This window comes from Parasteatoda tepidariorum, chromosome 1 (genome assembly GCF_982258835.1).
Source record: "Parasteatoda tepidariorum strain Cologne lab strain chromosome 1, Ptep-v5.0, whole genome shotgun sequence".
In the NCBI taxonomy this organism is placed as follows: domain Eukaryota; kingdom Metazoa; phylum Arthropoda; class Arachnida; order Araneae; family Theridiidae; genus Parasteatoda; species Parasteatoda tepidariorum.
The window spans coordinates 44,612,635-44,900,992 of record NC_141755.1 but is presented as its reverse complement, the minus strand read 5'-3'; the positions used below and the strand labels follow the sequence as shown (position 1 = coordinate 44,900,992).

General features: G+C 30.2%; 8 protein-coding genes and 1 long non-coding RNA gene across 14 annotated transcripts; 6 read left to right on the top strand and 3 right to left on the bottom strand.

Annotated features, from left to right (window-relative positions):
- Window positions 1-58,971: 58,971 nt before the first annotated feature.
- MCU (mitochondrial calcium uniporter) lies at window positions 58,972-182,772 on the bottom strand. Of its 2 annotated transcripts, XM_043050005.3 has the most exons (8): window positions 182,560-182,772; window positions 84,238-84,297; window positions 79,029-79,128; window positions 76,885-77,055; window positions 69,633-69,737; window positions 65,892-66,052; window positions 63,666-63,869; window positions 58,972-61,495 (listed from the first exon to the last, which is right to left on the bottom strand). In XM_043050005.3, the coding sequence occupies exons 1-8, from the start codon at window positions 182,659-182,661 to the stop codon at window positions 61,307-61,309; spliced, it is 1,092 nt and encodes a 363-aa protein (XP_042905939.1). In that variant the 5' UTR covers window positions 182,662-182,772; the 3' UTR covers window positions 58,972-61,306. The 2 variants fall into 2 exon arrangements, with proteins under 2 accessions (XP_042905939.1, XP_042905940.1); XM_043050006.3 differs by lacking the exon at window positions 84,238-84,297 and having other exon boundaries at window positions 59,170-61,495; window positions 182,560-182,756.
- Window positions 182,773-182,993: 221 nt separating this feature from the next.
- LOC107439562 (GDP-fucose protein O-fucosyltransferase 4) lies at window positions 182,994-187,312 on the top strand. The gene is made up of 2 exons (XM_016052206.4): window positions 182,994-184,533; window positions 187,166-187,312. The coding sequence occupies exons 1-2, from the start codon at window positions 183,383-183,385 to the stop codon at window positions 187,299-187,301; spliced, it is 1,287 nt and encodes a 428-aa protein (XP_015907692.3). The 5' UTR covers window positions 182,994-183,382; the 3' UTR covers window positions 187,302-187,312.
- Window positions 187,313-190,685: 3,373 nt separating this feature from the next.
- On the bottom strand, window positions 190,686-212,907 carry LOC107439564 (mitogen-activated protein kinase dJNK). 3 transcript variants are annotated; one of them, XM_043050002.3, is made up of 12 exons: window positions 212,524-212,907; window positions 208,756-208,991; window positions 206,589-206,718; window positions 204,896-204,954; window positions 202,131-202,269; window positions 200,008-200,173; window positions 198,542-198,613; window positions 197,404-197,589; window positions 196,461-196,585; window positions 194,518-194,581; window positions 192,600-192,692; window positions 190,686-191,891 (listed from the first exon to the last, which is right to left on the bottom strand). In XM_043050002.3, the coding sequence occupies exons 2-12, from the start codon at window positions 208,869-208,871 to the stop codon at window positions 191,806-191,808; spliced, it is 1,236 nt and encodes a 411-aa protein (XP_042905936.1). In that variant the 5' UTR covers window positions 208,872-208,991; window positions 212,524-212,907; the 3' UTR covers window positions 190,686-191,805. The 3 variants fall into 3 exon arrangements, with proteins under 3 accessions (XP_042905936.1, XP_042905937.1, XP_071036021.1); XM_043050003.3 differs by having other exon boundaries at window positions 212,451-212,639; XM_071179920.2 differs by lacking the exon at window positions 212,524-212,907 and adding an exon at window positions 212,367-212,390.
- Window positions 212,908-230,471: 17,564 nt separating this feature from the next.
- On the bottom strand, window positions 230,472-236,311 carry LOC147816426 (uncharacterized). Of its 2 annotated transcripts, none has more exons than XR_015433527.1 (3): window positions 236,095-236,311; window positions 235,057-235,201; window positions 230,472-232,226 (listed from the first exon to the last, which is right to left on the bottom strand). It is a non-coding gene; the product is annotated as an uncharacterized LOC147816426 (long non-coding RNA). The 2 variants fall into 2 exon arrangements; XR_015433528.1 differs by lacking the exon at window positions 236,095-236,311 and adding an exon at window positions 235,791-235,831 and having other exon boundaries at window positions 231,770-232,226.
- A 3,974-nt stretch (window positions 236,312-240,285) lies between these two features.
- Window positions 240,286-242,295, top strand: LOC147816425 (uncharacterized). Its single transcript, XM_087154606.1, has one exon. It carries the CDS (start codon window positions 240,286-240,288, stop codon window positions 242,293-242,295), a length of 2,010 nt encoding a protein of 669 aa, XP_087010732.1.
- A 27-nt stretch (window positions 242,296-242,322) lies between these two features.
- LOC147816424 (uncharacterized) lies at window positions 242,323-243,304 on the top strand. The gene is made up of 2 exons (XM_087154545.1): window positions 242,323-242,359; window positions 242,454-243,304. Exons 1-2 carry the CDS (start codon window positions 242,323-242,325, stop codon window positions 243,302-243,304), a joined length of 888 nt encoding a protein of 295 aa, XP_087010671.1.
- A 113-nt stretch (window positions 243,305-243,417) lies between these two features.
- LOC147816423 (uncharacterized) lies at window positions 243,418-244,083 on the top strand. The gene has a single exon (XM_087154503.1). The coding sequence runs from the start codon at window positions 243,418-243,420 to the stop codon at window positions 244,081-244,083; it is 666 nt and encodes a 221-aa protein (XP_087010629.1).
- A 7,485-nt stretch (window positions 244,084-251,568) lies between these two features.
- LOC107441291 (uncharacterized) lies at window positions 251,569-266,959 on the top strand. 2 transcript variants are annotated; one of them, XM_043050001.3, is made up of 5 exons: window positions 251,569-251,854; window positions 258,649-259,054; window positions 259,715-260,050; window positions 264,651-264,802; window positions 266,651-266,959. In XM_043050001.3, exons 2-5 carry the CDS (start codon window positions 258,657-258,659, stop codon window positions 266,857-266,859), a joined length of 1,095 nt encoding a protein of 364 aa, XP_042905935.2. In that variant the 5' UTR covers window positions 251,569-251,854; window positions 258,649-258,656; the 3' UTR covers window positions 266,860-266,959. The 2 variants fall into 2 exon arrangements, with proteins under 2 accessions (XP_042905935.2, XP_087018689.1); XM_087162563.1 differs by lacking the exon at window positions 251,569-251,854 and adding an exon at window positions 256,265-256,381.
- A 2,926-nt stretch (window positions 266,960-269,885) lies between these two features.
- On the top strand, window positions 269,886-286,761 carry LOC107441292 (uncharacterized). Its single transcript, XM_043050000.3, has 5 exons — window positions 269,886-270,116; window positions 279,045-279,447; window positions 282,393-282,725; window positions 285,248-285,396; window positions 286,417-286,761. The coding sequence occupies exons 2-5, from the start codon at window positions 279,047-279,049 to the stop codon at window positions 286,599-286,601; spliced, it is 1,068 nt and encodes a 355-aa protein (XP_042905934.2). The 5' UTR covers window positions 269,886-270,116; window positions 279,045-279,046; the 3' UTR covers window positions 286,602-286,761.
- The last annotated feature ends 1,597 nt before the right edge of the window (window positions 286,762-288,358 follow it).

Here is a 288,358-nt window from a genome sequence, read left to right as displayed (position 1 = left end):
AAGAATTTTTGTAACTGTGCTTGACATTTATGAAATTTGTCACACCAAACAAAATATCCTTTAGAGATCAAAACAAAATATCTTTCAGGTGTCACACATCATGCTAAGTGAGGGGGCAATAGTCCTCTATTCTCTAAAACTTCTTTTTTTCTTCAGATATTAGTTTCCTAAGATAGGGTATCATTTGGTATCTGTTTGTTTGTTTGGTTTTTAATAACCATTTATATAAAAGCTCAAGTTAATAATGTAAAAGCTAATAACACACGAATAAATTAAAACTAGCCATTCTTTTATTGTTATCACAATTCTTGGAGAAACAAGACATCCGTATCCTTTAAAATATATTTAAATATATATTGGCTTTTGAAATCATTTCATTGTTATATTCTTAAGCCAAAACCAGAGTAAAGATAAATAAAGATAATTCCCTTTTAACATCATATAATGATTGATAACCAATTAAAAACGTAGGGGTTAATTTTAGTTCGGATGAAAAATTTAAGAAAAAAAACTTTTTTAGCAGATTTTACAGTTATTATACGATCTAATAAACAATCCTTATTTGGCCTTTCTTTGGCGTATGACCTTGGTCTGATTAAAAATGCTTTTTCAGTGAGCTTGAATGAAAAAAAGGAGGGGGAGAAAAGATTAACGATCGGATTTGTGACAGTTACAGCTGGATTTATGAAAAATATGATTCCCTTTTTCTCCTTTCATCATTGTTTTCTTTTCAATATGTAAGTGAAAAGAAATTGATAATTGCAGATACATTGCCGAGGGCTTATTTACAAGAACCTAAGAATCTTAAATTAAAGAAGCTGTACAAATATATGTGGAATCAATAGTAACAATGCTAACATCACTGAAGCAATCAATGTTGAGGAAATTCAGAATTGAAACTTCGAAAAAAAATGTTAAGACAGAGATAGATGGACAAACAATTTGGAAATACCTATCTATCAAACATACAAAGAAGATTTGACTAATTGATGGTCTAGTCATAAAAGGAAATAGGATTGTACCAAAATGGATGAAAGAAGATAAGCTTAAAAGAATTCATGAAGGGCAGGAATTGAAAAAAGGAAAAGAAATTCTAGAAGAATATTTTTTTAGCCAAACACGAATAAGAACAATGAAAGAAAATCACGTTATTTAGTCGTTCATGATTCATATTTAAGTTATCCAGAAATTTCGGAAAAGATTTATCAACTAATGTTGCAATCAAAACTTCAAATAATAGCTTTACAAGACATGGAATTCTCAAGGAAGTTCTAAATGACAATGATACACAGTTTGAATCAACAAGTATACTAAATCTTATGATTTAAAACTGACCACATGTAATCCCCTTTTTCCAAGGTCGAATGGACGGTCAGTGAAAAGATTTCAAAAATCCGAAGACTCTTGAATAGATTTTCAACTTGCTTTATTAAATTACAGAGCAAAGCTATTAGAATGCAAAAAGTAGCAGAAATTTTAGATCAAAATTGCCTTAATTTTGCCTAATCCCTCTCGCTCCAGTGAAAATGACGGGTTGAGTTTTCGCCCTCTATTTCTAGCTCCCGTGATATTGACGGGCTGGAGTGTTCAGTAGTACCAAGCCAATAAGAATAAAACTAATTCATTTCTTTTGCCCGAAAAACATTTTATTTCTCATTTTACACACCTGGTGGCAGTACCAGGATATTTTTAAGGTAATTGTAGATAGTCAGTTTATTTTAAACTAGTTGCAGCACTAATCAAATACGTAATACAAATACAAAAGCCAAAAAAAAAATAGGCACTCTTATGACCGTTTTCTTGAAAATTAACCGATCGTTAGGGGGTTAAGTCAAAAGGAAGATCGTTAAAAGAAGAAATATCCGAAACACTTCAAAAGCGAGACCTTTAAACAAAAATGTCAATGAGAAGGAAAAGGATGACCAAATAAAGCTAATGTTATGAAGGAAGTAAATCATATGAAGTATTTTTTCTGAAAACAACTGAATTTTAAGGAATCGTCAACACTCATCATATTATAAGGACAACTTCATGTACCAGTCAATAAAAATGAGCCAGATCACCCATCAACCAAGAGAATCTAATCCAGATCCAAAAGAAAAACCATCGATTATTCATTACCGATTTAGCAATAACGTAACTCCATCAATACCTACCAATATATCTCCAGAAAAGGTGGGTACTTTTTTTTTACTCCGTTAACAAGATCAACTCGATTCAAGAATTTACTTGATGAACTGAACATTTCGAAAATAGTGCAGTTCATAATTCTGTAAACATTTTTAAAAAGGAAATTTTAATTATTTGGAACATTGAATTCATGAAAATTAATTATTTTGAAAACTTTAAATTTATTTTTAATTTATTTCTAATATTGTGATCGTCATTTTCGTGTGAAAAAAGGAGTTGTATTGATAGCATAATACCGAACAAATGTCACTGCAGAAACGATCATTTGACTCAGTGCAATCTTGAAAGCAAGTCATTAAAATATACTTTCCTGATAACTAGTTATTTTTATAATAACAGGTTACTGCTAAATTATAATGGAACAGTTAAAACAATAATATTAGAACCATACATATATCAATGATTGATTTAATTGAAATAAAGTCTTTCTTTTCATAAATATTTTTTTTCAATTAGATACTTTATGTCTGTCTTGTTATAAAAAATTATTATTTATGCTTTCTCACTTAAATCATTTTACGATAATAACGAATTGCACGCAATTTTCCTTTTTACTTATATCCTCAGGTTTTTTTAGAGTGGGATAAGGAAAAACACATTTTACCCTTTGATCTGTCCAATTGATGTTTCAATTAAAAATTACAGATGAAAACATTAACAACAAAAGAGGCCCAGATTTGTCTTTCTGCTTTATCTTTATAGTCAACGTGGTCAAAACAACCAAGAATTGGGATAAGGTATTGCATTGCTGTTGTCAAATGTCGCTATGAACCCAACAACAGAACGCCAGATGTGAGAAGTCTTTCTTATTTCTTCATGGTAGCTTCATCCATTTCTTCATATTTCCCAGGCGTAGCTTTTATTGATTTTTCGCGTTTCTCATGTGGGGATGTCGAGTGATCTGAAGGCGGGGAAACAAATTTAAAATTAATGAATAATTTTATGCATCACATAGGAGAAAAAACAGTAAAATCGTCCTGTAGATTTTTTTCTAGACATCCAGCATCCAAAAAAGTTCGTGTTAGATTTTTCAGTGATAAATAAACAATCCAATTATGTCTTAAAAATAAATTTTACTTAAAAAAAACTTTTTCAAGCTTCAATTGTATATTCTCAACGAACCAAAGTTCGTCTCGAGAGACAAAAAAAGTCTTATTGCCTACGTGGCATCCTCTTGATTTATGGATTGTGATTCAAACAAATGATATTCAATGCCTTAAATGGGTTAAAATCCATAAATTGGAAATTTATGGCATAATTTACCAACCAAATGTGTTGAAACATCTCCTGATTCACTATTACACAATGAGATCTGGCATTATCTTGATGGTAGATCTTTCCCATCCTGTTAATCCCTCTGTTAACCCAGTATTTGTCAACATCTCGGCAATGAAAATCATATTTTGAAATTAAAGATTGAGAAAATTTAAAACAATTTGTCGAAATTATTTATGTTTTCGACACTTTTCAAAATACAGTGAACAATTATTTTTTAAATAAATTAACGATCATAAAAAAAATTACTTGTTACAGTTTTTTTGAACTGATTGATGAAATTAGAAATTAAAATAAATTTATAAGGATATTTTTACAATAAAAAATATTTTTAATAAAAATATAAATATTTATTTACACTCTCAAGAATTTTATCACTCATTTAATCCCTCCTAATTTATGAAATATTAAAAACTTTTGCCAAAATAAATTATCAATTTAAAATATTTTGATGCATTCGAATCATATTTACCATAAGATATTTTGAAAAGCTATTTAATTCAATTGTTATTGTCGACGAAGGAAATTTAAAGCTATGCTCTCAGATTCTAATCGCATATCTTACTACAAATTAAGCATTAAAATAAATCATTTAACTTTTAACTCCAGAACTTTTAGGAAAATAACAATTTAGAAATACATTTAAAACATCTCAAAAATCCTTGAAACTGACAAGTAGCATATTACTTTTTAAAAAGCCATGTCAAAAGTAAATTTAATTAATTTCTTCTACACGTCATTTAAGCACTCCGCAACTTTGAGATCTTAAAAGTTCTTGTTATAGGAAAGTTTAAATATCATCCGAAATGTATTTGCGAAACAATATTTGTTATTTTGAAAGATTGTTTGGTGAAATAATATCTCAACTATTTAAATTATTTTACTTGGTTACTTGCTAAAGTTGTTATCTGTTGAATGTAATTATTTTTCCTTAGATAAATGAGAAATATTGGTTTTAAAATGTAGAAAACAAGTTGTGAATACAATGAAACGTTAATTAACGAAACTTAAGCAGAAAAAAAATAAGATTTGTCAAAAAAAAAGACTTGCCAGACGTGAATAAAAAAAACAAAAGATATTTGAAGCATGAGTGTAAAGTTGAAAACAAAAATACAGGTAGTAAATTGGAAAAAACATAGTAGCCCAGAAGAAAACAGAAAAAATAAATAAAGATGAAAAATAAATTTAGAAAAACCAATATGGCCGAGAGAGGCAAATCAGGGCAAAATGCATTTTCACGGGCTACGGAGAGGTGGTACAAAACTAATATCGTTAACAACAAAACCTGCTTTCAGATAAATGAAAAAAGATTCCAGGGAAGCGACATGAGCTGATGTGATTGGGGTGGAAAGAATTTTGGTCTTTTGTATGTATTATGTATTATGTTGAATATAATTGAATTGCTGTTTCAAATCACTTCTGTTTTTTTCATTCACACCCAGCAAGTCTTGAACCTATTGTCTGAAAAATCTATATTATTTTCTGACCGTTGTAAAGAATTTTAAATGATTGATTTTGCTACAAATATAATTTCAAAAATACATTTCGGATGTTATTTAAATCATTCAGTTTCAAGACAATCGTTTTAACGAGAACTTCTAAGATCTCAAAGTTGTGAAGTGCCTAAAATGACACATGGAAGAAAACTTTTGACGTGACTTTTAAAGTAATAGTTATTTGTTAGTTCGATCGATTTTCATGACGTCTTAAATGTATTCTGTTTTTCCTAAGGGTTTTGTAAGAATAGTTTGAATGAATGGAAATTTCCAGTAGTCAATATTTTATTAAAAATATTTTTAAAAAAATCATCATTGTGCTTATTCAGAAGCAAAAAATATTGCTGCAGAAAACAAACATACCCTAAACTACTAAATTTATCTGTATTTTTTTATGTGGAAAAACTGATTTGTGAATTCTGCAAGATATATTTATATTATCATGTATATTTTATAGTGTGAGAATAAGTTTCATATATTTAAATGAAAAATACAGTGCATGGTAACTAAAAATATTCTATTAGATAGTTATTAGACAGTTTATACTAAGATTTATTACAGCAATAACACATCATGAATTACAAATTGAGAATATCTTATTCACTGACCTCGTTTCTCTCGTCCTATTTTCAGGACAGCGTTTGAAATCAGTTTTTAAAAAAATAAAGAATATATAATAACTTTTTAAAGTATTTCCCTTAAATTATCACAACACGATGAACGCTTTATTCGAAATTAATGAAGTGATATCAAAATAATAAGGTGATAAAAAAAAATTTTAAAACTACTTTGTCAACTAAATTTAAAAGAAGAAAATAGTTCAAGTGCAGTCAGGCCTAAAATAAAAGCATTGGGTACAATCAATTTTATAAAACTCTGGTGTGGACGATTCGCTGTTGATTGAATTTTATTAAGAAAGTGCTTCGTCCAACATTTTTTGTTTTAAGTTTGACAAAAATGAAATAGTTTCTTGACTTTTTATATTACTAGAAAATAGTTTTCAAAAATTTAGTTTTATCTTATCATTTTCATTATTTCAGTTTTATGTCGGTCGGGAATGGGTCGAAATTTTGGGTTTCTATAAGGTTTGCTTACACCATTTAGGAAACAGTTATAACCTGTTGTTAGCTGCAGACATTGAACCAGTGGATATTTATGCACTTTAGGTTACCTAAATGTGAATGAAAAATTATGTTTTGGGATAGTGATAAAATGGGGGTTAAAATATCCTAGAATTGATGTCGAAAGTGATGGAAACTTGGATTGTCGTCCAACACAGAACTCCAGAACACCGAACTACATTCTAACTACATTCTCCAGATTCCATCTGAACAAATACACAAGCAAACAAATAAAAAGTAGTTATGTCAGCACACCGTTATAAAAAAATAACTATTCAACCTTTCTTCATATGAAAACAATAATTCCTAGAAATTGAAACGGGATGATAATTTAAAAACTTCATTTATACAAAAACTATTAGCGGAAAAAAGTCGACATGTTGAGAACGCTCCAAAATAGGCACTCATTCTCAAGACCAAGATGAGAATGAGAAAACGCAACAGATTGGAAGCAGAAAACGTTAGGTTGTCAACGAAATAATAGAAGATAAATGAAGTTATAAAATAAAATTAGAAAAACCTCGGTGGTCAAGAAAAATAAATTCCAGGAGCTGGTGAGGTACCTCATGTCGTTAATAAAGGAATTAAAAACAAGATTTCCTAGTATTAAGGTAAGCTGATGACACAGAAGTAGATAAAAAATTTAACATAAAGGAAATAAAATTTATGCCCAAGGTTCCATCTATGTACAGCAATAGAGGATATATTGAATTTTCATGACGTACAAAGAAGGAAATACTTCTACCCTAATTTGCTTCTCTGTTTATCGCTGTTTTTCAGGTTTTGTTTTTCATCTTTATTTATTTTCCAATTCGTTGGCAACTTTAATTTTCTGTTTGCAGTCTGTTTTATTTTCTTTATTTATACCTGGCAATGTTGAGAATGGGCGTCTATTTTTTTGCTCTCGACACTTGTCGATTTTTTCCCACTTCTATAATTTTGATGCAAATGAAGAGTTTGCCCCATGAGTTAAATCTCTCTTCAGATCAATAAAAAGAACGGAGAGTAAATTCTTCGTTAAGAAACCTATTTTATTAAGAGCTGTATTTGTGATTACTCGGTACAGAAAGTGTCTTAGAAAGAAATGTAATTTAACTGAAAAGAAAATAAATCCATAAAGCTAGTAGCAATATTGAAATTATCCTATCCAGCTTTGATAAATTATTGAAGTCAATAAAACTTTGGAGAGTTCGATTGACTTACAATAGATAAAATATTAATAAAATAAAACAATAACCTTTTCATGATGCATTAATCGAATTTCCTCCCCTGTCACAGTTTGCTATAAAAACGAACTTCACATCAGATATTGGCCACTAATTCGCAAAGTATAAAGAGATAATGATTGTTCATAACACCGTTGACATTATTGGTTCATAATTAACATTGATTATGCAATAACTGTCATCATTGAACAGTATAAATTATTCAGATATTAAAGCAGACATTTATTATGTCTTAGATCATAACTAAATATGGCTTACAGTTTATTGAAAGGTTCGAGAAAATAGAAGTTGGTAACAGAGTGGAAAAGAAACATTAAGAAAAGAGAGACATTTTAAACAATAACAGTATAGTTGTGTAAGACTGGATCAGTTATCTAAAAAATAATTGTAATATAAAATACTAGAACATAGTTGGTTATGTTTTATAAGAAATAAGAAATGTTGTTTTATTTACAAAAGAGAGAGATCTATCTCTTGGTTAAAATATTTTTCATATATATACAGGGTTATTCATAATTCCCTCTGTTTACTACAACCTTATGTTTACCACAACTGGCTTCAGTGGTACATGTTACTGCCATCTACCGGCAACTGCTTAAATTGAAACTTGAATACTTTCGGAATAATTTCATATGTTCTTTTTTGCCATATTCGTCTTCGTTTTTTTACTATAACGCTTCGAAACCCTTGAGGGAATTATGAATAACCCTGTATAGTCACTGAAGTGCATTTTTAAAAATGTACTACTTGACTGAATGCTATATGGATGTTTTAGGTAGATGGTAATTGAATGTTAATAATTAATAATCTTCAACTGTTTTACATTTCTCATTTCACTTAATTCAGTATAGTAAGTAAATTGAATTGAAAAAAGGGTTGAATCACACAAGAGGACAGTACTATGACAAACGTAAGAGACATATTACGCTGTCTATGCAACCGGATTAAATGGTGTGGTGAACTGATTAAAAAGAAACGTAAACAAAATAATCACATGGGTTGAGAAATCCGTGCAATTTTAAAAGGAAGTGAACTACTAATGCTCGGAGCTGAATTGAATCTGGGCAAGAAATATGCAGCCGTAAGACGAAGTGCTTATATTTTAAAGCAAATTATAACTTTATTAAGAAACTTTAACTTTATTATGACTTTAACTTTATTAAAAAAAGCTAACATTTAAAAGATAGGCAAAGTTCATCTAAAATAAAACTTCTAATGGGATTTAATTTGTACGAAACAAAATAAATTTAATAATGAAAAAATAAATAATTCAGATTATCTGCTAGCGAACTCTTTTATCATCTCATTTTCCTTTACTTAAGCAATATTTAATCAATATTAATTACTTAAACTATATTATATGATATCAAGTAAAAAGTTAATAATACATTACATAATTTTACTCATTTGAAACATTTGCAACAAAACAAAAATAAATTGTAAAACAAATTAAAGACTATGTTATTGTTAAATTAATTAGAAAGCTACTCGTTTGCAAGAGAATGAAGATTCAAAATTGAACAGCAAAAACAGCATACATTAGATATAAGAGTACATAATTTCTAAAATAGAATATATTGATTTTCGATTTTAAACTTCGAGCTTATTAATTTATAAACAGCGATAAACTTAATTAAGAAAATCTTGAAAAGAATGTTTATTAAGAGAGAAAGGCATATTAGTCATTTTGTTTTCGTCATTAAAACATTTAAAGATATAAACTATTTACTCGAATAATACTGAATAAAAAAGAAATTGTGCGACATTATTTTCTTTATAAGAGTGAACTGTTTCAATTATTCTTTGAAACATATTATAAATTTAATAGGATTCTTTCAAAAAATTCCTTAAAAATTAATCTTTTTGAAGTTTCTTTTAAAAATATATTAATCTTTATTGATTCCAAAATTTAATTTTAAGAAATTTTATGGAAAACATTTTTATCGAGTCCATAGGCTTAATTTGTAGTGCTTAAAATTGAATACTGCAATTTTTTATCTTAGTAATGAATGCCAATTTTCTTATTCTAATTCTAAAGAACTGAAAGCTAAGTTTATTAGTTTCGTGCATTTATCAAGCTTACTTCTCATTATTTTTCATATTATAGTTATTATAATTGTTTTATGACAAGTTACTGAGGAAAAAGTATTTACATCATTCAACTTCAAGCATAATACAATTATTGTTACTTTTTCATCAGGAATGTTACATTATCCTTGCGCTATTTAAGAGTCATGACGGCAAACTCACTTCCAACGAGTACTAATTTAACGAAATGCTATGACGTGGTTGGTTATATATTAAAAGAACCTGAGCAAAAATCAGCATCATTTTATCAGCATAAATCAATTTTAACTAGGATTTTTTTCTTAAATCCTTTAATTGAAACTCCTTGAAGAAAAAAAAAGTACAAGCATTGTATGTGAAGAAATTTTTCTTTCACTTAATATGCTTCACTCCAAGTTCCTCTTGCAATGAAATATACAAAATAAAAAATAAATAAATAGATGAATAAAAAGGTGAGTTTTTCCTTCTTAAAAATATAAATGTCTATAAACTTTACTAAATAACAATAAAAAAAATTAGGCTAGAAAAAAAGGTAGAAAAAACCAGAAAAAGAAAACGTTTTCGGTGCTTGCCGCATGTGAAAACGATAATCAGAGCTTAAAATAACAAATTTTGTCTGTCCGACCTACTACAACGTGTAAACATTGGTTTAAAATGTAACATTGAATTAAAATAACAAAATAAATTGTCCACTCTTAATAAAAATATAAATGACCATGAACTATATTTAAAAATAATAATAAACTGAAACAAGTGGCAAGGAAGAGCATAACTGTTTTCCATGCTCACTCCCTACGAACATACTAAATGTAGCACACGTGCAACCAACCTACTATTCATTCTAAAACTTAATTTTTCAAAAAAAAAAAATTATATATTATTCTAAAGCTTATTATGTGCTTTTTCTTATAATGCTAAAAGTTTTATGTATTATTATTTTTTCGTATCTTTTTAGAGGCTAATTTCTAAACATTAAATCTCGCAAATTACGTGTTATTTTTGTTTATGAATTCAAAAATGGCCATAGCGGTTCAGTAGCTATTCGAAATATTAGCCTGTATTTGTTAAAGCCACTGTTAATGAACGGACAATTCATTTGCGATGGAAATCTTGAAAATGAACCACGTGGATGACCAGAATCAAAGCGTAATGACACCCTATTGAGAGCGCTTAATGAATCTAATCCTCGCATTTTGTTCGAGAAATAGCGCATGAATTAGGAGTACAGCAATGGTATCAAGCCACCTCACAACCATTGGCAAAGTCGAAAAGTTGCATATATATATATATATATATATATATATATATATATATATATATATATATATATATATATATATATATATATATATATATATATATATATATATATATATATATATATATATATATATATATATAATTTTTTTTTTTTTTTTTTTTTTAAATTTTATTTTATTTCCAATGAGCTGCACAATCGGTCTTGCCGATAAGCAGACCTAGTGCGTTCTCCAGAGGTGGTATCCACTCTTTCAGGACCACCACAATGGGTGAGATACCGTTGGTCATGTTAATTTGGACGTCTAGTTTCTGCCACACTAGATGGCAGCACCGAGACTCTTTTTGGATGCTAAAGTGCACTAGGAATTTAATTTTGCCGGAAATGCCAAGAGCCAATAAGGCACTCCAGGGATCTTTTACATGCCGCATAATCATACGACATGGCCGCTGAGGATTTTCTGCATCCCGAAAATCCGGTGTCTGGGCCGGGGATCGAACCCGTATATATATATATATATATATATATATATATATATATATATATATATATATATATATATATATATATATATATATATATATATATATATATATATATATATATATATATATATATATATATATATATATATATATATATATATATATATATATATATATATGTAATACAAAAATTAAATACTTTTGTATTAATAAAAGCATTAAAACTTCATTCCTTTTCATTAAATATCTTTAGTAAAGGATAAGGGTAGAAATTCTATTTTGGGACTTCAAGGCTAAAAACATGCCAATGAATAATAATTAGATTAATACTTCAAAAGAGAAGTTATTTTAAGATCTTTCACTTCCATATAAGGAAAGATTAAACGATTTGCTTTGAGTAATAAATAAATTTGATGAGGCGTAAGAATACAGAAAAAACCATATGGCTGGACTTTTTACTCTTTTTAATCATCCTATAAAATGCAGACCGCAAGATTTTGCGTGGCTTTTTGATGTTTATCTTGCTAATATAAAATCCGTCAGCTTAGACGGGATATCTGTTCCCCCTCTCCCGCTTCGGAGAGGGGTTAAACTGCTATTTCACCATCGCAACTTAATAAAAGAAGATTATGCACAACTGGACTCTTCAATCATGTTGTTCTCAATACTAATTTACTAAAAAATCATTAGAAGCCGGCAGGATGTTTGCTTTGTGCAGGAAACCCCTTAAAAGAAAATTTTTGTGCAATGCTATTGCGAACTATACCTAAACTGAATGCTACTTCGTCGCCTTGGAAATCCCTGTTTCACCCTCTTTGTTTGAAGAGAAAAAGCTTCATTCAACCGGAAGAGATCGCCTAATGCCGCCCTGAAGGTCCTGAAGGATTCCTCACCCACCCGGGAGAAAAATTGCTTCATCGGTGAATTTACGGTACCAGAATGCTTCGATTTTGCCTGAGACTGTGACAGCCATGAAAACGTTTGTGTTTACAATGCCTGTTAGTGCCCTCAGAAACAATGAAGTGTGCGATTTATAGTGTTTTAGAAAAGTCCTAATCAAGTGTGCGGAAGTGTGCGAAAGTCCTAATCATGATGTTGTGAAGAAAAGAAAGAAAAAAGTGTGTTGTGAGTCGGCACCGAGTGATAAAAAAAAAAAAAAAAAAAAAAAAAAAAAAAAAAAAAAAAGTTTTGCGAAATCAAAACAGAAGAAGTATGTGCGCGTTTGTTATATGTGCGCGTTTTTTATTCGAAAAATTAGAGGAGCTTTTGCTCCTATGGAAAATTCCTTTATAGGAAAAAGATTTTTTTTTTTTTCCCCTCCTTCGAAGTGTGATAAAAGTGCTTATTTTTTTTTATTACAAAGATAAATCCCGTGCATATCTGCATTTTTTTTTCCTTTCTCCTTCATAATAATATGAAGTGCATTCTTGTGTTTATATTGTTTTTTTTTATTTTTATGATATATAGTTTTTATGATATAGTGCATTTATACTGCTTTTAAAATGTTTTTAAAAGAAATAGATGTGGTTCAAACGTCAATTAAAGTAACGAAGGCAAACAAAATTAAGTTATTATTTAAACTTTTATTTCCAAATGATTTGTCTAGATTAAACCGTAACAAAATTCTTAATTTTTCAGAATTTTCTTTTGAAACTAACGATAATGAATTTGCAAACAAACTAAAAGAAATTTGTGATACTTTTACTTTTTCGGATTTAATCAAAATTTCAGACATTCTAAATATTTCCAGTGAAGGAAATAAGGAGGAAATTGCCAAGCATATTTTAAATTGTTTATGTGATTTTAATCACTTAAAAAATTCGATCGTAAAGGAAAATCCCTCCGAAGATGAGGAGGAAACTACTCAGTTTGAGAGTAAAAACACTCAAACTGATTTTGAACCACATTTACAGACTAAAACTTGTGTAAATCAATTTACACAAGTTAATTTAAATTCTATATGTACAAAAAGTAGTGTTGATGAAGATATGGTATCCTATAGTCAAAGTTCTAGTAATAATATAAATAGGGAAAATGAAACAAAATTAGTAGTTAGTTTTTCAGATATTGAAGCAGTTACCCCTATGTTTAATGGAAATCGCTATGATAACATAAATTCTTGGTTTGAAAATTTTGAAACTCATGCTAATTTATTTAAATTGTCTGATATGCAAAAGTTTTTATTTGCAAAAAGATGCATGAAAGGTAACGCATTAACTTTAATTAGAAGTGAAACTCAGTTAAATTCGTATGAAAAACTAAAAAATCTTTTGCTTGAAGAATTTGGACTTAGTTGCAATAGTGCAGAAGTACATGCAATGTTGCAAAAGAGGAAACAAAGGTATAATGAAACTCTTCAAGAATATTTCCTAAAAATGAGAGAAATAGCTACTCAAAGTGATATTGATGACTTAGCTCTAATCACTTATATAATTCAAGGAATACCAGACCAAACAAGTAATAAAACAGTTCTTTATGGAGCCAGTAATCTTTTTGAATTTAAACAAAAACTTAAACTTTATGAAAAAATTAAAATTGACTTAGATAAAAGTAAATTTCAAGCTAATAAGGGACCATATGTTAGGAAGTTAGAAAACCCGAAATATGACATTAAGTGCTTTAAGTGTAATGCACCAGGACATAAAGCCCCGGCTTGTCCTAAAAATAAAAATGTAACCCCGAATGTGACCAAACCCAAAATACATCATACTACACAGGAGAACCCATTGAATCAATGTAAATATTGCTCAAAGAAAGGACTTTTGAATCAATTTCACATGGGCTCTTCGTGTGTAAACAACCCTAGTAATGTGGTTGATGTGAACGTTCAAAATATGACAAGTAATCAATAGCAATTACTAATATCCGGATATATAGTTGAAAATGAGTACGAAAATGGATATATAGTTGAAAATGAGTACGAAAATGGATATATAGTAGAAAATAGGTACCTCAATGGATATAAAGTGGAAAATGGATATATAGTTAAAAATGAATACCTAAATGGATATAAAGTGAAAAATGAATACGTAAAGGGACGTCCAAAACAAAATAAAAATGAAAAAGTAAAAGAGATATTATTGAATGTTGATACCGGGTCAACATTAAATGTAATACCAAAAGATTTGGTGTTAAAATTGAATATTCCTATTAAAAAATGTAAGGAATTAAAGGTTACCCAAACGAAAGGACAACTAACACTTAACAAAATTTGTGAGTTTCCCCTTAAATTAGGCAAAATTGTTAGGTCAGTTAAGTTTTTTGTAATTGATACTGATTTACCATATGCTTTACTTGGGTTGCAGGCTTGCAAAGAGTTTTGTTTGTTTATTGATTGTGTCGGGCCAGTTGTTACTCAATTTGGTAAGAGATTGATCACCTCTGCTAATTTTAACAGTGACAACTTATCTTTGCACATTAGACAGCACAATTCTCAAAATGTTAAGGGTAAAAATGTTGAAAAAATAAAAGTTGAAGATGTTTCAGTAAAAGTAAACATTGAAAAAAATAATGTAAAGGGTAACAAAAATAAAAGGAAAAGGACAAATAGGAAAAAGAAAAAATGTCCAAAAATTTCAAATGATTCGAAGATAGATCTAGGTAATGGGTGCACACATTATCAGGTTAATATCGACGAAAAAATAAAAAATGAAAGCGAGATAGAAAATGTGGACTTAAAAGAAATTTTAAAAAGTTATAATGATATTTTTGCAAAACATAAACACGACGTAGGAGAAATTAGAATGGAACCGCAAAGAGTCAGGTTAACCTCAGATTTACCTATATCTCTAAGTAATAAGCCCCAGTAACTTTAGTTTTTAAAAAAGATGAAAATAAAAAGAGTCGTTTATGTATTGACTATCGAAAACTAAATCAAATTACAAAAACAGATTCTGAACCTCTACCTTTAATACAAACTTTAATAGAAAAATTGTCTAATAGTAGTTATTATTCTAAAATAGATTTATCACAGGGATATCATCATGTTCGTATTCATCCTGATGACACTGAGAAATTAGCATTCGCTACTCACAATGGTCTATTTGAATACTTAAGATTACCTTTTGGCTGGAAGAATGCCCCGAGCATTTTTCAACGTACAGTTCGTAGAATTTTAAATAAACATAAAATTAAATTTGCTACAAACTACTTTGATGATATCATTATATTTTCTAATTCTTATGATGAACATTTAACCCATCTTAAAAAGATTTTTGATATTTGTAAACAGGAAAACTTAAAATTAAAACTTTCAAAATGTTCATTTTTGCAAAAACAAATAGAATTTTTAGGATATGAAATTAAAAATGGAATTGTATCACCCGATAACCATAATATCGAAGTGATTAAAAAATTAGTGCCCCCTGAAAATGTAAAATCATTACAAAGATTTCTCGGATCAATAAATGTTTACAATAAATTTATTGATAATTATGCGAGTATTCGACATCCTTTAAATAACTTGTTAAAGAAAGATGTAAAATGGGTGTGGTCAGAAAAATGTCAACAATCTTTTGAACTTTTAAAAAATGCTATTAGTTGTAAACCAATTTTGAAAATTTTTAACCCTAATCATGAATGTCATCTTTTTGTTGATGCATCATTAGTTGGAATTGGATGTGTGCTAAAACAGACAGATGAATGTGGTGTATTGCATCCTGTAGCTTTTCATTCTCGTTCATTAAGGGACTATGAAAAAAACTATGCAATTACAGAACTTGAATGTCTTGCTATTGTCGATTCTCTAAATAAATTCCATCATTACCTTTTTGGACAAAAATTCACCATACATACTGACCATGCTGCTTTAGTTTGGCTAAAAAATGTTAAAAATTTAAAAGGAAGATTATTTAGATGGTCATTATTGTTAAGTATGTATGAATATGATATTAAATACACAAAAGGCTCTGCTAATTTTGAAGCAGATTGGCTTTCGAGAGATGCAACACATTCAATTGTCCAAAGTAATAGTAAAAATAATAATGTTCATGTTTCACATTTATTGAATTTGAGTGAAATAGTGGAAGCTCAAAGGAAAGATAACTTACAAGGTAAATTTATTGATATCAATAATGTTTTGTGTGTACGTAAGAAAAATTTTACTAAAATAGTTGTTCCATTTTCGTTAAGATTAAGACTTCTGCAAAATGCTCATGATAAGTTTAATCATCCAGGAGTTCAGAAAATGATTAACTTAATAACCCCTGTTTTTTATTGGAACAACATAACTTCAGATATAACAAAATTTTGTAAACATTGTCATACGTGCCAATTAAATAAAAAACCGCGACAAAAAAGATTTGGATTATTACAATCCTTACCCCCTGTTAATCAGTCTTTTGACTTACTAGCAATAGATAGTGTTGGTGGATTGAATTACTATAATTCAACAAAAAAATATTTAACTTTAATTATTGACCACCTTACACGCTACATGTGGGCTTTTGCATCAAAATCCATTAGCTCAGAAACTTATACAAATTTTTTGCATCAAATTTTTCAAAATCAAATCCCTAAATCCTTGTTAAGTGATCGAAACGCTGCTTTTACTTCTTCTCATTTTAAAAAGTTTTTGAAACATAATAAAATTCAACAATTATTGACAACTGCACATCATCCGCAGTCTAATGGCAAGGTTGAACGCCTTGGTCAAACAATAATTACCCGTTTAAAATGTAAAATTAATCAAAAACCTACTAAAACTCCCTGGCCTGTTTTGTTGAAAGATATAGTTAATACTTATAACTTAACTCCCCATTCTGTAACAAAATTTCCACCTGCATACCTGATGCATGGTAGACTCCCCTACGAAAATCCCTTAAATGTAAAAGTCTATCCACCTGTTGAAGAAGCTAAAAAAATAGCAATTCAAAGAACTAGAGAATATCATGAAAGAAATAAGATTTATTATGATTCTAGATTTTTAGATATAGACTTTAAAAATGATGAATTAGTTCTGTTTGAAGAATTTACTTATCCTAATACGAGGAAGTTGTCACCTCCTTTCAGTGGACCGTATAAAATTCTTCAAAAAATTTCAGAAGTTAATTACAAAATAAATAAAAAGAATAATTTAAGCAAACAAAATTTTGAAATAGTACATGTTTCAAAGCTTAGGAAATATCACAACCCACAAATGTTAAAATTAAATCATGAATAGTCACCAACAGAAAATTTTTACTTTCTTCAAGGGAAGAAGTAATCCCTATATTTTTGAGAGATCCGAATCGCGTTTTGTGGAGATGTTTACCTCAGCATCAGTTAGGAGTGAGGGCGAAGTTACATGAACTTTTTTTTCTCAACACAGTGAGAAAAAACTTACTAAACTATTTTTGTTTTATCCAGTCTGGATCTCTCAATTACACAGTGCTTCATGAAATTCTGTTTTCCTCCATTTTAACGGGGAATACAGAATTTCATCAAGTAAAAAACCCCATTAACCATACAGAATCTTAAATTCTGATTAAATGACACTTAGTTGTCCATCTCTTTCACATAAAAATTGTGAATATTTTTTTTTTAACCATACAGAATCGTAAATTCTGATTAAATGACAATTGTTGTCCAGGTCGTTTTGCATAAAAATTTTGTATATTTTTGTGTGAAAAATTTTGAAAAGTTTTTTAGAATAGTTATATAATATGTTTAATTTTTCTTTCTGTTTAGTTCACTAAATAGATAAATTGTATTATTATGTTTTTATTATTGTTGTTGCTGTAAATAATTTTTTTCACATAGTGGAAAAAGGTTATTTATAGTAGGAAAGAGGACAGTCATACCAACATTAAGTTTATGTATTCATAGTATTCTAAATTTTTTTTTGGCTTACCAAAATTTTTTTTGGGGGGGATGTAATACAAAAATTAAATACTTTTGTATTAATAAAAGCATTAAAACTTCATTCCTTTTCATTAAATATCTTTAGTAAAGGATAAGGGTAGAAATTCTATTTTGGGACTTCAAGGCTAAAAACATGCCAATGAATAATAATTAGATTAATACTTCAAAAGAGAAGTTATTTTAAGATCTTTCACTTCCATATAAGGAAAGATTAAACGATTTGCTTTGAGTAATAAATAAATTTGATGAGGCGTAAGAATACAGAAAAAACCATATGGCTGGACTTTTTACTCTTTTTAATCATCCTATAAAATGCAGACCGCAAGATTTTGCGTGGCTTTTTGATGTTTATCTTGCTAATATAAAATCCGTCAGCTTAGACGGGATATCTGTTCCCCCTCTCCCGCTTCGGAGAGGGGTTAAACTGCTATTTCACCATCGCAACTTAATAAAAGAAGATTATGCACAACTGGACTCTTCAATCATGTTGTTCTCAATACTAATTTACTAAAAAATCATTATATATATATATATATATATATATATATATATATATATATATATATATATATATATATATATATATATATATATATATATATATATATATATATATATATATATATATATATATATATATATATATATATATATATATATATATATATATATATATATATGTAATAATGCATAATATAAAAAAAGTTCTAGAGATCTTTCAGTTTCTTCTTTCTACTGAAGCAATAAATTCTGTTTCGATACACAATTTTTTGTTGCAAACAACTTCTTATATAACAAATTATTATTAATTTATTAACAAAAAACACACTATTAGGATAATACGAAAAACAAGTTAGAAAAAGATTAGTCACTCATTATTGTCATAAATCCTATTTCGTTCGTGAAAATGAAATGTTTGTGAGCTCGAAGGACTCGAAGGATCAATTTTTGTTTCGAATCAATGCATTTTAAATTCTATTGATCCACCTAATTAGGATGAAAGTTTTCTCCCGAATTTGTTTGAAAATATGGATGGAGACAAGCAAAATAAAATGTAAGTTCAAAGCTTTATTTAATTGCTTAGGAAATATCGGAATAGAGATTTTAAAAGAGACGTGTTCTCCAATCAATGTGCCAAACTAAAGCAAGGCAACCAAGAATGACGAGCGATCCACAAGAAGTAAGTTACTATTTTCTTAAAATTAACATCCGATTTTAGTACACTCAAGTTTCTCATATATTTCTATGTGTCTTCCATAAAGTTGGATGAGAGTAGGATCGACTTTACATTGAGTTAATATCTATATAGATATTTTATTCAGGATGTATATCATCTAAAATTTCGATAGGTTTTGACTACGAGGATTCGCATTTCGAAACTTAATCTCGTAGCAATATTTTTTTTTAATTTACTGAAAAATTTGTGAATTTTTATTTTATTTTATTAGATCGAACTATTTTAAATGAATTCGTTTGATTTTAACATAAAAACTATTTTTATTTCTTTAAGAAATATCGTTCAAGCTGTTTCGTAAAAGATTTCGCATTTATCGATTTTATGTTTAAAAAATCCATGTGTTCTTAAACGAATAATAAAATTTTAAATATTATAATTACAATAATAGGTCTCGTGATTAAACGTGATGTAAAAATTATTTCAAAGTGTGTTAGTTGCTGTAGGGTCCTAATCTATGCTTAGAAACTTCTTGATTATAAGAACTGAATTAAATGTATAGTTTAATTCCACAAATATTAAAAACCGTTTATAAATTCTACAGTGTGAAATAATTATCGCTCTTTTACATTCAAGGCTACAGTTTTTGTGTTACGAGCCTACAAGAAAAGATCTCGTGTTAGTCTACAGTTAAGGACAGTTCTAAGAGAATCAATGTTTTGATGAAATAAACATTCTCTACTCCTGTTTTTTAAGATGGTGCCTTAAATATTCCATCTGAATGTTAAGTTTTCTAAAAATATTAACCAAAAAGTGCTTTTATCTTGTTATGCTTGGAACTCATATTACACATTGGATTCTCATAAATTTATCTCAAAGAAACAGAAATTTATTGTATGTTTACTAATCATGATTTGAATATCGTGACACTCAATTTGCATTTGAGTAGTAACTTTTCGGAAAAAGCCAGTCAGGAAAAAAGTTTTTCTTTTGATAAGACAGAAATGGTAAAGGCACACAGGACACTTAAAAAATGCATTTAAAAGTTTTGAAAAATTATGAAAATATATTCCAATTATGTCCCTCTTTAAAATATTGTCATTTACATGAATGTGTTTTTAATTTTGTTAAAAAAAAAACAGCCGCCATAAATAGTTCTTGGTGAAAATGTAGCTTAGGGGTGCACAACCTTCTTGAATGAAGGGCCACTTGCACAGCAGGTTGGCTAACGAAGGGCCGAACATGTATTGAGACATGTTAATGACAAATGTAGCAATGTTTATTTAAACATTAGCGTTCTATTTTTTTTATCAATAAACTTAGCAATAAATTTGTAAAAAATTAAAGGTGTTTTTATTTTTGAAAAATTTTTAGAATTCATTCAAAAATAAAAAAAACTTATACTTTTTTTTTTACAAAAAAAAATTTTCCTACGACAGAGAGATACAAAAGTTGAACCCATGATACGGCAAGTGTCTCAATTCTATGTTGCTATGTTGAAAATAGCTGAAGCATTGATGTACTTGTTGCCAAAAAATATGTTCCTGAAAGTATGAGTTCTTTTTTTTTAAAAAATGGGGAAACTTACTTTCTGGATACGCCTCGCAAATTCTAATAAATAAAAAAAACTGCAATGCCCACAGAATGAAAGTAGGAAAAAGTTTAGTCATAATTCAGTAATATAAATTCAAATTAAATATTTTAAATGAAGAAAATTTATAGGTTTTAAACAAAAGCCTAAAATAAGATTCAATGCTTATTTTGTAATGTACTTTATTATTTCATTTTATTAATTATTAGATTTTTTATATCGTAAAAATTTTCCTTTTTTTTATCGAAAAAGATCACGTAAGTAACAAAAAATTTAAAATCTGAACTACAAATAGTGAGCAGTTTAAAAATTCACGTTTTCCGCCATTTTATGAATTTCTGAGGTTGCAATAACATTGCATTTAAATTAGGGATGTAACGAGCATTTAGCCCTTCCGTGAAAAATTCAGTTGGTTGAATGATCATATTTTCATGATCATATTCGGCATATTTTTTAGAAATGTATTTTTCTAAGTTTTTTTTATTTGTTTACTTTTGAATTTTTATAGATAATACTTTTTTTTAAAAATTATAATCAGACAAGTCAATTTTGTAATTTTTTCGATACTTTGAGAATTGAGAAGGATTTTTTTCCATTTTTTGCTGTTTTTATTATAACCTAGCATTTAAACAGAACGTCTCATACTATTAATTTATTATCACTCTTTCACTGTACTGTAATATAAATAACCAGTAACATAGAAAAGTGTGATTTTCAGTATTAAAGTTTTGTTTCTGGAACTAATAAAAATTTGTTTTTTCTGTTTTTCTTTTTTAGGCATTTTTATTATGACTCAGCATTTTTTTTTAAAAATAAAGTTACTAATAAAATTTATTTTATAGCAATTTTTTTTCTTCTAAAATTATGGCAATGAGAAAAATTTAAAATTAGATTTTCAGCATAAGATTTTCATTTAAAAGATTAAGAACGTTTTGTCTAACTTTTTATTTTCTTTAAATAAAAAAAAAAATTTAAACGTTTTTATTATAACGCAATAATTTTCAATAGCATTTCTGTTGACTTAATTAATTCTTTTTTCTTGGCTTTTGCTGGTAATTGGAAAACTGAGATGTTCAGCTTTGAAATTTTCTTTCAAAAATTGATTGATTTTTATGTTCTCTGTTTCGCTTTTCGACATTTTCAAAAACATTCTTGATTGGCTTTATTTTTTAGAGTAAATTTATGAATACGTTTTTCCAGGAAATATTATTCTGAGCATTGAAATTTTAGTTTCAGTGTTGCTATGCTGCTAAAAGATTTTACTATTTGGCCCCAAGTGTACGACGTTCAGTCGATTTTTTGTTCTTTTTTTTGCCGAATATTTGGTTTTTGACCAAATTACAATTCATTACCACCATTCGACCAAATCATATTCGTTGCGGAAAAAAAAACGAAGGAAAAATAACTAGGATTTACGATAAAACTGCACCGAAATACCGTATCAAAAATTGATTTTAATTGCGCGGTTAACAATCACGTGTCGTAATAACATCATAGTAAAATAACAGGATCGTCAAAATCATGTGGAAAAGTATAGAAATAATTGGGGGGGGGGGGGGAATTACTTAAGCGTGTCAAATGCACGATTTAAAATTTGCGTGTCTTAATAGAATAATTGGAATTTTTTATAATACGTGGGAACGCATAGCAATAACTGCCGAAAAAAATTTTTGAAAAAAAGAAAGAATTGCAGATAAAAAATCACTTAGATTTAAGATGAAATCGTCACAAATAAAGTGCAGCAAAAAGTAATTATTTAAATGGGTGATCTGAAACTCGCGTCGTAATAAAAATTCGGGATTTTCGAAATCACGCAGAAAAGCGGAAAAAACTGTTTAAAAAAATCTTTTATATTTAGGATAAAATTGGCTTAAAGAAAGCGCGTTAAACGTACATTTACTAAAGAATCTGTTAAAATTGATTGTGTCAAAACGTAATGACTTAAAAGTGCGATTAAAAATTGCCATTTTTTAAATTTTTTTTATTGTGTTTAGAAGCTCTTGCGGGCCGCACTTCAGTAGTCGAAGGGCCACATTTGGCCCGCAGGCCGCAGGTTGTGCACCCCTTGTAACTGAAATGAAACTAATACAATGGACAAATAAAAAAGCGATTCTCAAAGCTTTTTTTCATAATACAAACAGATTTTACTCATGTCTCTCCTTGAAGCGGTTTTTAACATATTGCAATTGAGTTGTAAAGTTCTCTAAAAATAGCGGTCATAAAGAGATTTTTTTTCTGGAGAAAAGGGACCAAAATCGTAATGATCCAATGAAAGTTCAATAAATTTATTGCATCTCCTAACATTTGTTTTTCTGACTAAATAGATTTCACTTGTACTGTAATGTTGCCTTATATTTTGGATTTCAGTTGCAACTTGTTTCGGAAGATTTCTGTAAAGAAAAAGATACTCCTTATCCTGTGACGCAATATGTACTTAAAATTTTTATAGCCCGAATATGTTAAGAAAACTGTCGTTTCATACATGCTTTAAAAATGCGCATTTGAGTTGTAACCTTAAGGGAAGATAGAAATTGTAATGAAACAACGTAAAGTATATTTTACTACTTTTGATAATGAAAACTGCCAAGTAGTATTTGAGTATAAAAATATTTGGTTGGCAACTAAGTTCCCGCTGATTTTTTTAAAATTTAAATACCCAACTTATCTTGATATAAGATTTTGAATCACTCGAAGTAGGATGCTTTGTTTTATGAAATCTATTGTTTTTCCTTCTTTCCTTTTTTTTTTTAGTTTGAGTAAATTTATCCTGATCATGAAAATAGCATATCAAGTTGGGAAAACAAGAATTCTCAACAGTCCTTCTTTTCGCTTTTAACCAAGGTTCTAAGACCGCAAAAGCTGTTTGTAACATTCGTGATGTGTTTGAAAAAGGTGCCATAGCGGAATGAATCTCTCATGATTGGTATACAAAGTTTAAAAATAAATATTTTGACCTCAAAAACGCTTCTCGTTCTGGCCACGCTGTTGATTCTAATGAAAAGCGATTAAACCAACTTTTGCATGAAAATTTGCATCAAACGACAAAATAAATGTCAGGACTTTAAGAATTCATTTTAAAGAGGCTGGAAAACCTACACCGCAAACTTCAAAATCCCAGCACATGAGTTTTATTATATTTCTGTTAAGACAGAACAGATCAAGACTAGCTCTTGTTTTGAAAAGGTCTAAAATTTATAATTAAAGTAGGATACGATATACATAAGAATAAGTCAAAATATTTTGTTGGTAAATGTGAAACAGCAACCAATTATTCATAACGCATGCATTCACTAATTCTTAAAATAAAAGTAGTTGACAAATCAAACATACTCATAACACGAGGACATTAAGAAGAAATCCAATTAGGCTTGACAGAACAGATGCCGAAAAATATGAAATAATACAAAATTATTTAATACAATCGGTAAATTTTAAAAATAATTATCCTTATTAACAATTAAAAACAAACGTGCATTTAATAATATCGAACTTTTGTTTGTGTAGATATATATAAAAGTAAACAAAACATCGACTAACTCAGTGTAAATAATCTACTGATGAAATCCAAAACATACCAAAAGTGGTGTTTTCGAAAGTAAAAAATATTCAGGAATGGTATGAGCACTCTCAATTATTAATGTTTAAATTTAACTAGACTCTTTATGAAAAGTATATGAATGCTTGATTTGATGTTAACTTAAAATTAAGTGTTTCTTCAGATCGTTTTTTTTTTGTTTCATAACAAATTCGAAGAGAAAACCAGTTTCTAATTAGGCTTTTATAGTAAACTGGTTTTTACAGTATTCATGACTATAACTTTATAACTGTAAATCGATGCTATGTGACGCTATGAGTTAGCCATATCCTAAAATGAAGCTAAATGATTTTTATATTTTATAATTTAAATGACATTTCCATTCTCTACTTTGAATATCATATAAATATATATAAAAAGTAAAATCTGGCAACAGCTTTCCTTTTACGATGCGAATTTATGCCACAAAACATAAAACGCTATGAAGCAAGCTTTAAAACTGATTGAGATATCGATGTTGAAACAACAAAAAACCACGCTGGCATTACGCCAAAGCAGTTAAGCTCTTTTGAGTCAAGTCGTGTATCTGCTTGTGAATGTTCGTCATACTCTCCGGAATTATTACAATCCCAAAGGAAGTGATTGCAGTTCGGCCGGAATTTAAAATGAAGTGTTAGCATCAGAGATTTTTTTATAAGCAACGTCAATACGTTTTTTAATTAAAATATTAATTAAAAAACAAGCAAATAACTTCTTTGGGAAATATTGTTTCAATGAAGCAATTTTACATTGTTACGTCATAGTCTTATTTTAAATATGTAACTACAAATAAGCCCATTCAAGCCTGAATTTTTTATATACCGTATAGCTTCTATTAAATAGGTTACTATTTTTTTTAAATTAATGAATATTTTCTTCTGTTTGCTACTTCTTGATTTTTGAAAAGAATGAAAATCATTTGCTTAGTGTGAAAACAGTCCTTCTTTAAATCAGAAAATTTCTCATGAAATTCTCACAATTCCCGTGACGTATATGTCACGTTAGGTCAAAATGAGTTAAAATAAAGCAATTATTTATTTATTTTTATCATTATTACTAACTATTAATGGAGTTCACCAACCTCTTACTTGCCGATTACCCAAACAACTCTCACAGTTCTCTTCAGGCCATTTTAGGATCCATATTCGTTTCACTCGTACACCAAATACTAAAACCTCGTAGTTCAGTATTTTTTAAGGAAATAATGTACTAGTACGTACTAGACCAAAATTGACTGGCCTTTTGACTATACTTGTACAGAAAACGCAAAGAGTGAATAATTTCAAAAGATGTACCTTGGAGACATAGGGTTCCGTGGAGAGGAGGGGTCATAGGAGTTCCAAGAGTCAAGACTTACTTTTACCAACTATGATTTTTGAAACCTGTAGTTATAATTATATCTAATCACTCATCCATTATATATTTAATATTTCGGTTATTTCTAAAAGAATAATTTAAGTAAAATGCCAGTAGGAACAAAAAACCAAAATTTAAATATAGTATATAGTTGTACTAATAACAATTAGTGTTTAATTAATAATACATTTTATGACATTTCATTTCCATTTCAACAAAGAACCATAATTCAGCTTGTTATAGTCAGTTTATGCATGCAGGAAGAAAAAAAAACTAATTTAAAACTAGTCTAGATGCCTTTCCATCCCTAGCGAATTCAATTGTCTGGCGTAAAATCAAACTTTAAAATTGTTATTGATAAAACGATGAAAACATTTCTTTCCTCAGATTAACCATTTTCAAAATAATTAGTAATGCATTCAAAATAGTTGCGTATTTTGTTAATATGTTCACAACTGCTATTGAATTTTATGAAGTACACTAAAAAATAGGTTAACATTTTGGGTCCAAAATTGCGAGAAAAACTGCTTGAAAGAAAACAATAATTAAAACAAATTAAAATAAACGGAACTTATTAAATAAAAAACCGAAATCCTGTTTGTTTACTCTCAATAACTGAATTTATATCAATGAAGTTTATCTGTATTATAAACGATATTTTGCTAAGATTAGCAACTGACGCAGGGTAGGTATACTAAAAAAAATAATTTATGTTTTTTTTGTCTATAAACAAAGTAACAATTTGACATTGTTGTTTGGCACTTAATAACTTTTGTATACGCACTTCTTTTTTCGTAAACTTCGTAATCAGCAGAAAATTTCAAATTCAAATTGATAAAAGTGATAATTTGCATTTATATTATTTGATTGCTTATTTTTCGAATCTCAGATATCGCATATATAAGTCTTAAAATAAAAATTGCAAGTGATAAATGATGTGTTTAATTTATTTAAATGAGTCTTATTGCTATTAAATAATTCGTACTCTTCTATACGAAACGGGATTGCAATTCTACTGCCATTTCAGCTATGCATTGGAGTCGTAGTCTCAAAACATTTTAAAAAGAGTCTGAGTTTAAATCGGAACAATTTTTTAGACTCCAACTCAGGTTAGTCGGAAGTTAAGTCTATAAGTTGATAGAAGAAGTGAAATTTTTGATGTTATAAAAATTATTTAGACATTTATAATTAATTCGTGAGCAAAAGTTTATCTCGAATAAATATTGTGGACAGTTTATACAAGTATAACTTGTCACAAATTTCATTTACCCTAAAGGAATAAGTGTGGTGGAACTATTTGAAAAGTACATAAATTCCTAAACCAAATATATTTAGATCGGTTGGAAACTTAATTGTAAAGATGTGAAAATGGATTCTGTATATAATTTATTTCTTAGTCCCAGAATATCATCTAAAGTGTCATTTTGGAATAAGATGTTTATAAATTTGGGACAGCGCGTGTCAGATATTGATATCTTGCTCTTTTTTTACAATAGTTTCGTACAATTTCAGCATTTTTTACTAATGTATATTTTGTGAAGTTTATTCCTTTAACTTTTGATATAGTGGGAAACATAATTTTAAATTTAAACAAAATACTAATCGTGCTGATATAAATTGAAATTTATGTTTACTTAGTATAATATTTTGGTGATAGTTTCGAAATTGGGCTCTTAGGAAAGTCGAATTCGGAATCGGAGTCCAGCATTTCAACCACTTACTTAAAAACTCTGCATTTAACTTCCAACAATATGTAAAAAAGATTACGAAAACTCATGTCACCTCGAGACTTCATCCTAAAATTTCATTCATTTTAAGATAATAAGCTACCTTTATTCATGAGTAATTTATGTTAATCTAATTGAGACATTGCCATCGGAAAGAAACAAATTCTATCCAATGGCCATGGTTACATTAGTGTACATATGTAGATTCTTCCAAATTTATATTTTCATGGACTTTACTGCCACTAATTATTTAAAAATGTTAAACGGGATGGTTAAGTCCGTATAGGAAACTTATCTGACCATCTGATCAGTAAAAAAAGGAATAACTACACCCTGCATGAAAAAAAGAAAGAAAGAAAGTGAAAAGGAGCCTAGGCACCAAAAATATTTATGCTAATACGTAAATGTCCATGTGCATATTCCAGAATAGATTTTTGAAGTTATACTTCTTATGAGACTTCCAACATGGTTGCGTTAAACGTTTAACGCTACATTTTTATTGGCCGGGAAATTACGTGATAGGATCCAGTTTTCCCTCATTCATTTCCATATTGTTTTGGTTCTCACTAGCTTAAAAATAATAAAAGTATTGTTTTTCTATAAATATTTTTTTAGTTTGTCTTGATACATATAAAATTTAATATGGTAGTATTTTTTATTTTCAAATTTAGTGGATGACAATTGTAAAAAATGAGTGAAAACAATCCCACGGACAATGCGACGGATTTAAGGTTATGTCAAGGTACGTCTCTTGTGAATATCAATTGATTGTTAGGTTTTCTCTTCTGAAATTACATTATGACGCATTCACATACATTATTAATACAAATACATTTTCCAGGGCGAGACGATGAGGCAACCACAAGCACTTCCACTGGTTCAAGAGGTCCACGAGGGAAAAATGCACAATATTACCGTTATTACAGAGCACGGAAGCGAGCGGAGCAGGAAAAGAGTCGTTGAAGTAGAACTAGTGATCCTTCTACGACTGCTGATTCTTCCACAATTAACGTCGCAGGTTGCGAAGTTTAACTTCTTCCGCGCGGAGGGACTCCACGCACTATTTTTTTTTAAATCATCTGAAATATACACTTTTCTCGAAAAGAAATATAGCGACTTTCTACTTATTAAGAACTACAAATGCATTTTTTCATTCTACTTTATCTGTAGCTCTTTACTAAATGTATATTTATGAGTTTAAAATATAAAATTCAGGCATCTGATCTTCAAATTACGTAATTATTATAGGATTGTAATTTGAAAAAGTTGTTCGAAAACACCACACGTCCTGATATTCAATTTGTTACAAGAATTATCATAAAGAATTCAGAGAATTCAATTATAAAGAAGGTACTTAACGCAATTTAACTAATTTAACGGAGCATAAAACACGCACGAACATTTTACGCAATATTAACATAAAAATATTTTTTCCTCAATGTATTATTTAAACAAAGCTCGATCCAACTCTCTTGACTTGAAACATTTCTCCCTCAAACAACGTGTTTGAATATTTGAATATAAAATTCAAAAGCAAATTTATTCCGGTTGAAATCAAAACTCAAAAGACTGAAAATATTAAAAAGACAATCTACATGCAAATAAAAAAGAATACGATCGAAAATAACCGTAATAACAAAAAAACCTCTTCCCAGAAATAATCTCGAATTCCTTTGACATCAAAAACGAAAAGAAAAGATAGAGAAGGAGTATCGATTTTCAAATGCATTTTGTGGTTCGTTTTCACCTCATTTGTTGTTTGATTTGATACGTTGATACAAGCAGTGGTGTAAGGATGCCTTATATTTTGTTGCAGCCTAAAATAAAGCAAATGTCTTCGATTCGAAAATAAATTTTTATTGCAATACGATATTTTTTTTAAATTTAAGTCCAAAAATTTTCAACAAGCACATTTTCTCTAAAAACTTAAGAAATAGTGAATAGAAAATGAATTCTTATAACTTGCTAAAAGGGAAACAACACGGCATAAAACTTTCAAAAAATGAAAAAACAATAGCTTACCCTTTCAAATATATCAAATTATGGAATTAATTTCCGTAAAAATGTAAAAGTAACAGCATAGTATACCGAGCTATCAAAATATACCAAATTTCGGAATTAATTTTCATAAAAATGTAAAAGTAACAGCATAGCATACCGAGCGATCAAAATATACCAACATATGGAATTAATCTTCGTAAAAATGTAAAAGTAGCAGCATAGTATACCGAGCGATTAAAAATATACCAAATTAGGAAATTAATTTTCGTAAAAATGTAAAAGTAACAGCATAGTATACCGAGCGAAGCGCGCGACGCTCTGGGACATGAACAAGAAAATCTGAACAAGAACATTTGCGACATGAGCATCTGAAACATTTTTAGTAAAACAATATCATTTTAACTATTTTATTAAAATATATTTTGTTTAAATTATACAAGAATTACTGATACTTTATTTAAGCATATAGTAACTTAAATAGTTATATTAAAGTAAAAGCAGGTTTTTATGGTTAAGGATGAACAATTTCATGATTAACGGCATGATAGTGAAATAATTATATTAATAATAAATAATAAGAACAAAACCAGGGTATAAAAGCTAATAAAAATATGTTTGCCTACACCGCTTCTAATGGACTCTTAGGTAATTTAAATACAGTGATGCTATAAGTGAATTGAATTAAACGTAGAATATTAAGTCTTAATTATTAATGATCAATCATTCGAAAATGGCAGTATAACCTCCAAGTAAACTAAACTGTTCTATAAAATAAGTCTGACATGAAAAACGGATAAAAGCACTGGAGCACTTTTAATGTTGTAGAACTCCTACTTTAAGGCCTTTGAGAATGTCTAGATAAATTAAAATTTTGGTAAATGCATCTTTAAATGAGATGAATTTTATTTTATGAGCTATTTATATTTGAAAGCATTATCTTTATTGGGAAGATGCAAAATCGTCTCGTAAGGTCACAAAACACACACGAAAACTATATCTTAAAATAGACTGTGTCACCGGCAAAAATCGATGAGCAAACTGTTACAAGATAAATTGGAAAGCAGTTTTACTATCACTACTGAATGGCTATCTGTATACATTTAGAGAAAACATTTTATTATCAATGGTATTGGTAGACTTTAGCTTTTGATATCAGTTTGCGTGTATTTTTTTTTCAGTGGAAATTAACTTTTTTCAACTCTATCGGAAATATTTTTTAGGGCAAGTTTGTAAATAATAAATATTTTAAACATTTAACTGTAGTTATAGTTCGCAACAAGCAAAACGCGCATCAAATAAGAGATGCTACAAAATAAGACATATTTTTTAACGAGGAAAACCACAAACAGATCAAAACAATCAATTTATTGTCATTCTTATAAGGGTATTAAATAAAGAGTTTTGAAAAATGATGTGAACGGAATAGCCTGGTTGATAGGGCGTTAGGCCCATGTGGAGAGAATGTGACTTCGGCCCCCACCAGCAGAAGACTCCCCGTGTGGTAAATGGTGACTGGTGTACGTTAAATCCGCCGGGTCACAAAGCCCTCTATGTTCCCATAACAAATCATACCTCTGGGTGTGTTGAATTGGAGATTGATCGTTCACTGGTTCTGGTCAAAATTACGATCGGTTGATGAATAAATGGATGTATGAATGAGTCCAAATTATAAAAGGGCTGTGACGTGTGTGCGGCTGAAGTCTTAATCTTGGCTGTAGAAAGCTCCACTGAAAAACAAGAAACGCACTCTCCGCCTTAAATTAGCTTGGTTTCACCAAGCAGCTGGCTTGCTGGTATTTTTAAGTGCATTAGAAACAACAACAAAATAATGTCATTCGGAAGATTCTTTGATTGAATGACAAAGTTTATGCGTAAGCCAAACTGACGGCGACTCAAGATTCCCAAACAAAAATATCATTATGTTCTCCATACAACGACTTAAAAATTTGTGAAACAAATCTGGCGAAAAGATAAATTTAGTGCTTCGGTGATCGGTATTTAGTTCAGGATTGATAGTGTTGACTGCTTAAAGGTATCGCGAAAAGTCGCCAATATTAAGCCAATTGTAAATAGTGTTACATAATCTAGGTAAGTTGATCAAATGGTGCTTCTGGTTAAGCCAGCGGAATGAATATAAAAAAGAATGCACCTTGGATCAGTGTTAATTTTAAAGAGACTAAAGTTCATGAAGAGTATATAAAAAAGAAAATATTGAGCTTTCAACTCTACTGATCAGTCTCTCGCTGTATTTCGATGCAGGTCTTCGCAACACTGTAAGTAATCTTTTAAGAAATGTGAACAAAATTCTAACTCCAACAGTATATCTTTTTTTCGAGTTAATTCGCAATTCGTATCAGCAGCATATTTTTCTTGACTAAAAAACTGATTTATAACCGTTACGATTGTTGTTGTATTCCATTGTTGTTGTTTTTTCTCCCTTTTTTTCGGGCTATGAACAAACATTTATTCCCTAAGAGCAAACTGTAGTTAAATGCCAAGCAAATTTACATGAATAGGACGCAATATTCTCGTTGGATGTTTGCCACAAGTTTTAGAGATTTCCAAAGGGAAACGTTTACATCCGATCCTATTTTAAAAACAGCGATTTGTTTTAATGAATGAAATTATGAGAGAAGTATTTGAAGATTTGGGCATTGACTATTCGAAATTTAGGATATATAATTGGTGTGAATTATTATGATGGCGAGTATGCAGGCAACCCCGTAAGCGTTGAGTGTTTAAAAATCATCCTCGTAAAAGAAAAATAAATAAATGCGTAATAAGATATTATTTTGAATAATTTTTTTTCCAATGATCAACTTTTATGAACTAAGTGCCAATTTTATTGGTTTGAAGGGGTGAAGGAATTTTGAATAATTTTTTTTTCCAATGATCAATTTTTATGAACTAAGTGCCAATTTTATTGGTTTGAAGGGGTGAAGGGATTTTGAATAAATTTTTTTTCCAATGATCAACTTTTATGAACTAAGTGCCAATTTTATTGGTTTGAAGGGGTGAAGGAATTTTGAATAATTTTTTTTCCAATGATCAACTTTTATGAACTAAGTGCCAATTTTATTGGTTTGAAGGGGTGAAGAAATTTTGAATAATTTTTTTTTCCAATGATCAATTTTTATGAACTAAGTGCCAATCTTATTGGTTTGAAGGGGTGAAGTAATTTTGAATAAATTTTTTTTCCAATGATCAACTTTTATGAACTAAGTGCCAATTTTATTGATTTGAAGGGGTGACCACAAATATGCTAATTAAACAGTGCAGACAAATTTTCAAGTTACCGAATTAAGCACAAGAGCGAATTTTTCTGAATAAACATACCTTATATTTTGTTGACGAATTTGGAGTTTTGACCCTCAAAAAAAGAAGACAGCCACAATCTACAAAATATTGACCAATTACAGGAGAGCTTATGTCCCTTTTTGCGAATTTCGTTACATCACTGGAGGGCTTTCGACGAATCAAAAAAACTTTTGCAATCCATTATAAAATTCCATTCGTTTGTTTATCCCGTGTGAAATATAATTTATTATTTTCTAGCATCTTATTTAACAATTTTTTAATAATAATGGAAATGCAAATTATGCAAATTTTAAAAAAAACGTGTAGTTTTAAATGATAAAATACAAACTTGGAGAAAAAAATCAGTCAAATTTTTTTCTCTTTTTTTAATTGAGATTTTAGTACTTAGAAACTGACAGATTTCCTTCAATTTAATTGTTTCTTTTTTTAATAGTATTTTATCTTTTAAAATTACACAATTTAAATGCTGCAAAAACTGGTGTACATTAGACAAAATGAAATAAAATATTAAATAACTATTAAAAAATATTTTTTACATAAAATTATCTTTGGGTAAACGAACTCTATGATTGAGTGTAAAGATTTTCGAATTTTTTGAGGAGAACTTCTAGAAATTAGAGAAATACGCACAATGTGAAATTAATATTAAAGTGTTCATGTAAACCTGACCATTAAAACAAAACTTTCGACCGCTCTCCTGACTCTCTAATCGTATTTTCCAGATTACAGTTCTAAGTCAGTCAGAAAAAGAGGTAAGTATTATTTATTCAAAAAAAGTAATGCCTTTGTTCTGCAACCTGAAGCCATTTTGATTGACACTTTATGTAAACCTGATCATTAAAACAAAAGTTATTCAGGGGGATATTTTTCTTTCTCCCGGCACACCAGTTTTCCTTGGAATTATCACATGATCTGCTTTGCAGAATAGCAACAAGATAAAATTGGGAAAAAAAGTGTTTCATTTATCGAGAATTAAGAAAAGCTAAGATATGTTTTAATTATATTAGGTATTGGTTATTTAAACGAATAGAATATTTCCATTTCCTAGTTTCGACAATGTACTACAGTGTAATCGTAAAGACCTGTGAAACAACTACTGGCACTAATCGCAGCCAGTGTACTCAAACATTACTGGCTGCAATTAGTGAGTTGATCACTTTGATCAGCCTGCGTAGGGATATCAAGTGATGTGGGAATAGTTTGAAATGGTTTTAATGAGATAAATTTTCTCTAATATTTTTAATATTCATTTAAGTTTTTTCTCATAACATTTAATGAGCTGATAAGAAACATAAGGCGACATCTAATATATTTCACTTTTTTTTAATTTTCTAACTTTATTAAAACGCTAAATAATTAAATAAACCGAAATAAGCAATGTTTTCTTAAAAGCGTTATTGCCTAAAATAAAATTATTGTCATATAATATTGCATTCATTATACATGTTAAGAAATGCTAAGAAAAAATTATGTGGTCCATTTTTGAAATCAAATTATTTATTTATTATTAGCCCAATAAATTTCCAGAGTACATAAGCCTATTTTAAAATTAATTTATAGTAAATGGCAAAGGATAGAAAAAATCACTTAACTATGGTGTGAAGAGAAAAAAAGCACTATGTAGTAAAATTAAAAAGTAAAATGTTGAGTATAATAGGTGATATTATACAGAATAAAATTAATATTCAATTTGTATATAATTTAAATTTGTTTCAGTGTCAATTTTAGCTTTATTTACCAACATTTCTATTTTTGTTATTGATAAACATGCGCTACTTTAGGGAAAAACAATGATATTTAAATTTCTTTAAGAAATTAATTATTTTTTTAAGTATTAAAATAATATTTATTTTACTATTAAGAAAGTAAAGTCTGGATAGTGGAAATTTAATTTAACAAATCATTTTATTACTATCACTTTAAATAAGCATTTTTATAGGGAAGAAAAAAACAAATTAAAATTAGAAAATATTTGGTTTTTGTTATATCTTAACAAACTATTGATCTGTTCTTTTCCAAAAATTTGTTGAACTAAATTTTAACCTCATAAATGAAACAGAACTTAAATAGAATTCTGAATTTGTTAGTGAATAAATATATGAAATTTTAGTTTAAATAGTTGAAAATAAATAAAGTTGAAATGTGAAAAATTATGTTGCATAAGTCTTTTATTTATGAGTGTTAATTATAACTATTTATGACTTAATGTATTTACGATTATTTACAAGTGTTTTGATTTATTGAAATGATTCTAGAATTTAATGGCACAATATCTAGAATAGTTTATACTACGTTAAACGAAAAATTAGACTAAGAAAATTAATAAAAATTAACTATAACTAAAGTTTTTTAATTTATTATCCCTTTTAATTAAGAATTAGGTATAAAACTATTTGATTTTGAATAATAAAAATGGATTTAATTCAAAGATTTGTGTTGAAGCAATAACAAGCTGCGAAAGTTAGTGGAAAAATTAAGCTAACAAATTTATGATGACGTTTGATAGGTTTTTGCTTCAAATATCGCTTTAGATTTTAAAAAGTAATGTTTCAAAAACTTGATAGGAATTTAACTGCACAAGTAAAATCAATAAAAATAAAACTTAAAAGTGACTGCTAAAATAGGATTACACTTTGTAAGTCTTTTTCTCCTTCGAGTTTTAATGGGCACTAAATCTAAGGATTATGCTACAAAATTACGAACAGACGTTTTATGAGAGAGATAGCGATTGTTCTACATTTCCTTTGTAAAAATTGGGAAAAAAATGCGTTTTAAAAGAATTGGGCAATTACATGTACGTTCAAAAATCAATGCTTTCATATATTTTGTGATCTAGCCCGCCTGGTGGCCGAGCGGTAAGCGTGCCTGACTGTGAAGCCAATGGTTGGGGGTTCGAATTCCACTTAAGGCATGAATGTTTCTTTCTGTGAGTTGTTCTCTTTTGTGCGATGTGTGAATGTGGCCCACCCTGTAAACGGGTAATTGTGGCAGTGTGGCGTTGGTAATTTTGCTCGCCTTCGTGACTTATGTTCACAGGTGCCCACCGGGTAACGTTAAATGAGAAACACTTACGGAATCTTCACAGGTGAAGAACGAAAGTTCAGTGCCTGACGTAAAAAAAGATATTTTGTGATATTCACATGCGTTATATATCTTTCAAGTGCGTCATCATATCATTGCAAAATATTTGGTCTAAATAAAGGAATTTTGTTTACAGTGTATTCTTATTTTAATTTTAAAAATTACATAAAAACATTAAAAAATACAAGTATAGTAATAAAACTATAAATCATAGATTGCAAATTCTTTATTGTTAATAATAAAAATCGTTACTTAGAGCAGCTGCGAATAGGATCAGCCCTTATATCGTCTGGTCGAGACTACCACAGAAGAAAAGAAAACTAGAAAGTAAAAAAATATATATATAGCCGATCTGAATTGCGCAGCATAATGCACTCTTATATCAATTAGATTTTCCTCCTGTTCCGAAATTCGTCCAAGAAAGGAGAAAGTAGGAAAAATTTCAGAAGAACAGTGGTTCAAGCGAGTAGAACCACAAATTCAGCTCTTTCTCACGAAAAAATTCTTTATGTAGTTTTTTTTTTAATTTAACAAACAGATCTTCACTACAGATTTCACTATAAACAGATTTTTACTATATTCTTATGTAATAACAAATTATTTTCTTATAAATGAGTTTAGTTAGTTTTTTAGTGTTTTGTCTTTTTTGAGACTATGCATTACGTTAGAGTCTTAATTTTTTCTTTGCTTCGACAAATAAAAAATAACTAAATAAGTATAAATAAATAATAATGATAAAACTTCAAATTGAGTGTCCCAAGATTTACTGAGTTGATCTCTTTCTATTTACTATTTCAAATATTAACCTTTGATAACTTTTGTGATTAATAGTACAAATCATTATTAAACATTTATTAAAATCATCATTTGACGTATTGTAACAGTTAGTTGAAAAAAATTCTATATGCAGATGCTTAACATTAGTCAATTGTAACTGGTGAGTCAAATGTTAGTTGATTCACTAATATACAGGGTTATTCATAATTCCCTCCGGGTTTTCGAAGCGTCATAGTAAAGAAACGAAGACGAATATGGCAAAAAAGAACATATGAAATTATTCCGAAAGTATTCAAGTTTTAATTTAAGCAGTTGCCGGTAGATGGCAGTAACATGTACCATTGAAGCCAGTTGTAGTAAAGAAAAATGGCGTTTACAGGAGGAGGGAATTATGAATAACCCTGTACATATATATATATATATTAGTGAATGGGCTAGCGAAGCTTTTTAGTGTGCTAACGATTTTCTAATATGGGCTAACGTTTCGAGGCAAAAATCAAACTTGTGGCTGCTAACTCCACTTTTCAGTATCAAAGTGCATATCTTAAATTCAACGATGAGATGATTTTCGTCGTGAAAAGATTTGAGATACTTCGAATGCTCAGTGAAAATCCTAAAAAATGCTTCGAATGGTAAGGCAAAGTGCATAATACAGAAGTCAAGTAAGTGCAAAAGTAAACCGGAACAGCGATTCTGAACGTGGCTGGCTGTAGAGAGCTGTTTCAGAGTCACAAAAAAGTTACACACATTTACGAAGACAGTCACGTCAGATTGGATCTGCCAAAAAAAAAAAAAAAAAGAGGGAGCATCAAGGGTAAGAAAATAAAAATAACACTTTTAAACGAGCATTCAAAGCGCACTAAAATTGCCTTTTAAATGTTCAAATTATTGTACGTTAATCAAGCATATGTTGCTGTTAATACGCTACTTAGGTTTTATGAAAATTAATTTATGAGTAAAATAAGAATTATTGCTGCTTCATCATGAAACAAAGAAGATTCTAGTGCGATTTTTGTTACTTCCAAAATGTAACCTGATCAAATTTCAACCAAGCTAGAATGTAAAATTAGTGTAAAACATGTCTTATATATAAAATAGTACTTAACCTGTTTTCATTTTACAGACTCTTGTAGCGTTTTTGCCCAACTATCAAAAATAACTCGAAAAGAGGTCATAATATTTCGAATATCAATTCTAAGCTTAAAAATATCCAAATCGTCTATAAAATATATTTTATAGACGACTTGCTAAAGTGCTGGTTCTGCACATCGAAGCGAATTCCTGTCTTTTCGTTTCACTGAATTTCACCATCAGGAGACGCCAGAAACGAAAGCTTTCGAGGATATTTTGAGCTGCTATTGCCCCGAGGACAATAAATTCACTCTTTTGTGTCAAAATAGGAGGAACCCAATTTCACAGTTTCTTTTGTTACTTCTGTAGTTTATACATCATAATATATTTTAATTCAATTCATAATTACACATTTTTCTTTTCGTTTTAGCTGTTGTTGAATAAATATTTCGATCTACAAATGCCATCTATTATATATTATATTTGTTTCTTTTTAAAAAGAAGCTCATATATCATCAAATCAAGTTATTATCAATGAACACAACGTCTGTGATCTTTTTATTAAGGACACAGCATTTGTTTTTTTTTATTCTAAGAATAAATAATGGATGCAAATAAGTTCATAATATGATGTCGTTCATTTCTCTAAATCTCTTAGCAAAATTTTTTAAATTAGTTTTTTTTAAAGGTATTAAAAGTTAATTATTATAAGTTTTTGCAAGGTTGTCACGGGTTCTATAAATTAATAACACTGATATTAAATATCCTTCGTATGAATTTAAATAGTTTAAAATCACTTTATCGTTCAATATACTGAATACGAAAAGATCCTGAAAAATCAAGGAAAAGTAGTTAAAAGGTAATCTAGTTTTGTTGTTAAATTTTGGTTGAACATTAAAATGGCTGACTTTATTGCTGGATCATTTTTTTTTTTTTTTACTTTCGCATATCTAGTTTCTTAACAAGCATTTCGAGCTTTGTTCATAATAAAAGCTCATCGACGATAGAAAATTTTTTTAGACTCGCAAATTATTAAATTAAATCAATATAAATAGGGATTAACATTAAAACTCACTAAAAATCTGTGATAACACTAAAAATCTGCAAAAACTCCACCATTTCATAATACAATAGCTTTTTCAAACCAAGTAATTACTTCATTCTCCCTTTTATTCTAAATTCCTTATCGTGCGATTTGGACTTATGAATGCTTCTTCCACTCCTGTTCCACTCTTCTTTCTTCTCTTCCGCTTTATTTTATTTATTTATTGAGTGTGTGTACCTAACTAAAACATCCTCGAAAAGAAAGCCAAACAACCACTTTGTGACTTCACGAGCGGTAGCTTCGCCTTCCTTTTCAGAGTGGGATATAAACATTGCCTCATACCATACAAAAGAAATTATATATTTTATAGTGTACAGTTCTTGACGAAGGTATTCTTTTTTCAAATTATATGTTTATTAGTAAGCTATGTAAGAAATTATTCTAATATTGTGTTTAAGGTATAAATTATATAAACATTCTAGAAATCTCGGAAATGTATATAGTTTATAAATATAATGACATACGATTAGTAAAGCGGTAGTATATTTAATCAATAAATTGTTGATTCATTTTAAATGCTTAAATAATTGCTATCATTTAAATATATCTCGTATCATTTAAATAGCATCATTCTAGTACCATTTAAATAGAATTTGAATAATTCTTTTATTATAAATTATTTCTAATAACTTAAATCAAAATTATGAATGAAGAAGAGAAATGACATTTGATAGAAAATACCTTACTTACTAATCAATATATGAAATGCCTTGTAAAATAGGCTTTTAGTGTTTTCCCTCATTTCATATTTCACTCAATTTTTTTAACACCAAATTAACTTGAATGAATTAACATGAAATTAATTTATTAAATTTATTACCTAATGAAAAAAATTACTTTTATAATCCCATAAGCACACTTTTTACGCTAATTTCTCTTTTCTAACCGACTTTACAAGATTTCGTATTATTTCGTATTTAAAACTTTTTTAACATAAGAAAATCAATTATAGATATAAAAAATATTTAACTGTTAGTCGATTCTAACACACTTACTTCAGATGTTTTAATCGATAAGTTTTAAAATGAATTAATATATATATATATATATATATATTAAAAAATCATTTATGTATAACTTGTTTTATCACAAAATTTCGAGGCAATATATTTGCTTCTTTTTCTTTACTTGATATGTGAAGCACTTTTACAAAAGAAACTTCCTAAAATTAAATTAATTTAGATTTTTTTGCTCAGTTATTATTGTGTTAACAAAGAAAGATGTAATCAAAGCTTTATTCAACACTGTTTCGATTATACTGCTCTCACCGTTACATAAGTTATCGCCGGAAACCTCTTGTCAATTTCAAATTCAATTCCAGTTAACTTGTCACTTCAAGTTGACATTTCAAATTTAATTTCAGTGACGTATGAGAATTTTTTTTTTATTTATTTCTTTTCTAAGATTCTAGAAGTGAGAAGAAATGGAAAAAGCTTTTTTCAGAAGAATTTAATTTATTTTCTACATGCTTCTTATTTTAAAGTAAATTGTTTTTCTTTGTCATCGACTTTTCTAGAGACAACTGAAAATATTAGAAAAATCATCCAGGTGATCATTTGTCGCTTTCCTTTTCGGACTTTTTCAGCAAAGTTGTTTTTAGAAGAAGAAAAAAACATTCAACGGTGATTTGATAAACGGCTCTTAGATAAAAGATTCTTAAGTTATAAGAAAGAGACACCCATAAACATTTCCTTTTATTATTATAACTTAGGAATTGAATTGAGAAAGGTAAAACTTTTTCAAAAGAAGATTTTATTTTCAGAATTTATTTGCTTTTGTGTATTTTTTCAGGAATATACGTAATATTATTTTATTGAGAAAACAAAATTCATATTAATGATTTGAAACAAATTTAGATAGGCAATTAAATATGCCCTTTTTAAAACCATTCTGGCTTAAAGAAATTGAAAAATAAAAGGTATTATTTTTTAAATTGACAAAAAAAACTTAACTTTTTAGATATTCACTAAAAAAAAAATTTTGATCACAAAATATTTACCAATATTCTATTTTTAGTATGAATTTAAGCAATGTACAGTACTCTAACCAATCACCGAGTATTAACTTAATAGGTTTAATAAAAGTCGGGTAACCTTGCGCACCAAGTTTAAAATTTTAAACTGAGAAAAACGGAAAAAATTTAAAGACCAAAAGTAATCAATAAAGAGGAAACTTGCTACAAAATAAATGGAGATGTTGCAACCACACCAGTGGAAAAACAATCGCGATGAAAAAGACTTAGCCTTACCGTTTACAATAAATAAAGTGAAGAACTTTCCTCTTTTCACCCAACGAATGGTAACAGATTCCAGCAGCCCTGAAAAGCATTACACTGAGAGGGATTTATTCGCAAGCGGGGAGAGCCAACAAGCTAATTCCAGCCCAAGTAGAACAAGCAATGTTCCAGTTGTTTTCAGAATTTTTAGGCTTTAACACTGTTTTTCGAAGCTCAGTCGCCAAGTAAGTATATAAAAGGTCATAGTTTAAGTATCTTACACTTAAAGCAATGCGATGATTTTAAACATTGCTTATAATCTTGCCTTGAAGAATTATCTGGGCTTTAAAACAGACAGATAACTTAAATATTTTAAAAGTCATTAAACTTTTTTAAAAATCACCTATTTGGCGACAATTTTCCATCCAGATGAAAATTATCGAAATCAATGCCTTATTCTCAGTGTTTGCAAATTTTTATGAGCCCAGGTAATGCAATATTGAAGTTAGTTTTGAAATAATAAAAAAATTAGACCATGAAAGCTTTTTATTTTCACAACACTGTGACTTTTCTCCATATGGACGTTTTGCGCCATTTTCAAAATAAGCGTAAACAGCGCTGGCTTTAGATAGGTTAAAATTGACTTAACAGCCATGAGTAACAGTTGAAAACTCACAGTAGTTATACAAATAGCATATTATTCTTAAAAAAAAAAACATATTATTCTTAAAAAAAAAAAAAAAAAAAAAAAAAAAAAAAAAAAGCATTATTTTATATTACGACGAATCCTTCGAAAAACAGCCTTAAGGTGTTGGTGAACGCAATGCCTGGAAAACTTTCGAAACTCAATCTTAATTCATCCTTTTAAATATTTAATTGTTAGTAAATTTTAATATCATGTTGGATTATAAGAATTATAATTCTATTCTATAAAGCATCCATGCTGAGGATATTTTGTGTTAAATTATTTTAAAAGAAATTTCTTATTCTTGCACAAATGCTTATTTTTATATTAATCAAGATCGAAAATTTATGGTTTTTTGAAGATTAATTTGGAATTCTTTCTATTGTTAAACCTTATTTTGCTGTTCTAAAACTGGTTTCTTTAAAAAAAATTTAAATTTCAATTAGCCACTATCCTTTACCGAATTTAAATATATCACAGTAACCGTACGGTTCATTGCTAATTATCTTCTTATTCACTTATCACTAGTGCAGCAATGTTTGTAAGATAAATTAATCTTTAACGTAAATTAATATTTCATGCAACGTTTCATTTGATAAAAATTAATGATTCTGCACTGGTTTGATAAAATATTAATAATCTAAATTTTGTACCACATGTATTATAATTTTAGTCATTTGGGCACTACTCCGTGCTACACCTACATTTTACTTAATCCTAAAGTGTATTTTACACAATTACTTTGGCAATTGCAAGGTAATATGCGTCCCGTATAATACCAATTTTAGGCCAAAACACTTAACTTGCTGATGAGTCAAATCTAGAAAATAAGTGTGCTATTTTTTGTTTTTAGTGAGCTTCAGTATTTTTGATACAAGATTTTTTGTGCATTTTCTAACACTTGGTATCGAATTGCTCAGAATAAAACAGATCATAGCATATTTTCTTAAAAAGAGAAAGAATATTAGAGAAAGAATTTAGAATTAAGAGGAAAAAGAAGAAAAAAGAATATTTTTTCAAAGAAAAAGAAAATTAAAGAAAGAATTTAGAATTAAAATGGAAAAGAAGAAGAGATGAATTTTTAGGAGAAAAAGGATGTTAGAAAAAGAATTTAGAATTAAGAAGATGAAGAAAAGAAGAAGCGAAGAATTTTCTGAAGAAAAAAAAAGAATATTAAAGATAGAATTTAGAATTAAGAAGGAAAACAAGAAGAGAAGAATCGTTTTAAGCAGAAAAAAAATATTAAAGAAAGAATTCAGAATTAAGAAGATAAAGAAAAGAAGAAGAGAAGTATTTTTTTATGAAGAAAAATAATAAAGAAAGAATTTAGAATTAAGAAGAAGAGAAGAATTTTTTTGAGAAGAATAAGAACATTTAAAAAAGAATTTAGAATTAGGAAGAAAAAGAAGATAATTTTTTTAATAAGAAAAAGAACATTAAATGAAGAATTTAGAATTAAGAAGAAAAAGAAGAATCAAGATCCTTAAAAAAAATTTTAGTGAAAACTCTCTAAACATTTCAAACGATCTAAATATAAAGAGTTTCGTAAAAAAATTGTTCCAAAACAATTCATTTTCTTTTCTTATTTAATGTTAAATCTTACGAATTAATACTAATATTTCCTGGACAACTTCTATCTTATGAAAAGATACAGTTAATACGGCACAGGTATGGTATTTTAAGCCCTTCTTAACTAAAAAGAAAAATGCAGCGAAATAGAAAATTCTTAGACGTTCTAAATTGAAAAGACTGATTAAGTATTGTTTTCATTACCCGCGTTTCTCACCTAATCCTTGTCTAATTAAATAATTCTAGAAAACTTACTACCGCGAGTCATTCTAGGATTACAGATAATCATGATGGCTCTGAGAAAATTAAAGTCGTTAGAACTCAGTGAACTGTTTAAAGGACTATATCCTGCATACTTATTGATAGTTATCGCATTATTCTAATTAAAAAGTAATAGTCAAAAATAAAGTGAATAAAAGCAGCAACAAATATCTTAGAATTTCTTTGTCTTCAGAAATAAAATTTTAAAATACAAGAAAGGAAAATAATGTAAAATTGATCTTTCAAATGGGTATAGGTATGAAGGTTTTCCCTCCCATCTTGAAAAAATAATACAAAAGGTACTAATAGCATAATTTCTAGAAAACATTTTACGTAATACGTTAATTATGGTTAAATTAATATGTTTGCGTAAAATAATGCGTTATTTATGAGACAAACGTAATTTTTACGACAAACAACGCCATATCTTTTATGTCATTAGGTACTTGCAACTAATCACATGGTTATGTCCTATCACGTGGTAGTGCGTGGCGTGTTAACATTACAGCTTTAAAGTTTGAGTTTATCACACTGAATCAGTTTTCGGATTTAATTGGACACCTTCAAGGGATGTCAGATGATTCCCCATCTTTTCTCTATCAGCAACAGGACGTTAACCTTTTTATAACTACCACTGATAATAGTTTTTGTCAGCAGCGCGCTTTTATGAAAATCAATTTTCTTTGTTTATCATAGCACAAAATTATGTTGTATTAAAAATAAAATTCAGATGCTGACTTGAATGCTATTCTCACTAATGGAGTCCCAGTATTCTCTTAACTTTCTTTGTACAGAATTTCATCATGTTGAAGATGGTAAATAAATATCAGTCTACCTTTGCAGGACATTCAAAACATCGATTGCTTCCTCGATAATTTTTTTTCCATAATAAATACTTCTATTATTTTTAAATTTGGAAAATAGTTGGTAAAATAAGGCATTAATTTATTTAAATAAATTGAAAACTTACAATTAAGGTAAACCTAGGCAATTTCATCACAGCCCATTTCTTTCACTTTTAACTTCAACAAAGTAAAACGGGCTTATGAAAAAAAAATCCTGAAAAATAAGTAAAATTATAAAATTTCCAGTTCTCTTGCCATAAAAGTTATGCGATTATTGTTTAAAGCAAAAAGTGAAAAAAATCGCAGGAAAAGCATTTAAAAACCGTGATAACTTAACAAAATGGAATTTCGAAAAAATAAATCATTTTAAGTTTACAAATAAAAATTGCCAAGCACGTCAGATTTCAACGCTGCAGTGAGAGTCACACAGTATTCTGATATGTATGTTACCACGAATAACCGAAAACAAGAGAATGTCGACTTTCACCGGTGAATGTCAACAATTACATAATCGCTTTGATAAATGTCCGAAATACTTGTTATTTTCAATTTGATATTAATTGTTTCGTTGATATTAGTATATTTATTCGATATTATAATGTCTGCAGAGGATAGATTAGGAGAAACATCAGAGTTCGGAGAATGCATACCTGGCAGTGGCACTTGACCTTAATAAAATATTGATGAAGTGCATACCGGGTAGGAACATCTTACTAGACCTAGTATATATTTAAGGTATTTACCAAATCGACTATGTGAATGTCAACATTCACCGATTTCGGTCATCCACCATAACATGTGTTTCTCACTATAAGTTTAGAAGTTAACAATTCTCCAACAAGTTATTGAGTGTATTTTTTGTTTTACTGTAATCTCATTGCACTTTTCTGTATGCCTTTATATTTCCCAACTTCTTATAGTTTTTGTAAATTTCTTGATGCGAATAAAAAAAAATCATTTCTAAAATGATTAAGTGTTTGTTTGGAAGGCTACTCTTGTTTTGAAATTTATTTAGGGTTTTAAGAATTTGCTTTAAAACTGTATCAGGTATAGAGAGAATAGTAAATTATTCCACTAGTTGAAAAATGTTGTTTCCTTAAGTTTACTATGTATAAAATTTATATTACAAAATAACCTGTATCTATTGTGGTATGGGTTAGTTTTTTCTATTGTTATTTTTAAAGGGTCGAAAAATTATCCCTTAATTACAGACGCAGCAAAAAGTTTGGAATTCGAAATTTAAAAAAAAAAATATTTTTTAAAGTTTTATCCTGTTAACCAGTTTTGAGGAAAGCATATATATTCTTATAACTTGAAATTGAGATTTATTTAAAGTTACATCAGTGATATTTTGAGAATAAGAAATGCTTGATAGTGAATTTTTATTAAAAATCTGCCTCATTAAAATAAGTTTAGCAAGAATTGACTGTGATTTTAAAGACCTCTAAACATAAATTTCCCTCTAAAGTACAATTCATTCAAATATAAATGATTTGTTTTACTTTTCAAGCATACTTATAATAGATACCTAAATATGACAGCAAACGTTTGTTTGAATTAAATCTATACCAAAAACTTTAAATTTTCAAGAGCTGTCTGGCACGTTAGTAATTTAAGAAATAACATTTTTGGAAACGTCAGCGAAATAGTTATTTATTTATTTTCATTGGACGGCCGTTTGTTAAATCGAATAAACCAAAAGAAAATGATAGAATAAAACAGTTTTTTTAATGATAGTTCTCAAAACAAACAATAGCAGCTATAATAGTAAGGTTCTGCATTTACAGAAAATATTTTTCTTAGTGGTAGCTAAGGTAATGTATTAATATTATAACATTTAAAAGAATTTTGTCCATCAATAATTAACACACAAACAATTTAAGCAAATATACAAAAGATCATATAGAGGAATGTTTATACTTTAATATTCTGATAAAAAAGTTTATAAAAAAATCCTGTTTTAGTTCTATACCACAGGAAAAAGTATTTTATACGACTCTCAATTGTTGGAGGGTGTCGAGGATATTTATGAAAACATTACCTGCTTTTGATTTTAGACTGCACGCATCGACAAGGCGACCGTTTTTTTTATTATATTTTTGAAAGATTAGACAGCATTGAAGGCAGTATAGTATTTTTTTCAGAATCTGTAGATTTGGCTGTTATAATCTAATAAGTTGTATATTTAGAGAGGAAATGCTTTATACAGAAAAGTGATTAGTAACCTTCAACTTATTTCTCTTTCTTCACTACATTTAAGACATTGTTTGAAATTGTGAGACAGTGCTCCTTTTTCAGCGCAGCAAATAGACTAATTTTAACATGACTCATAAATGAAATCAGTACTTTGGGATTATCCCGTCAACCATTTTCGCCAAATCAGATTTTATCGCAAAAAGGTAGCTTCTTCACCAATTACCGCAAATTGTATCATATGTACTGTGTAATCCTTGACTACGAGAGTTAATTTTCTTTAACGTGTTGAAATATACTGCTTGGCAAAACAAGAAACACCGCTGAACTACCCAAAAACACTTGGATTCGTATTTAAACGAATTTATGTGTCGGCGACTGCACAAGGATGATGACTAGTTTGTTTGCGCTTTAAAAGCTGACAAGGATTTTGGGCAGTTGAAATAATTAATAATGATAATACATATGGTTAGATTCAAGAATAATTATTAAAAAAAAATTAGGTTCTTACTTTTTTATTTTTTTATTGAACTTTCCTATTACGTATTTTCACACTGACATTTTTTGTTATTATTTTATTATTATTTAATAAATTTAGTGTGTTTAGAATGTTTAGTTAGGAAATTACTTTTCATTCAATTGATGGTGCCAAGGGATTTGCGCAATTTTGGGAGCATTGATAGGTCGAAGAGATAATCCCAAAGTACCATGAAATCTTCATATCTCTACCTATATAAAATTATGGATATGCTCTAATAACTCGAGATTACCTATTTGAATCGTGTTTTTTTTTCTATAGTTTGAAAAAGCTTATTAAACACCAGCCACATTTCGATGTCATGTAATTCTGATCCATTATCGAAAAGATGAAACCCATTATTATAAATTAAACTTTCCTTAATATCTTTCCAATGACTTCATCTAATGAAATAACTGTCTCTATCATAGATACTTAAATCACTGGATCAGATCACCGGCTACCTCCATTGAGCCAGTGAGCACCTATTTTTTTTCCCCGATGTGAACTTAAAATTTTATAATTGAAACATCTATGTCTGGTTTTAAGAAGTATGGAAACTACTTGTACAAAACCTTGAAGTTGCGAAATTTGTCGATTCTTTTGCCCATGGACAGTAATCTCGTTCTTAATTGCAAACAGTTTAACATGAGCAAATAGTGAATGTGCTGGTAAATAATGAAAGAAGAAAAGAAATCAAGAAATATTTTATTATCTCTCTTAGTCCAAATCAGACTATACAGTATATATATATAATATGTATAAGGTCATGAATAAAACTTTATTCTGAATGCTTCGATGCTCCACAGTAAGCGCTAGAAGTATCAAAAATGTGTACTGATATATAAGTATGGATTTAGAAATGCAATAGCTATGAATATAGAATTTAACTAATAACAGAGCTGCTGCTTTCATATTAAATAAGTACTCTGCAAGAATAAACACAAAGATATGCAACATTTAATATTACCTATCCCTTAGGCAATTATAAATATTACTATCATTAAAACATCTTCAATAAAAAAAAGAAACTTGTACTATCTTGGGTATATTAAAAATACACAAGAAAAAATTGGGTGCGGTAGTTTTATTTTAGAACATTTAATATATGTAATGGTGTTTAAATAATAGATAATTGACTTATGAATGAGATGTAATTTACTAAACTACTGATTATTAATATAGTTTGAATTTATTCTATTGGTGCAGTTGGAATAAAATTGATTTTAAGCGAGTGAACTTTTATTATTATTAATGGACTTAATTTACAAAAATTTTGAATTATGTAGCAGACATGCATGATTATTGAATTTCAATACTTCGCCAATAAGTACACATGTAAATATTTCTACGTAATTAAACCACTATATTTTTGTGACTTTTTTGTTAATGAACTTAATTTACAAAAAATTTGAATTATGCAGCATACATGCATGATTATTGAATTTCAATACTTCGCCAATAAGCACACATGTAAATCTTTCTACGCAAATAAACCACTATATTTTTGTGACTTAAAAGGTATACGAAGTCACTTGCGCAATTAATGTTTTTTAATCTGTTTCTACGAATTTCTGCAATTAAATATACGCATTAAAAACGAACAATATAGCTTTAACAATGACTTAAATTTTCAAAAAAGATTTTATAATGTAAATTATGAATTTCGAAATAAAAATACTGGAATGAATACAATGCAAATTACAAATTAAAATAAGCTACGTGTCATAAATTTTAAGTTTTCAAACATATAGTGGGAAAACTTTCTGAGAAATGCACACTTTTTAACATCAGGTAAACACTTTTTCCAACAATTATATTTTTGCAAGTAGTTTTTTTCCAAGTATTTTTGTACTTATACCTTTAATGAATGCATTTCCTTTCAATTCTTTTTCATTTCAGGTTAATTACAATATTACTTTCATTAAAAACTTTTAGTTTAACATTTTAAGCGAATGCCACATATTTGAATATCACATTTCTTATTTACAATCATGTAAATGAAAAATGCGATATCAAAACTAAACTAGATAAATTTGCTTTTTAATGACTAAGCAAATGAAGTATTGTAAAATTGTCCCTGTAAGGTATGCAACATGGAGCATTTTTAAACGTACTATTAAAAATAACATTTCATATTTTAAAAAAAAAATGCTCGATGCATTTTGATCAAATGGATAAAGCTATTTTGATGACATATTTACTCCCTTCACATTTCATCCATGAGATCACTTCAACGACAGATGCTTACTTCATATTATTCTCTCGAATGTTTTGGGGAAAAAAATTTTCATTTTTGGAACATAATATTTTTTGTGAATCGCTAAGATAGAATTTATAAGATAATGTTAAACTTGATAAATGTTGCATCTAATTTCATTCATAAATAATTATAAGTCAAAACATTTTTTTTAATTCCATTTATTTTACGTTGAAAACTCATTATTTTTATTAAGTTCAAATATAAAGTTTTTGATTGCGAATTTAGTAAAATATCTGGAGAGTAGCAAAAATGTAATACTTTTTCATAAACATTGAAACTATGTGCAGTATAAGTTGATTAAAATTGTCCGAAAGAATATAAATAGGATTTGAACAAATACATCTTAATAGAAAATACTCACAAAAATAACTCATGAAATTAAAAGAAAGTTCACAGTTCAGAAGTGTAAAAAATGTTTCAGATGAATTTAAGTTTTAACACAATTATCACTAATCATGTTGTCTGACAAGATCATTCAATTAATACTTTCTGAAAGGTTTATAGATCCCAGGAAAGCATCTTTTATGCCGACTCACAAAGCATGATTTTATTAACTGTTGATTCTTTTATTACAAACTTGTTTCTATTACGATTCTGCAATTATTTAAAAAAAAAAAAAAAAAAAAAAAAAAAAAAAAAAAAAAAAAAACAGAACAAGCACCGCAAGACAAACATTTCACAGCCGATAAATTTGATGTAGATCAATACAAAGGTTGCTGCAACTAAAACCAACAGACTTGCTAAGAATGATTTTATCATTTACTTTTAAAATTGACTTTCTATGCAGTTATTAAAGCGATATCCTTTAGGGGTTATTTTGATAGTTTATGAAAATCATAATGTCCTTAAACATTCCTATGAGTTTAGTTTAAGTATATTTCTGTATTAGGTTGCAATAAATAGTGACATAATGAAATAGAACACTGGTCATCCATTCATTCACAACCAGTCTCAAAATAAAAAAAAAGGTGTTAAAGCAGCAGCTCTGTCTCAATGATAGTTAGAATACTGAAAATTTACTAAGCAAGAACTAGATTAAGACTTTTTAGAGATTTTGTTCATAAGGATCGACAATGCTCATGAAAGAGATTTATTAACAAGAGTTGCATTGACTCCATGTAAGTTGATTTCATCTATTCTAAACATTCTAAAAAGTTCTTAGCTCTCTGTAAACACTCCTTAGTTTTATCTATATTCCGGGTTTATCACTTGCATTCATACAACTTCATTCTGAAAAATAATTCTACAACAATTCATTCGAAGGCAAAAAGTTATTATTTATTTACCTCGTCAAAAGAGATCCAATAATAGGAATTTAAATTGTCACTCGCAGGTGAGTTTAATACTTATTTAGGTTTCACGATTTAAACATCTGAGGGATTCTTATGTTCTTTAAAATATGTTTCGTGTTAAACAAAATTTTATAAAATATAACACTCTAGTACACAACGTGATTCAAATTAACCTAAACGTATTAGACATTCTTCGGTACTACAGCGACCCAACCATTATAACAACCGATGCATTAAGTCTGGAAACGTGATATTTTTTTTTAAATTTCTATTGGAGCATGCACAAAAGCATTAAATCCAATAGAGCTAACAAAATTTAGTCAATTGATTTAGAAAGAGGTACAAAAAAATTAATTAAATCATTATTTTTTTAGACGTTAGAATGAAGGAAGAGTGACGATACCCTAAATTCTTATCCTAGCCAGAATTTACGGACATCCGTAATCTGTGTAATTTTCTTTTCAAATCAATCATGAAAAATTCTATTCACTGTTTCCTAAGGAAATGTCATTCCCCCTGTTTGTTTTATTTTCGAGTTAAAACATGTTGTGTTTGCTGTTATATTGACGTATTTTATTGAGTAAAAATGGCAGCGCCTTCATTTTTGACGCACTTTACTAACATTTATATTAGTTGCCGTACCAATTTCTCTGTTAGTAACCAAATTCTTATAAAATTTAAACGTTGCTATATAGAAATAGGTCATTTTTTGACTATGAGTTAATATTTACGGTACATTTGTGTCTCCAAAATATAACGACCTCGAAGTTATTACGCATATTTTCACCCGGACTACGAGGGTCGGTATATCGAGCGTCGACTGCAGTCTCCGATTGGAGGACGGCGGCTGCCGTGGAAAACATGCTGAGACAGCCTTGATTTGTAACAGGCTGCTCTAGTGAAAAGATTATTTTAATTTAATTAATAAGAAAAAGTCGCGATAGCATTACTTGATAAATATTTGATGAAATATGAAGAAATATTTAAAATAAAATTTTGAATTTAATTAAGAGTTTGAATCGAGTTCAAGAAATGTCTGACAGTACTGCGTTAATATAAGTCATCAAATTTACACGAACAATTCTACATTTTCATGTAGCAAGGGTTTTTTGAGGTTTAACAGTTGACATAAATAAGTGATGTCATATCTCGAGACCTCTAAAAGAGCAACTAGTCAGTTTTGAACGATCATGAATTACGTTTCTGATTAACTAGTTATTCAGTAGTAAGCATTTTTATTTCACTTTTAAAGTTTGAGCCAGTTAGAAAACTCTGCCATTCTGGCATATTTGTAACTTGTCAATTATTTCAAATGATTGCATTTTAGAGGAAAAAATTGCTTTGGAATCTGAAGTATAACAAAGTTTCAAATTCGAAAACAAATTTATTTACAATCCTGATTTTTTTTCTAGGTTCTAGTTGAGTTCGAATCAGCAATTCTTTGAAGTTTATTGGTTCATTTTAAATTATCTTGCTTAATTATCTTGTTTAAATTATTTAAATGTTTTCAAAATTTTATTTATTCTAGGCGATATTATTTCTCTTTTCTTTAAATTTAAATACATTCAAACACTATTAACAAGTATCTAACAGGTATAAAATAGAAATTTTTTATTCAAACATGGTATCACTACTGCCATGAAAAAAATTGGTACAATTGTTTTCGTATTATTTTAGTTAATATTATATTATTTACTTCTTACACATAACATGAATTGAATCATATGTTACGTTATCTTAAAATATATATTTTTTCCGTAATGTTCCACAGTGTTAAGAGGTATTAAACTCCTGCTAGTGACAATTCGTTTTACAGATAAAATATTTTCTGCAGACAACAGTTAACAATAACAGGTTCAAGGCGGTTAGGTTCAAAATGACAATAAAGATTTGGTCCCCTAAAGCTCTTACTAAGCTAATAGGTTCGCAAGATATGTATAGTTTTGGGGGAAATATACTCCGAGAAAAAATAAGGTAACACTTTTCATAAAGAACATATAATACAATTTTAAGAGAAGGAATCATAAAGAAGTAAGCCAGAAAAAAGGGTACACTTATCTGATCTTGTTCAAACAAATGCTAGGTTTGTATATTACCTCATGTCTAATTACATAAACCATCAAACAAAACAATGATTGTAAATTGTTTGCAAAATTCAACACATTCGAAAAATCACAGAGTTCATTATATCGTTAAAAAGAACAAATAACTAAAATTCAAAATGTGAATCGATTAAAAACAATACTAAATTTCTATATACTAAACAAATTCCCAAATATTTAAGTGGTGAAACTAACAAAGATATACACTAATAAATATTTTAAATAATAGAAAATGAACAGCATTACAGTAAACATTTAGGTTAAATTTATAAGAATTCAAAAATATTCAGGAATTCGAACAAGAACCTAAAAAATGCATTAACATAAATTTAGACTCAATACCAGAAGTTATTTTTAACTACCTCTTTACTCAATACATTATGCTATAGCCACTGTAAGAGTTATATGCAATATTATACTAATACTGAGAAGGTATTTATGTACTTTTATTGTAGAGGTATTTATGATTTCATTTTATTATAAAATATAACGATGAATTAAATGTATCTGGCTAAATCGACATAATTAAGTTTTCATTATTATTATAGTTAAATGCAGCAAATGTGCTAATTTCTAATTAAGTCAGTTAAAGCCGAGCACTCTTTCCTTAGTATTTAACTACAGAAAATTAAAAAAAAATGTTTTCCTGTTTTAATATTTCATTTTTTACTACTATTTAATGCTACATAGAATATTTATATTAACTATTGTTGTTGTTAAAAATTCTTCCAATAACAAAAATAAAATCATCTCTAAAAAGCATGATGATTTTGAACACAAAAACATTCTTTAAATGCTGAGTTTTATTAAACAATTACATAATTATTCTGATTAACGACAAATAACATATTTTAAACTTCACCTGCAATTTAAATTTTTTTTATTTTGAAAACTAGAAACTAAACATATTTTATGACAGATCTTTCTTTTAAAAAAAAATTGGGCAAATTATGCTCAAGAACAAAATTTTAAATGCCTTTTTCATAAAGGAGTACACAAGGCTTCCTTAATAGCCCTTAAATGCCTTTTTCATAACAAGTGCACAATAAATGCATTTACATTCATTTAATGCCATGAAAACAAAGAAATATAATAAATATTACAAGATTAATTACTAATGAAAAAATAGTGTAAATAATGCTAATAGTGTAAATAATAGAAAAAATAGTGTAATTTAATAAATTTTTTTACACTTAAAGAAAACTTTCAGTAGTTTAAAACCACTTAGCAGTTTTGTTTTCAATATTAAATTTTAATACGAGACTGATGTAATAAAATTTCATTCTTCAATATATTAGTAAAATTAGGAAATTATGTTATTTTACAATATTTTTTATGCAGATTTTCATTCTATTTTTGTCATCATGGACCCTAAAATGGGGGGGGGGAGGAACCTAAAAAGAGGTCTTTAAAAATAGTTTCTTTATAATAAAATATAAATAATGTCTTTTATAATTTTTCCAAAGTTTCGAATATTATTATTGTGTAAAGCTAATTATGAAAAGTTCTTTATGACAGAGTTTTGTCAGATTTAAATTTAAAGTTATTTTATTTCTGAAGAAATTTACAAAAACACTGCTAGACTATAACAATTTAAAAAACATTTACGTCATATATTATAAAATTTAGAAAATGCTAAGTCGAGATAATTTATTTTAAATTTAATTCGTTAGAAAGCTAATGATAATTTACTGTGTTAGTTTTATTTTACTAAGTTATTTAGTTCTTATAAATTTATGAAGCCAATTGGCTTTAATTTAATGAGTTAATTGTAAGTTTTATTTCACTAGGCTAAAAAAGACAATTGTGTTGGTAAAAGTTTAAATTTATCAACTTACCGTTCCATTTTTGAAAACTTAAAATAATTGAAAGAGACAAAGAAGTTTTGTTATTTTTGTTCTGTTATTTACTTGAAGTTGATAAATTTAAACTACGTATCTTTTAAATCATTCATTAAAATTATACTACATTAAAGCTTATTTCTATTGAAGGTATTAGAAATTACAAAACGAAATCAACCTAGTCAAACAATGTAAAAATAGAAAGTTTAATTTTTTCAGAAACATTAAACAAAATTTTGTGACATTAAATAAATGATAAATTAAGTGCAAGGAATGAGCAATGCTACTAAAATTATCATAACAATTACAAAATTAGTTATTATATTTAATTGACAATAGCAATTCACTTAACAAAAAAATTAAGTACAACTTCAGAATTGGGGCAAAAATATTAATACAAGCGTTAAAAAATTAAACTTTTAATCGTAATTATTATTAAACAATAAATAAATAAATATTAAAAACTAATACTTAAGCTTACACATTAAGTAAAAAATACATAACATTTAAGTACAGAATGCAAAAAAATAGGAAACAAAATGTTTGATACAGTTGAAAAGCTCTTAACAAAGATTGATTATTAAACTCTTTCAGGCCTCATTCGATAAGCTACTTTTATCGCAATTTTAGCTAAACAAATATCTAGCTATGCCATGCTAATTATTATTTTGTTAGCCATTAATATTTAGCCATGCTTTATGCAAATTACTGTCAAGAGAATGCTTTATGCAAGATACTGTCAAGAGAAAATTTCATATTAAACTTAAATTAACGTAACTAAGTATCAATTAAAATTTTTAATAACGTTTTGAACTCAATAATCAATTTTATTTCAGTACACAAAATCATTTAAATTTTTATTTTAAATTAGAGTTTTGGTTTTTTTAAGCATAAGCACGCCATTATAGAAAAAATAGATACTCTCCTAAAACAAAAATTGCCTTCGTGTTGAACCATAATAACGATCACAATAATACAGTATAAACTTGCTTTAATCTTCATAGAATGAAAATTAAACTATATTAAACTATATAATTGAGCCGTAGTATCGTCTCATAAAGTTTAAGAAAAGCACCAAATTAAGTATCAGCTCATTCAAACAACGACAATACGGTTCACCATCTCTCTAAAATGTCAAACAAGACCTGAAAGTGTAGAAAAAACAAGAAGAAATATTTGAGCTAATAAGAGTCTAAATAAGACACACTTTTAATGTAACCTTTTTCACAATCTTAACCTACACATTACATAGAAAGAAATTCACACTGTTAGCACTTCCTTTTGATTGTAATTTCACTTCAGGCATTTATATTAAAGTTTATATTATCCTCCAGGATCACGTGATAAACCGAGAAAAGTCTATAAATGTCTTACAGCGAAGTGGTTCCCCAGAAGTTGCTGCTCCGTTCCATCATTTTTGGCAAGTTTGATTTTCTTTAAATTGTTCACAAAACGAATGTAACTATGAACAATCTTTAACAACAGAAAGAAGAAGGTTTATATACATGTATAAATGTTTTTAGTGAATAATTAAATCGTCCGAATTCAAAGAGAAGGTACAGACGAACTTGCTTATAGTAATGAGTCCTAATTTAATAAGAACCTGGATTCAACGAAGATATAGGAAATCCTTGTTAAATCTAACGTAGCATAGCTCATTTTTAACGAGAAAATCCTTGGTTTTAGCGAGGAAACTACAATTAATAAAATTTTTACATAATTCCACTTCTCCAGCACAAATAATGTCTGCTTGGAAAAATACTTTTTTGATGTTTCTCGGGTTGACAAATTCCTTTTTGATGTCAACAATGCTTTTCGGATCATGAGTCTTATCCGTAAAAAACAATAACTTAATCAAGAGACAATAAGGCAGTTTAAAGCAAATTAACTAACTTCTTTTGTACTGCACAGAAATAAAAAAATGAATAGAAAGTCCAATATCTACAAGTTAGCAAGTATATATAGAAAATATTGCTATACATACAATATTGTATGTTAGCACGAGCAGACATTGCAGTCCCTTCGAACTCATTATAAGCGAGTTCGACTGTATGTTTTCGTTTTCTTTTTGGTTAAAACAAGCATTTTTGGGGAATATGTGTTAGGTTAAAAAGAAACAATCTTTACAAGAAGTTTTATTTTGCATCTTGTTGGCAGTTTCGAATTCAATGCTGTTGTAATTTAAAACTTTATAAGATTTACTTTTAATCTAGAAATAAGGATACTTATTTATAAAACTATATAATCGTTCACACTTGATAATTTGTAAATAGAAGAAGTGTATAGTTTTTATTGTCAGAGGCAAAATGATAGTTTGTGATCACCCTCTCCTTTTAAGCATTTAATTATGCAGTCCTTTTATACATAAAATTATATTCTCCCAACTATATCAAAACTGAAACTATTGGAATCTACATCAATGCCTTTACTCCAAAAAAATAGAAAAAAACTTTATTAAAGTCATATTTTCTCAAGTTATATGAAGATATTAAACACCCGATTTTGCTTTTATAAGCTATAGCGTAAATATCTCTATACGAGTAGCTTAGGGAGAAAGAGGAGTAAAAACACTTGTGTAAGTAGTAAAACACATAGGAGTAAACACACAGGAGTAAAAACACAAACATCGCACACAGTGGTGGGGGGGGGGCAAGCCATGCCACTTTATTTTTAGACTATTGAAAAAAAATAGTTATTAAGCATATGAATAAAATTTTAAAAAATGACTAGGTGAAACAAGAAATAATGGCAAGAAAAACTTAACTTTAAATTACTTATTTCCTAATAAAATAATTTAATTATTAATTTAAATTATTTAATGTCCAGTGACAGGACACTCTTATCGCAAATGCTGAGATTATAATGACTATCTGAAAATCATAAAAGAATAGCAGGTAATGAGTTTGCTGACATTGTGGTCAAGGCTGGCTTTGACCATCCTCAACCTGATTCCATAGTTTTTTTTTATAGCGGAGATTGATTCCGGATTCAGGGATTTGAGAAGAAACAGAGATTTGCTGAATGAAATTTTTTCCTACCAGCTCAACTATTATTTTCAAATCACTTTTAGAAGGAAAAAACAAGGCTTAACAACCTCACTAAATACTTGCACCGATTCAGTTTAGCAAATTTCCGTAACTTAACCTCTTATGTAATATTAACGGCACGTGCGGTGACCAATTGTTCTAGTCTTGAAGGTGCAGCAAAAGCTAATATTGTAAAAAAAAAATCCTTGCAAATTTCAAATTTCTTTAAACCTGCCCATCATGGCTTGATAGCACTGATGACAAGGTCTAGTGTAGGATGAAAACGATATTGGAGCACCAGAACAAATCAATTCCTCATTATTTTGCATTGTCAAGTCCTTATAGTTTGGCATCTTTACCACATTAGTATTAATCAGAATTAAAAAAATTCCCTCTGTCTAATGACTACTCATTAGCAGTAGTTTATACATTAAAATGGCAGAAAGCTTATACAACAGCAACAACACAGCAATATGGCACTGGCTTGTTCATTATTCATAGAATGACCTAGACATCCAATGATTTTGCAAACAGGCAAATATAGGATATATTTTTACTTCTACACACCGTTTCCCAGCCAATACTCTTTGTAAAAGGAAATAAGTGTCTCATGGTTATGCGATTTACCCTCTATCCACACTTTTCCCCTCTACTTTGTTACCAACTTAAGGGAATTCTCATTTTTTTACTCTCCGCAGTGCGTTTTAGTAAGAGGTTTAAATATACTGGCAAAGGGGACGACTAGATATACTGGCAAGGGCTAGATTTACGGATACCATAGTAACAGAGAGGGGAATGTCCGGAGAGTGGGGAAATCAAGCAATCTTAAGCAGCCTATTCTACACTGGTGGACAAAATTAAGAGATGGAAAGCATTTTCGCACATTTATTCGCACATGTAAGATACCCGCACACCGCTCCATGAGTTTGACCATGGTTCCGTAAATGCCCAGAGGTACAGGCAGGAGGTTTTAGAGCCTGTCTTTTCAGGGGCGCTGTTGGCCCTGAGTTCCTTTTTATGGACGACGATGCGCGACCACATAAGGCTCTCATGGCTGATGAGTATCTGGAAAGCGAGGATATTCAACGAATGGATAGGCCAGCCAAATCCCCTGACCTGAATCCCATTAAACATGCTTGGGATGCTCTTGAGAGCTATTGCGATGCGCCAACTTCCCTCCAGAACCATTCTGGAGTTAAAAATTGCTCTGGTGGAAGAGTGGAAGGGTCTTCCACAAGTCCTCCTTAACTCCCTTATTAACAGCATGCATACTCGTTGTGCATGCTGTCTGTCTGTCAGGGGTGACCATACACCATACTAGAGGCAACACACACTGTACAAGCCTCACTTTTATCGTCATCTTTTATCCTTAAGTTCAGACTACATTGGATTTTTTGGCAATAGGTCTTGCCAGTGAATGGCACTTTCATTTTTGTTTTGCATACTTTATTATCATGGAATAAGCTATATCCATACCAAATTTCATTTATTTATTTTCAGTATTTTTTGAGATATTAGGGAAAATGTCTTCCATCTCTTAATTTTGACCACCAGTGTATTTAAAAAGAGTATAATAATATTTGAAACTGGTCTTCTAGTTCTGAGAAAGACTAAACATCTAAATAAGTCTGTGTGCAGAACTTCAAAAGTGTTTGAGTATATCTGCTACTACTAACACAATAATGAAGACACAGTGCCTTACTCCACTTTACCCAAAATCCGTTCCAGCATATAAAAAAAATTAGTTTTTCAAAGAGTGAAAACATTTTCTCTGAGAGAAATTTTTTCGAAGAATCTCAACAGGTAAAGTATTTCACATTAAAGTATTCCTAAACTTTAAAGAAACAAAAGAGCAGGAATCATGAGAAAATATGACCCATACAGTTGCATAGATTCTGAAAAAAAGTTAAATTTTCTGAAAAGAAGACTCAATTTGTGGTTGCATCAAACAGAAACTTTTAGGGGAATTTGTTTAAAAAAATACCCTAATGTTTTAATTAGGGCCACATAGGGTTTTTCTAAGGGTTAGTTACTCTAATATTCGAAGTAAGGCAAATGAATTAGCTAAGCACTGAAGAATTAATAGATTTTTTTAATAGGGAACAACTTTGTTTATGCAAAATATATATGATCACTAAAAGAAATTTTTTAAGAAAAAGAAAAAGTTTTTTCCCCATATGAATTTATAAACTTCGTGCCGTTATAGCACAAATAGACTATATCGATTTTATTTATTTAAACCTTCAACAGAGTTCTTGTAAAAAGAAATATGCACAAAATAAGCTAATTTACTTCATTACATTGCTATTATTAAAAATATATCAAATCCAGTTAACAAACTGAAAACTTACAATTCAAATGTTTTTTAGAAACCTTGCCTACCTGATTCATATAAAGCTTATTTCTTTAGACAAACAGAAGCAGTTATAAACAACACCATTTTCCGTTAATTGTTAACTTATTTAACCATAACTTTAAACAGCAAAGCATCGTTTATACGTCTTTCAGGTGAAAGATAAAAATCGATTAATAAATGAAAATACGATTAACTGAAAAGTGTAAAAAAATAATCGAAATTTATCGTAAATATAATAATTTTGGTAGCTTAATAACATTTATAATTTGGTGTTTATAATTGATACATAAAACAATAGAGCTACAGTGAAACCTGTCAAGTCGACCACCTCTTAACGTTGACCTCCAGTCAAAATTGTATTGAAGTGATTTTGAATGCTACTCTAAACCCTTCATAAGTTAGCCCACAAAAAAAATAATTTTTAGGAAATTTATTATGCTACTATACTATGTATTAGAATTTCACTGAACAAATAAAGTGCTTTAGAAAGCTAACCTTAACCCCTTTGTAAGTTGACCATGAGCATATGGTAAAACTATTGATGCTCATAAACTTTACACGCTTTCTTATATATATTTAAGAATGACATGGTATGGAAAAAGGATTCATAACCTTCTATAACTTGACTACCTGTCTACAGCTGACCAATAAAGCAATGCACCACCTGTGGTCCAACTTACACAGATTTCATTGCATTAATAATTATAATTTTAAAACAAATCATCAGTTAGAGAAGGGGAAAAAATATAGTTTTAACTCATATCTTGAGTGCACAAATTTATACAGGAAGACGAAAGTTAAAAAAAAATCCAGGCCAAATATGTATAAAATAACAAAAAACGACGTATAAAAAAATTTGAGCTTTTTTCCAATGTTTAACGGATTATTTTAATAAGTGATAGATTAAGAATGAATTGCGACGACAATGAAACGATGTATAAACGAAAAAGACGCACAATTTTTTAACGTATAAACAGTACTTTACTGTACTTCATTGTACATCCTATAACATAATACACACACATTGCATATAAATAACGAATTCCATATTTATAAATCTCCTTATTTCTATCACAAAACAATTCACTCAACTATTTTGAAAACTCTTTTTTAATTGAATTGGCTACTTAAACGAATGATAGATGATTTCTCAAGTGCTAATTCTTAAGGTAACAAAGAAGGGTTCATACTTTGATCTTACGTAAACTCCATCTTCATTAGATGATCACCGAGTGTTTTATACTTTTCTTTAATCGGTGCTCCGTAAAGATGATTGGAAGAAAAATATTTTTTTATTTAAAAAAAAGGAAAAGAACACTTTCGATGGAACTCCTTGGAGAACAGCACTCGCAGTTAACTGCTAAACTTCACTCTTATTTATTTTAAGAAGGAAAACTTAAATTGAAGGTTATCTACGAGGCTCTTTAATTGGAAGTTGTAGTTTTAGAGGGTCCCTGAGCCTACGCAAATCGTCTTCTATGTGGTAGATTTGATCCTTGAGGGCGTTATAACGTTTTACGTCCCATCCACCTTTTTTGGCTGATTTGTGGAAACCAAATAGAGTTTGGCGATCACATACGTCCGGAAGTATGTACTCCTGAAATTTATAAAGTGAGAGAGGGGTTAAAATCATCTAACTTTTTTATTTAATACTCTCTTAAAAAATAATATGAAATATAAAACCTTATCACTTCGCTCATGAGCTGAAATAGTAGCACAACTCAAAAAACACGACAAAGGACGGGTATAAATATGAAAATACACATTCTTTCAGCTGCAATGCTAGCACAACTCATAATTCTACTTGAAGATAATCTTTGTTTCAGCAAACCAAAACATTTCTTATGCAGTTTCCTTAGGAATCATGATTTTTTGAGTTGTGCCGCTATGTCAGCCCATGAGTGACTTAGTAGTTCATAAAAATTTATTCACTTTCAATTAAAACACAGTATTATTTTTTCAAATATAATTATTTCTTTAAATGCGTTGAATGCTCCATTATGAGAATGCTTAGGAAAAAGAGCTAAAAATTGAACAGAACTTTTTTTTATGCAATTATTCATCCCGGTATCATTCAATTTTTCACTCAAAAAAGCTGTGACATAAAAAAAAAATCTACTTTTTCTAATTAAGTGACGAAAATATCAGTCAATCTTAAAAATAAATAAATAAAATAAAATAAAAGCAAGATCAATTAGCGTTGAACAACAATACAAAATTCTAAATAATATTTTCAGATAAACAAACGACTTTCAACGCTTATCGTAATTTACAAAACGGTCCCAATACTAATTTAATGTTTCGATGCATTATGGAAAATTTTTGAAAAAAAAGGCCTGAATAAAATTTATAACTTCTTGTTTTCAAATGAAAATAATTTTATAAAAAAGCGCGTGTTTAATAATATAAACGTGTTTAATAATAGAAACGCGTGTTTAATAATAGAAACGAAAAATAATAAAACTTTTTGCACATACTGCTATACTTCTATTTATAATTACTCATATAAAAAGTTTCCCAAATGATACGAAAAAAAATTTATGTTAGTTTTTAACATTAGACAATTTTACAAGCCAGTTCTCAAAAAATATTAATTAGTCATTAAAAACATACGGACACTTCACATAAGGTAGAAATAATAACGTTAACAGCAGCTAATTATGAATTCTATTGATTCACTACTTATGGAATAGAAATTCTTCATTACACAAAATTAAAATTATCATAACAATTTTCATAGAATTTCAGGACATGAGATTAGGTTAAGCAATAAATTTTAGATTAAAAAACATCGGCATTAGTATTTGCTAATTTTTCTCGGGGGGGGGGGCAATCCTATACTTCACGCGTAAGCACAACAGAAATATTTTACACAAACGCAAGAAAATACTTAAATATCCGAAATATTATTATAAGGATGGATTATGGTAAGTTTTAAGGTAAAGTGCCATTGCCCAATATGCATTTAACCAGTACTCCGAGCACTGATGTTTCTCCTAATTTATCCTCAGCAGATATTAAAATATCGAATAAATACACCGAAGAGCCATTACATTATGACCACCCTCCATCTGTAACAATGTGCTCGCCCAGGTTTTCATGGTTTCTCGCCCAGGAACAATGTTTTCATGGAGCACATTAGGACCCATAATCCTCATAGAACAATCCCTGACGTCTGTAAGCTACTTGAACATAGTTGCAGACCAGGTTCACCCATTCATGGCAACAGTTTTTCCTGCGTGGAATGGTGTTTACTAACAGGATAATGCACCATGTCATAAGGGTCGAATCGTCGAGGAACATTCCAGTGACTTTCAAGTCATGTCATGGACCCCAAATTCACCTGACCTTAATCCAATAGAGCATTTGTGGTCCTACTTGGAAAACCAAATACGTGCTGCCACGCAACCCCCTTGCAATGTGAGGGAATCGCAGGACCAGTTGGTGAGCGCTTGGTACCAGGTACCTCAGATTACCTATCAGCACCTTGTGGAATCAGCAATTTTGAGGGCTAAAGGTGGTCCTACATGTTATTAGCAGGGTGGTCATAATGTAATGGCTCTTCGGTGTATAATAATATAAACAAATAAATTAATATCAAATCGGATATAACAAATATTTTGGACATTCACCAAAGTGACTATGTGATTGTTGACATTCACCGGTAAAAGTCGACATTCTCTAGATTTCGGTCATTCTCGGTAACATTCTCACCTTTGGAGAACTGCCCATACGCATGAAACACATTGAATAGTAAATAAAATTACCTGTCTGGTGAGCACAAAATAGGCATACATGGCTATCGTTGTTCCATAGGTGATAAAATAGGTGACGGGTTCCATGATATCCCACGAATACTCCCACCACGTGAGACGAGCCAGCACTCCAAACTGTGCCCCCATCAGAGCCAGACCGAACCAAGACAGTGCTGTAGAACGTTTTTGAGCTTTCGTCAGAAATTCATCTCGCTTCTGTAAAAACAATCAACAACATATAACATTTAATCTTGAGGCTTGCTAGTTCAGGCCTCCCATAAAAATCATGAGGACTCATAAAAGATATTTAATAAGTCTCCAGCAAATTAATTAATGGGTTTTAGATGTATGTAAACAGAAAAGGTAGAGCTTGTACATAATTAAACCAATGAGCTGCAGACGCACATTTGCTTGTTGGGGATAAAAGTGCGGTATCTAGAGGTCTCTATCAAGCTAGCGTCACTTATCAGCCTACTGAATATTTATCAATGAACAATCAGTTACAAGTAACAACCAATTGGAATAAATTAGGACTCCAAGAAAACGTTTCATTTCAAAGTAAAACAATGTAAACAACTGGTTGCTATTAAAAACCACAATATTTTATTGATAATTTATTGAATGATAATAATCAAGTGATAAGGTACAACCTCTGACTTGGAAATCATCTAAACGGATGAAACCAGATAGAAATATATAGTTTCCACTCTAGTATTAGTGCATCTAATGAGGCGACACGATTTTTTTTCTCAATTCACCAAATGGTTTTAGTGCCTAGCTATGCAAAAAACCTTAACGGCTAGCGAAAATTGATGTATTAATCGTTTCATTTTACTATTTTTAATTCAATTTACGAAGTTCATTATGATCGTTTGGCTATTTGTTTTTATTTTAATTTTATAAAATACTTAGATGTTCATTCTTTAATGATGCAACGAATTAATGAAGACACACGATTACAGCCAACTTCATCAATTCAGTTGAAATTATTAAATAATAACGATATACTCATCAATCTAACTAGGTTTTAACCGTAACGTGATGCTGAAACCAATTGGGAGAGAGTGTCGCTTTAAATAAAATAAAAAATGCGTCGCTCTATATATAATCTAACATTAGAGTACAATTTCTTAAGCAATCTTTCGCGGATGAAACGAATTTGCATGTATGTGTAACATTACTTGATCTCCAAGGAACTTGGAACGGACTAAAAACCTCGTAAAATAGAATTGGTTGGATGAACAATCCGCACTTTAGGCAACCATTGTTACACGGTTTTTGGGTGGCTGCTAGGTTCGGATCACCGCAATCTGAATCAAGCAAAGTTAAATAATTTTTATTTGTTTTGAACTGAAAAGACAATGAATTCTCGCCAGGCCATTAAAACGGCAATTTTTAATAAAAATTCAATTTTTTAATAAAAAAAACTAAGAATTTTAATTTTTCAACAATAATTTATAATTCAAACGAAAATTTGATTTTTCTAACAATAACATTAGAATACTGTGTTATAAATATCAAACTTTCAAAAAGAAATTTAAAGCTGAATCTTATTATCTCTGTGAAACGAGAATTCATGCTAATTTTAACAAAATCACCGACTCAATATTATAGCTATAACTAATATTATGGCTTTTTTTTAGACAACTACAATCCATCCAAGCTTAAAACAGGATTCCTTACAAATTGTTTTAACACAAGAGCTACTTTCAATTTTATTAAAGCATTTTTTAAGTAAACTACAATTGAAAAGCTTGGAGCGATATAGTGACAGGCTTCCCTTTTTCAAAGGGTATAATTTTATTTTTTTTACACCAAACCTTTATTAGTATTTGTTTTAATTTGAGTATATTTGCTTCCCTTTCAAAATTTCCTCTAGCTAACAAAAAAAAACTTTTAAGTCGTGGTGTTTTTTTTTAATTACAAACGTTCTCAGAACAATTTGAAAATGCGGCTTATCAATATATTTCCCTAGGCTCAATCTATTTCTCAGAACAATTTGAAAATGTGGCTTATCAATATATTTCCCTAGGCTCAATCTATTTCTCAGAACAATTTGAAAATGTGTCTTATCAATATATTTCCCTAGGCTCAATATATTTCTCAGAACAATTTGAAAATGTGGCTTATCAATATATTTCCCTAGGCTCAATATATTTCTCAGAACAATTTGAAAATGTGGCTTATCAATATATTTACCTAGGCTCTTCAGTTTAATAAGATACATGATTAACATACCTTTTCTAGTGGCGTCAGTTCTTCCTTCAGTTTTTCTAGCTCCCCTAGTAGCCTATTTTCTATTGCTAATTGATGCTCATTTACATTTAAAGCTTCATATAGTTGCGCAACACGAGCACGCACTGTAGATAAGCACTCTGTTTCCTCCGAAGGTAAGTTCTCTAGAAGAAAAAAAGATTTCTTCACGAGAAGGTATTCATAGCATTTTAAAGCGTTAGGAAAATTCATTTCTAATAGTAAATACAGTTGAGAGTCTTTGTTTAACACCCGCTTTTACCTGTTCAGAAACATACCGCAATGGCGCCATTCCCTCACATATGACATCGTATCGTAAACGAGACAAGCCTTTCCGACACCAGCAGCCCTTGACTACATGGACGTGCTTTCAATTTGAAACATTTTATTTCAATTTTTGAACAACACTAGATGAAGGTTGAAATCCATGATAATATCTTACAGGCGTTGAAAAGTGATAACTGTTTTCCGTTACGAAATAATCCGTTAATAAATATTTAACAAATTTATTTGATCCAGGGTACACAAACAAGAAAAAAACTGCGCATGTTCTGATTTTTTCGAGAGGAATCTTCTTCTTCGTCAGCGCAACAGTCTCTTGTAGGCCCTGGCTGCCTCAACAGCTGACAAACGCCAGTACCTCCTATTTATGGCAAGTTCCTTTGCGAGAGGATTGGCCACGAGAATTGCTACGCTCTAAATTTTTGTTTATACAGGGTGCGTAGCCAAATTATTCAACAAAAAATAAGCACCTTTTAAGCACTTTTCAAGCAATCAAAAAATATTTTTAAGCACTTTAAAAAAATGTCATAATTAGGCAGGGTTGGAAAATTTTTGACAATTGGTCGGCTTTATCTTGTTTCAACCATCATGTCAAAAAAAAACCTTTGGCATTGTTTTTGACAATTATGACAAATCAATTATTCAAATTTTGACAAAATTATGAAATTTTGAATCATGTAAAACGAATGGCGTTTTCATACGCTACGGACTGACAATACGTCGAAATAGATAGGGGTAGAATGAATTGTGAAAACGTTAAATAGAACAATGTGAACTGTGTCTTTTAGTTATAATTCGTAGCGAAAATCAACATAGTAAACGAACAATCTCATTTTGAAAAAGGGAAAATTAAACACTTTTTAAAAACACCCAATGAAAAAAAGCACCTTTAAAGGCTTTTAAAAGACAAAAATCGAAAAGAAGCACCTTTAAGTACTTTTCAAAAACGCTACGCACCCTGTTTATATTGTGACTAAGAAAGAAAAAGACAAAATGCTGATTGGAGCCGTGGTGACTCAGGAGATAGAGCGTTCGCCTTTCAATGAGATGAACCGGGTATGAATCCCAGCGATGGCTCGTCAATGCGAATTTCGCACCCGTCTCGCACCGACAGCAGTGCTGACGTAAAGTATCCTCAGTGGTAAACGGATCATGGGTTAAAGTCCCCTTATCGTTAAAGGAGAGGTTTCCGTGGTTTTCCTCACCATATAACGCAAATGTGGGATAGCTCCATCAAAAAGTCCTCCACGAAGGCAAATTCCTCCTAACACTTGATCCAGAAGTTCCCTTGTCTTCTGAATTGGGTTTTAAATTACAAGGCTACGGAGTTGAACATAAGTAGTCGTAAACCCAAAAAATTGGTTCGGCTGCTCAACGACGGTCGTAAACTGCTGATTGGTTTGTGTGGGGAGTTGAATTCTGCCACCCAATTGACAAAAACAACTTAAATTCTTCTCAACAAATTCCTAGAAAAGTAGCTTGACAACTTTTTCCTCTCTATAGCTAACGCTATGAACGCTAAAACAGAAGTTCAGAAAACTGATAAAGCAAAATTTATTTTTGACAAAAATGTTTTTACAACATGTATATGTTTATCATACAGAGATGGCAAATATATTTAAATTTCAATTTTGAATTTTTTGTCACTTACGTTGATTTCTTCCCCCAAAAATGTTGTAATTCTCTTACCGACCCTTGCATAAAAAATTTAAAAAAAGATTTTAAAAAAATCATTTAAGAACGGGCAACTTTTTCTATCAATAAAATTTTTATATATATTAATGAAAAGAATGTGCATGATAGCGCTTAGCTAGATTAGCACTGTTTGGTTCCAAATATGTAAGCTTCAGCCTTATATCGCCTCGTAGCTTCATAGTTAAATTATTTCTATACATTATTAAAACAGAATTAACATGGCACTGAAGCCATATTTAACCATACATGAGCATGGAAATGAAATGAAAAAGGCAAATGACAACCCCTGGGTTTAAAAGATTTTCTTTAATAGTGTAGAAAATATTTTAACAACTGATTTAAGAAATGTAAAGGAAATTTATGAAGACATTATAAATGTAAACGACGAAAAGAATAAACTGACTTTAAAAATTCAATAACTTTTATTATGTAATTACAACTATTGCTATTGATGTTTTAAGAGGATAATTAGGTTATCTAATATGGCTTCTTTAATATGCTGAAGGAAACTGGGGGAAAAGTCATTAAAATGAAACCGAACAATTTTTGTGTTCATTTCTTTAATTGATTTCATTCTTGTACTATTTTAATTTATGTTTGTTAGTCTTTATTTATTGTATAATTGCAATCTGCGCTATTAAAAATTTTTAAATTAAAGAAAATACTTTTCATCACGCTAAGTAATTCCGTAATGAACTAACAACCCTGAGGCTGCAAAAGTTTAAAGGGAAAAGCTTTCCAAACATTACTTTTCCACTAATTGTGTTTAAGGGTGATTTTTCATGGTGACTACAAAGTCGTTTTGCAGATAGACAACTTTTTTCCCATACAAGGGGAAGTAAGTGTCCCCTGATGATAGTGGCGACCGGCGGGGATCGAACTCACAACCTCTTGGACATGGACCCAACGCCTTGACAGCCAGGCTATCCCGGCCTCGAACTTGGTTATTATGCGGATAAATAAAGTTACATCTTGATGTCTTTTTATATATTTACTTTTTATATATTTGTCTTTTACTTTTGTCCCCAGTCACCAGGGGAAATTTATTTTCAGAGTCATCGTCCCATATATGTCCATTTGACAACACAGAAGAAGTTCCTCATTTACATAAAATGAACAGTTCCTCCATAAATTTTAATAAAAACTAAATTATGCCCAAAAATTTATTATTTATCAAATGCTATTTCAGTATAAATTATATTTTAAGGAATGTTTAGTTTAAATAATATAAACTCAAAGCCCAACACAATTTCTATCAAGCAGTTTCTAAAGACACTTTTCATATTATAACTTTATATTACAATTTAATTATTTCTACACTATGTAATTTCTGACTTTTTGGGCAATGGTTGTTGAATTACATAAGTAGTATTATTTTACTTCAACTCATCCTGGATAAAATAATTTGCAAAAAGAATCTTTTGACATCTCAAAGGATTCCACAGCAGTGTCTAATTTTGAACGATATTGCCTACAATCATCATAAATATATTTATTGGTTTTAAAATCTGTTTACAAAATTTAAAAAAAAATACAATCCAGCTATCACCAGAACTCCTCCACGCTCGCGTACTGGTGGTCACTGAGGTTACGAAAATAAGTCACATGAAATAGGGGTTTACCAGTAGTTTAAGTAATGTTATTTCATCAAATTCTCATCCGTAAGAATTGCTTTTATTCTCTTTTCCATAGCATGAGTCGAGAGCTGTTCTAGTGGTAGCTGGATAGTAAAATTGAAAATATACAAACCAAGTAAAGGCGGTTGAACTAAATAAACTATGTCGTTGATAATGAGATGAAAGTCTTCATTCATGAGGGAAGATATAATTGTGGATGAAGCGATTCTCGTTCCATCTATAAATAATGCATAACATATATTTAATGTATATAGACAGTGATGGCATTACATATTTCTTAGCTTTTAAAATTTCTTCAAATTAGCTTGATTTATTTAATCATTTTTAATCTAATTTTAAACATTTATTTCACTTTTATTACATATTATGAAAAACAAACATAAATATTTCATTCTTAACAATCAACATAAGACTAAATATTTAATTCAACGCAAATGCATAACTGAGTAATTCACTGTCGCGACTGAATCGAACATCAAATTCTATTTTTCTCTCTTTATTCCTTAGGCTACTTTATTTCTCTAACCACAAAAATGTTTAGGGTTATATTAATTTCTTAAGGTCTTTTTGATGATTAAGCTATAGCTAAACTATTTAAAATTTAATAATATCAATAACGCGGGTTGGCTTCGTTTTCGGTTATTTTATCTTTCGATAACTATGGATCTCTTTCCCTACTCCAAAGTGTCCGTTTGGAACAATTCAGTCACTTTTAATTTTAAATTCTTGGTGTTACAACAAGGGATCCCCTCTGCAGAGGATCAAAATTGTGATGGCATGTCTTCGGATCATCCTCAGGCCGTCGTCAATAGCCCATTGTGCAGCTCTAGTGCGACGTAAATGAACAACAACAAGTTACAACAACGGGGGGGGGGTATTATTATTTTTTTTTTGAATTTATTATTTTTAACGTTTTATATGTTCACTAAAAATGGTAAATCCTTTTTACTTTGGAGCTCCATATTTTCAAAAATAAATATATTTTTTTAGTATTTATCAGATTTGATTCTTCACTACATCCTTACACTCTGGACAAATAATAAGACGAATGGACCATAACAATTTCTTAAAATGATTCATTAACGTATTCTTTCATTAACTCCGCTTCCCACGAACAACAAAGATTCTTCAACTTGCGCTAATCATCATCTTCTGAATAAACATTACATTAATACTGCCTTCCTCCAAGTACATCATCAACTACATCTACAGCTGTCATCAACATCAATCATCAACAACTTCAATCAATGGAATTTCATTATATAGACTATTTGATCAATGGAACTGGGATATAAAAAAAATTGAATGCTGCCAAACATTTTTAAAATTATATGGAATAATAAATATCTATGCTGTATTTTCAAAGTATCTTACAATCGGGTATTTATATTATCTTAGTGATAACTTTTACGCTTAATAAAAGAAAGTTTCACTAAGTTTACAATACTGGATGAAACTTCGATTTTTCGTTACCCGATATCAGGATTCTGATATCAGGAGCCTCGTAAGAAAATTACGTGCGGAAAGGAAAAGAAATATTAGTTAATTTGTTTAAATATCTATGTCTATATTTATATCTATATTTAATAAATATCCATGTTGTACTTTCAAAGTATCTTACAATCGGGCATTTACATTATCTTAGTGATAACTTTTACGCTTTATAGGCGAAAGTTTCACTCAAGTTTACAATACTGGATGAAATTTCGATTTTGCGTTACCCGATATCGGGATTCTGATATCAGGAGCCTCGTAAGAAAATTACGTGCGGAAAAGAAAAGAAATATTAGTTAATTTGTTTAAATATCTATGTCTATATTTATATCTATATTTATATCTATATTTAATAAATATCCATGTTGTACTTTCAAAGTATCTTACAATCGGGCATTTACATTATCTTAGTGATAACTTTTACGCTTTATAAGCGAAAGTTTCACTCAAGTTTACAATACTGGATGAAATTTCGATTTTGCGTTACCCGATATCGGGATTCTGATATCAGGAGCCTCGTAAGAAAATTACGTGCGGAAAAGAAAAGAAATATTAGTTAATTTGTTTAAATATCTATGTCTATATTTATATCTATATTTAATAAATATCCATGTTGTACTTTCAAAGTATCTTACAATCGGGCATTTACATTATCTTAGTGATAACTTTTACGCTTTATAAGCGAAAGTTTCACTCAAGTTTACAATACTGGATGAAATTTCGATTTTGCGTTACCCGATATCGGTATTCTGATATCAGGAGCCTCGTAAGAAAATTACGTGCGGAAAAAAAAAGAAATATTAGTTTTTTTTTTTTATGAAATGGAACTGAACGTGCCAATTTTTACTAAGAAATTATCCAGACACGGAAATTTCGAATCGTGCATCGAAATTATAACCTTTATGCGGAATCGATTTCGCGCTGATTTCATCGTAAATTCACGTGGCATTACAGCAGTCATAGCTACGGATTTCCACATGGTTTAAGCAATTCCAATAATTTCAATGCGATATTATTACAGCAGGTAAATTTCAAATCGCATGATTGAATAATAACTTTTTGACACACAAATTTGATTTGCCCAGATTCCATCATGAATTTACTTAATTTTTCGATCGTTTTTTCTGCAGTTCATAATTTTTACCCAATACATAATTTTTAAAATCTTTATAATACTGAATTATTAAAGTAAACGCACATTGAATCGAGCATTTGATAAATAGTCATTCAATTCTCGATCACATTTGTTCGATTTTGTGCCGATTTTATCATAAAGCTATGTGGTTTATCGATCGCTATTCCGCAGTTATTGTTGCAGATTTATCCAAGACCCTTTACATCCGCACAAGACTTATAATTAAGATTAGCTTATTGGTATTTTGGCACTATATTTTAACTCAATAGTATTAGAAAAAGCGAAATCAGAAATTCGAAATACGCAGCAGTGGAAAGATAAGGAAAAATAGAGTGGTTCCCCCGATGATTGTTCAGAAAGTTCGAGTTAAAAAGTTCAAAATTAATGTCTGCTCTCAATTCTCAGACAGATTTTTTCCCATCTAAATACTAAAATATTAAAAATGTCAAGTCATACTTGAAAAAAAATACCTAGTCACTAAAAAAAAGATTAGTCATTTTTTAATTCGAAATTAGGTTGTACTTAACTTATGCACTTTTTTATCATTTGGCATAAAAAAAAAAAAAACAAATTGCAAGTAAAACTAATCTTACAAAAAAAATATGTAAGTTAGTTCTTATGTCCGCTTCAATCAATCTGTCCACGTCGAACTGCGATGGCTCAGGGAATAGAGCGTTCGTCTTCCAATGAGATGAACCGGGTTCGAATCCCTGCGATGGCTGGTCGATACGAATCCTGCACCCGGCTCGCACTGACCACATAGCTGACGTAAAAATATCCTCAGTGGTAGACGAATCATAGGTTAGAGTCTCCTTGCCGCCACGCTAATTGTGTGAGTTTTCGTGGTTTTCCTCTCCATGTAGCGCAAATACGGGTTAGTTCCCTCAAAAAGTCCTTTATGAAGGCAAAATTTCTCCCATTACTTGATCCTGGAGTTCCCTTGTCTTCTAGATTGGGTTCGTAATTTACAAGGCTATGGCGTTGAACATTAGTGGTCATAAACCCAAAATTGGATCAGCTGTTCAACGACGGTTATAAAATCTGTTTACTTCTTTTTTCTTTAGAAGTCGAATAAAAATCACGATACATCGCTCCCCACTCATAGTTCCAATCTTTTTTCCCTTAATTTCTTTTCTAAAAATTCATCTAAGCAATGTGTAACAAAGTAGGAAAAGTAAAGTGCATCCTAAAATTTATCTTAATTTAATTCTTTTTCATAGCAACATTACACATGAAAGTTATGTTTTGTTAGGTGGTTCAAACAGCTCTTTCAGGAACGAAGTTAATCTTATTTTTTGAAGAAGAAAAATTTTTATAAGCGAAGAAAGAATTCTTGTTAACTAACTAAGCTGTTAGTTCTTCACAAGCACAGAAGCTCTTTGTGCCTACATTATTAATATTCCCGAATCAATAATTCAGTCCCTATGTAAAAACATATTATGGAAATATTAACAAGACCCTGTTTTTACGAGATTATTCAGAATTATTTAAAACATTTTTTTTTCCTTCAGAAATTTTTTTTTTTAATTTATACCATATTCCATCTCCAGAGATCGATGAAACCCTAACTGATAGAAAATGTACGACAAAGTCATAAAACTTCACTAAGAAGATTATGGGTGCACTAAGGATTAACATCCGGGGTTTTACGTAAAAGAGGTCACATTTTTCTTTTCTTTTGGTGCAGGAGCGTGAAACCATCATAAAGAGTTTAAGAGCTTTTTAAAGAGGTTTCGGCTAAAAGGCTTATTTCAGATGTCATTAAATGGTATAAAAAATAACAGCCAGCGAGAAATGTTTTTGAAGAGTTATTTTAATGCGCATCGAACTAAATTGCCCAATATCCACCACCTTTCTTGCAAGGTTAATTTATTTAATTAAATTAGGATATTTATAGTTTAATTTACTTCTAACCTCATTTTACATTTCTAGATGAAGAAAAAGTTTTGGGTGAAACCTTAAAGTGAAGTTACCCCAAGAAGTGAAAAAAAATCACTTAATGACTCGATGTTCTGAAAACTGGTTCTACAATGAAAGACTGCAATCATCTTAATAAACAGTGTTAAAAGAACTGTACAGAGAGCCAAAAGAAAAAACGGACACCCAGAATAATCTATAGATCGTATTTTCAAGATCTAGAACTTAATCTTACTGGTTATCGAGATGTAGCAAAATACGCAAAGAGTAAAATTAACATTAAGGGGTCCAAACTTTGGATCGTTCTCCTGACCAAACCATGGGGATCATATTAATGGTGGCTACCCTATATATTTTAGGAGTCAGAAATCCGAATCTATTGTCATCAAAATTTACAGAATTTAAAATGATGTCCTCGAGATATGGTGAAATACGCAAAAAGTAAAATTAACGTTATGGGGTCCAAACTTTGGATCACTCTCCGGACCAAATTACGAGGATCATATTTCCCAGATTGCGGTTACCATCTATATTTTGGAGTTCAGAAATCCAAATCAGTTGGGAAAAAGGTATGTTTATTCAGAGAAACAAAGTTGTTGTGTCTGATTTTGTAACTTGAAATATCGCCTGCACTGATTAATCAACATATTTGAGATCACCCCTTCGAACCATTAAGATTGATTCATAGAACGGGAAGATCCGATCATTAGATTAAAAATTATTCATGGTAAACCGTTTTTTTTTTTTTGTGCACTGTACATCGTGAATAACTTTTGATATACACTGATTAGCCATGACCACATGGCAGTTTTACGCAAATTTGAGCTTTTGCGTCACTGTGTTGCAGCTAGAGAGCGAGATAGCTGCAAGAAGGAAATGCAAGGAGAATGAACTATCAATTGCACTGTGTTAAGCGAGGAGATATGGGCAAAAAAAAACGCTGCTTAAATGAGTTTAAAATCCGGGTGATTATAAGCGCTCAAAGCGTCGGAACCAGTATCAGCAAAACAGCCGCTTTTGTGAAGTGTTCGAGAACAACAATTATTCATGCGTACAGAGAGTGGACTAACAAGCCGAAAACTAGATCTCAACGTCAGGCTTGTGGTTGTCACAGGTTTCTGAATGCTCGAGCTGAAAGGAGACTTGCCAGAGTTGTCCAGTCCAACAGAAGAGCAACAGTGCGTCAAATAGTGGCGAATCTTACGGAAGGTACAACTAACTGTAAACGTCTCTCAACGAAATTTGCGCCGCACAGGCTATTAAGTCTTAGAAATATCTAAGATATCTGGCTAACATAAGCAAGAATTAAAAAAAATCTAATGAGATAAATTAAAAATAAAAAGAACGTGACAATTTATGGAACATCAGAGAGGTGCTGATTTTTGATGAGAAAGTTTTTGTTTTGAATTTAAGATTCATATACTAACCCGTTACGGGATTTTCCATTTGTTGTTTTCTTTGTTGATGTGTGATTGTTGTGTCCAATAAATGTGTTTTATAAGAAAACTGTTTCTTCAATATAGCTGCTATCGTTACAAGGCTATGCGAGCTGACGACCTGTTCGAAAGCTTCTATTGTCAGCCTTGAACAAGAGCAGACGCCGGCAGTTTGAAAAGGAGCATAAGAATTGGACAGTAGATGACTGGAAAAGGGTCATGTGGTGTGATGAATTACGTTTTCAACTATACCGTGCAGAAGGCTGGGTTTGGATACGGCAAAAACAGCACGAAAGCATGGACCCTAACTACATTGACACAATACTTCCAGCTGGTGGAGGTAATGTTAGGGTTTGAGGGATGTTTTCTTAGCATTGCATGGATTATTTGATTCTTGTGGAACAACGTCTAAATGCCCAAGGGTATTTAAGTGTTATCACAGATCAAGTACATCATGTTATGTTAGTGGTGTACCCTGCCGGGGATGGATACTTTCAGCAGTTCTCCTTGTCATACAGCTCGGATTGTCGTCAGATGGTTCGAAGAACATGACGGTGACTTTACCTTGTTTTGTTGGCCCGCACAATCACCATATCTCAATCCAATTGAGAATTAGTTGGATGCGACCGATCAGGGCATCAGACAGCTGGATCCAGTTCCATCCAATCTGACGGAACTGCAAAGTGCAGTTCATCGGATATGGAATCAACTTCCTTCTACCACCTACCAACATCTCATAAAACCTATGCCAAAAAGAATTCGAGCAGTATTATGAACTAAATTTAGTCCAACAGTGCATTTAAGGGGTGGTCATAATAATTTGGTCACTCAGCGCATAAATCGGATTATCTCGTACTAAGGTTCAATCTTACTGGTCTGAAGGTCTCTCTTTAAATATACTAACCAATTAATGCAGACGACATTTTAAGTTACGAAATCAGACACAGAAACGTATTTTCGCTGAACAAACATTTTTTTCAACGGAAACTATGGTGGATAACCACAATCTGGGAAATAGTTTCTCAATAGGAGAGCAGTCCACAATTTGGACACCTTACTGTTAATATCACTTTTTGTGTATATCACCACATATCAAAAGCTTTTTAAACGATTTGAAAAAATTTTGCGCACAATTATAAAATTCGTTTATTCAAACATAATTCAATGCAAAGAATAACTATTCATTTTTTTTAAATAATAATCTAAAAAAATATTGAATTGTATACAAATTTTTACATCATTTTAAAGAATGAAAATTTTAAATCGTAAAATACAAAAAATGAATGGAATCTGTCAAATAGCTCCAGAGTTAGCTAACTTTAAAAAAGTCGAAGATTTATAATTCATTTTTCGCGCAGTAGAAAAAAAAATGGTACTAGTACCTGTACTTTGAACGATGACCCTGTCTATTCCTTTGTCTTCTTTCTGCAGATCTTGCACAAAATCAGACACTTTGGAAGTCACAGGCTTCAGAGTAAATCGGCACTTCTCACGTCTTGAAGGTAGAGGCACCGTTATCACAGGCAGGCCGCGACTATAGTACACCGTCACCTCTTTTTACCACGAAAAAAAAGTATATTACCATTAAAATTACACATAACTGAAAATACAGTCAAGGACTTGACATTTTTCATAAAAAAAATTTTCAACACAAGTCAAGAACTAAAAACATTTCTGTTACACAATTATAAAAGCAGTAAAAGATGTAAAGCTATTGTAAATACTGTTAAGAAATTGATTAAAATATTCAGATTAACAATTATGAATCTAATATACATAATTCTCTTACGTGGCTCCCAAATTTTGGCTGTATTTCTTTTCCGCCGGTGGCAACGTTTGCTTTGTTTTGTCTACATTACTATTTCTCTTACACGGCGAATCGACCCATGATTGCCGCTAAAAATGTCACATACCAAATCTAGATGAGGTGGCTCAACATATAGCGCTTTTAAAAACGGAAACTGAAATAACCAGAGAGCATCAGCTGCGGCAATCTCATACTATTAAGCTAGGCAGAAGTGAGTAGTCTTTGTCGACAGATCTCTATTTTAGTATTTTGTCGAAAGCGCTTTTTTTCACGAACTTATATATTACGAATTTATTTGACGATTTTTGATTTATATCACGAATTATACTATAACACATTTCTAATAGGTTTAACGAATTACATGTCATTCATTTGAATTCAAATTTATTTTAATGACTTTGTCTTTACTAAAAAGATGTAATGTTTTTTTTAAAAAAAGTTTATATATGGATTTGAATGATTGTTTTGAATTCTTAGAATTTTGTGCATTTGCAATGTTCCTTCGTTAGTAGCTTGGTTTACGAAGCAAACCATATAAGATTGCGCAGCAATTTTCGGGGGTTGGCGAGCTTTAGCGAGCAGGGGGCGCAGCCCACTAGTATATAATAATTGTAATATATCTCAATTGCATATTGATATGTATACTTTGCTGGACCCAGGTGTGTATACTTCTGCGACGAAATCTTTGAATAAATTTTTTAAAATAAATATTTATGGTATAAATATCTTTATTTGTTATATATAATTTGATACTACGTAACACACATATATTTATTAAATATATCAAAATAAACATTATGTAGTGCTAGAAAATAGCTTTCATAGTAGAAGAAAATGTATTACGTATTATTATGTTAATAAACTAGAATTTATATTGATTGTTTGAGTCTAGGGTTCAATGGTACAAGGTCCAAATCAGGACATGATGCGCCAAACAGTACGATAAAACTAGAATTTAAAAAAAAAATTTACTATTACATATTAAATAGTTTAAGTAGATAAAATAGTCTCGCTCTTAAGGGTAACAACACATTAGAAGCATATGGAAAAGAAAGGATTTTTTAATGAATTTTCCAATGATTGTAATTAATTTAATTTTATAAATTTTTTTTATTTCATTGCATATATGGGTGATTCTTTGGAAACATGACAATTCGGAAAAAAATTTACCTCAAATTTGAAGTCTTCAAAATAATCAAATTTTTTTTCGTATATTTACTTAGTTACATCTACAGACAGCGTAGTTTATTGACATTTGTTTAAAAAAAAAATAGAAATTCACTAAATTTTGAATGCCAGGAAAATGACATATTAGCTTAGAAGTTAAGAAAACAGTCATTCTAAGCTAATAGTAAGTAACTCAACTTAAGAAACTCAAAAAGACAAAGTTGAAAAGTTAATTTTAACTTTTTAGGCAAATAAATTCCAAAAATAGTTCTTGTGAACAAATTGAGTATACCGTTTCTTCTCGGTATCTCGTTTTTTTCTCAGTTTATTTTTCCTTGATTCCTATTTCTTATAGACCTCAAATATATGTGAAACACCTTGCCTTTTGCTCCATTGAAGAATGATTCTTCACGATATTAAAAATATCAGACAGGTAGGGAAATAGTTCTAGAATTGTTAACATGAATAATTTGGGAATAAATAATTTGATTTTCAAATTAAATATTGTCCGTTTTTCTATTTTTTTAAAATGAATTTTAAAAATATCCTTACCATTAGGCACAACAGCGTCAGTGACTGCTGACGAGGAGATGAAACGAAGTGAAGGTAATGATTGTTTCGATCGTGGAAAGTGTCGTTTATTTCTCCATTTCTAAAAAAATCATATACAAAATTTTTAAAAAATTCATATTAAATAAAAATATATGTAAATAAATAATTAATTTTTAAAAATATATTAAATGGTTGTCACTTTAAGTTGAAAATAATTCAAGTTTATAAACTTTTTCCACATCTAATGTAGGTTTAAAAGACAAAAGAAAAGAAACTTTTAAAGAAACATATCATTATGTAGTGAAGATCTAAAATATCCGCCCTTTAAATTACTTAACGACTGACCTCAACATAACTGTATAATAACCTAATACACATTTTAAACAATTTTTTCTCTTTTAAAAAATGAGATGAAAAGAAAAATAAAGTTTTCAAAGCAATTTGTAAAAATAAAAAAAGCAAACAAAATGAAGAGACTTTCTTGGTATATAAGAAGAAAATATGAAACTCAGTGGGAGAAAACTATTTACTCGAAAAGGAAAATTTGAACCCAAACCGTGAAATATTTTTTTCTCTTTCTTATAGAGATACTTAAAAATTATGCCTAAAAGTTTCTCCGAAAGAAGTTTTAAAATTCTCAACCATCTTTATGTAATAAAAAAATATTTTTTTTTTTTTTTCAAACACCTGAAGAAGAATTTTCGACGTCTCTCAGTTATTGGATCAGTGAAGCTAACATACAGGGGAATAGTATTGATTATGCATTTGCTTCCATGAAATAGAAAAAAAAGTATATCTATACATACACTATGGATAGCATCATATATTACAGCATATTTAGTTGAAGCTGAAAAACTTCTAAAATTCGATAGAATACTTTTCAAAAATATTGATAAACTTATGGAAAGCACAAGATTTAAGTGAGGTAGAAAAGCTTCGAACTAGAAAATAATATTCATTCATGTAGTACAATATTTATTGCTGAGGAAAAGGGCAGAAGTAGGCTAATTTAAAAAAATCGTCAATTGTGTTGTTGTTGCTTGTTGTTTCTAATGCCACTTGCCACACGGGCAAGCCTGCTTGGTGAAACCGAGCAAATTTAAGGCAGAGTGTGCGTTTCTTGTTTTTCCGTGGCGCCATCTATGGCCAAGAATTCGACTTCTGCCACACCATACGTCGCACCCGTTTATAGGGCGGACCCATTCATACATCCATTCATTCATCCACAGATCGTAATTTTGACCTGAATCAGAGAACGATCGATCTCCAATCCAGTACCCCCAGAGGAATTGATTTGTTATAGGAACATGGAGGACTTTTGCGACTCGACAGATTTAACGTGCATCAGTCACGTTACATTGATACCAGCGGGGTTCGAACTCACGAACTCTCGGACATGGGCCCAGCGCCCTACCGACCAGGCTATCCCGGTCTTCGTCAATTGTTGTCACTGCATTGAGCCAGGTTGCTTGGAAAAAGCTCCGCGATTTTTCCAATCATTTTAATGTTTTAGGCTAACTGCAATCAGACTATTTTAGACTGGTTAGAAACCGTTTAATCAGCTCAGAGGATAGAGCGCTCTCCTTCCAATGAGCTAACACCCAAGTTCGAATACCAGTTATGCTTGGTGGATACGAATTCTACTCTATGCTTGCATCGACTACAATGCTGACATTAAATATCATTCTCTTCGTAAAAAGTAAATGTTGGTAAGAGTAGTTTGTCCATAGGCTTGATCTAAAAGTTCTCTTGTTTTCTGGGTTGCTGTTCAAAATGACAAGGCTACGGTTGATAGTGGTAAGCACAAAAATGAGTCGGCTACTTAACGTCGGTTTAAAATAAAATCCTCTTTTGACATACGTTACACGAGTACAGGTATGAATTTACCATTCAAGTAAAGAAGCTTTTGTATATCTTACGGAAATTTGTTGAAAGATATTTAGATTTCAGTAAAAAGGCTTTTATGCCATCAACTAATTTTACTTCCAAAATAAATAATTTGATGTTGTTTATTTCATTTTATCACAACAAATAATAAAAATTTATCCTATTCTCAAAACTCTGAGACTAATATTTACAAAATGCAAATGTTGTCTTGCCGAAATGAAATTAATTTTAATTGAATAAAACCTTATATAAACTAAAAAGATTTTCACTTTAAAATAAGCTTTGAATTAAAGACGCTAATTAAAGAAAAATATCCGAAACTGCATTTGAAATTTTATTTGCGTATACAATATAATAATATCATTCATCATCAAATTTAATAATTACATTATCCCAGTTATTTTTATTTTGAGTTAAAAAAATTTTAAAATTAAAAAAGTTGAGAAACATTTTAAAATTTAGAAAATATGAGTTACTAAAATATACTAATTGCAAAAAAGGCTTAAATCAACAACTTAACAACTTAAAAATAAATGTCTGAGTAGGAAAAATTAGTCAATGTTGAGATGTTAAATGCATTTTTGTAACACTCAACTCAGTATTGGGCATGGCAAAAATGTAGTTTCTATTTGATTTCTATTTAAATAGAATTTAATACAATTCAATATAAAATTGAATAAAATATTCCTAGGAAAATACACTTCTACACACTCTAATATAAAATAAATAAAACATTTGAAAAATAAGAATATATTTAATTTATTCTCATTCTGACAAACAAGTTTTTTAATTACCTTGCTAAATAAATAAATTAAAAATATTTTGCAATTTTCAAATGGGATTTGAGTGAAACATGCAGATGAGTTAAATTGTAAGAATTTATTTTAAAGTAATAACTTTTGATGATCTCAATTATCAAATGCAAGTTCAAAGAAAATAAAACTTTTAATGCATTCGCAAATTTGTAAGAATGCCCACATTAGTTTTATAAAAATATAATTATTACAGCGCGGTACATAAATAAAAAGCTAATTAATTTTGTAATTTACGACATTCGAGCTTCTAAAGATTAATTAATTGAAATTATTAATAAATAACACTGACTAAAAAATTTTAATGTTTTTCCTGCCCTTTAGATATAACTATGTGATTCTGTATATAAAATAAAGGTTTTTCTTACGTCATAGTCTGCAGGCGAAAATGTGCCAAGTTTCCAGCAAATTCTTGGATATCTATCTCACTCTTTCATGCATAGAGCCTTGAAGCTTCGATAAGGTAGATAATAGTTTCGTTACAAAAAATTTTGTGAAAATTATTTAAATGGTCGCCAAGTTGTTGGCTTTAACACTGCCAATGAAACTGCCTAAAATTTTGCTTGTGAGTTATAATTATGTGGTGCTATAAACTAAGTCACCAACACGTTGTAAACAAACAAAAAAAATAGCAGGTGTGTTATTTTGAGACAAACATAAGCGAAAAAAAGAGAAACTTTAAAAAAATTTGTAAGCAAAGTAACGCCTCTTTTTCATTTATATCAAAATAAATAAAAAATTATAAGCAAAAATAAATATCATAAATGATTTTTTTTTTTCAAATGATGTATCTTCTTGCTACAAACAGAAGTCATTTCAAATAGAAGTTTCTCTCTAAATTAACAATTTGTAAGAGCCATCTCCATTTTGGTAGCTCAATATCGTGCTTTGCTGCGCTAACACTAAAAGATTATTAGAAACAAGAAATAACGAATGTCTGTAGGAAATTGTATGTGAAGTACAATAGAATAAAATTTAACGTTCGATAATTCGCTCGAGAATTATTGACTGTTAAACTTGTAGGCAAAAACACCATGCGGACGTCCGCTCTACCGGAAGCAAGAATCCAACTACTGCGTTGAAATTTGTTTATGAATTTAACACGAGTATTTTTTTTAATTCCAATTTGTTTATAAACTATTGCATTATTAATAACTTTTTAATGAATTTTTTTCATTATTTTTGCAATAAATAATGATTATTTATCTACTGCTGCCGAAAAATTTCTCTCTCTCGAGATCATCAGTTTATTAGCTCGCGTTTAATTTGACGTAAAAAGTCACAAAAAAATGGAGAAATAAAGATAAAAGTAATAAGAGAAAGTGGACAGATGTTGCCAGATATAAATGATAACATTTATATTACTAGTAGACAATTTATAGTTACGACGAATAGCGAGTTTACATTTAGTATACAATATACATTACCCTGCAATAATGGAAGGGGCACTTTGTTTTGCTTTTTTAATTTCTCAAAAAATAATTAGGACTATTTTGTAATTTTAGAAGTGTTTAGTTCATGCGATTTTTCATACTTCGCAGTAAATTTTAATGCTTTTAGGGGTTTATGGGAGCGACACTTAATTGCGAATGAAAACAAATATTTTTGAACGCCCTAATGCCAGAAAATGAAGCACTAAGCTAGCAACTTGCATCAGCACAGAAATAAAGAGACGCATTATAGCAGCTAATCGATACAGGCACTGATTAAGAACATTTCTAAAGTCAAAATTAATGAGAAGCTGAACAAAAATAATGCTATATAAAACAATCATTAGACCTGTCTTAACTTATGGATCCGAAACATGGTCTTTAACTAAATCACAAGCAGACCTGCTGGTTGTTTTTGAGACTAAAGCCTTGAGAAAAATATTTGGTGCTATAAATGTGGATAACTTATGGAGACAACGACATAAGTCTGAACTATATAGGTTTTCAAGGAAGCTGATATCAAGAAGTACATCAAAATAAGTCGCTTACAGCTTGCGGGTTACAAACCAATGGGAACTAAAGTTAAAGAAGATCAGATGGCTTGACTGTGTGAAAGAGGATTTCAAAATCCTAAGAATTACTAGCTGGAGAACAATCGCAAAGAAAAGAGCAGAATGGAGGAATGTACTAGGGAAGGCTCTGGCCCACAAAGGGCTGTCATGCCAATAGAAGAAGAAGAATAGGATCTTTAAGAGACTTAAACTTATTTTCGTTAACAGATCTAAAAATAACTTTTTAAAAAAAAAGGCCTGATTCTTTTTCTAGTTTTGTTTCTCACCTTTATTTTCCCCTTTTTGCTGCCAACTTTAAGTTGAATATTTTAAATCACTTTTGTTTCTTCTCATTCACATCTGGTAAGTCATGAAAATGGGTGCCTATTTTTGAGCGCTTGAAACATGTTGACTATTATATTCAATCTGTTTATTTTCGAAGCGAACGAAGTTTATTAATAAGGTAATATCTTTAGTTTCTTAAGATTATTTACTTAATATTTATTTAGAATAAGAATCTGCTTCTTACCCTAGTTTCAACACCTAAAGGTCGTAGTCCCGTGTTTTCAACAAAACATAATTCGGAAGCCTACGAGAAATGAAAAAACAAATCATTATTACAAAGAACATAATTCATCAATTATTTATTTTATCAAATGAAATTTTGGATTCATGAGAAATAAGGAATAAATTGGCAATTTTCACGATAAAAACATTCTATTCTATTTCGAATGAAAGCTGCTAAAGGTTTCTGGATAGCATTATTTAAAAAAACATTCTTCACGTTATAATATAAATGCTTTTCATCAAATAAGAATTTATTTTAATATGTCTGTAACATGTTGGATTATACACAAGCACGTTATTTGGCAATCAGTTGGCTATCTAAATTCCTAATTTAAAAATAAATAAATAAATTTTTAAAAAAAACAGTTTGCTATTCTGATATTTTACCGTTCCAAAAACACTTAAGCAAAGGTCTGAAAGCTGACTGAAGCGAGAAACGATGAAGATCGTCACAAGTAAACTTTAATTTATTCTTAATTTGTTTTTATGCAGTTTGTTGCTTAAAGGACAAAACTGTGTTTATTTGTTCTTTAAAGATTTATGTCAATACTGTACATTATTTCACGCAAAATTTTCTATAATAAAATAAGAACAGACTCCAACAGAAGCTTATTTTAATTCAAATTTAATATGCTTACCAATTGATTTGAATTTCAAGAATTGTAAAACGCTTTCCACACTTACGCACACGTAAAAAAATCTAACCAGGTGTTTCAAAATTATTTAAAATCTATAAAGAATATGTTGCATCTACTATAGAGGTAGTGTGGAGAATTTTAAAAAATAAATTTTGTACCTGCTTTTATTTTATAAATTTATCGTATAATACACTATGCTACAGATCGTTTACGTAGATTTCAAAATATAGAATAATAAAATAATATTTTCATTTTCAAAAAGTAGAAATAAGAGAAAGAGAAAACCACAAAATAAACAATAAATTCCTTTATGCTGTAACTTTAATATATTAATTTGTAATAGCCAAAAAATATCACAGTACGAAAAAAATCCTTCCGTTTTTTGTAAGAAGAGTGTAAGAAAAATATTTTGGCAGCCATTCCATTTTATAAAAAGAAAAAAAAACCAACAAAAAATAGAAGAAGGATTCTTTTTATTCTACTCATTTTTCAAGACAAAAAAAATGTGCCTAACAAAACATAGTCCATCCTGTCGGGCACCAAAACTTTTGAACACTCGGCCACCGTTCTTATTTTTTATTCAGTAGAATGATATCCAGAGCAAGAGTAAATAGCACCCAATTTTTCCCCTTTTTTTACCGAGCTGAATATAAAAGATTTATATAAAATCGAGACAGCTTTTGACGGAAACATTTATTTCAGGAATACCGAAAGAAAAGAGAATTTCAGAGAAGGAAAATGGCCCGAAAAATGATAGGGGGGAGAATATTAAGCAAAATTTAAAATTATCTAAATGACACAAAACCTAGTTCTGTTTATATAAAGATGTGAAACAATGAAAGACAAGAATAATTTTTTTTTTATTCAAAAACTATCCGGCATCAAAACATTTAAACATTTTAAAACTTAAATTAAATAAGAATTCAACCTTGATAATCCCTTTACAGCATGAAAAACGACCTTCAGATTAAAACATGTACTTCTCGTATACTTTTGGATAAATAATAATCTGCAAGTATTATTATTATTATTATTTTACCACGTACTATTTCATCAAAATTCTAGATTTTAAATTGGATGTTCTTGGATGTTATTTTAATAGCACACCATAACAGCTTGCTGTAAAAAAAAGCTATGATCGGGGTGGTTAGTCCAATTCAGTGGTTAGTAGAGGTAGCATTACTTTAGTATAAAGAATATTTTGGCCGTATGAGATACATTCTAATTTGTTATAAAAGGATATTTATCCTGGAAAAATAAATTCATTTGAGAAAAGTTGTCCCAGTCCGATTACCAAGAATTTCAAATTAAAGTGAATTGTTCCCAACGGACAGTTAGGAGCATGAGAAGAGATCTATGGTTGGCGATTTATATTGTATAACATTTGTATTGAAATAAAAAGTTAGCCCTTACATTGATTTTTAAGAAAAGAATGAAATATTTATAGTCCCTGGTCAAATTATTAGACGCACTACAGTTTTTTTTTTTTTAATAATTACATGTTCTGCACGAGTTTATATGCAACGCTTTTATATTTAGACATACATATAATGGGTTTTCATTCAGAAGATTTTTTTATATACTTCCTATTTGCATTTATTTTTAACGTATTACATTACAATGTTAACACACGATATGATATGACGATATGACTGATACACGAACGTGAAAAAGTGCAAACCGGTTTCAGTCGCATTCTCGCTTGTGTCAGTTGCGGACGTGATTCTGTGGCTTTATGTGCTATGTTTATTTGTTTCACAGTTTTATACTATGCAGTTATTTGTTTATTTAATGCGCAGTGTATAAATAATCAATTGGAACAAATTTATCATGGATAAAAAAGGCGATATTTTACCATGTAAAAAAGCTGAAGTAAAGGCCCGCGTGAATGCTAAAATATTTTCAAACCGTGAAATATAACGAAGATTGAAGGTTTCTGAGGCTAGCGCACGTCGCGCATAGGGATTTAACGGGTGTGCACGGTTTTTCGAAGTAAAATAATTAAAAATGCCTTCAATCGTACAAAAACTTTATTTGAAGAATGCATTAATGTTGTAAATATGGATGTGTATTCTACACTAGAGTGCGCTGCAAGCTCTTTACTGCCTATACTTCCGGGTTACTATTTCCAGTGTATCTTAAAGCCATTTGGCTCACTAAGTGATCATTGTATGTTGAGACTGAGTAGTATTTCTTCTATACGTGTATTTCTTACCTGATTTATTATTTGTGTTAAAAAAAAAATCGTTTTGAGAATCGTCATTTAAAGACCTGCCATTTCAAGACGTAAGAATCGTCATTTGAAAAAAATAATCGTTATATAACACTTCTTACCTTGTCAGCAATATACCAACTTCGAAATTTAAACCTAAATGATAATTTGTAAAATGAACTTAATCCCACATCTCGAACAACAGGCTAACACTAACGCATGATGGGGCACGGCTTGCAACAAGAACAGTAATAAACAAGTAAAAAGAGGCCAAATCGGGACTGCCAACAAAGCGAGTTCTTTCTAAATCTAGCAGCCATGTCACTTTTTTTACCAATACATCTATAAATAACTAAAACAAATTTTTACTTCAAACTCGCCGGAATTATTTGATATCATTAATATCTTATGAAATACAGAAGATTTGAACTCAGAAATTATAATTTTTTTTTTATATTAAAAAAATTATCGATTTGAAAATATCGCCTCGCAGAATAAGCTGTAGTAAGCAGCTGTATACTTTCTAACCGGAAGTAGAGCAGGTCAAGAGCTCGAGATCGTTGTTGTTTACATTTATATTGAAAACAACATCAATTTAAAACAAATATCAAGAAAACGAGTTTTTCTCAATTAAATTTTTCTTCTATTAAAATCTCATCACTTGCTCTTCGCCAGCAAGAAAGAAATGTTGTCAAATAAAGCTTTCTGACTAGCAAAGTAATCGTTTGCATATCCGACCTTTTATGGCAAAAAGTATATATTTATTGTTGGAAGACAAGTTTTGCAAAAAGTGTTTATACCTTAAAAAAAACTTGCGAAAAGAATTTGTACTTGAAAGAAAAGTCTTGAGAAAAAGTGTTTGTAATTGAAAGAAAAGTCTTGTGAAAAAGCGTTTGTAATTGAAAGATAAGTCTTGAGAAAAAGCGTTTGTAATTGAAAGTGAAAAGTCTTGAGAAAAAGTGTTTGTAATTGAAAGAAAAGTATTGAGAAAAAGTGTTTGTATTTGAAAGATAAGTCTTGAGAAAAAGTGTTTGTATTTGAAAGAAAAATCATGAGAAAGAGTGTTTGTAATTGAAAGAAAAGTCTTGAGAAAAAGTGTTTTAAATTGAAAGAAAAGTCCTGAGAAAAAACTTTGTAATTGAAAGAAAAGTCTTAAAAAAAAATTTTGTAATTGAAAAACAAAAGTCTTCCGAAAAAGTGGTTGTAATTGCAAAAAAATATGTCTAGCAAAAAATGCTTCCATGATCAAATCATACCTTAAAACAATAAACCTAAAAATTAGAACCTCAGTTAACAATACTTTTCTTTTAAAACTTACATAAAAACAAAAACTTACTGCAACACGCATTAAAAACTGTGGTCTGAATCAATGATTACGGAAACAAATATTAATCGAATCCGAAGAAGAGTCAAATACTATTAAAAAAATCAAATTATGTCTGTTCCAAATAAGTTCTTCGTGACACAAACAGTAAAGCCATTTTCAAAACGTTTTCATTTCTGAATTCGTAATACATAAATAAACATAACTTTGATAAAAAGTGTCACGTTTTCCCCATTTTCGCTTTTCAGTAGTTTTTTTTCATAATTCTCAAAAATACTCCTTTCTTTTCTTCTTTGAATTTCCAAAAACAACATACTCGGAGATCGAAGAGTCCGTGGAATGAATAAGATCCGTTGCCAATTGCAATAGACAAAAAAGAAAAGTTCCAATATTGAAAGAGTCACGTTTATTGGAGAGGCAAAAATATGAGGTGGCGGCGAGGATTCTCTAGATTTCTACGTGAAAGAAATAAGATTCTATTCTCTCAAAAAGAGAGCAAAAAAGTAGCGTGAGATAGGTCCATTCATTCGCTTTATTGCGTGAGAGAAAATAAAGCAGAAAAATGGGCACCTGAGATATTACCCGACACTTCAATAAAGATTTGGTTCACTACATTAATTAGAGTGATAATATGAGTGGATATAATTTGCTTCATCATAAGAGTTAAATCTATTTTCTAGATTAAGATCTTATGCAGACCGTAATTGGTTTTAAATTTGACAAAGGAGTTATCAGTTGGGTTAATTTTTAATAATACGATCATTTTTAACAAAAATCTATACCGAACATCCATTAAAATATTTGGATAAATATAAGAGTCACGTTTTTATTTGATTAAATGATTACGAAAAACATAAATATGAGAAGAGAGCATATACTTTTAAAACTTGCAAAAATAGAATTAATTTTATTTATTACATTTCAATGATATGGTTATTTTTCAACGAAAACTGTATAATAAATCTCAATAAAAAAAGGTTAAAAATATTAGTTTAAGCTAAGACCATGAAATACAAAAATTGTTAACAATAGGAATATAAAACAGCTACAAAAAATGGTTAAAAAAAAAGTAATATTGTAGTGTGTTTTAAAGAGATTTCAATCACTTATTTCGACGGTTTTATAGCGTGAAACAATGTTAAGCAGAAAAAAGAATATCTGATTGATACAAGAATGCTATAATGACAACAACAAAAAATTTAAAAAGTGATAAAAATGTGTACTAAACAAGGTGATAAGGAAAAAATATATTTCTTAAGTTGAGAATTCTAAACAATCAAGGTAAATTCTAAACAATCAAGATGAGGGGCACATGGTCTAGTGACCTATCAATTTTGAAATTTGAAACAGAAAGGTAGGGGGTTGTAATCATGCATTAAAAAGACATTTTCAACACTAACTGCTTGAAGAAAAGTTTTCTGATCCCAACGATGTTTAAGAAAGGTTTAAATCAGGGCACATCTAGTGAAAAACATTCTTGAGCAAATTTTTCCAAAAATTATAATCATTACATTGATCCTGGTAGGCAAAATGTGCTGAATTCAAAATATATTAGTTATATCGACAATTTCATGAGTGCTTATACAATAACTTAAAAAATCATCGCATGACAAAAAAAAATTCTTCCGACCTTAATCTTAAAAAGTTTTAATATTACAGGCTATCGGTAACTAAATGGGTTTTTTCTCATTGAAACCCGGACTAGATGATAGCCCCACTCTAATTAATTGAAGACTAGAAATTGATTCCTCAATATATATATATATATATATATATATATATATATATATATATATATATATATATATATATATATATATATATATATATATATATATATATATATATATATATATATATATATATATATATATATATATATATATATATATAACTTTTTTACATTAGTTATGAATAATACAATTTTCAATAAATTATACAAAATGCAATACAGGTAATTGAGTTTTAATCCTAAATCGCAGAAATCCCAACGGAAGAGTCGAGAATATAATAAAATAATTTTAATGAAACCATCATTAACTCAATTTATTCTTTGTTTTATTATTTATGTTTGAAAAAAGGTAATCAAAATTGAAACCTTTTAAATAATTTGAGCTTGTTTTCTCCCAAAAGTGTTAAGTATTTTTTTCTGAAACATTTTTATGCATAGTTATGAATACTAAGCAACATGTACGGAATAAGTTTTTTATGGAAATTTTGTATGGCAGAACATATAACAATAAAGAAATGGGTGTCTGTTTCTGTGTCTTACTTCTGAATCGAGAAACCGAAATCGGGAGCATGGAGTAATTTCAGCATCTGATTTTAATTATAATTCGAAAATTTCTATTAGCCCGTTCGAGAGGGATGTTAAATTATTAATTTTTACATTAACTTATTCTTTCAAATTAAACTGTATACAATTCTGTTTCCCAGATTGCTTAAAAGATAACTCTAGTGAAGTTTCTTAGGCAGTAAAAACTGTTACGTAATATTTATTGATGTTAAATTGTGCGTTATTTCTGGTAAATTCTGGCACTGAGCGCTCATACTTTAAACGGTGTAAATAAATCGAAACACTGATCGTAAAGACACGGTTCCTAGTAGAACACTGAAATCAAGCTGGCCCTAATTAGTCGTAAAGTGCCTTGATTTTACGACACTCACTTTTTCATCACTGGCTGCGGTCAGTGAGAAGATCGGTAATCACTTAGATTAATCTGCGTAGGGCAGTGTTTCTCAACCTTTCAGTATTCGCGGCCCAGTTTTCAATCATAATTTTCCTCACGCCCCACACTTACAGTAAAATGCATACAACAATAATGTATATTGAGTATTTTGAATTCCGTCTTTAAATTATTTTTAACTGACTGCCGAAACAAAAGTAAAGTAAAAGCCAGCAGCAATTGAGATTGTAAAAACTAAGTTTGGAGATAATTTTTCGAAACAATTGCAGTCCATACTTCTTTCAAATGATACTGTTGCTATGAGAATTGGTGATATAGCTGAAGATGTATAGTGTCAGCATTTCTCGAAGTTGCGTGACAAATTGTTTTCAATACAGCTTGATAACAGGCAGCAGATACAGCAACAATTAATAATGTTGCTCATTTAATTGCCTAAGTTCTATTTTGTGATAATATGTCAGTAGTAGAACAACTCAAAACAACAGCGCTCGCATTATTTGCTATTTTAAATGATTTCATGAATGAGGCAAACATAGAATGCAAAAATTGCGTCGGAATATGAACCGGTGGTGCTCGTTCACTGTCCTGAAGATTCCAAAGTATACTAGCACTTGTAAAACAAAAATGGCCTCAATGTGTCTGGACACATTGCATGATCCACAGAGATGCTTTGGCTTCGAAATAAATGAGTCCTGGTTTAAATATTGTGTTAACTGCGGTTGTAACCGTAGTAAATTATTTAAGAATGAGACCCCTGAGACCGAGGACCTTTTCCGCATTTTGTAAAGACATGGGTTCAGTACATTCAGTTTTACTATTTATTTGCGAGGCAAGATGATTATCACGTTAGAAATTTTTGCAACGTGTAATGAATTAGGAGAAGAAATGGCCATTTTCCTAGAAGACAACCGACCGGAAGCCGAGATTTTTCGCTATTGTTTATTTGTGATGAAATTGAGCTACTTGGTCGTCATATTCGAGAAACTAAATAACTTGAATCTTCAACTCCAAGGAACAAATACACATATGTTGTATACGAGTGATAAAGTTAATGCTTTTTGTATAAAATTGGAATTATGGGGCAGAAATTTAAAGCAAAAAAAAACCTAACAATGTTTGCAAATGTGGATGATTGTACGAAAACTTATAAGGCCAAAGAAGAACATATAAAAGCTGTTTTTGTAACCATTGAAAATCATTTAGCCATGCTGGCAAAGAATTTTAAAAAGTATTTTTTGCTGACGACCAGCTGATAGCAAGTTACGAGTGGGTTAGAGATTCATTTCATAAGACTCCCGAAGGACTCTCAATTGATGAGGAAGAAAAATTCATAGATTTCACGACAACTGGCGAAACCATAAGACAATTTAGTAATATATCACTGTTTGAATTTTGGGCAGAAGTTAAGGATGATTTTTCTGCACTAAAAACAAGGGCATCTCGTATTCTATTACCATTTTCAACATCCTAGATTTTCTGCTGTAAATTCTTTGAAGACAAAATATAGATCTTGGCTAAATATAGAAACAGAACTGAGAGTGGCTATTTCTAATATTAAGCCTTACCTCGAAAAGTTTTGCTCTGCAAGATTCGCTTAAGGAAGTCACTAATAATTATTAAATTTGTTTTTAATTTAGTATATTTTGATAAAGTAAGGTGGGTGAGCCTAAGGTGGCCAGTGCTCCTAACGTAGCCCTACCCCCAAAAATAGAATTATTTTTATTTTGAATCACAAGATGGCCCTGCTGCATTGTAAATCTTGTATCTGATGTGCACGTGGCTGAATTGGAAGATATTTCCTTCAATAGCTTTCATTGTATGAAACGATTTAATTTTTTGCAGTTGTCATTCTAATTTCCGGGTAAGAAGATATTGTAATTTATATGCGTTTAAGTTCTTAGAACTTTGAGTTATGATATGTTTTCTGAAAGTTTATTTTTTTTCTTTAACCACATTACTTTAATTTGAACTAATCTATCAGATTAATAGTTAACCCTTTCGAACGAACTAACTCAGTATATCTTGTTTTATTCTAATGAGTTAACTCAAAAGAATCGCTAGTGACGTCACACAGGAACTATCAATGTAAATGATAGATAAATAAATTATGCACTCTAAAAACAAATACCTTTTTTACAGTCGAAAAACTTGGCCCTACTAGCGAGGCACTTAAGGTGTCTTTTTAAAAGACGTTTGCCAGTCCAAGTGTCCTTTCTAAAGACAATTTGAGTAAATGAAAAAGTGATTTAAATTTATGGCCTACCTTTGGAACCTGTGGGAAACCATAGGCGCAGAAGCTACAATTTCGAAGTTATACTATAAAATAAATGGAATTTTATTTTACAATTAAAAGTATACGTGATATGTGTTAGAGATAAGGGTAAGATGTTACAACGAAAATTTCAGCTGCACAGACTTAACCAGAAAATTAGGAAAAATCCTCAAAGCAAAGCCACCTTTGATTCCCCACCTAAGTTTTGATTTAATATGTTTTTTTACTTTAAAAAGTTGTTAAATATGTCGAAATGTATTTTGTTTTCTAAGAGTATATGCGCTTTAATTTCATCCACTTAATAAATTTTTTTTAAATAATATTTTCTCTTGAACATTCTCGCGCCACCCCTCTAGTGTGCTCGCGCCCCCCTAGGGGGGCGCGCCCCACAGGTTGAGAATCACTGGCGTAGGGACTGAAGTTGCGCGGGCCCTAATTAAACTGTCGTAAAGTGCTTGACTTTTCGCACAGTTCATCTGGCTACCAAAGCAGGGGAATTATCCCCTCTGCAGAGGATTACAATTGTGATGGCATGTTTTTGAATCATCCGCAGGGATTTTTCCCTGATCGTCGCCAATAGTCCATTGTGGAGCTCTAATACGACGTAAATGAAATAATAATGCCATTACGAAGAGTCTTATCAAACACTCAAGTAAAACTTTAGGAAAGCATATAGTTTAGGTCATTTTAATTTGCTTATTTTTCAAAAACTCTTTTTTTTAATCAATTTATTTATTTTTAAATAGCTCATGTACTATAATCAAATAAAATATATAAATTATAATTGAAGTAAAATACATAAATAATATTTTATTTCAACTAATAGATTCCATTATTACTTCAATCAATGCTCCGAAAAGTAAAATTCTATGTATAATGTTTAAAATATTATATGATTTTTAACTCCAAAGAGCCTCCTTAACTTTCTTAACTTTCATGAATCACAGAGAAAGGATTAAAGAGAAGAAAAAAATGCAAAATAATCAATAGATAGTAAAAAGGCTTCTGTTTAAACGTGGAATCAGGTAATTATTCATCATTTAACGCATATATTTTATAGATTAAGATGTCAACTTCGATCGATGACACATGATAAAAAAGTGTAGCAGAAAAAAAAGAGACTTCGTGAAAGATTGGAGAAAGAATTTCTGGTTATTAATTATGACTTCATAAATAATTTTAAAACCTCGACCCTATTAGAGCAATTACAAAAGAGTTGAAAAAGTTACATATATAATTTCTTTGTCACAAGTATCGTTATATGAATTTTTAATAAAAAACAGCCTTTAATAAAAAACAGCCTCACTAAAATAGCCCTTTGTTAAGTGAATAGTTCACTGAATATAATTTCAGGCAGAAATATTTCCTTGCATTATACTTAAAAGTTTCAAAATAGTAACTTATAAAAGAAAGAAATTAGAAGAGAAAACAATTATGAAATTAAGATTAGAATAATTTGTAGAAGAAACTAATGCTGAGTAAGTGCACACATCAATTATCTGAAAATTTGAGTTTTTATTTCAAGCAATAAAATGTGTAAAATTCAATTTACAAGATCTATTGAATTTGATAAACTGGAAGTTTTTTAGAAATAAAGAAAAACACAGTCATTCTTAGCAACGCAAACGTTCAATTTTATGCTTATTCATTTATTTATAGGACTCAACAAAATTCTTAAAATAACAATGAGATAGATATAAACTAAATATAAGCTTAACTTATTTCTTTAACTTCTAGTATTTAGTCGATTCACATAACGTTAGAACATTTATAAATTTTTAACAAAATTTAAAATTTATATTATTTCATGTCATTTTATATTCATATTATTTCATATAATTACATTGATACGCTTAAATATCTTCAATATAAGGAAAAAAAATTATCATTATAGCGTAAATCATTTTAAATGAAAAGCCATTTGGAAGTTTTCAAATAAATAAACTGTAATCACTAAAAAGGACTGTAAATTCAAAATACCCTGTAATAATACGCATGCAGCTCCATTAGATTCATAAATGAGGCATTTAAATCATGTAAATAGTTGAAAGAGTTTAAAAGTAATTTACAATTCTAAACAGTAATTACGTAACAAAAACTATTCTTTTGAATAATAGATTACAGAAAAAATACCTTTTGAATTTGCATAAAACCAAAGGAAATTATACGCTTATATTCATATATCCGTTAGGAAATTAAGGAGAAGAGCAAATTAGCTGTTTCCAACTAATGAGGATGGCTTTTAAAGGGTAACGGAATATTGATTTGCAATATTAATAGGCAATCATTTGCACAAAACTGTTATTCTAAAACAAAGCATTCTCAACAAGAAATATTTACACTTCAAATAGTATATTAGTTTCGCTTTGAAAACACGAATTTCAACATCAACAAATGTACTTGGATTGTTCACGATTATCAATAAACCGATATGGTCTTCTCAATACTTAGAAAGATTTCTTTTTTTTCAAAAAAAAAAAATGACTTCGAAACATGCCAATAAAGTTTAAATGTTTGCGATGTATTTTATTCAAAGCAGCCGATTTATTAGTCTTTAGATATAGTTAGCGAATTTAATCTACGTTTTATGTATGTATTTATAGAATATTTTAATACTTAATTTTCTAATTTATGTATGGTATGTCTTATTTCGATTATGTCACCATCAATTAATTTCAAATAATACAACCGAATGGTAAGAATAATTAAATTGAAGGGGAAAAAAGAACTTTCTTTTCCCACCAAATAAATTAAGTCTACACAACAATTCGATGTCATAAATCACAAATCTGAAAATTTTTTATTGCGTTTCAGACAATCAGTATATTTACGTAGAATTAGACTTTTCACTTTAATAGTTAATTACTTTTCCGAAATCCAACAAAAGATGGCGCTGGAAGTCCTATCGTCATCAACGCTTCTGCGAAAATAGAACGGGTAGAAAAACAACGCCCTCAATAACACGTTACCAAAACGCGGGATTGGTCGCGTATCTGTCACAGAAAATTCCCTCTTGCACTGGCCACAAGGATCCCCAAATCTCACTCCATGTGTTATGTTCCTCTGGGGGTTCACTTGCATGTGCTTCCAGGACCACCGACCATGACTGATTTTAAAGCCCATCTCACAGCTTATATCGCCAGCATCGGTACAGCACACAGTTTGGCTAGAATTACTTTTTTGATTTTGTGTACGCCGTACATTCAAAACTTGCTAACATTACCTCTACATGCATAAACATTTTTAATGCATACATTTATTACATGTTGCGTAGTGCATCGATGTAATTAGAGATTTTCTCTACATAAACTTTGACTTTACATCTTCAAGAATCGTAGTCTTTTATTTTATAAAATTAGCGGTCTTCGGTCTCGGACAGATAAAAGTAAGCCCGAACTCATCTCTAATGGAGGACCTATAAAGATTCTTGCTGATTTTCAATATGTAAAGACTAATTGAGACCACAATGTGCGCATGCATCACAGCAATTCCCTTTTAAAAACTCTGTCACAAAACAAAAGACTCTCTGACTGATTAATGGAGAAGGGTTGCCTGTTGCAGAGACTGTTTTTAGAGAGAGACACACCCGTTTACAAAGTGATTCTTGGCAGCACTCCATGTTATTTCAAGACAACTTTTTTTTTCTACTTTCTTTATACCTATGCGGTAGATTTCAATGAGTCTGCTGAAAAGATTTAAATGAAGTCATTGTTTCAATTCCTGATCTTCAACCTAACTCATCAGGACCTTAAAAAAAATAATGTCCCATAAAATATGTGGCCCACACTACAGGAAATGCTGCTTACATAATATGTGATACTTACAAAAGTATGGGGACATGTATGTGTGTTTGTATCAGAGTGAATCAGGACAGAATTGCCGCCTCGGGCAGAGAGCTCGTACTACTCTATCTTTACAAGGGTGAACAATCAGTTTAAAGTTTGAAAAATAAAAAGATAAAACAGATCACATTTTGGAAGTGCATACGATGATGATTGCATACGATGACCACAATTTTTACAGCTCTTCTTGGTAAATTATTCAGTTCCACAAAAGAATTAAGCAATAGAATATAGCAATTCATAGTAGGAGAGTGACGTCATTTATCACGTGTTTAAAATTTTACAATGCATAAAAAAACAGCAGACGTTACCGACAATTTTATGGAGATTCATCTTTCCTTCAGTAAAAATCTATTTTTTGATATATCAGTTCCTGGGAATTAAAATATATTTATAATTTATTGTATAATTGCCGAAAACAATCAAAATTGAAGTATGGTGCACAATAAATTTATTACTTTTCGTAGAACCAACTACGTTAACTTGAAGAGAGAATTTTATATAAATTTTAGATAAGTTCATTACTTAATGAAACAAAAAATTTTCTGTTAAATGTAGAGTTAATTTAATGGCACTTGAAGTAGGAAGTTGGTAAGCTCTGTCAAACTTCAAGTAAAAATATTACGATATTGCTTAACCTTTTACGATCGTATTTGGTTGATATATAGTAGGTGACTGCCATACAACCGCGAAGGTTTAAAAGAGGCAACAAACCCAAGCGTTATCAAAAACTATGCCTGGCTCAAAAGAGAGAAGTTAAAACAAAAATGGAAATATCATTAGGAAACCCGCATTCATAAACAAAAGAAAACCTTGTGGGGAAAAAAACATATTCATGCAAGTAACAAGATCATCTGTTTAACATTAAATTATATAAAGTAAAAATCAGAGCTATAAAGTCGACAGTGGAAATGTTCGACTCCGGACATTTCCTAGAAGTTTGATTTCGACTCCGGACATTCCTAGAAGTTTGATTTCGACTCCGGACATTCCTAGAAGTTTGATTTCGACTCCGGACATTCCTAGAAGTTTGATTTCGACTCCGGACATTCCTGAAAGCTAGACTCTGAACATTCTTAAGAGATCAACTCCGAATATAACTACGACTTATACTCAATTAAAATTTCCATCAAATCCTAATAAAGTATTAATATTATTACTAATTGAATGTTAAAGTCAAATTATATAGTGTGTGTATGATTAGAGTAAAAGGCATCTTCTTTAAAACTAAATTTTAAATTGTAACAGTTGAAGAAATAAATATTGAAAACTATATTTGCATTAAATATTGTTATTGAGCAAAACCATTAAAAGAAAAAAGTAAAATATCAATATCATAGTTCACACACAAAATTATAAATATCTTTATGACATATGACAAAGAAATTGTATAAGAAATATTAATGAATTAGGAAATTATTACAGATAATACGTAAAATTGCTTCTTTTTTTTTAATCAACTTAGCAACTAAGCTGCACAGTTGGAAATTTCTCGTAAAAAATGTTTTAACAACTAATTATTATTTTACCATATCCAACAAAAACGGTCGAATAACCATAAAAAATAGTATTCAAACTGTTAAATGTGTTAATTGTTAAAATTGTTTATTTACTGTTTTTACATAATATGTTAAAAAAACATAATTTTATCTCTGCAAACTAGACCCACAGCCAAAATGAAAAACAAGCACACGTTCTTGAAAGCCGGAAGCTAAGCCATATGACACGAATTACAAATTAATTAATGTTTTTATTTTTCATCATAGCAGATGCCTGATAAGCTGATAGTAATGAGTGCAGTGAACACATTATAAAGTCACTCATTTCTTTACAGCTGGGTACATACTTTAACCGAGAGGGCCAAGCCTTCAATCTCTTAACCGTAAACTTCGGTTAATTAGATCGAATGGCTACTGACGATTATTTTACTGAAATTTTAGAATGAAAATTCTAACAAAATAACATAATTTGGTTTTAGAATTTCAATATCTTTTGGAATTTCAATAACAATTTCAATAACTGTTGTATTATATTTCTATATTTCAGTCAAACATAGGCTCAAAATCGTTCTAATGTGATTCATTAAGTTTGTGATAAGTTCTAGTTAAAATTATTGTCATAACAGTCATTCGAATAATATTTTTGTTAACATAATAAATTCTTTTTCTAAATAATTTTTCTAAAATCATAACCTTTTTTATTATCTTTTGACCAACAGGCACAAGCATTTAAGTAACCGGCGTTGTAGTTGAGTCAATTTTTCATATCACAACTCTGACTCCGGCAACAGCAAGAAAATTTCCTACTATAACTTGAACTTAACAGCCGTAATAGATAGCAAAGTAAAATATAGGCAACATAATAATACAAAATAGAAATTCAAAATATTCCCTCAAAATATTTTGAATAGAATTCTCTAAAACAAAAAACGACCGCTGATATATCCCATCGCTTTGTTGCGTTAACAATGAAAAACAACGAATTATTAAATTTGGATATAATTTGCATTGACGATAATATTCACGCTTTTGCGACTGAACAATTTACTATGTTGAGAAACGAAAAGTGAAATAAAAAGGCCATTAAATTGCAAATGATATTCATTTATTTTACACAAAAAATATCCCCGCAAGGTTTACTTCTATAACGGTAGCTTTAAACACGCACTTAAAGTTTGAGATTATACAAATCACGCAATTTATTCCTTTTTAATAAATAAATAAAGCACACAAAGCGTAGCGCTTTATTTTGAACATAATAAATCAGTAAGCTGCAAAACATAACAATGGATTTTGGAAACGTTTGAAAGCTATTAATATAAATGCGTAATACCTATACAAAAAAGCATAAAATCATTAGATTAGTTTTCTAAGTTACACATTGTACAAAATATTGATGTAGAGGATGGTTAGGTAAGTTCGCAAAATGATTATGCATCCTCAAACATTGTTTTATATTACGTTAAATGTTAAACATTTATTTTATGTGAGGAAAAAAAATATTCTGAGATGAAAATAATTGTTAAATATTGATAATTTAAATGCACAACTAAAAAGAAGTTTTTTCTTTTAAAAAATAAGACAAAAAATTTTGTTTAAATGAAGGGGGGAAAAACTTAATATAATCGTAGCATTGATAGAAAATATCACAAATAAAAAAAATATGACACTAAATCATAAATTGTTTATTCTTCATTATCATCGGCAACCGTTTTATTTTAGAATAATTAGAATAATAAATTTGCTAGTGATGAATTTAAAAAACACATTCAATAACTATAAACTATAAAACAATTCTTAGAAAGAAAGCAATTCCGCAAAAACAATAATCAGTTTAATATCCGACTTTTACAGTTAAGATAATAAAAATGCATGTATTTTATCTGCCACGGTGATACCAATGTTTAAAGAACCTAAATTTTTATATTCATATTTATTTTTCTGAATTCATGGAACGATTTCTAAATCGTTTCATTCAAGAGAGAAAGCAACAATAGTTTCCGTGATGTTTTCACAATCACTTAAAAGTATGAGACAGAATGAAATGGGCATAACTGAAAAACATTAGCTTTTAGAAAACCTAAGTTGGCTATCGGCCATCTTTTGCGACCCTAAATTATGCGGTTTACAGAAAACTGTCCAGCCGCTTGATAATTATGATGAATGGTATTATGCAAAATCAGACAACTAGTCTGAAAGATAACAAAAACTACAGCTCTTTGTGTTAATTGGAATGTTTGGTAATTCTGAAAATTAAATTAAAAAAATCTTCTCTCAAAGTAAACACAAAAATTTCTTAGTTTTGTAAATTTCTTAACACTATTTTTATCTTTTTGAACCCATATATCGCATTTGCTTCCATGACTTGGCTCGGGGTTTGATTCCCAGTAGTGAAGACTAGGGTTCAGATTGGATTCGATATCACTCTGTACATCCTTTATGGGGCATTATCACAGCAAGCAGTTTCTAAGCACGTGCGTCTGGAGCAATCGGATGCAGTGTGAATGGCTCTTAGAGTGGTCCGGAAACACATTCTAATTGGCGATAGAAATGGGATACAAGTGGTGCAAAGCAAAACTCTCTACCTATGGCAACACTTCGCATGCTTTCACCATTAGCGTATGGAGAGTAATAGAAGAAAGAAGTGTGGTAGTTTCTGCCTGAATTTTAAATAAATTAAAACTTTTAAGTTAGGAAACTATATGGAACTGAAATTTACATTAAACATGCAATCGAAGTATCAAATTTAAATTAATACATTAAACATGAAATTCCAAACGAAAGCATCGTGGAAATTTAAAAAAAAAATAATTGTGACAATTAAATATGAAAAGTATTAAGGAAGGGGGGAAATATCGTAGTACATTCTTATACAACTAAGGGAAGGAGAGTTTCAAGGAGGAGGTTCAAGACATGGAACTTGTCTTCTCCCCAGATGGCGTATTCGAGTGTTGCGATCACGAATACAATGCCTGCTGATGTTTTAAAGCTGGAGAAAACAACGGCGAGTATTACATTACGTTGAATAAGGGACCATTCTTACTGATACGATCGTTCGAGCGCAAGCAATTAATTCCTCTTACATCAAATTCAAAATGTTTACATGCACGTGTAGATAAATTGGATGCAGTGAGAACGATCCATAAGATGAGATAGCATTGGCTTTTCTAAACTAAACTGTAGTGTTGTGGTGCACAATTGCACCAGTATTGTCACTAGGACCTTTACCGTCCCATATCGTCCTCAACAACTCAAGTTCAGCTTTACCATGACGTAAATAACAAAATCTCTTCGACTGTTACGCTGCGATTAAATAATTTAGATTTAATTTCCTTCTTCAACACATAACTACTTACTAAAAGTATGTACCATTTCGAACAACCAATCACTTGAATATGAAAAAGTGTGTGAATGAGTTTCTGCAACATAATAATAGTGTCAATATTGCAGTTGCAATAAACCAATAACATTGCAAGACAAGACTTTAGTTCAATTATTCAATTAAATAATCAAGAAAAGGACTTCCTATAAATGGAATGATTGGGAAAAATACAAATTTCAGCATATAGTTAAATGGAAAAAAAACTATTCAGGAAACCGTTTTCCAATGCAAATTTCAAGCTACATCTCTCAATTTAAAAGATTTCAGATAAACATACTTTTATTTAATTAGAGTAGATTCAATAAACGAAATGCCAGAATTAAGATTCTTTTTCTTTGAGGAATTTTCAATTAACAAATGCAGTCATGTGCAATGATATCAAAACTAGTTAAAACGTTGGTAAAGCTAGAGAAAGTAAGCAGACAAAAAAAAATCGATCGAAATTTTACTATTTTTAACCACAACTTTTAACAGAAAGCAGAAAATATAAATCTTTTCTAAACAAAATCTTCTAAATTAGTTAAAAGAAGAGTTATAAAAATAAAAATACCATACTTTATAAAAAATCAATAAAACAATATTAAAAAATAAAAGAAAGTCAATAAGACACTATAGCGTAAACAAAATTTTTTTAACGACTCAAATCAATACCTTCCAATATTCCAATGGGAAAAAAAATCTGTACCAACAAATAACATGGTTTGAGGGTCAGAAATCTTTATTTTTTTTATTAATCCCAATCTCTGGAAATGAAAAAGCTGAGCCCTGCACTTTCCCCATGGGAGGTATCGGGGGGTAGATAGCGTGACTCTTTTCGATTCGGTGAACTAGATCATCGGCGGAAACACCCAAAAGATTGATGAATCCGAAAAAGGAAAGTAGCCTGATCCGAAATGACTTCACATTTGTCATAACATGTTAGGTTAACTACTGTAATTACTATTCTCTTCGACTCTTTACTACCGTTATCAGTCACAGATGGAATATCGGTTATTAATCGGATAGCAGGGTGTCAATTAATTCATCGATTTAATTAATTCGAACATTGGAAATAAAAGCTCGATATACTTCACTGAAGATAAATTGATAGATTTCCACTAAATTTATATTCGAAACTGTTATGCTATGATTGGTATATTATATTCTTAGATTATGTTACTACGGCTATCAATGAAAGATGGATATGTGACAATTAATTAGCACGTCATCTAATAAAACTTACACAGAGGTTAATTAAAAACTGATAGCTAAAAGGGAAAAAAACTAAAGCTAATCAAAGATAGTTTGTTTCTATAACTTTTATTTTTACGATTTCTATGCTACAATAATTACCATTATTTTTCAATCTTTTCTGCTGTTATTAGTCATAGTTGAGAATCGGTAATTATAATTGGAGAGCAGAGTGTTGATTAATTTAGCTATTAAATTAAATATAAGAAATAAAAGTTCTGTGTAATTCAAAGAAAATATACTAATTTTTTTCACATAGTATTTTATTCAAAATTGCTCTTCTACTACAATTATAATTCACTTTCACTACTTACTGTCGTTATTAATAAGTTGATTAATTACTGAAATAGAATCGTGCCGGATAATATAAATCAGCAAATTAAGGGATGCGCAATCTCAATGTAAATTCAAGTTAGTGCGTAAAAATCCATTCATTAGATCAAACGTTATTCTACATCGTACATTTTACCCATTGTATAATGTACATGATCAGGTTTCTCCATGTGTGGAGAAAACTAAGAAATTTTAAGAACAAATTTGTGCAATATACGGAAAATTCTGCCTAAAATTTTAAAAAACGAAGTTGCTTGGAAATGTAAGTGTGTGTTATACAGCGAATCTAATACGAGGCAGAACATACGAACTCCTGTTAATTTCATGCAATAAGTTTTGATATAATTGTTAAAAATGTATACTTTTATGATATTATGAATATTAGCTTTGGGTACTTAGGAATTATCCCGTCGATCAGTCAACGCTTGCGAAAATGCGCAAATACTTTGGCACCATCATAATGAAAAGCAATTTCCAAAACAAACATTCTAAACACATTAAATTTATCAAATATAATAAAATAATAATAACAAAAAAATTTAAATATAAAAATACGTAATAAAAAAGTAATAAAAAGAATCAAAACAAAATTAAATAAACCTCTATTTTTTCTTTTTTCTTTTTTTATATATAATTACACATTGAATTATTCTTGAATCTAATGATATAATTATACATCATTTCGGCGGCCAAAAATACTTGGACTTTTCAAGATCAAAGAAACAAGCCGTTATCCTTGTGCAGTCGCCGCCACATAAATTCGTTTAAATACGAATCCAAGTGTTTTCGCGTAGATCTGCTGTGTTTTTTGTTTTGCCATTTTGCCAAACAGTATATTTGTACACGCTAAAGAAAACTAACTTGGGTAGTCAAAGATAACACAGTAGATAAAAGTTGCGGTTATTGGCGCAGAAGTTACCTTTTGGCGATATCAGGTTTGGCGAGAATGGTCTTAGATACTTGTCCAATCCCCAAGTATATAAGTTAGTTATAAATCTTTGATAATCTTGTGATTATGTCAATAATTGAAAACGAAAATTGAAATGATTGGGAGAAAACAATTGGCCATTGATTGACAAAAAAATATTAAATATTTTACTTCAAATTTAACAGCACAAAAAATATTTTTCATTGATAGAAATTTCAAATCTGAAAATTATTACATAAGAGTATTTAATTTTTTATACTATTTTAATGCTCTTTAGAGCTACAGCTAAGTTGATTCCTTCAACAGAAGTTACAAAGTAGACATTATGATATTCATTGTAAGCGTCTCGCAAACAGTGAGACGCTTACAATGAATGTTATAAATTAATGTAATAAAACAATTATGTAATAAAATTGAATGACGTTTTCATTTCAATTTTATTACAAAACCTGATCAATGCATTCCAAAAAAATTAATCAGCATGTTTCTTATTCAGATAACAGTGCATTCAGTGGAAACAGTGCTAGCTTTTTCCTTTCATGTCTAATATAAAACTTGATCAGTGCATTCCGAAAAAATTTATCAGCACGTTTCTTATTCAGATACAAAGACAATGTTAGTTTAAAATTAAAAGTATATAATTATGCATTTAGTAACTTATGAAACGTTCAACACACAATACGAAGGTAATGTAACTGTTTACGAAGGTAATTGTAATATTTTAAATTGATTTTAACCATATCGAGAAGACAAACTTTTCCCTGTCAGCATAAAAGATTCATCTAACTAAATTAAAAATTGTGCTCTTTTTAGAATCCTATAAAAAAACGACTTACATTTAGTAGTCTGAGAATAAAAACTGCTTTCAAAGCTCGAATTTCAAAAATAAATTTTCGTTTAACTCTTCAAAACTTGGCAAGTTTTTCAGTAAATTTGGCGTAACTAAGCTAAAACTTTAAATTTATAATTAAATATAAAGTAAAACACCAATATTTGATAGGAGCATAGCATATGGGTGATTCTCACCAAATACGTAACAGAAATCTATCAGAATCACCACAGAAATCTAATATTAAACAACAAATTAGTAATTTCTTTCAAAGTGTAATTAATACTTATATTGTTAGCTTTTCAGAATGATTTTCCCTGGTTTTAATAATTAAATAGATTTAAAAATGTATGTTGAGTTTCAAAACGTTATTTTCCTGGCACGTCATCAAACCATGTTTTCAATAATTGCTACCTTTAAAATTAAATATACATTTTGCTGTAATTTTTTACTTCTAAACTGTTAAAAGCATTCATGAGTCTATGCATGAGAAATTATTTCAAAAATATTTTGCAAATGTAAGTTTTTTAGTCAATAAATTGTATCTCAACAGGAAAATATGTCATCTTCCAGGCCACCTATTTTTTTTTCTCCAAAAACCTGCATACGTAGCACAAACGTTAATTATTTTTATTTAATTGCATGATTAGTAGGCTATTTCGTTACAAATAAATTTTCCAGTCGGAACAGAAAAGACAGCTTCGGAGGAAAGTCCAGTTAAGGAAATTTTAAAAAGTCAGAAGTTTTTTTGTTCTTGTCATTTTCTTGCCTTCTGTTTAATAACATAAACTACATAATTCAGTCAGAGATGTTTTAAAAAGAATTGTTGCTAATAACACAAAATCAAAGTGTCAGACCTAAAAGAAGAAGTACCTGAAAAGAGTAATAAGCTATACAATTATAAAATGTCATTTATCTGGTTGACACTTTCCTGGCACTTGAAAATCAGGAAATAATTGTAAACTGAAAAATGTTTTTAAACTGCACTGCTCTCTGAAACGTATTAAAACTACTAAATAAATATATTTTTTTAGAAAGAAATGAACTAAACTTAAGATTTTAAATTTTTAAAAAAAAAATGTTTCTTAAGCGTTGTATTTTCTGTGAATCACCCAGATATAATCAAATTCGTGGTTTAAAATATCAGTTAAAGAATCACTTTTTCTTTTGTATAGATGTTAAAGTTCGTACATTTCGTAATTTAGATATGATGAATCTTTAAAAGTACATCAGGTCGAATAAAACTTTTTGTATATTTGAAATCAGCGTAACAGATAATCAAAACCCCTACCCCAAATCACGAATGCGTCAAAAATTATTTTTCAGATAAAACGCACTTAAAGACATATGTTTGACATAATAAGAAATAAAAGCATATGCATTATTCTAGACTACTTTAATGTAACAGTCACATTTGTGACTCTAACTAACAAAAGGGTAGTTGACCAAGAGATGAATCAAAAAATGCACTTAAAGTGAAAATTGCAGTAAATTAATAAAAATTTGCAGACACAATTTTAAAATTTCAGCATAAAATAGATGCTAAAAAATTGTATTCTCCCGACATCTATCCATGCATAGTAAAGTTCCTTAACTCTTCCTTCCCCTCAAATCATTAAACTAAAAAATAACTTCCACTAAAACATAAACAAATCACGTTTCCTGCTCTGTATAGAGAAGTAGTATAGTACAGAGTTCAGTACCAACTAGTACAGTACCAACTTACATGAGGCCGGGGGCCACAATTAAAAACACAAATCAAATGGCGGGCCGCAACTTTATCAAAATTTCATGTAGGACTCTTTCATGTTTGAAGGAACATTGAATATTACTGTCAGATTTTTACCAAGTTGTACAAAACAAAAGTATTGAATTACAAATTAAAAAATAAGAAGTAGATTTTAAAAAATATTTCATTGCATATTAAAAAATTCGGGCTACAATAACTTTAATATGCACCCATGTATTAAACAATTAATGTGCAACAGATATCTAATTGTTAAAATATAAAACTTTAAAAAGGTTGGTATTATAACTTACATAGTAGCACACAAAATGTTCAATGACAAAAATGAGGTTTGTCTGCTGCCACCACCAGAGAATAGATATTTACATTTTAAATTTAAAATTTACAAATGTGAGTGTAAATATTTTCGTCCAAAATGAGTGGTTTCATAAAGTTAAATAGGAGAATTTCTTCGAGAAAATTTCTGATACACACATGCTAAATTATATTCACAAAATACAAAAAAAATGAAATAAAAAAGAGCAACATACACGATTATTTTTGTATTTGAATAAATATTTTCTTGGATGCAAAACCTGAGAAATAATTTTTTTTTTCACCGTTGGCATGATAAATTTCACAGTAACGATGAAATTAGGTTTTTATTAACGAGAAAAGTATTTTAAACCCATAGATTTTTTATGAAAATTGTCCGCAAAAAATAATAACTAATATATTTTGGTTCGCGGGACTTCGTGGGCCGGATGCGGCCCCCGGGCCGCCAGTTGGAAAGAGAGTATAGTGGTATCAAAAAGCGTATTTGGGATTTAAAAAATTATTCAGATATTTTTCATACGTAATATTTTCATGAACATGATTTCTTTATTTTACAAAATTACACAGGAAGAAGATTCAATGAATTTTACTCTCCATGGATATAAAAAAAGACCAGTATATTTTCTTCATATTCTGTTGGGTGCTAGAAATATTATAGATAAAAGCAATTTCTGCAGAATACTTGAATAATTTCTTCAATCCATACCCGAATATTGGTCCGCATATTTTAGTTACATACACACCAATAGAAAAACAGAAAACTATCCTTATAAAAATATGTATATGTCGCTTTCCTATCCCGAGAGAAAAGACGTGAAAGTATTGTTATCGATTTTTGGTAGTAGTTTAGGACTTTAGCAAACCCTTTTTCTGCTTTTCTTTCCGCTCTCTTAAGAGAATCAAGATGGAAATTCAGGTGGGAATAGATCGTCCATGAAATAATTTTATGTAAGTACGTGTGCTGTGACTTTCAGGAAAGCATGGAAATACAATTTTCATTCTGGATTAAATAAAGATACAGAAAAAATGATAGACGATTCTCAAAATCAATCCAAGGAAAGCAGAAATGAGCTTAGAGAAACCATAACATTTAGTCTCACCAAGAGATTCCAAATGAGTTAAAAAGTTCTTTAAGAGACACCACAGAATAATCCTGATTTTATGGATAAAAATGTTGGATATATTAGAGGCGGATTAATGATTTGGACTAGCATATGGACTTGCACATTATCAGGAATGTGACACTAACTGCATATACATCTTCAGATCTAATATACTTCCCAATGCAGCAGCAATGAGAGAATTCCTTCAATCCTAGGCATAATCATCCACATCATGCTCAGTTGATGTTTCTTCTCCGTCAAAAGAATAGTTTGATTGAATTAAGGGAGGATGTTCTCCGAATATAAACCCAAAAGAACATGTTTAGGATTTTAGGATACTCTTAGGGAGGGGAATCTTCCGGTAGCTCTAAAGCAGTGATTCCCAAAGTGGTCTATATCGACCCCCAAGGGTCGACAACAACCTGCAAGGGGTCAATGTTAAGTGGGGAAAAAATTGGGGGTCCATGAAATAAAAATGGGGGTCAACGATAGTGGATCTCGTATAAGCAGGCCGTGACTTTTAATTTTGGCATTTCATGAATGGAATAATCAACAAATACTGATAGTACCTATTTACTTATATTATACTACCTTATAATATAAAGACATATATCTATCTGCAATCTACACAATTTATAAAAGTAGTTATGAAGTAAAAAATTTATTAAAACTTAAGTTATTAGGATTATTTTTTGATAAATGAAACTGAATTATTATTAACTTGCAGTTGCCTGCAGCTCCACTTACGTACGTTTTTATTTTCTCTGCTTGTAAGGTTCTATTTTGTAACAAAAATGTATTTTTCAGCGGTAAATTGTAGCCTAGCCTGTGTCAACTCTTCAACTAACTTGACCTCCAATTTTATCTGCGCACAAGATCACGGAGATTTGTTTGTTTTTACGTGAAAACGTAATAAAGAGACCTACGGTTTTGTATTTATATTTTTGTATTTATATTTTGTATTTTTATTTTTGTACGGTTTTGTATACATATTAATTAAATTCGTTTGAATTTAATTAATAAATGTGTAAAATTAACATTTACACAAAAATGTTGTGTTCTGATAAACTTAAAGTAAACCATTAGGTTTAAAAATTCTAAAGAAATTTTTGAACATATCAAAATGCCAACAAATTATGGCGGAGAACTTTCCCAATTTGACAACTCTCACCTAATTTGTTTGTATTTTGATATTTTTTAAAAGAATTTCTCAGAATTTAAAACTTTGAAGTTTACTCTAGGTTTGCCAGAGAACAAAATTTTTGCCTACACTTTAAATTATTGATGCGCTAACATAGGAGTTGTGCGAATACCCTGAAGTGGCTAGACGCACAAGTGATGCGATTAGCCACTGGACGGTTATTTCAGAAAAAGAGCTGAACTTGGCGTGGTAACAAAACTTCAGAAACAGGTTTTGAAAATTAAGAACTAAACAATAAAAAAACTATAAAAGAATAACTAAATCAGATAAAATAATGTTTCGATAATTCAAAATTGTAAGATTATTCTGCTTTCAAATTGTAAGATTATTCTGTTCGTTAGTTCAAAATGCCACACTTATAAAAGTCTCATTGGAATCATTTCTAACTAAAAGACAATCTGAAGATTTAATATTCTTTTAAAAATTGGAATTAGGTTTCATATTATTATAATTTAAATATTTCACTAGTTTTGAATGCAACTAAACATTTTAAAAAAATCAATCCACAAATGATCCCCCAGTTGAATTTCTATGTATGGTGAATTAATTGGATTAAAATTATTTTAAATAAATTAAAAGAAAAATTCGAATTTTGAAACTTATATCTCCGTCATACCAGATTTGATTTCATCTTCTGCAAATAGTAAATAAGTATACCACCCAGAAATCTTCGCACAGTTACAGACTTTAATGTTTTTGCCCCTTCATTAGTTAACGTTAGCGTTTTTGTTTCTTCTCTTAAATATTAATCTGGAACCCTTAATATTGTTTTTTCACTTCATTTATGACTAGGAGCCAAATAAATATATCGATAAATGATGATTACAAGGCTATGCATCACATTTAAGAAAAAAATAATTACATATCTGTTGCTTAAAAAATATTATTTTTTTATTATTATTATTCCAGAAAGAGTAATAATAATTTATGTTTTCTTTTCAACTTAAGAGCACAGCTAAAGTTTAAGAGAGGGGATAAAACAATCCACGCAAATCTGCAGCAATTAATGTACTCAGTTTTTCTGAGAAATTCGGCTCATTACACATCTCATCTACAGTTGTTCTATAACTACTGAAAGTGCAAGTAAAAGAATGATGAAAGCAATTAAGCTCTCTGACTCATCTCCGATGGTGAAAGAAAAACACTGAAAGTAGATTACGAAATGCGATCTGCCCCTTAATTCATTCTCTGTCTTCTTTCTCTCGCCAATCAGAGAAAGAATTTGCTGAACAAAATGTTGAGCTAGGGCATCGAAAAAGTTGATTCAAATCTGTGAGGGGAATTTTAAGATAAAATATCATTCAGTAACTTTATGAGTTACGTAAAACTTTTTGAAATAATGTCGTTCAAGATTTTTCAAATAATAACACGTTAAATTATTACTGAAAGTTTGTTTTTAGAAAGAATTATCTAATATCCTCCTGACACCAATAGTACAACACAGATGAAAATAATCACTGAAGAAATATATATGTATATTATTTGTATGTCTTTTCACAAAGTGATTATCTCAATAAAAAATATGATTCGTTTTACCATTATTTGCCGGGATTTTTTGGTGCAACGAAAAATTATAAGAAAGATAATGAAATTTAATTCAAATAACCTTTTGGGCATTTTTGAGACAGATAAATATCTTATCTGAGTCTTGTGGGTTTAACATGAAGAATTATATTATAAAAGTAACCTACAATATATGAAAAAAATGCTAAAAAATAAAATTTTATTATTTGTAAGTGACAATTTAAAATAGTTAAATCTTGAAAAAATATTTTTATCTCGTTTAATATTTTTCTTTCCTGTAAGCTACATTTGTCTCGAAGCAAGAATCGCATCTTTTTGCCATTATTTAAAGTTCAGGTCTCTCAGAAAGATTGGTTTCTGAGAAATATTGAAGGAGATTGATTGATTGATTGAATTTATTTACTGAAAGCGAAATTTAATAACAAAATCGATTGCGACAATTCAACGCTGAATATATATATATCAAAATAAAATGGCTAATACGAACACCGTCGCTATTAGTTCAAATCAGGTGACTCTATAAAAGTGAATAATAATGATAATAACTGTTAGCCACGATTTATTTATTTATTTTTCAAACTTAAGGATTCCCAATTTTGAGACAATTTCGGTATGATGGGGGTAATATGACCCGCTTATGCGCAGACCGTCTTTATTCCCCAAACACGCCAGTACCCATCAATCAGAAACTAGGTGGGCTACAATCCGCCATTGAGAATCCAACCACATTCCATCGAAGTGACAGCTCAGAATAATTATCAACAACAATGATAAATACTTGCAAAATCTATAGCTTATTTCTCATACTGATCAGAGAAATAAAAAAATTCTCTACTACGACTTATAAAGAGCAATCCACGTCGAGTGTTGCAAACAATAGTGTCAATAACCATGAATCCGTCCCTGTTGTTAAACAACAACATTCCAAAACTGCGAACTTTACGATTAACAATTGTAATGGGGATAGTTCTATCACTTGTTTCAAAGCTTAAGTCAAAGATTTGAAATCTATTCATAATTGGTCAGATATTATTGCGCTTGGCGCTTACATTTTTTTAAGTCTAAATAAGAAGGGAATCAGTTCTTTCCGAAGTCACCTGACTCAGCCAACTTTGATCAGGCATGCAAATCTCTTGTAAAAGTTTTATAAAATTTAGCCTTCTCCGACTGCAGCAGTCGTTGCATTTGAAAGGGTCACGTTTCTTGAGAGCGAAAGTATACGTTCGTTAACCAAAAAGTGGCACCTATTAATACCTTTAAGGATATTCCCCCTAATGCAATTGATTCAATATTATCCTTTCTATTTCTTGTCCCTATTATTATGCCCTCAATTCCTACCTCTTTATCTTAAGCAAAAAATTCTGCTTAAAAAGAATTAATCTTTCGATAACCTGGTCCAAAAAATCCTCCAGATTTGTAGCGGCAAAACAGGCTATATAAGCTACATAGTCCAAAAGTGTTAACGAAACACCATCACACAGTCTTTTGGCTCTTCAAGAGTCTTATCAATTCCATTAGTCCCAGCATTCTCTTAAAGTCTGAAAACACGAGGACATACAAATTCAGATTGTTCCTGATATCAAATTTATCCCTTTAATGGGCCATTTATTTCTAGTAAAGGTAAATTAAAGTATTTTTGGAATTGAAATTGATATAAGAATAGTAATTGATATAAGTAAAAAAGAACTCATTTAGTTAATAAAAAATTAATCTAAATTTTAATATCTTTTCTTTTTTTTTGGTGGTTAGTATATTTGCCACGATCTATTAGGAACTTATTGGCTTTTATTTTTCGTTATTTATAATATAAATTTTATACATGCTACAAACTTCAAAAGGAATTAGGTATTTTATAACTTTTCTTAAACAATCACATCGTTACCAATTTTATTCAAACGCTCTTCAAGAAAGCTGAAGTTATTAACAAATGGAAACCTAAATTAAAAGTGGTAAAAAAGTTCTTATTGAACTTTAAAAACTGGTGGTAAGTATATTTACCACGGCCTTAGAAAAGGCCAAATCGTTCACTCTCATTAAAACACAACCCTTTCCTATCAATGAAGCCTTGCAAGAAAACTCAATGGAGAACGATCTCGCCTAACGTACCATTATCCCTCAGACGCGTCCACTTCTCATGGCCAAGAAGAAACAAGCAAATCCCAATAGAAAAACTAAATTTGTCACTAGATTTCAGACTATTAAACATCATCAGTGAAGTGTGACAATGCACTAATTCTGCAGAGAAGCTCGTTTCTGGAAGCTGAAATTCGTTAGTGGCTGCCATATTGAATATTTTTGGCACACCACCATCCATCACCCAGTTCATTCAAAATTAAAAGGACTTTCTCTCTTTTTGCTCTCTGCTCAACCATCTAATTAAGCGGATTTTTTTTTCAAGTTAAGGGTAGCTTAGAAAGAGGAAGGATAAGTCTCCTCTTTACAAGTCATTGATGGGTAACCCAGTTATTCGTTGTTAAGTTTTGCCCACGTCCTAGAGGCGGTTAAAAGTAGTATTCAATCCTATAATTTCAAAGAAATAAACTCTCTAATAACATTCTGGTGTTTGATAATAAAAAAACTGACTCTTTGATGTATCTTTTTTTCTCTTTAACATACTAAAGTGTAATCAAACTCATGATTACTCACCAACTGAGAGCTAAGAGGGTGGAAACATTGTCATCAGATGTGTAATTAACTTCCTTTTCCTTACGAGTTGATTTACTAGAATTAGGGAGATAAACTGGATACATATTGATGATAAATGTTTACAGTCAAAAATACCTGACCAATAACACCTGTCCCTTTTTATTGGGTTTTTTGTTGCACTTTGTGTACACCTCTATTCGTAATTTTAGTAAATCGTACTTTGTCCCCCTTTTTTCCCGGCCAACTTAGTTCTGTCATTTTTTTCACTCATTTGTTTACCAGAATACCATTTTTCATTATATGTACACTATTTATTTCGTACCAATAAAGACTCCGTTTTCATCAACACCTCGTTAGAACAGGAACTATCAACAATTCCAGAACACAGAAACAAACCACAAATCACAACAAAAGATATGACTGCACGGTATCATGTATCATTTGAGTATCAGAGTGGGTGAACTACATCATGCTTCACATTTACAAATAAAACTAAGCAATGTTAACTAGAACTAATCGTTTTGTTTAACAGTTTTTTCAGAGGAAAGCTCCAACCTGAATGCATGCTGAGTGACCTCTGCAGAAGTTCTGTGTTGCATTTCATGTTTCGTTTCTATATCAATTGAGATATAATTTTCTAATATTTTATGAATATAATTGAAGAAATATAATTGAAGATAATTGAAGAAATATAATTGAAGACAAGTTTGGAAGTTATGCTGATTTAGCACTCAGTCGAATCTAAATTTAATTTTGTTATATTGTTTTAATGCTACACATTAAATTTTACTAGATTTTTATTGAAGAAAACTCGTTCACTCACTTCAGTTATAACTAAGTTTGCAATTAATTTGAGCAATGTTAAGGTAGAAAGCAAAAAAACGTTTAAGTTAAGCCTATCTATTTTGTCTCAGGAAAGAGTAAAATATCTAGGTTTGCAACAAATTTAAGCAATATTCAGACATTCAATATGAAACAATGCTAACGTTTTGCTTCTGTTTAATACAGTCGTCTAAGTTTACAGCACATTTAAACAATATTAAGATTTTATATGAAACTATATTTACAACATTGCTGCAAATTTACCTGCTAGTATTTACCAAAATCCGCAAAAACTTATTTTAACTCTCAAAAATTAGTTTTTCATATCATTACAACAGAAATGACAAAAATCCAAAGAATTTGTCCTTCCAAAGAATTTAATCTTTGGAATTCCTAAATAGTCGGTCGTATTTACCCGACCTTATTATTTCTCCATCCGAACATTGTTCTGTTAAATAACAATTCGATATGACAAAAGAGCCATTTTATCTAAGAGACACAACATCCTAGAAAACTGAATATTATTTCACCGCACCAACATTATCGACAAAATTCTACTTCCTCGTTTACCACAACCTTCCTCTTTTAAGTGCTGAACCTATCGATCTGCTCCCACATATGGCTATTTAAGTAGAAGGGGGAATTGTTTTGGGTGTTTTGTTTTCCGAAATTAGAGATAAAACACTCGAAGAAATGACAACTAAGGCGAAATGTTACATTTATTGAAGGTGTTGTCCTTCAAATATGAATATTATTGATTAGCGGGAAACATTTTTCTCTTTTATAAATGGTTTGTGCAACAAATTAAAAAAAGAGAAATAAAACTCTTTTATAATCTACTACCACTGCCAATTACTCAAACTGATATGTTGCGGATCTTTTTTAATAACTAATTATAATAATTACTTTTAAAGCACATTATTATTCATTAAAATATTTGCCTACAGATTAATTCTTTTATCATTCTTATGTATGCTATAATAATTACCTTAAAACAAACTTATATTCATTTTAAACTTATTTTTTTTGATTTAACAATTTTCGAAACTTTTTAAGTGTTTGTCATTTATTAAGTCAATCAAACAAGTCAAACACACTTTTTTAATTTTTTAATTATATATTATACAAGACACAAATATGGAAGCATTTATTTTTTTTCGTGCTACGTAAGTCTAGAGCGGCGGTCCCCAAACGGTAACCTGCGAAATGACTGTACGAGAACAAGTAGACTTTTATAAACCATTATCATCATTTGACATGTTTAGTTCGCCATGTTAAGGCTGCTTTTCGAAGGTTTCGAAGGTTTCCGAAGGACTTATTTGCAAAATATGCTAAAATTATAACTGTTACTCATGACTGTTAGGCCAAGTTCGCCACCTCGCCAAATGCGATAAAATCGTAAATTTTTCGAATAAAATTGTGTTTTGGAGATTGATTTTTTCCAAGTATTTTTTTTTTTTTCGATTACAGTAATTTTCGGTAGATGAGCTGCTAAACTAATTAGAATTGGGTCCAAATAGTATAAGCCTGAAACAAACTACCGTAAAATAGTTTTCTATGGCGATAAAAAAATTAATCATAAAAAATTGTTAAGATATGAATTTGGCTAAGACTTCGAAAATTGGCGAATACATTTGAGGTTTGGCTAATTTACTGGCTAATAATTTAAAATCCTTAGCTCGGGTCCTGCTTATATATATATTTTTAAAGCGAATGAAGCTTTTAGTCAGATTATACCAATTTATACTATTCAACCGAGGATTAAGTTTCAATAACAAATAATGCAATTTATAAATGAAGATAATTCGTTCATTTTCACGCAGTTTAAGTTCTCCTTTTCAATCATCTATCGATTTATTCCAATCTGTTACGTATTCAAAATGTCAGAACTGTCCTTATTTAAAGAGGCGTCTCGAGTAATAATTAAAACTGACTGCTATCAGACATGCATGAAAGTATTTTGGTCATTTTTAATAACGGAAGAGGCAGAGGAGCTCTAGGAAGAGAAATCGAAAGCTCTAAACTCCTCGGGTATTGCAGGAAGAAATAGGAAAAATGTTTCAAGAGATTTGATTCAGACTGCATTTTTAAAAGCAGTGTTGCAAATTATTTATTATACTGAGCATCATATATAATTAAATATCTTACTTATTTATTATAGTTTATTGCGATAATATTTTATTTTTCTCAACTGATAATTGATATAACATTTTGCAAATCAATTAACCTATCAAATATAAGAAACTATTTTTCTTCACTCATAAATTTCACGAATTGTATTTCAAAGATCAATTAGAGTATGTAGCTGTGCAGAACATTAATGATTCGTATTTAAGTTATTTTTCTAATAATTTTCAAAATACTATAACAAAATTATGCAAGTAAATATAATATTTCACCTTTAAAAATTATAATTATACTAGTGGGCTGCGCCCCCTGCTCGGTAACGCTCGCCAACCCCCGTAAATTGCTACGCAATCTTATACGGTTTGCTTCGCAAACCAAGCTCGCTTCTCTCGCTACTAACTTAGATACATTGCAAATACACAAAATTCTAAGAATTCAATACCTATTCAAATACATATAATACAAATACTAGAATTCAAATACATATAAAAACTTTTTTTTTTTAAAAAATTACATCTTTTTAGTAAATAATAAGTCGTTAAAATAAATTTGAATTCAAATAAATGACATGTAATTCGTTAAACCTATTAGAAATGTGCTATAGTATAATTCGTGATATAAATCAAAAATCGTCAAATAAATTCGTGAAAAAAAGGAGCTTTCGACAAAAAACAAAAAAAGAGATCTATCTACAAAGACTACTCACTTCTTCCAAGCTTAATAGTATGAGATAGCCGCAGTTGATGCTCTCTGGTTATTTCAGTTTCCGTTTTTAAAAGCGCTATATGTTGAGCCACCTCAGCGAGATTTAGCATGTGACATTTTTATCGGCTATCATTGGTCGATTCGCCGTGTAAGAGAAATAGTAACGTAAACTAAACAAAACAAACGTTGCCACAGGCGGAAAAGAAATACTGCCAAAATTTGGGAGCCACGTAAGAGAATTATATATATTAGATTAAACATTTTCCCGTTGTAATAAAAAACACGTAAAGAACTTTGTTAAGATAAGATGAATCATTGTTAGAATTCTCTTACAAAATTGTGTTATTTTTCCGGTATATTGGATAATTTAGGAGGGGTCGTTGTTGAAACGTCTATCAAACGACATTTACAGATTCCGAAATCAAATATAAAGTTTAAGCTGTCTATTTTGACTTAACTATAAAATATTATACAAATTACAATGTTTACCTTTAATAAACGTGATTTTTAAAACTGCATTACTTATCACGCATAAGGCGAAAGTTCTTACTTTTCTTAACTATTTTTTTTAGCTGAAAGTTACATTTCCGATAATTTATATCTCTGAAATCAATGCGATATAGAGGAAATGTTTTATATATGTTACTGTGAATAAGTTGACTACCACCGGTGAATGTTGACAATCATAGTCGCTTTGGTAAATGTCGAAATATAACCTACACTGATGTTTTTTTAAAGGTTCAGTGCCACTGCCCAGTACTCCGAATTATACATTTGTCCGGTACTCCGAACACTGGTGTTTCAGTGTTCCTGAGGTGGATGTTCCCAATCTATCCTCAGCAGATATTAAAATATCGAATGAATATAATAATATCAACGAATAAATTAATATCAACTCAGATATAACAAATATTTCGGACATTCACCAAAGCGACTATGTGATTGTTGACATTCACCGGTGAAAGTCGACATTCTCTTGATTTCGGTCATTTACGGCAATGTTTCCCAAACTTGTGACTTTTGTGTACTCTTTCTAAATTTTTCGTAACGCTGTGTACCACTAATAAAAAAATGAATGCATTTTTTACTATAAAAAAATTGCACAAAAGTTAAAAATCACAACTAGCTGTTGACAACACTAATTATTAACTGTTAACTTTGCAAAAAATCGGTAATAGAAAAATACGTAATCGTAAATTTTCATGCCTACATTTGTTTCTAAATAAAATTTTCTGAAATTTTAGTTTGTTGCAAGATCGTTCGCATAAGAACGCGTACCCCCCTCTAAACTCTTCCCGTACCCCTGGGAGTACGCGTACCACACTTTGGGAAACACTGATTTACGGTAACATATATATTATTTATAACCAAAAACCAATTACATAGAGAAATTTCAGCTGGATTTGTAAGTGATACTTTGGGTGCTTTCTTTGTTAGTCAAAAGTTAAAAATGATAGAAGCAACACTAAAATAAGAAAAATTCCATTAAATCAAGTATAAAACTTTCTGCAATATCGGTAACAAACATTTGTTGTACGTGATCAACTGCTTTTATATATATCCCAACAAGAAATTCCGATAAATGGTAAAACAGTTAAAAACATGCTGTGTGGCAAGCGTAAAAGTATCAAAAACATTTATACTGATACTAAATTCAGAAAAGAAGTGTATCATAATGTGCTCTAATTATACTCTTTATTAAAAGAATAGGCATCAATCTCCACATCTACCCTCTCTGTCGTTTTGGCAAATCTTGCTTTTTTTTCTCACGACAGTAACACCATAGTAACATAGAAAAGGTAGGTGTAGGGAGTGGAGAAATCACGTAAGCTTGAGCCGCATGTTCTGTTTGCAAAAAGTATAAGATGTATCTAAATCCGCTATTTCCAATGTTTGCGAAAACCAAGGTGAGCGACATGAACTTCCCGAATTTAAATGCCTGTGCAATTCGGTTAACAATAGGATTGCATGCTACAAAAAAATATACTTAATACACTCCCGTATTAAGCTATTGTATTGTATACTCAATTTCTTTTATAAAAAATAAATGCGTTGGTTTGTGGTCAAAATATTTCAACCAAAATAATCAGATATTCAGATTTAAGCTTAATGACATGTTCACACACACTTTTGTGACAATTTTTAAAGTATTTTCGAACTACGTAAGGTTTATAAAACAATAGCTGAACTTAAATTAATAGATAAAAAACTTAATTGAGAGCAAATCTTCACTCGATTATATATTAGGAATAACATGAAACCTATTTTTATTTAACTCGGAGGATTAAAAAATTTTTAAGCGAAATATTTAAAGAAAAATACTAATAATCCTGTATAAAAATAATAATGAATCGTGAATAAAAAAAATTTATCGGAAGAACTAATATATCAGATATTCATACAAATCTAAATTTAAACAAGTATTCTAGAAGATCTTAGGAAATAAAATGTCCCAAAAAACAATTTTAAAAAACAAAAAACGAATATGAAAAACTGCAACAAAAAATATATAGCTCATGAAATTTTTCACAAAACAATTCGATTTTAGATTGAATTTTAATCAATTCATATTTATAAAAAGAACAAAAAAATATTACAATCCACACTTGATTTTAAACATTCTTTACCAATTGAAATGGAACATTTCAAAAACAGAAGAAAAGCTATGTTTTGAAAAATGAAACGTAGTTTCTCAAACACGATTCAGGAACTAAAACAAATAAGTAAAGAAACAAAAAACATAAAAAAGACCTTTTACAGTAAACTGGTTATATTTTCATTTTTTACCTTTTTCATTGATGGGGTTCTCTATAAGGAAACCTTTTTCCGAATGATTCGACATTCTTTTTACGAAAGCAATTTCGGCCAACAGAAAAATAAAACGAGTCAGTGAGCATCTACTATGAGAATGGATAGAGAAAACTATCATTTACTAAAACTACGATTTTGATCTACGATAGAACTACGATAGAGATCGATTTCAACGTTTCATTTCACCAAACATTCATCAACTTACCTGGTGGAATTGCTTTCAAATGATAGTAAAAGAAACTGACAATTTAATTTCAAAAAAGTAATAAATGGTTGGGGTCCTACAAAAAAAATCAACTATAAACTTCCTATTACCGGTTATATTTTTAAGGAAGATAAAATTCAAAAATCTCACTTTTCACACATTTACGACAAAGTTACATCAAATTTTTTCTCCCATTGTTGAAACGAAAAATATCCAGAGTTAAAATTTTTATAGTGCTTTAAGCCATAATAAAGTGCAAATTTGCAGCAATTTTCATACGGATTCAAGTTAACGGGCAAATTAAGACTTCGTAAACTATGTTAAGCTTAGCACTTAAATAAATTTGCACGACATAATGGTTCAAGCTTCTGATAGAAAGATTCAATATTGAACTGATGTTTAGGAAAGTGTTCTACGAATTTTCTGTCAAAGAACATAACCATATGACCTACTTAAAATGACAGGGGAAACTAGTATGAGAGAAATTTTGGAAAAAATAATTTTTGAATACAGTTTCAAATATTTTAAATAATAATAAAAATATCAGTTATCTTGTATAATGTTTTCTTTCTTCAATGGGATACCTGCAAGTGACGTTGTGTGGGTATATCGATCCTGATTGGTAGCTGAAACGTGGCCTTTATTTACGTTAGCATCTGTTCTTTCCATTCTATTTCGAGTAAGCCAAGCCCGTCAAGTATCGATTCTCTTATGTGACACATTCTAAATTCCTCCACAAAGATTCTTACTCGAAGATCTGAATTCTTTTACTATATATTTACACAGGGGCTTAACACAAAGACAGTCATCACGAAGGGGTCTGGTTCATTTCATCGACAATCACTTCATCGACAGGCCATTTCATCGACACCACTTCATCGACAGGCCATTTCATCGACTAGGTCATTTCGTCGACAGGCCGTTTCCTCGACAGGGTTGTTTCGTCGACAGGCCATTTCGTCGACAGGGTCATTTCGTCGACAAGTCATTTCGTCGACAGGGTCATTTCGTCGACAGGGTGATTTCGTCGACAGGGTCATTTCGTCGACAGGGTCATTTCGCCGACAGGGTCATTTCATCGACAAGGTCATTTCATCGACAAGGTCATTTCGTCGACAAGTGATTTCGTCGACAGGATCATTTCAACGACAGGGTCATATCGTCGACAGGGTCATTTCGTCGACAAGTCATCTCATTGACAAGGTTATTTCATCGACAGGGTCATTTCGTCGACAAGTGATTTCGTCGACAGGATCATTTCATCAACAGGGTCATTTCGTCGACAGGGTCATTTCGTCGACAAGTGATTTCGTCGACAGGGTCATTTCGTCGACAAGTCATTTCGTCGACAGGGTCATTTCGTCGACAGGGTCATTTCGTCGACAGGGTCATTTCGTCGACAGGGTCATTTCGTCGACAGGGTCTTTTCACTGACAGGGTCATTTCGTCGACAGGGTCATTTCGTCGACAAGTCATTTCATCGACAAGTGATTTCGTCGACAGGGTCATTTCGTCGACAAGTGATTTCGTCGACAGGGTCATATCTTCGGCAATTGATTTCGTCGACAAGTGATTTCGTCGACAGGATCTTTTCATTGACAGGGTCGTTTCGTCGACAGGGTCATTTCGTCGACAAGTCATTTCGGCCACAAGTCATTTCTTCGACAGGGTCATTTCTTCGACAAGTTACTTCGTCGACAGGGTCATTTCGTTGATAGTGTCATACGTAATTCTGAAACTATTTTAGAGATTTAATCTAAATATTTCTATTATTAATAAGAAAAATGCACTTATTTAATCTTATACTAAAGTAAAATTCTTTATGGCTGTTTATTGTTCCAATTGCACTAAAAGAAGTTCGCTTTTTAAATTAATTAATAGATAGTTGAGAAGCGTTTAAACGGTTGATGTATCGAAATCTACATTTCTATATCTAAATCGTAATAGCTCGACACTTATTTTCAGGATAGGTAAGGATTGTCTTCAGAACATTACCAAGCATGATATCCGGACCGTGGTCACTAGTTAATATAGTGTGACGTTAACAATCAAATTGTTTTTAATATCAAATCAAATTAATAAAATATATTTTTAGAATTAAAAGTAATAAAAATATATTACAATGAAAATTTAGACACTATTTCAAGCAGGGGAAAGCTAAATTTATTGCTGTACAAATTTTCAACATTTTTACATAAATTTTAACAAAAACATAGACTTCAGTCGAATTCTCACAGAAATGAAAATAATCATAGACCTAATTATTATATTTGCATAAGTAGAAAAAAAAAATTCGTGCCGCAGTGGGCTGATCGTTAAGACACGGTTCCCAGCAGATCACCGAAGTCAAGCATCACTGGCTGCGGTCAGTGTGCGGGTGGGTGACCACTTGGATCAGTCTGCGTAGGGACCGAGGGTGTGTGATATCGGTCCTCGTTAAACTGTTCTACCGTAAAGTGCTCGACTTCGCGTGCAGGTCGTCGGGCTACTGAAGCGGGGGTGCCATCCCCTCTGCAGAGGATTAAAATCGTGATGACATGTCTTCGGATCATCCTGAGGGATGTTTCCCAGACCGTCGCCAATAGCCCATTGTGCAGCTCTAGTGCGACGTAAATGAACAACAACAACAGAAAAAATTTTTTTAGGTTTTTTATGATGGAAAAGTAATTTCTTAATGTTCACTTTAATTGCAATTTTAAACTTTTTGTTCAGCATCGTTAACATTAGGACAGGAATATGCTTATTCGAACAATCGAACTGAGTCTTAGTTTCGTTACTACTATTAAAGATTTCGAAGAACAATAGGAACACGAACTTTATGTTTAGGTATTTACCGAGGCGGTTGTAGATTCCCACAATATTTAAAGTGCTACTCACCTTACCAAAAATGTTTAGAAGCACGGGCGTAATGTTGCAAGCGTGTTAGTGTTTGCTCTTCACAAAATGTGTTTTTTCTATTAATAGTGGATTTAATAATAGTATTGATTATTCAATTCTAATCTAATATTATCAAATTATACTATTTTTGAATTATACTATTATTATAATTAAATAATAATAGTATAATTTAAGAGGAATAATAATAGTAGTAAGTAAATGATGAATTAATTCATTTTTTATTTGTAGGATTTAAATTAGACACATTTTGTTTAAAAGAAAATTAACAAAAAGTCAAGCCTGGAATTTAAACGTAAGAATAAATAACTCTTACTTTACGAAAAAGAAAAAAAAATCTTGCAATTAAAATTTGACCAATTTTTTAATAGTATAAATTTTTAACTGATTTTCTGCACTGGATGAAAACACAATTTTCAAACGCTTACTGACAACTATTAGCACGACTTATCGCCAATCAAAATTTTGATTATTTTCTGCCTGAACAAGCCAATCCCGCAGTGGACTGATCGTTAAGACACGGTTCCCAGCAGATCACCGAAGTCAAGCATCACTGACTGCGGTCAGCGTGCGGGTGGGTGACCACTTGGATCAGTCTGCATAGGGACCGAGGGTGTGCGGTATGGGTCCACGTTAAACTGAGCTACCGTAAAGTGCTCGACTTCGCGCGTAGGCCGTCGGGCTACCGAAGCGGGGGTGCCATCCCCTCCGCAGAGGATCAAAATTGTGATGGCATGTCTTCGGATCATCCTCCGGGATGTTTCCCAGACCGTCGCCTATAGCCCATTGTGCAGCTCTAGTGCGACGTAAATTAACAGCAACAACAACAACTGAACAAGCTAGGAGGCTCAAAACTAAAATGCAGAAAAAATGAAAATAAAAAATGCATATATATTTAAAATATCAAATTTGTTCAGTAGACTACAAATGAGAAAAAATAATTATGAAAATTTTCACACATAGCGAAAACCACAAGGGCAAAATTTCACAAAATATTCTATCAACATTCAAAATTCCACTTTTTTCGTTTTGGTAACAAAAATTCACATTTCTTTTTCAGAACACATATCAAACATAATATTTAAAAACATTTCCATTTCCGATTACACTTTCTAAAGGACTTATTGCTCGCCTTTAAAATATATACTCTCACCGCTAATTTTATTAATTTTAATAAATTTTTATTCTCTGGAAAGTCGAAAAGAAAAACATTTTAATATTTGAGTAAAAAAACAAGTTTGCTGAACTTATTTTAAAAAAACATTAAATGAGAATAAAATCAGATGCATATGGATAACTCTCCTCAATTATAAACTCAAAAGTCAATTTATTTGTTATATCGTAATAAATTGCGTTTTTCCTCAAATGTTTTAGATCATAAAAACCAATTAGACAGGTTTCCTCCCCTCCTCTGATTTAGAACCATTTTTTATATCATTTCGATTGCATCGCATACCGAGAATGTGGAGTCATTGTAAGTTTTTTTTTTTTTTTTTTTACATTAACGAAGTTTATTTTATAAGGTAAAAGAACTTATAAATGTTTAGGGAACATATAGGATAAAATACATATTAAACTATTAAACGCCAAAACGTTATAAATAATTAATTAAATAAGAAATAAAATAAACTGGAAATGCGAGAACAAGATTTTTGTTTCAAATAATATTTCATTTAAATTTTATAAGAATTGTCAGAAACTTCCCTCTTCAGCAGCATAGTTGACAAAGACATGAGGAAGAGGATTAGAACAAAAAATTTCATCAACATTATTTCCCAATATGTTTTCCAAGTTGGATTTTCATTTTATTTTTCCCCACATGCATTTTTTCCTAGATTTTTATAATACTACGAAGTTCAGCCCCTTGCTCACTTCGCTCGCCAACCTTCGTAATAGCCACTCATACAACTTAGTTTGTTTTTTTACTATATCGATCTTTTTTTTAAAGAGAAAATACGTCGACGAAACAACCCTGTCGAGGAAACGGCATGTCGACGAAATGACCTAGTCGATGAAATGGCCTGTCGACGAAATGATTTGTCGATGAAATGACCCTGTCGAGGAAACGATCATGTCGACGAAATGACTTGTCGACAAAATGACCCTGTCGACGAAATGACTTGTCAACGAAATGACCCTGTCGACGAAATGATTTGTCGACGAAATGACCCTGTCGACGAAATGATCCTGTCAATGAAAAGACCCTGTCGACGAAATGACTCGTCGACGAAGTGACCCTGTCGACGAAATGACCCTGTCGAGAAAAAGGCCCTGTCAATGAAAAGACCCTGTCGACGAAATCACTTGTCGACGAAATCAATTGCCGAAGAAATGACCCTGTCGACGAAATCACTTGTCGACGAAATGACCCTGTCGACGAAATGACCCTTTCGACGAAATGACCCTGTCGACGAAATGACTTGTCGACGAAATGACCCTGTCGACGAAATGACCCTGTCGACGAAATGACTTGTCGACGAAATGACCCTGTCGACGTAATGACTTGTCGACGAAATGACCCTGTCGACGAAATGACTTGTCGACGAAATGACCCTGTCGACGATACAACCCTGTCGAGGAAACGGCCTGTCGACGAAATGACCTAGTCGATGAAACGGCCTGTCGAGGAAGTGGTGTCGATGAAATGACCTCTCGATGAAGTGATTGTCGATGAAATGAATGCGACCCTCACGAAGCTATGTGGAACGTAAACAAACTAATTATGCATCGAAGTTGCCAGGTACAAAAAAACAAAACTATATCACGGTTTTAATAAACAAAATAAAAAAAAATAAGTCTAATTTAATTAAAAGAATTTGACGAGAAAGAATTAAATTTCAACAAATTCGATGTGCTATACGGCTCTATGTTCCGATGTGCTGAAGATGGCCGATAATAAAGTCAATGGTTAGGGCAACGTTCGTTGTTATGGCGAACAATAATTTTTAGTAGTTCTAAGGGGAAATGATGTCATCGTTCGGATGAATTTTTTCTGCTAATAATATTGTTTTTAATTTCAAAGTATTATTTTAATACAAAGAAAAAAATACCAAAATTGTTGTAAACGTCTATACGGAAATGTCTATGTATCTCTCTTATAACTTCAGACCCGTTTTGCGCTTACGTCTTGAAATTTAAACAGTGCACAAAGGAGGTAACTTTAGCTCAATCCTAAAATTAGTTTAAAAATTTCAACCAGATCTTTCGGGAGAGACATTTGAGAAATAGAAATTTATGATTAATCTAGCATTAACCATTGTTTTAAATTAAACTATAGACGATTCTATTCTTTTCTCAAATATTTTAAAGGTAGCATCATTGATATTTGCTAGCTTATAGCTCCCGTTACTTAAAAAGAGTTTATTGCACATTCTTTGATAATTATTTATTAGGGGTTATGTCAGATAAACTAAATTACACATTGTGAACGTGGATAGACTACGTCACTAAATTAGTATTCCTTAAGTTATCTAAAACCACGTGTTTATTTTTTATGGATGCTTTTAAAATGTTTTTCTATAAAACTGAATAATTTAAAATCAACGGTATTTTATAACAGTCGTTCAAGAGCTGACACAATTTTTTTGGGTTTACTATTACCAATGTTCAACTTCGTATCTTTGTAATTTTGAACCAAATCCAGAAGACAAGGGAGCTCCTATATCAAGTATTAAGAGAAATTTGTCTTCGTGGAGGACTTTTAGATAGAAATAACCCGTATTTGCGTTACACGAAGAGGAAAATCTCCCATGGTTACCACTGACGATATTTTTACTTAAGCACATTGGTCGGTGCAAGCTGGATGTGGAACGCGCATCGCTGGGATTCGAACCCGGTTCGCCTCATAGGAATGCTAACGCTCTATCCCCTGAGCCATCACGGCTCTCAGTAATAAAAAAAAATAAGTTATTTATTAAAAAAAGAAAAATAAATAGAGAAATTGTTGATTCATTTAAGATAAGCGTAAAAAATCGCCATGCTATAATTGATGCCAATAAGGCTTAATTAAATTTGGAAAAAAGACGCACTAAACTCATTTTAAAAAAAATAATTACTAAAAACCAAAATAGTGAAGAAGTGATACTAGTTTGTTTAGGAGAAACGTAAAGAATCGTTTATTAACGACAATGATGCTTAATTAATTTTGGTAATTGGTACTACTTGTATTATGGTAATTGGTACAGTTTTAACAGATACAAAGATACCCACGTTACTATTTTAATACAGATTAAAATTTCATCAATACTCTGCAGTTTTATAATAGACATTGTGAGAGATATTTTTTTACCGCCGTTCGAAAGTAAAAACTACCGGAGAAACTCTCTTAATTGTGGTAAAGTTTGACTATCATCAGTAGATTTAGAACAATAGCAACATGCCAAATGATACTGAATACAGTTATTCATTATTTTAATGGGATGAACAATTAAAAACATGTTTTGCTCAATCAACATAAAGCCACTGGGAAAGGCAACAAATCATAATAAATTTTTGAAAAAGATCAATTATTTATATTTTATTACGCGTATTGGCTGGCATATGTCTAGCTCATGATTTAAGCGTTGATATTTGCCTTTTTTTCATACCGTACAGTGAGCGGGAATTCAGCTAGTAAAAAATGAACATCAGATCTTCTCAGGAAGTTTGTAATAAAATTAAATTTCTTTGATGAATAGCATTCATTCCGAATATATTATATTCAAACGGGTTATTTTTTTGTTCATTTTCTACAAAGGCTCATCACAAAATTGTGAATCACTTGATATGTTGTTGTTGTTTCAAATGCTACTTGCCACACGGGCAAGCCTGCTTGGTGAAACCGAACAAATTTAAGGCAGGGTGTGAGTCTCTTGTTTTTCAGTGGCGCCATCTATGGCCAAGAATTCGACTTCTGCCACACCATACGTCGCACCCGTTTATAGGGCGGACCTATTCATGCATCCATTCATTCATTCATCCACAGATCGTAATTTTGACCTGAATCAGCGAACGATCGATCTCCAATCCAGCTCCCCCAGAGGTATTGATTTGTTATGGGAACATGGAGAACTTTTGCTACTCGACAGATTTAACTTGCATCAGTCACTTTAGTACACGGGGAGTCTTCGGCCGGCGGGGTTCGAACCCACGAACTCTCGGAAATGGACCCAGCGCCCTACCGACCAGGCTATCCCGACCTAATCACTTGAGATAAGAATGCTGAAACACTTTTATTACGTAAATTTCACTTAAGTTGTGAAGATATCGTACTAATCATAAGTACGAACTCTGGCAATGCATCAACAAGCGGGTATTCATCCACCTTAGAACGAAACTCAACCTTGTTTATTCGATCGCACACCCACCGAAATGCAAAACCATTAAAATTGACTCACAGAAAGTCATCACAAATGAAATGTATGTGTATACATTTTGATAGAAGATCCAATATCGTTAATAAATAAGCTATGCACCCAATCCAGCACATTCCCATTACAAATATGTTTGATGCAGTGTCTTATTATTTCAACTCCTTAAGCTGGGAAGAATTTTTATCCAGAATTTTTAAATAATAATTAAGTCCCCTTATAATTTTCAAATAATAGTTGAATTAGTTTTGACATTTCTGTCTTAAAATAAACATGATTAATGATGGTGATCCACACTAAGGAAAACAAAACACTCCTCCAAACAAGTTGGTTCTAGTTACCTTATATCATCATCATTCTCTTTAATCCTAGCATGTCTTACGGTAGGAAATGTTACAAGCATTAATTCATTAAAGGATTAAAGAGGAGGACTGAACCAACTTGAAGAGTGAAACAATTGCGTGAGGGAAGACCAGAATACTTAATGAGGCTCTTTAATCCTCAACTCTATTATGTCGTGCAGCAAGCCTGGTATTTTTTTATTGGAAAATTAGCTACTACTATCATTGTATTCATAAAAGCTTCATTAGTATTAATGAAATCATACCTAATCAGTTTTTTTCCAAAAAAGAATATTTCGATTTAATAAGCACCCAAACAACACAAAGTTTCACTTTTAAAAATTATATTTTTACCATTCAAATCTTATAACATTAACTAGGTTTATATATCCCTAAAAATATTCTGAAGAAGAGAATGGATGCATTGCCACACACAATCACAATTAAGATTATGGATGCGCATTAGGTGGTAGTACTCTCTGCACCTCAACCATAGGGAGGGGGAAACTTTTTAAGACTCTGAAATGGCCAGAAACTTTTACCTCATTTTATTTTATGACTGAAGTTAAATAGCGGATTGATTCTTAATTTTGGATTAATTTTGTGACTGAACCCAAAAGCGAATGATCATTTCGGATTCAACATAAGAACAAACTCCACAATAAAACGAACTTTTCTAATGTGATACGAACCCGCAATTGCTTTTAAACGGAGAGTCGTAGCAGTTCACTCCGCTCTTAGAGCTGAAGCTACGATTTCCCTCCTCATGACGTCACTGTGTCCACAGATCTCGGAGATCGCAAGCAAAGATATAACTTTGCATCTTTCTCTTTGTAAAAATAAGTTAGACTTTTTCTGGTTATTAGCCTTCAAACTTTACGTAATTAACACATTATTTCCGTTCATAAACATAGTTCAAAAAAAACTTTCTTGGTTATTATATTAAAAAAATACCATTTTAAACTTATGAAAAAGTTTTGCTAGTTGGTGAAAATGACACGATGAATATTTTATTTTAAAAAGTTCAGTTTTAACTTTAACTATTAAGAAAAATGAAGGCATATATCGACACTTTTTTTATCTACATATTCTTTTATAAAGATAAGTTAAGTTAAATTTAGAATCCCTGATTTTAAAATATGTCGTTAATAGCAATTTGTTCATACTTCATCATTAGGAAACATCAACATTAAACGCTAATTACTGAAACAAAATAATAATTTAGGTTCATAATGACATTAGAAATTTTACAATTGTTTATAGACATTTAAATTTACGATGATATAATTTATAGATATTTAAATTGAAAAGAATATAATTTTTAAAAAAAATCATAAATATTTAGAATAACTACATTAAAAAATATGTTATGAAATTAGGAAAATTTCAACTATATATTTTACTCATACTTTTTACTTACATTTTAAATTTCTTTGACTTTATCTATTTTTTAATTCTTTTCACCTGCCTTTCTTTATGAAGTAGCGAGGCGGTTTCTATTTAGATAATGAATTTTTATAAAAGTTCTTTACGACAGAATAAACGTATTGCTGTTTTATATTAACTGTGTCATTTCGGAATCCATTCTTTACATAGTTGTTCATTTACTTTAGGGAACACGCGAAAAATTATACTTTTTCCTTTTGTTTTTATATCAGAATTTTTGCAAGTTGCAATCGCGCAAACTGGCATTTCAATAATAGTTTTAAATTCTTGTAAATTCACTGCAAAAACTGAGGAAAGTCATTATAGAAAATAACAAATGTCTTAGAATATCTCGCAAAAAGAAATGATCCAATATTAGTTAGAGCTAGTAAGGCCAAACGCTCCGTTCTTGAAGTAAAAGTGCGAGCTTTGCGCCAAAGTGACGTCACTAGAGTGACGTCGGAGGATCGGCGCGGCAAGAGATACTTCAAAGGAATGAACCAGCCCTTCTATTCTCTTTAGCCCTGGAGTCGTAGTGGCTTAGGGGAGAGAGCACCCGCCTCCCAATGAGGTGAACAGGAATCGATTCGAAATCCACACCCGATTCGCATTGAACGCAGTGCTGACGTAAAATATCCTTAGTGGTAGACGGATCATAGGTTCGAATCCTCTTGCGGTCAGACTAACGTCGCGGAAGGTTTTCGTAGTTTTTCTCTCCATGTAACGCAAGTGTGAGTTACTTCCATCAAAAGTCTTCCACGAAGGCAAATTTCTCCCAATATTTGATCCAGGAGTTGATGTCTTCTTGTTCTTGAATTGACTTGATGTCTTCTGGTTGTCTTACGGCTACGGAGTTGAACATCGGTAGTCGTAAACCCTACATTGGGTCGGTTATTCAACGACGGTTATTTGACAAAAAAAAGAAAGAAAGAAAACGGAGAGAAAAACTATTATGTGACTATCACAAGACAAGCCTCCATAATCTCCGAGAGCTCCTCGTGATTGCCAGAAAGTACAAAACCTGTCATAATTTACTAGACGGCAAGGGTTTGTCACCCGAAGGTTATGGTATGGGAATAACACTGTGGTTAGGATATGGACAACCCATATACCTTATTGTTTATCATTTGTTCTTTTTTTTTTTTTAAAATATAGTTTCTCACATTTCTGTATCACAATGTAAACAACATCGTTTGGCCATCTTTTTACCTCCAGGAATCATCATGTGTTAAAGTTTGTGCGGTAATTCCTCCACCACCCTGTATTTTAAATGCAAAATGAAAATTCTCATTAAAGAGAGTAGTTCAGAGTACATTTTTAAAAAACATAATTCTCCGTTACAATGATTCTACTCATGAGAAAAATTCATAAGTATCAGAAAAAAGTTTTAGAAAAAAAAAAGACTATTTGCTAACATTAAAAATCCAAAAATAACTTTTAGCAAATCTTTTTATTGAAGTGGTTTTAACTAATTTTTACTTTTTTTTTAAGTTTGGCAGGAAAAAGTGTAAATAAAAAGATTTTGGGGAAAGTAATCCCAACTTAATCAAACGTTCTTGCTTCTTTTATAATGCTAAGCTCTTATTTAAACACCCATCGAGAGCAAACAATACGCTATCTAACTTTCGCTTACAGTTTGTTTGGACAATCAATTCTTTCAGCACTTTTAACCGAAGAGTGGCGACAGTAAAAAAAAAAATGAGCACCTTTTTACTAAAACAAACGCAATTGAGATTTTACTGAGCGCTATATTTCGCAAAATAATATTTTTACGGTGTGGTTTTTAATTGCGAACATTTATTTGGCGTAAACAAAGCATTTGTGGTTTACAAATGCGTTAAACAACGATAAATGAAATAAATATTAATTAATGTATTAAAATGCAAAAACAGCTGCCAAAATTTAAAAATGATGAAAATTAAATATTTTTTTCTTGAATTCTTATGTGTTTATGACAAGACAATGATTTACTGAAAGCTATTATTTTCAGCCTACTTTGCTTAACTCGCTTTCGTGTTTGCGAGGGACAAATCTTGCGATTGAAATTTCAACCCATTTTCTGACTAGTTAAGAGTTCTTAAATTTAAACTCGAGCATTCCAACTCAGAATATTCAATCATGTACTGACCACTACAAACAGAATTTATAGCAATTTTTTTGCTAAGTGGAATTTATACCTAATTAGAATTTCAACTGCTTTCCGACAAGCTAGAATACCGTTCTTTGCACTGAACCATCACAGCTCAACTAATGTGATTTAGAAAGAAAAAAAAAGAGTAGTTTGAAAAAAATATTCAGCAAATAATTTAAACCTAAGCTGAAACACTCTTTTTTGAAAAATGATATTTTAGCCTTACAACACCGTTTTTTTTCCTCCCTTTCTTTTTATTCCTTTGAAGTATTCAAGCATACATTTCTGCTTAAAATTAGCAATTTAAATGCGTGACAAATACACGGAAAATACTCTCAAATTGTGTCTTTCTTCGCTTGCAACTGATCAAGAGTAATCGATATGGGGTCTGCGGCGGTAAGGAAACTTCGTGAAACAGATAAGGGACTGGAATTTTTCATGGAAAAAAAAGGGGAGCTTATTTTGAAGTAAGAATATCTCTCAAATGCTCATGTTGTTCTTGAATCAATGCAACCTTTTAACCCTCTAGGGATAGCATCTTACTACACTAGAAAATCTAATAATGGTGTTGCAGTTTTCCATTCCCCGGGAAACCACGTGGTAGGATCCAGTTTTTCCTCATTCATTTGCATATTGTTTTGGTTGTCATCAGCATAAAATTGATAAAAGTCATAAAGAGATTGTTTTTCTATAAATATTTTTGTATCCCTTATTTAAATTTATATTCCAATACTGCTATTGCGCTTTTAATTCAAAAGCTGAAAACCAAGAGAATTTTTTTTTTATTATTATTATTATTATAATGTTAATACAGCGCTACATTTTAAGATAAAGTTATTTAGACAAGCGGTCTACTCTTATTAACCATTTTACAATTATTATTTTTGTGCAAATAACATTGATATACTGTTATAAATTACAGTTAAAGAGATCTGTAAAAAGATTTAGAACTTAACGATCAGCTTCATGCACAATGAGATGCAGGCAAAAATAGTATTTAATCATCTATCCGCCCGTTTGGTAAGCGAAAATATTAAATTACGATATTGAACTCATCAAATTTGTTTGAACAATAAAATGTTATAACAAGATAAATGCTATTTTTAAAAAATCATTATTTAGAAAAATTACTTCTGCTCACCAATAGATCTAAATATTTATATTACCAATAGATAATAATATTTGGAATTGAGAAAAAGAGGTACTACAAGAGTAAGCAAACGGAATTTCTTTTAGTATATAAATGTTAAGTGAATAATTTTAACTTTAGTAGGAAAACTGTTTTCTGCCAAGAAACTACAATTATAGCGAAGAAATCATCAGAGTTGGCGAGCGGCAAGGAACAGGGGGCTTAGCCCCCTAGTGTGAAAAATGAAAATTGAAAGTATAAATCTATATATATATATATAGTACCAAAAAAATGAAGTATTGTTTTCAAACTCTAATAAGTTATATAAAAAGAACTACACTCCATAACAAAAAAAATCGACGCACCAAGAAGGAGTTGTCCAATTGAAACGAAAATTGGTGGATAGGAAGACAATGTACAGAATAGTAAATGATTAAAATTTCATAACAATTGAATAATTTATTGCAGAGTTACAGTAACAAGTTCAATAAGGTGTTGACCCGCCTCTAGCCTGGATACAAGCTGCCACACGGCGTGGCATAGACCGATAAAGCTCCCGGATGGTCTCTTGCGGTATTTCCTGTCAAATTCGATCCAATTGTCGAACGAGGTCATCAACATTCCGTGCCAGATGCAATCGCCTCCCCATCATATCCCAGACATGCTCGATGGGAGAGAGATTTGGTGATCTGGCAGGCCAAGGAAGAGTTTAACAAGCTTGCAGACAGTTCATAGCAACACGTGCCGTATGTGGTCTGGCATTGCCCTGCTGAAAAACCAGCCCAGGGCGCTGCAAAAGGAACGGTAGCAAAACATGTCTTAGAATGTCGTCGACGTACCGCTGTGCAGTAAGTGTACCTCTAATGACGACCAAAGGGGTCCGGCTGTCAAAGGAAATGGTACCCCAGACCATAATGCCTTGTCGAGGGCCGGTGTGGCGTGCAATAGTGAAGGCAGGATCCCCCCCCTCTGCCCTGTGCGTCTCCAAACACGTCTTCGATGATCGTCAGAACACAGCTGGAAGCGGGATTCGTCGCTAAAGACTATATACGTCCACAGTCGGCATCATTCCAGCCTGATCGAGGGTCGATTTTGCGCGTCTTAGTGCGTTCTTGGTGCGTCGATTTTTTTGTTATAGAGTGTAGTTCAAAATATAAAAATAAAAATGTGTGTAAAAATTCTTAAACTCCTACCTTAAATTAAGATTCTAAAAATATTATTAAAATTGCATGATGTTTTATCCGTAATAAGTTAATGCGTCTCTTATAATTTCAGAACCGTTTGATGGTTCATGGAATTTGTACAGCAGATGGAAGGAGCAATTGAGTGTCGCGATCTTAAAAATAATTTTGAAACAGATACGTGGATTTTTATCGCCGATTTAATATCATGCGTTGTTGTAATTAAAACAGCAGCGGAATTTTTTTTATTAGTCAAACGCAATATCACTAATGGTTTCTAGCTACAAGCTCTATTTAATTAAAAACGAGTTTCACTGGAAGTTAATTGCAATTTTTTCAGAAACTATTAATGTTATATTCTTTACGTCAGTTTAGCAAAAGTTAAGTTTGCACGATGGAAAGACGTCTGAGAATTAGTATTCTGGAAATTACCAGGTTCATCCCTTCTATTTTGTTTATAGTTACACTTTTGAAAGGGGTTTCTATGTATGTAAAATCAACGGTAGTTAAAATGAAAAACATTGTATCTCTAAAATGAGAATTCATCATGAAAATTACTTGACTAGGATAAATCTTAGACGCGATAAAAAGCATCATTTTCGGAATGATATAGTGCAAAATTAAAAGTCACAACCATTAAAATAGACTCACAGAAAGTCATCACAAATAAAATGTATGCGTGCATTTTGATAGAAGATACAATATCGTTAATAAATATGCTATGCGCCCAATCCACCACATTCCCATTACAATTTTGTCTTTAATTTAACGTGCATCAGTCACTTTACTGCACGGGGAGTCTTCGACGGCGGGGTTCGAACCCACGAACTCTCGGACATGGGCCCAGCGCCCTACCGACAAGAGATCGACCGACCTATCCCGGCCCCGAGACGTAAGAAGACGTCGAGAAAAGTGATTTGACAATTATATTCTTTCTATTGTTACTGCTATGAAAGTTGAAATAAAGTATCAAAATAATTGATAAAACAATATTTTTTTTTAAATAATTTTGAAATAAATAACCTATCATAAGAAAATACGAAACATATAACATAACCATTTTTGAATTTTTTATCGCTTAAGTTGATCGCTCTATTGCACGGCAAATAGCGTCATACACACTGGACGCTTTCCTATTTTGAATTTCCCGTTAATGCGTCTTTGAATTGGTTCTTTATCTAGCATAAATTTTAGATACTAATATCTAGCGTTGGAAATCGATTTCAAATTGACTGATAAACGGCTATTAAGCGATTCAAATGATTAGATAACTAAGTTGAAATTCTCGCCAATAATAATTGAACTTAACCAATAATAATTATTTTAGATAATATCGTAAACAAAACAACATCTCAAATAGTGTGCTTTGTTAACTGCTTAAGTTGGACAAGTGCTTGCAAAAAATAAAATGTTCAAATTATTCCCATAAGTAGTTACCCATAAGAAAATTTGACAGAGGTTTGTCATAAAAAAATGTCATAGGATATTCCTATGGGGTTTTGCCAATGGTAAAATTTTGCCATACGCGTACGACAAAAATTGCCATATACGTGAAAATCCTTACAAGGATTTTCAAATTATAAAAAATATGTAGGAGTTAAATTTAAAAAAAACCAAATCAGTGTGGATTTATTTCTTTATCCCCTAAGAAATTTTAAAAAAAAGTTGGACGAATTTCTATTATAAGACTAATAATATTAAAATTAAAAATAAATTTATATTTTTATTAAATCATTACTACTTACATCATTAGGGCTATCCAATTAAAAGTGTTTTTTATTTAATATTAGAATATCAGAAAAATTCTACTTTTACATTTTCTAGAAAAAAATAAACGTTACAATTATTTTTCAAGTCCAAACATTTATAAACTATTGCTACGATATTAGCATGATGCCGAATTGCAACTATTCTGTAATTAGTCTATTTTACTGTTGTTGTAATTCCTTTATTTTACTATTACAGTACTGTACAGTCTGTACTACAGATAAACATTCATGATAAACCTTGTCTGATAGGGGGGGAAATATTACAAACTCAGAAAAAGGAAGCATCTGTTCAAGTAAACTGTGCTGTGAACAGCAATTTTTAAGAATTATTTATCAGATTTTATTTATTATTATTTTTATTTTAAACTATGCATTTTGCTCACCAATACATACGATTGTTGCGGATTCATTATTGTTCCCCCCCAAAATGCCGATATTTTTCACAAAATTTTTTATATTAAATTGTTTTAATTCCAACTTTTATTTAAAGTAGTTAAAATCCATCACTTTTTATGTCCCAATTATAAAAGTTAACTCTTGTTCAGTAAATTGAAGACGCATTTGAGAATTTAAACAATCCCAATTACAAGGAGTGGAAAAACATGAAAATGTCTCATCTTTTTTAGAATTAACGACTATTGGGAATAGTTTTGTTCAACATTGTAGTTTTATGCAAACTGAGCTTTTTTTTTTTTCATTTATATTTGCGCAAATTAAAAAAAAATCGGATACGTACTTTAATGTAATTTGCTATTATTCCAAATAAATTCTTCATTTCAAAAAAAAAACAGTATCTTTGTAACAATCTCATTACAATTGCGTCAATTGATAGATAATTTATGACACTATTAGTATCAAATCCATCTTTTGTTGAATGAGTTTTTAAAAAAAATTGTTGCTACCCTTTACTATATTATGGCAACAAAAGAAGAGGGCGCTTACATACAATATAAATCTCGAGAGAGAAATATATTTTTCTTCTTTTCTTTACGACAAAAAAAATGAGGCCATTAAAGCAAAATAGGAGGGGGAAAAAATCACACACAAAATTTAAATTACATTAATTTTCGAACAAAATGAAATTCGGAAAAGAACTAGTTTAGTTTGCGCATAAAAATGGCCGTGTCAATACAGATAATTTCATTTCTGCTGTTGCTTTTCTGTTGGATGCAAAGTTAATTGTGCTTTATGTTTTACTATTAGTTTATTATAAGATTATTTCGATTTATGAGCAACAATTCTCGGACTAACTATTGAATGGTAAATTTTTTCCTTTCGTCACATTCACTTTTTTCTACATACCTACTTATTTTCCAGTTTTTAAGTCTTAAGTTTGGATTACAAAATAAAATGTAGCGACAAGTTAAAACAGTGGCAGTATCTCTAACAAGTTGTAAATATTGTTAGAAATTTTTGTATTTCTCTAAAATATGACATTTATGGGTACATTAAGTATTGTTCAGCAGCGTTTTGTTAAGCAATGTCGTTTTGCTATTTTTTTTCTGGTGTTTGCGAATTATGTATTCAGTTCCTAACATTTTAAATAAAAAAGCCTTTGGAAGTGCTTCGTGACAGTTTTTCTTTAATCCTGTACAAAACTTATGAATTAAAAAGAATTAAAGGAATTAAAAGGCACCAACAACAACAACAAAATTCTTTTTCCACTAGTTTAAGAAAAATATATTGTTTTAATTTTAATTTGCGATTTTTTTTTCTTTACAACATTTGAAATTGTACCATAGCCAATTCCCACCATTATATAAATCATCGAATTCTCAATTTAGTTACAAAATTAAATCTTTTATTTTCTAACAGTGAAATGAATCTTGTAAGGTATAAAAAATAACTTATGTTCCCCATGGGAAGTATCCGGTCTTTTAATTTGGAAAGATGCCAAAGCAAGAAAAAGAAATTGAAACTCTGTTAACGTCATTCCTTGAAATTCTTGTTAACAGGAAAATCTCTTTCCTTTTTATTGTAATTTTCTGTAATTAAAACCTTTGGATACATCTTGAAAATATATGGGGTTTTTTATTCTTCATATATTTTCATTATTTAGACAACGCTAATTTCGTCGCATTCAAAATTTGTATGAGATCAAAATGAGGTTTTTTTTCCCTTTCAAGACTTTCAAATTGTTTCTAACACTGGAACTCTTGGTTTTTATTAAACAGTTAATGCTTTTTTAATATTAAAATTAAACCCATATATACAAAAAGGCATTATAATAACACATCGATTAAAATTCAGGTCGATATGAAAGATGAACGAATCATATTTTCGAACAGTTCAGTTCATTCTAAACTGTTTTGAAAAATCCTCATTTAACTTCTAAACTATCAAAAATATATAATAAAAAACATTCTTTGAAGAAATTGTAAATAAATTCATTTTTTTTTTTTAGGTAGCATATTTGTTTCTTCAGATGTCATTTCAAATCATAAAAAGATATGAAACGTGTGACAAGTTGGAAACATCATGTCGGATATGAAACAAGATTAAAATACTTTTCTTTATAAATACCGCAGAGGATTCGAGAGTCAAAAATAGTTGCTAAAATATTAGTTAAAATCCTTTCTGCTAAATAATTTATTATATTTAAACAAACATTCAAGAAACTCATGTTAGTCATATTACCACATTTATATTTATTCTCTATCTATTAACCCTTTGACCCGGAATTTTTGTTAAACATATATCTGATACTTTCTTTCAGTATTTTGTATTATTTCAGGTCAAAATAAATGAAAATTCTATATTTAGCATTTTAATAATTTATGGTAATGAAATACCACATAAAACACTGGTGTATTTTCCTGCGTTAAGGTAAAATCTTCCAAACACGGCTTTCTTCCAAACCATTCTTCAAATTTCCACTTTTTTGCAGTTATTTAGATCTAAGAGAAATAGTTTTTGATCATTAAAGTTTCTTTGATTTACAAATTCAATTATGAATAGATTTGTGACCAAAATGAATGAAAAAAATTAAATTTTTTTTTGTCCAATGCCCACCTGGATAATGATCTAGGTCATACAGGCACCCGAAGGGCAGATTTGTTGGCCACTCTTTCAGGGGCACACTATTAGGTGGGCCAACGTTGCTCCCACAGTAAGGACAGATAGTACAGAGGAGGAAAGAACATCACGCCTTGCCCGGGATTCGAACTCAGAACCTTTCTGATGCAAGGGCAGATCCCTAACCCCTACACAGGCCTGTCGACTAGGGGAAAAAATATACAATTCATTTTATTTCATATTTTTGCACAGTGCGTAAAATAGAAAAGATATCACTCTGAATAATTTTCGTTCCAATGATCGGATTTTCACGTACTGAGTGTCAGTCTTAATGGTTTCTGAGGGTAACTTTATGCTAATTACTTAGTGATAACTATTAATTATGTTATGAAATCAGACGCAAAAAAGTACTTTCTCTGAATAAACAGATTTTTTTTTTAAATATTTGGATTCGTGACCCTCAATATAGGGGGCTGGTAGACAAAATTTTGAAAAGATTAGGTCATAAATTGGGGGGCTAAAAAGCTACCGTAAACCGGGGCGAGTCTACCCATTTTTTCAGTTTTTTTTTTTTTCAAGTGGTCAAACTTTTGTTAATATTAAAGAAAAAAGGCTTTTAATAGGTGTTTCGGAATCGCTATTTATCCATCTTTAAAGCTGTGAAATCGATTTTAGAAAATATTAACAGTTACGCTGTTACTGTATATTTTTATAGAACTGCTGACAAAGCTCTCGTATGGGGCGAGTCTACCCATTCTACTAAAATGTTATTTTAGTTACTATATAGGATATTTATGAAGTAAAATTCATAACTTTATTATATATTCCATTTTTTTATTCATAAAATGACACAAATTGAGTATTTGATCGATTATCACATTTTGATCACAGTTTTGTTTTTATAATCATTAACATTACAAAATAAAAAAATTTCTGATTATTGTTGATAAAAATAAATTTAAATTAATACAAATTTACAATTAAATAATTAATAAATAATAATAATTAAAGATTATTAACAAAATCGAAATTCAAACATTGGGAATCATGAAAAATCCTTTTCCCATTCTTTTGGGAGGTAATAATAATTTATAAATAATAATTTATTTAACTTGCATTAAATAAAAAAAGTTAATTTTGTAATATAAAAATTGAAAAAATAGGTAAAATAAACATATTTTATATTTACATTTATATTTAACCTATAAATTTTATTATTAATGATAAATTTATCAATGCAGAATTAAAATAATATACTCAAATTCATTTAAAATGACTTAATTTTAATATAAACAAAGTTCTAAATTATATTATTATGCTTTATTAAAACTAAATACGAATGGGTAGACTCGCCCTGCGAATTCTGGCTTTTTGTTTACAACAGCAAAACTTACATTCTTTTTGTTTGTTTTTTCATATAAAATTAATGTAATCTTAGTCTTAGATAAGTTTATCACTTAACCAAAGTGAAAATAGTAATAATAATAATATACTTACGGAGCACCAACTAAAAGTTTGCTGATTTTCAATACAAATCTCACAAAAGACGTTTGAACAGGTCGGTAAAAAAGACACCAAATAAATAAAAACGGATCAAACTACTACAGCGCCATCTTCCTTAGAGTCTGAACTAAGTCCTCCGTCGGTAAAAAAAATTTTATTTGCAATGTAGAATAGTGAAAATTAAATAAAACTAAAATGGGTAGACTTGCCCCGGTTTACGGTATATATGTTTGGCGATAGTCCCGAAAAACAGCCAAGCAAAGTCGCGGCGGCAAATTAGCAATTTAAAATAACCATAGCGATATTCAAGAGAGCAATACCTCATTTTACTCCGTTGTTAAGCAAACAAGTTCAGACAATAAAAAAATAATGTTCTGTGATTGCTCGGAGAGGTTTATATTTTTAATAGCTATAGAAAATATATCGAAGAACAAAGGTGTTCTTTCTTTTTAATTTCCTTTGAAAAGAAAATTTAATCAATTTATAAATTATTTATGACTTTCTAAGCTTTTAAAATTTTAATACATAAACTTTTTACCTGACATTATTTGTCTTTTTTACGTTATTTTTACTTCATTTATATGAGGATATCATAATAAATCAAATTTACATAACTTATTATAATTAGGCACAAAAGTTTAGAAATAATCCTTTTTACAAATTTGATCGAGTCTTCTAGGCCAGAAAATTTAAAGAAACAATAAAAAAAGTACATGAAAAAAAATTTAGAGGGTATGGTAATCCTAATGCGCATTCAAGTTTTTATATAATTTACGATATTTCTTTTTTCTATAACTGAAGAAACTGGTGAAAGTGGCATTTTAAAAACATTGAAATATGTTATGTTTCAGAATAACATGTTATAATACGCTGCGTATTGTAAGATTTATTCTTTAAAAAAATCGCTTCATTCGGCCAAATATTTAGGTTACATGTTTTTTTTTGTTGTTGTTTTAGGATAAAGATGATTTGTAAATAGCATCCTCATGTTTCAATACATTCTGAAACTTATTTTCGCAAATTCACCATAAAATGTCGTTAAACATGTTCTTCAATTACGATCAGCTGCATGTATCACCAAATATCGCATTCTATATATCTATGTTTTTTTTTCCATAATTTACAAACTTATTTTATGATTCTCACCATCACTATACATATCTGATACGATACTCTCCTTTCAAACAGAGTACGCAAGGTCCTTAAGATACTGAAATGGTGGCAACAAAACTTAAAAGATAAAATGTTCAATTTCATTTACTCCAAATATCTGGATTCAAAATTTTAATTTTAAAGTTAAAAGATAACTTTAGAGTTACAATATTGATACTTCAGTTCTCTTTGTTTTTTAAGGACCACATGAACCCTTTAACATATTAAAATAAAGAGGCTTAGTTTTACGAGCATAAAATTCTTATCAAAATAATGAACAAGGCACAAATGTTAAACAGTAGGTATAATTGATTATAAAACTTTGCAGGCTTCAGAAGACATGAAGATGGAAATTAAAGTCGACATGTTCCAAAAGTTCAAAAATAGGCGCCCATTCTGAAAACTCGCCAAGAATGAATGACTTGTGACGTTAATTTTTGGAAGCTCAAAACATGTCTACTGTTATTAACATCTTTAGATTTTTTAATCAATGAAGTTTTATCTTTTCATTTCAGTTTCTAGGGATTATTCATTTACTAACACAGTAAATTAAATAACTTCAAGTGATATTAAAATATGTTTTATGTAAGATAATGGCATAGTCTCTTAGATTGAAAAAATAATAATTAGTCACAACTTTCTGAAAAAATCAATGCCGTAAGAATTTTTTTCGTGCTAGCCGTAAAAACATTTTTAAGGGCGTAAAAATAATTCAGTTTACAATTTAAATTTCAAAAGTAGAGTGAGACAATGCAATGTATGATAGTACCAGGAATCAGAATTAAATAGTTACAAGAACTGCTATTTCAAACAAGTTAACGTTTACGTCCAATTCGAAACTGTTTAAAAATGTATTTTTTATTTATCGATTTTAAAATTTATTCCAGATATATTTTAGGGTATATTTTAAGCGAATTTCAATAAAGTTTATTTTTATTCGTTTAAAATTATTAAAAGATTTTGATTAAAACAAACCATTCAAGTTATGTGATTTAATGCATATATAGTACAAGTATAATAGTAAACGGGATGTCCAACTCCTATCCTTATCCTTGATACCGCTATCAACAAATTAATGGAATAAAATAAATAATAGTTAAATTGTTGAGAAAGTTCATGTGAGCAATATCGTTATAAGAAAAATTAGCATTCATACTTTTTGTAAAAAGTATGTTAACCCTCTCGCCGCGAATTGATTTTTTTTTTTATCAAAATAGGTTTAAAAGTTTCGTATTTTATAAAAGTATTTCAAATCAGATGATGATTCTAAGAATAGCAAGACTTTGGAATGTTTTTACAAATTTCAATTTTTAGTATTTGCTGTTTAACAAAATAAGCCATTTTCCTGATGACAAATTATACTATAATAATATCTTATGAATTGTGCTAAAGCTAAAAAAAATGTTAACAAAAGTAAATTTTTTCAACATCGTTTTTTTTTAAAAAAGAGCAGCTTTTTTAAAGTTAACTGTGTAATATATGTGTAGACGTCAAAATAAAATTGCGGTTCGAATGTGTTCATTTTCAATAAAAAAAAAAAAGCAAACAGTAGTAGTTTTTTTGAGTTGCACTAATATGTATTTACTTTTCCCAAATCAAACACATACGAAACACTAAACTAAATACATAAATGATCTGTTTGTTCATTCTTAGAGAAAAAGGGTGTACTTATTTAATACGATCTATCAGACGTTTTGCCCCGAGTAGTTTTAATATAGAAAATGTTCTTAAATTTTTATCAGCTAACTAATTAAAGTTCTGAGACTAAAAAAAAATTGACAATTATTTTAAACGAGCGTTAATTTCAAAAAAACTAAGTTCCAATAAAAAGTAAACAAAATAAATTAGTATATTACCAGGGGGAAAATCTACGAGATAGCTTAAAGAAATAAATAAAACAAACAAATTCGTTGAATAGTTCTGTGAATCACACTTGGCCAGGTTAATAAAAAATTAATTTTAAAATTAACAAAAGAACGATAGATAAGATACAGATATTTTAAGATGCATAAAAAAAATTCGCTACGTATTCGACAGATGTTCAGCATCTTTATTCGCGATCGCAACGAACTATAGGGGGCGTTGTTGTATGAGACGCTTACCTGCGATTTCCATATGAACCGTCATTCAGTTACTCTGGAGACGTCGTTAATGTAGCGTGTAGCATTGCAACGTTCCTTCTTTAATGTGGCTTATTAAATTTAAAAAAGAAAAATGCTTGATCTTCTTTCTTGTACAACCGAAAACAAAATGGTATCTCTTTTTTTTAGAGAAGGAATATCCAAAACACATCGGAAAAATATTTGTACATTAACAGAAAAAAATATGTATATTCGTATAAGAGTTAAAACCTAATGCCCGAGAAATAGTATTACTAAATTTAATGATATAACATGAAAGGCCCATTTAAACTTTACATTCTATAGTTTTAAGAATCATATTAGTTCAAAAATTAAAATGAACAAAAAGTATACATAAGCCTCATAATTTTATGAAATTTAATTTTGTAAACAACGTTTTTTGACAACAATTTTTATCAAAAAATTTCAAGTTTCAATAAAAATCATTATTTAGAAACTAAGAAACGTAAAATAAAGAATGCTGACGAAACAAAAACAAAAACAATTCTTTTTTGTCGCCATTTTTAGTGCTACGAATATTCGTCTTTGGGATTTGCCAAAAACAAAACAAGATGCAATTTTATTTTTTCAGGAGGGAAATATTTTACCGAAAAAACGAAAATGTACCAATTCCCACAACATAAAACTTTATCTTGGCAAACGTACGTTTTGGAAATGTTATTTCATTTGGAATCTTATTCATCAGAGTTCATATGGCGATATGATTGTTTTGAATCTATGCTAAACTCTATATCGGCTCATTTTCCACCGAAATCCAACTAACTATTTTGATTTTAAATAAAGTGTTTTATTTTATGAACTGTCGCAAAAATTTTAAGTGTAGATTGGCGGCACTTAAAAACCGCCAAATCTGTAGCGGCGGTGGCGTTAATACGTCGTAAGTACCGAATTTTTATTCCATACTTTTCTGAATCATATTATTTCAAACATTGGAATATACAAGAAGTATACATAAACACATAATGTTATACCATTTAATTTTTCAAAAGTATTTTGAGAACAATTTTTATCAAAAAATTATAAACTAAAAAACGGAAAATAAAGAATTCTTAGGATAAAAAAAACGATTATAAGAATTATTAACATTGAAATAAAAACTTTCATATTGTTTCTTTTTTTATTATTCTTATAGTTCTTAATCAGACGTAAAAAACCATTCTGTAGAGAACCATCATCAAATGAAAAAAAAATATTTACAAGCAAATTTTTTATTGTAAAAATCATTGCACTTACCTGATTTATGATTCCCGGAGAATTCCAAAATGATAAGTTCCTTGTTTGAAAACTTTATTCTCAAATAATAGATACATAGTTTATACCTTCATTACTTTTAGATAACATACTACACAGCAAAATTTTATAATTGATATGAATTTGAATATGTAGCTAAAAACAGAATAGCTGAATTCTAGTTGAACTTATTCTTACAAAATTAAAAAAAACTTACCAAGAAAACGATTTAAATTAATTAAGAATCAGCACAAATGGCACTATTTCAAGTAACTTGGATAATTTTTTATTGTGGTTTTCCGAATTATATGGATACAGAAATATATACTATTCTATAACGAAGAAGAATATGCTATAACTATTACAATTCTGAATTCATATTTATTCACTGGAATGACGAAAGCAATGTTGACTTCACTTTAATTCGTAATGAATTGAAGACAGAAGAAATGCATTTTACCTTAATGCACACATCTGTAACAGTATCCGAAATCGGAAGTCATCAGTTGCAAGTTTGTTGATAATAGAAATTAAATATTATTGAGGAATTTTTCTTCAAATGTTTGGCGTGTTCTGTTCCTGAAAGATTTACTAATATTCTGGAGATTTTTTTCAAGTTCTTCGGCCTTTTCCTTAGGGAAATTTTGTTTCTTATTTGCTGCTAAAAAATGGCGTCTGATTCAGTCAATGACTTTGATGGAACTAAATGAAAACGTGATAAATTAATGTCCGATATTTACAGGCTACCGCTAGACGGCGTACTCGAGCGTTGCGATCGCGAATACTCATTTTAGTGACTTTTAAAGCATCAACAATATTACAGTTAATTGTCGTTGATGTTACAAGAATTTGGTTTAAGACTATATAAAGATACCTTTTGCATAACTAGTATCTTCGTTTATATTTTTATTGCATTTTTTTTTATATAATTGATAAATATATTATTCCTAATAAATGCATACTTACGCACATTACTGATATTGAATCAATTGTGGAGTGAATAAATTAAAAAACTAAAATTAAAAAAAGCATATACAAAACTCCATTCAATCATAAATACAGTTTTATAAAGCTTGACATTCGTTAAATATAATATTTTATTCAAATCTCTTAACTAAATATAAATTAGCAGACGACTTAAAAAAAAAAGCATCGTATTATATAATTAAAAAGAGAAAACGATATGGAATCAAAACAACGAAAAATCATGAAATTTTCGCTAGACTTGTCCTTATAAGTTTACCAAATTTAGGCATTAATCTATTTAAAAAAAAATTTTCATTGTCGCCAAAATGCTTTTCTTTAAATAATTTATTTTAATTTTTCTCTGCTTCTACTTATTAAAAACAATTGAAACTTATATATTATAAACTATTTACTATAATTATATATTATTAGATTAATATATTATAAACAAATTTATGAATCATAATTCAAACTCTTTTCACCCAGTATTAAATTAAAAAGTAAAAATAATTAATAATTATTGAAAATTATTTCTTGGATGAAATTATCTTTGGGTTAACGAGTTTTATAAGTGGGTGCAATTTTTTTTTAATGCGCTGTTAGTTTTAAATATATGACCAAAATTGCAAAAAGTGAAATTTGGGGACCATACTTTCAACCGCTCTCCTGACTAAACTGTTAGAACCACAATTTCTAGATTGTGACCCTGTTATCCAGACCCCCCCCTCCTCCTTTATTGATGGCCAGAAATCTAAATAAGTAAAAATATATGTATATGTTTATTCAGAGAATGTGCACTTTTGTGCCTTATTTAGCAACTTAATTAATAGTTAGCAATAATTAATTAACATATTTGAAGCCACCCCAGCAATCATTAAGATTGACACATTGTAGTATGTGAAAATCCGATCATTAGAACGAAAGTTATTCAGAGTGATATGTAATTCTGATAATCTAACCATATTCTTCTAATAACTATTAGACTGTTTTTTTATAATTAAAAAATACCAAAATATATATTTGCTTGTAATTAAGAGTATCAGAAAACAATATGTAAAAGGGACACCGGGGTCCTATCAGCGTCAAGAGGTTAAAACATACTTAACGATTTCTTACTAATACTTTAGATTCGAATCGAAGCAAAAGCTTGAAGTAAAATATACACATTACAGTTCATTCGATAGATTTGCCAAACTTTTATGGAAGCATTAAGAAAAGTCAAACAAGATTGAAAAGTCACCGAGAAAATTGGGGGTATGGCAATTTGAAATAAGTTTATTTCAAACTTTCCCCCAAATGGGAAGAAAATCGGTTCACCTCCAGGGGAAAAGGAGCTCAAAATATCATCCTTAACTCTTTTCTTCGCATTCTTGCCCTCCGGAATCTACTAAAAGAATTTCTCGGGAAATCGTTAAACTACAAAGAAAGTTTCGACCTTATACACCTCGCAAGGGCTAAAGGCAAGTGAGCCATAAAATATAAGATATTTACAGATAGCCTTTTCGCTTGAAATGTTTACGATTACTAGCATGCATTCCAATTATATTATACGCATAAAATTTTTCGTGTCAAGTTTAAAAATGCTAAAATTAATTTTAAATAATTTCAGAATATATGAATATAACACAATTCTCTGGTGATCAGCTTTTCTGCATTTTTAAATGCACCAAAGTATGTAAAAAGTCTGAAAAACTAGTCAGCAAAAAATAAATTCAATTTATAGAATACATCGTGCAAGTCATTCAATCGCGTAATGCACTTTCAAGAGTCAAAAGGATTTTTTTTTGTTATATTGATTCATGTATTATATTGACAGCTATTATATTGATTCATGTATTTTTTATTCATTCATTATAAGACTTGTCGAATAAGACGATGGAAAATTTTCTGTTATGCAGTGAAACTTTGGAAAACTCATAACTTTCGATATGCGCTCGAATACATATACGAATAGTATAGTCTCGAAGGCATATACAAATAGTATAGTCTCGAAGGCATATACAAATAGTATAGTTTGTCTATCGTAAGAACTCCTCCCTATGGACAAGCAAGAATAGCGCATTTCAGGGACAGGGAAGGTAGTTTTTCTTCCTTCTGAGGCTAACACAATAGATCAAAGAAAAAGATTCCCTTTATCTCGCAGACGAGACCGAACCAAAACCTGTCCTAAACAATGACCCTACACCCCTACTTGTAATAGTTATACCTCGTTACCACAGTCACCGCCAGGCGTAATGAAACAGGCTTAACAGTTTGATAACAGGGAATGTCAAACATTTTAATGAAGTCATTTATTTATGGAAATGTCACAAGTAATGTGCACTCTTATAATATTTTTTAAGTACACATATGTTTGGACAGTAAAAGAAAGGAGAAAAAAAATAGAGAGTTAAATTTTACTTTTGAATAATTATACATTTTTTTATCTGAGCCAATTTTCTTATTATTATTTCATACAGGTTAACACGAGTGTGTCAAACTTAATATGAAACTCAATAGTGACACAATATTATTACTGTTTAATTTCCTTAAAACCTAATCTTTACAAAAATAAAACAAAAAATACAAATTATTTACCTCAATACATTTTTCGTAACAGCTGAAGTAACTTATTAAAATAAAAATAAAAACTATTTCTTCTTTCTTTCTATTATTCTAGAAATATATTCTAGAATAATAGAAAGAATTATTAACTTCTCTCCCAAACTAAAAAAAAAATAACTTTTTTTTAATTGAGAAGAGAAAGAGTTCTCGTTATACTAACCGAAACAATAAAAGGTATTTAATAATACACGAAAAAAATTCTTATTATTAGAAGAAATAAGGAATAGTTTCCAAGAAGACATTTAATAGCGATGCAATACCTGTTTTTACTCAAAGTAATTAAAATTCGATTTACTTCCCTAGTATTAAGTTTTTTTTTCCCTCGGACTCTTTGTTCGCTAATGGTATTTTTGAATTGAGATTGAAAAAATTGGGCAAAGAAAAAAAATCACATTTTCAGAAATCAATACGCTACGATTTAATTTCAAAAAAATATTTACAATAGATACAATTTTTTTCGTACGAACAAAAAATAACCAATAGAAATCAATAAATGATTTTCAGTGTTCAGTATCTTTTTGAAGCAACGGCAGGGTTTGAAAATTTTCCAACGCACATCAACAGTATAAATAATTCAATATATTTCAGTTTCATTATTAACTAAAATGCTTTAACATCATTTTCCAAAAGCATCTTTTTTTCAAAATTAGAAACTGGAGGGTTATTTGCTATGCAAAATATCTCAAGAGTTTCCACTCAAATAATGGAGCATAGAAAAAAGGGATTGATGTCGATTAGAGCTGCCCCAATGCTGTTACATTTTTATGATAGATTTTTTACGACCCTTCAGAGTTATAAGTATAGGAGAAAGTAGCATGACTGTGGTAACTTTTAAGTATGAGTTGCCTTGAGCAACAGCTTCTAGCCAAATGATACAGTTAATCTTCGTTTTGATGGGATGTGCTACCAAAAACACGTTTCGCTCAATTTATTAACGTAAAGCTTTCGGGAAGGACAAATTACAATAGCAAATAAATAAAAAACATTGGAATTATTTTAGCTTTATTAGTTGTGTTGGTATATATGGTTGTGTTGTTAGTGTTGTTTAGTACCAATTGGTTCTCTTCTTTTTTTTACCCTGTAAGAAAAACAGTCATTCAACTAGTGTTGAATAAAATATATATTTATAAATTTATATGGATAATATAGCCAACACATCCTTTTAAACTAAGGGAAGAATAAATACGAAAAAGCGTTATTATTGTTAATTTTTTTCCCTGTTTTCAATATAACTTACCATACAACAGAATGAAATGAATGAGAGTAGGTAAGACTATGACAGATATGACTTTTTTATGTATATATGAACAGAAATCTAAAATAACAGATTTGGAGCTGATAAGAAAATTTTATGTATCCACAAAGATGAACGATATGAAAAAAATTCCAAACACTAACATAGATGCACGCAATCCGAACTTAATTTAAGAATCTTTATTGTAATACATCATAAAATATAAACTTTGAAAGAAATATGATTCATTTATACAACTAATGTAATTCTACAGATAATAAACAAATATATTGTAGAGTCTTAACATCATAATCCGTAGAGAGTTAGCTATTCAAATTTATAGCTTCAGTACACAACTAATCAAATTTTCATTTTGTAACGTTGCCAGGTTAATTGTTAACTGGGCTTAAAACCAAAACATAAATATTTTCCTCATAAAAGCCACTTCTTTTCTCTAAATGTAAACAAAAACCGGTTCTGGAGCTTGCGAAGAGATTTTCCCATCCTCATTAATACACAAAGCAAAGCTTGTTATCTAATAGAACCGGTTGAACCTCTTGCTTTGGAAATCGCCTTACTTATGAGGTAAACATCAAACCAAGACAATCAAGAGCTAAGAACTCCTCCCGCCACAAAGTCTGAGGCCATCTGGTGCTATGGAAACAAGAATGGCGCATTTTAGAGAAGGTAGCTTCACTCTAGGAGCAACACAATTGACCGAAGAAAGAGATTCCCTCACTCCCGATCCGAGCCGAAACCACCTCAAAACGTTGACCCCTCACCCCTACTTCAAATAGTGATACCCCGTTACCATAGTCACCGCCACAGATCCAGACGAATGTCTCGAGGAGTTCTTATTTTAAACGAACTATACATAATCCGAGTTCTTGGACAAAGATTGATAGAAATTGATGGAAACTCGTTTCGCTTGGGTCGTATAAACGATCATCCAAGTTCTTGGTCCAAGTCCTTGGATGATATTAGAGCATGTTCTACTTTCCATCCAAGTTTTGCCTTCCTTAACCAATCAACTTCTGAAGTTTTGTGACGTCAACAAGCAGGCATCAGTTTATGTCTTTTTTTTTTATCCGTTTTCATATATTTTCATTCAAATAAATTAATCTGTTAGAAACATAATAACATAAATAAAACCTATTTGAATTTATTTAGTATTGATTTTGAATTCATGTAAGTATGATTTTATAATGCTGAATACATACAATGCGCATGCGCAGGTTTCTCATTCCACCAATCAGTGACTTTCAAATGACTTTCAATAGTGTCGACGAATCATCAAATTTCTAGAAAAGAGAAATTCCTCCTAATTCTCGGATTCAAGAGCTTGGACCATGTAAACAGGCCTTAAGAGTTAAACGGATTATGCACAGTGCGAACGGGGCTGTAAATTATTTGTTTTCTTTTAGTGGTGTTGCACATGTAGCCATTGAAAAGATGAGTGGATCGTCCGTAATTATGTAAATATCATTGTTCATTGTAATTTGTTAAAAAAATAAGACAAATAAACAGTTATATATAATAAATGCTATTTTAAAATATTATTATTAGAATAAATAACTACTAAAAGTGTTCTGATAAAGTTCAGTATTCCACTCGCATTTTAAATCAATGTTCACTTAAATAAATATTTCGTAGTCAAATTAACGGAAATTAAAAAGTGTAAGAAAATAAATTTTACTCAGTATTATTATTAGCAAAAAATGCAGTCGATAAAAGTTCTTTTTAAACACTTAATAACAAAATAAAAAGCAATCAGTAAAGAACCAAAACGAACATATTTCATCAAGAAAAATAATTAAAAAATTAGAAATTAAAAATACGTGTAAACATATGGGTGTTTCTTAAAAAAAAAGTAGCCTAACTTTTTAATTAATTTTTCTTTATCCTGAGGAAGAATTTTTAGCGGAGTTATTGTGGACTTTATTTAACGAGTCAGAGCCGAAATTTAATCACGCATCGTAACAAGTTTTATGCCTGAACATTTTTTCCATCAAATACTTTCGCGGAAGAAAAAAAAGAAAAATAGTATTAATAGCCCCAAAAATCGAGATTTCTTCATCCTTTTTTAATTATTTATGGTATTTAGTTTATTTCCTTCAAACATTATGGAATTTTTTCTATAAACTTGCTTAAATAAAAAAAAAATTCCTTTGAACGTGTTTACAAAAACATGTCATTTCATCGAGAAGGGGAAAAAAGTGATTAAAACAGAACCAAGTGTACAAAAAATTAGGCTTTTAACTTAAATCTACTTTTCCAAGGAGTTCTACAGTCTGGTTACATTCGACGAAGGCAACGAACTTCGAATTAGTACATAAATTCAATTTCTCACAATTATTCCCCAAAAGAGCACCACCATAAATTCTTGCACTGTTTAGGTACTCTTTTTAGCTTGTATTCTCTGAAATATGTACCCTGTTGTGGTTCAAATATTTTTGTTATCGTGAATGATTGAAATCAAGAGAATGTCGACTTTCACCGGTAAATGTCAACAATACCACAGTCGTTTTGGTGAATGTCCGAAATATTTGTTATATCTGATTTGATATTAATTTATTCGTTGATATTATTATATTTATTCTATATTTTAATATTTGCTGAGGATAGATTATGAGAAAGATCAGTAGTGTTCGGAGTACCGGTAACTGGGCAGTGGCACTTAACCTTAAAAAACATTGATGAAGGGCATACCTGGCACTTAACTAGACCTAGTACATATTTCGGACATTTACCGAAGCGACTATGTGATTGTCAACATTCACCGGTGGAAGTCAACAACCACCAAATTCGGTCATTCACAGTAACATTGGCACAAATAGATTTTGACATGCTAAGCAAAAAAACTTATTTCGAAGATGTTTGGAAGACCTTTTACCCTTGTGCCGATAAGGAACCGTAAGGGCTTATATCCTAATAGTTAGTGGGTCAGAAAATATTGCCAAAGCTGTTTTTCACTTGTCGGCACTTAACATAAAATGTAGTGCCGTATGCTCGATTTAACAAAATTATTCAGCTCATTTAAAAAATTACGCAAAGGAATTCTATATATCTAATTTGTAATAGTCCTTAGTTTCAGAATATTCTCAAAGGAATACTCTTGTTAAAATAAGCTTATAGATGTGCAAGTGTGCGATCTCACTTAAATTTCTAATGATGATTTTGCACACTTTCAATGTTTTGAACAAATATATTGTCAGTACTTATATTCGAATCTCTTGTGCTGCAATGTAAAATGTAATTTTAAATAAAACATCTTAACTACAGTCATACATAAAAAATTACACCTTTTGAAATTAATATTCATTTAGTAAAAGCATTAATATTGCTACGAATAGGATGCTTCAAGCTTTCGTTGATATTCCAAGCAGTTGGACATTCCAAACACTGACTTTGCTTAAAAACAACCTCCGCATAAAAGAAATCATATAAGAATAATCGATATTTAATAGTAAAATTGATTTCATTTAATAAACCAACTATTTGTATAAATATTTAGATTAGACAAATTGTTCCCCAACTTTCTATCTTTTAATAATTGTTTGAAATTTTTAATTTGCAGGCGATACGCAGACGCTCCGTAAATCATTTAAAATATTTTTCCCATTTGTATCGATATCAGACTATCGATATCAGTATTGCTATAGGATATCGAACGTTTTCTCTAAGTAGATGTTTAGCGAGGAAAAGAAGAAAGAAAAAATTTGGGGGGGGAGTGACAAAATTTTGACAACTAAATGAAACAAAAACAAAAGCAAAATTAAATAAGTTCACTGAATAATTTAACTCAGAAAAAATAATTATTAAAACAAACTACCCACTTTTCAAATTTCTTATAAACCATTTTCTATTTAGGCACTGGGATTGAATAATTTGAAGATAGAGCTGAGGAAAGAATTAACTCAAAACTCTAAAATAAATAAAACCAGTTCGTGAAAATTAACTCTAACATGAGTAATAATGGACGACCAGTTACTTTCCAATTCATCAAAAGTGTCTCACAAAATAGAAGTAGCATCCGATAACCCAACTTAGAATTACGTTGTCACTTTCGGTAATGGATGAGAACTCTAAATGAATAAGTTGTAATTCATGAGGAGCCTTCAGCCAGGAGATTCACTTCGAAAAATTCATCGACATTTACCGTTTCGTGACTACAGAAGAACGCATTACGGGCCTTTACTATTCGTTAATGGAAAATCGTTGGTGGCACAATCATTTAGTTAACATTCATTGATCACACAAAGTGAAGTAGCTTTAAACAATCAAAGAAAACATTTTTTTTTAAGGTTTTCGATTTATGTTAGCTTTTTCATCATTCTTTACTGTAACGTGTTTAAATAAAATGGCAAATACTTATGGTTATAATGACATGAAAGCATGTAAGGGAATCGGTATTCAATGCAACATCAATAGGAATCGTTTCAATAAAAAAGAAACAATTGTGTAAGTAAATATATATACGGTTATTGTATTTTTCGGACACGTAAATATCATAGGTAACTCGATCTGTACTAAAAGAGGTTGAGTTTTTAGTGAACCAAAACAGTTTTATTTGTAAAACCTACGAAAAGAAACAATGATATCCAATTCAAATAAAGTATACTCTATATATCTCGAACTTCTGCATCTCGAAAACCTTGTAATGTCAAAAAATATTTTTCCCCTTGACATTACATATCCATTAATTTGAATTCAAATGTCGAAGAGTTTCTTCTCAAAACCTTGTTATGTGGAATATTTTACAAAATAGAATTTTAATTTTTTCGAAAAAATCATAATGCAAGTTTATTGTAAACCATTTCTTTTCTATACAGGGTTATTCATAATTCCCCCCGGGGTTTCGAAGCGTTCTAGTAAAAACCCGAAGACGAATATGGCAAAAAAGAACATATGAAATTATTCCGAAAGTATTCAAGTTTTAATTTAAGCAGTTGCCGGTAGATGGCAGTAACATGTACCACTGAAGCCAGTTGTAGTAAAGAAAAATTGCATTTACGGGCGGAGGGAATTATGAACAACCCTGTATAAAGCACAGTCAATTTTGTTTCACTTTTAAAAATTATCATGGCTGTATTTAGACTTATAGTCAACTGTCATTACATACGTAATTGTTAACAGTCATTATTGTGTTTCATGACTCTTACTTTTTACAGTAGATACTATTTTGGAATATATTTTTCAACTTTTTTTAGAACATATTTAGCTCTGAACTTGTTATTTCGAAAACTCGCTATCTCGAAAATTTTTTAGCGTCCGTTCAACTTTGACAGATCGAGAGTATACTGTACTTTTTTCTAAACTGTTAGAGCTACGTCAATTTACTGATTATACACTTCACTAATTTATTTGTTCTATTGAAGTCATAGACAACATATTCTCGATTAAATACACAAGTGAGCGACCTTTGTGCTAAAATATAAACTAAGGCAAACAACGTTAAAGAGCACAAAAATATTTATAAAATACAGACAGCTGTTTCGGATGCTCAAAGGGCAACCTTCCTCAGTGCAACAGGATGCACTGATGAAGGTTGCCCTTTGAGCATCCGAAACAGCTGTCTGTATTTTATAAATATTTTTGTGCTCTACGTTGTTTGCCTTAGTTTATATTCTCGATTGCCTCACAAAATATGGTCTTTTTGAGCACTCAATGGAGGTGATTTTGGCTAGACGTGGAGTTTAGCAACATTTGTTTTATTTCCCTTTAAAAAGAATTGAGGGGCGTACCTTCTAATATTTTCACATAAAATAAGTTTGTTCTTTCCTTACTGTAGCAAACTTTGAAAGTTTGCTACCGTATTAAAATTGAGGTGGTAGTGCTCAACTAGATCACATTGGTGGTGTTTCATCAAAACCCGGTTCATTTGCAAATTAAAGATTATCATTATACTGCTCCAACTACTTCAATAAGAGTGCACAGAACAAAACACTAAGAACGCTCATTTTTTTTAAAACTAGATTAACCACTACACAAAATAAGTTCTCAGACTCCTCTTGAATGCTTCTTCTTAGAAGATTTTAGATCCTTTTCTTTAATTTTTTCCGGCGCAGTGCGTATAGTCTGATAACACTTATTCCAAAAATATTACAAATCACTGAAAACGTAAACCATACCTTTTTAGCAACCACTACCGTTTTAACAACACAGAGCTCAAGTTTATATCGTTACTTCGAATGAACGATCTGCAGTCGCCAGTTGCTAATGTGTTGTCTAAAATTTTCAATCAAAATTTTCTACAACGGAAAGGGTTAACATGTTGACAGCCGCGCTAGTTTACAACGAAATCTCCGTCTGGCCAAGCACAAAGCGTGTGCTTCTTCCTTATATCAATTCAATTTCGAATAAAATAAGAGAAAGAGGGGTATAGTTTATTCAGACCAAATGTTTTTTTTACGCCACGATAATTAGAATAGGAATTATATGGTACCGAAAACTTGGTAATCATCTTCTTCTACTTAGAATTTCAATTATAAACGTTTAAGTGCTTTATGAAATGGAAACAAAGAAAAAAGACTGTAAATATCAGAACATTTGAAGAATGGATAACTGCGAAATTATTAAGTCTTAATCTTAATGGTTCAAGGGCGTGACCTCAAATATACAAATTAATTAATACAAACGATATTTTAAGTTATGAAATTAGACACAAAAAAATACTTTGTGTGAATAAACATATCTTTTCTTCGGATGTCAGACCCACAAAATATAGGGGTTAGCCGCAATCTGGGAAATATGATTCATATAGTCTGGTCAGGAGAGTGGACCAAAGTTTGCACCCCTTAATGTTAATTTTACTTTTTGTGTATTTCACCATATCTTGAAAAAATTTAAGCGAATTGAAAATTTTTTTGCACACAATTATAAATTTCATTTAGTCACAGTCATTTTATTTTATATCTGTTGAAAAAATTTGGAGTTGCAAAGTATACAATTTTTTACATCATTTTAAACAATGTATTTTTTAGACGGCAAAATACAAAATTTTGAGCAAAATCAGTCTAACAGTTCCTGAGAAAATTAATTTTAAAAATACAACTTTTGCAGAATTCGATTTCTCAGTAACTAATCGACCGATTTCGCTCAAAAAATTTTTTTGTCATTTAAAATTACATTCTTTAAAATTATATAAAAAAGTATTAAAAAAAACTATATACCTTACAATTGAAGCATTTTTCGGCTACTGTAAAATAAAATAATAAAAAATAATACTCACAAACATTTATTTTTCGCATTGAACTACCCTCGGATAAACGAATTTTATAATTGAGTGCAAAAAATTTCCAATTCGCTTAAAAGGTTCTCGAGATATGGCGAAATACACAAAAAGTAAAATTATCATTTAGGGGTACAAATTTTGGTCCGCCTTCCTGACCAAATAGGGACCGTATTTCCCTGATTAAGGTACACCTATATTTTGGGAGTCAGAATTCTGAAAAAAGGTAATCTCGAACAAAGGTATATTTATTCAAAGAAAATACGGTTTTGTGTCAGATTTCGTAATTTAAAATATCGTCGTCTGCACTAATTAATTAGTATATTTGATGTCACTTCCTCAAATCGTTAAGATTGAGTCCTAAAACGTGAAGATCCGATCATTAGATCAGAAGTTACTTGAGGGCACTCTGTTTATTATTTTGCGCACTGTATAACATTAGTTGTACTGATATATTATAATTTCATGATGTAATGAAAATTGACTTTATTTCCAGTTTTGAAAGAAAAAAACACTTAAAAATTTTCAAATTTTAATTAATTAGTTTCAACAGGACATATGTCTTTTCGTTTAAATAAATTCAACAAGCAAAGAATTTATTAAGTACGAATATATAACAGCAACCAGAATCGCAATTTGTTCAACTCATAACAAGAAAGAAGTATCAGCAATCCTTGGGCTATTCATCCACTTTTCCTTCGAGGTTAATATCTTCCTTACCTGTACTATGCATGATTCTTTTATCGCCTTACGAGATCATCGCCAACAAAACCAATTGCTTTTATTTTTTGAAATGCCGGATACTATTTAGGCAAAGTATGAAATAATCGTCCTGATGAGGTTATTATGTAAATGATGTGCATGTTACTGTGAATGACCGAAATCGGTGGTTGTTGACTTTCACCGGTGAATGTTGATAATCAAATTGGTCGCTTTGGTGAATGTCCGAAATATTTATTACATCCGATTTGATATTAATTTATTCGTGAATATAATTACATTTATTCGATATTTTAATACTTACTGACGATAGATTAGAACAAACATCAGTGTTTGGAGTATCGGGCAAATGTATACCGGGCAGTGGCACTTGACCTTAAAAAAAACATCAGTGTAGGGTATACCGGGCAAATGTATACCGGGTAGTGGCACTTGACCTTAAAAAAACATCAGTGTAGGGTATACCGGGCAAATTTATACCGGGCAATGGCACTTGACCTTAAAAAAACATCAGTGTAGGGTATACCGGGCAAATGTATATCGGGCAGTGGCACTGAACCTTAAAAAAACATCAGTGTAGGGTATACCGGGCAATGGCACTTAACCAGACCTAGTATAGCTAGACCTTTGGTAAATGTCCTAAATGTATACTAGGTCTAGTGCCACTTTTGCTATAACTTAAATATTTAAAAAAAAAATTAAACAAAGCGTTTGAATCGATTTTAAACTGATAACGAAATTATTGCGTCAAAATTAAAAAAATAATAATAATAAAAACTGCGCCAGATAAGAGTAATTGAAGTAGTTGCTTTATACAGCGCATGTGCGGGAAAAAAAAATTTTAAAAAAATTATCCAGGTGCATCTAAAAGTGGATGAATATCCCAAGACACCTTAACAACCAGTGCCCTAATTTCAGCAACTGTGAGTCCATATCCATTGTTTCAAAAAAAAGAATGCAAAAACGGATGCAAGAAAATTAGATGGTCTAGAAATAAAAGCAAAACAACAAAAAAAAGACAGCATAATTGCTATCATCGTGATTCAGTGAATGAGGCATGCAACTATTATTCTCTAGTCCCGTTCTTGAGTCCCTGGAGTAGCATAGTTATCGATCGCCGTGTGTTTCACTTTCTTTCATTAAATTCGAATGAGTTTTTATATTGAACTTTACCACTTATCTTAACCAGGGAATGGTATCATTTATCTTCAGATCTCTTACACTAAATATGAAATTGATTCTTCGTTTGTTGTTATACTTTTATACTTTAAGACAGAAAAGCTGTCGGCCACCTCTAAAGATTTTACGAATGATAAATGACAGAACTAAGACAACTAAGTCTAGAGAGAATCTTAAAATAAAATTTAAAATAACCAGTGGATACCACGTCTCGTTAAATCTACATCACATCTTTCTAAAAATTAATTTTTAAAAAAAACTTTGCATTTACCGCATCATTGCCGCCATTTATAGGTAAATGTAAATTATGTGGTTTTCCACTTCTTAGTTCAATTTGTAAGGTCCTATTTACAGTAGTGAATAAATATCGTATAATAATCATTGGGTATTATATGACACTCAAATCGTGGCCTACAATTGCAATTACAAAAAGCTGTGTTGGCTCGGTGGATAAAGCGCTCGCCTCCCAATGAGCGGTGGCTGGTCAATATGGATTTCGCACCCGGCTCGCACCGACAACAGTGCTGACGTAAAACTACCATTTTTTACATCGAATTATCCACCTACGAATTATCCACCACCATTTACAACGAATTATCCACCTTTTTATCATTTAATTTTCTAAAGTTCGATAAAGTGTTTAAATTGCCAAGATATACAAATTTTTATATCGATTTAAGCTTCGTAATTTTTAATGACAAAATCCAAATTTTGAGGTCTGTCAAAAATCAGTAAAATAGTTTTTGAGAAATGAAAATTTAAAAAAAAAAAATTGCTTCTCTGAGATAAAGCCTAAAAAGATCACATCCTATAGGATGTGATCTTTTTAGGCGTCAAATTGACCCTCAAATCCCCTTTGACGTCAAATTTTTATTAAACATATTTTTCATATTTTTTCATTATTTTTTAATTAATTTAGGTAAATGAAAATTAAGGATAAGTGATTAATTTAGATAAATGAAAATTATTATATTTAGCATTTTAAGAATTTATAGATATGAAATAAAGCATGAAACACTGCTGTCTTTTTCTGAGTTAAAGGTAAAATCTTTCGAAAGCAAGCTCACTTCCAAACAATAATTCATCGAAATTAAACTTTTTTGCAGTTATTTTGACCAAAGAAAAACAGTAATTCATGATTGAAATTTCTTTCATTTACAAAATGTGCTAATTTTTGAGAGGCGAATAGAAAAAAAAAATTTTTTTTAATTTTATATTTTAGAACAAATATAATTCCGATAATCTAACAGATATTTTTAGTAACTATTAGACTGTCTTTTTTATAATTAAAAAAAATACCAAAATGTATTTTTACTTGCAATTAAAGCGCCAGAAAAAATATATAAAAGGTACACTGATTTCCCATCGGCGTCAAAAGGTTAAGTTTTTCCTTTTTTTAATGCACTATACTTCTAAGAACAGACTAACAATTTAATTGGTATGCTTAACAATAACGTAAACGAAATAAAATATCTATTTACCGGAACTTTATTATATATAAAACCAGTTATGTATCTCGACAATACTAGTTTCTAATTTAAGTCATTACTAACTACCTTCCATCAAAACATTTAAAATTAAAGCGATAAAAAAGAACCATAATAGGCATCTAAGGGTGGACGTACTTCATTCGAAAATGGATATGACGTCAACTATGTACAATGTAATATCAGTGGGAAGGATGTGATGATGATAACAGGCCTGAAAGAAAGCAACACCTTCAACAACATTTCAGAAGAAGTAAACGTCCTTCATTCCTGAATAAAGATTGCGAAACATTAAATAAAATAATTGTAATGGGGAATTCTTCTTAAGGTGGGAAGTCTAACAAAGATCCAAAATGTTAACTCCGACAACAAAAAAGTTTAATTCGAGATAAAAACTTTTGACGCAGTCTATATATTGACAGGAATTAACATAAACTAGTGAGCTGCGCCCCCTGCTCGCTGATGCTCGCCAACCCCCGAAAATTGCAACGCAATCTTATATGGCTTGCTTCGCAAACCAAGCGCGCTTCGCTCGCTACTAACTTAGGTACATTGCAAATGCACAAAATTCTAAGAATTCAAAACAATCATTTAAATCCATATAGCAACTTTTTTTTAAAAAAAAATTACATCTTTTTAGTAAATACTAAGTCATTAAAATAAATTTGAATTCAAATAAATGACATGTAATTCGTTAAACCTATTAGAAATGTGCTATAGTATAAAATCTTAAAGCGTAACAGCACGACTGAGACTCATTTTTCAATGAATAACTAATAACAATAATAAAACAAATAAATTCGTGATATAAATCAAAAATCTTCAAATAAATTCGTGAAAAAAGCGCTTTCGACAAAATACTAAAATAGAGATCTATCGACAAAGACTACTTACTTCTGCCTAGCTTAATAGTATGAGATTGCCGCAGCTGATGCTCTCTCAGGTCATTTCAGTTTCCGTTTTTAAAAGCGCTATATGTTGAGCCACCTCAGCTAAATTTGGAATGTGACATTTTTAGCGGCAATCATTGGTCGATTTTCTAGCGTTGCCATTCGGGGAGTTGTAATGAGGCTTTTTTTTGTCGCCGTGTAAGAGAAATATGTATATAGATTATTGCTTCGACAAATACCTTAACAAAAACATTTTTTTCCCAAGAAATTTAAAAAAAATTGTTTTGGAAATGGATACTAACATAAATTGAAATTAGTGGTTGTTGACTTCCACTGGTGAATATTGACAATCACATAGTCGTTTTGGTAAATGTCCAAAATATATACTAGCCCTACACCAATGTTTCTTAAGGTCAAGTGTATGCACTTAACCGGTACTCCGAACACTGTTGTTTCTTTTAATCTATCCTCAGCAGATATTAAAATATCGAATTAATATAATAATATCAATGCATAAATTAACATCAACTCGGATATAACAAATATTTCGGACATTCACCAAAGCGACTGAGTGATTGTTGACATTCACCGGTGAAAGTCGACATTCTCTTGATTTCGGTCATTCACGGTTGCATAGAAATTGGATACCACCCAACTGAAATTAATCAAATTAGAATCTTTTTGATCATAAGTCGTGAACTATTGAAAAATGATATAGGAAAAAATTGAAACTATAGATAATAGTAAATGGATTAATATTATTCATCTTAAACTTTATAAATTCCATAAGCAAATTTATTTAGCAAGTTACTGAGATAATTGAAAAAAAATATGCCAATGAGTTTAGTATAACATTTATAATAGTATACGAATTCATAAATATTAACTATACGAATGTTTTTTTTTTCTAATTATAAGACAATTTTATATGTGTGTGTGAGAAATTGATGTCCAGTTCATTTTTTTTAAAGTATTTGAATAATTTCGCTATTTTGTACAAATATATTTTTTAAAATTATTTTCATCAATTGTTATGTTATCTTACAAAATAAAATTTCTAAATTAAGTACCTTTCACTCTAATCGTACAGTTAAGTAGAACTATGTTATTTGAATTTAACATTTACTTAGTAATAATATCAATTCTCTCTTGAAATTCGGTAGAAATTTAAATTGATTCGGAATAAAGCTCTTAAAAAAATTCGGAGTCGATATACTGTAAATGTTAAAGTTTTCCTTTAAAAATAATTTCAGATTTTTGTTTTGTAATTTTTATTTAATTTAAAACTGATTTTTTCTTTTTGGGTTCTTTTAGCGTCAATTTCGGATTAAAGAGGGTTTTTTTAAGAGAAAAATAAACTTTGGGAATAAAATTTTAACAGCTTTTAAAAATCACTGCAGAGGGGGCAGCTAATTTAATCTTAATATTTGGTTTTCACAATTTTGAGAAAATTAAATTTTTGCGCAAGTTATGCCTGCTCTGAAATGTATTTAATATAAGCATTACTTTAATTTAGGATTCTTTTATTCCTTTTTAGAATTGTTTGTTGTCCTTATTGTAATCGAAAATTAATATATATTGTGAATAACTAAGCAGTGGGTGGCAACAATTTTCCGTTTTGTTGATAAAAATAAGCCAGAAAATGAATAAATTCGATAAAGTTTTTTTATTTAATTTCATAACAGTCGTTAAATAGCCGACCCAATTTTGAGTTTACGACTAACAATGTTCACCTCCGTGACCTTGTAGTTTTTAACCCAATCCAGAAGACAAAGGAGCTCCTGAATCAAGTATTGGGATAAACTTAGCCTTAGTGGAGGATTTTTCAATGGAACTAACCCGCATTTTCGTAAGTGAAAAGAAAAACAACGAAAATCACCTACGGTTAGCCTAACGCAAAGGGACTCTAACCCATGATCTGTCTACCACAGAGAGTATTCGTTTCAACCAGCCATCTCTGTGATCCGAACCTGGATCACCTCATTGGTGGGCAAAGATTCTGAAATTCATGGAAACCATCTAAGCAGTTGAATCCGGAGGTCTAGAGATGATAGAGGATTACCACGGAAAGCCACTGATTCAAAGAACAAGAGTTGCAGACATTATTATAAAGAAAAGAGATCATCTCTAATAGCATCAGCCATGAACCGGAACATGAAACATCGTGAGGATTTACAAGTTGTCCATGACTAATTCCATGAATCCTCCTGATCAATAGGAGTATAGCGAACTACAAAATTAATTTGACATCAGTTTTGGAAATATTTTTAGCAAGCTGAATCAGCTGATTATAGCCCTGTTGTTAAAGCCCTATGTTTGCTGATTAAATCCCTATATTCACTGATTAAAGCCCTATGTTTGATACTATGAAGAATGTATATCCATGAGTAAATTTATCTTTTCAAATAGCATACATGATTGTCTCAGTTTAACAGATTTAGAGGACCCCCACGAGTATTAAAAATGAGAAGTAAATGTTTGAGCTAAAGTTCAGATTTATGTTTATTTAATACATGAAGTAGAGAAGAAATCTACTAGCCTTTTCTGTTTGTCATTGACATGCTTAAAGTCAACGGTTTATTCGACATCGTTTGACTGCGCCACAGCAGGTAGGAGATAAGAAGAATGCTTAACAATTTAAATAACACTAGTTTTTTAAGTACACAAAATCATCTAGTTCCAACAAACATTTAAAAAATTTAATTTTCTTGTCCATGCCGAACCTAGGTTGTTGATATAGTTAAATTTTAATCTTGGTTTCTGTTTTTCCCAGTTTCCTAAATCATTTCGCTCTCCTACTTTTTCTTCTCGTTAATAGAATGTGGATATTATTAATCTTTGTTAACTGTTTAATTTTAATTTGAGTGCAGCCCGAGAGTTTTCAAACTGAGTTTGTTTACACGCGCAAAACTAATGTAATCAATTTTATTTCTTGACTGAGAACTTTAATTAACCCATAGTAAATGTAACATTTCAATTACCAAAGCTAGGCTTAGCAACCTAATTTAATTCACACCAAAAAAAGAACGCCCGATTTTAAATCCACCATTAAGCTCATTTAAACAACTTTATTTGAAATGAAGTTTTCAGAAAATACACTAGAGATATTCCAGTATGCAAGATATAATGTTTGTTATTTAAAAAAGGTTCTTTTATCCCTTAGTATAATGAATTTTTAATTATATTTTCCGCTCCAAAGAGTCATCAGTAAACCAATTCGCCTTAAATACATTCCCTTGTTTTTTTTCGAAATTCGAATTGTTTTTTTAAAAAAACGATTTAGAAAATGAAAGCTTTTGCATTAATAAAATAGAAGATTTCAGCAATATTCTACGAAAGATTTGACTGTGAAAATCCAGCAGTGAAGATATTGTATACAACGTTTCTAAAAAAGATTTCAAACCCACTTGCGTGTAAAAAGCTATAAATTAGAGAAGATGAAACGTTCGGTTAATTTTGATACATTATTCAATTTAATTTTTTTTTTCCTTTGCGCATTTTGTTTTATTTTTTGGAGATAAGTATCCTATATTATTCTTCGAGATTTCAAAAATGGGCCGAATCAAAAATTATATAGCCTAAGATCAGTACTACAAAATGCACAAATGTTATAATCTAACAAATCTATAAACTAGGTCTGACGCAGAAAATAAAAGGAAAAAATAAAAAGAGATCCTTAGCGCATTGTGGTAATGGGATCCACATTTGTCTGAAGGAGATAAGACCCCGCCCTCGAAGTTCTAGTTCATTATTAAATGGCAAATCAATTACAAAAACATTTTAGTTGTTTTAGAGATACACAAGCAGGGGTCTGTTTAGAAGAAATTTGGGTCCGTTAACGGACCCTTCACAAAATATCTTTTCATGAAAACGGACCCTTCACAAAATATTTTAACTTAAAAACGGACCCTTCACAAAATAATTTATCTTTTAATCGGACCCTTCACAAATTTGTTTATCTTCATTATTGTTTTGTTAATCGAATAAATCCTTCCCAGGAAGGGGGGGGGGAGAAAGACAGACGTAAACGAACTAAATTTTGTCTTCCGCAGACGCTTCTTCCTTTATTCGTCCAAAATTAATATTCTGCGTTCAGCAGTATAGGCTAAATGCCTAATATTTGTATGTTGCATCGCTTATTTAGTAGCTGCATTTGCTGTTTATTTTTTAAAATTTAATTTTTTTAATTATAATTTTACAGCATTGAGCATAATCTTGTATGTCTTTGCAATTTAGAAACTCCTTGAAAAAGTTTTTTTTTTTTTTGCAATAACGGACCCTATTTGCACAAATTCACAAAAGCGGACCCTGGTTGAAAGAATGTGACTTAACGTTTATTTTATATTCACAAATTACGAGTAATTTTTCCACAATTTTACAAAAAACGGACCTTTCACAAAATGTCTGGACAGACCCCTGACAAGATCTAGCATATCAATATGATGCGAACAGTTTTAAAAAACTAATCGTTACAATTCTAGATTAAAACCACATTTTTACTCCCCAAAAAGCTAAGATATAAGATTGTCGGTGATCATTTTATACTGGACACAGCAGGAAATGAGTTTTTTAAAAAAATTAACACGGCTATTTAACAAAATGAACATATCGTTTGATTCAGTTTTTCAACAATGGTTCCTATTTTTGTAATAATTAATCTAATGGATTGAAGTATATTCGTAACGTGATATTGTCCATTTGCCTTAGTACATTGTTTTAAAAATAAGTACTTTTTTGAAAAGATGTTAAAAGTCAACACTTTTTTTACAAGATCGTCACCGGTCCTTTACATATATAACAGTGATATTAGAATGACGTTGCACCCATATAGATTTTTAAAAACCACTTGATTGTTTAGTATTTTGAATATGAAGATAGACTAGAAGGTAGGTGTTTTATTTATGTCGCACTAGATCTGCACAATGGGCTAATGGCGACGGTCTGGGAAGCATCCCCAAGGTAGATCCCGATACCGCGCACCCTACGTAGGCTGATCAAAGTGGTCCCCAACCGCCAAATTTATCTATACAATATTTCATACATAAACTAGCTGAACACCCGTTCCTCGCACGTGGTTAAAACCGGGGTTAATAAAGGAAGATAAAGAGTCAATAAATAAGAACTTAGAAACACTACGAAATCATTTTCTAAACTGAAAAGCATATTCTAACACTACTGAATGGCGTAATGGTAGAATCAGGTAAATAACACTTTAGAGAAATTAATGAATCAGAGAGAAAATAACATTTAGGGGTTGCATCAATACGGGTATGTTTAATGTAACAGAACTGTTTTTGCCTTCACTTTAACCGTAACATAATTATCCAAATTAGTTTTTAATATGCGTGCATGATTTTTATTTCAAATTATGCAGTGGTAAATAATAATGAATTGGTAATAAAATAGTTCGAATACAACTTTTTTTTCGTTCTCAAAATGTCACTTACCTGGTTCTTCCACTAAGTAATAATTAATATAACGAAGATAATTTCAAATTTTTTTTATTCAGTATTATTTGTTGCCCCTTTCGGCGAATTTCTGTTATTGAAGTAACAAAACTCGTTACTTGTAGTTCATCTCATTAGAAAAAAGATAAAATGTATTCAGCATCACTTGGCATGATACTAATGCTAGCGGTCAACTCATAGTAGTCAAAATTTACCACTATCAAGCAATTTTCTTTGGTGCATTTCCTTTTCGAGGAAGGATGTAAAACACTTATTTCCTAACTATTAATATTCCAAGCACTTATTTCCAAACTATTAATATCGGTATTAAAACTGCATAATATTGATGCAGTTTTAATAAATCACCAGATATATTATTTTACACCTATATTATACTTGATACTTATTACATAACCCTTTGACATTTCAGTTTTGTGCAAAATACATTTGCCAGTGGCAGCCAACTAAAGCCGAAGTTTAAAAAATACATAAATAAAAAGCAGAATTCTTATTAAAACTTGAAAAGGATTTTGTAGCATGACCATTTCTCTATCTGACCTTTATTTTACTGTTAAAATATTTATAAATAGTGGTGAAAAAAAGTTCTTTTAATTCAAATTCATTAAAATATTAATACACTATTTTTGCTACCATTGAAAAAAATATTTTCTAATACTACGGAAAACCCGTTGTAAAATTCTTTTCAAAACTGCATTAATTAACATATTGAATCACTTATAGTAAAATTTAAAACAATGGCAAGCGCATAACCAATCAGATAATTCCATTTCGTTTTATGCTCATCCCGCTTGAACGGTTCGTTGTAGAATGCTCTGATGTCAACAATGACCTTCCTCGAGCATTGAACAATCTCTATGCCAAATTTTATCGCTTTCGGTTTAGGTGTATTTAAAGGACATCGACAGGCAGACATTCATTTTTATGTATACAGATTTTTATATTTGGTACCTATAACATAACCCTTTAACATTTGAGTTTCGTTCGAAATACAGTTATCAGTGGTAGCAAACTAAAACAAAAAATTTTTTAAATAAACAGAATTCTTACAAGACATAAATACGGGCTTAAGAACACGACCATTTTTCTATCAGACCTTTATATTGTTAAAATATTTATAAGAAGTGATGGAAAAAAAAGTTCTTTAAACTCTAATTCATTGAATAATACGCCATCTTTGTTATCATACGAAGAAAAAAAATTTTGAAACTACAAAAAATGCGTTGTAAAATTTTTATTAAAATTGCATCATTTACCACAATTTTCGAAGTTTATATTATTGAAATTAATTAGGCGACATCGGCGTATGGCGATTTTCCAAATATCTTTTTTCCATTAACTTTGCTTTTCAGTACAATGCATATTTTTTTAACTAAATAAAAAAAAAACATATTAACATTATTAATTAAACAAAATTGGCACCATTGTGTGGCGAATATTTACGGTTCCTCTAAACGAATTTGTACCACTTTTCCATGATTTTGCTTTTCAATACATAACTGATTTTTTTTCCTTTCAATTACCATTGATTTTAAATTATTTACTTTTATAGAAACACGTTTTTAAAGAATTACTAAGGAAAAAAAAAACAAGTAGTTCCAGATAACTTTAAAAATACTGATTTATTAACGCTGTCCTCCCAAGCTATGATGTTAACGTTTAATTTATCTGGCATAGCGAATAAAAAATAAATATTAAATTACTTGCAATCAATTCTTTTTTTTTATCAAATGGAGCTATAAGCTAGCAAATAATACTCATCATATCTTTGAAATATTTTATAAATAGAATCGTCCACAGTTTAATTTGAAACAATAGCAAAAGCTTAACCAAATAGAAAGTTCCATTTTGTTTTTCGCTTATCCCACTGAAACGATTCATATTAGAATGCTCCAATATCGACAGTTACCTACCCCGTGCTTCGAACCAGCAGTATGCCAAATTTCATCGCCCTCTATCGAATGGTATATATATGTTACTAAAGATGGCAGAAACTCCCCAAGAGGACGTTGAATGTAGAAAACGATAAAATCTGATAACAGAAAGCTGAAACGAATTGCGAAAAAAAAAATAGGAAAGGCATCAGACAATTGACAACGCTACAAAATTACGAAAGAGTTCAGTTTAAACTTAGAAACAAATGTCTCACACAAAAATATTCGAAAAGAACTTGGAATATCTAGTCGATAAACCAAAAAATATTAAAAGAAGTGACAAGTCCTTCGACAAGTATAAGTAAGTACATTTTTATTTCACATTCAAAACCTGAAGTTCAACCAATTTGCTTCAAGCTTATATTTCGTTGAAAAACCAAGAAACTAGAAAATTTTGTTTGTTATGAATATTTTGATTTTATACTAACATCAAATTTTTAAGTCTCTCTCTATTAAATGCACGCCATGTTTGCAACATCCATTTTTTTTTATAAATATTGTATTTTGGTCACGAAATGCAAGCTTGCAATTCAATTTTACTCATCTCTTCCACCAGATTCTACGAAAAGAATACTTCTATGATAAAAAGAAAGCTTTCCTTAAAAATTCAAAGAACGTGCACGAAATAGAACGCACTATAAATTTTGAAAACTTGTATCGTAGATAGTAAATTATAAATTTTTGCAAATATAAAACTCAAGACAAAATAAAAAAAAACAAGATATGTTGGGTAAAATTCGAATAAAAATAAAAACTGTGTCATAAATCCGTAACCCCATAGCGTGAATATTCGAATAGGTTAAAACTTTAACACCTTCGGATCTGGTGTCAATTTTAAGCCATATCAACTTATAAATCATCAAAACCACGGGAGTTTTGTTTTATTTGATGATGAAAACACTATTGCTTTCTAAAGGGCATATCTTGAATCAATAGAGCATATTCCAAATGAAAGGGTTAAGGAATAGATGAAGGGGATAATTGATCATTTGGAGAGTATTTAAAAATTACAAAACTGTTAATAAATTGCTCGTTCGACAATGCAATCAATATATAGATGGAAAATGATAATTTTTTTCTATTAGAAGCAATAGAGCAGCGAGGTTCAGGGGGTAGAGCGTTCGCCTTCAAATTATGTGAACCGGGTTCAAATCCCAGCGATGGCTGGTCGATACAAATTCTGCATCCGGCTCGCACCGATCACAGTGCTAACGTAAAATATCCTCAGTGGTAAACGGATCATGGGTTAGAGTTCCCTTGACGTCAGAAAACCGTGAGAGGTTTTCGTGGTTTTCCTCTCCATGTAAAGCAAATGCATTTTAGTTCCATCAAAAAAAAATCTCTTCGAAAGCAAATTTCTACCAATACTTGATCCAGGAGTTCTCTTGGCTTCTGGATTGGGTTCAAAATTACAAGGTTACGGAGTTGAACATTAGTAGTCGTAAACCCAAAAATTGGGTCAGCTGTTTAACGATGGTTATAAAATTTTAAAAAAAATTCGATCCAATAACAATTCAAGAACTATTACATTATACTTACAGTATTCGTCAATTTTCAACACATTATTTATTAATTTATATAAAAGTCGATTTGTATCAAAACACGCCTATACTTATTAATTGTTTAAAAAAAAAAAAAAAAAAAGAAATGAAAGAAAGAAAATGTACCGTAGCCCCCAAAATTTTAAATTTCTAAATTTAAAAAAAAATGAATTTTGAGAAGGTTTGAATAAAAAAACTTTTAGAATAAAAACTTGTTCCTCCCCCGAAATATCATAACTTATAGCGCGCTAACTTTCAAAATTTAAAATTTTAGTTCACATACAATAGAATGAAACATACAACACTAAAACATAAAATTGAACATTTCATATAATAGTTTAATCGAAGTATGAAATAGAATGTTTATTTAAATATAAGTACTAATGACATAAAACTCAAATATGTAATCAGGGGTCTGTCCAGACATTTTGTGAAAGGTTCGTTTTTCGTGAAATTGTGAAAAAATTACTCACATTCTTTCAACCAGGGTCCGTTTTTATGAATTTGTGCAAATAGGGTCCGTTATTGCAAAAAAAAACTTTTTCATGGAGTTTTTAAATTTTTAAGACATACAAGATTATGCTCAACACTGTAAAATTATAATTAAAAAAATAACATTTTAAAAAATAAGCAATAATTGCTGCTTCTAAATTAGGGATGCAGCATACAAATATTTGGTATTTAGCCTATACTGCTGAACGCAGAACGTTAATTTCGGACGAATAATGGATGAATCGTCTGCCGAAGACAAAACTTAATTCGTTTACATCTATGTTTCTTGTTTTCGGCCCTGGAAGGGGTTTATTCGATTAACAAAATAATAATGAAGATAAACAATTTTGTGAAGGGTCCGATTAAAAGAAAAATCATTTTGTGAAGGGTCCGTTTTTACGAAAAGATATTTTGAGAAGGGTCCGTTAACGGACCCAAATTTCTTCTAAAGAGACCCCTGGTAATAAATAATAAATCTTTAGAAAAAAATAATTTCTGTACGGAAAATTTTGTTTTTAATATTTTTAAGAATAGTATTAGCTGAATTTCGTTTTTCGGTGGCGTCCATGAAAATAACGTCTAATGAATACTTTACAATCATGCACTTAATAATCGATATAAGCAACAACACATAGTAATATCGACCCGAATAAAGTATCATTTATTTAAATCTGAGGATTACAACCATTCGGCGTTCTCAACAAGCCAGATAGCATTAGATAACTGGGAAGAACTCCACTCCCACGACATTAAAGGTAACAACGATGAAGTGAAAAAAAACTCAGGCCTGGTCTAGGCTGTAGAATTACGAAAAATAACTTCAGTATTCGATATTTAAAAAAAAAAAACGATTTTAAAATAAACGAAAACATTGAAAAAAAAGTATTTAAGCAACCATGGCAGCATAGCAGCTTTTTGCCTATATTGTCTCGTTGCAAAGAAAATAAAATCACTCCCAGGTTTCTCCCTCGTTTATTCTCTTAGGAAAAAGAAATAAAAACCTGACAAGTTTTCGGCAATATTTTCCTTTTACGATTCACAAAAATGTAGGCAAACAATTCACAAATAGCTTTTAATGCATGCGCATAACTTGGGTCTTATCTGTTCGCCGAAATAACGAGAACACTTTTATGATCCCCAAACTTGAAGTTTTCGCGGCGCATCTGCTGCTTTTCACGGAGAAAGAAAAGAAGCAATATGATAAATTTCATAAACTCACTTGCAGATTTATTAAGTTTATTCAATTACGATAATAAAGTGAAGAAGAAAAAAAATAAACGAGATTCAACATCCTGGCTTGTTTCATGGTTCTGTAATTTTGAACGAAATTTCAAGCACTTCGCTTCAGCTGTGAAGTATATTATATTTATAAGGGGTAGAAGTAATACGTACAGTTCAAAAAAAGAAAAACTAAATACGCGGCAAAATAGGTCGATTAGTTTTAGGGAAATCAAATTTTATATGTACGACTTTTTTTTTTAAATTTTGATAACTCAGAAACCTAATCGGCTCCACTTACACGGCTTCAAATTTTGCATGCTGCCATATAAAACTACATTCTTTAAAATGATGTAATAAAATTCCGAAGATCTCGCGATTCAAAATTGTTTGGACTGTTATTAGATAAAATTATAAAAATAAATAGTAATTTTGAAAAATTATTTCTTACGTGAAATTATCTTCGGATAAACGAATTTTATAATTGTGTGCAAAAAAAAATTTATTCGCTTTAAAAAGTCCTTGAGATATAGTGAAATACATAAAAAGTAAAATTAACATTAAGGGAACCGAATTTTCGACCGCTCACCTGACCAAAATAGTGGGGTCCTACTTCTCAGATTTGCGACTAACCCTCCTCCACATTTTGGTAGTCAGAAATCCAAATCCGTCTTTTTAAAAAAAAGTATGTTTATTGAGAGAAAATAAGCGTCTGTTCTGTGTTTGAGTTCGTCTGCACTAATTAATTTGCATATTTAACGTGAAAAACCGGAATCTAAAGTTATTTAGAAATTAATTTTTATCCCCGCGGTGCAAAAAAAAACAACTAATGACATTCTACGTTTTATTTATAATGCATTTTCACACGGAATTCTACATAGAATAGCGTATCGTCTGCCAAACACTTTGAGCATCACCTGTCGTAAGTATTTAGCATGTGTGGAAAAACTGAAAATAAAATGCAACACCCTGTTTTGTGCGACATAATTATATGATGCGAGACACAATCATTCTGTGATCAACTCTGCTGGTGAGTCGGAAAGCCTGGCTTGCAGGGCGTTGGGCCAATGTCAAAGTTGTCGTGAGTTCGATCCCCACCTGATGAACACTCCCTGTGCAGTAAATGGCGACTGGTGCACGTTAACTCTGCCTGGTCACAAAGTCCTCCATGATCTGTGGATGAATAAATGGGCGTATGAAAGAGTCCACCCCATAAACGGTCTGTGACGTGTGGGTGGCTCAAGTCGTATCTTGGCCATAGATTGTGACACTGAAAAACAAGAAACGCACCCTCTGCCTTAAATTCATTTGGAAAGTGGCATTAGAAACAGCAATGGGACCTCACAGTACTGAAACGGCTACCAGTCTTTTGCAATTGCTTATTTGTGCTTTTTCTATGTTACTTTAGTTTTTTTTTAACACCACAAAGAGAACTCTACTTATTCTGGACAAACATCAGCTTTTAGTGCTATAGAAACTACTACTATAGTACTATAGAAACAATTGCAAATCTACAAAAATAGCCCCTTCTGAGCTAACATTCCTTTAAGGAGTCTGTCCCTATGAAAAAGTAATTAGTACATTTCCGTTTAAGTATGTGGATAATCAATTTTGTGAGCAACTACTCTTATTTCAAAACGTTAGAACTTTGTATACAAATTTCTATTTTTAAAGCATTTATTATAGTTGTTATTGTTGTCATATGCCATTAAAGCAAAAGGGGCGTGCTTATTATCATCAATTGTGCTATCTATGACCAAGAATTCGACTTCTGACACACACATACATCATAACTCGTTTATAAGCGGACCCACAAACCGCAATTTTGACCTGAACCAAAGAACGATCAATCCTCCAATTCAATACCCCCCAGAGGTATGATTTGTTATGGGAAAATGGAGGACTTTGTGAACCGACAGATTTAACATCGCGACCTCTTTGATATGGGCCCAATTCCCAACCAGCCAGGCTATTCCGGCCCCATTTATCACAGTTAGAACGTGTATATTACATTTATTCAAGTTTTTTTTTCCTTTTTGATAATTCATATTAAAGAAAATAGCTGTATTAGTTTTCACAAATAAATGCCAATGTAACAATTATTTCCGCAGATTCATCATTTTTCAATTAATTTTTAAAATCGCGGTTGTCAATAAAATTCTTACAACAACCCCAAAAGTTAAATAATTATCTCCATCATCATTGATTGCCGACTTTGTCACCACATTTCACGTTCACGTTAAGCAAAGAAGGATCTGTAAAAGTAACACAACGCTTAAAACACTTTGAAGTCAAAATTACAAATGTCAGCATACTAACGTAAACTTTTATTCGAATAAATTGTAGCCAAACAACCAATACTCTCCCTCTTTCGCAATTTAAAATAAAGAATATAGTGTAACAAGATTCAATAGGAGCAGCAAGCTTACAACTAGGTAGAAAAGAAAATATTTCACCGTTACCCCATCCTTCTTTCTTTCAAAAAACTTACATATTTCTTTCGGGGTTATTTCCCCCCTCTCCAAGCAATTCCAAAGATTTTCTTCCGGACACTATGGAGCCTCCTTTCTTTACAGGATCACGTTTGACTTACGCAAGAAACGAGAAAAGATAAAATTTAATAAAAAAGAAAGAAAGAAAAAGCGTCATATATTCAGGGTGACATGGGATACGAGAACCCAAAAAGTGCATCTTCACACAGGACATAATGAGCTCACGAAGACGCTGCCACCAAAAAAAAAATATACTATATCAAAAAGAATATTTTGTCAATAAACTAAGGTTGAAAGAAAGAAATATGCCTAATGGACAGAAAAAAATAAAATTACCATAGAAAAGGAATTTTCAAACTAATGATCCCAATTTCTCATAAAATAAAATAGATTATTCAAACTTACTAAAAGCTTTTATAAGAAATAAGTCAGTAAAAAAATATTTCGTTACAGACACTCTTAATTTTTAAACTATTTCTAAGGAGGCTTAAAATATCACTTTTATAAAAGGAACTTTCCTTAAAAAATTATTAATGCATGTATTTTTCTTCTCGAGCAGTTTGATTGAAATATGTGAACTAAAGCTATTCAGAGTTCTTTAAAATAACGTATTCAAAATGAAAGGGCGACAAAAAAAAAATTTCCACTGGGCACAAGGGATCTATCCGTAGAAGCAAGAGAAAGTTTCAAATTATATGTAATAAAATTATAAATAGCCCAAAATGAAACTATTTCAGCAAAATTTTTGTTCACTATTCTTGTGACATAGCGAGTTTGATAAAACAAGATACACCATAACAATAAGTTTAAATAATTATGATGGCTAAATAACCTAATCGCATCACAAAAACGTTTAGTTCAAGTGAAAAACAAAATAAATATTCTAAATAATTGTCTTTTGATTCACAAAAAACTGCCCATGACTACTTAGGAGAACTTTGGTTCACTATTCTTCTGACATTACGAGTTTCATAAAAACAAGATTCACCGTAACAATAAGTTTAAATAATTGTGATGGTTAAATAACCTAATCACAACACACAAACGTTTAGTTCAAGTGAAAAACAAAATAAGTATTCTAAATAATTGTCTTTTGATTCACAAAAAACTGCCCATGACTGCTTAGGAGAACTTATGCTCATTATTCCTCTGACATCGCGAGTTTGACAAAACAAGATTCACCATAACAACCCCGTAGGTAATAAGTTTAAATAATTCTGATGATTACTAATAAGCACTCTAAATAATTTTCTATTGAAGATCTTCGTGGCTTGACTACATTAATGTTGATGAATATGTTATTAGACATTCAATAACTTGTGGAGTCTAGCAAGAAAACATGCATTCTGTATGAGTAAACGTACGTTAGAATATCTGAACTTCGTCTTTTACCCACAAAACTCCTCACTGTGGGGCAATAACTCTCAAAATCATGTTGAACAACAGAAAAATATTGTGTGAAAGAGCAGCTTATTTCAAATTAACCCCAAACCGAGCATTCAAATACGCATGACATGTTTTAGTCAAATCTTAAAATCTATAATCGACCTCACGTGCATTCACAGCATTCGTGAATCAATTTCGCTTTCAAAAACACCTATAATGTTGTACTTTGAAAATCGTCAGTAGATTGTTCACAATAGAGTACAAAATGTATGTATGTTTTTAATTTTTTAATAGGGACACTTATATTTTAATTTTTAAATATCTTTCAATTGAATCAAATAGCATAATATATAGTTTCTATCTGCTTCTATTCTGTAAAACCTTGATCGAATTCACTCTGCTCTATGTATATGTAAGGTTAAACAAACCTGTTTTGTTTTTAAAACTATTATGCATATATAACCTAGAGTAATGATTCTTACTTTATATCGTATCGTAGAAGCTGACTCTTATACGAGGGTTGTTTTTTAAGTAAGGGCCGTTTGAAAATTAAAACCAAATAAAAGAAAATGTTCAAGAAGCAAATTTATTTTCAGATTCTACATACGTTTCTCTTTTTTTTCCAGCATAGTTGCCAAGATTGTTTAAACACTTATAATACCTTACAACTAGATTTAGAATGCCCTTTTCATACAAACTTGCCGTATGCTTATATTTCTGGATCAACTAGGGGGAAAAAATTGCCTAGGTTTTCATTGGACAACTATTAGAGAGTTAACCATCCTGAACTTACATATATTTGTGTAAGAACACCGAATAACTAAAATTTCCTTCATTTCAAAATTCATCATTACTACAACCAATTTAATTTAAACAAATCTACAAGTAGCATTTGAAATGTAAAGTTTAATTCATTCGGCAAGAACAAGAAATTCTAGCCTTCGAATTTTGAGACAATTTATTAGTATACTTTATCAGAAAGCATCCGAACATTTTGATTTCAGGCAGTTAAAGAGTTAAACCGATTTCAAAGAGAAACATGCCTTCCAACTCTTTCTGAATAATGAATTATGCCACCGAGTCGCCCTGCCAATAAACGTGGTTTTAGTAACAATGCGTCGTATTGTTTTGATTTGCGAAAAAATTAAAAATGTCTTTATCTTTTTAGTACACAATTTGAGCCTAGACTGAGTCACATGAAATAGTAAGATTTGGATTTACAATTTAGGACGGATAAGAGTCAAAATAAGACAGGGTAACTAATGCTAAAAATAGATATTTGTTTTTTTTTTTTTTGTTTTTGTTTTTTCAAATAAAGGGGTGTGAGATTAGTAAACATATAAGGGTTTTTCGCCCCTTGCAAATAAAAGCTTCGCGTGAGGAGAACGAAGATGCTTAGAATGCAATTCGTAGAAAAATCGAAAACAGATGCACAGTCCATCCACAAAAATGAGCTACGCATGGCTGATTTCAATAAACTAATGCATCATACTACCTTGCTTTAAGACAATGCATTTGGAAGAACGAGTATAAAATATTCGCTCGTTAACGACAACAGAATAAATGAAGCCCTTGTATAAATTTACTACAAGAGCTTTTTAAACAAGATCCTTTCGAGGACACTTAAGCCCAGATTAAAGCTCTTACCGCCTTTCATACTCAAAGATACTTACTTCGTTTAAGACTTACCGAGTATTCTAAATCCTGTATAAATATTAAATATTTAAGAGTCCATTTTTTTTTCTAAGTTCTTATTATACATATTTTGTTTCTAAGTTTTATAATTGAAAAAAAAATTTGTTTTGCGCAATATTATATATATATATTTTTTTATAACCGTTGCTGAACAGCCGACCCAATGTTGGGTTTACGAATACCTATGTAACACGACCCAAACGTACACAAATTATAGATTTGAGTACTCGCATTTATGACTAAGATCAGTTCAGTTTCGTTTTGCTCAATATTAAGTAAAGAAATGTTTTTAATGGCATTAAAAAGCTTAAAAAAGTTAAATGATACTGGTTAGCAAGCCTTTAAGTACATTTTAGTTAGCGTGTGTATGTTTAGTAAACGTGTAAATAAACGAATAATTTTAGCTTCTTAACGTAAATATACTCATTCACTTGATAATACTGTTTTTTACTTAATGAACAGCGCCATTAAATCTAAATTTATTCGTTTTACAATTTACTTTTTGCTTTAAAATGGTATTGTTTACTGTTTTCGATTGATGTATGTTTTTAACATTAACAAGTTTCCATTTTGATGGGGGGGGGGAAAACCTTACAAATGAAATTCATTGCTTAACTCATAGCAAATAAGTGCACTGTCTGTCAAGGTTGCATTTATAAACCGTGAAAGGCATATTTTTATTTAATGTTGCACTAAACGTTTTAACAACAAGAACTTAGATAAAAATTAAATATCCACCCATGCTTGAGTTTATTAGACTTACATATTTTATTTTAGAGCCATCATTTAACAGTCGACCCAATTTTTTTGTGTTTACGACCACCAATGTTCAACACCGTAGCCTTGTAATTTTAAACACAATCCAGAAGACAAGTGAACTCCTGGATCAAGTAGTGGGAGAAATTTACTTTCGGGGAGGACTTTTTGATGGAACTAACCCGCATTTGCGTTACATAGAGAGAGAAACCAAGAAAACCTCCCATGGTAAGCCTGACGGGAAGGGAACTTTAACCCATGATCCGACTACCACTGAAGATATTTTTACGCATGCACTGTGGTCGGTGCAAGCCGGATGCGTAATTCGTGTTGACCAGCCATCGCTGGGATTCGAACCCGGTTCACCTCATTGGAAGACAAGAGCTCTATTCTTGAGCAATCACGGCTATGTTCAATATTTTATAGTAATTATAGATAAACAGGAAAAACTATATTGCTTATATTTTTTTAAGGAAGAAAAGGTGGGCAAAGTTTGATAACGAAATTTTTCGCTAATTCCTAAGACATCATTAAAACAAAATAATAAATATACTAAATTCTTCGCTATTAAAATAACGTAAAATAGTCCCCTTAGCAGCAATGAATAATAAAAGACAAAACATATTTTTTTCGGAAAACATGGGGTTTCGTTTTCAAATTTAAAGCTTTTTAACCAGTAAAGTATGTTTGACCAAACCTTTATTGCAGTGATGCTGTCGTGTAAAATATACCATTGACAAGCAAAACTTGAAATTTCAATAGTAGTAGTACTTTATTTCCGTCTTACTAGAGCTGCAGAAATTGACAATGGGCTATTGGCGATGGTCAAGAATGACATCACAATTTTGATCCTCTACAGTTGTTGTAGTTGTCGTTGTATGGGCTATTGGCGACGGTCTGGGAAACATCCCTGAGGATGATCCGAAGACATGCCATCGCAATTTTGATCCTCTGCAGAAGGGATGGCACCCCCGCTTCGGCAGCCCGACGACCTGCACGCGAAGTCGAGCACTTCACGGTAGCAAAGTTTAACGAGGACCAATACCGCACACCCTCGGTCCCTACGCAGACTGATCCAAGTGCTCACTGACTGCAGCCAGTGATGTTCGGCTTTGATGTTCTATTACAATCAGTCGTCCACTGTGAGATTATTTTACCCACCGATATTATTTTGTGGTATAATATGTTTCCTTTTTTATTACCAATAAAAGCTATTTTATACCGCAGGGTGATGGGGAAGAGGAAGAGGCTATCAAACGTAAATTGGAACTTGGGAAGTGAGCGTTGATTCACAGAAAAACGACGTAAAAAATTAAAATATAAACAATACTGGTCCTTTTCTCTACAACGAAGTCTAGATATTCTTGAATACAAGAATCCAAAATCTTTATATCTTCCTTATTTTCGCCTCGTATTATCCGTAGATTGTATATTTACGTATTTTATTACTTTTTAACAATATTTTAATAAATCTCTAATAGCATTAACCTTTTCAGAAACTAAATGTTAATTTTAGATGAAATCGTTTCTAACTCTCAATATTTTAATTGAAGTTAAAAGCAATCTAGGTAAGCTGCTGTAGGAACGGTGCCATAAACTACATTTGGCTAGTAGAAAGATAGAGTAGAAGGCAATTTGTCATGAGGTAAATACATTTAAAACATGTGAACAAAGACCTATTCTAAGCATGTTCTCGTTGATTATATATCATTTGTAGGAACTTCAGTGTTTTCTTATGCGGTCATCATACATCAATGCTGCTTTGCTCCTGACTAATATTAAATCAAATCTGAAGATTCATTTTTAATTTAAAATGACACGATAAATTATCCATATTATAATTTATCTTCGAATTTCGAATATTGTTGTCGACGTTCAATATAACGATCCACGAAATCCTCGCAAATATATATATATATATATATATATATATATATATATATATATATATATATATATATATATATATATATATATATATATATATATATAATCGCCCATAATCTACTAAATTGAATGCTAACTTTGCTATGTTCGAAAGCAATTGTGCTAGATTTAGAAGATAGCAAACGGGACTTAACGGGATGTCTTTATAAAGGAAGAGTCATACTAAAGAGCATAGACTGCACTATACTCCTATTATTAATATAATTTATATTAGTAACATTCATATTTATTTGTCGTATACTATATATATATATACAGAGAGAGAGATTTCGGTATGTTTATTTAACTATCTACATATTAATAAATATAAATATCAAAATTGCGGGATTTTTTTCTTAATTAATTGTAGTTTTAGATGGTTAAAAAGAGTAGAAAGCAATTATGATATTAGACAAAATAAATTTACAGTGACGAAATTACGTTCTAATTTAATGAAATTATAACACTCGATAACAATTTCATTAAATTGTATTAAAAATCTATTAAAAATTTACATTCAATTTCATGAAATCAATCACATATCGCTAAAATTTTGAATGAAACCTTTTTTGAAATTAACATTCTGCGGCATTTATATAAACAAACATTATTTTTCCAAAAATTTAACAAATAAAGGTCTAAAACTTGTAACTAATAATTGCATATAAGAAGAATGTTTCAAACAACTAGAAATCCAAAATTAAATCAAATTTATGATACTAAATAAACATGTAGGGGATAATAATAATTTTTTTTATTTCAATCTCTCAAAAATTGATATTAATATAATAAATTAAACAATTCTTTAATCGAAATTTATTTCTTAAACAGGACAGGTTTAATTTAAAGCGCCCTAAACTGTTAATGTAATAATTCGCTGTTTGATTATACGAATACAAAAACAAATGCGAAAAAGAACTAAGAATGTAACATTATAAGCGAAATATTATTAAAACGCTACGCATAATCCTCGAAAATCCAAGGTCATAAAATATAAAATCTTTGTACAAAGAGACTGAATTTCCAATTTACTTTCATTATTATTCTTAGCGAAGTTATTTTCTCTTAACATTGTTTAAAAGTTTTCCATGAATTCTGAAGTCGTGCTGTCATTGTTAAAAAATAATAAATAAAAAAACCACGTGTGATTGTTTTCATTACTCAGCTGTCACTATGATTTGACAGTCATCAATATCAACCGGAGATTTTCTCTTACCGGTAAAGAAAAAAAAAGATAGGAAAAACAATATATTGTTTTGATTATTTTAAATGAAACTACTTCCTTATATCTATGATAACTAAAATATTTTTCGTTAAAAAAATTCATTCCTACAGAAAAATATATTTCATTTTTTTATCTATATTTATGTTTGTATATTGATTTCACCACACCTACGGAGAAGTAAGAAATAATAATAAATCGTACTTGATACATGCAAAAAGAACTATTTTGCCGCCATATTCCAAAAGTTGTGTTAGTTATACTCCAAGCTATTTCAGGCATTCTTTTTAGAGGCATTAAAGCCATCACAAAACTTAACACTCACAGACAATAACAAAACTTCACTTTCTGGTTGATATTTCAAGCCACATTTGGCGCACACAAAATCCCAAAATGAACAGGAAGTGCGTCTGCTCTTATTATGGATGCCAGATTACGATTTCAGATTATTTGTACATTAAAAAAAATTCTAACACGACTCAAAAATAGAAGAGGAGAATTTATTTACATTGCTATTAATTTGAATTTAGCTATGGAGTCTTGTAAAAGTAATATGTTTACAATTTAAAGAATATTTATTTTATATTTAATTACTGAAGTATCACCCGACTTAACCGTAACAGCGGATTGTGAAAACCACAACAACAACAAAGCAAATCAGAAAGTTGTAAGTTTTGACAACTGAATTTTATTTTTCTAGTTTCATAACTTTAAATTGTTAACAAAAAAATATTTTTTTTCGACTGCTGAAAATAATAATTTGTAGTAAATTTTAATTTCTTTTAGAAATGTTGAAGTACATAATAGTGTTACGATAGTATTTAAATAAAATAGACATTTTTGACTCTGTGCGTAATCAAATATTAAAAACTGTCTCATAAAATAACTAATTGTTACATATTTCTTTATACGTCCCAAAATCTAAGAAAAATAATTATTGTTTCATAAAATTTTCAAATAATGAAGTCATCATTTCTTGTGTATGATTTTATTAACCTTGATTTCTCTTGATGAATGATGATGTACAATGTTTGTTTCATTTTATTTGAGATTTCTTGTTTTTTGTATTATCTTTGATTTGATATCCATTTCTTTTGCTAAAAAATTCAATCCCAAAGATCTTCCAGTTGTGATTTGGTGGAGCGATTTATTATATCCTTATGAAGCAAAAGAAAAAGAAATCCATTGCTCTAAAAGTAATAAATGTGTATCCAGCTTTAAAAGAACTTATAATAATGATGAAATACCTGTAGCATATTTATTCTATGGAACTGACTTCAAAGGGGACAATTTACCTTTACCTCGTAAATCAAATCACCTATGGGCACTTCTACACGAAGAATCACCATTGAATAATTTCTTATTTTCCCATTCCTCGGGTATTAAACTCTTCAACTTCACTGCTACATTTTCTCGACACTCAGACTTTCCACTCACCACACAGCATTTGCCAAGCTTAGATTACTTAATGCGCAAACCTGTTCCATTAGAAATTAAGAATGAATATCGTAAAAACGGTACCGCTCCTGTACTGTATTTACAGTCACACTGCAATGTGCCTTCTGATAGGGATCGTTATGTTAAACAATTGATGGAATTTATTGATGTTGATTCATATGGTGAGTGTTTGCATAATAAAGATCTTCCAACTCATCTATTATCCACAGATACTCATAATGATGAAAGCTTGTTTCACTTTATATCAAAATACAAGTTTCATTTAGCATTTGAAAATGCTATATGTGAGGATTATATTACAGAAAAGTTTTTTAGAGCCCTGCATGTCGGATCAGTCCCCATCTACAGGGGATCTCGATCCATTGAGGATTGGTTACCGAGTCCTGTGTCTGCAATCATAGTGGACAACTTCAAAGACCCTCAAGATCTTGCAATGCATATTTCGAGGCTTGATGAAAATGACATCCTCTATGAAGAATGTTTAAATTTTAAGAAGGATATAAAAAATAATTTTTTAAAGCAAACTATGGAAAAAAGAACATGGGGTGTCAATGATCCCAATGAATTGGATTTTCTAAGAGGGTATGAATGTCATTTGTGCAATAAATTGTGGTCAGATGATCTGCAGAAGAATTCTGTTGCTAACAAAAGTCATATGAATTGCCCTCAGCCTCACACTTCACTGGACATAGATATCAAAAAATCAATAAAAACTGACCAGTAAGTTAAAACTAATTGTGGGTTTTTCCATATCTATATCTGTTGGTGTAAACTGAAAACTGCAATGTAATAAGTAAAATTGCCTGGTTCTCGTACTTTGAATTAATTTTTAAAAAATTAGAGGTAACTTCAAGTTTTTACTCTTCGAGTTTGCACCATTCTATTTTAGAATCAGGCTTTTGGGGTTTAAGAGGGGATATTTCTGTATCGTGATCTGTCGCACTAACTACAATCGTCAAGGTGCCAAATGCAATTTTTTTTAAAAAAACATGTAGATGTTTGCCCAGGAGTGGCTACAAGCTATACAACGGTAGTTTCACAAATTCAACTTTAGGAAAAACGGTAGTTTCACAAAATACTTTTTCTTAAAATTTTATTTTTGTATCTCTTAAGAAACGATAAATTAAAATTTTTGTGTTGATTTTTTAATATAATTTTTAATTTTTCACAAATTATGTCTAAATTTTCGCAAAATAGGTACCTCTGAGAAAAACCTAGACAGACCAGAGTTGGACATTGATTACAAATAATTCTTGTTATGTAATCAATTACTTGTAAGCGCTGCAGGTAATTGCAGATACAAATAATTCGGATCTCTAATTATATCAAATTCGGACAAAAATGTAATCAAGTAATTTTAATTATGATTACAAATTTTTGTTTGAACTATATTCGTGATTACAAAAATCAGTTTTAGTAATCAATTGCTTGTAATTGTTATTACAAGTAATCTAAATATATAATTGCAAGTAAAGATGATTGTATGCAAAGTAAAGCAAGTAAAAACCAACATGTAATTATATTATGTAATACATATACTGTATTGTATAATGATACATTTTTTACCAATTTACATTTGTATTTACCTAATACTTACGTATGTAAATAATTAGATACATAAATTTTATACTTACTTGTACATGCTTATATTGCATGCATAAAATGTATTTAGAAACGATGTAGATGATTTTCAGTGCACTAAAGAAAAAATTGCCCACCCTGATTAACTTTTGATCAAATGTTTAATCACTAGGGCTCAATCTTAAAAGTTTTGAAGTGGTGGCATAAAATATGCTAATTAATTACTGCAGATGATATTTTTAAGTTACAAAATCAGACTCAAAACATACTTTTTCTGAATAAACAAACCTTTTTTTTTTTTTTTTTTGACGAATTTGGATTTCTGACCCTTAAAATATAGAAGGTTGCTACAATCAGAAATATGGTCACTATAGTTTGGCCAGGAGAACAGGCCAAAGTTTGGACCACTTTATGTTAATTTTACTTTTTGTGTATTTCGATATATCCCAAAAACTTTTTAAACAAATCGAAAATTTTGCACATCGTCATAAAATTCATTTTTCCAAAGACAATTCAGTACAAAACATAAATTTTAATAAATATTTTTAATTTTTTATTATTTTGTTTAATAATAATTGAAAAATTTGAATTGTAAAGTATACAGTTTTTTACATCATTTTAAAATGGCAAAATCGGATGAATAGTTTCTGATAAATAGAATTTTAAATAAGCCATATTTTTAGAAGAAATTCCATCAGAAATTCAAATCTGTCAAAAAAAAGGCATGTTTATTCAGAGAAGGTACATTTTCATACCTGAGGTCATAACTTGAAATATTGTCTGCAAATTATTTAGCATATCTGAAATCACCCCTTCAAAATTTAAGATTGAGTCCCAGAATGTGAAGATACAATCATTAGATCAAAATTATTTAGGATGGTCCATTTAATTATTTTTTACGCACTGTACATTTTTACAAAATGTATATTTTTTATGCAAGTGCTTGTGTATGTTCAATGTATATCCGTATTTGTGTATGCATGTATATATAATATACTTGCTTTTGTTTGTACGAGCATACATGCATTGTATATACATAGTGCAGTAAAACGATATCACTTTGTCTAACATTCGTTCTAATGATCTGATTTACACATACCAAATGTCAATCTTAATGCCTCCTGGGGGGTGACCTCAAATATACTAATTATTAATTAAGTTACAAAATCAGATACAAAAGCGTACTTTCTCAGAAAACATATTTATATATTATTATATAACATATATATATATTTTGGATTCATAACCGTCAAAACATAAGGGATAGATGAGGATTTGCTACAGTTAGTGGAAAATGCCTCACACAAAACATTTGATATTTATGCATGTCAAAAGAAAATGCTTAAACTTGTATTGCCAGTTTAAGAAATGATTGCTGAAATTGAAGTGATACCGATGAAGACAGAGAAATGGAACCACAACCAGTGTCTACATTTATGGAAAGCCTTTGAAATGAGAAATTTCCAGCATTCACACAAGCTCTGAATAACATTCAATACAGGAAATGAACAGCAATATGAACTAATGTTGAAAATATATTGTTTGCACTAAAACATAATTATTTCACTTAAAATTTTTCATACTTATTGCAAATTTATTCATTTTTAAGTCCATCTTTTTACTCTTTTTCAAGTTTTTATTTTACATTTACCTGGATTTATCCTTTTCCCATACCTATTATTCGCTATTTAAAGTCCCGTAAAAAATGATCTATCTAGGTTCTGCTATAAGACTTCTATTTCTTCATAATAATTTATGTTAACTTTTGTAGGTGGCTTTTAGAAGAATGGGCTGAAACGTATTGGTTTGCATTGGATCAAGCTAAAGCAATAGAACAGATGATTCAGAATAATGAAAATGTTACATCTAAGTTTTGGAATTATATATCAATGAATAAATATAACTAAATTTATGTTTACTTTTGTATTTTTCCTTGAAAATACCTATTCTATTTAATTATTTTTATTATATGTAATCATTATAGTGCTTTCCAGAATATTAGTATGCACTTTCAATAAATTTTTTACATTTTTTTGCTGATTAAGAATGTTAATTCTATTCTGACTTTTGAAATTAAAGAGAGCTCTCACCTGTTTTCAGCAATGAACCAAGTACCTACATAGGGTTTTGGTTTTATTTGTTAAGTTTCAGAGGATAATTGAGACATAATTGTTATCAGAAAATTTATCTATTAAATTACAAACCACAGTTTTAAGTTGTACATATTTTCAAAAAAAATTTGCATACTATTTAAGATATAATTAATTTAATTTTTTGCACAAAAAAATTTTTAAAATTAAATGCCTTGCATGCATTAGAACACAAGTCATTAATATAATCTGTTAAAATTAACACATATATACAATTAAAAATATCTAAACATAATTCTGAATCCCCAAAAGAAGGAGATTTCCTAAATTTTGTATTTTTCATTGCCTAATACTAAGATGAAATTCAAAATTTTCTCTACAAATTTACAATTGAAGTCAATACAAGAAAAACTTAGTATTAAATAAAATATTATTAGTTCAAATTACAGACACAGACAGAAATTATGGATGTATAATTTTATTTTATTCCATTCAGAAATTTGGAAAGCAAGCATAAAAAAAAAAATTTACTGTTTTGAGGAGTTTTTTTATTTTTAGTGTTTTATGTATAGATATATTATCAATGGCAAAGCAGAAAATTAGAAAGATAAAAATAGAATTCAAACAGCAGAACTAAGAACAGGCATTGTCTAACATACAAGTGAACTTGCCTCCCTTTACTCAGACGTCTGTGTAGAACCGTAAAGTGCCCCACAACGGGACAGATGATCCCTGTCCATTACTTCTTCAGAAGTACTAAATGAACAAGTAGGATTGGTGGAAATGTTGTGCAGATGAGTGGCAAGGTGTGTAGACGAGCAACTGTACTACATCTGGTTTATTGGGAATAAGAGGACTTCAGATTTTAGAGCTTTTTGAGTCTGGAAGTTTTGTAAGATGTAAATATTTTTTATTTTTTACAAACAGTTTAATCCTCCAATAGAAGAAGGCTGTATTAGGATGTTGTAGTAAACCAGCACCTCTCTTTTGCAAGGAAATTGGCTGGTTCATTGACCCAAAGAGCAAAATGGCCAGGTAATCACTGGTTTGAGAAAATCAAAAATTAAATTTCAAAATATATTAACAATATAGTATTTGAAAGTTAAAAAATATCATTCTCCAGCTAAATCTGCATCCATTTGATGTGTGAAATGAAATAATTGATTTATATTATATATTCTAAATGCGTTGAAAAACAGCCAATGTTTATTTTTAAAAAAAAAATTTTAAACCTGTTTAGTCTATTAAAAAAATGTATAAATGTGTTTTAAGTTTAATATGCATGTTAAAATTTTTCTAAATTCTTTTGCCAAATTTTGATTTAATACGTATATTTGTTTTATAAATGTTAATTTAAGACTCTTTTTGAAGTTGTACATCGATTTCACAAAAAAATATTTAAAAAGCAAAAACTAGTAAATATTCACACATCAATACAGGGTATCTGCTACATTTTAGATTTTCAAATTCATGACTAATTCCAAGAACTTTTCATGACTTAACAAAGTTACTATTTTTTCCCGTCAAAAACAGAACAATAAATTTGAAAAGCATTATAATAACATTCATTGAAATGATAGGTATAACCAAAACTGTTATACTCTGCATCTTCATAGATTTTAAATTTAAAAAATAGAGTAAAGAATTGAAGCAATAAAATAGCTGGAAAAAAAAAGCAAATAATTTTTTTTCTTCTGCAGAATTCGAAAGATACTTTCCTCGTTCATCGGAAAGGAAAGAAATACTCCAGATTTTTCCGTTCTCATTTCGGAATTAAAAAAATTCGACGATGACTGGCTTGCTTTAGTTAGAATTTTAAATTAATAAAATAAAGAAAATAAACAAAAATTTGAAATCACAGAAGTTTAGAAGATAATTTGTTCTAGAAATGATGTTTTTTCTTTCATTTTTTGAAAAAACATTTTATATTTTAATAAAATACGACTGCGAGTGGGGATTTTGTTAGAAATTCAGATATTTGAACACCATGACATTGGGGAGGATTCCATATTAAAAATTAGATCAATTTGGCGACCTAAATCAATGACTTTCCATGATTTTTTTAAAACAATAGTTAAAATCATGACATTTCATGACTAATCTTGTTCAATACCGAAATTTATGATTTTTCATGACTTTCCAAGTGAGCAGATACCCTGTCAATATTAATGCTGTATTATCAAGAATATACAACTATTAAATAATGAGACAAATGCTTATAAAAAAACTTTTTTAATCATATTCTGATTACATATGTACACACTAATAAAACAATATCAGAATAACAAATTTTTATTTGTAAAATTACGGCAATTATAAAGAAAGGGAGATTATTCAGGGAAAAAGCATTCAATATTACAATTTAAGTGCAATACATTACTGATGACTACAAACAGGCAGTTAAAAACAAATTTTTTAAAATGAAAATTTTTTTTTTTAAAAAAAGGAGTCAGCTGCCACACAATGCAAAGCTTCAGTATAATTTTCGTTTTTAAAAGGTATCATGATAAAATTTAAATTATTTTTCTAAAAAAAAAATAGTCATGAGTAATACAGGTTTTAGTTAATTCCTCTTAAATGAATAGTGTATTTTGAACCAATACTGAATCACACATTTCACACTTACCATACTGACTTCATCTTAGAAAACAAACACAACAAAATAAATATTTTTCAAAAGTAAAACACAGCATTCATTTAGCTTTAGACCTGCTAAATTAATGCATATAAAAAAGACAAGCCAAATACAGCTTTTTTTTTCTGTTTGTTTTTTTTTTTTTTTTCACTGAACTCAGCCACAGTCGAATCATTCTTTTGACATGTCTTCTACAAATCATAACCGTATTTCGCAATTAGTATACAAATCCCGTCAGATGAAGGTTTTCAAAACTACAATAACACTCAATAGTATTTTAATTTTTCAAAAGTTTAACATGGGTGATACACCTACCCTTTCAATATTTTGATCCATTTTAAAACTGACAATTTATATTTTAGAACCAAGTAAAGTTTAAAGAGAGTAAGAAAATTAAACAAAAATTATTTTTTAAATAACTGGAACATTAAAAAGGTGGATTTTATTGAAGAACAAGTCATTGAAAACAAATTCTTTTTAAGAGAAAACAATTTTATGCCAAATGCTTATTAAAACAAACATATTATTCAAAAACAGGGTTGGTAAATATCATACTTTTTGTTTAAAAAAAAAAACTTTTTTTTTCATCATATTTTCTTGAATTTTTTAGTTTTCTAAGGCAAAGAAAGATAACTCTTACATCTAAAAAAAGTATAATTATTTAATATTATTCATAAAAAATGTTACAGCTAAAAAATTTAATGTTTTCAACTAAAATTGTTAAAATTATTATTTAATTACTACAAACTAACCACTGAATAAAATCATAATTTTTATTCAAGCTCAGCACCTCATGAATAGTACCTAATTAAATTTATTATTTAGATACACTAATAATATACTTTATAAATTTAAAAAATACTTGTATTTAAATTAATTAAATCTAAATACATACCTATTTAGATTTAATAGATTGAAATATGCTTACTAAAAGCAAATTGTTTGATACACAGACAATGGAATATATAATTTCAAAGTTTCTTGCCATTTTTATTTAGATTTATCAGTTTACTTATTGTTCTATTTTTAACATCAGATAATAATTTACAATACATTACTGTTTTAAATATTTCTCTGGATAAAACCATCATAATCAATAAAATTAAGACTTCCATCTTAAAAATAAACCTATATATTATATTGGCGGGGAAAATTTTTTTTGTCTTAAATTAATGCGTAAAAAAAAAAAAAGTTTATTTAAACCAATTATATTCTAAAAAAAAAACATTTATATAAATCATGCCAACCCTGTTTAAAGAGCAGTAAAAAATTAGTTTTACACGAATGGTGTTAATATAAAGACATCGTATTTTTCAAAATTTTCTCCAGTCATCAAAATAGTTGAAAAAGCAAAATGTACCTCCATACTTATCTTAATATTAAAGGTGTCAAAATACTATTGAGAGCTTATTTAGAGGGACTATACTAATAACGAAATATACAAATGTGTACTCTGACTTGCAGAACCATCACAAGTTAAGTTGTTTAAGTGTCGACATAACACGTTTTCCAGTAAAGAAAGTCCTTGCTAAATGACTTGGGAAATTGAACGTCCGTCTTAGCAAACGGCCGACGCTTCTGGCAGGATCAAAGACGGAGTATCGTCCACTGGCGACTAGTTTGTACAGAACCCTACATACGGTGGGCGTGGCAGTCATAGACTAAGACAAAAGGAAAGAAGTGTGTCTATCTACGATGACCATATGGATTTGCAGGTCCATTAGAGGCTGCTTGATCAGATTCATCTGGACAATCTTCATCTATTGCACCATCTGAAGACACAATTTATGCACTCACTTTTTGATTGAATAATAAAAATTTATTATGTTTTATATAATTATTCATTTCAAGAACTCCTACAACACTTAAGAGAAATAATAAAGCCACTACATGTTTACTACTTATAGACATAATTAGCAATATTTCTTTGGACTAAAATGACAATAATTCTTTCTAGAAAGAGAGATTTTTGGGACTAATTCTTTCTTAATTTGTATTACAAGAAAATCTGAAATTATAAGTCAAACTTAACACTTTCTTTAAAAAATAATAATAATAATTATTCAGTATAAAAATATTTCACAGTTGAGAGAGCTAAAAGGTACTTTTAACTAAAATATTTTAAGTTTCATTTTTTGTTCACAACAATCAAGCCCCAAAACATGCTCCATGCATAAAAACTTACAAAAAAATGAATGGAAGTCTTCAAATTATCTGTAAATGTAAACTTAATTTCAATACAAACTCTATTTTAATTTTTAAAATCTTATAAAACTAAAAAAAAATAAATTATTAAGTGAAAAGAATTTTAATTGGAAGACAGTGAAAGAAATTTTGCATGAAATTCTGATTTAAAAAAAATTTACCAGTATATAATTGATAATTAAATAACATATTTTACAGAAAATAATAATTATCAAAGGCATTGTTAATGTAAATCATATCATGCATAATAAATAGAAGTAATTAAGGAACATTACCAGGCTGAGAATTGTGGTGAGCAGTAATTGGACGGCCTAATCCTAGTGTATTGTGAGTCTGCTCATATTCCAATACTTCATGGTATATTAGTTCTATAAACAATAAAAATACTTCAGGACACAATATGACAACAATCAGATTATCTTCCCTTTTGTTCAAAAACAATAAAAAGAAATTTTATTGTTTTTAGAATTTTTCATTGTTAAATTAAAAAATACAATTTCAAAAAAGATTAATTATATACTACTTTTTTCTTTCAATAATCTGACATTTTACAGATTACAGTGCTATGAAAAAATAAAGTGGGCAAGTACAAATGTAACTTTTCTGTTCAAAAATTATTCCTTTTATTTTTATTAATAACTTCTTTTAAGAAAAAATAAGTGAAACGAATGCAAAAAATTTTCAACATCAAAGTTTAATTTATGTACCACAGCATTAAACAGTTATAATGAAAATTAAACTGATTTATTAAATGTTAAAATGCAGTGACCTCTACTAATAAAATCACTGAATTATAAAATCAGCCATTTTTGAAATTCAAATCTGCAAGAACAGAATCATTACAATATCAAAACATTTAAAACCATTCTTTAATTACAAATCATTAGCACTGTACTAGAAAATTGAAATCAAGCTTTTTACATTTAATGTGAAGATGGCAAAATGCCTAATCGGTAAGATTTGAATTTCAATGATAAAATCAAAATGTGTTTGAATTTCTCATTGATGCTTGATGTAAAAGTTATAAAAACTTTCAAATAGTAGCATAGTTTTTAAATAAGGAAAGTAACTTCTCCAACCAGCAGCCATAGACGATAGCTCTTTGCTTATGGACTTAAAAGAAATCGTATGACTCTTTCAAAACTTTTCTAACCCCACATAATAAGCTTTAAAATATTTAATTCCCTATTTCTAAACTGCCTATCTAGCCTTTTCCTCTAGCACTGATCCTGATACTGGATATTTGTTTTCAGAAAAACCATGTATTAATTTTCACTTCCATGGTTACATTAGTGTTTTTCGATTTTTGAAGATGTCTGCAGTCTGAGTTTTTCCAATTGTAAAGTGTTTTGCCGATTTTCGGAAACTGCAATTCTGATGTTTGGAATACTCTAAAATTGCAATTTTTTCTTTTAAGGTTAAAGCTCAGCAAAGCATTATTGAACAAAAGGAGATTTGTTAAAAATAAGAAATAAAATTTTTAAAAGGATCTTTAAAAAATTTTATCTCAAATAATTTTTTAAAATAATTTCACGGTCAGGGAGATGTAAGAAATTTTATATTTTGATATATCATTTGTTAGAAATTGCAATATAACAGAGGTTTGAATATTGTTTATTTTGAACAACACAATTAGAAATTAATCTAACAGAAATAAAAAAAAGAAAATATTTATGCTTTTGTAACATTAATAACATTGCTGAATGTTTTTATTTTTAAATAAAAAAGATATGGTTTTAAAGAGATTGAAAATTACATTTTGGAGCTTAAGTAACTATCCGTGCCCTGTTGCAGGAGTGCCTGCTTTGCAGAGAAGATACATAATGGTTTAGTCAGAAAAATCTCTGAAAAAAGAAATTTTCGATTTGCAGAAGCGACTGCAATGTGAGGTTTCACTGTAATTGGTTTTGAATTTTTGTAGACCCCTGACTGTTTAAAAACTTAGCTCAGCAGATATTATATTTTTTTGATCAAATTTAAAAAAACTAAAAGCATGAAAAATCAGCATGAAGAAAATAAGATAATGCTAAGAGCAATTTAAGAAATTTTAAATGCTCAAATTATGTTCAATTAATGCCCTCTCCAACCATTCTTAGATAAAAAGACATATTAATAGAATAAGAATAAATTGTATTACTCTTTAATTGTATCCTTTCAAAATAAAAACAAAAAAAAAACATTTTTTTAACCTACCTTTCCACTGCTCAACAGTATGCTCTCTTTCATCAACAGAATGGTCATATGGCCCAGGTGCAGGCTGTAAAATAAACAATAAACATCAATCAAAATGTAATAACAAATCATTTCAGTTCCAAAGGACAGAAATAAAAACGATTGAGTTATTTATTACAAGTCAAAAATATATATATTTTAAAAAAAGCCAGGACAGTTTAGTTCCATCACATGTATTTCTTATATTATTTCTTTTTTTCTTTAAATCTTGTTCAAACTTGTTTCTCTGTCTCTATCGGTTAAAGCAATGGTTTCAAAAGGTGTTACAGAGATTCCCTCCAAAATATTTTTTCACCAGCAAAGATTTTTGAAATTACATACCAAACAGTATAATCTATTATTTATTTAATATTACAGTTATTTGTATGAATCCATTATTTATTTAATATCACGGATTTTAGTAAAATGCTAGTAAGGAAAGAAAAAAATAGAAATTGCAAAATTTAATTACATAGATATGTATTTATTTTTTTTATATTAAGGTATTGAACAAATTATGAAAAGAACACACATTTATAAAAAAAAAAATTTCACACATATTCCTGTTGAGGTTTTCAAATTAAAATAATAAATTCAACAATAAAGAATTTATTTTATTTTATTTTTTTTTGCTAACTGCACTCAATGTTTATAACAGTTCTTTTTAGCTTTCATTTTAACGAAACCATAAGTCAGTTAATTTCAATATCACTTTCAGCTTATTATTAATGTAACATTATTTTCACATTATGTATACAACATATACAAATTAGAGCTAAACTATTTCTGATAAAACAAAGGAAACATTTCATTCCTCACATTTAATACTTACAAAATAATCGGTAGTCTTATTAGTTAATGTCTTTTAAATTGGAGGCGAATTTTATTTATAAAGCCAGGGCAGTGCTAAAAAAAAATTATGATTTAGGGTTCCTAAGCCGCTGGGTTAAACCACTTTGTATTTGTCTCTTTACTATCATCCGGTTTTTAAACACAGAAGAAAGTTCTTATTTATAGATACAAAACTATAGTACGTTCATTACTGTACTTTCATTAATGCTTATTGTTGTTTTGTTTTGCTTAAGTTTTTTTGCTTAAGTTAAGCACAAAGTATATAATATTTTTTTTAACGGGATGCGCTTGAAAAAAAAATCAGTTTGAGTTTTCACTTTTTTAAATTTAGTTTCAATTAAAAATTATAGATTTCCAGCAAAGATGCCACATTTAGAGACTTCATTGGTTCATCAGATATTTCAAAATATCAAATATGGTTCTTTTTTTGGTTCATAAGACATTTCATAACATCAAAAATGGTTCTCCAAGTAGAAATTTATGATTAACTAAATAGTCCTTGACTACAAAATCCCTGATTTGGAGGAAAGTTTTGAGGGTTGAGTGCAAGTTGTGCATGGCTTCAACTATTCATACATTTATTAGGAAAATGCCTGATAAAATACTTTGGTGACCTGAGGACTTCAGACTAGACAAAAAAAGTTTGAAAGTTGGCAGTTCTGTATAAACTTCAGAGAATAAACATTTACTTTTACTCAATGAAATTCGGGGTTTGCCAAAGTGGGCTCTGCACAAAAAAAAACCAGTGGATAGTTTCAGAGTGGGCCCACTTGAAAATATTTAATCGTTAAACCAAGTGGGTTATTTCTAAATTTTACAAGCTGAAATTGCATTTCCAATCAATATTATCAACTGATTATTTTATAAATTTAAGTTGCAATTATCAACTGTTTATTTTATAAATTTAACTTGTTTCCGACTATTATCATTATTATTGTCTTTTTCTTTCTTCTTTCACTAGTCTGATTTTCCAAAGCGAATCTTAATAAAAATGTCTGAACTAACTAGATAAAAGAATGACACACGTAATTAAAAAGAAAAAAGATACTTCATGAAAGAAATATAATACTCACAGCATTCACTTCACTCTCTTCGTACCATACATTAATGTAAGGGTGCAGAAGAGCATCTTCAACAGAGATCCTCCTTTCCGGGTCTATGACGAGCATTTTTGATAGTAAATCCCGAGCTTGGCTTGCTGTCAAATAGAAACAAACATTGGTATCAAATATAATACAGCAGGGAGACTCACTTGGAAGATTTTTGCAGACTTTCATGGTTTAAATGAGTGCATTTAAAAATACATCCAAGCGTGCGTTTATGCATTCAACAATTTTCGTAGATAAGAATTGTTAACTTTTACAACTAAATTTGTGTATTTTTTCGTACCATAAAATTCATATTACGCGAAAAAACTCTACTTATAAAATTTATAATTACATTACCATGATTTTAATTTTTGTAACATTTAATTTAAATTATAAGAAATGCTTGTTTAATAGAAAAATGGAAACAATAAAATTATTTACAACAAACACTGATTAAAAAAGCATTGAGAATAAGGAAATAAATTATAGAATCACTAGATAAGATTTCCTTTTTTAAAACTGATTACATAAAAAGTTTTAATGCCTAATAATGGACTAAAACACACACAACCAGTATAAATGCGAGTGAATATCGTACTGCTAAGACTACAAGAATTTCCTGAAAACATCCAGGATTCCCGGTTATTTTAAAATTTCCTGAAAAATTTGGTTTTCCCTGTATACGAAATATGCTTAAGTGAGTTACCAGTCAATTATTCATATGAGAAATTTCTTTCTTTCAATTAATTCAATATCATAATTCAAAGTTCATACTTAAAAAGAAAACATATGTTTATAATATATAAAACATATTTGATTAAGCATACACGACTCCCACGAAAACTCATCAAAAACATCAATAAAAATCTAAACTAACTACTGAAAATGAAAAGTTTCAAAAGTAAATACCAATAAGTGTAACAACTACCTTTAAGCCTATTATGTTCTGAGCTATCGGCAGGAAATAAAACATCAGGAAATAGTCTTTCAAATGAATAGCCGGCATATTTAGGCCTATTTTCTACATAATTCCGTACGGTCGGTTGCAAGCGTTTCATGAATTCTGATGAGGGAGTCCCAAGCTGCTCAATTATTTTATTCCACTGATCGATATCTATAAACATTAGGTTAAAGAACATTTCAAAACGAGATTATTTACGCAGAGGCATCAACTTCCCAAAACAGCTATCAGTAAATCAGAAGTACAGAAACAAGTTAGCAATAACAAAATTCAAATTAATGCAATTTTGCATTAATGCATACACAACTTATTTTTTTATAGGCACATAAAATTTTAATAAAAACTATACATAAATTTACTCTAAAATAATAAAAAAAGTAATACTTAGATAAATATACTAAATTAAAAATTATACATCATTGAAATTTTATACTTCACTATAAAATTAAATTGATTGCTTGGAATAAATGTTCAATTTTCGATTAAATTAGAACTAGCCTGTTTATTATAGTGGGATTCGACTCTAATTTAGGTGGTTTGATTAACTAACTATTCGGTATTTAGTCACGGAATGGTTCCTTTCATTAAAAATTACATCTTTCGGTAAGAAATCAAGACAATAACTTTTTAAGGGTAATAGATATAAGAAATTTAAAGTAATCCTGAGCCTTATGAACCAAAACTCAACATGTGAAAACATATTTCCTTCAATGCAGGAGAACATAAAAACTGTTGAATCAAGACAATGTCTAAATTAGATGCTCAAATATTATATTACACATGAAATAAATTTTAAAAAATCTGAGTGAGAGGGAAATATAAAACTTGCGAATTTTATGCTTCAAGAAAACCAACAGTGATACATGAAAATTACATCTAAAAGAGAAACATTGCACCTGATACAATCCTCTGTTTAGCTTTGATCTAATAACTCATTTCAATGTTATTTTATTATACATTTACGAAGTAATATCAAATAATATTATTGCTCGAATGATGTAAAGTTTTTTAAAAAATAAAAAGATAATGCACTATTGAAGAAAACAAATAAATAATGAATAGAATAAATGTGATTTAATAGAATAATAATAATTTAAAAGGATACGATCAGTTCCAGGGAATAAAACAGTGCCTCTAATCATTTCACCCATAATGCATCCCACTGACCAGATATCCACTGAAACAAATAACAAAGTGTCACTCAAAAACAAAAATATCAGCAAAAAAGTAGCCATTTTAGAAAATAAATTTAAATAAATATATCAAATTCATAAGTTAATGACAAAAGCAAGCAAATAATTCTTTTAAGAAGATTATACTAAAAATATACATAATAAAGATATACTAAAATTTTAGTACAAATACAAATAAAGATATACTAAAATTTTTAGACAAAAGTCTCCTAGAAATATAAAATAATTTTATTATTATTAATAAAAAAAGCTAATGGGAGAGAAAAACGTTATTTATTAATACAAAAAAATAATAATAATAATCTTGTACACACATAACTTCTTTCCTTAAATTGTAATCATTTAAATGCATATAGATAGATTAAAATTAAACTTTATTTTATTATGTTTTTTTAGTTCTAATGCATGAAAATTTTTATCCGGCGTAGGGACAGAAGCCATATCAGCCTTCTTGTAACTGGGCTGCCGATGAATGAAAGTTGTCAAAAGTTCAAAAAAGAAAGAAATTTGTATCCATTTTTGCAAGGAAAACTACTTTTCCACACGGATATTGCATGGAAAAACAATTTTCCCCACTTTATGGCCTCAATGACATTAGAGTCCACAGGAAAAGCTTCCTCAAGAAGTTTTTCACAATATTAACACCCCTGTTGAGTTTTTTGTCACAGAACTACCGCGTAAATATAGAGCCATTCATCTGTAGGGTAATTGGTCAGGATTATCTCCATAGAATTAACCAATTAAACAGTCACAATAGAAGAGATGGTAATTGTTTTGATTGGTTTTTTTTTTACTTTTTGCCTTTTTATAGGGTGATTTAAAACAAAATAAAAAATAACTTATAGAACTAACTAAAAGAAAAAATATCACTGAAAATAACCTCATACTCTGCTAAAACAGTTAACCCAATATGGACTGACTGTTCCTGCATTTTTGAACCAGAATTTTAGTCACCTAAATTATCTTAATTCAATCTTTTCTGATTGTTGTTAAAAATTGTCATAAAATAGTTTTCTTGAAATTTAGAGATTTGACGACTGACTCGACAAACTCCTCATCAACTACAAAAATTTGGAGCATGAACCATTTTATTTATAAAGATATTTTCATAAAAGTGAAAAGTTAAGAGATTTTTTAAATAAATGTTAAGTCTTCTGGTTCTGATTTTTTAACACTATTTTCTTTTTTAAAAAAATAAAGCATTGCACTACGAACTATGTAATTTTATTACTCGCAGCACGTTACTTCTGACCACTGAGAAAAAGATAGGGTCGTCATGAAGAACAGCAATATGGCTGTACAGGAGTGCAGCAAGAGTCAGAAACTTTGTTATTCTACATTTGCACAAATTTAGGTCATTAGGTTTGGTGAGACTTACCATTTTCCTTATAACCCATTCCCAAAATGACTTCAGGAGCTCTGTAATACCTGGTCACAACATAGGGCGTCATCATGAAAGTGGTTCCAGCTGTTCTAGCTAAACCAAAATCAAGAATCTTAAGGGTGCAATCTGCTTTCACTACAATATTGCTCGGCTTCAAATCCTAAATTCAAAAATAGAGCTCAATTAGAAAATATAATTCATAAGAAAGACAAAGACTCAGAGCTAACAAAGAACAAAACAGTTAATAAAATAACAAATAAAAAAAATGGTTGATGAAACACTATTTCGGGACTTTCAAACACACAGAGGACATTCGTTGATATTCAAAAGTACAAATTTAACCAGCTATGGGAAAAACTTAAAGTAATTTTTGTAAGATAATATTTGTATTAGTTATCACAATTTAGCTTGTAACCATAAATATTTACATCTGAGTCTAATGATTAAAGAGGCATTAATATTTTTAACAACATAGTAAGCAGCAAAATTAAGATAACATAAATATACATAATTTACCTAGATAAGTATTAATTTTAAATTAATTTATTTAGAAAATTTTACGTCTATTTTTGTAGTTTAGAAAAACAAAGAAAACAGAAATAGAATTTAAAAAGAAATTATTGTATTAGTAGTTATATAGATTTTACAGATACAGTATGAAATCAAAATAAATATGAAAACAGTTATTTCTTAAAAACGTCTAATGCGAAAAAAATTACATTTTTTGCAAAATATTAAAAGTTTGTTAGTTTAAACTTTAAATATTTTATAATACTTTTTTTAGCAATTTTATATTGGTCATACTAAGCATTAATATATATTTTATCCAGTTTCTTCCTGCCTTTCGGAAGAAGTTTGAACCTTATTTTCTTTTGCTTAAAACACAATTTTTCTGGTATTCTTAATGATGTTGAAATTTTCAGGAAATGTTCTTTATGTTATATGTTTGCAAAAACTAAACTTTATGCTGCCTTTAGGGGAGCTGTATTCTTTACTGAGAAGACAAAACTTTGTTGCTGTCTAGACAAGTGCTATATCGTTTCTGATGCAATTTTCTATGCTGAATCCCTATTCCAGCCTTAAAAAAATTAAATACTGGATCTTAAAGATTACGAGGAAGGAGATTTTATGTACAGTGCGCAAAATAAAAAACTGACCACACTGAATAACTTTTCAACTAATGATCAGGTCTTCATGCTCTAGAACTGAATCTTAATGGTTCGAGAGGGTGACTTCAAATATGCTAATTAATAAGTGCTCACGATATTTTAAGTTACGAAATCAGACACAAAAACATACTTTTGTGTTTGATTAACATTAAACATACCTTTTTTTCAACGGTTTCAGACTTATGTCCCCAAAAATATAAGTAGATGAAATCTGGGACATATGGGTCCCAATAGTTTGGTCAGGAGAGTGCTCCTAAGTTTTGACCTCGTAATAATAATTTTACTTTTTGCATATTTTGCTATATCTTGAGAACTTTTAAGGCAGATTGAAATAGCTTTACAGCTAATTATAAATTTCGTTTATCCAAAGATAACAGTGTTCTAAGCTACACAGGCTCTTCCAAAATTCAATTAACAAACACAGTGGAGGCGATAAAAATCTAACTTACCATAGGATATAGGGTAATGAAACTTCATTTCTTAAGTGTCCACTATATCATCACAATTACCTTTATTGCCAAAATAAAACTATTTATGATTACCATTTAAGCTTTATATGTAAAAGGTGATTATAAAGCATAAAATAATAATAAAGTAAAACAGCAAAATATTACAGAAATCTTAAGAATTGCTCTAAAGTTTAGAAAGTCGGCTAAAAGTCGGAAGAATCTCCTGCCTGTTAAAAAAAATACAATTCAGGTGCAAAATGCCATTTAAAAATAAATTCTGCCTAGACAATTAGTGAAATAAATGTTTGCGTTGCTGAGTGGTCTATTTGAAGAGGGTGGCAATTAGAAACTATTTCTGCAGACATGTTTTTTTCTTTCTTTACTAAAATTCATACACTTGAGGAGCCTTTTTTTTGATTTGTGGCATCCTTAATGCTATCCATTTATCAAAAAACAAAATCAATATTAATTTTCCTTTAGAATAAAGTAAAATTCTCACTCTGTGTATAATTCCAGCTGAATGTAGATGTTTGATTCCACAAAGCATTTGATAGAGCAAATAAGACATTCTTTCATGATCTAGATCCATTTGTATAACTTGGCACAAATTGGCATCCATCAGTTCCATAACAAGATAACTATAAAAACAGTAATTATTATAAACATTGAGAAATTTTTAAGTACACTCTTAAAAAAGTAATAATAAATTTCACTCCCCAATCAGAGGAAGCATAAAATTATTAACTATTAATGTCACAGTATTTTGGTCCACACCAGGGCCAAAACTACGCCAGGGCAGTCTAGGGGACACCCAAATAAGGGCGCTTTTTCATTACACGACACGATACCGACAAAATCGAACGACAAATTTGTGAACGACAATGTCGTTGCCGGATCGTTTAAGCAATTGTTTTTTCACTTGTCCGATATCGTTAGTCCGAGAAGTAGAAATTCTTGTTCATTCAATGTTTTGAGCTTGAGTGTGTAGAGACATAAAATTTAAATAATTTATTTGAACGTGTTTTGAAAAATTATAAGTTTTAGTTTTGAATTCGTCTTGGCAACGGAGTTAGATACATAATAAATGTTGTTGTGTTCTAAAATGTTTAAGAAATAAAATATGCTATTTTTTTGATAAAATTATTGGTAGTATCGTAAATTGGCGTTCATTTAATTTAGTTGACACTAAGACTCAACAAGTGAGCAGTTGCTTGTGTTCTGCTGTGATTTTTTTCTGCAAACTTTAAATATGCCGGATGATAATCGTCGTCTCAAACTTCTTACTTTATTTTAGAAGAAAAAAGCTAGCAGTGCAGAAACGTTTTTGGGTGCACGAAATGGTACTTACGTATTAACGCCACAGCAGCTACAGATTTGGCGGTTTTTAAGTGCCGCCAATCTACACTTAAAATTATGTCTGTAATCACTTAACATTACTTAAATTCTTTAAATGTTTTCAAGTATTAACGTTTTTTTTCAAATCGAATTAAAATATTAGTTTCATTTAGAATAATCTTTTTAGATGATTTTTTAAATGAGTTTTATCAAATTTATCTTATGAAGCCGTTCTATCATGTTTCAGTTGAATCAGGGAACAGACTTTATATTATTCAATCAAGCAGAAACCAGTAGTTAGATCGAGTTCTGTTTGAAATACATCAGGGTCTTTATTTGCCTTTTTATCAAACCATTACTATTATAAAAAATACCATCCCTTCATTAAAGCATATAATGAATTTATAAAAAATTTCAATGAAACTTTTATGATTGTTTACGTCTTTCAACCTTATTATAATGTAAAAAATACAACTTCATGAAATTAAAAATTTATAACCAGACATGAGAATAAATTATATAAAACTTTTATTTTCGAATTTTACATTTGACATGATCTAATAAAATATTAAAATTGATTAAAAGAATAAAATAATGATATTAAAAGAGGAGATAAAACAGGAAAGATACACAACAACTAATAAAATCGCCACGATTTGAGGAGAAATTTGCTTACCAAACCGACATTTGATTCCGACTAACGATATCGTCTTGTCGGATACGACATAATCGTTATCGTATCGGTGAGTGAAAAAGCGCTCCGTTGCTGACCATGTATTTTACTTGACCCTATGTCGTTCGCCGACAATCGGATCCGTTTTGTCGTTATCGTGTCGTGTAATGAAAAAGCGCCCTAAGGGAAAGGCATTCTTTCAAAATTAAGATGTTTTAATAATCATTCTTTCTGTCAGTTAAGTTAAAAAGAAACTGCAAGGAAGGAACTACTAAAAAGATTTTTTTTATTTTGTAGTTTTTAGGTTAGATTAGGGGTGAACAACATTTTTGAGTGAAGGTCTACTTGCATAGCAGGTTGACCAATGAAGAGTCACATATATATTTAGTCTTGTTGGTGGCAAATATGATAATTTTTATATAAATTTTAGTGTTCTAAGCATATAATATTCGCCTGGTACTAATTATTATATTATTAAATGATATTGGATAGTAAAAAATATTAAATGCCAAATTTATTGAGGTATTTCATTTAATTAATTAATATTTTGGCTGTTTTGAAAACAATGAGTTATTGATGTTAAAACCAAGGAAGCCCCACCAAAAATTTATGCCCCAGTACCTTGAATAACGAAGTTACGGCACTGTTTAACGTACTTAGAAATCGCTCTTAATGGGAAAAAAGAAAGAAAGAAATGGAAAGAAGAAAAAAAGAAAGAAAAATTAACTGCTTAAAACTTTTACTTTCCACATAGTTATCATATGAAAAGGGTGGCATAAAATGATTCTAATTCCCTTAAGGGATTTAGGACTAGGTTAAGTTTAGGAACCTCTCGGTTTAAATACTTAACTGCATGAGTATACAAAAGTTTGGTATATTATTAGCAGTACTTTGTATTACTAATTTTATACAAGTAGCATGGGAATACAAAATTTTGAAAAATATATTAAAATATTGATTTAACAATTATTTCTGAGTCTTAACATTCTACTGTGGAATGAAATAACATGATTTAAATTAGTAGCAGGTTGAGAGGTGCACAAAATTTGAATATTTAATACATTTCTTATTTAATACATAAAAAAAATATATAAAAGAAGATAGTAACATTTACACAATTTAAAAATCAATGTGCCATTATGATGCAACCAAATTGTGCAGCTATTAATAGTCATCAAGAGTTATAAAACATATCATTCTATAAACTATTTTTTAAAAAAAATAATTAAGGAAAAGGGAATGGAAAAAAAACTTACACGTCTTGAAATTCCTCCATAGTTTTTTGAGGTGTAAATGCATTCAGAAGACCAATTATCTGCACATAAAAAATTTATAAATGAATATAGAAGTTTTAACAAATTTAAATTAATTAAGTCAATTAAAAAGTGCTGAACTTACTCTAATTTTTATCAACTTTCTTTAATTTAACTTTTGTTTTAAAAAAAAAATTAAAAACTGGTATTATGGATGTAACACAATATGTTACATTTATAACAAGTTTTTGAAATTAAATTTTTTTTTTAAATTTTTAAAATAAGAGTGAGTGTTAATGACACTAAGAATTTTTCTAACAAAAATTATAGGAACTACTCCCATTTTTTTAACTGAGTTATACGTTTTTAAAGTTTATAAATACAACATTCGTAAATGGTGGAATGGATCTATAGTTTACAAAGAATAAAATATTATTTTAAAAAACTACCATTACTTTTTCTATTCCTTAAATAATGAAGAAAAAAAATACAATGCCAGGTATATGGATGCCATCTGTGAAACAGTATCAGTGATTCAGCTAGACACCCAGACTTGTAAATTTCTGGGTCCTTTTTTACCTTAAGTGGGTCCCAATTTCCTAATATAAATTTCCCAATTAAAATAATATAAATCCTTAATAAGAAATAAAAAAATATGCATGAAAGTTAAATATTTTAAGATTACGATAGAAAAGAAATTAGCCATTGATTCAGTAATATTTCAACAAAGGAAAAATTTGCACATCAAATGTCTTCTGTTCAAAAGCAGGTGATTTCTTTCAAATTTAATAAGAGACACGTCTTTTTCACAAGAGTATACATATAATGCTGATTTGAAGTTAAATTTCACGAAGGAGAAGCAAAAATAATTATTATTAGAAATTGAAAAGTATGAATGTTACTTGAAAGTATAACTAAGATTTGATAACATTAAACAGCTTCAGCAATATTTTAGATTAACAAAACATATTGTGAAATGATCATATTTAAAAGAAAGAAAGATAAAAGAATAGTGTAAGTTTTAATTAATTGAAAACAGGTAAAAATGACTAAAATATAAAAGTTTTCACATAATTAAAGTCTTACTTTATACTTATTTTATTTTGTTAGTTTCATTTTTTTTTCTTTTGCTACAAAATAAGTACACAATTCATTATTATTGTTATGTACACAAATGGAATTAAAAAGATAGTTAAACTTTGAAAATAAGATCCTGAAATATGGTCTTAAACATGTGATTTATTTCTGAACTGCTAACATATGTTTAAATAACATCATGTGACAAAGGAGGATAAAGGGTATGGTGAAGTATGGACTCAGTGACAAAGGGGAGGGGGGGAGTGAGGCAAAAATATTGAACGAAAAAACTGACATTGTTGCTTTTCACATAAATGCTGTTAGAAAAATTTTAAATGCATGAATTCATAAATATATATATATTTTTTTTTAATAATTCCACCATAATAAATATGAGGAAAGGTAAAATAAAATGCTACTTATGTTTTATATCAATTTTTCTCTGATTTTTAACAGTATGAGAATGCAGATAGAAATAAGCTCTAAAAGCACCAACTTTATAAAAAAAATCAACAGGATTTGCAACACACAGTAGGTAACAGTATAACACAATAAAAAAAAAACATAAGAAAATATAAATATATATTGAAGAGTTTTTGAATAAATATAAACTACTTACATTTTTATGATTCACTAATTTCATAAGTTTGAATTCTCTATACGCCCTCTTTGCATGAGTAACATTTTGAAAAGGTCGACTAAGTTTTTTTATAGCGACATTCTGTTCCGTTACAGTATCAAAAGCAGCACTAAAGTAAGAGAAAAAAACAGTAATGAAAATATATTCCAATGAAATTTCAGATAAGATTTGCAAAATTTGAACATCAATTACATTAAAACACACTTATTTATGATAACTCTAGTTTTGTAATTAAAACATCAAAATATATTTTAGAACATGGAAAAATCATTAAATAATTATTTCATTTTATCAGTTAAAGATATTAGAAGAGTTGTTGAGGAAATTGTAATCATAGTTTTTAACAAAAATTGATAAAATGCCATGTTCTCCATTGAAAGTGTTACTTAAAATTAAAAAAAATAAAGCAAATACAAAAATTGAAAAGAAGGGACTTATTAAAAAAAAATACATAATCTATCTATTGAGTTGTTCGATAATTAATGTCATTTTTTTTCATGTGTTTCGAATTGAATTTTTTTATATTAACAACAAACATTAATCAATGATATATTGACCATTCTGTTGGATTACCTTTTGCCACCTTTTGGTAAGTTGAAAAATTTGACGTTCGAAGAAGCTTCGGTTTTTAGAAGCGAAGAACTGGTCCAACTCATTTTTAATAGCCTGATCTTAATCGAAAGTTTTACCATTCAAATGGTTTTGAAGGGAACGAAACAAATGGTAATCCAATGGTGCTAAGTCAGGGCTATAGGGTGGATGTGGCATCAGTTCCCAATTCAGCTTCATTAATTTTTGACGGGTTATCAAAGATGTGTGTGGGGCTGGCATTATCATGATGAAACATAACCCTTTTGCGATTGGTCAGTTCATGGGGGTTTTTTCGATTTTGTCGTTCAATTTCGATAGTTGACAGTAGACATTTAAATCAATAGTTTGATTCCTTGGAAGCAGCTCAAAGTAGACTATACCCTTGCAATCCCACCACGCAGAAAACATAATCTTCTTTTGGTTATATTGGTTTTGGATGTCGATTGTAGGGGTTCACCTTGTTTGGTCCATGATCGTTTTCGGACTACGTTATCGTAAACAACCCATTTTTCATCGCCCATTATGATTCTTTTCAGAAATAGGTCGTTTTTGTTACGATTCAGCAAAGATTTGCATATGTTAATGTGTTTGGTGAGGTGGATTTCCCTTAATTCGTGAGGAACCCAAACATCCAGTTTTTTTACGTAACCAAGCTGTTGTAAATGCAAGTAAATGGTTGAATTCGATATGTCGAGCTTTTCTGCTATCTCTCAAGTTGTCGTACGCCGGTTAGCTTCGATTAACCCCTTTATTTTATTGTCATCAGTAGTGGTTGGACGGCCAGTATGTGGTGCATTTTTCACATTAAAATTTCCAGCACGAAAGCGAGCAAACCAACGCTGACACAGGCGTTCAGTAAGGCAGTCCTCACCATAAACTTCACACAATTTTTTCCGAGCTTGCACCGCATTTTTGCCCTTTCGGAAGTAAAACAATAAAATATGTTGATAATGCTCTCTTTGAGTGTCCATTTTCAACTAAATTTTTAACCAACTTGTTGCTTGCTAATGACGCTCTGGTTTTGACTAAAGAAAGTCTAAAGTCAAATCTTTAAAATAGTATACAATAATAATAAGCTACGCAATCACTACTACATTAAATATGCCATTCAAGTCATCTATGAGAAAAAAACGACATTAATTATTGAACAACCCGATAGTTTTGCTGTCCTAAACTCACCTTTTATGACCAAAATAAACAAAAAACCAAATTGTTAACAAATAAAAAAGTAATTGTAATCTCAATTTCATAGTGTTTGCTGAAATACTGGTGACTACCAATCAGATTAATATGTTGTAGTTTAGAAATTCTTTAACAAGGGTTATGAAACAGTCAAAGTAAGTGTGAAAGAAGTCTTTTAAATTTTTAAAATTCAAAGTTTTACTCTATTTTCAGGAGCTTTCTCTAACTATTTAACATTCAAGTTGTTTTTTTCCTTACTTTATTTGAAACCTATGTCAAATTATATAAAAAATGTTATTTAAAAATTATTTTACTTAAAAATAAAAAAAAATAAATAAAGGATTTATAGAATGGAAGGTTTAAAAATACCCACCATACAATCCCTTGCGCACCAGATCCTATGGGTTTCAGATTCTGGTAACGCTTTAGGATTGTAAATTTCGTATCACCCACTTCAACGGTGTAAAATACAGAGGGCAGTTTGCTCATGGTGGAAATATACAACAGAAGTTCATCAGCACTTATCTTCTTCGCATTCCTCAAGTTGCACACAAGAATTCACAGATCGAATTGTAAAAGTTACATTGTAGATTAAATAGAATGGTTTCACTAAAAGAATAAAATTTAGCATGAAGCAATATCAAACAAGTATTAGTGAAATTGTTAAAAAGTGAAATTGTTCATTTTTTTAAAAAAACTAATATTAAAATATTCATTTTTTTTTTCAATTAATTTTTAAAAGAAAAAAAATTTGAAAACCATGTTTTCTATTTCATCACGCAGATGAATTAGGAAAGAAGGTAATAGTACCCACATATCTGGCAATCTCACATATACAGTAGAGAACCGATTATCCGGAACGATCGGGACTATCGCTATTTCGGATAACTGATTTTTCCGGTTTTCTGAATTGCTACAAAAAGCCTTTTTTTTAGTGTTAAATCCAACTAAAAAAAATATATATATTTGGAAATAATCTTAAAAATAAGAAAAAACGATGAGGTAATGCACTAATGATTATTTCTGAAATGATGATAAGGTAAACATCTTTAAAAAAAGAAAGAAAAATCCTAAAATCTTATGAGGAAAAAAAAAATGTTTTTTTAATTGCGGGCGATTTATTGAATTTCATTCCGGTTTTTTGGTTTTTCGGTTTTCTGATTTCCGGATAACGGGTTCTGTACTGTATATACATACAGAGAAAAAACACAATTTAAAGAAAGGTTAGCATTTCATATGAAAGAAACCTATTTCTGTCAGAACATTGGAAAAACAGCACAAAATGGTTGAAGAAGCTGGGTGAAATAGAAGAAACTAAAAAAAATTAATACAAATGTTCAAAAGTATTCTAAGAATATTTTTAATTTAAAGAAATTAAATTTAAAATAACTATCAACAACTCACACGATTATATCCCCAAAAAGGAGCGCTCTAATATTGTATCAATGTAGCAAAGTAAAATATATCAACACAATAGTGTGGATAGTGAGGAACACAAAAAATATATATATACAGTGGATTTGCGATAACTCGAATCTGATAAGGCTGACGAAAAACTTCGACATATCGGAAGTTCGACTTACCATTAGTTTCGGCTTTGGACTTTCAAAATATTGTTGGATTATTTAATTAATGCTTATTAATTACAAATCTTCTAATTGCTTACAATATTTAAGATAATTTTTCTGACAAGCCATTTACGATAAGACTGTTTGAAGCACTTTATGATACCCTGGTCCATCGGCTACAATTTTGCTGTTGTGTTTGGTGGGAGAAACTGCAAGTTTACTGCTTTCAAATTAGGTAGATCACTATGTGCTGTGCATTTATCCATAAAAAGTATCACTTTTCTTTTTTTGGCGAAGAATTTCTGATCCAATTTTTCTACATAGTCTTCAAATAAAACTGATGTCATCCAAAACTTTTTGCTAGACTTGTAATCCAAAGGATACGTATTTACATTCTTGAAACATCGGGGATTTCGGTTTTTTCCGATAACAAGTAAGGGCAAATTCTCTGTCCCAGACGCATTTCCTCCAACTAGGACAGTCAAACGTTCCTTGCTCATTTTACCCCTTGAGCAGTTTTCATCCTTAAACATCATAGTCTTATTTGGAAGACGTTTAAAAAATAAACCCATTTCATCAATATTGAAAACATCATTTTCACTGTATCCTTGAAGTAAATTTGGTAACGTTTCATTTAACCACTGTTCACATACTTCAAGAGGGACAGCTTTAGCTTCTCCATGAAGAGTGCGAAAGACATTGTGTGTGTGTTGCAAAGGAAGGGGCAAGATATCAGCTCCTAGGTTTTTTTTCTTGCTTTGAAAGATCCAAACAAAATCGAGTTAAAGGGAGTAAAATTCGAGTAATCGAAAATAACTAACATGAAATTGAAGATAAAAGGGTCGGGACCTCATAAAAAAATCGAGTTATAGTAATATTCAAGTTATCGTACTTCGAGTTATAGCGAATTGACTGTATTTATATATAACACATTAAGTAAAAAATATAAATGAAATAAAACATATCAAGCAAAAAACAGAAAATAAAATGTAAAGAAAATACAGGACAAAACATAAATTGTACTCTACCCTATGGCAGAATTTTTTCGGGATTTCTGCGAAAAACCTCTTTAGCACTAATATCTTTCTGCAAGATAGTACTTTTAATAATAACAAATATACACTATGTTACTAATTTAAAGTAATAAAAGAGTTGCGCTTATTTTTTTAATTGAATATGTTATTCTAATATCATGAGCGATATTCTTGCATTTTATAGGGGCAGTCTTGCATTTTATATGTTATCACATTAAAAAATGCGGAATACACTAAGTACCAAAAAAAAATTATCAAGGACAAAATCACTCTTCAAAAAGAGGTTACTAAATACATGTTTTGTTTCGAGATTCAGTTTTTGTATTAAATAAAATCATGTTAAAAATAGATGTTAAAAACAATAGCAATAACTGCCAAATAAACCGATAGTCATTGCATAAAAAATTAGAAATTAAAATGTGTGAACCAAATTGTGTAATGTGATATTTAAAGCCACATGAAAATCTATATCAACAATGGCAAAACCATAATTGAAACACTAAGTATTAAAATAAATATCATATTTACAATATGTTCAGATAGAGTATGCATCAATAAATTTTTTATTCAAAAAAAGTTTGAGAATCGATAAGTACTTTAATTGATTAGAAATTATTTGTATGTAATTGTAAAACATCCACATTTTAATTTAATCTTTCCATTATAAATTACACTATCATCTATCAACCTTACCTTCAAAGCAATGTATGTTTAAAAATAAAATTTAATTTTAGCAAGAATTTTTATTTAGGGTCGATATTCAAATTTGTTGACACAAGATTTATGATTTGATTAACAGATACATAATAACAAATATTAATCCTATTTATAAGATTATTTAAGTGTAAGATTTTTATATCAATAAATCGCACCTACATGTTTCATGAAGGATAAAAAAAATATATCCAATCGATCTGAAAACACTATCATAAAAAAAAATAATTGCATTTAGGAATCAGACAAATTATAAAAAAATGCTTATTACATTGTATATAAAAGAAAAACAACGATGGCATTAGCTTAAATCAAACGATTGCAATATTAAATAAGCTGTTTATAACTGGAAAGTGGAAAAAAAATTTTAAAGAAATATATTAAAAATGTGAATATAAAATATCTTCCAACAAATAAAATTTACAAACAGCAGTTGTTACATCAATACAATATCGATAAGGAAATACTTGCTTATTAACTAAAATAAAAGGTTAAAAAATATTTCGTAAATTAAATTAGGATGTTAAATATTTTCTTCTTTTGATAAAATTAGGATTATTTGCTATTGCTTAAAATATATATAAAACAGAAACATCTCCAGACAAACTCTATTGGTTGATCTTTCTAGAAAAATCAAATAAAAAGAACATTTAAAACATTATTTTTACTGTTTATAACTAGATCGATCGGTGATGTTTTGATTTGTTTTCAGGATGTTTTGCTGAAACTCAAACTATCAAAAGCGTAATTACCAACTTGATCGGGAATTTGAAAGCATTAAAAAGGGAGTCAAAACCTAATATATTAATTAAAAGATATTATTACCCATGAAGTGGGCACAATTTTATTAAACAGTTGAAGCTTAATATTTGATTACTGTTCCAAAACATTCAGCATCTCTTCACCTGAACGCCATGAGCAGAATTTATCCCAGTTTACGTGAAAAAGAAAGTAAAAAGAAAAGCGAAATGGCAACATATTGCAATAGGCATTGATGACGTCAATTGCACCAAGAGCACAATCCATTTCGATTAGTTTGATTTCAAAAGAAAAATGAATACATATGGAAAAATGTTTTATTAATTTATTTTCCTCAACTTTTAGTGTAAAAATGCTTTTCAAGTATAGATACTAAATCATTTCTGGCAAAACATTCTATTAATGCAACATAAAAATGATTAACAGTGTGCATTTATTTAAAACCTCTCACTCAGTTTATTCAGTTTTTCGTTCATTAAGTGAAAAAAAAAAGAAATGATAGAAAACCATTTTACAAGGTACGTTCATACTGTTTGGTTATTGCGCGTACCGTTCTCACTGCACTTAGAATTTTGAGCACGCACATGCGTAAACGAATCACAGGTCGACATTGGTCCTCTTTAAATGTTAAAGGTTGCGTTCCAATATTCGCACCGGTGACACTGGTTACACGAAAGCGAACTAGTCACGTGATCTCAGTTCACACCGTAATTTAGGAACGATCGGTGCGGTTAGGTCAGTTCTGGTTGCCATTAGCAACCAGAAGCAGACACTCTCCTCTTTCGGAATCTTTGAGAAAAATATATTAGTGATAACAAATTCATTTTTTGTTCTATTGTATTTATTTCTTGACCATTCTATTTTTGCATTACTTGTTAAAGAATATATATTTCTAGACTTGTAAAGCTGTTTCATATAATAAAGCAAAATATCATGATTAGTTTCAGTTTATCTTATTTATTTTTTAAGTTTAGTTGATAGAAAGTAAAACTTCTGTTTCTTATTGCATATTTTTCCTATTTAAATGTTTATTTTAAAATGCAAATATTTAACAAAATTAAAGAGAAAAATAAAAATCTGCTTAGTACAATTTTGATTGTTTTTCTTTGAAATATTTTGGAAATCATATTTTCGAAAAATTAATCGCTATACACTATTCTTTTCCTCCTTGCCCAGAGTGAGTTTTGATTTTTTAAATTTAAAAAAAAAATATTTAGCTTGCTTTAAGCTTAATTTTTCATGTAAATAGCATAATTAATTGATTTTAAATATATAATAAACTTACTTTCATAATGAATTTTCTCAAGAGAGAAACTTTATCTTAATTTAATAAGATCTTTTAAAATGTAAATTTGATAGCATTTCAAATACATGAGATGGCATCTTTGAAATGTTTCTCATTGTAAGCTTAAATGTCAATGACAAACAGTCAAAATAAGTTTAAAATTTGATTGCCAGAATTCAGAAAAATTAACACAGCTTCTATTTTGATAGAGATGGTATGTGGTGCAATGTTTATGAGCAAATTGACTTCAACTGTGTAATGAATATATTTTCATAGTGAAATTTTTCACGAAAGCTAATTTGTTTACATGAAGAAATTTTAAAGTGAAACTTCCTCAGTTCCTCTAACAGAAATTAAAAATAACCGTATGTTAGATATCACTAAAAAGATCAAAATCCAGTTGTGAGATTTCTTTCTTAGCTGCAGTTTAAAAAAAAAAAAAAAAGAAGTTAGGTAATTTTTATTAGTGAACATATTGTAAGATATTTTTATACTAGCCACCTTTGGCGAGAAGCTATGTCACCTTTCAAAATTATCTTGTACAATATATAAACTTTAACGGTAATCAAGTCGAATGCAGAGCACATCAGTATTTAAATATTTTAATACTTCAAACCCACCTCCAATCCTAACAGCATAATTAGTTTTAAAAAATATATTAACCAAATTTTTTTCACCTTTTAGCTGTTGCCCCAGTTGAAAGTACTTTGATCACAATTTTAGCAAAATAGTTAACACAGAGGAAAAAATTAGATTACTGTATGGTAAAACCAAAATATATAGTATTTATATATTTCACTTCAATTTTCCCATTCACAAGATAACGATTTTCTGAAAATTCTGGTTTTCAAAATTACTCACACACAAATTATAAAAAATACTTAACTGAAAAGCGGGTTTAAGTGAATAAATTAATTTTAGGCCATGCTCTAAGGTATCATGAAAAAATTATTAAACTTTACCAAACTTAATTACATATTATAAAACCATATTTTATTTATGGTGTTTATTTCTATAAAATTACAAGATGACTCTAAATAAATACTTAATGCATAACTAACTGTAAAGCTTAGTGCCAAATATTTTTATTAATTTACAAATAGCACATGGACAAACAAATTTGATTAATTACGAGGAGAAAAAAAAGGGCCATTCGGTTTAAAGTCTGAGCATCCACTGCCTGGTACAGAGATTCTCAACCACTGTGCCGCGGCAGTTTTGTGAGCCGCCAAATTCTTAAAATGTGCCGCCTAATATTAGAAATGATACAATAAAAATTATAATGCTTTTTTTTTATTATGACTAAAGTTTAAATTTAAGAAAAGTGTATATATATACTTTTTATAATTTTTCCACGCTTTAACCGTGTGATCATCTTTGTCGGTGATTATATTGTCTCTGACAATCTTAAAATAAGATGGAAGTGTTTAAATTGTAAATGACACGTGATTTTAAAAAATGTAGTAAGAGCTAATCATTAAAGTAAGCTATGCAATTAATAAACAAATTAACAAAGGATAATTAAAAAAACAAACATATAAAAAAAATTAACAAAGGATTACCAACAAATATTAAGTTAACAATTAGCAAAAAAACTAGTTCACAAGAAACCACAAAAAAATAACAGTTAATAACTATAGAAAACAAGCAAACAATTAATAACTAGCAAAAAAATAAAAATCTGTTACTAAATAATAAAAAATTGGTCGAAAGAAATAATTAATCCCTTAATAAATGTGATTTTGTAGCACATAATATTTTATTTCACATTCAAAATTATTATCACAAACTATTTAACACAGAGTAAAATAGGCAATTAAACAACTTTTAATCTAATTTTTTTCATTGTGAGCCGTCAAATTTCGAAATCGTTATAAGTGTGCCGCAACAAAAAAAAGGTTGAGAATCACTAGCCTGGTATGTGGAGGTGCTGTGGTAGCTTGGCGATGTAGGCACTGCAAGTTTTTATATAGTTAACATTTCGGTATGAAAAGCTACTTGTTGAATTCTTTTTTTTATTTTACCAGTTATTTGAAATTCTATATTAGCATTAATAATATTAGCAATAGAAAGAAAATAGTTGTCAAGTCACTTTTCTTGAATTCTACTGTGAAGCACTTATGCTGTTTAAAATTTACTTTGAAACACTAAACAGTGTTGCTAATATATAGAGAAATACCATGGTGCCACATGGGAGAAATATTTATAAATAGATAACATACTTACCTGAAATAAGTTTGTGTTAAAAAGAGAGAAAGATATTATTATAATTTTGCTACAAGTGGGAGCTTTAGTATTCCATCACAACTATACAATTATAGTATTTAAGTAAAAAAAATGTTTTAACACAACAATATCATTTTATTGTAAAATATATATATATTTTATATTATATATTTTATTGTAAAATATATAAAACTTAAATTTTTTAAAAAAATTAAGAAACAAAAATGTTGCAACAAAACAAGAAATGAACTAGTAATGATAAAGTTTAAAGTGTTTTTTTTGTTTACATTCAAAAATAAGAAATTCACTAATATTGTAATCTGCAGATATTGTTGTAATAAAAAATTTTCCATGTTGGACAGAAATATTTAAATTTGTAGTAATATAATTACACATAGTGACAGCAACCTTTGCCATCAAGTTTAAAATCGTTTCAGATAAACTTAACTATTGTTTGCAACTAGTGTAAAACAATGATGTATACAAAGATGTTTCACATAAAGTTAAATCTCCCTGTCATAACTATTAAGTTGTATTTGTCAGAAATGTTTTAAATCAAACTTTTAAACTAAGTTCAAATATTAACCCGAAAGTTTAAGATGACACAAGCTAGTCAATAATTCACTTATTTCAGTCTTTTTTTAAAAAAATTTTGCCAAAAGTTAGATTTAGTAGTATAATTCAAAAAAAAAGTATACAAAACAACAGTTATTAATAAGTGTTTCAGAAATTTTCAAGTTAGTGTTATAAAAAATAAATATTTATATTACGTATAGATCAATAATCACGTAATAAATACCTTGAATTAAAAAATAATTATCATTAAGAAATAGAAATCTTGAAACAAAAAGTAATGAACTAATAAGAAATTTAAATAGAAGCCGATTTTTTTAAAATTTTAAACAGAATCAAAGCTTAAATTAAAAATTTACCAATAACATATAAAATCTTCATATTGTTCAAAATTATAATGTCATAATATAATATTAAAATGTTTATTATATTGTGATTTTCAGAATTTATTTTAGTTAACAATTATGAAAGAAATATAAATGTTAAAAACCTTTGGCATTAAAAGTCTAGTTCTAATAACACAGGCCAATGAATGACCTTTGTCGTTGGGCTCTATTTAAGATCCTTTTACAAAAACTAAACTTTTATATAATATCATCTGTTATTAATCTAAGACATTGATTTGCATGTGTGCTGAAGGAGGTACAGATCAGGATAGATTTCCATATCATTACTACTATGTTGTGGTTATCAGAAATGATTTAATATTAAAAAAAGAAATAGAAATACATACAATACTAATTATAAGCATAATAGATTGAAGGCCTAGTTTAACAACTTAGGTCAGTCCCTTTAATGACACTCATATGATGTATAATACAGTAAAAACTAAAAGCAAAATTTGTTATTAAGCTAGGATAATATTCATCGTTCCAGGTCTGTTATGGAATATAGAAAGAATATAAGAAAAATTTATAACACAAAAGAAATGTATTTAACAGTCAAATATTGATTGGATTTGTTTATTTTAAAAACAATATACATTGGACGAAAATGTTTATGAATGCATATGAAGCAATAAATCTCTTACTGATTTTAAAGTTCTATCGCTATTACAAATTTAACAATGCTTTGGATAGTTGTTTGATTTACAAAACGATATGTTTGAAAATCACAAGTCAAAATTCTTTCGATGTGAATCTATCAAGTAAATCTAATCACCACACGTATCAAAATTCAGATGAATTCTTAGTCTTGAAAACAAAAACATACTAATATCAGAAATAAAACGTTTATGAATGATATCCATTGTTATAAACAACATCAAGACGATTCATCTACAGAATACATTTCCAATAATAATTATTATATTTCAACTTATTACAAGAAAATTTATTTTCAATGATAAAACAAGTTTTTATAACAAATTTATATTAAAATCCATTCAAAAATACAGCAAAATTATGACGATCTCAACAGCAGTACAATAAAGTTTGTAAACAAATAAGGGTAATGACGTCATGCGAACTGACCAAACCGACTAGAAACCTGGTGCACTTCGTGCGTAACTGGTGACACTGGTTTGAATATTGGAACGATCGGTGCAGTGCACTGGTGTAACTGGTTTTAATATTGGAACGGTCGGTGCGGCAAACCAGTGCAACCGGTTACACCGGTGCGAATATTGGAACGTGCCCATTGTTCTACCGCTCGACGGGTCTCTATCTTTTAAGGAATTGGTAACTAATTTTAAACCATAGTTTCTACTACAGAATGGCAACAAGGAAATGATAACGTCGGATGAATGGGCTTTTCGCACTGTGATTGGCTGTTGACTATCACTGATGGTTGCAAGAATTTGGGAAGTTATCGCGTTTATTGTGAATTAAAATAAAAATTTCAATAATTTTGTGCACGCCAGTCTATGTTCTCGCGTAATCTCGTACTTGGTGTGATGAAACAATTGGTTCATTGATGGATTGTGTTTACATTTATTTCGTAAACAGACACTGGAAAAGAGGAGATTTGTGTTTAAAAAAGAAATTAGGCGAAAATGTTTTCGAACTTTTCGATTTTTATAAATGTAACAATAAAAATGAATGTTTTCTTTGCTATGTTTATTATTTGTTTTTAAATAAAATTATGTCATTTTGATATTAAGAGTATGTTAACGGGTGCTCTTAAATACTTTTAAATTAAGTATTCTCTTTTAAAAGCTTAGCTGCAATATTTATATAATTTTCTTACGTTCTGTTGTAAGGAAAAGAAAATTCGGATCTAAATTAAAAGAATAATTATGCCATGTAATGTCTAATCATCCTATGCATATTTCCTAACATTTGTACTTAATTATTAAGCATTGTAATTGTAACATAAAAAATAATTCTGCAGTAAAGTTCAAATTGATGTTTAAGTGTTTATATATTATGTTTATTCGACATTAAAAGTGTTTCTACTTATAACATTTTATAAATGAATTTGAAACGAGCAGTTTTAATAAAATAAAATTATGGCTAGTTAATAAAACTATGGCAAGAGTTAAAAATTATCGATAAAATTTTTATGTGGTTATCAATTATTCTATATTTGGAAGTAATGAAAATTAATAATATATTTGTGAATCTAAGCACATCATGATAAACAATAATATTGAAATGATAAAAATTCTGTAGAAATAACAATAATATTGGAAATGAAAAAAATTCATGTTACATGAAATTTATTTTCGAATAGTTGACTACTTACTTTTATGATGATAGATTAGATTTTTGATTACATATTTACTGCTGTGTATTAAGAGTTAGGTCAAATGTGCATCAAGTGGCTAGTATAAAAATGTTGCTTTTTTTAAACTTACCACTGCCTTATTAGAAAAACAATTTTGTAACAATCAAATAATAAATATATAAAAATCTATATTTGAAGCATATAAGAGTAAAATTTTTTATTTTTTGATTTAGAAACTATCGATCAAAAAGATCCTTTAAAGTTTGAATTATATTTATATAATAAGTAGAAGGAAATATTAGCAAAGGAAAAATTTCATAATGAGTCATTCCACAACAGATCAATCACTTTTGAACTGACCCCCCTACTATTTTAATGAAATTTGGTTGAACATGCACACATGATAAAGTAAACAATTCGAACAGTTTTTAATTTGAAATTTGTCCAAGTTATAAACACTTGAAAAAATAAAATTTTCATTGAAAAAACCACTAACTTGCATGCATATAAATAACTGCAACTTTTTTTTTTTACTTTAGAAGAAAGTAAATGGTGTTTAAGAAAAGATTTGAAACACCATTGCAATAGACCTTTCATTTGATACCTTATATGACTTTCTGAGGCTAGGTTAACTTTCAAAGCAACCTGATTAGGCCTTTGACCTGTGATATGTGATCTCAAAGAATTACGAAAGAAATATTTTTTATTGACTGCAACATTCTTCTACACCTTTCAAATTTGTAGCATAGAAATTGAAATTTTAAAAAAAAAAAACATAAATTATTGCAAACCAAAATTTTTATTAATTGAAAGTGGTATGCGGTACAACTTTTTTCCCCTTTAAGATATTTCATACAATATACGTAGAAAACTGAGTAAAAAGCCTAAAATTCTTAAACCGATATATAAATCAATGATCATTCATATCAAAAGTAATATTTATCCCATACTTTTGGCTCCTAAAATGTATCGAAAATAACATCTTTATTTTTAGCAAGTGTATTATATTTTTCTTATTAAAAGATGGTTTACCTTTTGATATGTAAAATAGTTACAAGATATGAATAACATTTATTTCATAGAAAATAATTTATAAAATTATGATTATTAACTCTGTTACAATATGTTATGAACAGAATTAGTAATTTTTTAAACATATAAGCATTATAAAATTTTATGAAATAGTTAGGAAAATTTTATGAAATGTAGTGCTATTTTTTTGTTAATTATTTTTATCTCATCAGACGGTATGAAAAAGTCTTAACCTGTTGTTGTTAGTACTTCAACCTTCTAAATGATCCGTGATTTATTTACTTTCAATATCAAAGGCTTCCGTGGGCACGAGTATGACAGTAAGGGTCCATGAGGCTGTAGAAAACGTATCTTAACTTCTTCGTAGTTTATATTTACATCTAAAATACATCGTATCCACCATTGACTGTACTGCAAAATAACAACATACCCTCTAATATCTTCTAAGAGCAGTTCTAAAGGATGTAACACCACTGACTGGATCTTACTTTCAGATGAATTTGAATACATTTTCGTTTTAATTGATGTGTGGCTTTCGTGTCTATTTTAATTGATTTTTTTGTGTACCGGAGATTGTGTGGCTTTTCTAAAAAGTGTCTCTATTTCTCACAATCATAATATGATTTTATAATACACAAAATTTGTTTATTGATGACAATATTAAAAAGTGTAAATAATTTACTCTAATTTTTATTTCATTAAAGTTTTTTTTAAAATTTTTTTATAGGATTGTTTTGTGTTGGATGAATATCTAATTTAAATTGGTCTAAATGTTGCTAGCATATATATATATATTTTTTTTTTCTGAAAAAGTTACGTATGAATGCTGAAACATGAAGGAAGAAATTTTTTTTACAGTACAACTATCGTTTTATGTTAAAAGGGCATTTATTTTTTATTCTTTGTTTAGAAACATAAAGAGACCAAAGAACATCTTAAGGGATTGTGGATCTCATTTCAAATCAGCTTAAGTAAATAGAATTAAATTGTTTGTTATTATTTGAATTAACAGTATTTGTTTATGCTTACATGGTTACTGCTACTTTATAGCCTAAAATAATAATTTTTTGTTTTGTAATCAAATGGAGAAGTGTATTATTTCTTCTTAGTCTAAATCAACTACAGTTTAAATGGTCATAAAAAGTATATTAAATTCTTAATTTATTTACCATTTGTATTAATGTTAATGTACTCAAAGTTTGGTATGAAATAACACCTAATATAAAAAAGAAGCTGCTTTTTTACATAGTCTTAAAAAAAGGCTACAAGTAAAGTAAAGTATCATTTTTTCATAACAGGTTACACCAGGGATGGGCAAACTTTTTTGGTCGAGGGCCAAAAGTCAAGAAAAAAAATGTTTGGTGGGCCAAGTAAGATCTTCAAAATTTAAGAAAGAAAAAAAAAGCGATATACAAGTTTTAATTTAAATATTTAGTGGGATGAAGGAAATTGCGATTTCATTTCTAAAAGTTCCTTATATTAAGGTTCGAAGTGAGATGTGCTTATTTTAAGGAACAAGGCTAAATCCTTTTCTGTTAGTCTACTTCTGAAATAATTTTTTCTACGGTTCATAATTGAAAACTCTTGTTCACGTATATAAGATTAAGCTAACATAGCATTGATTTTCTGGGCGTGAAATTTTAAATTTTGGAAGCTAGTTCTTTTGGTAATGATTTGTCAAACTTAGGCATATTTAGAAACAACTGCTTCAGATGATTGTTAGATTGTCCGCTCTTTGGAGCGTAAAATGCGCAGTCTGCCAAATGTGAAGTACAATTTACCTATATTAGATTCCATAAGTCAGCTCCTCGAGAAAGACAAACGCTAGTTGGAGCCAATCTACGGCTATTCTATAAAGAACTTCTGCTTTCAACATTTTACCAATAGAAGCTGTCTGTTCTAACTATTTCCATCAATTTATGTTTTATAGAACAAAAATAGAGAAAGTAAAAATGTCATCAGTACTTTGTTAAAAAAGGAAAAACAGAAATAATTTTAAACATAGTCGACAATAAAATGGATGTATATTGTTTATATTTGCCGCTGATCGGCAAATAATAATTCTATCCGCGGGCCGGATAAAATCCTCCGGAGGGCCACAATTGGCCCGCGGACCGTAGTTTCCCCATCCCTGGGTTACACATATATAATTTTTTTTGTCATTTTTTTATCATGGCTAAAATAAATTTTTATACATTTAATACAGAAAATGAGATTTGTTAAATATTTAGTTAATTTTTTACGCATGAAAAATATATATATATATAATTTTTATTTTATCTGCATGTATAGAATTGGCATTTTATTTATAATCTGCACTATGGCTCTTTCTCATACTGTTTAGCAGTTTTGGAATTTTGACATTTTTTTCAAAAAATTATTGAATATAGCTTTTTTTATTTTATTTATTTTTGTCGTTTCTTAGATGACCCTTTGACTATTCTTGGGCTGCAACCCGCAAACAGTAAGCCTATACTTATCCCCATGATTCATGCATAGAATGAAAAGGCATTACCCCATTAATTTAACAGTACTTTTTATTATTTATTTTTTAATTGTTCATTTTTAAAATCGCTGTTTGAACTCTAATGCACCATTGAAAAAGATTTTCCTTAGAGCATGAGTGGTGAGTTTTCATTGCTTATTAATAAGGAAAATAGTGAGGTTAACTGGTAATCAATAAATTATGTTTCAATTTTGATTTGCTACATTTTATATATGAATTAATTGTATTTGAAGAGAAGTGTGCTTAGGATGGAGCTCAAACTGGGCCGACTCTTTCTAGATGAAATTTCATTTATAGTTTAATGACAGCGTTACCAAAATCGACTATAGTGTTCCAAACGTCATTGATATTAAAAACTCTAAGAAAGCTCATCAATATTTGCAACATGCCTGATAAACCTAGTATGAAACTGAAGGATAAAAGCAGCAGAATTTTATTTATTTCCTTTTTTTTTTTTTCCAGAGTGCCTTCGACATTCTAAATGCTCCTCAATATCGTTTGAACACTAAGTTGTTCTTTTTTTCGTAAGATCTATGCAACTTTTTGCAATAGCTCATTCTAAAGAGCGGTCGAAAATATGAGCACAAATGCTATGACAATTCGCATTCCAATTGTATCTATGAAGTTAAATTCAAGAATTTAAAAATATTTTTACATTACAGTAAAATTCATTTGTCCAAAACTAATGTTGAAGTTCCTTTAAGAATTAAATATTATTTGTATTTTATTCATTAATGATTATAAAAAGAAGTGTATTTTAAAAGGTATGAAACATTTTATATCATTCTTAACATCAGAAATTTTCAACATAATTTTGAAGAGACGTAGTAATTACAGGAAGTTAAAAAATTATATTTTTAAATTTTAGGTATTAGAAAAGCTATTTATCTTATTAAAATTTAAATTTGATTGTGAAAATTACCTAATTAATAATCACGTAAAATACTGTACATCATACAATTCTGTAATTACATCTAACACGTTGTAAAAGCTGCAAATTGATATTTCATAGAGGAGAAAAAATGACAACGTCATCGTATCAGTTAAATTAATTGTTAAATAGGCGGTATGAAAAATAGAAAATCAGTTTGAATGGCCGATGACACACGAACGTGTTAAGTTTTAATGGCCTTCTAAGTTTTGTTTTCTCTAGTAATCACAAGTTTTTAGCCAATCCCACCTTCATCAGTCATGATTTATTAAATTTTGATTTTTTTTCCTTGCCTAATTATTAATTTATGACAATGTGTGTACTCGTTTTTTTACTTAAATTTCATCAAGGATTTTAAAAATATACATTATGGTTGAACTTTATGAAATGCCCTGTTTAAGTTGAAACCTTTTATTGTTTTTAAATGAAATTATTACGACAACCAGTTTCGACAACAATGACTGGAGTAGGATGATTTGAAATGCAGTCATCCAACTCCATCCAAACTCAAATATGTTATGCAGTTTAAGTAATGATATTTAAGAGCTTTAAATCTGACTCTAAAAAAAAAAATCGGGATATTACTGAAAAATGTGATTGGAGCGCGTGATTTTTATTTTATTTCATAATCGTCGTTCAACAGCCGACCCAATTTTGGGTTTACTGTTACCAATGTTCAACAACGTCGCCTTGTAATTTTGTACCCAATCCAAACGACCAGGGAACCTTTGGATCAAGTGTTGGGAAATTTTTTTTATTGAAACTAACCCGCGTTTGCGTTACACGAAGAAAAAAACCACGAAATCCCATAATCCGTCTACCGTGGAGGATATTTTGCATCAGCACTGTAGTAGGTGCGAGCCGGGTGCGGAATTCGTATCGACCAGCCATTATTGGGATTCGAATCTGGTTCACCTCATTCGGAGGCGAATACTTTTTCCCTTGGTTCCATCTTCACTGAGTATTAACTCTACAGGATGTTCCAATTTTATTGTTTTGTCTAAATTTAGTCATCTTCAAAATGTAAATAGCAATTCAAGCGTAATTTATGGAAATAAAGTTTTTTTTTTCTCTTAATCCGCAATGATTAATGAGAAGCAACCATGAGGGTTGATCAGCAACGTAAGCAAGAGGCGGAACTTCCCAGTTTTTAACTATAAAATTACAAAACTACGGAGTTGAACATTAGTGGTCGTAAACCCAAAAATTGGGTCAGCTGTTCTACGACGGATATAAAATAAAGTAAAATCTATCTATTATAGGCCCTGGATAGTAGGGCACTGATAGTAGGGCCCAAACGCCCAAGAGTTCGTGGGTTCGTCCACAGCCGGCCGAAGACTGCCCGTATAGTAAATGGTGACTGATGCAAGTTAAATCTATCGAGTTGCAAAGTCCTCCATGTTCCTATAACAAATCAAACAAAAATTTCCTTGTCTACTGAATTTGTTCAAAATTAAAAGGTTACAGAGTTGAACATTAGGAGTCGTAAACCTAAAATTGGATCGGCTGTTCAACGACGGTTATAAAATAAAATCTATATTTTAAATAAGGCGAGTGAAAAAGTCTTTCTCACAGTTCAAATAAGGGGGGAAATCAAAACTGTTACTCAATGCATGATTTGAAACCAAAAGTAGATTACAAGACAGGATGTGAATATTAAAGTGCAAAAGCGTTTAGTTTAGAATAGTAAATTAAGAAAAGGACTTCGACAAAGGAATAACATAAAAAGATTAAGTTGAAGCGTTTTATATCACACACACATATATATATAGGGAGGGGGGAGAGACTCCCCCCACTCTATAGGTACTGCCGCGATCATAATTTTACTGCTTATAATCTTAGCTTAACTAAATTACGCCGAAGGAAAAAAATTTAGCTTTAATTTAAACTAAACTCAGTGGCGCGACAGCCCCTAGGGGGCCAAGGCCTACTGGGCCCATCTCAGTTTTCTTGACATTGGGCTCTGGGGTGCGGGAGCAGATGTTCCAGTTAGGTGGTCAGCCGAACGCGGAACCCCCAGTGTTTAGTTCCCAAGCATGCTTGGTACTCATTTGTCTACACACTTAAGGGATGAAAGGCTGAGTCAACCTTGCCCGGCCTGAGGATCGAACCCAGGACCTGTGGCACGGGAGCGCGAAGCACTACCACTCAGCCACCGGGCGTCTAGCTTTAACTTACGATAATTTAAAATCTGTTCTCCTATTTATATCCAATTATGTTAGAGGCCCTGTGTCCTTTTCGCTCGCACTCACTTGTTTTTTCCTATATTTTAAAAACATGAATGTAATTATAAATGGATGCAGAATTTAACAGAGTATTTATAGTTTGTCTAAGCTAAGAACTCCCCCCGCCACATGGTCTGAGACCGTCTGCTGCTATGGATACAAGAATAGCGTATTTCAGGGAAGGTAGCTAGCCGACCGGTCTGTGGAAGGGTTAGGGAACTGCCCTTGCACCAGAAAGGTTCTGGGATCGAATCCCGGGCAAGGCATGGATGTTCTTTTCTTCTCTGTACTATCTGTCCTTACTGTGGGAGCAACGTTGGCCCACCTAATATGGTGCCCTGTTAATGTCCGAATTGACGAAAAATGTTAACACAGGCGGGCATTGGGGGGGGGAGGGAAGGTAGCTTCTCTTCACTCTAGGGCTAACACGATAGACCGAAAAAAAAGTCCTCTTACTCTCGCCGAATCTTAGCCAAAATCTGTCCTAAGCAATGACCCCACACCCCTTGAAATAGTTAGACCTCGTTACCATAGTCACCGCCAAGGGTCTTGACAAATGGCTAGGCGAGTTTTTACTTTAGACAAACTATACGTTAACTAGTTCATTAAACATTTTTTTAGAAAAAATTGCATGTTGAGACATAAAGGTTTGCCACCCCTGGACTAAACCATCCGACAGAGAGCAATGAAATTTGGCATACTAATAGTTCGTCGCACGAAGGTTACTGTTGACATTAAAACATTCTATTACAAACCGTTCGAGTGAAAAACGGATTGGAACTTTCTTGCGTCATGTCCACTTAATTGCATGTCGGATAATCGAATAACCCGCTTACACGAATGGAACCAAATCATTTTGTATGCAACTAATGTTAAATTTCCCCGTTTAAACTGACATTCTTTGTTTTTTGTCCCCGCCTAATTGCATAAAGAAAAGGTACTGAAATGAAAAAAAATTTTATTTTGGAGAAATGCTTCACTAACTAAAATGAAATTTTCGTTTTTCAGTTAAGATAAGGATACAATAGGTGGTCACTTCAAAAGGGTCCTGTTCATTAGTTGGTCTAAACAGGTGTTAGGGGTAAAATTGAAAAAAAAAATCAAATCTTGCTGCTAGTTATACATTGAAGTGAGCGACGAGTGTTTTACATCTCATTGACTTATAGTTTGTTTACGGTAAGAACTCCCCCCGCCACTAAATCTGAGGCCGTCTGCTGCTAAGGAAACAAGAATAGAGCATTTCAGGGAGGGTAGCTTCTCTTTACTTTAGGACAGTGTTTCCCAAACTTATGACTTTTGTGTACCTTTTCTAAATTTTTCGTAACGCTGTGTACCACTAATAAAAAAATGAGTGCATTTTTTACTATAAAAAATTGCACAAAAGTTAAAAATCACAACTGGCTGTTGACACCACTAATTATTAACTGCTAACTCCGTAAATTTTCATGGCTAGCTTTGTTTTTAAATAAGTTTGTTTGAAATTTTCGTTTATTGCAAGATATTTCGCATAAGGATGCGTACCCTCGCTAAACTGTTCCCGTATCCCTGGGGGTACGCGAACCACACTTTGGGAAACTCTGCTTTAGGGCAATATGAAGAAAAAGATTCCCTTTTTCTCTCCCACCCGAGACAAAATATATCCTAAATAGTGACCCACACCCCTATTTGAAATAGCTATACCTTGTTACCATAGTCACCCCCACGGGTCCAGACGAATAGGGGAGTTCTTACTTTAGACAAATTGTACTTACTTCACTTCACATCATTTAGAATTTTAAAAAGGCACAGAGTGATTTGTTTTGTAGTCAAGATTTGTGGTCCCCTCCTGGTGCGCTATTAGCTTTCATAAGAAAAAATTTCAAAAACGTAACACATCAGTATACAGTGTGTCTTTCTCTTAAGTAAGAATAATTATTGCTTAATCCAGAGAATAACTCTGAGAATGGTTGCAAGTTCAGCGAGAAAAGGATGGATTTGAATTAATCGGGGGTGGGGGGGGACAATGAATCTGGGAAACGATATACTTAAAAAAATTCCAAACTAAAATAGCTCATTAATTTGGAAATTCTCAAGACGAGGTTAGAAAAAAAAAAAATCTGAATATGCGTTTGAAAGGAATACGCAATTATTCATGAAAGTCTTAATAGAAACTGAAAATCTAATTTTGATAAATTGACGAATTAAACGAGTATAAAAATAGTCTTGAATTATAGATTTTTTCGGAAGGGATCAAATAATATTTTAGTACCTATATATTATACTATTCACTAATATTGATTTATTTTTATATAACTTTAAATGACATTTATATTTTATGATACTAACACAGATACTATTAATCAAAATTGTTTATTGATCATAAAACTAAGTTTATTTAATCAAAACACTATACTTTGCATTAAATACCATTAAAAATAAAATTTCGCAGAAATTTAGGATAGAATATTGCACTATCCTTTTAATCGAATAACCCGCTCAATTGCATAGATTTCGCTGGAACTGAGGATATTTTGTTAAGCGGGGTTGACTGGTTAAGCCTTAGCCGTTGTTTCCTCAAAAATCTTAAAGATAACATCATTGATACTTTATAGCTCTATTTAATAACAATAAAAAAGAGTTATTGCTTGTACTTTATTTAGTTTTTTTTTCGCTATGTCATAATTTCAATCAACAACAGTTCCGCAATTGACTGATTGTTGACACGTTCTCAGCAGATCACCGAAGTCGAGCATAACTGGCTGCTGTCAGCGTGCAGGTGAAAAACTACTTGGATCAATCTGTGAAGGGACCGAGGGTGTGAGGTATTGTTTCTCGTTAAAATGTTATACGTAAGTACTTGATTTCACGCGCATGTCGTCGGTCTATCGAAGTGAAGGGAGCCTCACCTCGGCAGAGTTCAAAATTGTGATGGCATGTCTTCAGATGATTGTCAGGAATGTTTACCAGACCGTTACCAATAGCCCATTGAGCAGCTTTAGTGCGACGTAAACAACAACAATGAAAAAAAAAAATTTACGTGGTAGCACTATGTCACCAAATTATCTCTGAAGTTATCTGAAATCACGTATTTAATTTGTCACGTCTGTCAAAATGTGTTTCGGTATAAGTAAATAATTTAAAAACAGCGGTAATTAAAATTAAAAAAAAATTCTTTTGCAATGAAAGGCAAAATTAATGGGAAAGTGGTACTAATTTGCTTAGGAAAAACGTAGAAAATTACTTCAGTTTTATTAACAGCTGTCCCTCTTTTCTTTTTCTCTGGCCTTTTAATTCCTAGTAAGAATATATATATTTTTTTGGTATTCTCTCTTTAAAAATAAAAAGTCAAACAGCTGATAAAAAATATTTGTTAGATTACGGAATTATATATTTTACTGAAATATAAAATTCAAAATAATTAGTTTGGAAAAATCTTTTTTTGATTCATATTCAAAAATGTATTAATGATTTTGTAAATTAAAGAAGTTTCAATTATAAATAACTATTTCGCTAAGATTTAAATAACTGCATATTAGTTAAATTGTTTGGAAGTGAACCGCGTTTGAAATATTTGACTTCTTATGCAGGAAAAGACATGGTGTTTCACGTTATATTTCATCTCACCAAATATTATTAAACTTCTAAATTTATTTCTCACCTATCCTGACATGAATAAATACAAAGAAATAATGAAAAAAAATATATTTAATGAAAATTCTGAGTCAAAGTGTTAATGCTGACGCTCAGTTCATTTAAGTAATGTAATAGATGCATATTGAAATACTAAAAAGTAAGCCATTATGTTACAAAAAGCAACATTTATGGAGTTCAGGTACTTATTCGTATAGATTAATCGTAAAAAAGCGCCATACTATTATTGTCGCCAATGATGCTTAATTAATATGGGTAATTCCTATTATATAAATTAAAAAAATTACTTATTTACAAAAATTCCAAGTTAATGGTTAATTTCGATATTATGCCTAGTAATGTTGAATACAGTTAATCTCAATTTTAATGGGCTGAACAACAAAAAACAGGTTTTGTTATGTTTTTGCTTATTAATTTTGTCAGTATATACCGTTCAGTTTTGTCCACGATTTCATTGGGTTGTTCAGTACCGAGTTATTGTTTTTTTGATTTTATTAATCCTGTTCGAAGAGTGGATATTTAGCTAGTTGAAAATAAAAAAAAGTTGAATTACAGTTCGTTAAAAATAAGTTAACTAACGCTTTTCGTTTTTTTTTTAAAAATATGGCGGGAAAATTTATTGAATTTCGTTCCGGTTTTTTGGTTTTCCGGCTTTCTGATTTCCGGATAACGGGTTCTGTACTGTATAAGTTTATCCTAAAATAGAAATATTTTTTTTAATAGAGTGATAGAAATTTTTTTAATAGAAATAATTTAAGTATTCATATGCATGTGCTGCTTACCTGTATTCATACAATTATCAATGATTTAAAATTTATTCGCAGAATTTATATGCAGTCATTCTGAATTTAATTTTGTAACAAGAGCAAACAAACTTTTTGGTTTATTGAATTGTTTTTATCACTTTAATTAATTGCATTAGCTACAAGAAGATTGGAATTTGAATAAAATATTCAAAAACATTTATTATTCTTACATTTTTAATAAACTCAACTACAGCATATCTACAACCCATCAACTAAACAAAAATTATAAATCTGAACACATGCTTGCAGCAGAAAATAATTTTACAGAAATTCTATAGACTTATAACAAATTTAAAGGCACTAAACTTAGTGAATTTGGTAAGTACTGCATAAACAAAACCTTAAATAGCTTCTGATCTAGTTATTATATCTTCACACACGAGAACTCAATCTCAATGGTTTAAAAAGGTGACTAGCAAATAAGCTAATTACTTAGTGCAGTTGATATTTTAATTAATGAAAACAGAACATACTACTTTATCTGAATTAACATACCTTTGGATACCTAATAGGGTGACCTGGGGTAATTCCTGATCAAAAAATGCAAACATCTGTTTTGTGAAAAAACTATTCAAAATAGAATTTTAATATTTACTGGAAATTTGAGGCTATATGGGATGAGTCCTATGCTACCTTCTTTTGTTTAAAAATCTAATTAGAATTTAAAAGATTTTAAATTTTTAGTGATAAGGAATTACCCCTTCTCTTGATCATTTCTGGGGTAATTACTGATCACCAGTTTTTATAGTAAATGGGCTGTTTAAAAATAATTATACAATGGTAATTAACAAATAAGACATTAAGATCAAACAAATAAACCAAAAAGATATTTTTAAGCAGCTATTAAAACGTTTTATTTAAAAGCCGGAATAAAGATTAACACTTCAGCTCTGGCAGCAGCTCTCACACTGAAATTTTCATTTTCAATCTTTAAAAGAAATTTGCCATTTTTGCTTTCTAGAAGCTTAGTATCCTTTTTAGGACTATAATTTCTCACCATATTTATATTAGGTTAATTTATCAACTTAAAAATTATTCTAACAATGTACACACATAAAAATAAGATAGAAGAAAGGTAAGACAAGCTAGAAATGGTGCATATCAGAACATATTTGTCTTGTATGCAGCTAAAAACAAATTTTGTGATTATAGTTAAAATATATTTTATAGTCCTAAATGCTTTTCGTTTATTTTTATGAATTTAAAAAATATACAATTATATTTAATACATATAGCAAAATCAATGACTGAAATGTTATCTTGTTACGGTACAGAGATATTCTTCAAACTAAATGAGACTCTGCATAAACCATTGTAGAAAATCAAGTCCTGGTAAATATATCTCACAGAAAAGCTTTAAGCAGACAATGCTGTGAGACCATTCCCCGGGACAAACATGAATCATCAGCAGAATCCAGGCAAAAGCTAGAAGAGAACAAGTTGCTTCAAATTAATATTGTAATCAAGATACCTTGTTAAGATTTCAACCAATGGTTAAGTATATAGATAAAAGCACAACTCTTCAAATTGTGAATCTAATAAAGGATTGCATACATTAGTTTGAATCAATTTGAATTACAGAGTGAAAGAACTTTTAGCACAGAAGTATAAGTTTTAAGTTATAAGCACAGATTAACAGAAATTTTATTATTATTATTAAATCTGGCATATCCATCTTTTTCCACGCATATGGCATACTTGTGACACTTTCAGAGTGGTCTCACAACTCTTTTGGGAGGAAGCATCACTCAAACTCATACTCGGGGATTTGACACATCTGTCACTTTAAAATCAAGACATAAAAAAGGAGTGTAAATTATTGCAACATTAGCTTTGTTGCTCGATTTTTTCTTTTTGCAGATCCCCAATTTAGTCAGGTTACTTACATCTGAAAGAGAGGGAAAGTGTCTGATTAATATTATTTAATATTTCTATTGCAGCATCAATCAGGGTTTACATATAAAGACTAATGGCTTTAAGAACAAGACAATCACAGGACATTACATCACAGCATTTAATAGTTAGTCACAGCACAGATTTTATTATATTTTCTTTACACAACATAAATGACCCCACAGCCAATTGTTCAGTTGGTGTGTGCACTGTTGAGTCACCGTTTACCCTAGAGACAGCCACGTAGGCTTCTTAAAGGCACGAGTCCATGATGGATCATGGAATGTGCATGTTGTGTTATCCCCACGCTGACTTTTAATGATGAGCCAGTACATGTTGATGTGTTTGTCCATTGTTCAGGTTTGATTGCACTGTTCCCAGTTTTTTAGTATCTAATCATCTAAATTCTGTCGACATCACCAGTTCCTTAATGAATATTATTTTCTAAACCTTTTACAAGAATAAAAAATAAAATCATAAATTAATTTTCTAAACTTATTAGTATCTAGATCAAACATTAAATTAGTTTTTATTTAGAATGCAATAAATGCCACTGATAAAAACAAAAGTAATAAATATTTTTGAAATAATCAAAGTAAAAGAATATATTATATATTATTAATATATATATTATTAATTATATATTATTAATAAAAGAGGAATATACTAACTGGTAGGGCACTGTCTTTTCCTTAACCACGGTGTGATTAAAGACAAATACTGATAAACATTAAAAGATCATTTAATTCATTCTGACTTTAATTATTTTATTAATACTGTAATAATTTATAAACAGTGCTGTACTAACAGTAAACAATCCATACTATAACAATACAGTTGGGGAAAAAAAACTCACAACGATTAAGGTATAATGCCACTGTTAAAAATAAACAATTCTCCGAATAATCAAAACATTATAGTAATAAAAGAGAAAGATACTAACTGAGACACTCATATTAGCTTCTGTTAAGTCTAGATCTCATTTAAGCTAACAAAGAATAGAATTAGATCAATCTCCGTGCAATCTAAAATTTTTTATAATCTCTTTTAGTGTTGAACATATATCCATTGCTATTTAGAAATAGCAATTGGCATTATTCATTAGCGTTATTAGCATTATTCATTTAGTATATTTTGCCAAAGGCATTTAAAGTGGAAGAGTATTTATAATTCAGGTACAATGCTCTAAACAATCTTCCCTCTGTTCTTTAAGGGTAGAACCAGAATCATTGAGAGAGAGAACTAGTCATAAAATATTCTATTGCATCTAAAAAAATTTCTGCATTGTGTAAAGTAGCACAGATAAGAATATTAGAAAAAAACACTCTCTACTGAATATTTTTCTTTACAGCATCATAGTACTAAATCTGTTCAAGTACTGTCAGGGATCTGTCCAGACATTCTGTAAAAGGTCCGTATTTGTAAAATTGGAAAAAAATTACTTGTAATCTGTGAATATAAAATAAACGTTAAGTCACATTCTTTCAACCAGGGTCCTGCTTTTGTGAATTTGTACAAATAGGGTCTGTTATTGCAAAAAAAAAAAAAAAACTTTTTCAAGGAGTTTTTAAATTGTAAAGACTTACAAGATTATGTCCAACACTGTAAAATTATAATTAAAAAAATTAAAATTTAAAAAATAAACAGCAATTGCTGCTACTAAATTAGAGATGCAACATACAAATATTTGGTATTTTGCCTATACTGCTGAACGCAGAATATTCATTTCGGACGAATAAAGGAAGAAGTGTCTGCCGAAGACAAAATTTATTTAGATTACATCTGTCGTTCCCCCCCCGGAAGGGCTTATTCGATTAACAAAACAATAATGAAGATAAACGAATTTGTGAAGGGTCTGAGTAAAGGATAAATTATTTTGTGAAATGTCCGTTTTTATGAAAAGATATTTTGTGAATAGTTCGTTAACAGACCCAAATCTCTTCTAAACAGATATCTGACTGTGACTACTCTTTCTTATTTGTATGGGATGAGTTCTGGTCATCTGGCTAAATGTCAAGACAAGATTACAATATTTTTATATTATTAGTATATAAAGTTGTGTATAAATACACTTCTTTTTTTAGCAACTTTGCTATGCATTCTTCAAAGATGTTTGCCAGTTGAATATGGCCCTGGCAGTTTAAATGTATGTGATCTTAACCAATACATTCATCCACAGATAAAGCTGATTCAAAGAACATTAGCCCAAGTAAAATTCACAAAGTTTTAATTACTTCATTGAATCGCTTTATAGTGACGTTTTCAAGATTAACAAAATGTTGATGCATACGCTGATCTTTCAGCAAGAGAAATTTCTAAACTCTTCGTTCGAGAAAAACAACTCAGAAATATTTCTGTATTGTGATCTGCCGTGCCAACTACAATCGCCAAGGTGCTAAACAGATTTTAAACTTGCAAATTTAATAACAAAAAAAAAAAAAAAACATGTAGATAGTTGTCCGGGGGTGGTTACGAGTTATACCTTCTGAGTTCCCTTCTCTTTTTATTAGTTCCTGGCGGCTGGCTACCCAGAATTATTCTTCCACAGATAACCAAACAAAATCTCCCCAATAACCCCACAAATTTTATTAACCACACAAGCCAGTTTTTTAAAGTTGGGCATTGTACCCAATTGCACATCATTAGTTCCTTTATTATTAAGAAAAGCAAAATAAATTATTATTTTATAGCACAACCATAAGTAATATTAATAAAAAAATAAATAAGTATCTGAATTAGAATAGTTACACAAGATACAAACAATGCCAACAAATGGTTTAGATACATAATCATTGAGTACGTAAATAAATTACATTTCAACTTACCAACATGAATTAAGACAAAAACACAATCGTCCCTTCACAACTGCACACTTAATTTGTCCACACCGATTCCAGGGTGTGCAAACATCGATATCCCATTTTCATTCAGCATTTAAGTAATTAGCCAAATACTTCTCCAAGGAATCACCTAGTAAAAAAGTATTTTATGAAGAGAAAGAAGAAATATGAAAAGTTTGCTTTACATTGTCCACGTAAACTGTCAAAAATCTTAGGGTAATGAAAAAAATACAATTATAGATATAGTTTGAGAAGTTAAATAATTGAAAAAATTCAATTTCATATTAATATCCAATAAAGATAACTTAAATTTAAGATAACTTGCTAATCTGAATTATCTTCTAATTTATTATAGTATTTGTATTATGTATTTTAAATAAAACAAATTATTGAGTACAAATTGTTTTGCACATATTGTGATACACCTATAGAATAAAAATTTTTTTTGAAAGTATGCATGCTCATAATTTATTCAATAGTTAAGACAACCTAAAAGAATAATAATGAATGCAGTAACTGTGAATGAAAATGATAAATATTATCTAAATTTGTTCCATTTCTCTCAGAATTTTTTTTTAGATTAGTTTACAATAAAATTGAAACAAATTATTTTAGACATGATCAAAACCCTCTTCACTATTTTTAAGAAAATTCAATATTAATCTTTCTGTATATAATAAATTTTAATTAGCAATATATTTCATAGATAAAAAAGATACCTCTGTATTATGTCACTAAAATAAACATAAATCAAGTAATTCAAATAAAAGAAATTTCATTACTAAACTGCTTCACACAATTTCGGCAGATCAAACAAAGGATTTCTAAGGAAGCAGAGAAAAACTTTGATAAATGAATTTTTATAACGATTTTCTTAAAATACATACATTTTACAAACTATTTACTTTAAAATACAGATATTTAATAAAATTCATTAATCCTTTTAAAAATTTCATGTAATTTTTTTATATACTGCTATGAAACGTACACTAATATTATAAATCTTTAATTAATAAGAATTACCTGTAATTAAAACTTTTATGATGATAAAATATGAAATCCCGCGCAGCCAAATACAGAAAATGGCTTCCTCTAACAATAGCTTTTGTTTAAACAACGCCAATTGCTTTGGCGAAAAAGTTTGGTCACACAATCAATATAGGGTTATAAGAAGATTGATGGATAAAAGCTAGCGTCAAGCTCACTCCGCCCAGTTACCAATTCCTAAATTGACCAAATATCACTTTTAACTACATGAGAAACGCCATATTGTTTGCTCCGTTCAAAACTTTGTTTGGAACGAGGAGAGCTAGTGACGTCGTTGATGACGTAGGACTGACCCTGTCTATTACAGGTGGCGTAAAACAGAGCCCTCTACCAATGGCAACACTTCGCATGCTTTCATCCGTAGCGTGTGGAGAGTCATATGAGAAGGAAGTACGTTAGTTTCTGTCTTGATTTTTAACTAGATTAAAATCTTTTAAGTTAGGAAACTATATGCTACTGAAAACTACATTAAACATAGTGCTAAAAGAAAGTATCATGAAAATTTTGGAAAATAATTTTTCAATATTAAATACGAAAAATATTAAGAAAAGGAAAAATATCGTCTATACAACTGAAAAGAGGAGGAAGGAGAGGGAAAGAGGAGGAGTCAGAGGCATGAATCCGGTCTTCTCAGTGCCGGATTAAGCGTACGTGAGGCTCTAGGCCATTCAAATTTTTTGGACCGTTAGATTAATTTTTTTTCTCGTATGGATGGTGTTTTCTACACTAGGGTGCGCTGCAAGCTCGGGACTGCCTAAATTTCCGGGTTACTGTTTCAGTTGTATTTTAAAGCCATTTGGCATCATTGTGTTTTGAGATTCTTGCAAACAATGCATTTGATTACTTATTACTTATGTTTACAATGCTAACAATACTTGTGTTTACAATACTAAAAGTGTTAACACTAACGTAAGATGGTGCACAGCTTGCAACACGAACAAACAATAATAAACAAATGGAAAGAGGCCAAATCAAGACTGCCAAAAAAGCGAGTTATTCAAAATCTAGCAAACATGTCACCTTTTTTAATAATAAATAACAAAATAACTAAAACAAATTTTCACTCCAAACTCCCCAGAATTACATAATAACATTAATATCTTATGAAATACGGCCGATTTGAGCTCAGAAATTATCTAGTTTATTTCTTTTATTGAAAACAAAATTATTCGTTTGAAAATATCGCCTATCAGAATAACATGTAGTAAGCAGCTGCAAACTTTTTAACCGGAACTAGAGTAGGTCCAAAGCTCGAGATTGTTATTGTTTACATTTCTATTGAAAACACCATCCATATTTTTTATTTATTCAAATATAAAAGTATTAATATATCTTTTCATTTAAGAAAGCATATTTAAAATTAAAATAAATAATAATAAATTATATTTTACTTTATTTTGTTAAATTAGAACTAAAAAATAGTCATAACATTTTATTATCATATATATATATATATATATATATATATATATATATATATATATATATATATATATATATATATATATATATATATATATATATATATATATATATATATATATATATATATATATATATATATATATATATATATATATATATATATATATATATATATTTGAAATTGATTTTTTTTAATCATTGTTTTTCGTATATTTTTTAAATTAAATTCCAAAAAATCCCTTTTAAGGGGGCCTCTAATCATTGGGAGCCCCAGGCCATTTCCTAGTCTGGTCTAATGGGTAATCCGGCACTGGGTCTTCTCAACAAGTGGCGTGTAGCGTATCTACCACTACAAAATTACAACTACAATTCACTAGCATATAAGACGTGTTAACACGACTCTATGTTGGGGTACCTTTTCATAGATGAAGATTGACATGGTCGAATACTACTATCCCCACATTGGTGACCTTCGGAAGTGATGTGAACACGCCTACCTTGACAGAAACGCACAGTTCGATATGAACACGCCTATCTTGACAGTAGCGCCCACTTCGATCTGGAAACGCCTACTTCGATGAATAGTCCACATCAGGGGCGGATCTACTTAAGGGCTTTTTGGGCTGCAGCCCAGGGCCCCGTGGATACAAAGGGCCCCAGTCCCCACTGAAAACAATCGGTGATATTTTGAATTTAAAAAAATATCTAATATTTAAAAAAAAACTATTATAAGGTTGGCAACCCTGAGATCAATCAACCCATCCATATGCGCGTCTATCGAACGGAACGGGGAATTACCAGTCGCTTGTTTTTGGTCAGTGTATTTTTTCGCGTCTATTACGGGGGACTTCACGCAGCGCCGCTTAACTCCCGACGTAATTTTTTCTTCCGCACTTCTGTTCTCGTCGTCAAAGTGTCAAACTTGTTTAGTTTACTAATAACTGTCTTGACTACCAGCAACCCTCTCATCCCACTGAAATTTGTTGATATTTTCTACACTATCATTCTATGATGTTTCTATGCTACACTATCTTAAGGATTTTTTAACTTTGCCAATCACTAGCTGTGAAGCTGAGCTCTCTTTCTCCAGGATGTCATACATAGAAAACAAATGTAGGACAACAATGTCGAACCATCGACTAAATCATTTATCAGTTCTTTCCATAAATTGTGATTTAACGAAGGACTTAAAATGTGCTGAACAAATAAAGGAATTTGTACCACAAAAATGCAGAAAGGTTGCCTTATAATTTATATAACATAACTACACTTAACCTGTCAATTTCTTTTGCAATAATGTTGTACAGTTGCTGTTTGTATAGACAAATAAAAATAAATAAGTAAAAAAAATTAATAAAATTATTTTATTGTCCTATTTTTTTCTATATACTTATCTACATCACTATAGAAAACAGTTTTTTTTGACAAAATTGCTATTAGGGCCCCAAAGTAGTTTCAGCCCAGGGCCCCACAAAATCCCGATCCGCCCATGGTCCACATTGAACAGTTGACTTGCTACTTGTGACTGCTACATTATCCACCTCCTCGCACTGTTGCTACTCAGTTTCGTCTCGATAACGCACAACGTCGGTTTGCATACACTCGACTGCTAACGGCAACACAGGACCGTGAAGTTAATACACCTCTCACATTCAGCACTCAGAAAGTACGGTGATCTTAATACAGCTCTCCCGTCTTCTTACAAAACAGCAATGAATCAACTAGTGGTATCCGTTCATCGAATTCTATCACAGATATAATTCTGGTGGGGGAGTTGTTACGTTTTGAAATAAGAATTGGATAGGTTTTGTATAATGGAGAGTTGGGTGAAAGCGTTTTTATTTGTCTCCAAATAACTTTTGACTTATACAATGGAATTCGAGTTTGTGTTTTAGAAATATGTTGAAATTTTGTATTTTCTTTTAAGAATTTTTGTTTAATAATATTTAGGAGTGGAAGAAGTGGGGTACATTTCTTGCCGTACTCAATATTGTGGTGACCCGGAGTAGTGATAAAGGAATGGATGCAATATTAAGAAAACGCAGAGCTACTAGAGCTTCCTTTACCAAAACGTTTAATACTTTATTTGAAGAATTAAATAAAGAGTTACCAGATGATAAAGTATTAAAAACTAAAAGTGCCACGTTAGAACGACTATATGGAATATTAAATGAATTCGACTCAAGAGTACTAGAAGAAAAGTTTGATACTGAAGAAGAATTTGAAATAGAACATACAAGTACCGAAGAGTATAATGAAAAAATGGATCTCGTTCGTGTAGAAATTGCAGACCATTTCAATAAGAAAGTTGAACCTTCCTTGGCTTCCTTTAGTTCGTCGCCAAAGCTAAGCAGACGAAAATTAAAGTTACCCAAGATTGAATTTGAACAATTCGGAGGTGACATTAAGGATTGGCTTACATTCTGGAATCAGTTTAAGCGTATCCACGATGACCTAGAAATGGAAAAAGAAGATAAATTCCATTATTTATATCAAGCAACCGTAGTTGGTTCCAGAGCTAGAGAAATCGTGGAGAGTTTCCCCGCCACTGCTGACAATTATGATAAGGTTATTGAATGCTTAAAAAATAGATTTGGAGGTGAAGAATTATTAATTGAATTTTATGTCAGAGAATTATTAAGTCTAGTTATTAAAAATGCCACAGAACAACCGAGAAGAATAAATGTAACTCATTTATACGATAAATTGGAATCCTACCTTCGTTCTTTAGAGTCAATAAGTATGACCAGTGACAAATACGCTGCAATGTTATTCCCTTTGGTTGAATCGTGCATTCCTGAAGAGATTTTAAGAGTTTGGTTAAGGAGTTATTCAACAACAAAGGTTCAAGAAAATACGTATTGTGAAAAATTGAAGCAACTGCTATTGTTTCTGAGAAACGAAGGGGAAGGAGAACAACGAATTTCTTTAGTGAGAACTGGATTCAAATTTATTGCTGCTGGTACTAAGAAAGAAAAGAAGACTGAAGCTGATATATTTATACCAACAGCAAATGAGTTATTTTCTGGAAGTAAAAGCTCGAGGACTGTGGTAGATAAAAGGTGTGTATTTTGCGACAAAAACCACGAGAGTAAAGATTGTTTTACGGCAGCCAAATTGGCTTACCATCAGAAGCAAGAACTAATTAAGAATAAGAAAGCTTGCTTTATATGTCTTAAGTTTGGACATAAAGCAAAATATTGCAAATCAAGTGTTAAATGTCTAATTTGTGCTAAGAGACATTGGTCGATCATGTGTGCAGAATTATCGCCAAACAAGCACGAAGTAAAAGATGAAAAAGTAATTGATTCGAGTGAAAGCCAAAATGTAATACTTGCGAATTCTTGCTGTTCTGGAGAGATATTCCTTCAAACTTTAATGGTAAATATTGAGAGTAAAGAAGGAAAACGTGCTATAAGAGCATTAATTGACACTGGCTCTCAACGCTCATATATTCTGAAGAGCACTGTTGAGGAACTGAAATTTCACCAAATTGATACTCAAACATTGATTCATAGCTTATTTGGAGGGTCAAAATCAAGGAGCGAAATTCATAATCTTTTTTCTATTAAAGTTACCGATTTGAAAAATAGTTATAGTTGTAATATGCATGTTTTGGATCAACATAAAATTTGCAGTTTTGTTCCACGACTTCATGATGGACCTTGGATACAGGAAATAGTACTGAAGGGCATCTCACTTAGTGATATTGGGAATCATCGACAGCCTATTGAGTTATTAATTGGAGCCGATGAAGCAGGAAAACTTTACACTGGGAAAGTGTGCAATTTGGCGTGTGGTTTAACTGCAGTAGAGACTTATTTAGGATGGGTCATTATGGGGAAAATGAAACCCTCAGTAATTGACGCCAATCTTTCGAATGTTTTGATTTCTCTATTAACTCAGACCACTGACATAGAAAACCTTTGGAAGCTTGAAGCAATAGGTATAACAGATGCATGTGAAATAAAAGATCAAAAGGAAATAGAGGACGCAGTCCAAGTGCACTTCGAAAGAACGGTTAAATTGAATTCTGAAGGACGGTATGAAATTTATTTGCCATGGATCAAAGAAGCGAACATCTTGCCTGACAATGGAAAAGTAGCCGAAAAAAGATTACTATCTACTACAACAAAACTTAACGAAGCTAATAAATTTTTCGACTACAATGCAATTTTTGAAAATTGGTGTAAGGAAGGTGTTATAGAAGAAGTCCCTGAACAACTTAAAGGCAATAGTGCACATTACATTCCTCACCGAGCAGTTTTTAAAAACAGCTTGACAACTCCGGTGAGACCCGTTTTTGATGCATCTGCCAAACAGAAAGGATCTTTTTCATTAAATGATTGCTTAGCCAAGGGGCCAAATTTGCTGGAACTGATACCCGTGATAATTCTAAAATTTAGAGAAAACAGCATTGGGGTAATTTCCGATATAAAAGGTGCCTTTCTTCAAATTTCAGTAAATGATAAAGATCGTGACTACTTACGTTTCTTGTGGTGGAAGGATGATAATAAAACAGAAATAAAACTTTTCAGACATTGTCGTGTAGTGTTCGGGGTAAACTGCAGTCCGTTTCTGCTTGGAGCAGTTATCAAATTTCATTTGAGACAGTTTGACTCTGAAATTGCCGAGAAGTTATTATATTCTTATTATGTGAATAATTGTGTCACTTCTGTGAATACTGAAGAGGAATTGCGGAACTTCATCAATAAATCGACCGAAATAATGACAAAGGAAAATTTGACTTAAGATGCTGGGAGCATACGAAAATACATAATGATGAAGATGAAGAAAAGATTCTGCAAAAAAGTTGGCAAGAAAAACTAAGTTGGGATACCGAATTATAACAGAAGATTTGAAAAAGGAATTCTTAGTTTGGCTTGAGGATTTACCTTTATTATCATCAGTAAGAATTCCTCGCCAAGCAACAGCAGTTAATAGAAGTTCCAGTAGTTTGCATGTTTTTGCTGACGCTTCAAAATATTCGTACGTAACTGCCATTTTTCTTAGAAATGAATCGCAAGATAAAATAAAAGTGCAACTTTTACAGGCAAAGTCAAGAGTTTCTCCACTGCGAAAAATCACAATTCCAAGACTTGAATTATTAGATTGTTATATTGGCGCTAAGTTATCTGAATTCGTCACGAAAAGTTTAACTCTGGAAATAAATGAAACATATTATTGGACGGATTCAACAACTGCCTTGTTCTGGATTAAGAAGAATGACCTACCCTGGGGAACATTCGTTTGTAACAGAGTGAAGAAAATACGTGAATGTAGTGATCCCAAGGATTGGAGACATGTTCCTGGTATTAGTAATCCTGCTGACTTGCCATCTAGAGGATGCACTGTTTCAAAGCTTCTGGAAACTAAATGGTGGGAAGGCCCACTTTGGTTGTCCAAGTCTAAAGAAGAGTGGCCTAATTCAACCCCAATCGAAAATGATGAGGAAATATACTTAGAGCAGAGGAAAACCGTTGTGGCAACTCTTACCTGCGAGAACACTGAAAATTCATGGATGCTAGCATATTTTTCGAGTTACTTAAAAATTTTAAGAATGACGGCATGGATTCTAAGATTCCTCAAAAATGCTCAGAAAACAAGAACTGAACGAGAGATTGGCGAGCTGAAATTGTACGAATTGAATGAGGCTGAAAAAGTATTAATGAAGCAGATTCAGCAAAAGTCATTTAATGACGAAGATATTGCAAGGTTAAAATCTTTATGCGTCTTTAAAGACGAAGAAGGTATATCTTAAGAGTAAGCACCAAGTTAACTGAAAGAAAAGATCTTGAAAGCTTTATCAGTCCTATACTGCTGCCAAGCACGCATAAACTTGTGGAATTAATGATTTTTTACATGCACAAAAGTATGTGCCATGCGGGGATTCAGATATTGATGTCTAAATTAAGAGAACGATTCTGGATTATAAGATCTCGTAAGACGATTCGCAAAGTTTTAGCTCGTTGCGTGAGATGTAAAAGACACCAAACTACGAGGATCGAATGCAATCCAGGAGTGTTACCTGAAAACAGAGTCAAAGATGCATTGGTGTTTGAAATAACAGAAATAGATTTGGCGGGACATTTGATGCTTAGAGAAAAATGCAAAGCATGGATAATTATATTTACATGCGCTGTCTACAGAGCCATCCATTTGGAATTGATAACTTCTCCATCAACACAAAGTTTTTTGCTTGGTTTACGACGATTTATAGCCAGACGAGGAAGACCGAAAGTTATTTATAGCGATAATGGCACCAATTTTACAGAAGCTAACAACCTATTTAAATCGTTGGATTGGAAAATGATCGAAATTGAAACATCTGTGAATAGGATTCAATGGAACTTTAATCCTCCTGCTTCCCCATGGTGGGGAGGATTTTGGGAAAGAACGGTGCAGATGGTTAAAACACTTCTTCGTAGGGTTTTAGGTCAATCAGCTTTAAATTATGAAGAAATGACGAGCGTTCTTTGTGATTGTGAGGCAACAATTAAATTTTTTAAATTTAAAGTGCCAACTAAATTTTTGAGCTGAAAAACTTGGACTTTCGGAACAGTATTTTAACATTATAATTTTCATTCATTTTACTCATAGAAATATAATTAGTTTTGATTAGTAAAGTAAACCTCCAATCAAAACGGTGGGAGGATTGTTACGTTTTGAAATAAGAATTGGATAGGTTTTGTATAATGGAGAGTTGGGTGAAAGCGTTTTTATTTGTCTCCAAATAACTTTTGACTTATACAATGGAATTCGAGTTTGTGTTTTAGAAATATGTTGAAATTTTGTATTTTCTTTTAAGAATTTTTGTTTAATAAAATTTAGGAGTGGAAGAAGTGGGGTACATTTCTTGCCGTACTCAACAGGAGTACTGTAGCGTATCTACCATTACAACTACAATTCACTAGTATGTAAGACGCGTTAACACGATTCTATGATGGGGTACCTTTTCATAGATGAAGGTTGACATTGTCGATAACTACTCTCCCCACATGGCGTATTCCAGTGTTGCTATTCGTGATCGCAACGCTTGAGTACGCCCTCTGGCGGGAGCCTGAAAATATCCGCATGAGTTATATCATAACCATTGCCAAAGACGTTCGCCATTTTCTTAGTAGCAAATAAGAAGCAAAATTTCCCTAAGGAAAAGGCAGAAGAACTTGAGAAAACTAACCAGAACATGCCAAGCATTGAAGTCCCGCAGTGGACTAATCGTTAAGACACGGTTCCCAGCAGATCACCGAAGTCAAGCATCACTGGCTACGGTCAGTGTGCAGGTGGGTGACCACTTGGATCAGTCTGCGTAGGGACCGAGGGTGTGCGGTATTGGTCCTCGTTAAACTGTGCTACCGTAAAGTGCCTGACTTCGCCCGCAGGTCGTCGGGCTACCGAAGCGGGGGTGCCATCCCCTCCACAGAGGATCAAAATTGTGATGGCATGTCTTCGGATCATCCTACGGGATGTTTCCCAGACCGTCGCCAATAGCCCATTGTGACGTAAATTAACAACAACAACAAACATTGAAGCAGAACACGCCAAGCATTTGAGAAACATATATCGATAATATATTATCAACAAGCTTCCAACTTTGGGATCGCATACTGTTACAGATGTGTGTACTACGATAAAATATATTTTTTTTTTTTGGCCTTCAACTCATTACAAATTAAACAGAAGACAACATTGCTTTCTTCATTCCAATGGATAAATGTGAATTTAGAACATACAGAACTGCAATAGTTATAGAATATTCCTCCTTTTTATAGAATAGTATATATTTCTGTATCTATATAATTCGGAAAACAACAATAAAGATTCATCCGAATTACGTAAAATATAGTATCATTTGTGCTGATTATTAATAAATTTTTTTATCGTTTTCTTGGTAAGTGTTTTTAGTTTTGAAAGAATAATTTAAACTAGAATTCAGCTATACTGTTAAGCTACTTATTGAAATTCATATCGAGATCCCACAATTATAAAATTATGCTGTGCGGTATGTTATCTAAAAGTAATGAAGGAATAATCTATGTATATATTACTTGAAAATAAAATTTTCAAACGAAGAACATATCATTTTGGAATTCTCCGGATATATAAATCAGCTGATTTATCTTACACTTACCTAGATATGTGTTATGATTTTTATAATAAAAAATTTACGTTTAAGAATATTTTTTTCTTATTTGATGATAATTTTCTAAGGATGTGATCGTGTAAAAGGGTGGTGGCGCTAGTGGTAAAATTGCTCTTTCAAGACTTCCGGGTTACTGCTTCCGATAAATTTTTACGCCGCAGATTGAAAAAACACGCCATCATATTATTGCATCATATCTTTTGCAGTATTTCACATGTACCGAGTTCTTTCTTTCAGCCTTTAAACTTCAGCATTATCATATTAATATTATAATCATTAGAATATTTTCTAATTAGGCTAACTTAAAAAGATATTTTTAAAGATATTTTTGGCGACATTTTATTCAAATGTAGCCAAATAAGGGATAAGATACAAAACATGGCAAACCTTAAGAATTATTCACAATGAGATATTAACTTTCCAAAATTTTTTTTGGCCGTACGACCTCTGAGAATCAATACATTTCTGAAAGCTCTTATGAATGGTACAATTATGTTTAGATTTGAACCCAAATTACAATAACAAAACTGCATAGAATATTAGGCTTGTTCACACATCGCCTCGTAGTCATAACATAAGCGGAGGGATACACCGGAAATTTTCTAAATTTCTTCCGGTTTAAGGACGCTTGTTATTGTTTACATTAGACCACCCATCCATAGAATGGTTTTCTACGTCCAATTATAATCGAATAAAAACAAAAAAGAACATGAAAGTTTTTTATTTTAATGTGAGAAATTTTAGAATTTTTTTTTTTTTTTTTTTTTTTGTAAGCATTCTTCAGTTACGTTTTTTAGTTTCTAAATAATGATTTTTATTGAAACTGAAAATTTTCTGTAAGAGCATGAAATATTAAATTTGGGAAACTAGCTTTTGGTAATGATTTGCAAAACTTTGGAATACTATTTAGAAACAACTCCTTCAGATGATTGCTAGATTGTCCGCTCTTTGGAGCGTAAAATGCGCAGTCTGCCAAATGTGAAGTACACTTTACCTATATTAGATTCCATAAGTCAGCTCCTCGAGAAAGACAAACGCTAGTTGGCGCCAATTTACGGCTATTCTATAAAGAACTTCTGCTTTCAACATTTTACCAATTGAAGCTGTCTGCGCTAACTATTTCCATCAATTTATGTTTGCAGAACAAAAATAGAGAAAGTAAAAATTTCATCAGTACTTTGTCAAAAAAGGAAAAACAGAAATAATTTTAAACATAGTCGACAAGAAAATGGATGTATATTGTTTATATTTGCAAATAAAAATTCTATATGCGGGCCGGATAAAATCTTCCGGCGAGACACAGTTGGCCCGCGGGCCGTAGTTTGCCCATCCCTGGTGTAAAGCTAAGTACAGATAGCGCTAGGGGTTGAAATTCGTCGTAAGACTTCCGGGTTACTACTTCCGATTGATTTTTATGCCTAAACTTGAAAAAGAGCACCATCAAATATTATTATACTTGTAATGTTTACAATATAAAGCGCTTTTTAAATTTCAGCAAAAGAATTTGGAAGACTCCGCAAGCATGCTATGCCCCTACAAGGTGCAACCCAAAAAATAACTAACAGTGATATTTTGTACGAATACAGCCAAATAAAAGAAAAATCTCAGAACATAGCAAAAACCTTACACTTTATTTATGCTAATCAAATAATGAAACTGATTTACGCAAATTCAGAAAAAGACAAAATTAGAAATTAACGTTTAAGATAATAAGTCAAAATGGAGAAGCGCTAAAACCAAATTCATCTTATTTTAATAATTTAGAAAGTTAGAGACACAAATCAAGCAAAAAGAACAACAACAAAAAAAGAATTACTAAAGATATGTATGTTAGCAAAACAGCACTTCATCAGGGTACAAACTGTCTGCCAACACATAGGAGCCTTAAGGCTCCTATGTGTTTTACCATTTTACCATGTGTATTACCATTTACGACAGAAATTTCTGTCGTAAATGGTAATACCAAAAACTGACTGTGCCCCGAGGACTCATTAGAATTTATTTTTCTTCATAGTTTTCGTTTTTTTTATGAATTTTGAGAGAACGATTGTGACACAATTCATAGATTCACAGGAAATTTTATATATTCCCAGTTATTATTTAAACGGTTAATGGGCTATTTTGAAGTTCGTAAACACAATTTGATGGGTAGGAGAAAAAGTATTCTGAGCTTGTAACTTAAGTTCACTCGGTATTTTTCTCATTATTACATTTGAACTATAAAATAATATTCGAACCCGAATTAAGCATCTGAAAACTTGACAAGTTTTATATTTTCGAATCAATAAGCAACTGCTGCTTTAAAACATTTTCTTTCAAATTCTTACTGTCTATATGTTACAGTTAAAGTAATAAATCCGGTTATTATTAATACTAACCTGTCAATATTAATAATGACCTATTCTTTTGGTCAAAGTGAGAAATAACTCAAATTAATCACTTTAACCGGTTATTAATAATAACCAAGTTTGGTTAATGTGAATAAACGGATTATATAGCATTGGGACAAAGGGATGCCTCTTTTTACATGTGTTACTGTTAAAGCGATAAATCGGTTATTATTAATACTAAGCAGTTACAATTAATAATAACCGCTTCTTTCGGTCAAAGTGAGAAATAAAAAACGGGAGATTTCCGTATTGTTATCTGCTCGTAGAATAATCGCCAAGTCTTGGCAACTGCCCGAAAAAACCTAAAAAACACATCACAGTAAGGGACCGTCTCGATCGAGAAAGGATATAACTCATAGCCACCACCAGGTAAACATGTTTTTTCTTTTCTTAAAAAAATTTCTAGTTTGAAATAAATTTAGCGCCTGGGCGATTGTAGTTGACGTGGCAGTTCACGATACGGAAATATCCCCCCAAAACAAGAAAGAATGCTATTCACCAAACATCATTGGTACGGTCAATATTAATAATAACCGGTTAATGTGATAAATTCACTTAAATTATTCACTTTAACCGGCTTATTTGGTTATTATTAATATTGACCGGTTAGCATTAATAATAACCGACAATTCACATTGACCGTAACATATACAGTCAAACCCCGCTATAGTGAACCTTCAAGGGACCGAAATTTTGGTTCACTATAACCGGGAGTTTACTATATCCGTTCCGCAGGCAATTTGACTAATGGTTTCCAAACTCCTCCCTTTTATTACACATTATTTAAATAAATGACTGAAAAATATTATTTAGTAGCGAAAAATGTGTTATTTTTCATTACTCTTCGTCTTGCTTACAAAAAAAAAAAAAAAAAATTTAGTAATCTTTAGCTGATGAGCAATCCTGACAGAAAATTCATATTGATCCCACTGACACCTTACAGGTGCACTATCTGCTTGGTTTGTTTAGGGATGGGAAAGTGAGATAAAAGAAGCTTATCGCTAAATTCCCCTCTATAGATGGTTTTAAAAAATCGGTATATGTATTTATTTTAAAGTAAAAATTTCAAAATTATTTTTTAAAAAAAATGAAGAAAAAAATCAGTTGAAGACAGGAAAAAGTTCATTATATCCAACTTCCTCACTTTTTTGGTCCACTATATCCACAAAAATTAACATTATGCGTGTATAGCAAGGCACGGGACCTAACATTTCGTTCACTATATCCGGGAGTTCACTATAAACCGTGTTCACTATAGCGGGGTTTGACTATAGAAATAATAATTTTTTAAAACGCATTTTTCTTAAAATCTCATTTTCAGATTTGAAAACACACGCCTAAAAATTTAAAACGTCCTGTAATTTTTTAATGCTGCCGCACAACTAAAATTGATATTCAAAGGAAACAGAAAAAGGAAGGGAGAAAAAAAGAATTTGCGCAAAATTAGAATTTTTATTGCGAAGAAAGTAAAAGCATTTTTTTTAATTGAGATATTGATACAAATTTCTGAGGCGTAGCAATTTTTTTTAGCATCATGTATAAAGAATTTAATTACGTAAGCTCAGAAATTGCGCTCTTATATTCTATACATTAAAAATGGTGGCAGTTTGTTCCAGGCAAATGGAACATAAGCACTGCCGTCAGTTAACCCTTTTACATTTCTATCGACGTACAATTAAAAGATTCAATTAGATAGAAGTTAAATGGAAGTAAATAGAAGTTAAGAGTTAAAATATAGAATGTATATTTGTTCCATACTCGCGCCAATAAATCAAATTACTACATAGGGGAGAGTTGGATAAAACGGGATAGTCGGACAAAACGGGATACGTCACCTTGAGACCAGACTATTGCAGCTATCTAGTGGACAACGACAGAAACGTGTTATTCGACCGTGATTATATCATTCTCGGTGCGTCCCGCCTCGAGATCACTATTTGATAGAAAGTTATAAGTCTCAGAACTTTTTTACTCTATTTTTTAGCCATTTTCTACATTTACGCGCGTTTTTTTTACATTGTACTGCCTACATACATGGGAATAAAATTCCGGTGAGAATTAAATTTAATTAATCATTTATTTACCAATATTTTGATATGCAGTCTATCTAATTTTCTTTTCATATTTAGGCAGCAGCCATGTTTGTTTCAAAAAGTGTCGGAGTCGGACAAAACGGGACACTTGTGAGTTGGATAAAACGGGATAGAGTTTTTTATGTCCCGTTTTATCCACCTATTTATTACCTTTTAAAATAGCCATATATTAATGTAGGCCTAGGCTTTTTAAACAACTTATTTATGTTAGCTATATATATTTTTGAAAAATTTAGTCTTTTTATATAGTAATGCAAAATTTGTTTATTAACGTTCATTATTAAGCATTTAATTTTCAAACTCTAGGATTTCACATCTTTCTTTAGAACTAATTGTAATGTATTTCTCTGATGAAGACTTGAGCTTTTTTATGTATAAACAATATTATTAATATATTTGCATTATTTATAATTTTATATTTATATATATGCAAAAATTTAAACATTGTAAACCCTATCCCGTTTTATCCAACCCAGGTATGCTAAGACGGGATATGTAAGAGTTTGGAAATTAATTTTTTTTTCTATTTCACAGTCAGTAAAATTAGTTTAAAATATGTTTTTTGTGTGCTTCGATAAATGTTGTAGCTACAAAAAAATTAATGTATGGTTTTCCTGAACAGATATTCCGTAGTAAATATAAACAATAATGGTATCCCGTTTTATCCATCTCTCCCCTAGTTCTTTTTCTAACAAGTGCTAGTTGCAAAGGCTTTCTTCATCCATCTGGATAGAAAGTTAATCAATTTGTGTTTTTTCGTGATTTTTTTCGGTTATTTTGCTTTAAATAATGACTATTTATCCATTATCATGGAAAGTATATATTTCCCCAAACTAGATCTTTATTTCTTTATTTTAAAAGTTCGTTTGTTAATCAAAAATAGTAAGAGAGATTACATGTTACCAGACATGGATCTTAACATTCGAAGTGAAATTTTGGAGAAACAAAAACGATGAAAACCATTCCCTATTTGAAATGATTAAATTTCGTTTTATTGAATCGCACAATCTATATTCCTTAGAATCTTTTTTTCCAATTACAGATCAGCATTTTTCAAACATGGGTAATCCTCTACTTTACGATTAACAAAATATTCCTACATAAAGTCAAAATAATTTATTTTGAAACTAAAATGTTATGCTTTTTTTTCGTAAAATTAACGTTGAAGAAGAAATAAACAATGACGGATGAGAATAAATTTCGGGGATCGGCAAGCGGAGCGAGCAGATGGTGGAGTATCACAGTTACAAAAAGGAAAAAAAAAATTATAAATAGAACACGTTCCTCACCACTCTAAATGCGCAATTGAACACATTTCGATAATATTGAGAGAGATAAATGTGAACATTTAATCGACGAATGTTCCAAAGTAAAACTTTTAAGCTTCTCAATATCAGTTGTCACAAAATTAAACAAAATCTTATAGATAAGACTGAGACAAACAATACTGTTATCTTTAGTATTAAATTGCTTTCAAGAACTGATATCAATAATTCATTGTTAACTCAATAAGGAGGGATATTTCCCTATGTTATGGTAAATATTTTGCAATTAATGCCAAGGAAAAAAAATAAGGAGAAAATGTATATAAGTAAATTGCTTAACCACTTACAAATTATATTAATACTTTATTCTATCAAGTTGAGAAGAAATTTATCGAGAATTTCTACGAATTTACTTCTCTGGTAGGTACATTTTCAATACTGAATTTTATGCTTAAAAGAGGTAATACTTTGTTTTAGTGAATTAATGCAAAGAAAATAAATTGCTTTATGGAAGTTCAGAATTTGTAATATGCCTTTTTATGATATTTTAACTTTAATGTGTGGGTCATTTCAGAAATTAAAAAAACGAAAAAGCTGTTATACATAATATATAATAATAATGAAATCCAAAATATTTTTTATACCATATAAATCTTTCTCATACAATTATTATTATTATTTTCTAATTATTATTATTATTTCCTAATTATTTTTAAAATAAGAAAGTTTTAGACCGTAAGACATTAATAGTCAATCGTTGATGACCCTCTAATTCAATGGAGGAAGCTTATTGAGGAAGATTCGGCCTACAGATGGCAGTAGTGTATTTGAAGAAGAATTATTTTCAGCTGGTAGGTTGATGCTTTTTTGCTCAGATGTAGTTAAAACTATCATGTATGTTACCTTAAACCCTATTTTGTTTAGATATATTTGAGTCAAAGATGCTTCCCTTGTAACTTAAAAATGATTAAGTTCAGTGCTCATTTTTACTCGGATAAGATTAGTGCCCCGGCTCATTTAACTTGCCAACATCTAATATAGATATAATAATTTTTTTGTTTGTTTGTAGTACAGCGTGACTAAATAGAACAAATGATGATAAAATAAATTGTCTGCTAGTCGGTAATTTAAATTATATAATTAAAATAATATTGAAATCAACGGTAATTGGGTACTTGCACTTCAAGAAGAAAAAAAAATTACAATATCCACACATTTTACCTATAACGTCAGCTCCAGCTGATCGTTTTTTAAGCAAAATGGCGTCTTTAAGTTGAGCTAATTTCCCCCACATGAGTTAAAATGTTAATTAACGTGAAGTTGATTAAATACAGTGCCGTATCGCACATCGAATTTGTTGAAATATAATTCTTTCTCGTCTGCGTCATTTACATAACTTAAATTTATTATTTGTTTATGCATTTTATGGTAACCGTGGTATATTTTTGTTTTGTGTACTTGGCAACTTAGATGTATAATTAGTTTGTTTATGTTCCACATGGCTTCATACCTGTCTTTGTGTTAAGTAATAAATGTATAATGGAAGAATTGAAATCTTTATGAAAGAATCTCTTTGTAAGAATATAGAATGTGTCACGTAAGAGAATTGATACTTGACAGGCTTGGCTTACTCAAAATAGAATGGAAAGAACAGTTACAATCGTAAACAAATGCCACGTTTCCATAACCAATCAGGATCGATATACCCATGCTACGTCACTTACCATTGAAATTTAAAAAAATGTACTGAAAAGCAAAATTAATGGAGAAGTAGTACTAATTCGTTTAGGAAAATTTAAAATAATCGTTATATATTGACGCCAATGATGTTTCATTAATTTTGGTGAAAAGAAATACATTAAATAAAAATAAACTATGTACTAAATGACAAAATTAATAGAGAAATGGAACTAATTCGTTTAAAAGAAAAGTGAAAGAAGCCTTTTTTTTGTGGCCCGCGAATTAAAATATATTAGTTGTTATTTTTCTGAGGACAATTTTCGTAAAAAATACCTGTATATATGGGTTTAAAATACTTTTCTTTCGTTAAAAAAAGCCTCATTTCTTCGTTTCTGAGAAATTTAACATGCCAACGCGCAAAATAAAAAATAAAAAAAATATTTCTCAGGTTTTGCATGCAAGAAAATATTTATTCATATACAAAAACAGTCGTATGTCGCCCATTTTTATTTAGTTTTTCTGTATTTTGTGAATATAATTTAGCATGTGAGTATCAGAAATTTTCTCGAAGTAATTCTCCGATTTAACTTTTTGAAACCATTCATTTTGTACGAAATTATTTATATTTGTGAATTTTAAAACGCATACAGGAAGTAATGAATATCATGTTTTATTTAAATTCTTTGAATTGAATATGGCCTGAGTGGAAAAGAAAAAAAAATTAATTTCAGATGCTCGAGATTTTTTTTTTTTTTTTTTGCAATAATTCCTAATAAGTCGAAAAAAATTTTAATTTATCACAAAATTAAATTTAAAAGAAAATAAAATCTTTTCACTAAGTTTCTGATTAAGAGAAGATTCAAAATAATACGTAATTACATTATTTGTAATGATTGTTATTTGTTTTTTTATATTAAAAAAAATTTATATTTAAAAGCAAAATATAATTCTTATTTTATTAAGTTTCCATTCGAATGCAAGTACACTTCCTCGGTCCCTATTGCAGGCGCCAATGAGTGTCAGTTGTGTTACCTATCTGTTGCACATTAATTGTTTAATACATAGGTGCACATTGAGTTATAGTAGCCAGAATTTTTTTTATATGTAATTAAATATTTTTAAAAATCTACTTGTTATTTTCATTTATAATTCAATACTTTTGTTTTGCACAACTTGATAAAAATCTGACAGTAATATTTAATGTTCCTACAAACATAAAAGAGTCCTATATTAATATTTTGATAAAGTTGCGGCCCGTCATTTGACTGATGTTTTAAGTTGGAAGCCCCTGATAGTTATAGACGATCCACTCTTATTTCACCGCGACGCTTTTCTCGAAGCACTAAAACACTAAAAGGAACACTAAAAGGAAACGGTTAGTTGACACTGTAGATTTAAATCGTTGACTCTCTATGGTTTATTATGTAGTGACTCTGTCGAATTATTTTTCTTCTTTAGGATTATTTCAAGAATAATGATTATAATTTATATTAAAGCATGAACAAATAAAATACTTCTCTTAGTGGGTGGTTAATTTTAAAGGTGTCTTTTTCCTTGCTTCATTCCAATAATAGATACTGACTAAAGATAGAATTGCATGCATATATCTTAGTGTTTTGAAAAGTTTTTCTACTGTAAATTTATGGCGAAACATAAAATTTTCATATCGATTTCAAATAATTTATTTTTTGATTTTTTTTTCTCAATTATATGAAAATAGTACTTCTGACATATGTTTATTTACTCCTGTTTATTTCATTCTGCCATATTAAATGTATTGTACTATAAACAAAGAAAAGAAAAATCTATATTAACAACACTTTTTGAAATTTATTCCTTAGTTTGAAAGAATTAATAGAGTACGCAATCCATATAAATACGTATTTTATTCCACGTCGGATAAGTTTAAGAATAAGAAAAATGGTAAGAGATAAAAATAAATAGTAATTTACTATACTATACAAAGTGTACTGTTATCTTCATCAACAAATGACATCCCTCAAGAATTTAAATCTAAGCATTTTATGGAACTAAATTAAAACCAGTAACCAAACAATCACAAAGAACTTCATAAATTCAATTGAATTGATATTAAAAGCAAATTATAAACTCATCAATCTAACTAATAGTTAAGATTTATATTGAAGCGTCTCTCTGAAACCGATTGAGTGATAGTGTTCCGGCACTTCGGAAAAAAATTTGCTTTTTTAAATGAAAGTTTATATGATTCTCCGAGGAAATAACTTATAGATAAAAAAAATACTTGTTTATATATTGATGATAATTAAAGAAATTTGGATTTTCATGTAAAATAACTGAATCATACGACGCGATTTTGAGGACGAAAAAAAAAAGAAAAAAAAAAGAGAAAAAAAAGAAAGAAAGGTACCTAAGTAAAAGTAATTTTTTTTACAAAAAAAAAACACTAAAATGTTCTGTTACGGCTGTTATCAGGTTTGTCATGTCTGTTACCTAATACAGTAATAAATATTATCAGTAACAAGTATAAAATTTAAAAGAACAAAAATTCAGGATTAGATTTTGAAAATTTATTTGAATTTGATTATAAATACAATAAGCTAAAAAATAAATAAATATTATTTATATAACTAATTATAGTAACAGCAATTATGGACAAAGTAAAAAAGTACATACTAAAAGAATTAAAGGATTCGACTGCATCAACCGAACATGACGAAATAGCTGCTTATATTTTTTCTCTTGACGCTAAAGTAATGCCATTCATTTTTTTAAAAAAGTAAATATGTGTATGTTAACAGAAATTCCGGAAAGCGACAGTTAATTTTGAAAAACTAATATTTTTAATTAATTTTTACTTTTAAAACACAGAACGCAGGCCCGATGCACCATATTTCGGTCGACCGCCACTGCAGCGGAAGTATCAAAGTTCCATCTGAGCCAGGGATGGCCAAACTACGGTCCGCGGGCCAACTGTGGCCCGTCGGAAGGTTTTATGCAGCCCACGGATAGAATTTTAACTTGCCGATCCGTGGCGAATATAAACAAGATACATTATACATCCATTATTTTGTCTACTTTGATTAAAACTGTTTTTGTTATTTCTCTTTTAACAAAGTACTGATAACGTTTTTACTTTCTCGATTGGCGGAATTGATGGAAATAGTTAGCACAGACTGCTTCAATTGGTAAAATGTTGAAAGCAGAAGTTCTTTATAGAATAGCCGCAGATTAGCTCCAACAAGCGTTTGTTTTTCTCGAGGATCAGACATATGGAATCTCACATAGGTAAATTGTGCTTCACATCTGGCAGACAGTGCATTTTAAGCTCCAACGAACTGATTTTTCTATCGGTGCGAGTTCTAACATTATTTATTGAGTATAGAAAGATTGCACACTATTGTTGTTTCTAAACATACCAAAGTTTGAGTTTTGTAAATCATTACCAAAAGCTAGTTTCCAAAATTTAATATCTCATGCCCAGAAAATCAGTGCCATGCTTACTTCTTCTTATATACGTGAACAAATGCTTTCAACAGTGAATTTCAGAAAAATCATTTGAGAAGTAGACTAACAGACAAGCATTTAGCCTCGTTCCTTAAAATAAGCACATCTCACTTCGAATCTCAGTATAGGGAACTTTTAAAAATGGAATCGCAATTTCATACATCTCATTAAGTACTTAAATTAAAACTTGTATATGGTTTTTTTAATTTTAGAAGTTCTTACTCGGCCCACCAAACTTTTTTTTCTCAATTTTCTGCCCTCGATCAAAAAAGTTTGCCCATCCCTGGTCTAAGCGCACACGCGTCCCTGACCATCGCAGTCACGTAATGTTTCCATGTAATAGTGGAGAGTTCAAAATATTGAAAACAACTGCGATTCCACGGATTGTTTTCTACAATCAGATTTTCGAACGGAAAGAATGTTAAACCAGCTGAAATTCATCGTCAACTTGTAGAGACTTTTGGTGAAATAGTAACGATTGTTGGAATGATGAGAAAGTGAGTTCGGCAATTCAGTGACGGACGCACCCAATGTTTGCTTAAAGCTGTGTTGTTGAAGAGCGTCTTGAAAAGCAGCTCGCCATTCATGGATTCATGTTTCTCTCTCAAAATGCAGTCAAGAAAGTCAGTAATAGTGTGGATGAGCCTGTAGAAAGTCGTGCATAGTCAGTTGCTTGTAATATCGATAGACATTTCAGGTTAAAAAGACACTCTGGCGGATCAAAGAGAGATTCATCTTTTGCCTGATTATCTGCACTTTCATTTCCCTTCAAGGCACAATGGATAGGAATCCATTTCACCGAAAACGTCCTTTATTGTTACTCGAAGGAGATAGAACCACATTCCAAACATATAAATAAAAAAAATTCAAAATAAAAAGTAATATTTTTAAAAACCACGTTTTAGTAGTGGAGAATAATAATTAAGAAAAAAATTGAAAAACGAAAAACGTGGGGCGCATGAAATGCATAACAGTAATGTTATATTAGTGTGTGTATGTGTGCTCTTGAGAATATGTGTATGTATATCAGTAATTGTAATTGTATCTGAATGTGGATGTGGAATATGCTTTTGTATATGCATATGTATGTGGATGTATATGTGGCTGTGCATGTGTATGAGTAAGAAAATGTGTATATGTATGTGTATATGCACTGTTATGTATTTCATGCGCCCCACGTTTTTCGTTTTTCAATTTTTTTTCTTAATTATTATTCTCCACTACTAAAACGTGGTTTTTAAAAATATTACTTTTTATTTTGAATTTTTTTATTTTGAATTTTTTTATTTTAAACTATGACTTTTTTAATTTGTAATTTTTATTTTATATTTTTAAGAAATTATTATTTTTTAATTATTATTCTTCACTACAAAAAAAGTGGTTTTTAAAAATATATATTTTTATTTAGATTATTTTTCTCAGTCAAGAGTAGTCAAGACTACTACAAGACCACTACTAAAGTAATAGAACTTTTATTTTAAATTAAGGATACAAAAATCCTTATAGAAAAACAATACCTTTACGATTTTCATTAGTTTTATGCTGATGACAACCAAAACGGAAATGAATGAGGAAAAACTGGATCCTACCACGTGATTTTTCAGCCAATAAACATACTCCGACAACAAAAATCTTTTCACCTGACACGTAATAATTTGAAATAATGGAATCGACAACAAAAGACAATCTCGAAAATATTTTTTTTTTTAAATTTTAATTTTATTTTACTTTGCATGTCTTTTTTCTCTTCATTTTCATGCATTGTCATCCAATTCTGAACTGTGTGCTAAATTTGAAGTTTGTAGCTAGTCGGGAAGTTAGTTTAAAATCGATTACAAAATTCCACCCGGACAGACATACACGAAGGCAAGTTTATATAAACGTGGTAAAAAATACCACTTCAGTATGTAGACCAGGTAAAGTAAAACATTTGAAAAAAATAAATAAAAACACGTTAATTTCATTAAGTTATGGAAAAAGGGCAATCAATAAGACATCCCCAATTTTAAGGAGGAGTGATATCTAACAGTTATTATTTTCATTTACAGGTTTAATCATGTTTACATCCTTCTTCCTACTTTCCCTCTTCACTGCTGGTGTGTTGGCTGGAAGTCTATGTCCACCACGAGAGAGCATCTATCCCTGCAGTTGCACGAACATTCAACTGGGGAAGAAAAATTATATGACTTCAGTGTATTGCCACCATGTTCATAGCTCCGATTCATTGGCTGCGATTTTTCCATCCTTACGTGCCATAAAAATAGATGTTTTGCACCTGTATGATTCTTTCTGGGAGGCTCACAAGATTGAAAAAGCAGGCGAAGACAAGAGAGTGTTGCCCACAGACTGGCTAACGTTGCTCAAAGTCACGGAGATCGATATCGTAGACACAACGTTATCGCAATGTTTTGCCTGCCAATCCAAACTCGTTTGCAGAAATACAATGACTCAAAAGTAAATGTCCCTTCTTTCAATTTATTAATTAAAAAGAATTTTTATATTTATTAAAAAACAGTAAAAGCTGTTCAACTTTACGTTATATTTTGTTTTGCTGCTCAAACACTATAAAACGTAGAACTGAAATTACGAAGAAAAGTGAACAGGGAGTAAGATGGAATAAAAAAAATTAACCTTCGTTAATTAGTCCCAGAATCATTAACTGTTAAACTTGTGAAAGATACGAGCGCAGTTCCATTGCTCACTGGAATGTAACTACATATGTAAAATTTGTCGTGCTGAAAGGGTCGTTTTTATTTATGAACTTAATACGAGTTTTTTTTCTTCTTAAAATTCAAAATTATTTAAAGGTTATCGTAATTTTAAGTGTTTTTTCCGCGATGTTTTTTTAGTAGTTTTGCTTCAAGTTACCTTTTGCTTTGTTGCGAAAAAAGTATAAAACTTAGAAACTTGAAATTGCGATAATGTGCTGAAAAATGCATAAAAATACTGAAAATTGTAACAAACCAAAATTTAACAATTGTCTACAAAATTATACAAGTTTCATTAGAACTTCACGGGAGATCTACAAGTTTGATCTACTCGAGGCTTATCTTTTTATTGTATAAAATGAAATTGATTTTCGTAACAAATGAGCTGATGTGTTTTCTCTTTTAGGTTTTCAATCACCAATAGTTCGTCCCACGATAAGATTTGCACACTCTGTGATTCAGGCAAAAACAACAAGTATTCTTGGACGAGTTGCATGAGTCGGTTAAAGCATTTCCATTTCAGCCACGGTAAACTATCCAGCATCAACTTCGATCTATTTCCCTATGAGATGAAGGAGCTGACCATTTTGAATCTGACCCACAATGAGATTGTTACCGTGGATGCGAAGGCCATAAAGAACCTCCCACGGCTCAAAACCTTAGACTTATCCCACAACCTGATCCAATATCTGCACAATATGTTTATCATTGAAATGACTAATCTGGAATATCTGGATGTAAGGTAAATTCTAAATGTCACTTAAAAGAAGATAATACGTCTGTCAGCTTTTTATTGTGGACAGTCAGAAATTGGGGGTTCTGAAAATGGACATCCAAATTTAACGACGAAACCAAGAATTTTGCATTTCTCGACCGACTAGATCGAGCGTTGCACCTGACACTACCACAACTACTTTTCATTGACATCATCAAAAATCAGTGCACTGCTGTCATCTTTAGTATTAAAAAATATATGTATTTTTTTTTTAATTCAATCATGTTTTGTGCGATTTTAAACTTTATTTACAGTTAAAATAAAATCCTTTTTTCGAAGCTTTTTCTTCTTTAAAAAATAGAGAAATGTTCTTAGTTTTACACAGCGAATATTTTATGATATTAAAAAATTTAAAAATACTTCTTTTTTATTTTAGTCTACTACTTTTATTAGGGGCAAACTGTTTTCTTTCTACTTTCCAATTTTTATGAAGGAAAAAAAATCAGTCTTTCTCATTTTAAGAATATTTAAATTAGAAATTTCATTAAATATGTATTTTTATAATTATCTAGAGGTAAGTGGTTAGAAGTAACTAAAATAATTGTAGAGTTTTTTATTCTGAAAATTTTGAAAAGTTAACAATTTCAAAGTATGTAATTGTTTTAGTTTAGTTTGAACAAATTAAAGAAACTCTTTGTTTAGATTTCTATCAAGAAAAAACTTTCCAACTACTTTACACTTTCAAGAAGTAAAACAATTCTTTTTTCTTCTTTTTTTGTTATAATTAGAAGAATATTTAAACTAGAAATGTTCTTATAAATATACATATTTGTTTTTGAACTTATTGAAAAAAAGGCAACATTTTAAGTGCATGTTTCGACAGTTATCTATGCTAAAATGCATGTACATGTGTATTCGGCTTTGTGTTGAAGTTATAATAAGCCTTACATTTTTTTTAATCTCATGAAAAAAAGAAAACAATTTAAAAATTTGAATCAGAGAAAGGAGGTTTAGTTCAAACGAGAACTGTTTTTTTTTTCTTTTAAAAGGCAAATGAACTAAATAGCGAAGAATAGTTTTAAACAGAACCAAACAAAAAGTAATGGCTGTGAAATAACGCAAGTACGTTATGGTTTTGAAATTAAAAGAAATTATTAGTCAAAGATGGCAGCAGTAGAGCCCCTGAATTAGACAGGCCGACTCATCATTTATTTTTGCTCCAAAGAGCTAACATAAGCACAATACTAACATAACGTTAACTTGTGAACTTTTTTGCTCCAATATTGCTTGATAGGTCAGCTCTGATAGTATAGGAGCCTTAGGCAGCAGTACAGTAATTCTTGATGACGTAAATGAAACGTTATGGTGGGCGTGTCGGATGCACCGCTCGATCTAGTCTTTCTTCGGAATTCGGGATCGGGTATATTACAGGTAACTTTTTAAGCATTCAGTACACTAAACAATGAAGTGTTTTTTTTCTTTTTTTAAATTGAATTTGAACAACATCAATTTATTACCACGACTGCAAATTTATTGTACCCATGACAAACTGGAAAAAAAAGGGTTTGGTTCAAGGGTCATTTCGTCGACGAAACGACCCTCTCGAGGAAACAGCCTGTCGACGAAATGGCCTAGTAGATGAAATGGCCTGTCGATGAAATTATTGTCGATTAAATGAATGCGACCCGGGAAAAAATAAATTGTCGTCTCTTAATACCATTTCAAAAGAGACTAATTTTTTTAAATTTTTTTTTTAAGGGTCCTAAGTTATTTCTAGGCCCTAGCAGCAAATTAACTTGGACCCTCATTGTACCAATATTCACGAATTTATGCTCAATAAGCGTTCAAAGGGCCGTTATTTTCCCGCATTAGCCCTATATAGAATTGTCAGATTCACCCGACATTTTATATTTATTATTCAGCCAATACTGGCCCTATGTAGGACCAACATTAAATAATCTAGACACTCCAATATTGGTTTATGTTCATATAGAACCCATATAGAGTCAATTCTATAGAGTCATATAGAGTTCATATAGAGTCAATTATGATAGCAACTGAGACCAAGGAAAAATTGTTTCTACATCACATTATTTGGTTACATTCTTTGAAAAGAGAAGTCAGAAAAACAAGATAAAAAGCTCAGCTGAATCCGTATTGTACAATTTTCAACAGTAAAGAATTATCAGTGTCGTGTATGTACAATAAATAAAGAAACTATCAAGGAAAACTTAAGATTCCGGTATTTAGAAGTATAATAATGTATACTCTCGATAAGTTGAAGAGACGCTAAAAAAATTTCGAGAAAGCGAGGTTTCGGGATAACAAGTTCAGAACTAAATATGTTCTAAAAAGTAGAAAAATATATTCCAAAACATTACTCTAAAAAGTAGAGGCATGAAACATACGAATAATTACCTATATATATATATGCATGCAATGATCGTTGACTCTAAATCTGAATACAGCAATTATAATTTTATTTTTAAAAGTAAGACAAAAATAATTATGCTTTAAATAGAAAAGAATTGGTTTACACTAAACTTACTTTGTGAGTTTTTCGAAAAAGTTCAATTTCTATTTCGAAAAAAATTTGACATGACAAGGTTTTGAGAAGAATCTCTTCGACATAGGAATTCAAATTAACACTAGGTGGAAATATAAAGCCTAAGGGAAAAATATTTTTTTGACATAACAAGGTTTTCGAGATATCGAAGTTCGCGATATCGAAAGTGTACTGTAGTTAAAAAAAATTACATTTGTTTAAAATAACGCTTCAAGGATGAATTGAATCGAACTTCTTTATTTATTTTGAGAGATATAATATAGCCCATACTCTGTACATCAGTAGTTCCCAAATAGGGTTTCGTGGAAGAGTTAAAGTAGTTCCGAGAGTTAGGGCATATGTTTTAACCAGTAACCTTTGAGACCTTTGAAAAGAATAGTTTCTTATTTCATATTTCGGTTGCCCTTAAAAATTTATTTAAAGTAAAATACCATTAAAGAAAGAAATGAATAATTTTTTTTTACAGAATATAATTTTTCTAATAACAATATAGAGTATAAATTATGAAAAGATCATGCATTTATGAAACTTTCGTTATTATTTCTCATTGCGATTTTCGAATTAAAATAAAACTACCAAATTTGTTAATAAAGAAATATGTTTTCCTAATAACGATTTTTAACGTCAGTTCGTTCTAATTATTATTTCAAAGAAAACCATATTTCTGCTTGTTTTATTCATTTTCAGCTGAAAGCATACATTACGCTTAAAACAAATTTATAGCTGGACTAGATACAGCTTCATGATTTCAAATTTAACAGTCGGACATAAAAACTGACTAAGATTATTAATGATAAAACAGTGAAAAAAGTTCATTCTTCCTATTAAGTATTTTCAAAATAAAGTTTTTTTATTGACAAATACGGTCGAAATTGTTTTTATGAAGTTGGGATTCCGACGAAAAAGAGTTAATCCATCTGCGTTCCATTGCCGGAAAAAAAAATTGGAAACTGCTGCTGTATACAACCAATCTATAAAGAAGCTTAAAAATAAACCTAAAACTTCAACAGATTACATTTTTTAAGATACTAGAGCTGTTTATCAAGGGCCGTTTGAAAATAACCAAACGGAAGAAAATTTTCATGAAGCAAATTAATTTTTTGATTCTACATATGTTTCTCTTGTTTTTCGAAATAGTTGCCAAATTTTCTTGAACACTTATCATACCTTACAACTAGATTTAGAATATCCTCTTCATAGTAACTTGCCGCCTGCTCCGATAACCAAGAGGTCACGACCATTTTCACGTCATCGTTGTACTGGTTGCCGCCAAAATGACGTTTGAAACATCGGAAAAGATGGAAATCACCTAACGCAAGGCCTGACTTGTATTAAGGGTTGGTCCAGAACTTTACGACTAAAAGAATCCAATAAAGCTGGAGACTGAGCTGTGAAGAGACTCATTGTCATGGAGGAACAAAATTTCCCGTCAGTATGCCAGTAGGAAGCTTCATGAACTTCACAGATCTGCCGGTGAAGGTATAGTTTGTTTAAAACAAGAACTCCACCAGACAATCGCCTGGACCTGTGGCGGTGACTATGGTAACGAGGTAGACTATTTCAAGTAGGGGTGCGGGGTCACTGTTTTGGTGTGGTTTCGACTTCGGTCGGTGAGAGAAAGGGAATATCTCTCCTCCGTCTATTGTGTTAGTCCTAGAGTGAAGCTACCCTCCCCAAAATGTGCTATTCTTGTTTCCATAGCACCAGACGGTCTATGACTTTGTGGCGGCAGGAGTTCCTAGCTGAGGGAAGCTATATGCTGCAGACAGGCTTTCTGCTGACTAAAAATGCATCACTGACTGTATCTCGATCAGCGGGGGGCGATTTGTTAAACTTGAACATTTTAAAGACGCAGAATAACTGACTGTACAGGTTACCTACATGACTGTAACTGATTAAGTCACCTATTAGTGTCCACAACAAAACAGCCCTTACTTAAAAAACAATCCTCGTATTTCTTTACATAATATTTTTACATTTTGCTTATAATTTAATAAAATGTTGAACACTTTTGAAATATTCAAAGAAATTGTTATCAATAATTTTGTCTTATATTGATAGTTGGAACAATATTCAAACCCTTGGAAATAAGTTCTTTTCAAAACTGCCCAATTTAGTGACTTTTAATCTTGCTTACAACACGATCCAACAGCTCGATGAAAGTGAATGGGAAGGTGTGCCCATCAAAAGTCTGAAAAATATTGATTTGACAGGTAAGCATTTTACTATATTCCTGAAGTACTTAATGATCAGCCATTTTCTTCTTAATGACCAGCATGTATATGGTTACATAAATGTTGCATGAAAGATGTCATACAAGGATGGAAACGATGTCATAGACGACATTAAATCACTTGTGTTTTCTTCATTCACGTCAAACAAGTCTTGAGAATGGGCGCCTATTTCCGAGCGCTTGAAACCAGCGAAATTCGATTGCTATTTTCATATATTTTGAAGCTAATAAAGTTAATTTTAAAGAAGTATATCTTTTCGCTTCAGTTTTTAGCGATTATTAATTTAATAAACGATGTTTAATGAAAATAAATCAGAACTACTTTGGATTTTAAAATAAACAATTAGCTACAAACTCGTTATATCGATAGCACATGTCAATCCGCTTTGTCCCGATTTGCTTCTCTTGGCTACTGCGGTTTTTCTAGTTTCGCTTTTTACCATTGTTTTTCAATTTCACACTCGGCTACCGCGGTTTTATCAATTTTATTATTCAATTTTATATTTAATTTTAGTTAGCAACTTTACGTTTTCTGTATCAAATATCTTTTGTTTTCTTCATTCACGTCGAGTGTGACTTGAGCATAGGCCCCTGCTTTGAAACGCTCGGAGGATGTCACTTTTTATTACCATCTTCATAAATTTTAAAGAAAAATGAAGTCTTTATACTATCAAGTATACCTTTCCGATACAGTCTCTTGGGAGTATTCATTTAAGACTCGTGAAATGTTTATTAACCTATTGTTTAAGTCAGTCGTGTTTGTTGAAAAAATAATGTAAATAACGTAAATTTAATTTCAAGTACACAAACTTTTACTGAAAATAAATTTCTAAACATTATCTATTTCTTGCAATAGCTATGTCTGTTTTAGAAATAACAAAAATAAATAAATAATGCATGGATAAGATTTGGAGATCTTTTTTTGATTTAATTAACTTACTGAGATAGTTTTTGAAAAAAAGTTAATCAATCATTCATTTCTCTTCCCTCACTCTAAAAAAACCTTCACATTGATATAGTCCAAAGAATATGTAGTACACTTGGAAAAAATTCGCTACCGAAAAAAAAAACTTTTAAGAAATCTTTAAAAATTTAAATTATTAACCTTTTGCGCACAGCTGGTACAATAAATGGTAAAAATATGCTATTTAAAAGAAAATGGATAATTAGATTTTGTGAACTCGGTGCAGTTTTGGTTAGGGGGGAAAAAATACAATACCCTGAAAAACGCGCTGAAGTTTATCGTAAATGCTATTGCAGTCTTTTTTTTTAAAAATTGTGATACTCCATACATTAAATGTTTTTTTTTTTTTCATAATATTCTAGATCATTAAAAAAATTTTATATTCCACCAAAATCAATGTTTTTAAGTAAATTTACTTTAATATTCAGATTATTAAAAATGGAACGCCAAGTTGGAAAAAAAAACAAGCGCTTTCGGCACCTCCTTCCTTTTTTAATTTTATTTATTCGAGATTCTAAAACCACAAAAGCTGCTCACAACATTTGTGCTGCGTGCGAAGAGGACGTCATACTTTCAAGAACCCCTTATGATAGATATGCTAAGTTTAAAAATAGAAAATTTGCCCTGAAGGACGCACCTCGCTTTGGCCATCCATGGGGAAGAGTAATTTAAAACCACTTTTGCCCGAAAATTTGTACCAAACGAATAAGGAAACTAGCAATGACAATGGAATGATCCCAAACTTTACTCAGTTGTTAACACAATAAAATTTTTACTTAGTCAACGTTAAAATATATAAAATATATTTTAACGTTATAAAATTAACAAGTTGTCTGTTAATGGTAGTATTTTTCTTTCCCGCAGATAATCAACTGCATTGTGATTGCAGCATTCAATGGATTAACAGCACTTTCCCCGTTCATACAATGCTGTTAGGCCGATGTTCAACTCCAGAGGAATATGAAAACTCTTTGCTAAGAAAAGCTTCCAGAATGCTCAATGAAAGATGTGATGGCAGTAGTATTGGCACCAGAAATAGGCGAACGACAACCCCCATGTCGAAAATATACTAAGATCATATCTTCTGGACGACTATTATTTTTAGACAATTACATATAATTCACTTATGAGTTTTTAGAACAGAATATTAATTTATTGCAATGCATGTGGAAACGTATCTCTTTTAGCTTCCACATGCATTAAACATATCTCTAGAGTTTGTAAGATTATTTAATTTATATCTCAAAATTTGCATGAATTGCATTGCTCCCCAAGAAGGCAGTTTTTATGAAACCTTTTCTTTATTTTTCAGTTTTATTATAATAAGTTTTTATTTGTATCCATGTACATTTTTTTAAATATTTTAGTTTTGCTTTTCATTCTTAAGAAGGTTTTTTTTTAAAGTAAAAATACTTTTGTTGAAATTTTAACTATTATTTTTTTAATCAACGATGCATATAAGTTCATTCGATTTATCTATGTTTATGAAGTATATTTTTTTTTATAAGTAGTAGTATATTTCATAAGAAGAATTTTATACTTTTTTTCCATTCATACTTGAAAATGTATCGTTATTAAAAAACTTTTTATGAAAATTTGATTGCTTTCTTTTATAATTAACAATGCATCAAGCTGTTGTAACTTGCTTGCTCTTTCTGCTATCTCTCTCTCGACCCAAAAACATACGATATAAGCAATGAGATAAATACTTGTTACTTATAATTTTCAAATATACACTTGACGAATAATTAACGTATAACAACATAAGGGGTAAATATATCTACTCACACGCAAATAAGCTAAAATATGCCGAGTTACGGTTGGTACTCGGTTAGTTAATTTTAATCCTTAAAAGGCTTAACACGACATAGCTGTAACAAAGTTAGCATTTCAGATAAGCTTTTGAATTATTTAGAAATAATGGTGAGTTAAAAACCTATAAATTGAATTTGCTAAATCAAGAATCATACATTAAAAAAAAACACTACCACAAGAAAATATTTATCCATAGTCCGGAGCAAATTTGCATCTCTTTATATATACAGAACTTTTAAATGGATCTCTGTAAATATGCTTTTAAATGTTAAGGTTAATTAAACAAGTATGATAAAAAACTAATCCAATAAATCCCGCAAAAAAATCTACAAAAAAATATCATGCATAAAATGAATTGCTTATTTCAAAAAGAAAAGAAAAACAAAAAAACAGTGGCAGAGAAAGTCGGAAAACATTGGATGACGTTAAATTATATTAAAATAATCAAATCCCAACTTAAAAATAATTTTTATGTAAATGTGCACTGAATTTATTCTTTTGTAAAAATTTATTACATCGAATCAAATAATTTAAAATTTTCTTAATTGGTAAAGATGCTTAAATATTGATGACTTAAAACTTCAATATCTAAGGTTGATTAAAATAATTTTTTTTAAATATTTCATTCACGCCAAATATTTACTTCGTTAAAAAATATAATAACTTCCAAATAAATCTAGAACTAGCAGCAATCAGTACCAGATTAAAAGTTTTTTCTGTATTTAGTCATAACCTTAGAAAACAAGGGCGTCGGCAGGGGAGTGCAAGGAGGTGCACTTGCACACCCCTGGCATATTTTTTTTAAGCAATTAGAGATGCATGAAAACAATTTTGTTTTAAAAATTTTTATTAAAAATACTTTTATTCAAAAACAAATAAGTAATTATTGATACATAACAATTAAAAAATTGTTTAATCAAACAAGAATTGTAATAGTCTTGTTTGCTGTTCAAATCTGTTTATAACTTTTTTCAATGAATTCTGAGTCATCTTTGATTCTTTTCTTATGCAGAAACTTGGCAGATATCTAAGCTATATTTTTAAATTTCATTTCATAAAATATAAATAATATTATATTTTCTACTAATTATTTTGTTTAAGAAAGGTGTATAATACAAACTGACTTCTCACAACTGTAAAACTTCATCAACACAATAAATACCAATGTTAAGCGTGTACAAACACGTTATTATACGAAACTACTGTTTATAGTTATTTGTGTTTCAATGCCAGCGCCATCAGTACAGTTTCTCAAGGCAAAATTCGCAAGTACAAGAAATTCGCACTTTTTTTTTAAATATCTTGTTAACAATGAAGAAATGTATCTTGAAAAAAATTAACAGATGAAAGTATGTGTAATAACGAAACAAAATGTAATAAAAAAGTATTTTTAAAAAAATTGGGGGGGGGGGGGTAGTTTGTTAGAGGGGCGCCCTTGTTAGAAAATATATATTGATTACTAGAATATGTAGAAATATTTAGTGATCATCACTACAAAATGTAACTTTTTTCGTAACAGTAGGATTCCCTTTTCTTGACTAAAAGGAGAAGCCATCTACAATTTTACTTTTATTTTTTGATATACCTTATAAAAGAGTGCCATTCGACAGTACTGTGTTCAGAAAAGAAAGTTATCCATTTAGAGTAATTAGTGCTTGATAATTTTTAGAAATTCTAATAGGGACAATTAATATTATGAAATTATGCGATTTTAGTTAAGTCTTTTAAAAACAAACACAAATTCTTCTGCTTTTTAAAATTTTTTATTACAAATTAAAATAATGAAAACAGATTTAGATAACGCTAATTTTTTTCAACATAAATTATGCAAAAGCAAAGATATTTATCAAAACTCAAAAATATGAGACAAATGTATAATACTAAACTACCTTTCGAAACATGCTGGTGGTCGAATTTATCGATGTAATTTTATCAGAAATATATATATATATATATATATATATATATATATATATATATATATATATATATATATATATATATATATATATATATATATATATATATATATATATATTATAGTATATAGACAATCGGATATGTACTGCTAAATAGTGCAAAATATCTACCATCAGTTTATTTCTGAATAAAATGGATTAAAAGAATATTTAGAATTTTCCACACCCACCTCGCCCCTTCCACAGTTCGATTGGAATGAGATAAAAAAAAAAACTTCTTGAAAAATGTTTAATAACAAAATCCCTTCTTTTTTCGCTCTGTGTTTCATCCAACCATCTCGAGTTACATTATCAAGATTGACGTTTGACCTAAAGAATAAGAGTTTCCGAGTGTCCAGCCAATCAAGGACCTCTACAAAACCTGTTACGACAAATAATCACTTGTTTATATTATTTATCAAGTCGGAATACAGGGGGTTTCCCTTCTTCTTTTGGCTCATTGGTAGATTCTTTGCTGTAGACTATTTTGGATTCGCAATTTCTTGAGGGCATATGCATTAATATCGTACAGATTAAGTTATTAGCATCGATTATTGGTAAGTTACTCTCTTCATATGTGTTTTAAAATTTTATTTTAAGAAAATGAGTAGATTTATTCTTACTAATTAGCATTACATATGTATGTATAATGCTATGCTAAAAACTAAACTCTTTAAAATTACTAGAAAAATAATAATAATTCCATCAGAGAAATAATATGCAGTCAGATTTCTGACATTAATTTCAACCATAAAGTTGATGATAGTTTTAATTAAATGTATTTATAATAATGAAACATGCAACAGAATAATAAAAATTTACAAGAATAGTTTATAGATTTTTGATTAAAATTTATTATACTTATTATTATTTTGTTTTATTACTACTCAAGACCAGATCCATCGTAAGGGTAGGTAAGCAGCGTATTTTTACAAAAGTTAGAAATTATTCGCATTAGTTCAAAAGTTAGTTTAAAAAAGTTTTTTTTTTAAATATTATAGAAATTTTGATTTTTTAAAATGTTTCTTTTATTTGTGAAAATTTGGAAAATTTCTTAAAAATCTTTCGATTATATTAATGGATAACGTAGGCATTGTTTCTCAAGACAGTGGTGTAAATATTTCATGAAACTTCATATAAATCAAATTCATGGTACTGTTAAAATTTAAGCCGGCTTTGAACAGTCAATCTACAGTTGGATTTATGACTATTATTGTTCAAACCCCCCCCCCCCAAATTATTCGTAACTTGTTTAATCAAAATGGACAACTCTATAAAAATAAATACAATTTAATTTACAAGTGTTTTTTTAAAGAAAGCAATAAAAATTAATAATAAAAATAAAAATTAATAATAAATATAAAAATAGTATCAATATTCTTCATCTATGCAAAAAACAATTGTTAGTTTCTTTTTCATTTTACACGTGACCACGCGAGTAATATTGCTGACGAGATCAATTTCAAGGCCGCTGTCTCAACCAATCTCCAGCGTTAGGGGGTAAAAATAAAAGAGATGGGAAAAAAGAATTTTAGTTTATGTTAGTGATTGATTCTTTCGATTATAATCATGGATCGTTGGCTAATTAAAAGGCCAAGAATTGAAACAAATAATGACAAAGATATTGACTCCGTTTCGATAAACGATTGTTTCACTAATATGGAATGTTGTTCGAGTTCAGGAAATAACTCAAAAACAGCAGGTAAGCAATATTTTTTTGTCAAATTTTATTATTCCAGTTTATTTTTCTTCTGATTTTTGCTAATAACGTATTTTCTTGAAAAGAGAATTTTCATTATTATAAATTTTAATTTCCTCAGCATAAAGAAAAGCAAAATAAAAATAATATTTTTTTGTTGACTTTAAATTATTTTATTACACTTGATTCTGTTCTATTTGCTTGATTTAAAATTATTTCATATTGGACATGCCGAAAGATATAAAATAATTGAATAATCTTATATAATAAACATTTACATATTTGAAAGAATTATCTTTCAGAATATTTTTTTTTTACATTTCAATTATTCTTATAAATATGTATAGTTCTATTCTAGATTCTTTCAATTATACACTTAAATATCGAGTTGAAACAAAATTATAAACATTTTTTTTACCCATCAAATATTTTTTCCAAATTATAAGCGTTACAAATCGTTTTTTTTTTTCAAACGTATACATAAATTGTGCTTCTTTTCTTCCGTTTCTAACAGCTTTGCCCATTTCGTTTATGAGGTGATTATTTACTTTGTTAGCAATTTTAAATGCGAATCGTATGAACGGCTTTTCTTATTCAATACTGAAAGTTTTTTTTATATTTTCAAGTTTCAAATTTGCTTTAATTTTTTAAACTTTCCTTTGTTTCACATTTTCATTAAAAACATAATTTTCATTGCAGTTTTAAATGAATCAGTTATCGAAAGTGGAAGTGATCTGATGTTAAAAGATATTTCGCGTTTAGAGCATAGTAAAAAATACACTGATGAAGAAAAATGGGAAATTTTAAAAAATCGTTGTATGCCAAATGAATCATTTAAGTTTCCTACTAGTGGAAAAAGAAAATTAAAATTTCAAAGAAAATGGCTGTTAGAATTCCCTTGGTTAGAATATTCAGGAAATTTGGACGGTGCATTTTGTCGATATTGTTTTTTCTTCTGTAGTGAAGAAGTAGGTAAGGGGAGCCATACAGTGCCAAATTCTCTTGTGAAAAAGCCTTTTAATAAATGGAAAAACGCTAAAGAGAAGTTTAATTATCATCAAAATTTAGACTATCACAAAAATGCATGCGTGTCTGGGCAACATTTTATAAGCATTAATGAAAATAAAATTCCTAACGTACATCTTCAACTTGACACTGCGAAACAAGTCACAATTAAAGAAAATAGAAAAGTGTTAACATCAATCATCGAAACTATAATTTTAATAGGCGAACAAGAATTAACTTGCCGTGGTCATTGTGACTCCGGACCGATAACGACGAAAGCTCCATGCCACAATGATGGAAATTTTAGATCTCTACTGCGCTTTCGAATGGCAGCGGGGGATGAAAGTCTAAGGCAGCATTTTGCTCGAAAGGAAGCCGCTACGTAAGTCCTCAAATCCAAAATGAGCTCATTGAAATTTGTGGAAGGACTATTTTAAAAGAGCTTGTTGTTAAGATCAACAAGTCTGAATGCTTCAGCATATTAGCTGATGAAACTCCAGACGTTAGCGGGGTTGATTAATTATCACTGTGTGCCCGATATTTAGAAAAAACCGAGCAAGGACTAGTTTTGAGAGAAGACTTTTTGACTTTTGTGCAAGTTGATGACGTCACTGGAAGAGGATTATCAAATAAATTAATCAATACTTGCAAAGAATTAAATTTAAATTTGAAGTTTTTAAAAGGTCAAGGATATGATGGTGCGTCTTCAATGAGCGGAAAGTTGCAAGGGTGTGCAGCTCGTATTAAGGAGATGTATCCACAAGCTTTATACGTTCATTGTGCAAGCCATTCTCTTAAATTAGCCTTCAGCGATACATGTGCTAATTCCTATTTGAGGAATGCCGTAGCAGGGCTAAAGAGAATACAAGGGCTAGTTCACTCCGCTCTTAGAGCTGAAGCTACGATTTCCCTCCTCATGACGTCACTGTGTCTACAGATCTCGGAGATCGCAAGCAAAGATATGATAACTTTGCATCTTTCTCTTGTAAAAATAAGTTAGACTTTTTCTGGTTATTAGCCTTCAAACTTTACGTAATTACACATTATTTCCGTTCATAAACATAGTTCAAAAAAAACTTTCTTGGTTATTATATTAAAAAAATACCATTTTAAACTTATAAAAATGTTTTGCTAGTTGGTGAAAATGACACGATAAATACTTTATTTTAAAAAGTTCAGTTTTAACTTTAACTATTAAGAAAAATGAAGGCATATATCGACACTTTTTTTATCTACATATTCTTTTATAACGATAAGTTAAGTTAAATTTAGAATCCCTGATTTTAAAATATGTCGTTAATAGCAATTTGTTCATACTTAATCATTAGGAAACATCAACCTTAAACGCTAATTACTGAAACAAAATAATAATTTAGGTTCATAATGACATCAGAAATTTTACAATTGTTTATAGGCATTTAAATTTACGATGATATAATATATAAATATTTAAGTTGAAGAGAATATAATTTTTAAAATAAATCATAAATATTTAGAATAACTACATTAAAAAATATGTTATGAAATTAGGAAAATTTCAACTATATATTTTACTTATACTTTTTACTTACATTTTAAATTTCTTTGACTTTATCTATTTTTTAATTCTTTTCACCTGCCTTTCTTTATGAAGTAGCGAGGCGGTTTCTATTTAGATAATGAATTTTTATAAAAGTTCTTTACGACAGAATAAACGTATTGCGGTTTTATATTAACTGTGTCATTTCGGAATCCATTCTTTACATAGTTGTTTATTTACTTTAGGGAACACGCGAAAAATTATACTTTTTCCTTTTGTTTTTATATCAGAATTTTTGCAAGTTGTAATCGCGCAAACTGGCATTTCGATAATAGTTTTAAATTCTTGTAAATTCACTGCAAAAACTGAGGAAAGTCATTATGGAAAATAACAAATGTCTTAGAATATCTCGCAAAAAGAAATGATCCAATATTAGTTAGAGCTAGTAAGGCCAAACGCTCCGTTCTTGAAGTAAAAGTGCGAGCTTTGCGCCAAAGTGACGTCAGAGGATCGGCGCGGCAAGAGATACTTCAAAGGAGTGAACCAGCCCTTCTATTCTCTTTAGCCCTGTGCCGTAGGCGTTATAAAAGAAGTGATTTACTTTTTCAGGCATTCATGCAAAAGGTAAGCCATTTTACGAAATGAAATTAATGAAATAAATAATGAGGTTAAAAAGCAACGTTTAACGAAATTGTGTGAGACGAGGTGGACAGAAAGACTTGATGCAGTTATTACGTTCAAAGAACTTTTTATTCCAATATTTTACTCTCTGGAAAAAATTCAGGAATCAGGAGACAACGAGTCTTCAAAGAAAGCGTACATTTTGTTACAGTCTTTAAAAGGTGGGAATTTTATTATTTCTTTGATAGTGATCCATGAGCTTTTTTCCTTTACTCACAGGCTATCAACATACTTACAAGGAGTAAAGGTTGATTTAGTATCCGCTGTGGATATGGCAGATGATTTAATAAACCTGTTTAAGAGTGCACGTGAAAACGCCGAATCAAAATTTAAATCTTTATTTGAAAATGCGACTGAATTTGCTGACGAAGTTGGAGAAGAGCTCAAAATTCCCCGCCTTTCAGCAAAACAGAGGAATAGAGGAAATTATCCTGCATGTTCTCCCGAAGATTATTACAGGAAATTGATATTTATTCCTGCTTTAGACCACATTATTTGCCAATTAAATATAAGATTTGCTGCCCATCGAAAAGTACTCACAAGTATTCAAAACATTTTACCCGTTTCAGTAGTAAAATTGAGTGAAAAACAAATTGAAGGGTGTTTGGAAGAAATTTTAACGACATGGCCGGACATATCAGACGTTGCAGCTGCTAATATTATTGTTAAGGAAGTTTTACTGTGGAAGCAACGTTGTACTCAACCTTCAGACGCAGAAAGGCCCCATTCATTTATAGACGCAATAAACTTCTGTGATGAACTTTTATTTCCACACGTCTACAACATCTTAAAAATAGGAGCTACCTTACCTGTCACTGTTGCCAGTGTAGAACTCAGCTTTTCGACTTTGAAAAGAATTAAATCATATTTGAGAAACTCCACAAAAGAAACTCGTTTGAACGGACTGGCTCATTTAAGCATACATCGGGAAATTGAAGTAGATATAAATAATGTTATTAACATCTTTTCAGAATCTAAATATCGAAACATCTTTTTGTAACACTTATCAATTTATTTGCTAAAATATATGTACCATATACTAGTACTTGATAATATTTATATATTTTAATGATTTTGCTTTATATGCATCTTATAATTTTTTGAAACGAGATATTGCCTGATAGGAAGATATATATATATATATATATATATATATATATATATATATATATATATATATATATATATATATATAATTTGTATGTGTGTGTCAAAAGTAGATAACCCCCCCCCCACGAACATTCATCAAAACTGCGCCACTGCACACATATGTATCTGAACATTGTTTTGAACCTTTAAAACGATGGTTTTTAATGATTTTTATATTTTTTATGGCCATATAAACATTAGATACATATTTTTCATTAAAATTTAATAATTGAAATTATTAAATACATTATCAAGTCAAGTGAAATATTATTGGTTCCAACTATAAATTTAAGTTATGAACGCTAAATATTTTTTTTTCTAGTGTGTAGTTTTTCTGACACTTAGCGTGGAAACATTAAGAATGCAGCTTTGTTAAAAATCAATTAACATTTTTAAAAAAATTATCAAATTTGAAATTTTTAGTTTAAGATGCGTTTATTTCATTAGGAAAAATCTCAAAAATAGAAAAGTCGATGTTTATCCTCTAATATGTCATTAATATTACTATATGAAATGCTGTCTTACTTTATTTCTAAATTGTCTATCCAAAAACAAACTTAATGTAACCCAAATTAGCTATTATCAGGGATGAGATTCTTCCGCGGATTTCCTCTTTTTTTTCAGATTTTTCCATTTTTTCCCGCTAATTTCCGCTGAAATTTTTTTTTACACAAGTTAAAATATTTTATGAGGAATTTAATTTTCCGCGGAGGTAAATTATTGAAGTCCCTTTTCCTCCCTCTGAAGTTTCTCTAAAAATCATTTCGTTGGGATAAAACTGGTTGACCTTTATACAGGGATGAGATTTTTTTTGTCTCTCGAATTTCAGCCTTTTTATCAAAAACTCCGATTCTCTAAAAGTTTCGTTTTTTTAATAAATATCCCGTTTTTTTTTAAAATTCAGTCATTGAAGTAAAATAATTATATTTATTTACGATTTTCAAAGATAAACAGAAAATTCAATCTACGCCCTAGCTGCTAATCCTTCCGCATTTTTACTTATTTTAGCTATTTTCTCCGATTTCACGCACAGAAATTTCCGTATTTTTTATCCGTCCGTATTTTTTATCCGTCGGCTGGATAGCTCGTATTTTCGTAATTCAGATGTTGCTGCTTCTTGTATTCTGGCGTGAAAACAAACAAAAAAAGAGGAAAAAAATAGAGGTGGATTTGCGGTGAAAATATTTATTTGCTCATTCAATGAATCTTGTAAATTTTAATTTATTATGTCTAAACAAAAACAATACAAACAAGCCTTTTAGAAATCACAAATCCAGACTCTGCAAATATCTCGATTTTTTATTCACGCGATTTTAATATCAATCGTCGATTTTCGTATTTACCTGATTTAAAAGTTGCACATTGCGATTCTTATTTACGCTATTTAAATATCGTATATTATGATTCTTATTTACAACATTTAAAAATCCAATATCGTGTTTTGTATTTACACATTTTTAAAATCGCAATTTTATTATTAAATCTCGATTTTCGTATTTACCTGATTTAAAAGCTGAACGTTGCGATTCTTATTCAGGCGATTTAAATATTGTACATTGCGATTCTTACTTACGAGATTTAAAAATTCAATATCGCGATTTGTATTTACGAGCTGTTGAAGCCCTGTGTAGCAATTCGTATTCACGCGAGCTTAAAATCCAATATCGTGATTCGTTTTTGTGGTTGTAATATCGTGCGATTTAAAAATTATGCATCGTGATCAAAAAATTAAAAAAACATGATTTGTATTTTTTTTTTTTAATTTCCTTTCTGACTACTCTCATCCCTGTATTATATAAACACGACTTTTCTTGTCCAATAGGAATTATTTAAATTCTTATCTTCCCATGTGGCAGAATTTTTTTGGGCTTTTCTGCAACCAACTTCTCTAGCACTAATATTTTTCTACAAGATACTTTTAATCATAACAATTACTAATTTAAAGTAACAAAAGCGTTGGGTTCATAGAATAAAGTATAGAATAAAAATGCTTAAAATTTTTTTTAACTGTAAATGTAATATTTTTTAATTCTAATATTATAGGCTATATTCTCGCATTTTGTTGGCGGAAAATTATTATTTCCTAATTATTTCCTCTTTCGAATTTTGTAAATCATTACATAAATTAAAATTCGAAAATAAATTAAATTATGATAAATTAAAATTCGAAATTAAATTAAATTATTATAAATTAAAATTCGTACATAAATTAAAAATCGTAAAATGTGTGGCAGGAACATCCGAAATAAAGAGTACTGTTTCGTTTCGAGATTCGGTTGTTATGATAAATAATATTAAAAATACGATAATATCTTCGTATTATAGAAATCTGATGATGCTGTTATATTAGAGAAATAAATCAATGTAAAAATTCATGAAATCAGAAAAGTTAACATTCTTTATTTATGCGTTAAACAGGATCTCTCGTTTGCTAAAATTATTATTAATTAGTCACACATCTTATGATTTTTAGCCTGCAATTTTCCTCAAATGTATGTTCGTATTGTTATACAGGGTGCTCGGGAAATAAAACAGTCAAATATCTGATGAAATGTACGCATCAAATAAAAAATCTAAAAATATGTGGAAATTTTTTGTAAATAATTTTAAAGTTTCAATGATGATAACTACCCCCCCCCCCAAAGAAAAATCCACATCGACGGGATCGTTCTGCGGGCAACAACGCCAAAATTTTAAACAGAATCCTCCATTTTTATTGTAGACTTGGATTTACAAAAATGACTGTCCTTATTTTTGATAACAAAAAGCGCTGTAATCGATTAAAATTATGTAAAATAGAGAAGATGGAAAAAATAAATATGGATGTGTTTGATATTGTGAAACAACAAGTGTAAAACAACTGAGTTCGATTCTCAACCGCTGTTCCGTGGGTGGGGATGGGAAAGCCTTCTAAATCTGAACTATTGCAGATTTGAGTTCTTCATAAGTAATTTCATTTTTAAATTATGAATTTCGTTTGTAAGCATCTATTAAATGATATTTCATTTCAAGTAAATAAAAATGAGTTTAAAAAAACTACTTTATTATAGATTCCATTCGGCGCCTGAAAATTAGAATCATTTTTGAAATCATAGATAGATCAAACACTTATTTTTTTATTACTGTATTTTGGTCTGAAATGAATTTTACACATCTTCACAATTTAAAGTTTCTTCTAAGTGCAATCAATTTTTGCACTACAAAATAACACATTCACCCAAAACAGCGGCGGTTGTATGCCCAATTGGGAGAATCCTCAATAATAAATGAGTGCTCCTTTGCACACTCGAATGGGAATGATCCCTCCACTATAGGGATGATATGGTATCATTCACTCATAATTATACTTACAAAAGGATACAGTTTTGATTGTTTCTTTTGGATAGCCTGTTTTCTGTGTTTTTAAGTAATTTATCCTGTATTGAAATGTAGGCATGATACCTGTGTTGATCTTCGTGGCAATCGGCGCTGCAGGAGTTTTTGCAGGATCCGATTGCCCTCCTCGAGTAGATGTATACCCTTGCATCTGCATTAACACTAAATTGACCGGAAAGAGGCACCCTTCGACTACCCTCATCTGCCAAGGTCTGAGGAAAACGGATGAGTTGGGTGCAATTCTTCATGTTCTGAAAGATTTGGAGATAGATAAATTCGTCATGTACGATTCTTTCTGGGAGGCGCAACAACTTGGAGCTACGGGTGATAGTCAAAGTGTTCTACCTAATAATTGGCTAACGTTGACCACCATCAAGGAAGTTGAGATAGTCGATAGTACACTATCACCGTGCTTTGCCTGCAGTATGTCACTCATGTGCAAAAATTCTGTTACTACTAGGTAAGTACACTTTACAAATTTGTAGTGAATCTTAACACCAAAAATGATGGCAATGACTTTACACTAAAGTGGTGTAGTGAAACACCGTGTATTTACCGCCACTGTAAAAAATTTTAGTGTATCTCAACACCAAAAATGGTGACAACAGCTTTACACTAAAATGGTGTAGTGAAACACCGTGTATTTACCGCCACTGTAAAAATTTGTTGTGTATCTCAACACCAAAAATTATGGCAACAACTTTACACTAAAGTGGTGTAGTGAAACACCGTGTATTTACCGCCACTGTAAAAAATTATAGTGTATCTCAACACCAAAAATGGCAGCAACAGCTTTACATTAAAATGGTGTAGTGAAACACCGTGTTTTTACCGCCACTGTAAAAAATTATAGTGTATCTCAACACCAAAAATGATGGCAACAACTTTACACTAAAATGGTGTAGTGAAACACCGTGTATTTGCCGCCACTGTAAAAAATTGTAGTATATCTCAACACTAAAAATGGTGGCAACAACTTTAGACCGAAATGGTGTAGCGAAATACGATATAACGATATACGATACGATACGATATAACCCCTAACGGTAAAAGAGATGTTAGTGTATCTCAACTCCAAAAAACAGTGGAAACTACTTTACACCAAAGTAGTGTACTGAAACGCCTTATAGTTTGTCTACGGCAAGAACTCCCCCTGCCACAAAGTCAGAGGTCTGCTGCTATGGAAACAAAGATAGCTCATTTCAGGGAGGGTAGCTTCTAGTACCGAAGTAAAAAATTTCCTTTCTCTCACTGACCCGAGCCAAAACCTGTCCTAAACAGTGACCCCACACCCCTACTTGAAATAGTTATACCTAATTACCATAGTCACCGCCATGGGTCCAGACGAATGGATAGGGGAGTTCTTACTTTAGAAAAACTATATATAACACTTGGATGTAGGAGTTTTATCACACCAAGAACAGAGGATTATTCTTGGTCAGTGGTCGGAAGTTGCGCGCTATAGGTAGCGAAACTACTGTAGTCGCTATTTCCCCCCCGTAGTTTGTAGTGTTGTAAGCTACTTTTTAAAAGAAGTAAAGTAGTGATTCCTGGTAACTATTTTTAACTTTAGTTAAATAAAGAAACTAAGTTCAATTTCAAAAAAAAAAAAATTCGAATCTGATAGGTGCAAATCTTTTGCAGGCCCGTCAACGTACGCAGTGAGACTACCTCTGTGTACCGTTAATAAGATTTACGTCTGAGGCTCAGAAAAATCGGTCGAGTTGTACCTGAGAAATCATATTTTAACTATATGACTTTTTTAAAATTCGATTTCTCAGGAGCTGTAAAATACATTTTTGTGTCTGATGTCGTAACATAAAATATCGCCTGCATTAAAAAAGAAGCATAGTCACCCCCTCAAACCATTAACATAAAGAGTCCTAGAACGTTTAAATCCGATCATTATATCAAAAGTTATTCAGGGTTATACAATTTTTTGTTTTTCACACTACACTTTATTTCTTGGAGGATATTAAAAAAAAAACATTGATCACTTAAATTACTAATATTTGATAATTTCCTAGTATTTCTTAAATCACTGTCGAGAAAAGCATGAAGTTCGAAAGTTAAAAGAACAAAATCGTAAATAAGTGCTTTAGAATAAAAAAATTACTTCAAATAAAAATCAATTAAAACTTCTTAATATCTCCTCATATTTAACCAAGTCAATTTTTATTCAAAATTATTTTGAATATTAGTAAAAATTAAATTCTCCAGTTATGTTTCTCTTCTAAAATTAACGAAGTCTTGTCTACATTTCGAAAGTAATTTGTTGTCGCTATATTTAAAATATTTAAAAAAAAGTAGATGGAGTTAACTACAATTGTAATAAAAATTTTGTAAGTGAAAATCCAAATATTTGCCCGTACTTAATTAATGTTTTTATTTTTTGAGCAATATAAAATGCATTAAACATAAATACCACTTCATCTTTTAAACCTCGTCGAACACTATGTGCTTTAAGTACATTTTACAAGTTGTCCAGAAAATGAATCTCGTGATTTAAAGAACAAATAATTTAAATTGATAAAACCATTTTTTTTAAAATATTCTTAAAAATTTAATACATATCGCTGGTTCAAAACTAAAACGACACTTCTGCACTCACTTCTCATGTTATTTGAATGAGAAGTGAGTGCAGATGTGTCGTTTTAGTTTTGAACCAGCGATATAACATCTAGCTTGGATGCAAACGACAGGCGTGCAGATTGCAGGGGAAAAACTATTAGTTGTTTTTCTAGAATAATTGCTGCCATAATATCTTAATCGATTCAGAACGTGCATACATTTCCAAGATAGAGATAGTACAATGGAAAGTACCAATTTTAGCATTGTTGGGTTCAGTTAGAAAGGTTGCAAACACTAACTGCACACTGGATTGATGAAAATGGTACTTGCATCTATGGAAATGTTCTGAATCGACTGCGATATTTGTATTTTTCGATAACATAAATTTGAGGCCATTTTATTTCCTTTTCAGAATCTTTCACTGCAGTGAAAACTGTATAAGTGTACCACTCACGAAGCAACAATTAAATAGAGATGTGGAAAACTTATAAAAAAGCGCTTTACTAATTTATTTCTTCATTAAGACCAATCAGCATACAGAGATTGGTTAACATGTTCTTCGAACAGCTCTTTCTCCAACTGTTTTAATTCCCGAATCGAACAGAAATTATTTGCAGGGCTTTTTGTTTCGTGTAACGATAGAACATTTAAAATAAAACAAAATCTATAACAAAAAAATTTCATTTTATCATTTATTTTCGATACTTTGCAATTTTTAGCCAAATAACTGAGTGAAAAATGGTCTATATTAAAACTGAAAATACGTAATAGAAAAAAATGTTATTCATAAAAATATTTCCTGAACTAAACAGTTTTAATATATTTCTCTTGCAGCTTCAAAGTGGTGAACAGTTCGTCGTCAGATAAGATCTGCACCCTTTGTAACACAGGTAGCGGTGGTAGACTACCTTGGATGGGATGCCTGACCAAACTGGAACACTTTCAGCTAACTCAGGGTGGACTCAAATCAATAACGGCCGATTTCTTCTCACTTACTCTAAGGCAGTTGAAGATATTGGATTTATCCTACAATCGGATTTCTAAAATCGATTCTAATGTATTCCGGAATGTTCCCAATCTAAAATCACTTAATTTATCACATAATGCCATCGACCGAATTGATAATACTTTTGGACCGAGCACTAATTTGGAATATCTTGATCTCAGGTAAGATGCAAAAGTCTGAATACAATATTTTTGCATTCCAATGAAGTTCCAACGCTATTAAATCCCAACAAAATTCTAAACTAAGTAAAGTAAAGTGACAAAAAAAAGGAATAACAGTTAACAAAACAGATATTTCAACTTGTAGAGATGCTTGCCCATTGGAGGAAAAGTTATTTTCCTGTAGTTATATTTTGTGAAATGGAAAAAGTTAATAGCAATTTCTCAACGATTCATTAAAAGTAGACTCGTCGTTACATTTCCAACACTTTTCAGAAAAAATTTCTTGTTATATTTTATTTTAAAGGCACAACAATTTATTAGATTAAGCATTGAGATTTTCGAAAAAACAAATTCATCTTCCCTAATTATTTTCGATTCAAGAAAGATTTTGATTTGCTAAACAATGAAATAGAAACCAAGCTAGTAATTAAATCGCAGTCCACGAATTCTGAAAACTCCTCATTAACATAAACAAAGAATCGAGGCTATTCATTTTCGCTAGTCTCATTTACCTTCGGAAGTATAGAAACCGGTGTCTATAATAAAAAAAAATTTTAAAAAAAAGTATAGCTTATGGGTGATAGTCACGCTTTTTTAACTCCAGAATCATTAGCGCTTGGGTTGGACATTGACTACCAAGAGCAATTTTAGACTCAGATCCAAAGAATCATTTAAAAATTTTAATTATTCCGTTCAGGGGTAATGTTGGCATTACTTAAGTTTTCAAAAATCCATGTTCTCATTTATTTATAGTTCTGCTTTTAAAACTCGTTTCTGAGAAAAAATGAGAACAGCTTTTTTCCAAAACTTAACGAATCTTAGGACGAAAAAACATGTAATAAAGTAATTTAAATTTTTTAAAAAACTATTTTTCCATGGGCTTGCACGAAAAAGTAATAAATAATGCGTGCAACTTATAAAACACGAGTTTATAAAATCTCCGCTAATTTTTTAGGTATTCTGTTCATTAGGTATTTTATAAAACGCTTTTCGTATTAAGTGTTGCAAGAATTTTTAATAAATTTTTAAAGAAAACATATGAAAAGTCGGCTGTTTTCAAATAATAACAATAAATTCAAATAAACCACCGAATTTCAAATAACAATTATAAACCCAAATAAATCACCGACTTTTTATCTGTTACCTTAAAAAAATTTGTAAGAAATTCTAGCAATACATTTTAAGATAAACTTTATATAAAAAAATGAACATAAAACCTTAAAAATTAGCCGAGACTAAGCTCTATTTTTATAAGTTACACACAATATTTTATTTATTACTTTTTCGTGCAAACCAGTAGTAAAGTTGTTTTTTTTAAACTTTAAATTATTTTATTTTAAAAATGAATTACATTTGAATAAAAAACCGGAACTATTGCAGAGAAGAATCCTACAAAAAGGACCCGGAAACCTCTTATCAAAGGTGAAGGTTCTTACTCTTACGGCCATTTACGAGTAGCACTTGATTTTTAGCGTCTAATTCGTCACAGTTTTATTATTATTTCTTATACAACGCACACCAAGTTATAGGTGTACAAAATAAGTGCCATCGACTGAATAACACGAAATCGGTGGCCGGCGCAGGTAGATATTTTAATTAAGTATCATCGTAATACAAGTCTATCTAAGTTTTAAAAATGTTATGAGTGCCATCGACAGAAGGGAACGAATCCGGTGGCCTTCCTTCATTCCATCAAGGGGAGTTTCTATGAATAAGCTGGTAGATATTTTAATTTTAATAAAATATCATCGTAATGTAAGTCTATCAAAGCTTTAAAAATGTTATGAGCTTGTGTGACACGGGCGTGAAAGCATGTTTCCGAGCAATTTCTAATGCTTCGTTGGATTTTTTTTATTGCGTGTACGACATAGTTTCAGACGGAATAAATTAGATTACTCCTGATGTGCAACGATGTTGCAGTTCAGATGCAAAATATTTTTTTCTTCTTTTTACAACTCGCAAAATGTTTGCCTGGATCAAGTTCTTATGGTTTAGTCACCATAGCAACTGAGGCTGGTTCAATGGGATTCCACTAGCAATCTTTATGTAAATGCATACATAAATTCCGTTATAACAAAATGAACAATCATTCTTACTGTGACTCTATTAACACTTCTAACGTTTAACTGACATCCATATATTTGTGTACATCGAAAGATTTTTTTTAAAAAAAGCACAAAATTTGTACGTTCATGTACAAATATTTGTCTGAACATGAATTGACTCATGGTCAAGATGGCGAATTACAAAAAAGTATACCAAACAGACAACAGGGTGTTCCTGTTGTAAATACCTACAAAATAGTGGAATTGGGCCCTAAAAAGGTTCCAGCTCAATAATAGCGACTTTCTCCTCGATCCGAGAGAAAAAGGTTAAAGCGTAAATTTAACAATAATTAAAAAATAATAATAATAACTATTGCAAGCAGCTGTAAAGCAACGTATCTTTATGGAGGAAACTAGCGATATTGTTGTGTACTATTGTAAGAAGCATGATATGACTTATAATGATTCTCTTTGCAGTTACAATGCTCTTAAAGTGATTGGATCAAATCTAGTGCCTCTGATGCCGAAGATTAAATCCCTCAATTTTGCATACAATCAAATAACAGACTTGAAGGAGAGAGATTGGAGTAGTAAACCAGAAAAACTCTTTAAAATCGATCTGAGGGGTAAGTTCACGCAGGGACAAGATGGCTTTCAAAATTAGAACGTATATAACGAGAACAAGAAAATCGTATTGAGAGGGTGGAAATCGTGAAAATTTATATAGGCTGGAAAACAACTGTGAAAGATTTGCAACTAAATTTATGGCGCTTTTATAAATTTTAGCAAAAGTAGAAGGCGAAAAAGACCAGTTGTGTAGCAATGGCGCATCGTTTTATATTTATAGCAATTTTGGCTGGAGCGGTTTATCGTCTATATAATGTCTCATAAATGAATATATAAATCTTATGACATTTTATGTAAGAATATTTTGTTAATTATGCTAATGTGTTAATGGTAACAAAACAAACGATTATTGGCTTAAAAAAATAATCAATTCCTACTTGAAAAAAAATATTTTTAGACTTAAAAGAACTGAATCTGTGCCACGAAAAAAAAGTGATAAATTCGAAGTAATTTTATTTCTTAACAACAATAGCCTTATTACACATAACAGCTGAAAGAAATTGTCTCTCGAGTCTTTTATGTCAAAATTCCTAAATAAATGCTAGGTCTAATTTTTCTAAAATTTTATGAATTAATTTTTGGCATCAAGTCAAGCGCGAGCTTATAAAATAAAGTTTTGGAAAGAAACATTGTAATAATTTTCTAACAAATTGGAATTTTTAAAAGAAGTCTTTCTCGTGTTAAGTACATGAACAAAAGGGCCTTTCAGCTGGTCAAATTTCAAATATATTCTTGCTGCATTTCAGCAGTCAATAGTTATGGTTCTTTTTTGGACATGGCATTTTTTACAAGTTTAGCAACTGATAAATTTTTGAAGTCTAACAGTTACTAACTCTCGAACTAATCATCAACTGTTAAATTTCTTTCATGCTATAGTATTCTCAGTACAATTTTCTACACACCGCCGTAATTTCAAGTTATTTGCATAGTTCACACTCAGTAAAACAAAATTTAACATTAGCAATTATTTTGTTGATATAGACTTTTGGTCTCTTATAATTTTCAATTTCATTTAATAGGTAACTTGATAAACTGTGACTGCAGCATAAAATGGGTGAACTCTACTTTTGAAGTAGGCGTCAATATTATTGGAAACTGTGGCAAACCAGATGAGTACAAACAATCTCGCATAAGACCAGCATCCAGACACCTAATCGAACGATGCGACGCCAATGGTAATATTGGAGTAAGAAGGAAGAATTAAACTGCTTACCTTGTTTCCCTTATTATGTGGCTCATTTGCAAGATTTGAAGTGAGATGGTTCATTCGGGAACAATTCTGAATTCTACTGATGATTATGTTATATGCACTAAACATTTACTACCTATGCTTTTCTAAATAAATAAAATTAACATTGTGATAACTTTTTTCATTGGGGCATCAGATCATCTTATACAATTAATTTATGAGGAACACTGTCAGAGTTGCGTTATAGGGCAACTAAATATAGAACTAACAGGGCAATTAAGTTATTCATGGATTAAATATAGAAATTTATACTCGCAAAGCGCAATTAAATATAGAAATTTAAATATTTATTCGAATCTTTTTAGCCGAAAATGTATCTCAAAAAAAAATTTTTTTTTTTTCTCGTTTTGCAGTAAAACCTCTTGGAAGAGACCATTCTCTATTCCACAGTTAAATGGTTATTGATGGAGAGGTTTTATCGCTCTTAGAGGCTATTTCCATTGTTCAAAATTGTTTCGATTTTAATTTTAGTCAGTGTCACTTTCTTGGTGCGGAAATGTCACTTCTGTCGTTCATGAAAAAACAGATCCATGTATTAAATTTAGCGTCTATAAAAATGATCCCAACAGATATAATTGTATGTAAAAAATTACCAATTATGAATGATGAAGTTATTTTAAATAAATAAACAATTATATTCTTTGCTTAAGTTTGCATTTAATTTTATATCATAAAAATTAGCTAGTTTTGCATGGTGAGAAGAGGTTTGTTTATTTAAGATGCTCGTTTTTTCTAAAAAAAAAAAAGCTTTCTTTTTTTTAAATTTAACTTTCAACTCTAAGAGTAAATCATTGATAGCATCGTCTTTAGTAAACTCTGACTGCAACATGTGGTTGTTTCGTCAAAAAGAGCTGAAAAATGACAACTGTAATAAAATCCGACCCCGAAATACGGAACGCATGATTCCAATATATTTTTAGAAAGGATCACAATTAAAACTCTATTCCAAAATTTTGAATTTACCTTACTTCATTTATTTTATTGACTTTATTTTGATATTACAAAAATGCTACAGTATTTAAGTGTTTTAAATAGATCTGACACAAAATAAAACAGAAGACTAATAAAACACTTGAGCAATTCGAAATAAGGTTACAAGCAATAAAAGGAATCATTTTGATATCCCATTCGTGTTGTCTCCGCAACTTTGAGCTGACAGTCTTTAACGCTCTGATTACTCAATTTGTGAACCGAAATAGCTTCAAAAATTGTGTAATTTTTTTTCTTGCATATTTTAAATTTATGTATAATGGAAAATTGAAACATGCACTTCTTCTTCCTAGTAAAGAAATTTTATATTGATTTTTTTATCAGGATAAAATAAGCTGTCGGAAAAACTAATTTTAGATGTTATCACAAAAAATTATTTTTTTAAATAAATTTCGATTGAATTACAGTTAATTTCTATTTATTACACAATTTTGCTTCAACTGTATAACGCTTTGCAAGTTTTTTGAATCATGATCAGATTCATCGCCATCTGAAGACTAGTCTGAAAAATCTAAATCACTATAAAAACAAAAATCGCTTTCGGAATCTGATAAATCATCAGGAATATATACACTGTTAATCGCTAAACGTTTTCCAGCAGCCATTTCTAATTAGAAAAAAAGCGGCGAACTTGTGGAAAACTAACGACATCTGTTGGTTAAAACCTAAATTAAACGTCTAATACCGTATGTAATTAATTTCACTGGTTAAGCAGTTAAAAG

Coding starts and splice junctions, on each gene's coding strand:
- MCU (XM_043050005.3), bottom strand. CDS start 182,661: ATGGCTTTAATGCCTCTAAAAAGAATGCCTGAAATAGCTTGGAGTATA. Junction 84,298..182,559: donor GTTCTTTTTGCATGTATCAA/GTACGATTTATT, acceptor CATTTCTCGTAG/GCTTCCGAATTATGTTTTGT. Junction 79,129..84,237: donor CTTTAGGTGTTGAAACTAGG/GTAAGAAGCAGA, acceptor TGATTTTTTTAG/AAATGGAGAAATAAACGACA.
- LOC107439562 (XM_016052206.4), top strand. CDS start 183,383: ATGTTTGTTTCATTTTATTTGAGATTTCTTGTTTTTTGTATTATCTTT. Junction 184,534..187,165: donor AAATCAATAAAAACTGACCA/GTAAGTTAAAAC, acceptor TAACTTTTGTAG/GTGGCTTTTAGAAGAATGGG.
- LOC107439564 (XM_043050002.3), bottom strand. CDS start 208,871: ATGAGCAAACTGCCCTCTGTATTTTACACCGTTGAAGTGGGTGATACG. Junction 206,719..208,755: donor GGTGCGCAAGGGATTGTATG/GTGGGTATTTTT, acceptor CTCTTACTTTAG/TGCTGCTTTTGATACTGTAA. Junction 204,955..206,588: donor AATTAGTGAATCATAAAAAT/GTAAGTAGTTTA, acceptor TTTTATGTGCAG/ATAATTGGTCTTCTGAATGC.
- LOC107441292 (XM_043050000.3), top strand. CDS start 279,047: ATGATACCTGTGTTGATCTTCGTGGCAATCGGCGCTGCAGGAGTTTTT. Junction 279,448..282,392: donor AAAAATTCTGTTACTACTAG/GTAAGTACACTT, acceptor TTTCTCTTGCAG/CTTCAAAGTGGTGAACAGTT. Junction 285,397..286,416: donor CTTTAAAATCGATCTGAGGG/GTAAGTTCACGC, acceptor TTCATTTAATAG/GTAACTTGATAAACTGTGAC.
- LOC147816424 (XM_087154545.1), top strand. CDS start 242,323: ATGATGAAGATGAAGAAAAGATTCTGCAAAAAAGTTG. Junction 242,360..242,453: donor AAGATTCTGCAAAAAAGTTG/GCAAGAAAAACT, acceptor TATTATCATCAG/TAAGAATTCCTCGCCAAGCA.
- LOC147816423 (XM_087154503.1), top strand. CDS start 243,418: ATGTGCCATGCGGGGATTCAGATATTGATGTCTAAATTAAGAGAACGA.
- LOC107441291 (XM_087162563.1), top strand. Junction 260,051..264,650: donor CTGGAATATCTGGATGTAAG/GTAAATTCTAAA, acceptor TTATATTGATAG/TTGGAACAATATTCAAACCC. Junction 264,803..266,650: donor GAAAAATATTGATTTGACAG/GTAAGCATTTTA, acceptor TCTTTCCCGCAG/ATAATCAACTGCATTGTGAT.
- LOC147816425 (XM_087154606.1), top strand. CDS start 240,286: ATGACCAGTGACAAATACGCTGCAATGTTATTCCCTTTGGTTGAATCG.